The sequence below is a fragment of the Delphinus delphis genome, chromosome 13 (assembly GCF_949987515.2).
Source record: "Delphinus delphis chromosome 13, mDelDel1.2, whole genome shotgun sequence".
Lineage (NCBI taxonomy): Eukaryota > Metazoa > Chordata > Mammalia > Artiodactyla > Delphinidae > Delphinus > Delphinus delphis.
Genome location: NC_082695.1, coordinates 1,513,563 through 1,800,547, shown reverse-complemented (window position 1 = coordinate 1,800,547; position 286,985 = coordinate 1,513,563). Strand labels below are relative to the sequence as shown.

The following is a 286,985-nucleotide window of genomic DNA, read 5'->3' as shown; positions in this document are numbered from 1 at the left end:
AAGACAGCAAATAAAACATCTCCACTTTTAGGTTGTGCGTTTTTCTGCAGTCGACAGAGGTCACAGGCCCGCCGGCTGAACCTGCCGACCCACTGCCCTCGCTCGCGCGGACCACGCTGCCTTTTCTGGAACTTACCCCTTTCTCACAGGCCGGCCCTTAACCGTTTTCCTGGTTTAGAAACCTGCTCGTTCAAGGGAGGCAAGACCGGAAATGACGACCGGATGTTGCCCGAGCGGCAGACGAAACGACGGCCGTCTACGGCCGTAGACGTACGTACACGGCGTCCTCTCCGGAGGCGTAGGTGCGTCTTCAGTCCGGCGGCAGCTCGGACGCGGGCCGCCTCCGCAGAGCGCGCCGTCTCGTCCACATCACACCCTGCGTCCAGTCTTAAGCAAGGCGGGCCCCGGCGCACAGCTGTGCGGCGTGCGCTGCGCTCTGGAAACCAGGCGGAGACGCCCCCAGGCCTTGCTCGGCTGCCCTCCAGAGGCCGGGCTTCGCCCTCGTCTCCCTCTGGAGTCCGTTCTCCCTGAGGCTCACCGTCATGGCCCAGGGAAACGTGCTGCGTGTTAGCTGAAACAGTAGCCTCAGTTGTCACAGGGGTTCTCGCCAAGCACACGAGTCACAGCCAGGAGAAGATGCAGACTGACCCCCGGCCTGCCCCCCGACCCTGACCCCTGAACCCCCGGGGGCCCGGCCCCCTGACCTGGGGGTGCCACCCTTTAAACCTGCGGAAGGATGTGGGCTTCGCTTTAGGGAAGAAATTAACAACAATTCGTTGGAAGAGGTCCCAGAAAGGACGCGGCCGCTGGTTGACTCGCAAGCCAGCCCCCGCCCCGTCCCCGGATGTCCGCTCCACCCTCCGGGGCCACCGTCGACAGAGCAGGTGTGGAGACCCTGGCGCGGCGTGGGTGCCTGAACCCTGGGAAGGCGTGTCTCTCTGAGCTCTGAGATGCGGCCGGTGGGCGGTGACCTTGCCCCTCAGTGCCCCAGACAAAGCCTCCAAGGGAAGCTGAACGGCCACCTCCCACCCGGAGGGGCTGCTTCCCCGCCCTCTGGGTACCTTTCCACCCGGAAATGCCCAAGGGTGCGAACCCGAAAACTCCATTCAGGCGATAAGCTTCGTATTCTTGAAGAAGCATAGACAAAGGCACTAAATTACTGAATGTGCACATCAAGACTGCAGCTTGAAAGGAAAGTCCCTGCGAAATAGAGGAAAAGGCAGTTACAGGTCACGTGTCGGGGTCCCCCTCCATGGACTGATGTGCTCCAGGACTAGCTTATTTGTCTTTTTTTTTTTTTTTTTTTTTTTTGCGGTACGCGGGCCTCTCACTGTTGTGGCCTCTCCCGTTGCAGAGCACAGGGTCCGGACGCGCAGGCTCAGCGGCCATGGCTCACGGGCCCAGCCGCTCCGCGGCACGTGGGATCCTCCCGGACCGGGGCACGAACCCGCGTCCCCTGCATCGGCAGGCGGACTCTCACCCACCGCGCCACCAGGGAAGCCCCTCTTTCTTTTTTTATATTCTGGATTTTGAACATCACTTTCCAGCATGGTTAGAATTCAGTAAGCGTTATGGATTAAGGAAATTCCACCTAATAAAAACTAAAAGAGGATTAAGGAAAGTCTAGAGGCTAAATAACTCAGAATATGGGGGGAGGGGGTCGCCCTGTTAATAAATGTTCATGAGAACCTGTCAAACTGGCAAAAGCATTCAAAGCCAAAACCCCTGGATTGGCCGTTGTTGTCAATAGCAAGAATTCAGGTGGGTTCCTCAGTATGTCCTGCTGATATCTGAGACACGAACCACAGAAGCTTGTAATAATAACAATAGTAATAAATAAAACAGTCAAAAATTTATCAAAAACACCTAAAATTATTAACTCACATTATATCATTACACATAATGGCCAGAGGTGATTTTCATAGTAGAATTTATTAATGGATATGCAATAAAATATCTCCCCAAAAATCTTTACAGAAATGAACACGAGGCAGAAAGTAAATATTTCTTTTTTGGTTCTCTGAGATTTTTTTTAATGTAAACATGAAATATTTGAAGAAATGATAAAAAGTAACAAATGAACCTGTATATGTATTTTTAAAAATCTCATTTCAAATAGGTACATGAGGCTTAGACATACAAAATATGTTACCTGATGGATGACTTAAACACCTAAGTACAAATCAAAAAGCACTTCCATATCTTCAACTAGAAAACACAGATTCAGTAAGTACTTCAAATCCAGAAAGAACGTCTTGAAAAAATACAGTAAGAATTATTATGAGAGGTGGGGACTAAAAAGACTTAACTTGAAGGGAACAGTGGGACACAGGGGGAGCACAAAGTTCCTCTGCACAGGGACATAATCATACAGACAAATGTTTGGATGTACAAAAGTTACATTAATACAAGCATGATCTCTAGAAATTTAAATATCCTTCAGGACAAGTCACACCTTCAACTTAAGCACAAATCAGGGAGCGTGTCCCACTGACAGGCTTTTTAAAGATTTAAGAAATATATATGCTAGAGCCAGGATACTCCTATAGGAATTTGGACTACACAGTGATGACCAGCAAGTAAATAAAATGCATAAATACAGACTTAAGCCTAAGCTAAGCAGTTAGATGTATAAAGTATGAATGAGTGAAATTCATAATTGTACTGAATAAGGAACACAGTTTCTAAACGGTCCAATATAATTCACACAGTTTGCAGTCAAGCGTATCTATATCAGTTTTCAAGCCAATGTTAAATAGTCTTGTGCTTACACAATCACATACAGAAGTAACAAGAGTTAACTATATTCTGAGTATCCTTCACATAATTCATTTAAAATTTTGACGAGATGCTATCTTATAGATGTCCATTCACTAGTAAGATTTCATACATTTTACAGTCTAAAAATAAAGCATATTATACTAAAAATAATGAGTAATAAAAATGTTAATTATCAAAGATTCCTGTAAACTTTGGGAATTAACTTTTAAAGTTCAGCAGAAGAGTAGGTACTGAACAAGAACATTTAGGTGACCTGTACAACGGTTGAAATTTAAAAGAATTACGTAATGTCTGGGAATAATCCCCTTGAGTTTAAAATTTGGTTTTATCACCATCTTAAATTGAGACTTTATCAGTGTTAAACAGGGAATCACAAACCTTATTTTGTAATGAGTAAAAGAAGAGACCATTGTCTTTACAGTGCAGTAACTAATTTATTATCTTGGGTAATGACACAGCTAGAAATGGAGCTGAGTACAATAATTGAGCTTTTCCCGCAGGGTGCTGGGCGCATTTAAACCTTATAAATCAATTTTAACAGAAGGCACTACAAAGGCTTTTGGGGGAACCTTGCAACCAATGTCTTCTAGGCCGAGGGCAAACTTTGTAAACAACTGTGCAAAAATGGCTCTAATATCATGAACCTTCCTATTTCTTTTAAAAGGCAATAGTTAATATATAAAATTGGAGTAAATTAAGATGTTAATATATTAAACAATTTATAAACATTTAAAATTATAGATATCTTACAAAACAGCTCTGTGATAATAAAAATAATTTTTGCAAACATAAACACAAACACAGTACAAAAACGTCTCAATCAGCATGTTAGCTGGGAGAGGGAAGAAAGTCTTAGACCTCACATCTAAGAGCTTCATAACATAAGACATTCCTAATTAAACCTCACATACATTTTTAACACTGAAATATAAAAAAAACTGAAAATTTCAATAATTCCTTATTTTAAGGCCACTGAAACCAGTTTCACATTGTTAATTTTTCGTGGTGTGTTACGTAGAGTCCGAGGATGTCTGGGTTAACTCATCACATCCATTCTGCTTTTCTCACCAAACAATACATTCTGTTGCGTTTTCTCCTTGAATTCACTAATAAAAAGTCAGCACTCAATGCCACGTGTCACAATGTCTAGGATTCATTCATGAAATGGGAGGAGGCTCATTTGCTGCAGATGTGGTCTGACTCCAAGGATAAATGGCTCTTGGGACATGGTTGCTATGACAATGTTGTTGCCAGGATAATTCCAAGGATCACAAGCAAAATAACTACGCAAATAATAATGAACATCATTTTCTGCAAGATAAAGAAAAACATTTATTAATTTGCAAGATATCAAAGGAAAGAAATCACTAACGTCATTTCCTAACAAAATTCTCCTGGAATTTGAGATGTTTAAAATACAAGCCCATCATCAAGAAAGAACCCCTACAGGTCATAGAAAAGGGAGGGGTGGGGAAGGAAAGTTCCAGAGGCAAAGCACTAAGTTATAGACACATGTATATTAAATGAATTTAATAACTTAAAATACATATTATTAAGACAACAACTATTTACTCCTGGAGGTAAAAGGCAATGTCTACTTGACACCATGTGGGGTCTTCATGAACACGTTCTATTGATCACAAGAAAATCCCAAACAGTTATTTCTTGGATGCGTTGTACATCTTTTTAAAACTTTAAATGGATTTATTTCTCACTTGCTGAAAAAAATCTTATTTATACCTTTTTTTACATTGAGGTGTGATACAAGGAAGAAATCAACAAGCCATTAACTCGGTCTCCTGCTGCATCCGGGGCCCAGAGCAAGGCAATATTAACAGTAACTTTTTGCTGTCTATTAACAAGCCCTCGCACAGCTGAAAAGCTAAACAACCTTTGGCTTAAGAAATCTAGCCTCTCCGGGAAGCCCGTCTGGCCTGCGGGAGAACAGGAGGAATTCACGAAGATGAAAGGCACACCACGCTGTCTGACTTCCAGTTCTCTTTGTAAACAGCAGAGATTCATCATTTTAAATTACAGTTACCGAACTCATGGCACACTGTCATCTGAGAAATCACAGCTGCTCAAACCGGCCAGCTCTGCATCGGTATTAGCCTGCCAAGAGCGCCATCGATTACTGCATGAAGGGGAGCACGGCCGGGCCCCTCGGTAAACCTTCACGTCCATTATGCAGAACCCCAGGACCACTGCCTTCAGGACATCACGCCCTCAAACTTCCTGTTGCTTGTTAACGTTATGGCATTTCCTGGAAAGCGAGGACGTGGTCCCGACCATGTTCGCATCGTCCTCAAGTGTCTCTCGGGGAGCCTCTCTCAGCACCTTTCTAGACACACCTTTTTCCTTCAGCCTATCACCCCTCCTTTCCCACTGGCATCGCCCTTCAGCTCCAGAACCTGCTCCACATGCCCCTGTCAACCTCACTGCCCCCAACCACCTTAGAGAACCAGGAGACTCTGACTCTCACTGCCGAGTCTCTGGGTAGCACGTAAGTGCGTGCTTGCTTCCACATCTGGCTTCCAGAGGTGCTCTCCTGACTTCCACGATAGCTGAGCTCCTGCACTCTCAATGCCATAGATTTAATGACCATTCTTGCCCAATAACCTGCTCACAACTCAAGCCAAATGCCTGGACTTCTCCTTGGCCCACGCACACCCCTGGGAGTCAAGCCACCACCTACTACACGTAAATCCTGGGCCACGTGTCCTCTTAGCAGTGTCGTTGGATAGAAAACCGGGCACCCTGGCCTCGCTGCAGGGCTCCAGGGAGTAGGATTCCCTCCACACAGGACTACAGGCCCCGAGGAGGGCTGTGCCGAACTACCTGCTGCAAGAATAGTTTTTCAAAAGTATAATTAAAGACACCAACCACTGCGTTTGTGTTTAAAAAAAAAAAAAAAACCTGTTGGTGTGCTGTCTGATGTGCTTCTTATTAATGAGCGTTGTTTTGTGTTCATTCGTGCTTAAAGGCATGAAGGTACACCACCGGGCCAGGCCCAGGGCACACAGCAAAGCCCAAGGCTCCCAGGGAACCCTGCTGGGAGGAGCCTGCCCTCGTTCCACCGCATCACCACAGCATCCAATCTAAAATTAAGTTTATCTTTAGTGGAAGCACATCAAACTAGCCATATTATGGCCACTAGAAAAAGCTAAGAAAATACATAGTTCATAAAAAATTATAAAAATAGTTTTTAAATACCATCATTATTAATGAAGGGAAATCACATATACCACTTTTTCAGCAGACGTAATAGGAAAGCATGGAAGGATACATGAACATCCTGCCTGATGAAAACAGAGAGCCTTCCTTCCTTCTGCCTTCTGAAAAAGTGGATCGCTAACAAACTCAACATCCCAGAGCTTCTAACGGGAACTACCTCGAGTGCAAGGTGGTGGCTCATGTGAACGCTGGGACAGTAACTGCAAGGGCCGCTCGCCTGTGGCGGGTCCTCAGTGCACAGATGCTCACGCTGAGAAACTCCTCGTCTTCTCTTTAAGAAAGTGCCAAGTGTCTACCAAGCCAGCAGTTGCTTTCACGATAAAATAATGAATTCATCGAGGACCACTTGTCACAATCTAGATATAATTTTAATCACAATGATCACGCCAAACAAACGTTTTAAGATAAATAACTGGTATGTCCAAATTTAATACACCAGGCAGCATTCTAACTTAAGAGTTAATGCAAGAAGGATGATTCCAAATGCATAAAAAAAACGGAGGAAAAACACAAAATCTACTGAAGTTTGGAGAGGGGTGATACTCACACAGAAAACAAAAATAAAGATACTCTAAATAAAGAACTGAATATCTTCTGTATTCCGAATCCTTAAGAATTAACAGGCATGCTCACTCAGCACAAGGTTTCTCTTTAATGCGGCCACATTTACAACAACCTAGACGCTGACAAATGGAAACAAGGGAGACGAAGTCTTTCAATTCCACTGAGTGTTCTTCACAGCTCTCGTTCCATTCCCTCTAATTCCACAGTAAAATGATGAGTAAATAAAGAGAGTTCACAGAGCAACTTTCGGCTGTTGCACTTATTGAAGAGTTAAAACTTAAGAGACAAATTAAACATTACAGTTTAGTTTTTTAATTGAGAATTAATCCTCACTGCTAAGGTTATTCCACTAATGAAGGGCTCCTTTAAGAAGGAAGCATCCTCCCGGACCAAAAACAGAAGACTGAAGAGTCAGGGGCTGCCGCCTGCGCCACCGTCACATTTAGTAACAGAGGCAAACCCAGCCGAGGCTTCGAAACCACCAGGGAGACGACCCTGGTTTAGAAGTGCAGGGCCGCCCGGCCTACGCTGGCTCTCGGCACAGAAGTCAGGCAAACGCTCCGCTGGCAGCCTCTCATTGCTTTCCAGTAGTTGTTAATTGGGCAAAGTACCACCATTAGCTAATTGGGCGAGTGAACAAGCAGATTAGTTGAGTTACTTACTGCCGCGCCGGCAGGGAGGCATGCACGCTGACGTCAGCCACCACATCACGTGCCAACTGATAAGCCAATAATTAGAGCAACCACAGCCACCAGAACTAGTGACACAGCAACAATTATCCACTTTTTCTGTCAAAGAAAAGCAAGCCGATTACATCGTGGTTAATGCCACACCGCCGTGTTAGAGGACATCATTCATTTAAAATCAAAGACTCTATTGGAATTCGTTTTAAAATCTAAGTTATGGGACATCGATTAATTCTGCTTGACAACTTTCAGTTCTCATAAAGACGGGTTTTTAATTTAATGAGGTCAGACTACTTGGAGATAAACTGTTATAGAACTCGAAATATTAGGTTTCATCAATGAGAAAGCTGCATGACCACATTCTTTCAGTAAATTTCTGATGGACTGAGACATACAGCTGATTTTTTTTCACGTATACAGAGCTATGTAGCCAGGTCAGTGAACTCAGAAATCAGTTATCTATGTAATAAGCCCCTACACTCTTTTCTTTCTTGTTTGTTTGTTACTGGCCGTTAAGTCCTTCACTGCCCCTGCCACGCCGTGTAAAACAAACCACACTCCACTAGGGCCGTCTGGTCTCTCAGGGGCTAACTCAGCTGCCCCGGGAATGGAACCAGGACACCAGGAGAGGGGAGGGACGGCCAACATCTCAACAACCACGCACCTAACAGCAGAGGGAGAAGCTGAGCAAGCTGTGTGTGGTTTCAGATGCCAGGCCTTGAGTCAGAGAGATGGTAATAATTTTTGAAACAAAACATCACGTTCTGACCAGTGGCCACTCCAGGTAGCGCACTGCTCCCAGCCACCTGCCAGAACGAGGCTTGCTCTGCCGGTTCAGGATAAGACGTATCCCCCGACCACCTTTTATCTCTGTAAAACCAGGGAACTTCTCATGGAAATTTTCGTTGGACTGACGTGCTGTTTAGGTCATGGAGAAAGGAAGGGAACTGCCCTTTTTTAATGATTTTTTTTAAGTGAAAGTCCATTTCGTGCCTGGACCAGCCAAAGCACTTCACATGCAGGTCGGACCTCATCACCTCACTTTACTTTAAAGGTCAATATTTCAAAAGGTGGTAACACAGAATTATGTAAGAAACCATGTCTTACGTCTCAGAGATAATTAACACTCAGATATTCCCAAGAAAAAGCAGGGTGAGATGCTTTGCAGGCTGACATTAAAGCCCAGACGTGCATCTTATTTGAGACCGTCCATGGACCATTGTTACGGGTAAATCCGCGCTCAGAATCTGACTATGTTTCCTGAACGTTTTGAAACTCCCTCTTTACAAGGAGTTTTTGAAACTCCCTTTTTTGCCATCACATTGGAAACCTCCCCTGACTGGCACTGAGGCAGCCGTCTCCCAGCAGGTGGGAGGGTGACAGGCCCTGAAAGCACGGGTTTGGTGCTTCGTGTTGCTCCTTTCCACACTGGAGAGAAAGGGACCAAGAAGTAATGGGTGAGGTCACACAGTGAGACACAGTTTTCCAGTCCCTGAATCAGAACTTAATTCTGTGGTTTCGCTGTTTTCTTAGAAGAGCTTTCACTCACACACGACACACGTTAAGATTCAGATAAAGATACTAAAACTCATTTACAAAGCTTCAACGCGAGTGCTATGTAACGTCTTTGGTCCATGGTCTCAAATAATTCTCGTCTTTCCTCCAAACCAAAGGATTAGCAAATAACGTAAACAAAGAATAAAGTGTTCACTGCATAAGATGTGTAACCAATGGTTTTTAGAACTTCCAGTCCCATGAGTTTCGTTATGTCCCTCCACATAATGGCCCAAGACACAGAGAACTCTGGAATTGGAACCCATGCAACTGAGAAAAGCAGAGAGACCGACTTCGGCTGCAAAGGGTTTTCGTTACTTAAAACCAACAGGGTTCACAGTCAACATAACTTATCTGATAAACTTCAAACGTTTTAGCAAAAAGAATTACTTCAGTTTTCAAATGAAACATTAATGTAACAAGTTTTCATTTCTTGGAATACCTGTTAAGTGGGCTTGCATCGATGTACGCACACTCAAAACCAAATCCAGAGAAAAACGCACTTTAATTCTTAAGGACCAAACTCACCCTTCTTGCTTTGCTTTGATATTTAATAGCTTTTTTCGTTTCTTCTTTAGCATGTTCTACATAGTCTGTGGCATTCATAACGTTTTTTTCTATGTTGTTGATCATTTCACCCTTAAAACAGAAAGTTTCAAACTTAGGAGATACTTTCAAATGACTTAATTGTGTATCTTAAGACAGCCACAGAGCAGCAGTAAAGTTTCCACAGGAACATAACGTGCGTGTAATGGACACCGAATTTTTTTTCACATTTACGAAAAGATGAGACCATTATTAATGTACAATATGCAGAATAATCAAAATCCAACTTATACTATAAAAAGAACAAGAAGGGATGGGCAACAATGCTGATAACTGAGGGCGTATCGTGTAGACTGAGATATGCTTTAACGTGAGAACACTCCTTAAAGATGGGCGCAGTGAACGGGACGCGGCTAGCTTTAGGCTAAGCGAATATTTACGATTATGCACGTACATATAGTGGACGAAGAATGACATCTTTTCTAATGGGTAGAAGATTGCTGCAATATCTTCAAAATACAGTAACCTCAGAATAGCTTACGGTGGCCACTAAGTTGACTAAATTAATGAGGTGCATCCAGTGAAATGTGGGGTGACAACACATTACCTGGTCTTCTGTCCACCGGCAGACACAATCTGCAGCAGTGAGTGGTAAAGCATTGAAGAATGGCGCACAGTTAACTTACTCATTCACACGTGTAAACTTACTAGTAAGCTTTGATTAAACGCACATGTTGAATTAGACGAGCCAATATAACGCGGCACTAACAGACTTCTAAAAGGAAACAATGGAACAAAGCTAAGAACACATCGATTTTTCTAATGGCGGCTAATACATCTGACATCGAATAATCCTAATTAAAAGCCCAAGGCGCTCTAAAATCTTTAGTAATAACAAAACGAATCACTGATTGTCTTATTGTCTAACTGGTTTCCTTCCTGAAAACAAGAAGCTGGTGGCAGCCAGACTCCCAGCTCTCCCCCTTCTGCACTGTGAGTGGCACACCGGCCCTCCCAGCAGAAGGGGTGAGCTTGCCCCGTCCCCGCGCTACACTGCAAATGCACCGCACTGCAGCTCTGCACACATTTTTATGACAAGGTTCCTCAAAGTAAACACTGTTCTTCAAATGTTAGTGGCGATGTGGAGGATGAACCTGGCACCTGGATGGACTTCCCAGTGATCCTTACATAACCCAGGCAATGAGAAATAGGCCAGTCAGACTCGAACCTTCTTAGAGGACACAAGAGATCCTGAAACCAGCCTCCGCGGGAGCGAGGACGTGAGTGTGACGTGAATCCTAAGATGACTTGGTATGAATGCTCCCCCTTCACGGGGCGGTCAGCTGAACTCAATGGCCCACTGATCAGTGAGTGACCGAGGGCCGGCCTCACGCGCTTGCAAAGTCACGGAGGACCTCATTCAGCATCACGAGAGGAAGCGCAAGCACAGCCACAAACCCAACTGGAACCACCGGCTTGTGCTTCACACTGAATTTTCTGTTTTCAAAAATCTGTATCAACTTCCTCAGCTCCTCACAGGGTCTCCTCACACCCCCGTCACCCCGTGCCGGTGGTACTAGACACCGCGTGGCAAGTACAAGCTTCTAGTTACGTCACAGTGTATCCCCTTTGGGGCTTATTCTTTCATACATTTCTCCCAATTGTTACTCTAGTATATGGTCCTTACAGAAAACTTGAAAATACATATATTTTAGAGAAGAAGACTAAAATTCCCATAGTCCCACTGTTATTATAGTGCTTGGTATATTTCTTTCCTTCTGTGAGTACTGTTTCATGCAGCTGAGTTCATGCCATATATACATACACACAGGAGTAGAAGGGCGTGTGTTGTGTACATATTCACGTTTATACATACACGTGTAAGGTTTAGTATCTCCCTCTTATGTCAACTTGAAATTCTGGCACATAACGTTTACATATTTCATTCAAAGTCCTCCATGAACAAAGACGATGTTGCCCGTGGCTGCCTAACAGGCTGTCCTACGGACACACCACACATAACTCAAGTAAACCAGTCCCCCACTGTTGAAAGCTGAAGCTGTTTACAGCGTTTCAGTCTCACGTGGCAAAAACACTACAACTGCTGAATTACGAGACCGCATCCAGAATACTGGCTTTCTCAGGTATACTGGAATCAAACGTAAGATTTTACAGAAAACAGCTCTCTGTCTCGGAGAAGCAGAGACGTGTGTGACTACCTGAGTCTCAACGAGCACGGCCATGTCCACGAACAGCTCGTGCAGCTCTCGGATGCTGGTCTCCAGCCTCATGATGTCTTTATGACGCGACTCAATTTCATTGAGAGCCTGTCTAGTAATCTGTGAATCCGATATAATCTTTGAAAAACAAAAACAGAAGAGAAATACTAATGAACTTACGATTGCTCTGCAAGTTAAAGAAAAAAAATCATCTGTATATATACAAACACACAAGGCCACAAAGCCACCTGCATACTCACGTCCGACGTGAAAATGGAGGGATTCCCACTTTCCAGCATCTCTTCTAGTTCATCATCAGTGGTAGTTTTTCCAGCTAAAATATTAACAATTAAAAACTCCATTCAGAATGCAGCAATATTTAAAAATGACTTTTGCACCCATAAGTTAGCAACTAAAATCTGAGTTGTTAATATTTTCAACCAATGTTTTTCTAACCTCTCCAATGTATTTTCTTAGGCAAATATTAACGATGAGAGAAATTAACATAAGCCTAAGAAGTAGGAAGAACTGGAAAACACTCATGAAAAATCTTGATTGGAATGACTAATAAAATCCAATTTTAGTCTGAATAAGGAACAACTATAAAAACGAAACTGATAATACATTCTGGCGTATCAGTTTTCCTACAAGTTTAACTCTGGCTTATAGGAAAAGGGGGTAAACTAGATCCAGCATATGTTAAAGGCACATAATAAAGACTGCAAAATTAGCATCAGAGGCTCTAATACTTTCTGTAGTTTGGGCGTTAATACTTTTCCTTGAGTTAAATGTAGTAATGCTGTGTATGAACAGGTTCACAGAAGTTTGGAAAAACCCAATTGAAACATCATCATAATTAAAATATCATTTAATGTGAATATTCACAGCAGCATTATTCATAATCACCAAAAAGTGGAAACAACCCAAATGTCCATCACCTCATGGATGGATAAACAATGTTAATGTGGTCCATCCACACAATGGAACGTGATGCAGCCGTAAAAAAGGGATAAAACACTGGTGTTTGCTGGAGTGTGGTTGAACCTTGAAAAAACTGTGCTAAGTGAAAGAGACCAGTCACAAGAGACCATATGTTGTACGAGTCCATTCATGTGGATGCCCCAAATGGGCAAAATTACAGAGACAGGAGAATAAACTGGCAGTAGCCTGGGGCTCAGGGGAGAAACGGGAAGTGCCCAACAACGGGCACCAAGCTTCCTTCTGGAGTGACTAGAACGGTCTAAAATTGATTGTGCTGATATACTAAGAACCACTGCACCGTACAAGTTGAGTATCATCCACATGGCACAGCAACTAAATCTCAATAAAGATGTTAAAATGTCATTATTTATTTTGGGGGGCTGCGTTGGGTCTTCGTTGCTGCGTGTGGGCTTTCTCTAGTTGCAGCGAGCGGCAGCCACTCTTTATTGAGGTGTGCGGGCTTCTCATCACGGTGAGAAGGCGTGTGGGCTCAGTATTTGCGGCACGCAGGCTCAGTAGTTGTGGCTCGCGGGCTCTAGAGCGCAGGCTCAGCAGTTGTGGCGCACGGGCTTAGCTGCTCCGCGGCATGCGGGATCTTCCCGGACCAGGGCTCGAACCCGTGTCCCCTGCATTGGCAGGCGGATTCTTAACCACTGCGCCACCAGACAGGTCCTAAAATGTCATTTAATGAGGTTCACGTTTACGGCTGCTCCCCCCTCCCCAAGCCGTGGGAGACGCAGAGCAGCCCCAGTGGAAGGTGCACCCACAGGGGGCTTGTGTCACAGCTGAGGAGCCCTGACCTTCCGTAGTGGGGAGTAAGCAAGGCTGCCTAACCTTTATTCAGCAAGCAAACTGCCTTCCGCCCAGAGGGAACCACGAGCCGCATCTTCTAAGGCTGCCTGTTACACAGACAGACACCCGCGGGAGAAAGCCTGGAGCAAAAAGGCAGCGAGTGTCTGCTCACCAGACATGCAGAACCGCGAGACCCACAGGGAACTGTCCCCTGAGACGGGGCAGGAAGGGTTGGGGGACACAAAAAATACAGGAAGAGATGACGGTTGAGAGTCTTCCAGGTCTCATTAACGCTCTACAAGTAATCTAAAGTCCACTCACCTAGAACTCTCTGAAGGATTTAAATGAATAATAGGTTGGTTGATTCAATGACTAGGAAGCTATGAAAGCACTTTAGGCTTACATTATTGACCAAAACAGAGATGGAATTACTTTTTTGAAGTTACATACTTTCATGTCAGACCCTAAGGAAGGAAAATATGTTTTTAACAGAAATAGCACGTTCACTGACTCACTTATTTCTAGCTGGCGCTGGATCCGGCCTTTGCTTCGCTCCCGAAATAGGGTCTGTGCTTCGTTATACGCGGTCATAGCTTCCACAAACTGTCGAGACAGCACTGAATGCTTTTAACATAAAAAAGATAGATCAATACACACTGGTCATTGCTTCTATTAAAAGTGATACATAAAAACATTACATTATAGAGATTCAAACTATCTTTCCTTCAAATGGAAAATAAGATTAACAGCAACTTACTGTATACCAGAATCTATGCTAAGAACTTTACATGCATCATCTTATTTGATTTTCACAGTAACCTTACTATACTATTACTATCCCTCATTCTATAGAAGTGAAACCGTCATTTCAAGAAGTCAATCAGTCCATAGCTACAGGCTGACTGGGTCAGGCTGGCACCCAGGCAGACTGTCCCCAGAGCCTGAGCACATAATCCCCATTTGTCAGGTAGAGTTAAGTGGACTAAATTCCACTTTGCTGCACCATAAACCTATAGACGGTGAGGATTTTACCATGAACACTAAAATGACTGGGATAATTCTTTGCTCTTCAGAACAGAATTCTGCTGTTGGGCTGAATACACTTTTTTCCTTCATAATCTAGAGAGGGAGTCTATAAATACGATGCCTTTTTTATGCAGAAATGCTGAAAGAACTAATGTGATGGTAAAGATGAAATTATTCTGAATTTGGAAGAAGTATGAAGACCTATTCTTCAGCATTGCTTCAATCCAGACACGGCCAACAATCCAACCTGGATTCTGCGTATCCGAAGGTCCACTGACGTCCGGTTCCCGCTCTCATCCTGATCAAAACTCTGTTCAATAGCTAGAAACAAACAGGAAAGAGTTTTTTTTTTTTTTTTTTTTTTGCAGTACGCGGGCCTCCCACCGCCGCGGCCCCTCCCACTGGGGAGCACAGGCTCCAGACGCGCAGGCCCAGCGGCCATGGCCCACGGGCCCAGCCACTCTGCGGCATGAACCCGTGTCCCCTGCAACGGCAGGTGGACTCTCAACCACTGCGCCACCAGGGAAGCCCAAGAGTTATCTTTTAAACTAAAAAATGAAAGGTTTTCAAGCCTAACCTCAAATGTGTTTTCTTATCTTTTCAACTCCTAGTAAATTTATGAGTTTTGGTAATTGTCAGTTGCTGATGATATCAGAAAATAAAACCAGATGTTACAGCTTCACATTTCAAAGCAGGCAACATGAATCTGATCAAGTTTGGAGAATTTAACTGTCAATCCACAGGAAATACAGAGCACAGTGTAACCTGTTAAGTGACATTAAAGGGGTGAAATCAGCAAAACTCTGCAACATGGCAACATATCAACCAATCGCAGGATACGGTCCAAATAAGGAACCCAATTCAAACAAACTATTAAAAAAAAATTTTTAAATAAAAAAATAAAAAGATCATTGGGGAAGTGTGAATTCTGACTGGATATTTTATAATAAATAATAGTAATTAATGTGACTTAGATATAATAGTAGTATTATAGGGCTTCCCTGGTGGCACAGTGGTTGAGAGTCTGCCTGCCGATGCAGGGGACGCGGGTTCGTGCCCTGGTCCGGGAGGATCCCACGTGCCGCGGAGCTGCTGGGCCCATGAGCCATGGCCACTGAGCCTGTGCTCCGCAACGGGAGAGGCCACAACAGTGAGAGGCCCATGTACCGCAAAAAAAAAAAAAAAGAAGAAGAAAAAATAGTAGTATTATAGTTGTACTTGGGGGAGAAAAATCCTTCTCTTAGAAATACACACAGAAAACTATATGCTGATGAAGACCCAGATGTCTGGGATTGGTTGTGAAACCGGCTGGGTGAGGGCCACTGGGACCTGCAGAGCTCAAGGGCGTGGACACGAGGCTTGTGGTGGTGACCCCCTCCCCCGACATACGTCTGAAATTCTCCTTAATAAAGGTTCATTTTGATCTTCAGAAATATTCTTGATTTGAATGTCATTTTGTAAAAATTAAATACAGTCTGTCTTTCTACCACACAGAGAAAACCCACGTCTGTTTCGGTCCCACAGGGAAGCTGTGGACCTCCACCCAGCACCGTCAGCCGAGATGAATCTACGAAAGGTTCAAAGGAGCTCACCGAGTACGAGGGCATTCAAGAAGAACCCAGCAACTCATGTCAAAGGCTAGTCGCCTTCTCAAATATCTGCAGTTTAGCCCCAAATGTCATAAAATATAACAGATTAACAATTTATAAGCGAGTGCTAACTCCTGTTGGGCACGAATTAGTGCTTCACTCTGAAATTTAAGGGTTAACAGCCCTTAGGTTTAGCTCCTCGTTTAAGAATTCTAGAATAATGAGGAACTTAAACAAGACTTACTATTCCAAGTACATACAACTTATTTTAAAGCGGTCACAATCTTAACTTTTGAAAATGTAAAAGAATAAAAAGTTATAAAGAAGAAAATAATAATTACCCACATCCCCACCGTCAATGATTACATGTAATCACAACTTTACACTCACACTTTAACTTGGTCCGAATTTTATTAGCAGTGTTCTTGATTTCTTTGTTCAAATCTTCAAGTTCTTCTTTTATTTCTACAAAATTAAAAAAAAAAAGACATGAGTTATAATATCCAACATCAGTGTTCAACAAACTTAAACAGAACAGTATTCTTGGTAAATAGTCATTTGTTTGTTTCTTGAGAAAAACTGCTGATCACCCCAGTGGTTCTCAAAGTGTGGGTCCTGGACCAGCAGCTTCCGTTATCAGGTGGGTGTTTAGTAGAAATGAAAATTCTTGGACTCCACCCCTGACCTACTCACAGGAACTTCACTAGATGGGCCAGGACTGTGACTTAACAAGCCCTCCAGGCAGCTCTGGTGCACACCTAAGTTTCAGGATACCTAGTTTATACCAATTAATTGATGACACAGTTCCTTGAACCCAGTGCTGACATCTAGACCTGAAAAAGGAAAGCAGAAATGTAACCATATTCTGGGAGGAAAAAAGCCTCCACGTGTTTGACTTCTTTCCTGCTGTCCTCTCTCTCATCAAAGCGGGCTCCTGGCAGGAGCGTGGGTTCCTGCACCGGGGAAGGCTGAACTCACACCCCCAGAGGCCCCGCCTCCGCGTGCGGGGAAGGAGGGTCGGGGAAGGGGTCCAAGGGGAAGTGCGCGTGGAGCAGGTCTGTGCGGGGTCCACCCAGTGAGGACACGACGCACCAGTCGGGGGACAGCCGGGGACGCTGACCAGCCGCAGACACATGACTGAGGACTGAGAGTGCGGGGGACATTCCAAGGGCTCACCTCTCTGGATAAGAGAGCCCCAGGGTTGGGGGTCACTCAGGACGGAACGCCTGGACCTGCCTGCTAACACAGGTGCGCAGGGGCTCAAGAGGCGTTGCGACGCTGAACCCTTCAGGCTACAGAAGCTGGCCATGAGGCTATATTTGATAACGGCAGGATTTCAAACCTCCGAAAACAAGGGCAATATTGGGAACTAGGTCATTCCTATGAGTCCTCCTGCTGAGAATAAGCAGAAGAGCTGGACGTCATCAACCTATAAAGGCAGCAAAGAAGACTCAAAAGAAGGAAACCCAGAGAAATGAGCCCAGCAAGGGAGCTGCTTGAGCCAGAGGCAGCCGAGGCCTTGAGAAGCCAAGGAAAAGCTGAGCTGAAGCTAAAGACCACATGCTGGAGAAAGGGGAGCCGCAGGCCCAGATCGCCGGTGCACACGGCCAACCAGCAGAAACGTTTAAGAATCATCTCGTAAAAAAGAAAATACTATCGAGAGCAATAGCCAGCTCTACCCACCACCAGTCGCTCCCACCAGGAAGCTTGCCCAAGCCTCTTACATAGCCTCATCCACCACAGGGCAGACAGCAGAAGCAAGAAGAACTACAATCCTGCAGCCTGTGGAACAAAACCCACATTCACAGAAAGACAGACAAGATGGAAAGGCAGAGGGCTAGGTAACAGATGAAGGAACAAGATAAAACCCCAGAAAAACAACTAAATGAAGTGGAGATAGGCAACCTTCCAGAGAAAGGATTCAGAATAATGAAGATGATCCAGGACCTTGGAAAATGAATGGAGGCAAAGAGCAAGAAGATGCAAGAAATGTTTAACAAAGACCTAGAAGAATTAGAGAGCAAACAAACAGAGATGAACAATACAATAACTGAAATGAAAAATACACTAGAAGGAATCAATAGCAGAATAACGGAGGCAGAAGAAGGGGTAAGTGACCAGGAAGACAGAATGGTGGAATTCACTGCCGTGGAACATGATAAAGAAAAAAGAATGAAAAGAAAAGAAGACAGCCTAAGAGACCTCTGGGACAACATTAGATGCAACAACATTCACATTATAGGGGTCCCAGAAGGAGAAGAGAGAGAGGACCCCAGAAAATATGTGAAGAGATTATAGTCAAAAACTTCCCTAACATGGTAAAGGAAATAGCCACCCAATTCCAGGAAGCGCACAGAGTCCCAGGCAGGAAAAACCCAACGAGAAAGACGTCGAGACATATAGTAATCAAACTGACAAAAATCAAAGACGAATAAAAATTCTTGAAAGCAACAAGGGAAAAACGACAAATAACATACAAGGGAACTCCCATAAAGTTAACAGCTGATTTCTCAGAAGAAACTCTACAAGCCAGAAGGGAGTGGCACAGTATATCTAAAGTGATGAAAGGGAAGAACGTACAACCAAGATTACTCAACCCGGCAAGGATCTCATTCAGACTCGATGAAGAAATCAAAACCTTTACAGACAAGACAAAAGCTAAGAGAATTCAGCACCGTCAAACCAGCTCTACAACAAATGCTAAAGTAACTTCTCTAAGTGGGAAAAACAAGAGAAGAAAAGGACCTGCAAAAACAAACCCATAACAATTAAGAAAATGGTAATAGGAACATACATATCAATAATTACCTTAAACGTGAATGGATTAAATGCTCCAACCAAAACACACAGGCTCGCTGAATGGATACAAAAATAAGACCCATATATATGCTGTCTACAAGAGACCCACTTCAGACCTAGGGACACATTCAGACTGAAAATGACGGGCTGGAAAAAGGTATTCCATGCAAATGGAAATCGAAAGAAAGCTGGAGTAGCAATGCTCATATCAGATAAAGTGGACTTTAAAATAAAGAATGTTACAAGAGACAAGGAAGGACACTACATAATGATCAAGGGATCAATCCAAGGAGAAGATATAACAATTATAAATGTATATGCACCCAACATAGGAGCACCTCAAGACATAAGGCAACTGCTAACAGCTCTAAAAGAGGAAATTGACAGTAACATAATAATAGTGGGGGACTTTAACACCTCACTTACACCAATGAACAGATCATCCAAACAGAAAATTAATAAGGAAACACAAGCTTTAGATGACACAACAGACCAGATAGATTTAATTAATGTTTATGGGACATTCCATCCAAAAACAGCAGATTACACTTTCTTCTCAAGTGCGCACGGAACACTCTTCAGGATAGATCACATCTTGGGTCACAAATCAAGCCTCAGTAAAGTTAAGAAAATTGAAATCATATCAAGCATCTTTTCTGACCACAATGCTATGAGATTAGAAATCAATTACAGGGAAAAAAATGTAAGAAACACAAACACATGGAGACTAAAAAATACGTTACGGAATAACCAAGGGATCACTGAAGAAATCAAGGAGGAAATCAAAAAATACCTTGAGACAAATGACAACAAAAACACGATGATCCAAAACCTATGGGATGCAGCAAAAGCAGTTCTAAGAGGAAAGTTTAGAGCAATAGAAGCCTACCTCAGGAAGCAAGAAAAATCTCAGATAAACAGTCTAACCTTACACCTAAAGGAACTAGAGAAAGAAGAACAAAAAAAAAGGCCCAAAATTAGCAGAAGGAAAGAAATCATAAAGGTCAGAGCAGAAATAAATGAAATAGAAACCAAGAAAATAATAGCAAAGGTCAATAAAACTAAAAGCTGGCTCTTTGAGAAGATAAACAAAATTGATAAACCATTAGCTAGGTTCATCAAGAAAAAGAGGGAAAGGACTCAAATCAATAAAATTAGAAATGAACAAGGAGAAGTTACAACAGACACCACAGGAATAGAAAGCAACCTAAGAGACTACTACAAGCAACTCTATGCCAATAAAATGGACAACCTGGATGAGGTGGACAAATTCTTAGAAAGGTATAACCTTCCAAGACTGAACCAGGAAGAAATAGAAAATATGAACAGACCAATCACAAGTAATGAAATTGAAACTGTGATTAAAAATCTTCCAACAAACAAAAGTTCAGGACCAGAGAGCTTCACAGGTGAATTCTATCAAACATTTAGAAAAGAGCTTACACCCATCCTTCTCAAACTCTTCTAAAGAACTGCAGAGGAAGGAACACTCCCAAACTCATTCTATGAGGCCACCATCACCCTGATACCAAAACCAGATAAAGACACTACAAAAAAGGAAAATTACAGACCAATATCACTGATGAATATAGATGCAAAAACCCTCAACAAAATACTAGCAAACAGAATCCAACAACACCTTAATAGGATCATACACCATGATCAAGTGGGTTTTAACACAGGGATGCAAGGATTCTTCAATATATGCAAATCAATCAATGTGATATGCCATATTAACAAACTGAAGAATAAAAACCATATGATCATCTGAATAGATGCAGAAAAAGCTTCTGACAAAATTCAACACCCATTTATGATAAAACCTCTCTAGAAAGTAGGCACAGAGGGAACCTACCTCAACATAATAATGGCCATATACAACAAACCCACAGCCAACATCGTCCTCAATGGTGAAAAACTGAAAGCATTTCCTCTAAGATCAGGAACGGGACAAGGATGTCCACTCTCGCCACTATTATTCAACATAGTTTTGGAAGTCCTAGCCATGGCACTCAGAGAAGAAAAAGAAATAAAAGAATACAAATTGGCAAAGAAGAAGTAAAACTGTCACTGTTTGCAGATGACATGATACTGTACATAGAGAAACCTAAAGATGCCACCAGAATACTACTATAGCTAAGCAATGAATGTGGTAAAGTAGCAGGATGCAAAATTAACGCACAGAACTCTCCTGCATTCCTATACGCTAATGATGAAAAATCTGGAAGAGAAATTAAGGAAACACTCCCATTTACCACTGCAACAAAAAGAATAAAATACCTAGGAATAAACCTACCTAGGGAGACAAAAGACCTGTATGAAGAAAATTATAAGACAAGCCATTGATGAAAGAAATTAAAGATGATACAAACAGATGGAGAGATATACCATGTTCTTGGATTGGAAGAATCAACATTGTGAAAATGACTATACTACCCAAAGCAATCTACAGATCCAATGCAATCCCTATCAAATTACCAGTGGCATTTTTTACAGAACTAGAACAAAAAATCTTAAAATTTGTATGGAGACACAAAAGACCCCCAATAGCCAAAGCAGTCTTGAAGGAAAAAAACGGAGCTGGAGGAGTCAGACTCCCTGACTTCAGACTACACTACAAAGCTATAGTAATCAAGACAATATGGTACTGGCACAAAAACAGAAATACAGATCAATGGAACAGGATAGAAAGCCCAGAGATAAACCCACGCAACTATGGTCAACTAATCTATGACAAAGGAGGCAAGAATATATAATGGCAAAAAGACAGTCTCTTCAATAAGTGGTGCTGGGAACACTGGACAGCTACATGTAAAAGAATGAAATTAGAACACTCCCAACACCATACACAAAAATAAACTCAAAATGGATTAGAGACCTAAATGTAAGACTGGACACTATAAAACTCTTAGAGGAAAACACAGGAAGAACACTCTTTGACATAAATCACAGCAAGATCTTTTTTGATCCACCTCCCAGAGTAATGGAAATAAAAACAAAAATAAACAAATGGGACCTAATGAAACGTAAAAGCTTTTGCAAAGCAAAGGAAACTACAAAGAAGACAAAAAGACAACCCTCAGAATGGGAGAAAATATCTGCAAACGAATCAATGGACAAAGGATTAATCTCCAAAATATATAAACAGCTCATGCAGCTCAATATTAAAAAAACAAACATCGCAATCAAAAAATGAGCAGAAGACCTAAACAGACATTTCTCCAAAGAAGATATACAGATTGCCAAGAAGCACATGAAAGGATGCTGAACATCACTAATTATTAGACAAATGCAAATCAAAACTACAATGAGGTGCCACCTCACACCAGTCAGATGGGAATCGTCAGAAAATCTACACAACAAATCCTGGAGAGGGTGTGGAGAAAAGGGAATCCTCCCGCACTGTTGGTGGGAATGTAAACTGATACAGTCACTATGGAGAACAGTATGGAGGTTCCTTAAAAAACTAAAAACAGAATAACCATATGATCCAGCAATCCTACTGGGCATATACCCAGCGAAAACCATAAAAAACCTTAAAAAACTAAAAACAGAATAACCATATGACCCAGCAATCCTACTGGGCATATACCCAGAGAAAACCATAATTCAAAAAGACACATGCACCCCAATCTTCACTGCAGCACTATTTACAATACCCAGGTCATGGAAGAAACCTAAATGCCCATCAACAGACGAATGGATAAAGAAGATGTGGTACATATATACAGTGGAATATCAGCCATAAAAACGAACGAAATTGGGTCATTTGTAGAGATGTGGATGGATCTAGGGATTGTCATACAGAGTGAAGTAAGTCAAAAAGAGAAAAACAAATATTGTATATTAACGCATACATGTGGAACATAGAAAAATGGTACAGATGAACCGGTTTGCAGGGCAGAAATAGAGACAAAGATGCAGAGAACAAACATATGGACACCAAGGGGGGAAGGCGGGTGGTGGTGGGATGAATTGGGTGACTGGGATTGACATGTATACACTGATGTGTATAAAATGGATGACTAATAAGAACCTGCTGTATAAAAACATAAATAAAATAAAATAAAATTCAAAAATTCAAAAAAAAGAAAATATTATCCTAAGACTCATACTATGGCCACAAGACTTCATATACCAAGCCCAGTTCTCAATCAAAAATAACCAGGAGGGTTTCCCTGGTGGCACAGTGGTTGAGATTCCGCCTGCCAATGAGGGGACACGGGTTCGTGCCCCGGTCTGGGAAGATCCCACATGCCACAGAGAGGCTGGGCCCGTGAGCCATGGCCTCTGAGCCTGTGCGTCCGGAGCCTGTGCTCCGCAGCGGGAGAGGCCACAACAGTGAGAGGCCTGTGCACAGCCAAAAAAAAAAAAAAAAAAAACATCCCACACGGAGCAACGGAGATCCCACGTGCAGGCAAATAAATAAATAAATAAACAAATAAGTAAATAAAACTAAAGGCATTTGTGTCTAGGCTTTATCTGCCTAGGTGTCTGGATCAGACCCTGGAAAGAGGGTAAAACAGCTATAAAGGCTACCAACGTGATGATTTTTGACTGAGAATATGGACTGTGGATTAGACAGCGTTTTTATCAACGTCAAATGTTCTGAATTAGATAATTACAAGAGAACCTCCTCCTTAGGAGATGAACACTGGCGTACTCAGGGGCAGATGGTCACAAGGCCTGCAACTCACTCTAAAATGAGTCAGCAAAAATAACGTGTGTATGTATGCGTGTGTATATATACATGTGCAATGTGTGTGTACACGCACACATATGCATACACATACACACACATACACAAAGAGAAAGAAATCAAACGTGGCGAAATGTTAACAACTGGTGAATCTCAGTGAAGGGAACGTGAGTTTTCACTGTACCGTAATTGCAACTTTCCCATAAATTAGAAAAGTTTCACACTAAAAATGTGAAAAGAACATTTAATGGGACGAGTCCCTTGATGTAGCACGATGTTCCCAGGAATGCTGGCCCGAGAGGTGAGCTGACAAGCACTCAAGGACACACAGGTAGGCGAGGATGCCCGGGGCGGAGTGGTCTGTAACCGTGAAACCCGGACGCTGGGTGGGCCCGCGGCTCCGCCTGGTGCTGCCTGCGGTTCAGGACAGCAGTGGGACAGCAGAGCCGGCTGAGTCCCAGGGCGCTCGAGACTCTGCACTAAATGCTCACCCTCTCCATCCCCCAACATCCTCGGCTCTCGGACACACCCGAGGGGAGCACAGGCCTCGCGAGGCCAGCACAAGGAGTGAACGGGCCTCCACCCGTCCAGTGTTCAGCCTGGTCCCTGCTGCTCTGCACAGCAGCAAGTCTAAGTTAAGAATCATATATGACACTACAACGATGCGAGGTCCCGGCAATACCCGTCACACACTGGGAGCAAGCTTTCTGTAAACAATAAAAGGCACACTGCCATCCGGCCCCAGGCCATTCTGCTCCCACAGAAACGGCCGACGATGACCACCAGGCAGCCATTAAATAAAGGGTCCTGGAACGCTCTGCTCATCAGCAAAAGAGGTACATTGTAAGGCAACAGGCACTGGGTGCTCCAAACTCTACACTTGTTTAAAGATTTCTTTTTTCTTTCGAGGTGGACCATTTTTAAAGTCTTTACTGAATTTGTTACAATTTTGCTTCTTCTTATGTGTTTTGGTTTTTCGGCTGCGAGGCATGTGGGATCCTAGCTCCCTGACCAGGGATCGAACCCGTACCCACGACACTGGAAGGCGAAGTTCTAACCATTTTACGCCAGGAAAGTCCAGTACACTTCTTTAAAAGTGTATGTTTTATACATATTTTTTGCTAGAAAAATATTTACCGAAACGTTAACGGTGTTTATCACCACGGGACAGGTTACGAGCATTGTATTTTTTTCTTCCTTTCTGCTTTCTTCCAAAATGCCCACGATAAAGCACGTAATTAACTCTGATAACGTAAAACAGGTTAACTTTAAAAGATGAAGACGGTGAGGGCGGGGCGGGGGAGCCAGTCAGCAGGGCTGGACGCTAAGGAGGGAGGACAAGGGCCAGGGCTGAGGCTGCCGGCAGGACCTGCGGCGCAGCCGGGGTGAGGGGAGGCCCGCGAGACCCCTCTCGGGAAGCAACAGCCGCCGCGGGGCGAGGCAGGGCTGCGGGCAGGCATGCTTGGACGGGCAGACGGGCGGCCTTCCGGTCCAGGAGCCCGGACGGAAGTACAGCGAGAGGTGGCTCAAGGCCACATACCACAGTTGCCCTTAAAAAGGAGACACACACCTCTCACGCGGAAGCAGGAGGAAGGATGGGATGGAAACAAGGTGATGGGGGGAAACACACTGACGACAGTAGCAGTCGGCATTTACACGGAACGGTGCGCCATCTGTCCGCGGTAAACAGTGAATTCACGGTGGAACTGGGGTTTGAACCCACCACTCACCTGAGAAGAGGCTTTCTACACTAAGTGGTGACCACACAGTTCTCAAGCGAGTCTGAAACGTGTACTCCAGCAGAAAAGCACAAAATGCACAAAGGAGGAGGATTTAGAGACGGGAGGCAACCGGATGTAATCGTCGTAGCTCAGAGACGAGAGGCCAGCCCAGGAGCGTGACAACGCAGACGGAGAAGAAGGGCAGATAAAATGTTAGCAAGAGGTTGTGTGACTGTTTAGGACGCCCATACCTAAAACATGGGATGAAAAGAAGGGCTCTGACTCCTGATTCAAAGGAACTACAAGCCGTGTTACTGATGAGTAACATCCCCTCCATTCTCTGATGGTGATGCCAGCCGCAACACTATCACCAGCAAGACCCAGAAAGCTGAATAACACACATTTCAGGCTCCCACCAGGTGGGTTCATGTTTCGGAGGGCCTGAAACTTACACATTTTCAGTGGCCCTCTTAAAAAAAGAAAGTACAGAAATGTAAAGTCAATAAAGAAAAGTGAGAGTAAAGGGGCCCTCTGCTAGCTTCTCAGGCAAATCTTTCTCTGGGATCTTGTCACTGAGGTTAATGAAACAACCTGGCCGGCCAGCCAGCCCTGCCTCTGCAGCAGAAGCCAACAGGCCAGGGCCCGGCCATGGGGTGGCGCCACCCGGTGGCCACTGTGCTCTGGAACCCCTTCTGCGGGCCCACCCAGGAGCCCAGGCAGGGAGGGCACCGGCACCGAAGAGCTGGAGCTCCACCTTGCCCCTCCCCACCCGCCAGGACGAAGGGCTGGGGGGACAGCAGCCCACTGCCCACTGCCCCACCCTGGGCACTTCCTAGGGCCCAGCATCGTGGGGCAGGAGTAACCGCGTTGCTCTTTACAGAGAGCAACTCAGGGAGCAGCGAGACATCACTTCTTACGCTCCGGTTCACACCCTGCTGTGAAACAGAGACAGCAAGCAACAGTCTTATTCAGAGCCCAAAGGGACTACTACGAAGCGTTAAGAGCCCCAACTTCACTCCAACATTGTTGAAGCTGCTGTAACTTGGCAGCAAAAGTTTTTTGGAGGTAAACTTCTCGAAAGAAAAAAATAGTCATATGTATTCAAATTCAGCTTCCCCAAGAACTGAGCAAGATGTTAACAGGTGTTACACAAAAAGTTCTGTGAGCAAATACATTTGTGAAACACTCCACTAAGCAAAGGTTTCTTCATTGCAGGACTTCTCAGAGCCTTTATTACTCTGCAACCTTCCAAGTGGGGATATGGTGTGAAAAGGACTCCGAATGCATTTGGCCACAGAAGTCTTGTTTCACATACTAGCTACTGAGATTCATGCTCCAGGAACACACTTTGGAAAATATCCTTCTAAATCCTAAGACAAGGCATCTACAGACGCCCAGAGCGTTATTTTACGAGACATGCAAAATCTTCAAAATGAGTTTTTTCAATTTAATACCAAGTTATTTTTTCAATGTAAGGCCACACCAAATAACCTAACAAAGTTGCTTTCAACTTTCCTCCAAGACTGAGAATAAGCGTGTTCCCATCACCACTTCTATTCAATGCTGTACGGAAAGTCAGTGAAATAAGTCAACTGAAAATAAAAAGCATAAGAACTGAGGGACAACTGTGATTATTCACAGGTGTCATGACTGGGTGTAGAAAAAAACCTAACAGAATCCACAAACAAATTATTAAAATTAATTAAGTAATTAGGCAAGATAACGGGATACAAGGTCCACATACAAAACCCACTGTATTTCCATATATGGAAACAAGTAGAAAACAAAATTTACAGCAGATACTGTTCACGTTAAAACCGAAACCATCACCTACCATGAAAGGTGTGTGAGACCGCTACAGAGAACCCTACAGAACATCACTGAGAGCAATTACAGAAGATGTAAGTAAGGGGACAGAGCAGTTCCACGGATTAGAAGACTCAGTATTGTGAGGATATCAATTATCCCCCCAAATGATGTATGGATTCCAATTTGCAGTCTCTAGCTTATCCAGATCCATCTTACCTTTCAAGTTTTCAAATTTTGTCACTGTAGATCTAGGAAACACTTCCTTATAACTAACAATGCCCTGATGTCCAGTTAATGTTAAATCACTTGCTCACATGCTGCCCTCAACAGACACCACGAACAGCACACTCCATACAGAAAGAAGCCTTTGCTGAAGACTTGAGATCACTTTAGTCTGTTCTTCATCTTTAAACCTGCTCTAACAAGTACTGTTTTCCAAATCAACCTCTTACTAACTTTCATCTAAGCACAAAATTCTATCACTCCTGTTTAACTGTGGACATAATACAGATCTAAGGCCCAGTCACTGACGTGACCCCAAAGTTCTGCAAGGCCACATCCATGTATGCTCGTGGATATCACACATCAGTGGTCCTCAGCCCGGCTGAACACCAGATCCCGCAGAAGCTGTAGAAAACCACACCGATGCCTTGGTTCATCCAGACCAGAGGCAGGAGAATCCCGAGGGGTGGCCCACCAGCCTCCGGCACTTTTTACAAGCTCCCAGCTCAATCTCACGTGTCTCCAGGCTAAGGCCTGTGCTGTGGACAGCAAGAGGGACAGGCACACAGATAGACAGACACACTTCTTTTTAAAACCAACAACTTACTTCCTTCTGGGTTTGGTGCAGAAAGAATGATGCTGTGGTTTTTCTTTACTTCTTCAACATACTGAGCTATTTTAGCTATACTGTTTCTGATCTCCTCAACCTAGGAGAGAGGGAGAGAAAGTCATCACCACTGCGGCAAATGCACATCTGCAACCACTTTCCATTACCTAAAAAGAGAAGGATAAAAGAGGAAGAAAATAAGTGAATAATTACCACATAAAGAAACAACAACCTTTTCCCATTCATTTAATTTGAAAAATAAAGGGAAATGCGCCATATTAAAATAGCTACCTATGGCTAAGGCAGTATCAGCCACCGGGAAGACCTTGCTGGTTGTAAGAAGTTTTACAATCAAGACCCAGGATCACCACAGACGATGGCAGCCAGAGGCATCTACTACCAACGCCAGGTCTCCGCGCAGGCAAGAAGGGAGCTCACCCTGCAGCAGAGGCCGACCATCATATGCTCATGCGGGGAGGTACTGACAGCTGATAAGACCAAGCCTTCCTAGTCATTATTTTTTGCCTCTGATAGTCTAAGGTATTCACTACTTGTCTCAAAATGTAACGTCTTCATTCGCAAGATCTGCCCAGATGGATTCATAGCAAGTGTGGCAGGCTGAATACTGTCCCCCAAGATGTCCAGGTCCTGGCCCCTGGGACCTTGGATGGTTACCTTATATGGCAAAGGGAACTGCAGATGTGACTGAAACAAAGGGTCTTGAGATGGGGAGATACAATCCCGGAGCCCCCGGTGGGCCCTCAGTATGACCCCAAGGGTACTTGTAAGAGGGAAGTGGATGGAGATGGGACGAGAGAAGGCGGCCACGCGACACCAGTGAAGCACAATGGTCTGCTGCCGGCCTGGCAGGCGGAGGGGCACCAGGCGTGCAGCTCGAGAGGTGGGGAAGGCAGGGCAGCGGGCTCTGCCCGGAGCTCCTGGGGCGTGCGGTCCTGCTGGCAATGTGGCTTCATCCCGGCGGGACCAGCCTGGACTTCCGGCTTCCAGGGATGAAGACAGTATATCTGTGCTGTTTGCAGCCACTCAGTGTGTGCGGCCCTAGGAAACTGAGCACAACTTCTCCATCTGAACGATGAGGAAAACCCTAAAGCCCATCAGCAGGGGTCTCGTTAGGTTACATTACGGAACTCTAACAAAAGATACGAAAACACCTCCAGGATATATCACCAAGTTAAAAACACGCTGAAAAAAAAAATACCCACAAGGTGCAGGACGACACGTATACATGTTAGCAACGATGCAAGGAAGAGGTCAAAATAAGCAGAGATTAACCTGCAGATGTTAACATTTACATGAAAAAACACTGGGATGTCTAAATAAGAAACTAAGAAAAGGGTCACCTTCCGAGGGGAGAGGTGAGGAAACCAGCAGATGAAGACAGGAGTGCGGGCGAGGCTTCTCGTGCGAGTGCATCCTCTCCCACCATCCTGATTTCTGAGCAACGGGGACACACATCCCAGTGGGGAGGTGAGATGCCAGCATGAGGAGCCCTACGGACTAGAGCAGCTCTTGTGTGTTTGGTCTCAGCGCCTCTTTAATCCTGAAAGTTACGGAAGACCCCAAAGAGCTTTGGCTCACGTAGGCTGTAGCTCGCTTCGGATAATTCCCATAGTGGAGAAACAGCTCCGACATGCGTTAATTCACTGAAGACAGTTAATTACAAGCCCACAACATGCCATGGTGGATGTCCACGTTCTCATCCTCAGAATGTCACCTACGGGGCAAAAGGCACCTCGCAGGTGTGATGAGTTAAGAGTCGAGATGGGAGATTACCCTGGATTATCTGGGTTGTTCCAGTGTAACCACAAGAGTCCTTATAAAACAGAAGCCGACAGGACCAAACTTAGAAAAAAGCGACGTGACAGGAGAAGCAGAGGCTGCGGTGAGGTGCCCGACGCTGGGGAAAAGGGCCCCGAGCCAAGGACGCAGGTGCCCCCAGAAGCTGGAGAAGGCAGGATGCAGCCTCTCCCCGCCGGCCCTGCAGGAGGGCGCGGCCCTGCCGGCACCTTGACGAGAGCCCCAGTGGCTCTTTTCAGCTTCGGACCTCTGCAGCTGTCAGGCTCTAAGTGTATGTTGGGTTTAGCCACTACGGTTGTGGTAATTTGTTACACCAGCAGTAGGAAATTAATACAGATGTTAACACCAATAACCTATTTTTATGGAAAAAGCAGAATTCCCTCCCCCCCAAATCAGTGAAAGCACGAGCACTGATCTACATTTCTCTGCAAATCTGATTTCTAGCTTAACGGAAGGCACCTTGATTCTGATACCTGCTTCTGTGTTTAGTCTGTTGCCGTATCACACACTTGATGTAGCCTCTGGGAAACTCCCCCATTGTCCATTCATGACAGAGTGAGAGGAAAGAGGTAAACATCTTGGTATTTTTATGAAAATCGTTACCAGCCACACGAACTCATTGGAAAGGCCTTAGGGACCCCAGGGACACTGGGACCAAGCCCCACAGCACATTTTGAAAACCAAAGTTTTAGAGGAGAGTTGAACACAGAATTCTACTTGCATAGAGCAGTGAACGGCTATTTCATTAGGCCTGGGTGTTATTTCCATTTATTTACAGTCAATTTGTACAGAACTTCATACACTTCACATACTTATAATTTAATTAATCATGTAAAAACAGTACACAGAATTAAAACGGCATCTTTTAAAATTTTTGCTACTTTATCATGCAGGCTTCAACACAAATGACGACTTTGGGGTTTTAGTGCACAGATCTACACTTCAACGAGGCATCATTAAAGCAGCATTTCTAAAATAAATTCAGTAGCACACATCTGTCACAAAGTAGGAGAGACACAGTTTTACCTCTTGGAGGGTTCTGCAGTACGCATGCCACTAGTATCTGTGCAGCAGAAGTCCCAGCGTGGTCCAAAAAGAAAACCGCTGGACCACCGACTCGGGACCAGGAGGGAAGCGCCACCGTCGCTGTGGCACCAGGTCCACCAGGTCCATTTGCGCCTGCGAAGCACATCACGCAGGGGTCCCCCCCCCACCCCCCCGCCAACTACAAACCACCTTCGCAGAGAGGAGATTCCTGGCCGCTCATTACAGCACTATGCTAGTCTTCAGCAAACACTGGCCACGTGCAAAATTCCTACCTTTTGCAATGTTCTATGTGATATGTAAGATCTGAGTGCCATTTTCTAAGAAAAGAGTTTGTATTAACAAACATCATTTGCTTCTCTATCTAAGAAGTCATTTCACAGAAATTAACTGTAAAATAAATCAACCATTTAACAAATGAAACTGGAACTTACGTTACAATCGATGGCCCTCAAACCTCCCTAACACGAGTCACCCGTTTCTGTCTGCAGCTCTGAGACGCCCACAGCCGGAATGGGTTGGCGCTAAGTTACTACAGCTTAATGACTGAGTGATTTACATAATTCTTCTAGAAAGTACAACAACATTTAATGCTGGGAGATTCTTAAAATAAGAAATATGTTTTTCTGGAGAACTGGTACGGAAGAATTAAGCATCTAGGTACAGGGGGTAAAATCAGAGAAGTAGTGATTTTACAAAGTGGGCAGGTAAGCTCAAGACAGTAAAGAGTCTCATTTCCAAAGTGAAAGCCGGAAATCCACCGTCTTAACTCTTTTGTACCTTAAAGTAAGTTCCTGTAGCTAATGATTTAATTTCATGTTTTTTCCATTAGATAAGAACTAACATAAATGCTTGAAACCCAATGAACAGGTTCTTACACTAGGTATTCAATAAATTCTGACTGGATCTGGAAAACTGATAACTTCTAAAGTTATCTTAGATAACTTCTAAGATATTTTTTATTAACATATTACATATTTTCAAATCCACGTATTGATAGACCGGTTTAGACTGTCAACAGATTTGAGTTAACTGAAACTTGTAGACGAGATTCAACATAATCAAAACAAGTCCTGCAAATGAAGCTTTCATCATTAAAAAATGAACCCGTTTCTTTTCTTCATATGTAACAAAGTCAAAATATTTGTTCTCTGACTCAATTTCAAAAATTTTAAATTATGCAAAATTTGATCAGCTATAACTTAGGGTTAACAATTTAAACATGACGCCAGCCTAGAAACAGCCCTGGGGGGCTAAGAGGGAGAGGGAAAGGCCTCGCAGGGAAGCCCGAAGGAACGGACAGGTGTGAGGTCAGCTCCAAGGGCGCGGGCCCACATGCAGACAGCCCAGAGAAAGGCCGCGCTGCCTGAGAGCAACGGCAGAGCAGAGCTGCCACAATCGTACCTTTGCTTACGGATCGGACCTCTCAGGACAGAAGCCCATATGACCTAGAGACCGGTATTCTGAAACGTGGAAAACTTCTCAGGAGAGGAATTTAAAATTCAATCAAAGCGTTTAGGAAATACACAACGTGAGCTCTTTGATAAGCGGGACTCGCTGCCATTCTGCAGGAGGAAAGCAAGGGAAGCCTCCCTGTGTGTACTGCACACCTGACCACCAGCTGAGGGGCAGCACCGCCCCCAGGCCTTCCCCTCCCCGGGACCAAACCGCCCCGCGTCTGGAGAACACCGCTGGCCATGGGTGCAGCAGCATCTCCCCGGGGCCTTCCCATGCTCTGAGGACGCGGCCCTGGAGCAGCACGCCCGCCGGGCCAGCACCCCAGCCTGCGGGCATCAGTCTCCGCATGTGCCCTCCACACCCAGGATCACCATTCTCAACCCCCCCCCCACCAAGTCCCTCACCAAGAAGAATGTTTTCCTAGCACTAAAAAGTCTAGAGAACGTTTGCAATTCAAACACCAACTTTTAAAAATATTAGTTAGGGTATTATTTCAAATATGACAAGTGCACAGTTACATTAGTTTAACTATGTTTAAAGAAAACAAGTCCGTCTGGGTTTCATTAAACGGCTCTTACCTGATGGAAGAAATCATCCATAAAATGGTCCTTTTCAATAACAACAGTTGTGTCTCCATCATCATGTTTCCTACACTAAAATGGAAAAATATAAAATGTAAAATTCTGGTTTTAAAAATTTTCACATAGACACAGTGAACTGAAAGACAAGAGCAGTTCGGTACCTACAGGATCCCAATTCGCTAAGAGCACCAAAGTATAACGACTCCGACGTGTGCCAGAGCCGCACCAGGCCACAGTCAAGGCAGGCAGACTGGGCTGCACGCCCTGAGCAGCAGCCACGTCCTGGGGAAACGATGGCGAGATCTCTCAGAACTGAGAGACGCAGAATCACCCATGCTGAGTACGTCCACTTAACACAGGCCAGGTTTATCCTCAACAAGTGAAACCGCTTACATTGCTCACTCTCTATAAAGATTGAAAATACTGATACCACCAGCTCACTTTTCAAGACTACGTAATAATCTTCAAGGAACTATCACATATGTTAGCTGGTGCTTACCAATTTTCCCTGCGTGAGTAACTCCCAGTCACGGCCACACTCATAATCAAGGAACACTTTACCAAGGAAAGACTCAGTAGCGAAGACCTGAGTAAGTAACACGGAGGAAGAAAGCAACTGACCGCTAGGAAGACCCAGGATAACACCGTACTTTACAAGTCATCCATAAAAGCGTCCTTTTCAGCAACAACAGTTGTGTCTCCATCATCATGTTTCCTACACTAAAATGGAAAAATATAAAACGTAAAATTCTGGTTTTAAAATTTTTCACGTAGACACAAACAGGTACCATCAGTTTAAAATAACACTGAAGAATAAAGAATGAGGAGATGTTATTCTAGACCAATGGGTCTCCAACTTGAGGGGCATCAGCTCCGCCTAGAGGGCTGAGTCTCTGACTCAGAGGGGCTGGGGTGAGGCAGTCCATGCACTCGTGACTGTCCTAGAACGTCGGGAACATCGTCACATTCTAAGTTCTAAGTGATGCTGCCGGGCTGGGTTCCCCACCCCTTGAGGGAGGCAGAAGAACCTAACGGTGGAAAGTCTCTCCTGGGAAGAAAGCGACCTCCGTCTACAGCCATGGGGGACAGGAGACAACGTCAGAACCCGGGACCTGGTACCGGAATCACAGTGTTTGTCAAGGACGTGTTACACAGCATCCACCAGCGAGAGCTGGGGACTCGGGAGGAAAAAGGAAATACACCTGCCAGAATACAGAGGAGGGAACTGTTAGGAACTGTCTCCCCAAGGACATGCAGGGTGAGTCAGCTCAGCTCAAACCCTGCGAGAGCCGAGGCAGCCAGATTTCGGGGATTCTCTCAACCCTCGTGAAATCAGAGTCTTTAACCACGGAAAGTCAGAAGTGTGGCTCTACTGATCTACAACCCAGAAATAATGTGGAAACAAAATTCCACTAAATTTATCTAGGAAAACAGCTACAAAATTTAATAAATGTGTCAAGAAAGCACAATGCAGCCTCCCCCTGCACCCACCCAGGGCCCTCACTAAGGCAAATCGATGTGGCCTAAAAATCAACAATAATCTCTCACCACCCCAGGGAAGGCTTCGGCACCTGCCTTACCCCAGGGCCTCCTCGAGGAGACAATCCAGGACGGCAAGGGAGAAGAGGCGTGCTCCTCTACGGGAGGCGCGAGCTCCCTCACACAACGGGCTTTTACGAGAGGACCGTGAACGATATCACCAGGCGACACCTCGCGCTGGGGCAGCCGTGGGGCAGTCTCGGAGGGAAAAGCAGAGACCCACCTACGCAGGACTCCGGCAGAAGCTCCCTCAGCTGCGGGCCGGAGGCCCCCCGGCACCTCTCAGAGCTGAGGGACCCTGCTCCCACAGGCGCCAGCTGCGGGGAAAGATGCCTGCAGTCAGGCAACAATGCCACTGCAAACGTCTCATGTGAGCTCTGCTAACAGGGCGAGCACTATGGGTTCAACTGTGCCCCCTAAACACAGATGTTGCAAACCCCCAGGACCTCAGCCTGGGACCCGTATTTGGAAAAAGGGTCAGTGAAGATGCAGTCAGTCAAGATGAGGTCGTGCTGGAGCAGCGTGGGCCCTTAACCCAACGTGACTCGCGTCCTCATGAGAAGAGACAGAGATGCACAGGGGGAGGCGGCCCGTGATGACCGCGATGCACCTACAAGCCGAGGACCCCTGAGGACCGCCGCCCGCACGGGAAGGTGAGAGAGGCAAGGCAGGGCTCTGGCGCAGGTTCGGGGAACGTGCGGCCCCGCGACACCCTGGCTTCTGGCCTCCAGAGCCGGGAGGGCACATCTCCCTGGGTCAGGCCCCAGTCTGCGGGCCCGCGGCACGAGAGCCCAAGGACGCGCACGCACCAGTACGGGCTGAAGCACGCTCACGCCATCCTTTCTCCAATCAAGCGTGCTAACCGAGACACTCCTCTCAACTCTGCAGCCCGTGAACAGCGCTGTCCGGAGGAAAAAACCCTGTACCTACCGGGAGTCGCAGATGTGGGTTCTAACCGGGCGACGAGGCGGGGACAACACCCATCCCGTCCCCGCCCCCAGAGGCGGGGCTGTGGGTTTCGGAAGGGCGTTATTTTCCCAGGTCATGCATACCCCAATAAAGGCTCTTAAAATCACTTCTGGTCCATGCTCTTAATTCCGAGCTAAAAAGCACTTAAAGACAGATCGGCAATCGGCTAACAAGCGACAGAAAGTTATGTGCAGACCCGCCCACCAACTCCGCAGTGCTTTTCTCCAGGCTCCCAAGGCACCTGAAGTGAAAGACGGCTGCTACTGGGTACCGCGCGCGCCAGGGCACGGGTCGCGCGCTGTCTCACCGGTCCTCCAGCGCCGCCCGAGGCCTGCGAGCATCCCCACTTCACGCACACAGCACCCCATGGACGGCTGAGCACCCAGCCTCTTTGGGCACCAGGTGGGTTCGACCTCACAGATCCCACACTGCGCTCACTCCCCAACGGCAAGAGCTGCCCTCGCCTGGCTCAGTCACCGGACGACAAAACTTACCTCCCACACCCGCTCGCGCGCCACTTCACAACCCGCCCTCTGCCAGGAGGGACCGCCCTGCCCCTCTGACTCCAGCCCACGCCCTTGCTCTTAACCCCGCCCCCGCCCTCCTCCCGGAAGAAAGGGCTGCAGGAGGGTCCTCCAGGCGAAGCGGGCCTCCCAGCTCTCCTCCGAGCTCCGGGCCGGGCGGCCTCGCGCGGGCCTTCGACACCACGCGCTCCCCGAGTGGCCCCGCACGTCACTGCCTCCCCGCGCCCCACCCAGTCGCTTCTCAGCTGGGGCGCTCATAGGGCTCAAGGGACTTAGCTGTAAGTAGCCAACTCCCTGCAGATTCAACGGGGGAGGGGAGAGAGTGAACGTGAACGTGGCCTAGCAGGGCTGGGATTCCCCGGGGCCAGGGGCGCACATCTCACCCCGCTGACAGCCACTCGCGGTTCTCAGAGGCCTCGGCGTTCGGCCTGTTTCACTTTCTGCCGTGGAAAATGACAAACACGCACAAAAGTGGAAGGAATGACATACTGGGCCCTCGATGGGTCCATCGCAGGGGTTCAACGACGATCAATCCACACCTGTCTTGCTTCACCTGCACGCCCCCAGCCCCACCCCTGACCCCCGCGGCACTAGACCACCTCGAGGCGAAGCCCACACGAAGATGCCTGTTGTGTGTGTGACACGGTCGCGAACCTAAGCCCGCTACTTCACCTGCTCCGGGAGAGACACTCACTCATTTCCAGGCTCAGGAGAGACGGTTTCCAACATGACACTCTCCCTACGGGCAGTCGGTCATTTTACTATCACATCACACACAGACCACACTCCGTGCAGGAGGCGGTGAACAAACAGTTACCAAAGAAACTCAATTCTTCCTCGCCGCTGAAGCCCACGTCTCATGCGTGACCGTTATTCAGTCATTCGCTTCCTGGTAAATCATTCGTTTCTGTACCTGCAGACCAAGAGGGAGCCAATGACTTGGAATCTGTTTCCTCTAATGTCTTCTTTTTTCCTTCTCATTTTTAACCCTTTACTTGTATTTCTTAGTTCTATCTGGAATTCTCAGAATTACCTGACATTAGGAAATAGACCTAGTAATACTGTCTTAGCTTTTCCATTAATGAAAAAAGAAACAAAGAAGTGACTACCAAAACAATGCTCTTTAGGGACTCCCCTGGCTGTCCAGTGGTTCAGGGCTTCTGTGCTCCCACTGCAGGGGGCCAGGGTTCGATTCCTGGTCAAGGAACTAAAATCCCACATGCCGCACGACGTGGCCGAAAAAGAAGAAGAAAACAACGCTGTTTAAGCTGCTGCACAATCGCCCCGTCTTCAGTGAAGCCCACGTTCAACCTTTCTAGCGGAGACGGTGTGATCCCTGTACAGTAGCTGCTGGTTACGACAGTGTACTTATCGTCTATAACAAAACGATTTGTGGCAAAGCATTTACTATGAGCAGTGGGAATACTCTCCAACTTGATTTCTAAAGTGTCAAAGTGCAAGATAAACATCCAAATATCAACTTTCCATTTCTGTTAAATTTTAAAGCAATTCTCCTTAAAAGCAGCAGTATATTAAAATACAATTCTCTCTGTAAAAACTGTTCTGAGGAAGAGACATCAAGTAGCTTCCATGTTTAGAGACTATTTAACAGAGATGAATCATTTGTCACTGGAATGCCGTTTAGATAATTCAGAAGCTGAATTATCACAAATTAGTAGAATCCGAAGTTGGATCAAACACTGGATTTTTCTCCAGGTTGTTCTCCAAATACACATACACTAGGGCCTTCCATGCAAATGATAATTGTGAGGCAATAATTATCTTGAAATATGTACAATGGTTGTAGTAGCTTTGCTGCTACAACACGTTAATTTCAAAATCACATTGCTTCAGTAATAGACGAATACTTGTAATTCAAAATAGGTCAAAGCTGACTGTTGGCCAGGTGGTAATTGTGCCGTCGAATGTCAGTCGCATTTCTTTCCCATATATGTATGTAATCAGTCGTAGTTTCATGCCCTAGGTAGACTATTACACTGTTTCATGTTTTATATTTTTACTTCATATTTGTCTCCATTATTAATATTATATAAATACTGCAGGTACTTACACTTTACATAAATAACACTGTATTGCACAAATGCTTCTGTTTTTCTCCTCTCGAAGGTATGTTTAAAGATTTCTCCTCATCTCTCATGTTTTGCTCACCACTGACAATCAAACTCACCACCTTCCTGTCCTTCACACCAACCTGTGCCCACAGCAGAGCCCTGCGGCTGGCCGTGCCTTCTGCCCAGTGCCCACCTCCCAGACCTGTGCCCGGCTGGCTCCTTCTCATTCAGATCTCAGCTCAGAGACTTCCCCCGATCAGAGACCCCTGATGGCCCAGCCCAAAACAGCCACGCCCACACCCACTCCCCCTGTTTCATTTCCTCCCCAGCAGTTACCGGGAAAGGCATTTTATTGCTCATTGACTTAGCTGTTTCTTGTCCCCTCCCCATGACACGTTTCAGGGGAGCAAGGACTTCAAGGGTCTTGTCATAACTCACGCCTGAAACAGTGCCTGGTACGTAGCAGCCACTCAGTAGAGATCAGCTGAAGGAATGAATGAAGAGCAGAGAGATGAGACAGAGATGGGGGTGGAGCGGAGAGAAAGCACACACAGAAGGACAGAGAAACCAGGAAACAAAGACACAGCCACACACAGTGAGAAGCAGCACGGCAGACGAAAGTCAAGGACAGAGGCGGGCTTGGTTGCTCACTGGCCCTGGTTCCATCTCCTCCTGAGGTCTCACGGCACAGCCCACCCTGAGTCTGAGGCCCCATTCTACCCTTTAATCAATCTCCCTTTTCTGTTTTAGCTAAGGGGTTTCTGTCCCTTGCAACCCAAAGAACCTTGAAGACAACAGAGTCCACTGTCATCTGCATCTCCCTAACCCTGTGCATTTTCAAAAGCAAACACACGACTCAATACACACCTAGCAGGTGCTTTGTGCAGAATCCTGAGTCTTCAGAGCAAACCTGACAGCACACATCTGCCCTGGAAACGGTGCAGAGTCTGAGGGAGGGTGCAGGAAGAAAACAGGACCTCATGTGTGTTCAGATGCACAGACAGGAAGATCTCTGGGGACCCAAGGGGGAAGGAGGGTGGGAAGACTTCCTGGTGGTGATGTCTGAACTGAGGCCAAAAGAAGGGGTGGGGGGGCTTCCCTGGTGGGGCGGTGGTTGGGGGTCCGCCTGCCGATGCAGGGGACACGGGTTCGTGCCCCGGTCCAGGAGGATCCCGCATGCCACAGAGCAGCTGGGCCCTTGAGCCATGGCTGCTGAGCCTGCGCGTCCGGAGCCTGTGCTCCGCAACGGGACAGGCCACAACAGTGAGAGGCCCGTGTACCGCAAAGGAAAAAAAACAAAACAAAACAAAACAAAAGAAGGGGTGGGGCCGGCAGAGAAAGGGGGAGAGAGACACACACATGGAGCAGCGTGTGCAAGGGCCGGAGCGGAAGGGCACATGGGAACAACAGAGACTGGAACAAGGCGATCTGCGGGAGTGAGGGCGCTGGTTATCGCTTAGGTTCTCTATTCCTTACATTCAGAATGAATAGACTTGAAGTTAAAAACCAGAAGTAATTAACCTGTGGAAAGGTACAGGCTTTGCTCTTTTATTTTGTATACAAACGGATATTTATTATACTTCCTGGAGAAACTATATAGATTCCAACTGTGGGAACTGTCTGTATGATGATACAGGATTTAGTAAATTATGAAATTCTAAACCATAAACATTCAAAATTAGAGATATATTCATATATTAAATTATACATGTATTATGAAATTCTCAGTATTTTAAGTTTCAGCGAAGTACTTAGAAAAAAATGTTTTTATTTTACAAATTGGAACCTGAAACTTTACTACATAACAATCTGCACTCTGCGTGCAATCTGAGCTGCCAAAAAAGAACCTTAAAAATATCTGGGCAGTTTTTCCTGCCGCTTAAAAAGTTATACTTGTGGGACTCCCCTGGTGGCGCAGTGGTTAAGAATCCGCCTGCCAGTGCAGGGGACAAGGGTTCGATCCCTGGTCTGGGAAGATCACACATGCTGCAGAGCAACTAAGCCCATGTGCCACAACTACTGAGCCTGCGTTCTAGAGCCCGCGAGCCACAACTACTGAAGCCCGCGTGCCTAGAGCCCGTGTTCCACAACAAAAGAAGCCACCGCAATGAGAAGCCCCCGCTCGCCGCAACTAGAGAAAAGCCCGCGCGCAGCAACGAAAACCCAGTGCAGCCAAAAATACATACATACATACATACATACATAAATTATACTTGCAATTCATCACCATGAACTCAGGTATTAAAAATAGTAATTTTCTACCTAGAAACAAATGACAATGGAGACACGATGACCCAAAACCTATGGGATGCAGCAAAAGCAGTTCTAAGAGGGAAGTTTATAGCAATACAATCCTACCTTAAGAAACAGGAAACATCTCAAATAAGCAACCTAACTTTGCACCTAAAGCAATTAGAGAAAGAACAAAAAAACCCCAAATTTAGCAGAAGGAAAGAAATCATAAAGATCAGATCAGAAATAAATGAAAAAGAAATGAAGGAAACGATAGCAAAGATCAATAAAACTAAAAGCTGGTTCTTTGAGAAGATAAACAAAATTGATAAGCCATTAGCCAGACTCATGAAGAAAAAAAGGGAGAAGACTCAAATCAATAGAATTAGAAATGAAAAAGGAGAAGTAACAACTGACACTGCAGAAATACAAGAGATCATGAGAGATTACTACAAGCAACTCTATGCCAATAAAATAGACAACCTGGAAGAAATGGACAAATTCTTAGAAAGGCACAACCTGCCGAGACTGCACCAGGAAGAAACAGAAAATATGAACAGACCAATCACAAGCACTGAAGTTGAAACTGTGATTTAAAATCTTCCAACAAACAAAAGCCCAGGACCAGATGGCTTCACAGGCGAATTCTGTCAAACATTTAGAGAAGAGCTAACACCTATCCTTCTCAAACTCTTCCAAAATATAGCAGAGAGAGGAACACGCCCAAACTCATTCTACGAGGCCACCATCACCCAGATACCAAAACCAGACAAAGATGTCACAGAGAAAGAAAACTACAGGCGAATATCACTGATGAACACAGATGCAAACATCCTCAACAAAATACTAGCAAACAGAATCCAACAGCACATTAAAAGGATCATACACCATGATCAAGTGGGGTTTATCCCAGGAATGCAAGGATTCTTCAATATATGCAAATCAATCAACGTGATACACCATATTAACAAATTGAAGGAGAAAAACCATATGATCATCTCAATAGATGCAGAGAAAGCTTTCGACAAAATTCAACACCCATTTATGATAAAAACCCTGCAGAAAGTAGGCATAGAGAGAACTTTCCTCAACATAATAAAGGCCATATATGACAAACCCACAGCCAACATCATCCTCAATGGTGAAAAACTGAAATCATTTCCACTAAGATCAGGAACAAGACAAGGTTGCCCACTCTCTCCACTCTTATTCAACATAGTTTTGGAAGTTCTAGCCACAGCAATCAGAGAAGAAAAAGAAAGAAAAAGAATCCAAATCGGAAAAGAAGTAAAGCTGTCACTGTTTGCAGATGACATGATACTATACATAGAGGATCCTAAAGATGCTACCAGAAAACTACTAGAGCTAATCAAAGAATTTGGTAAAGTAGCAGGATACAAAATTGATGCACAGAAATCTCTGGCATTCTTCCTTCTTTTTTTTCCTGCGGTACGCAGGCCTCTCACTGTTGTGGCCTCTCCCGTTGTGGAGCACAGGCTCCGGACTTGCAGGCTCAGCGGCCATGGCTCATGAGCCTAGCCGCTCCACGGCATGTGGGATCTTCCCGGACCGGGGCACGAACCCGTGTCCCCTGCATCGGCAGGCGGACTCTCAACCACTGCGCCACCAGGGAAGCCCTCTGGCCTTCTTATACACTAATGATGAAAAATCTGAAAGTGAAATTAAGAAAACACTCCCATTTACCACTGCAACAAAAAGAATATCTAGGAATAAACCTACCTAAGGAGACAAAAGACCTGTATGCAGAAAATCATAAGACACTGATGAAAGAAATTAAAGATGATACAAATAGATGGAGAGATATACCATGTTCTTGGATTGGAAGAATCAACATTGTGAAAATGACTCTACTACCCAAAGCAATCTACAGATTCAATGCAATCCCTATCAAACTAACACTGGCATTTTTAACAGAACTAGAACAAAATATTTCACAATTTGTATGGAAACACAAAAGACCCCGAATAGCCAAAGCAATCTTGAGAACGAAAAATGGAGCTAGAGGAATCAGGCTCCCTGACTTCAGACTATACTACAAAGCTACGGTAATCAAGACAGTATGGTACTGGCACAAAAACAGAAATATAGATCAATGGAACAGGATAGAAAGCCCAGAGATAAACCCACGCACATACGGTCACCTTATCTTTGATAAAGGAGGCAAGAAAATACAGTGGAGAAAAGACAGCCTCTTCAATAAGTGGTGCTGGGAAAACTGGACAGCTACATGTAAAAGTATGAAATTAGAACACTCTCTAACACCATAGATAAAAATACACTCAAAATGGATTAAAGACCTAAATGTAAGGCCAGACACTATCAAACTCTTAGAGGAAAACATAGGCAGAACACTCCATGACATAAATCACAGCAAGATCCTTTTTGACCCACCTCCTAGAGAAATGGAAATAAAAACAAAAATAAACAAATGGGACCTAATGAAACTTAAAAGCTTTTGCACAGCAAAGGAAACCATAAACAAGACAAAAAGACAACCCTCAGAATGGGAGAACATATTTGCAAATGAAGCAACTGACAAAGGATTAATCTCCAAAATTTACAAGCAGCTCATGCAGCTCAATAACAAAAAAACAAACAACCCAATCCAGAAATGGGCAGAAGACCTAAATAGACATTTCTCCAAAGAAGATATACAGATTGTCAACAAACACATGAAAGAATGCTCAACATCATTAATCATTAGAGAAATGCAAATCAAAACTACAATAAGATATCATCTCACACCAGTCAGAATGGCCATCATCAAAAAATCTACAAACAATAAATGCTGGAGAGGGTGTGGAGAAAAGGGAACCCTCTTGCACTGTTGGTGGGAATGTAAATTGATACAGCCACTATGGAGAACAGTATGGAGTTTCCTTAAAAAACTACAAATAGAACTACCATACGACCCAGCAATCCCATTCCTGGGCATATACCCTGAGAAAACCATAATTCAAAGAGAGTCATGTACCAAAATGTTCATTGCAGCTCTATTTACAATAGCCAGGACATGGAAGCAACCTAAGTGTCCATCAACAGATGAATGGATAAAGAAGATGTGACACATATATACAATGGAATATTACTCAGCCATAAAAAGAAACGAGGGCTTCCCTGGTGGCGCAGTGGTTGAGAGCCCGCCTGCCGATGCAGGGGACACGGGTTCGTGTCCCGGTCCGGGAGGATCCCACATGCCTCGGAGCGGCTAGGCCCGTGAGCCATGGCCGCTGAGCCTGCGTGGCCGGAGCCTGTGCTCCGCAACGGGAGGGGCCACAACAGTGAGAGGCCCACGTACCGCAAAAACAAACAAAAACAAAAAAACAAACAAACAGAAAGAAACGAAATTGAGTTATTTGTAGTGAGGTGGATAGACCTAGAGTCTGTCATACAGAGTGAAGTAAGTCAGAAGGAGAAAAACAAATACCGTATGCCAACACATATATATGGAATCTAAGAAAAAAAAATGTCATGAAGAACCTAGGAGTAAGAGGGGAATAAAGACACAGACCTACTAGAGAATGGACTTGAGGACATGGGGAGGGGGAAGGGTAAGCTGGGACGAAGTGAGAGAGTGGCATGGACATATATACACTACCAAACGTAAAATAGATAGCTAGTGGGAAGCAGCCGCATAGCACAGGGAGATCAGCTCGGTGCTCTGTGACCACCTAGAGGGGTGGAATAGGGAGGGTGGGAGGGAGGGAGACGCAAGAGGGAAGAGATATGGGAACATATGTATATGTATAACTGATCCACTTTATTATAAAGCAGAAACTAATACACCATTGTAAAGTAATTATACTCCAGTAAAGATGTTAAAAAAATAGTAATTTTCTCAACAAACACCAGGGTCCTACTGTAGAGCACAGGGAACTCTATTCAACATCCTGTGATAAACCCTCATGGGAAAGAATATACATGTGTGTAACTGAGTCACCTTGCTGAACAGCAGAGATTAAACACAACATTGTAAATCAACTACACTTCAATAAAATGTTTTTGAAAGGTAATTTTCTCATACATCTACTAATGAATACCACATAGCTACTGTGTGTTTATGTTTATTACCCTGCAAATTCCCACAGTTGAAATTTGCAATTTTTCTATTTTTAACTATAATAAATATAGCCATTTGCATTTGCAAACTTTTCTTAAAGGTAATCAAAATATATTTGGGGTCATTATCTTACAGGACAGCAATTCCGTTCTGATTGACTTATTTCCTAAACAGTATTTCCTTCTGCTTCTTCACTCTTCCTTCCCCGGGCTGTGCACACCCACCGCACACACCCAGTTCATTTCTGTGTCCCCTGCACCTAGCACATTACCTCGTAGAGCACTGGCACTCAAGTGCCTGCTGAATGGGTCGTCCTTTTATTTTTTTATAATCCAGAAACATCTTTCTGAATTTAGAGTTTAGGCAATCTTGGGCAAGTCAGTTAAACTTTCTGCACCCAGATGAATTGGCTGCTCAAAAGGAGAATCACTGCTTAGAAGCAGCTAACTCTATATTTGACAAACTGTATTAGACAAATTAACTTTTAAGTCCTTTCTGAGTAGTTATCAGTGGGAATCTTCTTCTCAGGAGGAATCCTTAGCAGCTAATAAAGAAATCTTTAGAAGGCATCACAAATATTTTGTCAATGTGGACATCACAGGCATTTTAACTACCAAAATTAAATATTAAACTTTACCTAGGAAAAAAACACCAGCCATTTAGAAGCACGGTTGTGAAAGGACAGTCAACTTCTCCAAGAACTACTTGGAGAGGACACATTTCCTGGAAAAAAAATTATCTTTTATATCTGATAATTTTCAGAGAAGTTTTTAAATATTAAAAGTTATCAAACTTTATGTCAAATTCAATTTTAACTTAATATTTTATGCCAGGGAGAAGGTTCCTTTTTATAACTTCCTGGAAACATTTTTAAAAACTAATAAATATTAAGAGCACCTGTAATTACAGACCGTTTTCTCTCTCCCACCTTCTCCCAGAGTGGCACACGCAACAGATAATTTTATGTTTCACAGCTTCTTCCATGAGAGTAGACAAGAAAGATGTTACTATTCCCACTTTATATACAGGAAAAGTGAAGTTTTGAGAGGTTTAAAAATTCTCTGCCCAAGATTCGACGACTCCAGACGTAGAAACTTCTGCTAACTCGCTCTACAGCTGCTCAGTCTTCATCTACAGCAAGATGACATTGGACCAGAAGAGGTCACTTCTTGCTCTAAAATTCTAGATCAAAACTTGTTCTTACGAACACTGTTGCCATGAGAGCTGAAATACACATACGCTGAAGAGTAATAAATAACCGTCTTCTTTATTTTTTGCTAATCAAGCCAAGAAAAGCTTGTCACATCCTCCACTGACACATCTTTTCTACTATTCCCCAACATTCAAAAATTTGGCTGTCCTCTCATGATACATTCGTCACTTCTTAACAAATATTTGAGCTTCTAATTCTAACAAGGAAAGATACTCCCTTGAGTGAGATAACAGAACAGTAATTTGCTGTTTCACAGGATGCTGACCTGCAAAGTGCAGAGGTCAAAGTACCTGACCGTTAACAAAAAAAGGAAGGAAAGAAAAATCACTATGAAGAAACTTTCTGGGGATGACTGCAAAAGCATAATTTCCATAATCTTAAGAATGAATAATTCACTGCCTTTCTGAACTAAGATTCCTCATCTGGCGGACAGAACACAGATAATAATCTGACTATTCTCTCTACTTCCTAAGCCTGGGGCACAGCTAGATCCATTCTAGAAGCAAAGAAGAGAAGTTAATTCAGGACATTCAATGGATGCCTTAGGGCAGTGGGCCTAGCGCAGGTCTGAGGCTGCCAGGGATTCTGTGCACTGGGAAACAAAATGCAAACGTTCAGCACAATTAGTACTTGTATTGAATATTTTTAAAGAAAAAGAATTAATTCTGTTGGCCTAAAATTTTTCAACTCTCCCACAGTATAAACATCCACTACAGTTTCAACGTCACCATCTCATTCACAGTATTGTCTGTGAAATGCATCAAACACTAGTCCAACGCCGAAGTGAACAAAACGCTGTTCTCTTACTAAAATAATCGGTCATCTGCTGCCGCTACTCACTGAGCACCTACACGCTCCACTAGCTGGGCTCACTGGCAGTAAACAAGCACAAAGCAAACTATTTACAGGGGAAACAAAAGGCGCCGCTCCGTACCTGCCTCGCCGCTCCCTCCCAGCATCCAGCCCGGCAAGGGCCCCCGACGGAGGCGCGTCAGGTGCATTCACTCCCACCGCGCGGGGCCCCGTCTTAGACCCCAGCGACAAGACAGGGGGCGAGGGGACAAGTCCTGCTCCCCAGGAGCTGACACCCACTAGGGTGGGACGGACCATAATTCAGCAAGTAATTTCTGGTCGTGCTGAGTGCTGTGCAAGGATTCAAACCAGGCGACAGGATGGAGTGACTCCAGGGAACGAATCAAGCTGAAGAAGCGGCAGAGCCCAGCTCAGGAAAGGGGTTCGAGGTCCAGTCCGGCCGCTCCCCTGAGACGCCCTTTCAAAAGCTGTTTTCCCCCCCGCGCGGAAGCGAGGGCAGAACAGTGCCCGCCTCTGGGCTGTCGGGGCGTCCGGGGGACTGGGGGACGGCGACCTACGCGGGGCGCTGCGGGCTGGGGGAGCCCTGCGCCCCCGCCCCGACCCCACCCGCTAGGCCGCCCCGACGGGCCGGCGCCCCCCGACCTGGCCTCCCCTTCCCGCCCGTCCCCGCGCCCCCGCCCCCAGCCCGGCCCGCGACCCCCTCCCGCCAGGCCCCGGCCAACGCCCGCGCCCCCAGTGCTCCCGGCCCGAACCGCTATCCGCCCGCCACTCACCGCCGTCAGGTCCGGCAGCCGGTCCCGCATCCCCGCGGGCCGGGCGCCGCGCGCCGCCGCTCAGGCCTGCCCGGCGCCGCCTCCGGCCGGCCGCGACCTCTCGGTGGCCCCGCCGCCGCCTCAGCCCGCCGGTCGCCGTCCCCTCCGCCGGCGCTGCCACGGCAACCGCGCCGGCGCGCTCTGCGTACGCCCGGCCCGCGCCTCGCCCAGGCCCACGCAGTCGGCGGGAGCCTTCCTGCGGGAATGCCGCGGCCCGAGGGGCGGGGCCCGCCGGGGAGGGGAGGAGCCTTGGCGGGGTGGGCGGGGACTATCGGGGAGGGAAGGGGCCGGCCAGAGAGGGGAAAGAGGCGGGGCGTCTTAGGCCGGGACAGGGACAGGACCTGGTGGGGGAAAGGGCAGAACCTCACTGAAAGTGGAGGGGCGGGGCCTGTTGAGGAAAAGGCGGGGCTGGCCATGGAGGGGCGGGGCCCGGCCGAGCTGCGTTCTGGCGGCCTCTTAGCCTGGTCAATTAGATGCACCTTTTACCCTTCTTGATTGCTTTTGTGTTTTCGCATTCATTTTATTTATTTTAAAAATCCGTGGTAAATTTAGTGACAAATTTAGCAAGCCTATGGAGATGAGCTGGGTGCAGCTTTGCATATGCGTATTCTGAACATAGGCCTTCTCTTTAAGGCTTCATACCAGCCTTTTGTGTGAATAAAGGACAAGAGATAAAGTAAGGCCTATAATGCTTAACGAACATAACAAAGACTATAACTTAAAATGGCATGGGATGGTGATATGCAGGGACTCAGGCCTTGGGATGCAGTTCTAGTGGAGAAATAGGATACAGAAGCAGATAAATAAATAAGCAAAGAAAATAGGGGCATGCACTTGGAGGAGAGCTGAAAGAGGGCTGGCTACATCAGAAAGGTGGGCATAGGAGGCGCCAGAGTTTAGCCCAACAAAGTTAGAGGGAACAGTCCCCAAGACCACTCTCACTTCTGACACCAACTACAAGTTCTGGGGGTTCCCCCAACCACACTCAAGTTCAATAATTCACTGGAGGGACTCAGAATTCACTAAAAACTGCAGTGCTGACAGGGTTTATCGCAGGGGAAGGATACAGATTAACATCAGCGAAGGGCAGAGGTGCATGGGGGGAGACCGGTTGCACCAAATGGGAGGCTTCTGTTGTCTTCTCCTTGGGCAGTCAGGGCACATTACTTTCAAGCGTTGATGTGTGTCAATATACACGAAGTCACCAACCAGGAAATCTCACCCAAGCCACCAAATTCTGAGTTTTTATTGGGGCTCCATTGCATAGGCATGACTGTTGATTGATGACCCTCCTGGTTGATCTAAGTCTCCAGGTTGACCTGTACCCATGTAACCCAAATCACATTGGCGCTCTCTGGCTAGTCCAAAGGCCCCCAGGCAAACACATGCTACTTCCAGGAGTGAGAGCAAAGGACAGATTGCTTTTTGGACAAGGTTAAATTCTTTACTACCTCCTTGAATAGGTGTCTTTTGTGCTATGATCTAAGGTAAAGAAAGCAGCCATAAGAAATATATCTGAGAATAGTCTAGACAGAAAAAGCAGGGAATTTGGGGTTTGGTTCTGGGCATGACTGGGTTCTTGGATTATAGTAGGGGAGCAGGGGAAGCAGAGACTAGACAGTTTAGAAACCAAAGATAGGGACTTAAACTTGGGTGGACCAGGGGCAAATTTGTCTCTTCTTCATTTATGACTTTGTTATGTTTTTCATAATTTAAATCAAAATCAATAATTTGATGGATATGGGTTGAACAAAAATCCTCCCTTTTGACAAAGCAATTAAAATGAGGTGTGAGCAGGGGGTGAGGCGGCAGCAATTGTACAGAGCTTTTCTGAGACTGGAGTTAATATAAAGGGGGTAAAACTGAGCGAGGGTAGAAAAACACCTGGTCCCGGACACAGCATTTGAGCTCCTGTGTCAAGCAGTACTTGAAACCCACATACCGCAGGACTTTCACGAGCCAATGAATTCCTTTTTCAGTTTTTTCACTTAGAATGAAGACATCCTAATACATTGCTGTGAGAATTTACAGACTAAGAGGTAAGCTACTTCTGAAATGTAAGGTCCCAGGGAATAGGGGCTTTGGTCTGTTTTGTTCACTATTGTGTCTCCGATTCCTACAAAATGTCAGGCACATTGTAGGCACTCAATACACAATTTGTAAAATAAAATAATAGATGTTCAAAAACTCTAATTCAAAAAGATACATGCACCCCAATGTTCATAGCAGCACGATTCACAATAGCCAAGACATGGAAGCAACCTAAACGTCCATCAACAGAGGAATGGATAAAGAAGATGTGGTACATATATACAGTGGAATACTACTCAGCCATTAAAAAAGAATGAAATAATGCCATTTGCAGCAACATGGTTGGACCTAGAGACTATCATACTAAGTAAAGCAAGTCAGAGAGAGAAAGACAAATACCATATGGTATCACTTATATGTGGAATTTGAAATATGATGCAAATGAACTGATCTATGAAACAGACTCACAGATATAGAGAAGAGACTTGTGGTTGCCAAGGGGGAGGGGTGTGGCAGAGGGATGGCTTGGGAGTTTGGGATTAGCAGATGCAAACTATTGTATATAGGATTGTATATACAATTGTATACTGTATATTGTAACAAGGACCTTCTGTATAGCACAGGGAACTATATTCAATATCCTGTGATAAAGGAAAAGAATATGAAAAAGAATATATATATATATATATATATATATATGTAACTGAATCACCTTGCTGCACATCAGAAATTAACACATTGTAAATCAACTATACTTCAATAAAATTAAAAATAATAATAATAATAATAGATGTCCAGTCCTGGCTTTGAATCCCAGTTCTGCTATTTACTCTCTGTGCAACTTTGGACTGTGAAAATTAATAAAGGGAAACCTCACTAAAATGGAGTCAAGAGGCCAGAGCGGGTGCTCTCACTCAATGTCAATACAGATCCCAGCAGGGAGAGATGGTACCTCACATCCCCTGTGGGAAGTGACATTACTACCACCAGCGAGAGGAAGATTTTCTCTTGGCCTGGCAACAGCTCAGCCAGTGAGAGACCATCACACCTCAGCCAATGAAAGCCACTGTATTTCAAATTCCCAGTTTCTTCCAACGGACTTTTTGTTCATAACAGCCCCTCCCAAGTTCCCCTTCTCCCCCATAAGAGTTTCCTTTCTTTTGTTGTACCAGACTTGCTTGTAGGTTGCCATAGTTGCACATCCCAAATTGAAATTCTTTGCTGCTCAGGAATAAACCCATTTTGCTGGTAAAATAACTGACTTTTATTGTTTCAGGTTAACAGGACAAAAAGACTAATTTCTCTAAGCCTCAATTTTCCTGCCTGTGAAGCGGTGAAAAGGCAGCTTTCAAGCTGAAAGGCTGTGACTTTCCCATTTTGACCCCACTATGCCTCCAGAGACTGATTCACCCTACTCATTTGCCCTCTTAATTGCAAACAATAAGTATGAATGATGTCTGTTTAATCAATTTATGCTTATTACTCTTAGAAGCAATTAACAAGTAATAGAAATCTAAACTACACATGGTAAAATGTGTTACAAATTTTAAAAACCGATTGAAAAGTTATATCTGGTTAGCAACAGCAGAAAAAATTACTCAGGAAAATTAGCCTTCGTAGAAAGAATCATTAACATAAAATTAACTTCCTAAAAATGCACACTGCAAAATTTGCTCTTTAAAAATTGATGAAAGCATCAAATCTTAACAAACCTTAGATGTGCAAGATGAAGCCTGGAGAAACTGCACTGAGTAAAACTTATTTAACTACCTGCACACACACCAATACTTGCCAATGCCAGAAGCTGTAATAAATAAACGTTTTATACTGAAGAGCTGATTAATGAGTAAAATCTTGGCAGCGGAAAATACAGGGGTAGTGTACTGAGTAGTACACTACTCAGGTTTGAGTAGTGACTCAGACAGGCGGGTCTGATCCGGGTACTCAGGCAGCCATCAGGGCTCAGCTTTCATCCCGCAGGTGACTCCTCTTTACTGGGCTCCGGCTCTGGCGGGAGCCAGATTCAGTCCCAGGGAAAAGAAAAGAGCACCTTCTCTGGGCAGCAGGCCCAGATTCCCGAACTTCACTCTGATTGGATCAACTGGGGTCATTTGTCTACCCCCGAACCAATCACCAGTCAGGTGGCTCTGCGGCTGTGATAGGTCAAACTCGGTCATGTGACCTCCCTGGGACCGGAAATGCCTGACCCGAATTCACTGGCAGAGGGAGGTCTAATGAACAGGGCCAAACCCTGCAGAAGGACAAGGGGTTCTGCGGAGCGGAATAACCACCCCATGCCACTCCATCCCAGGGAAGATGAACTCACTAGCAAGAAATGAAAAAGGAAGACATTGTGGTCTTTCCATTGTACTGTGTAGAGCCCTAATTAAGGCCTTGAATTACCCTAACTCGGTTCCCTCTGGAAAACACTTTCTTAATGAATCCTTACTGATGTCAGAACAATTTTGACTAAATGTGTTTATCCATAAATGTTCCCTGGATTCTGAATGTGGCATCTCACTTGAAAAAATGGAGTCCCACAGTCAAAGCAATTAAAAATGATTCCAGTCTTTATTAAGTTATCCCTAAGAATATTAAAAGAGGTCTCATTTGTAACCCCCAAGATCACTCTTTAAATCCTTTCTACAGTCTTCTAGTGGTTCATGTCTTTTCTACCCTACAGTTCCCAGAGTACTCTTTTTCTCACTCAGCACCCTCTAAACTTACCCACCAGGGCACTCGTACTGGGTCAGCACTTTCCGTCCATCCACCACCATCGTTAATTTCTCTCCAATAAGTATTGGCCCTACCTTTTCCTCCGCCTCCCCCCAACAGATTATTCGAAAGCATATAATAGGGGGAGCAGTTGGATAACGTTGAATTGTCAACCAGAACTTTCTTATCCTGCCAGGGGAAGAATGAGGGTGTGATTACCACCCCCATGATGGATGGGGGTGGTTCTCGAAGAAAGGGGGTCATTGTGAGTTGGACTTAGACAAGGCCTGAAAAGGTATCCTCTCCTACAGTAGGCCACCTTAGAAAGGAGAGAAGGCAGAGAGAACGGGAGCAACGAGAAAGGCCATTAGTCATTGGGATAATGGCATTGGCATCATAATGTCCCCCTATAGATGGCCACACCCTAATCCTTAGAACGTGTGACTTTGTTACCTTATATGGCAAAAGGGGTCTTGCAGGCACTGGGACTTTCCTGGATTAGTAGGGGTGGGCCCAGTCTAGTCACCTCAGCCCTCGCAAGCAAAGAACTTTCTGCAGGTGAAAAAGGTGTGGCAGGAGGGGGCTGTCAGAGAAAGTGCAAATGTGAGGTGTCAATGCCCCATCACTGACTCTGAAATGAAGGGTCATGTGCAAGGACCCAAGAGACTTCTAGGCACTAAGGGTGGACACCAGCTGACAACCAGCAAGGAAATGGGGCCCTCTGTCCAATATCTGCAAGGAACTGGGTTCTACCAACAACCTGCGTGGGCTTGGAAGCCGATTCTTCCTTATACCTCCCTATAAGGGCCCGGGCATTGACACTTTGATTTCAGCCTTATGAAACCCAAGCAGAGAACACAGCTGGGCCACCCAGACTTCTGACCTACGGAACTGTGAGCTAATAGATATGTATTGTCTGAAGCCGCTGAGTTTTCAATAACTTGTTATGTCAATAACAGAAAACTAATATAGTCATTTACTAAAATTAGGAATTTAGCTCCTGGAAGATAGGGCATATTTCTTAATATTATGTGTCCCTTTTCAAGGAGTGTTACAAATAAATGAATGAAAGAATGAATAGGGCAAGGATGGTGACACACTGATCCTTCTATCTGTCCTCCCCACATAGCTGTGTTTTGGGTTGACATGAACTGAATAAATAAATCATACATTTAGGTGCCACAGCATGAGAAGGGCCTACACAGAGCTAGAAGAGAACCGAATGCCTCCTGAGATCACGGTGGGAATCATGGACAATTCACAGGGCAGAGACTCACAGTTAAGGGTGATGTACACCCCAACACATTGGCTCCAGCCTTCTCTTACGCAGCCTAGAATTTTCATCTAGATCATCGGTTTTATTTTTCCCACCTGATTCATCCATCAGAAATGGGTGATTCTTCAGTACACTGAAGTGAAGCCAACGCTCTGGAGGTTACAGCACACTGATAACATGATGTGCAGATTGATGGGACCATTTATAAACCATATATATAGAAAGTATTACTCACTCAGAGTAAACACTAAAGTCCTTACAGTGGCCTGCAAGGTCCTGCCCAATCTGAACATCCTCCAAGACCTCCAGAGCCTTGTTTCCCTCTGCACTTCCCTCCACTGACTCCCAGCCAGCCATGTGCCACCTCAGGGCCTTTGCACTGGCTGTGCTTGTCTGAATGCTCTTCCCCCAGATACCTGTGTAGCTTGGTCCCTTACTTCCTTTAAGACTTTGGTCCAGTGACACCTTTTCTGCAAGGCCAGTCCTGCCGCACCCTGTTAAGAATTGCCATTTCTTCTTCACACCCTGAACCCTCTTACCTTGTTCTTTTTTCTCCTTAATACCTACACCCTCCGACCAACTATGTCCTATGTCCTCTGACCACTTATTTTGTATGCTGCTTATTATTTGTCTTTCTCCTCCGAAATGTCAACTCCATCTAGGGCAGGGATTTTCGTCCACTTTGCTCAGCAATTCTCGCCAACACCTGGAATGGGGCCCAGCACATAGGAGGTGTGTAATAAATATTTGTTGAACAACTTATGCTGCAAAATTTGCTTACTACATGTATTCATTCAAAAGTAAACTTTATTACTGTGGTGGGAAACTTAACGGCAAATTACAGGTTTGTGAATTTCTGGCCAGCTGCAGAGTTTGAATTTGAAATTAGCAAAGTTCCTACCTATTTTAAAATTTGTGACTCTAATATATTTATTTATTTTTAAAAACATCTTTATTGGAGTATAATTGCTTTACAATGGTGTGTTAGTTTCTGCTGTATAACAAAGTGAATCAGTTATATGTATACATATATCCCCATATCCCCTCCCTCTTGCATATCCCTCCCACCCTCCTTATCCCACCCCTCTAGGTGGTCACAAAGCACCGAGCTGGTCTCCCTGTGCTATGCGGCTGCTTCCCACTAGCTATCAATTTTACATTTGGTAGTGTATATATGTCCATACCACTCTCTTACTTCATCCCAGCTTACCCTTCCCCCTCCCCATGTCCTCAAGTCCATTCTCTACGTCTGCATCTTTAGTCCGGTCTTGCCCCTAGGTTATCAGAACATTTTTTTTTTTTTTAGATTCCATATATATGTGTTAGTATACGGTATTTGTTTTTCTCTTTCTGACTTATTTCACTCTGTATGACAGACTCTAGGTCCATCCACCTCACTACAAATAACTCAATTTCGTTTCTTTTCATGGCTGAGTAATATTCCATTGTATATATGTGCCACATCTTCTTTATCCATTCATCTGTCGATGGACACTTAGGTTGCTTCCATGTCCTGGACACTTACGTTGCTTCCATGTCCTGGCTATTGTAAAGGGTGCTGCAATAAACATTGTGGTACATGACTTTCTTTGAATTATGGTTTTCTCAGGATATATGACCAGTAGTGGGATTGCTGGGTTGTATGGTAGTTCTATTTTTAGTTTTTTAAGGCACCTCCATACTGTTCTCCATAGTGGCTGTATCAATTTACATTCCCACCAACAGTGCAAGAGGGTTCCCTTTTCTCCACACCCTCTCCAGCATCTATTGTTTGTAGATTTTTTGATGATGGCCATTCTGACTGGTGTGAGGTGATACCTCATTGTAGTTTTGATTTGCATTTCTCTAATGATTAGTGATGTTGAGCATCCTTTCATGTGTTTGTTGGCAATCTGTATATCTTCTTTGGAGAAATGTCTATTTAGGTCTTCTGCCCATTTCTGGATTGGGTTGTTTGGTTTTTTTTGTTATTGAGCTGCATGTACTGCTTGTATATTTTGTAGACTAATCCTTTGTCAGTTGCTTCATTTGCAAATATTTTCTCCCATTCTGAGGGTTGTCTTTTTGTCTTGTTTATGGTTTCCTTTGCTGTGCAAAAGCTTTTAAGTTTCATTAGGTCCCATTTATTTATTTTTGTTTCTATTTCCATTTCTCTAGAAGGTGGGTCAAAAAGGATCTTGCTGTGATTTATGTCATGGAGTGTTCTGCCTATGTTTTCCTCTAAGAGTTTGATAGTGTCTGGCCTTACATTTAGGTCTTTAATCCATTTTGAGTTTACTTTTGTGTATGGTGTTAGGGAATGTTCTAATTTCATTCTTTACATGTAGCTGTCCAGTTTTCCCAGCACCACTTATTGAAGAGGCTGTCTTTTTGCATTTGTATATTCTCGCCTCCTTTATCAAAGATAAGGTGACCATATGTGCATGGGTTTATCTCTGGGCTTTCTATCCTGTTCCATTGATCTATATTTCTCTTTTTGCACCAGTACCATATTGTCTTGATTACTGTAGCTTTGTAGTATAGTCTGAAGTCAGGGAGCCTGATTCCTCCAGCTCCATTTTACTTTCTCAAGATTGTTTTGGCTATTTGGGGTCTTTTGTGTTTCCACATAAACTGTGAAATTTTTGGTTGTAGTTCTGTAAAAAATGCCATTGGTAGTTTGATAGGGATTACATCGAATCTGTAGATTGCTTTGGGTAGTAGAGTCATTTTCACAATGTTGATTCTTCCAATCCAAGAACATGGTATATATCTCCATCTGTTTGTATCATCTTTAATTTCTTTCATCAGTGTCTTATAGTTTTCTCCATACAGGTCTTTTGTCTTCTTAGGTAGGTTTATTCCTAGGTATTTTATTCTTTTTGTTGCAGTGGTAAATGGGAGTGTTTCCTTAATTTCTCTTTCAGACTTTTCATTAGGGTAAAAGAATGCAAGAGATTTCTGTGCATTAATTTTGTATCCTGCTACTTTACCAAATTAATTGATTAGCTCTAGTAGTTTTCAGGTAGCATCTTTAGGATTCTCTATGTATAGTATCATGTCATCTGCAAACAGTGACAGCTTTACTTCTTCTTTTCCAATTTGGATTCCTTTTATTTATTTATTTTTTTCTTCTCTGATTGCTGTGGCTAAAACTTCCAAAACTTTGTTGAATAAAAGTGGTGAGAGTGGGCAACCTTGTCTTGTTCCTGATCTTAGGGGAAATGGTTTCAGTTTTTCACCATTGAGGACGATGTTGGCTGTGGGTTTGTCATACATGGGCTTTATTATGTTAAGGTAAGTTCCCTCTATGCCTACTTTCTGGAAGGTTTTTATCATAAATGGGTGTTGAATTTTGTCAAAAGCTTTTTCTGCATCTATTGAGATGATCATATGGTTTTTATTCTTCAATTTGTTAATATGGTTTATCACATTGATTGATTTGCGTATATTGAAGAATCCTTGCATTCCTGGGATAAATCCCACTTGATCATGGTGTATGATCTTTTAATGTGCTGTTGGATTCCGTTTGCTAGTATTTTGTTGAGGATTTTTGCCTCTATGTTCCTCAGTGATATTGGCCTCTGGTTTTCTTTTCTTGTGACATCTTTGTCTGGTTTTGGTATCTGGGTGATGGTGGCCTCGTAGGATGAGTTGGGGAGTGTTCCTCCTTCTGCCATATTTTGGAAGAGTTTGAGAAGGATAGGTGTTATCTCTTCTCTAAATGTTTGATAGAATTCGCCTGTGGAGCCATCTGGTCCTGGGCTTTTGTTGTTGGAAGATTTTTAACCACAGTTTCAATTTCAGTGCTTGTAATTGGTTTGTTTATATTTTCTATTTCTTCCTGGTTCAGTCTTGGAAGGTTGTGCTTTTCTAAGAATTTGTCCATTTCTTCCAGGTTGTCCATTTTATTAGCATATAGTTGGTTGTAGTAATCTCTCATGATCCTGTGTATTTCTGCAGTGTCTGTTGTTACTTCTCCTTTTTCACTTCTAATTCTATTGATTTGAATCTTTTTCCTTTTTTTCTTGATGAGTGTGGTTAATGGTTTATCAATTTTGTTTATCTTCTCAAAGAACCAGCTTTTAGTTTTATTGATCTTTGCTATCATTTCCTTCACTTCTTTTTCATTTATTTCTGATCTGATCTTTATGATTTCTTTCCTTCTGCTAACTTTGGGTTTTTTTTTTTTAACATCTTTATTGGATACTTGGGTTTTTTTTATTCTTCTTTCTCTAATTGCTTTAGGTGTAAGGTTAGGTTGTTTACTTGAGATTTTTCTTGTTTCTTGAGGTAGGCTCGTATTGCTATAAACTTCCCTCTTAGAACTGCTTTTGCTGCATCCCATAGGTTTTGGGTTGTCGTGTTTTCATTGTCATTTGTTTCCAGGTATTTTTTTATTTCCTCCTTTATTTCTTCAGTGATCTCTTGGTTATTTAGTAGTGTATTGTTTAGCCTCCATGTGTTTGTATTTTTACAGTTTTTTCTCCCTGTAATTGATATCTACTCTTATAGCGTTGTGGCCAGAAAAGATACCTGATACGATTTCAATTTTCTTAAATTTACCAAGGCTTGATTTGTGACCCAAGATATGATCTATCCTGGGGAATGTTCCACGAGCACTTGAGAAGAAAGTGTATTCTGATGTTTTTGGATGGAATGTCCTATAAATATCAATTAAGTCCATCTTGTCTAATGTGTTATTTGAAGATTGTGTTTCCTTATTTATTTTCATTTTGGATGACCTGTCCATTGGTGAAAGTGGGGTGTTAAAGTCCCCTACTATTATTGTGTTACTGTCGATTTCCCCTTTTATGGCTGTTAGCGTTTGCCTTATGTACTGAGATGCTCCTATGTTGGGTGCATAAATATCTCTAATTGTTATATCTTCTTCTTGGATTGATCCCTTGGTCATTATGTAGTGTCCTTCTTTGTCTCTTGTAATAGTCTTTATTTTAAAGTCTATTTCATCTGATATGAGAATTGCTACTCCAGCTTTCTTTTAATTTCCATTTGCATGGAATATCTTTTTCCATTCCTTCACTTTCTGTCTGTATGTGTCCCTAGGTCTGAAGTGGGTCTCTTGTAGACAGCATATATATGGGTCTTATTTTCATATCCATTCAGCCAGTCTATGTCTTTTGGTTAGAGCATTTAATCCATTTACATTTAAGGTAATTATCGACATGTATGTTTCTATTACCATTTTCTTAATTGTTTAGGGTTTGTTTTTGTAGGTCTTTTCCTTCTCTCATGTTTCCCGCCTAGCGAAGTTCCTTTAGTATTTGTTGTAAAGCTGTTTTGGTGGTGCTGAATTCTCTTAGCTTTTGCTTGTCTGTAAAGGTTTTAATTTCTCCATCAAATCTGAATGAGATCCTTGCTGGGTAGAGTAATCTTGGTTATGGTCTTTTCCCTATCATCACTTTAAATATGTCCTGCCACTCCCTTCTGGCTTGCAGAGCTCCTGCTGAAAGATCAGCTGTTAACCTTATGGGGATTCCCTTGTATGTTAATTGTTGGTTTTCCCTTGCTACTTTTAATATTTTTTCTTTGTATTTAATTTTTGATAGGTTGATTAATATGTGTCTTGGCATGTTTCTCCTTGGATTTATCCTGTATGGGACTCTCTGTGCTTCCTGGACTTGATTGACTATTTCCTTTCTCATATTAGGCAAGTTTTCAACTATAATCTCTTCAAATATTTTCTCAGTCCCTTTCTTTTTCTCTTCTTCTTCTGGGGCCCCTATAATTTAAATGTTGTTGTGTTTAATATTGTCCCAGAGGTCTCTGAGACTGTCCTCAATTATTTTTATTCTTTTTTTCTTTATTCTGCTCTGCGGTAGTTATTTCCACTATTTTATCTTCCAGGTCACTTATCCATTCTTATGCCTCAGTTATTCTGCTATTGATTCCTTCCAGAGAATTTTTAATTTCATTTATTGTGTAATTCATCATTGTTTGTTTGCTCTTTAGTTCTTCTAGGTCCTCATTAAACGTTTCTTGTATTTTCTCCATTCTAATTCCAAGATTTTGTATCATCTTTACTATCATTACTCTGAATTCGTTTTCAGGTAGACTGCTTATTTCCTCTTCATTTGTTAGGTCTGGTGGGTTTTTACTTTGCTCCTTCATCTGCTACGTGTTTCTCTGGCTTCCCATTTTGCTTATCTTACTGTGTTTGGGGTCTCTTTTACACAGGCTGCAGGTTCGTAGTTCCCGTTGTTTTTGGTGGCTGCCCCCAGTGGGTAAGGTTGGTTCAGTGGGCTGTGTAGGCTTCCGGGTGGAGGGGACTGGTGCCTGTATTCTGGTGGATGAGGCTGGATCTTGTCTTTCTGGTGGGCAGGTCCACGTCTGGTGGTGTGTTTTGGGGTGTCTGTGGACTTGTTATGATTTTAGGCAGCCTCTCTGCTAGTGGGTGGGGTTGTGTTCCTGTCTTGCTAGTTGTTTGGCATAGGGCGTCCAGCACCGTAGTTGCTGGTCGTTGAGTGGAGCTGGGTGTTGGTGTTGAGATGGAGGTCTCTGGGAGGTTCTCGCCGTTTGATGTTTCGTGGGGCCGGGAGGTCTCTGGTGGTCCAGTGTCGTGAACTGGGTTCTACCACCTCCGAGGCTCAGGCCTGATGCTCGGCCGGAGCACCAAGACCCTGTGGGCCACATGGCTTTTTGCCTCTTCAACTCTTCTCCCACCTTTTGGGGTCCAGTCTTGCTCAGCTGTTCATGGCCCAGGCGGCGGGGATCTGGGGTGCTGGCCGAACCATCTCTGTCAGCCTGAGTCTCTTTTAAAAGGGAAAGATAGCAGCTGGAGTGTGGCAGACAGTCCTCCACGGCTTCCCGCACCCCAGTCTTGGGCAGTATCCGTAGCAGCAGCCGCTGCAACCACCGCCTCCTAGGCCGAGAAACAATCAGTTAACTTATGTTTATTTGACTTAAGGAAATACTAGGGGACATTTAAAAAATCCATTCAAATTCAGACCTCTAAAAAATGATTGTTGGCCTTCCCTGGTGGCGCCGTGGTTGAGAATCCGCCTGCCAGTGCAGGGGACACGGGTTCGAGCCCTGGTCTGGGAAGATCCCACATGCCGCGGAGCAGCTAAGCCCGTGTGCCACAACTACTAGAGCCTGCAAGCCACAACTACTGAGCCCGCGAGCTACAGCTACTGAGCCCACGCACCTAGAGCCTGTGCTCCACACGAGAGAAGCCCCCGCAATGAGAAGCCCGTGCACCACAACAAAGAGTAGACTCCACTCGCCACAACTAGAGAAAGCCCGCATGCAGCAACAAAGATCCAACGCAGCCAAAAATAAATAAATAAACTTATATTAAAAAAAAAAAGAAGACTGTCAATTGACCACAGGATTGTTTGCTCTGACTGTCAGTTGAAGACTGTGTTAGAATTCACTTTGTCTTCTCCTGACCCAGATACAGAATGTACATTTAAATGAGGATGAATCTTTTAAGGTATTTGGAAATGCAATAGCCTTGTTTAATTTATCATTATTCAAAGTTTAGAAACAGGCTACCCTTTTTTTTTTTTTTGCGGTACGCGGGCCTCTCACTGCTGTGGCCTCTCCCGTTGCGGAGCACAGGCTCCGGACGCGCAGGCTCAGCGGCCGTGGCTCACGGGCCCAGCCGCTCCGTAGCACGTGGGATCTTCCCGGACCGGGGCACGAACCCGTGTCCCCTGCATCGGCAGGCGGACTCTCAACCACTGCGCCACCAGGGAAGCCCCCTAGGCTACCCTTTTAAAGATGGGACTGAATACATTATCTGGAAACAGCCTTATGATGTCACATATTGTCTTAATCTCCTACTGCTGCTATAACAAATTACCACTGTATTAGTGGCATAAAACAACACAAATTTATTATCTTACAGTCATACGGGCCAGATGTCTCACTGAGCTAAAATCAGCCTTTTCTGGAGGCTCTTCCCTTTTCCAGCTCCTAGAGGTACCCATGCTCCTTGACTCACGGCCCCTTGCTTCATCTTCAAAGCCAGCAGTGTAGCATCGTTCTGACCTTTCTTCCATTATCACATGTTTTACTCTGAACACAGCCTGCGCTCCACTTTGCAGGACTCCTGTGATCAGACGAGGCCCATCTAGATGGCCTCTGCACTCAAGGTCCATACCATTAATCATACCTACCAAGTCCCATCTGCCATGGAAGATAACATAGTCACAACAGGCTCCTGGGACTAGAGCACGGACATCTCTGGGGGCCATTTTTCTGCCTACGACACATACTCTTGGTTTATTTTTCAGAGAATTATTTAATGTATTCGCTTATGTGACTGGAAAGGAAACAGGATGACATACTCCACAGATCATGACTCATGACTTCTGTTTTAGCATTGATATTATCCAAGAGAAAAAAAAATACTTGAAATGCTATCATCAGATCACTCCTGAGGAGACACTCTTTGAGCTACGAGGCTGAAATGGCACATGGGGATCAAAGAGATACACATATCCCTGATAATCAGGAAAAGCAAACCAAAACTACAATTCAACACTATTTTCCCAACTTCTAGGGAAAATAGAAAATTTTGACCTAGCAACTTGACCTAGCAATTTGACCTAGCAAAATCCTAGCAATTTGACCTAGCAAAATCCCTTTGACCTAGCAATTCCTCTTGAGGAATCTAAATTTCCATGACTGGAATCCCCTGGCGGTCCAGCAGTTAGGACTCTGTGCTTTCACTGCTGGGGGCCCGGGTTCGATCCTTGGTCAGGGAACTATGATCCTGCAAGCCATGAGCGTGGCCTTAATTAACTAATCAATTAAAATTCCATAACAACAACAGCCCCAGGATGTAAATAGATATGTTTAAGGATATTAACTGCTGCATTGTTTTAGTGGGAAAAAAGCTTCAAAACAAATGACTATTGGTAGCGGAAGATCTGAACAACTTGGGATTCACCAGTGTAGTGACGATTATGTAAGAAGACAGAGTCCTGCTGCTTCACCGGCCTCCATCTAAGTGAGGTGTATACATTCGGGCAGTCCCGACACGTGCTGTCAGCACTGGCAGAAGAAAGCAGTCACCACATTGCCTTAAGCTTGAACCCCAGGTCTGATCCGTTCTACCAAAGCATACTGTGAATTCATGTATTTCATAAACCCTGTGCTATGGGTTGAATTGTGTCTGCCCCAGAAAGATACACCTAACCCCTGTACCTGTGAATATGACCTTATTTGAAAATTGGGTTTTTGCAGATGTGATCAAGTTAAGAGGAGGCCGAGGACGGGTCCTCATCTTACAAGAAGAGGAGATTAGGACACAGACACACACGGAGGCAGGGACACAGGAAGAATGCTATGTGATGTCAGAGGAAGCATTGCAGTTTTATCTGCAAACGGAGGGGCCCCAAAGATGCCAGCAGACCTGCAGCTAAGAGAAGGGCCTGGAAAAGATTCTCCCCGAGAGGCTCCAGAGATCATGGCCCTGCCGTGAAGACCTTAATTTCAGACTTCCAGAACAGTGAGAGACTAAATTTATGTTATTTTAAGGCACCCAGTTGGTGGTAGTTTGTTATAGCAGCCCTAGGAAACCAGTACACCCTGGAATTATCTTATAAATAGCACAGGGATGCTATATTAGTGATTACTCTGTCTTATAAGAGTTAGTTTTGTGCAAAGGAAGTATTCAAAATGTACCACAATTTTTTGAGTTATTTGTAGTGAGGTGGACGGACCTAGAGTCTGTCACAGAGAGTGAAGTAAGTCAGAAAGAGAAAAACAAACACTGTATGCTAACACATATATATGGAATCTAAAAAAACAGTACAGATGAACCTAGTGGCAGGGCAGAAATAAAGACGCAGACGTAGAGAACGGACTTGAGGACACAGAGGGGAAAGGGGAAGCTGGGATGAAGTGAGAGAGTGGCATGGACATATACACACTACCAAATGCAAAATGGGTAGCTAGTGGGAAGCAGCCGCATAGCACAGGGAGATCAGCTCAGTGCTTTGTGACCACCTAGAGGGGTGGGATAGGGAGGGTGGGAGGGAGACGCGAGAGGGAGGGGATATGGGGATATATGTATACATATAGCTGATTCACTTTGTTATACAGCAGAAACTAACACACCATTGTAAAGCAATTATACTCCAATAAAGATATTTTTTAAAAGTACCACAATTTTTGAAATCCTGAAAAAATATACATATTGAAATTTTAGATATATATACATTTAAATCTATACTCGAAAACAAATATAGTGGAATTTTTCATACACACTTAAAATTATACACCTATATATCCACATGTATAAATATCCATCTATAGATACAGATACTGTACAGATACTATACTATGTATATATATATTACAGTTGACCCTTGAACAATGCAGAGGTTAGGAGTGCCCACCCTCCACGAAGGCAAAAATCCACGTATAACTTACATAATCCTCTGTGTCCGTGGTTCCTCCTAATCTGTGGATTGAACCAACTACAGATCATGTAGTACTGCATTTTTCTTTTATTAATTTATCTATCTTTGGCTGCGTTGGGTCTTTGTTGCTGCGCGCGAGCTTTCTCTAGTCGCAGCGAGCGAGGCTACTCTTCATTGCGCTGCCAGGGCTTCTCATTGCGGTGGCTTCTCTTGTTGCGGAGCACGGGCTCTAGGCACATGGGCTTCAGTAGTTGTGGCTCGTGGGCTCGGTAGTTGTGGGCTCTAGAGTGCAGGCTCAGTAGTTGTGGTTCACTGGCTTAGTTGCTCCACGGCGTGTGGGATCTTCCCAGACCAGGGCTCGAACCCTTGTCCCCTGCATTGGCAGGTGGATTCTTGATTTGCAATGTTGTGTTATGTCTACTGTACAGCAAAGTGATTCAGTTATACATGTACTGAATACTGAATACTTTTTCATATCCTTTTCCAATCTGGCTTATCACAGGATATTGACGATAGTTCCATGTGTTATACAGTAGGACCTTGTGGTTTATCTATCTTATGTATAATAGTTTGCATCTGCTAACCCCAGACTCCCAATCCACCCCTCCCCCCCCCACTCCCCCTTGGCAACCACAAGTGTGTTCTCTAGGTCTGTGAGTCTGTTTCTGTTTGGTAGATATGTTCACGTGCGTCGTACTTTAGATTCCACGTATAAGTGATATCATATGGTTGCAATTTTTACTGTTGAAAAAAATTTGTGTATGAGTGGACCCACGCAGCTCAAACCCCTGTTGTCCAAGGGTCAACTGTATATAGCTACTCGGTATCTCTCTACCTATATCTGGAAGTAAATATAAATACCTAGAGATCTAGATAGATACACAGACAGATGGACAGATAGATAGATAGGTAGATAGGCCTAAAATGTCCAGGCCTGTCTCAACTTCTGAGAAGCCCTGTTATACCCTACTATATAATTCTGTTTTCTTATGGCATTTCCTAGCCTCTTTCCTCAGACTACACCCTCCTAAAGTGACCTGGGACACAGGATAAAAGCCTCTTTCACAGAGAGGGCTCTGTCCTACTGTGGACTGCCAACAGGCAGCTTTTAAAGTTCTTCTTGCTAAAAAGAAACAACCGTTGTTCTTGACACAAGAGGCCCCTTGCACTCCTGCGGAGACCCTGAGTTTACACAGAAATACAGCCAAGTGTGAGCCCCTCCTGTGCTCTCTGAGCTGGTGCCCTCCAGCTGCACGTCTCCTGGCAGCCTCGGCCTCAGTGCCTCTGCCCTGCCCTCCCCACCACCCCCTCAGCCCCGAATTCTCTTCCCTCCAACACCTGTGTGGCTCCTTCCCTCACCTGCAGGTCTCTGCTCAAATGTCACCATCTTAGGGGAGGGCTGTTGGTCACCCTGCCTCACTGTCGCCCCCTGCCTCTGGCATCTGTATCTTCTTTACGTGCTGTGTTTCTCCCCTGAGCAATGATCACTGTGTCACTCATCTCACCTACATGGCCAGTCCATGTCTTGTTCTTCCTTCAAGGACGAAAGATCCGTGAGCCCAGGACCCTGTGGGTCTGCTTTGTTCGCTGCCCCCGTCCTCAGGGAGTGCCTGGTCCCTCCAGGTGCTCTGTAAACATCAACTGAATGAATTAATGAATCTGTATTTTTTTGTCACTGTGTCTCAGACTCACTCAACGAGAGGTTGTGAATTCAGACATCTCAGGGTTCAGGCAGGTCAGTGAGTAGAGCAGGCTGGGTGTCAGATGACAAGTGACCAATAGCAAATGACACCAGGTCTCAAGTCGGAGACATGATGGGGAATGTTGGGGTCCGAGGCAAATGGCAGTGTCTGCCCCAGCCGTGCGGGGCAGCGGTATTTACCTCCAGACAGCGTGGCGATGCAAGAAATCAGGTCCAGTGCTTTCCAGTCTAGATGTTCAACAGAAACCAGGTATCTGGATTTTTACAGGAAATATCCTCACTTTTTGTGTTAGTTATCTAACACTGCAGAGCAAATTACCCTAGAAGTTAATAGCTTGAAGCAACAATGCACGGTATTATCTCACACAGTTTCCAGGAATTCAGGAGTGGTTTAACTGCGGGGTTCTGACTCAGGGCTCAAGAAATTGCAGGTAAGACATAGGCCTGAGTGGGGCTGGCAGATCTACTTCCCTGATACTCCCTCACAGGCCAGCAAGCTCCTACTGGCTCTTTGCAGGGGGCATCAGCTCCTTGTTCCATGAATCTGTCCATAGGGCTGTGCCTGTCCTCACCGTATGGGGACCGGCTTCCAGAATGAGTGACCTCAGAGAGCAAGGTGGAAGCCGCAGAGCCTCAATGACTTAGATTCAGAAGTCACACTGTCCATTGTGACACCCTCCATTGGTTAGAAGTGAGTCACTACACGCGGCCCATGCTCCAGGAGAGGAGAATTAAGCTCCAGTTTTTGAGGGGAGACATATCAAAGAATTGTGGACTCATTTTAAAATCATCACTTTTTTTTTTTTTTTGGCCGCGATGCACGGCTTGTGGGATCTCAGTTCCCCTACCAGCAATTGAACCCGGGCCGTGGCAGTGAAAGCCCGGAATCCTAAGCTCTAGGCCACCAGGGAACTCCCCGAACCATCACATTTAAAAACGCCGGCAAGTAGTTCAGATATAAAGCGCGCTGCTCTTCCCCAACCAGTATAGGACAAACGACAGCTCTGAAGGCTGGATTCGTTCATGGACCGTCAAAGCATATCGTCTGCATCATTCTGTGGGATCAAAGGGCCATACGGCAATAATATATGCAATCCTCACCCTTTTGATTTTAAGGAAGACAATTTTTGTGCTAACGCTAAGAAGTAGCACGTGATCTGTGCATCTCACCCTGAAGGGTGAGAAGGAGCTAATCACGCAAAGATGTGGAGGAAGAGCATTTTAGGCAGAAGGACCAGTAAGTGCAAAGGCCCTGGGGCAGGAATGAACTTGGCCGAGGAAAGATTCAGAAAGGTTTGTGTGGTTACAGCAGAATTACACGGAGAGAGACCTGAGATGGGGCAGAGAGATAGGTACAAAATAGGTCATGTAGGACCTGGCTGGCCTTGGGTTTCAGTTATCTGAGTGTGATAAATAGGAAAGCATTGCAGGGGTTAAGAGGGGAGAAGGATGGTCTGATATGTTTTCAGAAGATCACTCTGTGCCTCCCGATAAGATGCACTGAGAAGGACATAGCATCACTTCTGGGGTGTCCCGACCCAAACTGCATACGCTGAATCTAGTCCTGAGGAAATATGAGACACGTCCAAATGGAGGGACCTTCTACAAAGCAATGGGCCTATGAAATACTCAGCAAAAGGGTCCAGGCTATGAAAGACAAAGAGGAAGGTACTGTCCTGGATTCAAAGAGACTAGACAGAAAGAGAAAGACAAATACCATAGGATATCACTTATATACGGAATCTAAAATATGACACAAATGAACATATCTACGAAACAGAAACAGACTCACAGACATAGAGAACAGACTGGTGGTTGCCAAGCGGGAGGAGGTTGGGGGAGGGATGGAGTGGGAGGTTGGGGTCAGTAGATGTAAGCTTTTATATACAGAATGGATAAACAACAAGGTCCAACTGGGGCATTCCCTGGCAGTCCAGTGGTTAGAACTCCACACTTTCACTGCCAAGGGCCCAGGTTCGATCCCTGGTTGGGGAACTATAATTCCACAAGCCATGTGGTGCGGCCCAAAACAAATAAAAGGTCCAACTGTATAGCACAGAGAGGTCCAGTGGTTGAGGCTCTGCACTTCCACGGCAGGGAGCGCAGGTTCGACCCCTGGTTGGGGGTACTAAGATCCTGCATGCCTCGAGGCGCGGCCAGAAAAGAAAAAAAAAAGAAGAATGTATATGTGGGGCTTCCCTGGGGGCGCAGTGGTTAAGAATTCACCTGCCAATGCAGGGGACATGGGTTCGAGCCCTGGCCCGGGAAGATCCCACATGCTGCGGAGCAACTAAGCCCGTGAACCACAACTACTGAGCCTGCGCTCTAGAGCCCATGTGCTACAACTACTGAGCCCATGTGCCACAACTACTGAAGCCTGTGTGCCTAGAGCCCGTGCTCCGCAACAAGAAAAGCCATCACAACGAGAAGCCCACACACAGCAACGAAGAGTAGCCCCTGCTCGCTGCAACTAGAGAAAAGCCCTCGCGCAGCAATGAAGACCCAACGCAGCCAAAAATAAATAAATATTTAAAAAGAAAAAGAATGTATATGTGTATAACTGAATCACTTTGCTGTACAGCAGAAACTAACACAACATTGTAAATAAACTATACTTCAATTAAAAAAAAAGAGTTAGGGACTAGCAGGACAGGTCAACGTAACGTGTAATCCTGGAGGATCCTGCACCAGATAAGGGCAGGAGGGAGAAAACTGCCAATTAAGTCCTGTACATTTGATAATTCGATATTCGATAACATTCGATATTCGATAACAATATGAATTTCCCAATTTTGGTAAGTGTGCCGCGATTATGTAACAGAATGTCCTGACGTTTTAAGCAGTACACACAGAGGGGTGTCCTGTTTGCTGTTTAGTCTCAAACATTGCAGTGGGAAAAAAATCATATCTATATCTATGATCTACAGAAAAATGTATGTACGATATATATACTGTGACACAGCAGGCTAGGACGGTAAAGACAAATGATCAAGTAAATAATGTTAACGTTTGGGGAAATCAAAGGTAATGGATGCTGAAATTCCTTGTACGATTTTTGCAACATTTTTTTAAACTACAGGTTAAGCATCGGCTTGCAATCCACACTGGATGCCAGAGACAAGTAAGTACCTCTGTAAACTGCAAACGAACCAATCACCCAGGAGCTCTGTCTAGAACAGCTAGTACTCTTGGTTTGGTATATATCCCCTTAGCATTTTTGCCGGAAGAAAAATGCTATAAAATGCTATAGCATTTTATAGCTATAAAATGCTATAAAAATGCTATAAACGTGTTCTCACCACCCAGAATTATATAATGGTTAATAGGCTGTCATATTTGCTTCAAATCACCTTTTAGAAAAAGAGAAGCAGACATCGCAGATAAAGTTACAATCTTCGTTGACCTCTCATCGTTCCATCAGAATCCTTTTCACCATTTCTTGAAGCAACAGCCATCAGAACTCAGTCTATATACTTGCACTCAATTTTTAAAAACCTACATTCAAGGACTAATATGGTTTCTGTGTATTTGTAAAAAACATAAGCAGTGTTATACTATATGTATAACCTCTATAAAGTTATGTATAGACTGTATAAAGCTATTATCACATCTTCCTTGAACTTGCTTCTTTTTTCTCAACGTGAGCCTTTTGAGATCTACCCAACCCTGCTGATTAGATGAGCTTCATTCTTTTTAAATGCTGTACAGTAAGTCCATAGTCTAGATAATAGATTTTATTTATATATTTCCCTGATGGACATTTATGTAAGTTTAATCTTTTGCTATTATAAATAATGTTGCAGTGATCATTGTGATATTTGTCTTCTTGGGCATATGTGTGAATTGAACTCCAGGGCATCTCCCTAGAAATGGAACTATAAAGGTCATAAGTCATGGACACTTACGTGTTTTATGTTTCTACCTTCCCAAGTGGCCAAACCAGTTTACACTCCCACCAGCGGCATCGAGGTTGGCTTGGTGTTTGCCTGAGGGTCCTTAGGGACCCTCGGACCTGAGTTCCCAGCGGGCAGGTTCTCAGATCTGTTGTGCCCAATTTGCATCACTTGGGTTCCCAGCAGACTTGTCTGCAAGTGTGCTCAGGACTAGGTAGCTAACTCCTTGTCATTTTGGGTTCTCTTTGCTCTGGGAGGACTCCCCATGGTGGCATCTTTCCCAGGGAACTTGACTCTCCTGATGGGGCCATTAGCTGTCTGCTCTTGCTGCCAGCCGTGGATGCTTGCTTGGGGAGAGGGGCCACCATATGAGTTTAAGAATCCGTGGCTGTTCAGACAAATGCCCCGAACTGGCCTTCTATATTTAGGATGTGTGTGAGTTTGGAGGACTCCCTTCGGCCAACATCTTTGCTGAAAGCCAGTGAAGGATAATAACCCACACTTGTCGAGCTGGAGGTGTACCTCATTTTCCATCTTTGACAATACTGAGAGGAGGCTGTGCCCCAGGAGAATGTAAGTTCTATGCGTGAACAGTTCTTGTCTGGACCCTTGACCCTGGAACCTAAATACTCATGGATTGCATCCCTGGTTTGTCACTAAGATGAGAAGAGCTGCCACGGTTGGAAACACTAAATTTCATCATCCTGTTTGCAGAATTAGGGCCACAAAGGCTGCCGACCACTTAGATGCTCTAAGAATAAGGTGGCCATCTTTCCAGGGTGGGAAAAGCATCGGTCTCTGCTTCCTTTACTTCCCAGAAGGTCCTGACCGAGACGGAGGCGCGGGGGAAGAGCCGGAGGGAAGGGCGGGTAGGGAGGCCCGCACCCCAACATGGCGCCCGCCCCGGGCCCGCCGTGCCGTGTTTGTACACAGGGGCAGGGCCTTTGTGTGGGCCACCCCGCGAGTTTCCCGCCCAAGGGGGCCTCGGCCCTCTCCTTCCACTTCTGTTCCCGCGGTGGCAGCTGGGCGCGCCTCGTCGCCGTCGGCGCATGCGCGCGCGGGAACCCGCCCTCCGGGCTGGCGCACGTGGTCCCGCGGGCCGGCGTGCGTGCGCGCGACCGCCTAGCCTCCCGCGCCCGGCGCGCCGCGAACCTCTCCCTATGCGCCAGGCCAACGGGCACAGCCGCCGGAGCCGGGCCGGCGTGCGTGCGCGTGCGCGAGGGGTCACGTGGGAGCGACGCAGCGCCGTTGCCCCGCCCTCCCTCGGCGCGCGCCGGCGTCGGCTGCGTCTCCGGGCATTTGAATTGCGCTTCCGCCATCTTTCCAGCCCTCAGTCAGACGGGCTCGGAGACGCTTCTGGAAGGTAGTGGAGCTGGGGCGGGGGCTGCGGTGCCGGGGCGGGGGCGGGGATCGGGGCGTCCCAGCGGCGGCGGGAGGCGGCCGTGAGGCGGTGGCTGCGTGGGGACCCCGGGCTCCGGGAGGAGGACCTTCCTTCCTATCTGGCCGCGAGGGCGCCGGGACCCGAGCCGCGGTGGGCCGGGCGGGCGGCCGGGGCGGAGGGGAGGCCGGGCGGCCGGGCCGCGGGGCTGCAGGAGAGATCCGGCCGGGGCGGGCGGGCGGAGGGCCGGGGGGCGGCCGGGGCGGCCCGGGCTGGCCGCGGGCCGTGACCGGGCGCTTTCCGCGCCGGGGCCTCGGCGCCGAGCGGGCGCGAGCCGGGCCCCGGCGGCCGGGGGAGCCGAGCCGGGGAGCAGCGCCTCGCCGCCATCGCCGTCGCGCGCCCTCGCGGCCCCCGCGCGCGCGTGTGCGTGTGTGTGTGTGTGTCGGGGTGGGGGTGGGGTGCGGGCTGCCGGGCTCCGGGGTGGAGGCCTTTGTGGGCCCGGGCACGTGGGGCGGGTCCGGCCATGCGGCCTCACTTCTTTCTCCTTTGCCCGCAGTAGCATCGCGATGGCTGCGCAAGGAGAGCCCCAAGTGCAGTTCAAGGTGGGTATCCGAGGGGGTCGGGAGGAAGGGCGGCCCTAGGAACGGGGGCCCCGCGTCCGGACGGCCTTAACGGCGGGCTCTGCTTCGTGACCGCGGCCGGGTGCCGTTGGCCCGCCTCGCCGGCCAGCGTGCTGGTGCTGCGGCAGTGCCTTCGGTCCCCTGACAACCGGGGGGGGGGAGGGGCGGGAGGAGGGGGCGAGCCCCGCCCTGCGCGCGGGGAAGCTGGGCTCGGAGCTCCGCCGGTTCGGGTCATTCGTGAGATGGGACGGGGCTGCTGTCTTAAGATGCTTTGTCTTAGGTGTGCTCAGGGGGCATGTAGGGTACTTACCTGTGAGACGGCGGTCCAGAGCACCGGGACAGTCTCTCAGTCCCGAGGTCCTGAGACCCGTTCCGGTGTTTACTTCAAAGATGTGTTTCCCAACAGCTCGTATTGGTTGGTGACGGCGGTACTGGGAAAACTACATTTGTGAAACGCCATCTGACTGGTGAATTTGAGAAGAAGTATGTAGGTACGTGGGGGAAACGATGTGTGAAAACGTGTGGGAGACGGAGGAGGTCACTGACTAACTTTCCACGCTTATGTTCCAGCCACCTTGGGCGTTGAGGTCCATCCCCTTGTGTTCCATACCAACAGAGGACCCATTAAGTTCAACGTATGGGATACAGCTGGCCAGGAGAAATTCGGTGGACTGAGAGATGGCTATTACATCCAAGGTAGGTATCTGCCTCGTGACCGGCCGCCTTTGAGAGGATTTGTAGCTTCCCGTCCAAGGCTGCTTACAGGTCATCAGGTCTGTCCCGGCAGACACGTGCCTCATGCCGACTGGCCATTGCGCGATGCGCTTCGGTCCAGGAGGTGGGCTGGCTCCTGAGAGCTGGCCCTCGGTCGGAGGGGAGGAGGTCCTGTGAGGGTTGTCTGGGGCCATTTGATGGCACGCTTGCGTCACCGTAGGCACTGTTTTGAAAGAGGTGATGCGATGTATGTTGAGGCTCTTAATTTAAAAACTGGAAGCAACAGACAAGGTGTTGCTGCAGCCCCAGTATTTGAAAACTTAGGTTTGGGTATATATTTTGGTGGTAGTCGATGATCATTTCTTCTGCACTCCATTAAAAAGGTAGTAAACAGTTTGACCAGATCCTGGACCAGAGGCACTAGGCTTTCTATCTTATAAAATGTGGTATAAGACCAGCCGGTTTCTTTTTAATTTCACTAGGTCTTGCAGAATATTTTTTTCAGAGTGCTTGATTTTAAAAGTGCAAAGGAAACAAATGCTTCTCATTATACCCAGCAAAAAGATGAACAAAGAAAATGCTCAATGTAAGACTTTCTCTTCCCATGAAAATCGTTGGGAATCTTTCCATGTCTTTTGCCTTACGAGAGTGCGTACAACTGCAAAGATTTTTCCTCTCCCCTCCCCGCCCCCATTCTTTACCTAAAAATCTGTTTAATGTATCACGCATACTCAGTGGCTTACCAGCTTTATCATGGCTCTTTCTGCAGGTCAACATAGGGACTTAACTGAGCTTTTAAAAATAGGCACAGTATATCCTAGCGTGTTCAGCCATTTAAGAACGTTTTGAAAGAGTAGATTGCTAGATCCTCAGAATATGGGAGGTGAGTTCCCTGGAATGCTGATTTATCGTTGATCTACTGGATACTTTTTTGGGATGAGGCAGAACTTACGAAGTATTACAGGTAGAGAGATTTCATATGGTAAGCTGGTCTTTCATGGTTTCATGTACAGTAAAATGGACTTTTAAATAATACTGTGTATTAAAATGATTTGAGATTTTTGGAATTGGTAGAGATCTTGAAAATGAGTAGAGAAACGTGGCTGACCTGGAGTTAGGCCTGAGACTGTGAGTCCATAGTTCTTAGCATGTTTCATCCATGTAGCAGATTCTTAGGCCGACACTAATCTACTGTAAATGCTCCTTTCAGCCCAGTGTGCTATCATAATGTTTGATGTAACATCGAGGGTTACTTACAAGAACGTGCCCAACTGGCATAGAGATCTGGTACGCGTGTGTGAGAACATCCCCATCGTGCTGTGTGGCAACAAAGTGGATATTAAGGACAGAAAGGTTAAGGCAAAGTCGATCGTCTTCCACCGAAAGAAGAATCTTCAGGTATGGTTCTTAGAACTTACTGGATTTATGATCCTTAGGTAAATTATGAGTCCATTAAAGTGCTTCGTCAACATCTTTGATGTGTGGGTTTTTAAAATTAATTTTACCTCTCATTTAAACAGTACTATGACATCTCCGCCAAAAGTAACTACAATTTTGAAAAGCCCTTCCTCTGGCTTGCTAGAAAACTGATCGGAGACCCTAACTTGGAGTTCGTCGCCATGCCTGCTCTCGCCCCGCCAGAGGTGGTCATGGACCCAGCGTTGGCAGCGCAGTACGAGCACGATCTAGAGGTACGGTGTGTGCGGCTCGGTAGTGAATGCTTCTAGGTTCCTAGTGGTTTTCACCTGGAGCATGACAACGTTTTCATCTCTGTGTCTAGGTTGCTCAGACAACTGCCCTCCCGGATGAAGATGATGACCTGTGAGAAAAGTGAAGCTGGAGCCCAGCGTCAGAAGTCTAGTTTTATAGGCAACTGTCCTGTGATGTCAGTGGTGCAGCGTGTTTGCCACTTTATTATATAGCTAAGCAGAACATGTGCTTAATGTTTGGTATGCTGAAGGAGATGAATGGGCTTTGGAGTGAATGTGGCAGTTAAAAAAAAAAAAAAACTTCATTTTTTTGGACCTGCATATTTAGGTGTTTTGGAACACAGTTCTTCCCTCCTTAAGTTTCAAATATAAGACTGCTACAGTCACATCACAATATTCAGTGGTGGAATCTTGTTTGTTACTGTCATTCCCATTCCTTTTCGTTTAGAATCAGAATAAAGTTGTATTTCAAATATCTAAGCAAATGAACTCATCCCTCGTTTAAATGAGCATTTTAAAACCACTAACAGGGAAAATTGTGCCATGTTAGTATCTGAATTGCCTTTGCTATTACTACTTAATTTGAAGTCTGTTAGGTTAAATTCTTCTAATTTTCTGTACATGTGAATCATTTCACACAAATGAAATGACAGGTCAACAGTATTGTATTCGGTAAGTCGTTAAGAGGTGTAAATACTGTCAATGCAGTCAGGCTAAAATAATACCTACCCCACCTGTCTTTCGGCCTAGGTAGTTTCACACCTAGGGAAGAGCTTGTTTGAGATTTGTGTGACCTGTCAGAATAAAAGTGGTACCTGTTTTAGACGTTTCAAATAGAGATCTTAAGAATTATAGTTGCTTTTATGGCAAAAGTAACCATGTTCTAATGTAGAGCTTCTCAAAGTCTGATGAAACCATACAGATGGTTGCGGGAACTTGAGGGACGTCTCATCTGTTAAAAATGAATATAAATTGTGCGTTTACTTGCCTTTTGTTTCAGCGTTAACATGTTTAACGTAAAGTTGGTATGCTAGGAAGATGTTCCACGTTTACCTGCTGTTGTCAAGTACTCCCAAGCTTTAAAGATGTCAAAGATTAAGGATTTCATTGGACACATCACAGCTTTGGTGGTTTTTCTCCCCACAAAGAATTTTTGTGGGCGGTGCAAGGACACAGCAGGATGCTGCAACAGAAAAGTAGGGCTTAGATTGGCTTCTCAGTGAAGTGAAACAAGACTGCCAAAGTCTCAATAGGTTAACCACTTACGTTCGTATGGTTTCCACATGTAAACATGAATTGAGTCCGTCTTGCCTGAGTTTGATCCCATCGACACCATACTGTAGCAATTAGAAGTCAAAATAAGAGCTGTTTTGCTCATGTAAGTACTACTGTACTATAGTGCAGTTTACCAAAGTTCTTTAGGTGTCCAGTTATCCTTAAATGATTACTTTCCTACCTAAAAAGGTAGGGAAGGATCACGTCAGTATGTGGAGAACTGAAATATAAAGGGTAAAATTGGATGCGTTTTAATTTGTTAAAATATTGAATAAATATTAATAGATTCACTTACAGATTTGAATTGCTGTATATGCTATGCTATATTCAGAACCAGACTTTAACAGATGTGAAGTTTCTTCCCATGATCAGGATGAGATAACTTACACGAAGGGTATGTGTGTGTAACCTCATGTAGAATGACAAATACGCTGAATCTTAAATGTAACACTTAAATCTTGCAAGCTGCTTGGAGGTGGGAGAGAATTTACGTCATTCGTCGGAAGAAAAAAATTGCCAAATACATTGCTTCTACTTTGCCTGGATTTTCTGAATCATCTGGTGTTCAGTTATCTTGCGGGGAATGCGTTTCTGTCTCTTTTATACAAATGGGGACGTTTTCCCCTCAGTTTGAAATCTGGTCTCTAACACAGGGGAACCTTCAGTTGAAAGCCAAGCTAGAAATGGCTTCTAAGAACAGAATTGGTCGGAGTAGAAGCACACAGTGATTTTGAAGACAGTCTCATGATGTGCCCCGGCCAAGTTTTAAGACCCCACAGAATGGGTCTTTGGTCCCATCGGTCTCAATAGCTAGGAAAGGGCAGAGATGGCCGAAAACGCATTGAACTTGTAAGACCAGTTGCCTGGCTGATCGTGTGCACCAGGTGGTGAGAATTTCTGGTCCCTTTTGTAAAAGCATCACTTGAAGAAATTGTGTCTGACTCGGGAGTCGTGCCTCGGAGACGAGTGACGTTACGTATCGAGGACGCCTTCAGATGCCTTCAGGCGAGTGGGAGCTCTAGGCGCCCTGCCTGACAGTAACCTGGGCACATGCTTCCCACCTAGAGCCCTGTTGGGGTGAAAGGCGGCCCTGGCCCGTTGCACCTTCCCATTAGAGCGCCCTGAGCGGTCCTTGGGAAGTGGCTCGGACCTGATCCACCTGATCCGCAAGGCCTTGCACGCGTGGGTCCTGCCTTTCTGGGCTTCGCAGTGTTCTTTTGCAGAACCTCCTTTCTCGTTCCTGAAGTAAGCCCACCAGTTAAGTGCTGCAGCTCCTTTACAGCTCACGCGTTGGGTTTTAAACTGGGTCGGGGGGTCCCTGCCGTGGCCGTATCACTGGACCGCCTCGGCCTCGGGCCGCATCGGATGGTAGATTTGTGTTAGAGGTGGTCTCCTTCGGCGGCCCAATCGCCGTGGGGCCAAGGAGCGTGTCTTTTTGCTCCCTCATGTTCCTGGTGTTATTAAATCTCTGAACCCTGAGGAGGAAAGGAACTTAGGGGTTGGAGGTAGGGCTGGGGTCGATGGGATTAGGGTGGGAAGGGGCGGGGGTGGGGGTTACGCCATTACAGTCTGGTGGTTTTGAAGTTTTTCTCTCCCGGAATTCGTAGTTTGCACTGTCTTTGGTCCTTCTCTTCCAGTTTGTCTTTACAGGAGTGGGGAAAGGGGGGCCCGTCGGGAGCTTTGCCAGTTGTCGAGTAACTAGGTTAGGACAGTGCTGTTGCATGGTCTGGTGCCTCAGGTTGGACCGTAGGAAGTGGAAGAGGACCCTTGAATTGAGTTGGTTTTCAGTCAGCCCCCTGCCTTTAAGAAGCAAAGGAGAAGCCACCCCAGATGGGTATCTTTCTGTAATGTGGGCAGTTCACCCCCTAAATTCTGAGCTCCGTGACCAGGGATATCATGGCTGGCCAGGCAGCTTTCGTCTTGGGAGGCGAGCGGTCAGGAGGCACCTGCAGAAATGTTAATGACCGTAGTGAGTACTCAGATGGAACCTTAGACAACGCTGTGAAAGCATGACAGGAATTGAATCTGAGTCTTGGGAGGAAGGGCGGTGATCTGAAGGTATTCGAGAGAGAAAAGCACGTGAGGCAAAGGGAACAAAACCCCGGGGCAGAGAACGTGGCTGGAGAGCCATAGACAGGGGTTTTCAAGCCCAGGTACAGATTTCGATACTTGGGACACCGTGGGGAGCCCCTGGAGGAGGGTCAGAGTGACGTTTCAGAAGCTGTGGCAGCAGGAGTGGGCTCCCACGGGCCAGTGACAGTCCAGGCTTGCCCCACTCAAGTCCATTCTCGACTTTCGCTGCAATAGTTCAGAGAAGGGAGGGTGACACCGTGGACAAAGCCCCTGTTCATCCAGCAAGCATCTCAGCGAAAACTAAATTGAATAAATACCGGCTGGGAGTGCCAGGCCCCCTCTTTTTTGCTAGCCACCACACTCACGTTTCTTCCCCAACTTCGTTGGGGTATAATTGACACAGATTGTGTGTGTTTGCGGTGTGCACTGCGGTGGTTTGATATACCGTCCACCATCCATCACCTCACAGTTATTTTTTGTGTGTAGTAAGAACATTTCGGATTTCTCTCAGCACGTTTCAAGCGTACAATGAAGCAGTAGTAACTACAGTCACCATGCAGTCCCTTTGATCTCCAGGCCCCATTCATCTGGCATAACTGAAACTTGGTGCCCTTTGACCAACATCTCCCCACTTCCCTCTCGTGCACTTCTCCGCAGCCCCTGGCAGCCACCTTCCTACTCTGCTTCTACAAGTTCACCTTTCTTTTTTAGATTCCACATGCGCCTATTGCCCTACACTATTTGTCTTTCTGTCTCTGGCTTATTTCACTGAGTATAATGTCCTTGAGGTTCATTCATATTGTAAATGACAGAATTTCCTTCTTTTTAAGGCTGAACAATTTTCTGTCATGTATGTATGGATGGATGGATGGATGGATGGATGGATGGAAGGATGGATGGATGGATGGATGGATGGATGGATGGATGGACGCATAGATAGATATATACACACACACTACATTTTCCTCATCCATTCATCTGCCGATGGACACTGAGGTTGATTCCGTGTCTTGGCTGTTGTAAATAAATTTGCTTCTTAAGACAAGGGGGTCTTAAAAAAATTGAGCTTCCCCAAGAGTAGCGGTGAGACTTAAACCTATTTAAAGTTACGAATTCAAGGCCAGTTGTTTACAGACAAAACTATCGGTCAGGCGAGATGGTTATGTTGTGATCCCCTAGGCGTGAAAGATGGGAAACCAAACTGTTAGGAAGCATCCTTTATTCTAGACAACACTGAAGCCAGCCTGGCAGAGTGAACTCATGGGCCATTTGGGGGTGAGTAACGTTTGCTTTTTTATTTCCTCACACGTCTGACCTTTTTTTTCCCAAAGAGAAAAAAGTCATATACTTTATGGATTAAAAGTTTAGGGATTTGAACAGCTAAAACATACACAGCCACCACATTTTCTGTTTACCATTCAGAGGTAACTTGTTGACATTTCGTCGACATTTCAAATCTTCCTTCAAAGAGTGGGATTGATTATACTATAATATGGTTTCATAAACATTTTCCACTCTCTATTAGGGGCTTTTCCACATCAGATGGTTTTACACCACTTTCGGTAATTACCTAGTAACCCACAGCGTGGATGGGCCATCCCATGGTCAGACACATTCTTTTGTTTGTTCGGGTTATGTTTCTCTGTTCTCTGCTCTTCGTTTGGTTTTCAGAAAGGGTCTAGCTCTTATTTCCAAATGCATTGAGCTTCCACGTCCTTTCACCTCCATGTACTACTAAAATCGTCATGTTTCTAAATGGTAACTTTTGAAGATGGTGGAAAATCAAAATTATTTTAAAAACCTTTTGCACGTGTGTTTTGCCATATCTTCAGCTTTCTGTCCCCGTGTCTGATCGATGCAAGATGCGAACATACTAGTCTGTGCTGAACTAAACACATTGTATTAAATAGTTTCCTTGCTGCTACTTATTCTGTGAATTCATGTTTTGTGTTTTCACAGACACTCAAAGTGAGGTGTGTACTCTTACCCCCTTTTCAAGTATTTATACTGTGTTATGCTCCAATTTGGAGCTCAGAAAATATTGACTGGTGATGGGATTGGATTATAGGGAGAAGATCTGGAAGAAGAGTAGGGCTAACCAAAGAAAACTGCCCTGAGGAAAAAGGATGTGGAAAGCTTAAATCTCAAAAACAAAACCAAAAAACCACATGATGGTCCAGTTCTGGAAGGGAGCTAACTAGTTTCTTTTTGTGAACAATTTTACCCCTTCAGGCATAATCTTACCTTTTATGAATAGTTGCCAGTAATTAAATACTGGGGCTAAGGTGGCCTGTTCTTTTTTATTTTTAAATTTTTGGTTGCGTTGGGTCTTTGTTGCGGTACGCAGGCGTCTCACTGCGGTGGCTTCTCTTGTTGCGGAGCACGGGCTCTAGGCGCGTGGGCTTCAGTAGTTGTGGCATGTGGGCTCAGTAGTTGTGGCTCGCAGGCTCTAGAGCACAGGCTCAGTAGTTGCGGCGCACGGGCCCAGCCCCTCCGCGGCATGTGGGATCTTCCCAGACCAGGGCTCGAACCCGTGTCCCCTGCATTGGCAGGCGGATTCCTAACCACTGCACCACCAGGGACATCCCAGCCTGTTCTTTTCTAAGACCACGTTTGGCCGTTTGGTTGCTATCAAGTCCCACTGGGCCTACTGAAGAAGGATGAGTGGGTAGGAAATATAAGGTGTCTTGTTACCTGAGTCTTCATGATTTGAGGCCCTCTACTTATGGGATTGTGTTAGAAGGTAAACTTTGTCAGCACACAGAACTATTAATAAACTGGTGACTTAAAACTCTAGTTCCTAACTCAATCATCACTTCCTCTGAACACCTGGGGGCTTCTGCCTAGACCCTCTGCCACTGAGGCCTGGATTCCAGAAGCAGTGCCGCTGTCTCTGCCCTTGCCGGGATTAGGAACGCTGTCTCTCTGTGGCTACTTCTGCCTCAAAGCCTGGGGCTAGAGCAGCCAAGAGGCAGAGTCCCTCAGACCCTTTCGTCTGGTTGTGGGAGATACAAAAGGGGGTGCTTGGAAAGGGACGGGCCTGACGCAGACCCAGAGCAAACCTGGGCTTCTGTTCGCACGGCAGCAGGGCCGAGGTGGGCGATGGCCTTGGGGTGATCATTTACCCTGATGATCACACACTCTATTAAAAACGATTATGTACTTTTCAAATCATTGCTAATAACCAACTTATTCCCATTTTTTCCATAACTGCAACGAACATTTTTGTATATATGGTTTGAACTTTTTTTCCTTAGAAATGGGCAGGGGATTATCTGGTCGCAGTTTATGAAAATCATTGTGTTTTAAAAGGCGTTGTCTGATTTGCAGCAACATGGATGGACCTAGAGATGATTGTACTAAGTGAAATAAGTCAGACAGAGAAAGACAAATACCATATGATATCACTTATATGTGGAATCTAAAATACGACACAAATGAACTTCTCTACGACAGAAACAGACTCACAGACATAGGGAACAGACTTGTGGTTGCCAAGGGGGAGGGGAGGGATGGATTGGGAGTTTGGGATTAGCAGATGCAAACTATTATATATAGAATGGATCAACAACAAGGTCCTACTGTATAGCACTGGGAACTCTATTCAGTATCCTTTGATAAACCATCATGGAAAAGAATCTGAAAAAGAATGTGTGTGTGTGTGTGTGTGTGTATAACTGAGTCCCTTTGCTGTACAGCAGAAATTAACACAACATTGTAAACCAGCTCTACTTCAAGAAAAGCATTTTTAAGAGGCATTGTCAGCCGCCTCTTCTGGGGCCTGATTTATTTTTTTAATATCTGACATCATTTTCATAATTTCCTTTTGCTCGTTTTGAAATATTACGGTTACAGTTTTAATCTTTTTTGAGGAGGCCTCTTTCTGGCATCATTTCCTTGTCTGCAGGTGCGTTATTTTATTTGCTTATTTTCTCTCTTTCTCTTTCAGATACTGTCTTGTATGAGGTTCCACCATCATCCCTTTCTCTTGCTTATCTTTGGGAGCTTAGCGTCCTGCACTTTTAGAAGGGAGGGGTGGATTAGAGCTGATTTTCTGGGGGATTCGTGGTGTTTAAGAAATAGCTCCCTACTTGGAAATTTCCTGGTTCTTACCCTTTCCTGCTTTTATTTGGACTCTGGTTTTCCTTTTGCTTCTTGTCCCAGCCCTGCCTACTTGGGAATCCACTCCTAGAAGCTTCTGCTCAGCGTGGGACTGTGCCCGCTCAGGCTGCTGTAACAACGTACTTTTCCTTCCTCACAGTTCTGAAGGGTTCTGCAGGGTTCAGCTTCTAGTGAGAACTCTTCCTGGTGTGCAGACGGCCCTTTGTCCTCACAGAGCCTTTTCTCTGAGTGCTCTCCGGAGGGAGAGAGATCTCCCTCTTCCTCTTCTTATAAGGCCACCAATTCTATCCCATTACAGCCCCACCCTCATGACCTAACTTAACCTCAGTTACCTCCCTGTAGGCTCCTCCTCCACATACAGCCACCCTGGGAGTTAGGGCTTCAACACGTGGAGTTTGAGGGCCACGAACGTCCAGCTCATACAGCTTGTTAGTTTCACGTATTCATAAGCTAAAGATGCTCCAGTCCCTGCTGGTCCTTGAAGCACCACCTTCTGGTGTGTGGGATGCCTCTCAGTTGCTGTTCTCAAACCGGCCACTTTCTGCCTCTCAGTGACCAGCTTGTTGACTACTTTGGGATTCTGCTTTCAGACCCTGCAGCGGCCCTGTTGTCTTTTCTTTCCCTTTTCCCATCAAAGGTGCTGGTACTAAATGGACCATCCAGGAGCCAGTGATTTGTCCCCAGCCTGGTTTTCTGTTTTTCTTGAGATGCCGTAATACTTTTTGTTTTGCTACCCTGGGTTCTCTGTCAGTTTTCATAGGCAGAGGCAGAGTAAAACTCTGCCACCATGGCCGACATCATAATCCAAAGCCCCACCTGGGAAATATTTCTGCCCAAAAGGTTAACCTGAAAAATCGATCGATCAAGCTCTTAAACGTAACCACCGATTTATAAAAATATGGGATCAGAGGAATATGTCAAATCACACTGTTCAGATCAAGTCTGCAAAATCCAGAATAGGAAAAAAAACTGAACAGAACAAACTCCTTCTAGGAAAAAACAAACAAACCAAGGGAGAAATGATAGCTTAACAGACACTTAAGATCAACATGAATTGGAAGCAATCTGTGGCCCTCGTTTGGATATGGATTTTGACAAAGTCTAAAAAATTATGTGTTTGGTAGACAATCCAAGAAATCCGAGCATTGATTATGTATTTGATGACCCTAGAAGGAGTTACGGTTAATTTGGTTTTGCTCTGATAAGTTTTTTGAAAGTCTGCTTTGGCATATGGTTGAAAATTTCTGTAATGAAAATCTAACTGATAAACGTTCTGCCTCAATCTTTCACCTGATAGCTTTAGCAGTCATTGACCAGTTCTAGATCCATCGGTTCACTAGGGATGGAAGAAAGGCCATTTCCTCGTTCTGTCACTCCTCCTAGATTTGTTGGCTGGCCTCTTTATCAGGAATAACTTCTCTTCGTCAACTGTTTGGTTGCCCTGAAGTATGGTCCATGTGGGACAGACAGAATAAATACTTAAGTCCTGTCCTCCATAAATTGTCTGAGTAATTATTTGATGCTGACCAATGAGGTTCTGTTTTTTCTTTGTCGTATCATTAGGGACACATATATTTTAATATATTTGGTATGCTTCGATATATTGTAGTCCTTACGTTCTTTTTTGATGGTCAACTTGTACTATCTTTATCCCTTGGCGACCCCATCCAGTTAGTTCCTGTGTAATTTTGATACGACCCTTCTCTCTTTTAATAACATTTTTGCTTGAGGTGGGACAAGATATCCTAGGTCCTTCCATACATTTCCTGTTGCAGACCTCAGATTTCTCCAGGAAGTCCTAGAGAGACGCTCGTTAGAGCCCAGAATCTGAGCGCTAGGACCGTTTGTTGTTACTAGTTTGTCATTGCTTCTAGCCTTTCAATTGACAAAGACAGGAAACAAGTCTTTTCTGAAAGGGAAAAATAGTTCATACTGTTATTTTCAAGTAAACATTAAGACTGCACTTTTTACTTCTTTGATTTTATAGTTACATCTTTTTATGCTGAAATCTTGGTTTTTAGCACTGTTAATGCTTTATCCTACTGCATCTCATAGATCTAGAATAACAATGCCAATTTTACCACTTATGAGAATAACACTGAATGTAGTTTACAATCTCCTTCTGTGTATGTGTTTTCTTTCCCACTAACAGCATGTGGTCAAAATACAGTGTTTTAAAATCACTTGAAATAATTCTTCTCTTTTTGCTCATACCATCAACTTGGTACAGAGTTAGCTTTGCTTATTTCTGTTTTGGCCACAATCATTGTTAAAAAGTTATTCATTTTACAAACTTTTTCATAAAAATTTAGATTTTTTCTTTCTCTTGAGATTTGGAAAGATCTGGGGACCCCTCTCCTATTCCCACGTGGATGGGATGGGTTCTCTTGGTGGTCAGTACTCCCGCTGCTGACAGATTTTTGTGTATTTGCTTACACCCAGCCCAGGCATGGGTTTGTAGGCATTTGAATTTGTGAATTCTGTTATAAGTGGTACTTCATGGTTTTAAATCATCATTGCCTGTGACTGAGACAGAAAACGTATCTGCTTTAGCAGTATTTCCATTTGAGAGTGTGTATGAGTGTGTGTGTGTGTGTGTGTGTGTGTGTGTGTGTGTGTGTAGAGAGGGCTCAGTACATTTTATACAGTTTTTATGTAACATAGAAATCAGTAGATCTTCAGGTTTTAAAAGTTTTTGTTATTTTCATTCTATAGAAATTGAGTGGAGTTTGAAATAGTGGGACTCTCAACTTTATTTTAGGACCTTTATCTTTATTTTAACGAGAAGCCAGCACAGAGGGAATGGTGTCTGTATAGGTTAAGTGTGGGGGACCTGGCCTGGCCTCGACATCCAAATCCGGAGTCGGATTTTTATGTCAGACGATTGAGAATTGTCGCAGGAGGATGAAGACGACAGGCTTGGAACGGCGCTTTTGGTAGCAGCAATATCACTGCGATGTTGAGAAAGATGCAGATTTTGCTGGTTAGTGATCATTTGAAGATTAAATCACCAAATATTTGGCAATATTAAATCCTTACGATACTCTCGTTTAATAAAGCTCTTTGATTTATGTCCTTGTAGTCTAATAGGTATTAAAAGTAGTCGCCTGAGATGAATGTTTAAAACAAGGATCAACATTTTCAAGTGAAGAGTGAAAAATGATTACGGCTTTATTTTGAAAAATGAAACTAAAAATTATGACAAGTTTTCTATCTAACGCCATTGAGTTTGTAACTGAAGTTATATACTAGTTCTCCAGAAATGAACTGTGTTCACTGGGGAGGAATACAATTTGTATGGTAGTTAGGGTCTGTGCTTCAAGTCACACTTAATTTTCACAGCATAATCATAATTTTTTTTGTAAAAATATCTGATTAGGCCTTGATTAGTCTTGCAGGATTTGAATCCTTCCCTTTTGGGGCACCGATCACCCCTGTTGATTTCTCTTCTGCAATTGTAGCTGGTCAAATTCTGCCAGATAACTTATGTTTTGGTAACCTTGCATGAAATTTGGGCAGTTCTTCAACATGCCTTTTATCCAGTTTAACAAACCTTGCATCTGTTGCAGGACTTAAAATTGAAGGAGATTTTTACTACTACTGATTTTTAAAACAAAATAAATTTATTTATTTAGTTAGTTTTGGCTGCGTTGGATCTTTGTTGCGGTGCACGGGTGTCTCATTGCGGTGGCTTCTCTTGCTGCACAGCACGGGCTCTAGGTGCGCGGGCTTCAGTAGTTGTGGCACGTGGGCTCAGTAGTTGTGGCTCGCGGGTTCCAGAGCGCAGGCTCAGTAGTTGTGGCACACGGGCTTAGTTGCTCCGCGGCATGTGGGATCTTCCCGGACCAGGGCTTGAACCCATGTCCCGTGCATTGGCAGGCGGATTCTTAACCACTGTGTCACCGGGGAAGCCCTGCTGCTGAATTTTTACTGTAATTCCATTAGTCGGAGAGGGCTGGAGTCACTAAGATGGGAGGTGTTTGCCTCCTGGCTTGGGCCATGACAGATGCAGGCACTAAGCAGGGAAGGATGTTCAGGAGTCATTTTAAAAATGGTCATTTGTGGGACTTCCCTGGTGGCGCAGTGGTTAAGAATCTGCCCCCCCCCAATGCAGGGGACGTGGGTTCGATCCCTGGTCGGGGAACAAAGATCCCACATGCCGCGGGGCAACTAAGCCCTCACACCGCAACTACTGAGCTCTCACGCCTCAACTAGAGAGAAGAGACCCGATGCAGCCAAATTAATTAATTAATTAATTTTTTTAAAAAAGGTCATTTGTGAAAAATGTTGTGTTTTGGCGTTTGACCCCTTTCACAACCTCTTATTAGGAATATGGGGTGATGAGGCCCTCCTGTACATTGTTTGACTCTCAGAGTGATCCTGTCACCAGACAAGGCCTCACAGCTAGGACACGGTGGTCATTCTGGGCCTTTTGTCACATGCTAGGCCTGGCACTGTGACAGGCACTCTGAAAAGATGACATTTTTAGAGCTATCAACAATGTGAACATGCATGCCTTTGAAAAGTCTTAAATGTGGATTTTATTTCAAAGAACTCTCTTCTTTTGCTTCTTAACATTAAAACAACTCTCACATACATACTGTCAGTGTTTTCTTTCACCAAAACTCAAGCAAATCCAAAAAAGTCCAGAAAGGGCCTGAGTGTGCAATGCATTGGAAAATAACAAAACAACTGATCCTGCAAATTTGTACAACTAGGTAGAATCTCTATAGCCTCTAAAAGATTAAGACGGTGATAAATTGGTTTTGATTTGAGTTAAAAATATCTCAGTTTCTTCATGGAAGGCATAGCTTTTTGATATATATTAGTGGTAACGCTAATAATATATATTTTGTTTGTATCTATTTTTATATGATATGTAAATAAAATATATATTATTAGTGTTAAATATATATAAAAACATATATATATATATATATAATAAAGACAACTAATATTTATGACATGTATGAACCAGACACAATGAGTACCTTCCTGACATGTCATTTAATCCTTTTAACAATCCTAATAGATCCATACTATTGCTTTCCTCATTTTAGAAGAGAAAGAATGGATGTTTGGATGATAGATATTAAGACCTTGTCCAAGCTTCACGGTAATGGAGTCAGGATTTTGACTCAGGCAGTCTGCTTGGCTTTTAAAACAATTTTACTGGAAATATAGTGGATTTTCAATGTTGTGTTAGTTTCAGGTGTACAGCAAAGTAATATATATATCTGTATATACTGCTTTAGGTTCTTTTCCATTATAGGTTATTACAAGATATTGAGTATAGTTCCCTGTTCTATGCAGTAGGTCCTTGTTGTTTATTTATTTTATATATAGTAGCTTGTATCTGCTCATCCCAAACTCCTAATTTATCCCTCCCCACCCTTTCCCCTTTGGTAACCATGTTTGTTTTCTATGTTTGTAAGTCTATTTCTGTTTTGTAAATAAGTTCATTTGTATCATTTTTTTTCGATTTCGCATATAAGTGATATCATATGATATTTGTCTTTCTCTGTCTGACTTACTTCACTTAGTATGATCATCTCTAGGTCCATCCATCTTGCTGCAAATGGCATTATTTTATTCTTTTTTATGGCTGAGTAGTATTCCACTGTATATATGTACCACATCTTCTTTATCCATTTATCCGTGATGGACACTTAGGTTGCTTCCATGTCGTGGCTATTGTAAATAGTGCTGCAGTGAACATTGGGGTGCATGTATCTTTTTGAATTAGAGTTTTCTCTGGATATATGCCCAGGGGTGGGATTGCTGGGTCAAATGGTAGTTCTATTTGTAGTTTTTTAATGAACCTCCATACTGTTCTCCATAGTGGCTGTATCAGTTTACATTCCCACCAGCAGTGCAGGAGGGCTCCCTTTCCTCCACACCCTCTCCAGCATTTATTGTTTGTAGATTTTTTGATGATGGCCATTCTGCCCGGTGTGAGGTGATACCTCACTGTAGTGTTGATTTGCATTTCTCTAATAATTAGCGATGTTGAGCATGTTTTCATGTGTTTGTTGGCCATCTGTATGTCTTCTTTGGAGAAATGCCTATTTAGATCTTCTGCTCATTTTTTGATTGGATTTTTTTTGATATTAAGTTGTATGAGCTGTTTGTATGTTTTGGAAATTAATCCCTCGTTGGCCGCATCATTTGCAAATATTTTCTCCCGTTCCGTAGGTTGTCTTTTCGGTTTGCTGATGATTTTCTTTGCTATGCAACGTCTGCTTGATCTTAAGTCACAACACACAATGAGCATTCTCCACTTTGCCACCATTCATTGACAGTTTATATTATTTACTGATTCCAGAGGGATTTACCGTGCGTCATTTGTGCAGAGGTGATTTGGGGAAGTGGAAAAAAGAAAGTGCTTTTGAGCTAAGGAGACATGGGTTCAGACCACGTGAAATCTATGGGCCCCAATTCTTTCCTCCGTAGGACTGATTTCTTTCTTCCATTTTCACAGATCATCTGGGTTGTGATAGTTACTATAAGGGTAGGAGCAGCCAGGCTGACAAAGAGAAATGCTGCAATTCATCATGTCCTCACACTGTATGAGTTTCCCTGAACATTTCATAATGCAATTTAGTTCCCACAATGACCAGAATCGACATATTTTATTCATCATCCATTTAAAGTTTTATTTTTACGGAAGATAACAAAAGTATTGTGTGTCTCGGTTTCCAGGGAAAACTGTGAGAAATTACTTTCTTTTTAAAAGTCTGCTGATGTAAGAAGAGAACAGTGAATTTTTCTTGTGATTCTCAAATCACACAGAGCTGGAATGCATCTCAGCAGCTAACTCATTTTGTATTGTACAATTTAAAACTTTTTCTTAAGAAAGATATCCAGACGTACAGAAAATAGAATCATATAATGAACCCTATCTAGCATGATCTAGTGTCAACAATTAACGAATGCATTTATAAACCACTAAGTTTCACAGTAGACATTATTTCATGACCATATAATTATCTCAATAATGTTTCCCAAGCCTCGAAACTGAATGTCAGGCATACTGGTCCTGAGGATTTCTTTTTAAGAGAGTAAAAAAGTATAGGGTAAGACCCAAATACAACTGAATTTGGAATGTGTTATTTCTACCTAAGAATATAGTAAGGTGTCTCAATAAGAAAAGAAAATTCTCTTTTTAAAAGAAGATATCCATATTTCTGATTTGTAAATTTTCTTTCTAAAGATGGGCTAAATGTTTTCCTTCTATAGTGTAAAATCTTCTTTGGTTTTTCCTTTTGAGAAATAAATGGTAGTTTTGATTTGTTGAAAATTTTCTATGAAATGAAAATAACCAGTTTTTGATTACACAATAGTAGATGTTAATTATATAAAAATGCAGACTATCTCTCTCTATATATATGTATATTAATATAAAAGCCATCTGAAATCACATGTTCTGAGACAAGCACCTTTTTTGGCCTCGTGGTTCATGTCACCATTCATGTTCTTTTCCTCTTGCACTTTAAAAAAGGACAGTCATTCTCTTTTTCTTCCGTCCTCCTCCCACCCAGTAATCAATGGTGACAAACTGGTAGGATATCGTTCCACATAGCATACTGTGTGTGTATACAGATTTAATGAGGTTTTAATGATTTGAACAGGGCATGCATAATACATTCATTTGGTCCAAAAATGAAGACACACTGAAAGGCACCCTGGTGAAAACCCCCCTCCTGGCCGTTCCTGTCTCACCTCAGCGGGTAGCGGCTTTTATTAGTGTCTTTATGTATCCTCCCATAATTTGTTTATGCATAAACAAACACATAATATAGACTCTTATTTTTCTACCATTGGAAAACCCACAGAAGTCACCTTACTTACACAATATGCATTTGACTTTTTTCTGCCTACCAATAGACCTTGGAGATCGTTCCACATTGGACCTTGTGCATTTGTTATTTTGTGTGTGTGCATATATATCTGCAGGATAAGTTCCTAGGGGTGGAATCATGGTCACCGATTAACTTTGATAGCTATTACTTACCTGCCTTCCCTAGTGGTTATTTCAGGGTACCATTCCCCTGGCAACATTGAGTTCTTATTCTCCCGTAGCTTCAATTACAGTGTGTGTTATTCAACTTTTGTAATTTCGCCATTATGATCAGTGAAAAATAGTGACTCAGCGTGGTTTTAATTTGCAATTCTCCTACACCGGGGAGAATAAACCACTTTTTACTGATGGTGGGAATCATATAGCAGGTAGCCTTTTCAGACTGGTGGGTAGCTCATTGCTTTTTGGCACTGAATAATATTCCATTGTCTGGATGGACCACAGTTTATCCAGCCACCTCCTGAAGGATATCTTATTTAAAATTTTTAAAAATTTTGAATATTTTGGCTGTGCCTCACAGCTTGTGGGATCTTAGTTCCCTGACCGGGGATTGAACCAAGACCCTCAGCAGTGAGAGCTCGGAGTCTTAACCACTGGACTGCCAGAGAAGTCCCCTGAAGGACATCTTGGTTGCTTCCAATTTGGGGCAGGTATGAATAAAGCTACTGTAAACATTTGTTTGGACATCAGTTTTTCATCTTCATTGGGTAAATACCAAGAAGTGTGATGGGTGGATTTTATGATAAAAGGATGATTAGTTTATAAGAAACTGTCAGATTGTCTTCCACAGTGGCTGCGTTCCCCCCAGCAATGAATGAGAGAATTCCCGTTGCATTGGTTTATCCTCTGGAACCATAGTCACCTGAAGGTATTTAAGGGTCTTTTTCTATCACTTTCTGTGCTAATATAACAATTCTTATGAAAGCAGTTTTGGTAGATTACACCTTCTTTGAAAAATAAATATTTCATTTAGGTCTTCTAGTGTATTTCCATAGGTGTAAACAAATTGTTCCCTCCAGTTTTCTTCAGTTTTCTTTCTCTGCAATTAATTCTCCTTTATCATTTATTTTACATTTGAATATTCTATTGTTTTTCTTAGATTAGTTAAAAAACATAAGTTCTTGGATTTTTAAGATAGCATTCACATTTGTATGTTTCTTAATTAACATTTTATTTCCTCTTTATTAATTCCTTCTTTCCCTGGAATTTTTGATCTTTTTCTAATTTCTTTAACTTTAATTTAGATATTGAAAAAATTAATTATTAACAAATTATGTTAGACAGAATATTTTTGTCTAATGCTTTCGTTGGTTTCCATTGCTTGTTTCAGAGTTGTCATTTTCTGTATAATGTGAAAATTTATTTTGTATTAATTCTAAATATTTATGAGCTACTTTTATACAGTTCCCAAATGGTGGTGTTTTAATTTTTCCAGCTTTATTGAGATATATATATATATATATATATATATAAAATATTGTGTAAGTTCAAGGTTTACAATGTGATGATTTGATACTTGTATATATTGCAAAATTATGGCCACAACAGAGTTAATTAACATCTCCACCACCTCACATAATTATCATTAAAAAATTTTATTTTATTGAAGTATAGTTGATTTACAGTTGTGTTAATTTCTGCTGTACAGCAAAGTGATTCTGTTTATATATATATATATATATTCTTTTTAAAATATTCTTTTCCATGATGGTTTTTCACAGGATATTAATATAGTTCCCTGTGCTATACAGTAAGACCTTGTTGTTTTATCCATTTTATATATAATAGTTTGCATCTGCTAACCCCAAACTCCCCCTCCATGGCTCTCCCACCCTGCCTCCCCCTTGACAAGCACTAGTCTGTTCTCTATGTGTGTGAGTCTGTTTCTGTTTGTAGATAGGTTCATTTGTGCCATATTTTAGATTCCACATAGAAGTGACATCACATGTATTTGTCTTTCTCTTTCTGACTTACCTCAGTATGATCATCTCTAGGTCCTTCTTTGTTGCTGCGAATGGCATATATTTCCTTCTTTTTTATGGCCAAGTAGTATTCCATCATATATATATACATTTTTTGTTGTTGTAGGTTTTGTTATGGTGAGGACATTTAAGATCTACTCTCTTGTAGCAAACTTCAAGTACAGTTAAGTCCCCTACATACGAACGAGTTCCATCCTGAGAGCGCGTTCGTAAGCCCATTTTGTTCTTAAGTCCAACAAAGTTAGCCTAGGTACCCACCTAACACAATCGGCTATATAGTACTGCACTGTAATAGGTTTATAATACTTTTCATGCAACTAATACATAAAAAGAAACAACACAAAAAATAAGGAAAACATTTTAAATCTTACATCGCAGTCCCTTGAAAAGTACAGTAGTGCCGCACAACAGCTGGCACACAGGGGCTGGCATCGAGTGAACAGGCAGGAAGAGTTACTGACTGGAGGAGGGAGGGCGGTGAGAGATGGTAGAGCTGAAGGACCGTCAGCAATAGCAGACGGAGGGCGAGCTGCAATTGCACTCACGCCTGACGCTGATGGCTCAGGTGCTGGTTCCTTGCTGGATTCAAGTCTATCCACCCTCTTGAAAAAACGGTCCAGTGATGTCTGGGTAGTAGCTCCTTTTTTCTCGTCGTAGATGACACGGCAGCACTGGATTGCATTCTGAACGGTAGCTGCAACTTTCGTGTACCGTTCTACGTTCGGGTCCTGTGTCTCAAAATGTAACAGTGCCTCCTCAGATAAAGAAAATCCCCTGCCACTTCCTGCATCGTGAATCTCTTCGGTTCTTCAGTTACTTCTTCCTCCTGTCCCTCTTCATCCTTTCTCTGGGCCCCCAATTCCATCGGGTCTTCATGAGTAAGCTCCTCATGTTGCACAGCAACAGTACTGTACAGTAAAGTACACAAAAGCACCACCAATTGTAGAGGATGCGCACACGTGACAGTGTACGCCAGACACGTGAACTAGCTTACGTGATTGGATATGCGCACGCACGTTCACATCTTTGAAAGTTCGCAACTTGAAGGTTCGTATGTAGGAGACTTACTGTACACAGTACACTGTTGTTGACTATAGTCACCACGCTGTACATTAGATCCCAGAACCTATTCTTCTTATAACTGGAAATTTGTACCCTTGGACCGACATCTCCCCATTTCTCCCACCTCCTGCCCCTGCAACCATCTCTCTGTTTCTGTGAGTTTCACAGTATATTTTTCTACTTGTGAAGATGTTATTTCATAATAAGACACATTTTAAAATTGATCTTCTACTTTTATTTTAACTTTATTTTAAAATTTGCATCCCATTAGACAAATGGAATGTTTTTCTCCATTTTAAGTTTTAGGTGGTTATTGCTAACGTGAAGAAAAAAAGTTTTTAAACTTTAGTTATCTTTAATCCAATGGCTCTAACACACTCCTTTATCTTACAGGTCTTTTGCTTTTCTTCCGAGTATTCAATCACATTTAGCAGAAAGAGGCTGTTATGATGTTTCTAATATTTATATTGATTATTGTATTTTCTCACAGTTTTCAATATTCTGGAACCCCTAATCAATTTGAATAATAATGACAATTATTCGTATCAATGTCTTGTTCCTTATTTTAATGGAAAAAGCATTCGTATTTACTACTGTAAATGATCTTTACTCTTGGTCTTTGGCAAAGAATTTTTAACATATTTAAATTTTATTTATATAGATTTTATTAGAAACGATTACCAAACTCTAACGATTGCCTTTTCATCATCTACTTATAATAATTTGTTTTATCCTCCTTTGATGTAACTTTTTAATGTCGATAGATTTCTTTTTTTATTTTATTGAAGTATAGTTGATTTACAATGTGTTAATTTCTGCTGTACAATGAAGTGATTCAGTTATACATACATATATATATATACACACACACACACATTCTTTTTTAAATATTCTTTTCCATTATGGTTTATCACAGGATAGTGAATATAGTTCCCTGTGTTCTACAGTAGGACCTTGTTGTTTATCCATCCTGTACATAATGGTTTGCATCTACTAATCCCAAACTCTCAATCCATCCTTCCCCTCCCCCACCCCTTGGCAACCACAGGTCTGTTCTCTATGTCTGTGATAGATTTGTTAATATCGATCATTCTTGAATTTCTGGAATACATTGGTTGTAGGATTTATGTGGTGCACTTCTGCATCGTCTTTGTTAATTTTTGTGTCTTTATGAGGGGGATGGATCAGTTGTTTTCTGGTTTTATATTACCATGATCAGGTTTTGGTGCCAGGATTTGGGAACAGACTGCCTGGGTTTGGGCCCCATTGTCCCCACTCACTGGCTGTGTGTCCACGGAATACTTATTCTTTCCCTTTTCGTGGCCTCATCTGTAAAGTGAGAATACAGGTAATACTTCTCTGGATTGCCATGAGGATTAAATGAGTTACTACACGTAAAACACTTAGAAGAGGGTTGGCATACACTGTGCTCTTAAATGTCAGGAAAAAGTTGTTCTGTCTTCTATTTAAAAAAATGTATTGAGGTATAGTTGATTTATAATGTGTTAATTTCTGCTGTACAGCGAAGTGACTCAGTTATACACAAACATTCTTTTTCATATTCTTTTCCGTTACGGTTTATCACAGGATGTTGAATATTGTTCCCTGTGTGCGCTGTCTTCTTAAAATGAAATGAGAATTCTTTATTATTTTCTCTAGTCTGGAATTATATAAGGAGTTTGTCTACTGACTTCAACCTTGTACCTAAGGCCCTAAATGTCAAGCAGTCTTGAAATGATAAGGGTGCCTGATGTCGGAAGATCTGAACTGAAAGTGTTTTTAGAGAACATAGGTCATCAGTGTGGTCTTTGTGGTATCTGACCTTTTTGATGCAGATAGAAAAATCCCTCAAATACTGAAGTTTAGGAGGGGGGCACAATAAGTCCGTGTCCCCCTCACGGAAAAGGCCAGAAAGAAGGAACGGGAGGTGTTATCTCCTCGGTGCACAGCAGCACTGTCTCTGAAACTCTCAGATTCTCTGCTAAAACGTTTGACACTCTCTGTCTCATCTCTTAAGAGCCCATGGTCAAGTTGGACCTCTGTCTTATAGGTCATTAAATAGCAATATATTCCAGGAGGATGGGAGTTTCTCTTTCTGCTTTATTTAAATAGAGTTATTCTCCAACTTGGGAGCAGATTTATGTTTCTAAAGCGAAGATTCACACTCACCCAACTTTAAATATCAGGTTGTGTGTCATAGGGGAGTGAGAAGTAGTGAGAGTTAAGTTCCTAGGTTAGTCCAGGAATGTCTTACTTTACCAGGTGGTACAGTTATTTTTTTTTATTTTTATTTTTTACATCTTTATTGGAGTATAATTGCTTTACAATGGTGTGTTAGTTTCTGCTTTATAACAAAGTGAATCAGTTATACATATGTTCCCATATCTCTTCCCTCTTGCGTCTCCCTCCCACCCTCCCTATCCCACCCCTCCAGGCAGTAACAAAGCACCGAGCTGATCTCCCTGTGCTATGCGGCTGCTTCCCACTAGCTATCTATTTTACGTTTGGTAGTGTATATATGTCCATGCCACTCTCTCACTCTGTCACAGCTTACCCTTCCCCCTCCCCATATCCTCAAGTCCATTCTCTAGTAAGTCTGTGTCTTTATTCCTGTCTTACCCCTAGGTTCTTCATGACATTTTTTTTCTTAAATTCCATATATATGTGTTAGCATATGGTATTTGTCTATTTCTGACTTACTTCACTCTGTATGACAGACTCTAGGTCTATCCACCTCATTACAAATAGCTCAATTTCGTTTCTTTTTATGGATGAGTAATATTCCATTGTATTATTTTTGAAAGAGGGCAAACCATGGGACTTAGTCACTCCGGGTGACGTCTGATGTCTCCGAGAATAAAATATAAAGCCTTATCTTGATTCTTCAGTTTATCGGCAATGACTGTCCCCATCGCTCCAGGCACATCATTATTCCCTCTGTCCCATGAAAACGCCACGCTCATGCCCTTCTTCTCCATCCCATTTGCCTGAAAGGTTTTTACATGGCTGGCGCTGCACAAGTGCACCGCTTGACCACCGTTTCCCAGCCTTGTCACAGGCTCCATGTGAGTTCTTCTGTCTTCCTGAGGGCTCTATCCCTAGCGTCAGGACCATGGGGGATACATAAATAAACTCGCTCACAGGAGGGCTAGCCTGTACCAGCCAGTGTTCTCCCTCCTGGGAGCGGCAGACCAGTCAGCTCACTGCAAAGTTTTGAAAACAATATTTTGTTGCACGGCATGAAATCACTGATAGTTTACCTGGTTTTTTGGTTGGTGGTAGTGTTGGCTGCACCGCACGGCATCTCAGCTCCGGACCGGGGGTCGAACCCACGGCCCCTGCATTGGAAGCGCGGAGTCCTAACCGCTGGACCGCCGGGGGAGTCCGATAGTTTCCCTTTTGACCTACAAAATGGCAGGTTCATATGATCAAGCCTAATGATTGGACACCTTTCGGGCCTTCATTTAAATATTTCTCCCCAGTATCCTCGAACAGAACAAAAGTCTCCCTTCTTCCCCCCCCAGATGTATTTTTCTCCCGAAGCTTGCTCTATCTCCTCTCCAAATTTCAGACCATTTCTCGCCTTGGCCCCCCCGCCCCCAACTAAATTTTTCATTGTCAGTCTGGCTAATCTCAGCCAGCTATTAGATGGGAAGCAGTCAGAAACAATTTGCATTCAATGAGAAAGAGTTGATAGCTCTTTGCTCTTACTGGAAGTACTGACATTTAAAAAAAGATTGTGAGTAAACCGGGTGAATCTTCAACTGACGTAATTGAAGACACTTTAACAAAGTAAAATGAAACAGTTCAACATGGTGGTCGTCTTTGTCAGGGTTTTTTTGTCTTTCGTTCTTTCTATTGCACATGACAGAACATCTAAAAGCGGCTTAAAGAGTATTTATTTTCCTGTAATGAGAAGTCTCAACTTCTGCTTCTACCCCAAAGGGAGTGATAGAGACTGGATTTCTCTCCCTCCCCTCTACACAAACACCCAAAACAAGTGAAAAGTTGGGCAAAATAGATACAACAGTGGTTTTTAAGACTTGGAACTTCAAGCAGTGAAAAACAGTGATCTCAGAGAGATGGAGAACATGTGAGATGAGCTCCTCAAATATACCAGAAGCAACTAGAGTGTGAGGGCGGAGTCCTGACACATCCAAGGCAGGGAAAGAACCACCCAGTTCTCTGAGAGAGAACAAGTCTCAGAGCACACGCAAGGCTGGGAAGAGTTCCTGTCCCACCAGCTTCTAGGAAAGGAAAGGAAAACTGCATAGTTTCTGGGCATGAGGTAACGTACTCAAAAGAATTTGCTTCAGAAATGGTACAAAGTTGGACTTAGACCTAAAAGCTGCTCTAATTTTGCCTAAAAACTTGAAATCAAGACCCAGAGGGGTTAAATTTTTCCAGATAACTGAATACATCCCAGAACACAGCTTGAGAATATTTATAGGATACGAAAACATCGAACCATCAACAATGTAAAGTTTACAGTGCTTGGCGACCGATAAAAAACGACAAGACATGCCAAGAAGTGGGAGAAATGTGACCCGTAATAAGGAGAACATTGATCGCAATCCAGAAAATGACAGAATTTTTAGAAAATGATGTGAAAATACTTATTGTAGCCACATTTCATTTGTTCAAGATGGTGTACCTCATACGATCATCCCAGTAGAATCCTGGTGAGCGTTTGACAAAATCCAGTAGCCATTCCTGATCGAAACTGCCAGCCAACTGGTACTAGAAGGAAATTCCCTGGGCTGGGCACGTACGCCTTGATCGTGTCAAGGTACGTTCTCTCTATATCCATGTTGAGAATTTTCTCATGAAAGGAAGTTGGATTTTGTCAAACAGTTTTTGGCATCTTCTGAGATGATCATATGCTCTTTATCATTCCTTTCGTTAATGTGGTGTATCCCCTTGATTGATTTGTAGATGTTGAAACATCCTTGCATCCCTGGAATAAATCCCACTTGATCATCGTCCCTTGAAGGTACTGTTGAATTCGATTTGCTAACATTTTATTGAGGATCTTTGCGTCTGTGTTCATCAGGGATGTGGGCCTTATACAGTTGACCCTTGACCAACACAGGTTTGAATGGCACGGGTCCACTTATATGCAGAATTTTTTCTTTTTTTTTTTTTTTTTTTTTTTGCGGTACGCGGGCCTCTCACTGCTGTGGCCTCTCCCGTTGCGGAGCACAGGCTCCGGACGCGCAGGCTCAGCGGCCATGGCTCACGGGCCCAGCCGCTCCGCGGCACGTGGGATCTTCCCGGACCGGGGCACGAACCCGCATCCCTTGCATCGGCAGGCGGACTCTCAACCACTGCGCCACCAGGGAAGCCCTTCCTTCCAGTTTTATTGAGCCATAATTGACATACAGCACTCCATAAGTTTCAAGTGTGCGGCAGAATGATTTGACTTACAGACATCATGAAAAGATGATCACAGTAAGTTTGGTGAATCTCATATAGATACACAATTAACGAAACAGGAAAAACGTTTCCTTGGGATGCGAACTCTTAGGATTCACTCCCTGTACTTTCGTGTAGGACGTGCAGCAGCACCAGTTACATTTATGGTGTCGCACGTTGCATCACTAAGACTTATTTACCTTATACCTGGGAGTCTGTACCTTTGACCACCTTCATCCAGGTCCCCCGCCTCCCACCCCTTGCCTCTGGTAACCACAAAACCGATCTCTTGTTCTCTGAGTTTTTTTATTTGTTGGTTTTTGAAGCATAATTGACCTACTACACTACGTCGTTTTCTGTTACACGCGTAGTAATTTGATATTTCTGTGCCTTTCAAAATGATCACCATGATGTCTAGTTACAAATATGTTGCCGTACAAAGCTATTGCATAGCCGTTGACCACACTCTCCACACTGTACGTTGCATTCCTGTGACTCACTGTGCAGCTGGAAGTTGGTACCTCCTAATCTCCCCCACCTATTTCTTCCCTCTCCCCATGCGCCACCCCCCCCCCGCCCGGCAACCACCTGTTTGTTCTCTGTATCTATAACTGTTTGTTTTGCTATATTTGTTTATTTGGTTTGTTTTTTAGATTCTGCATGTAAGTAAACTCACAGAGCATTTGTCTTTCTCTGTCTGACTTGTGTCACTTAGCATAATGCCCTCTGGGTTTATCCATGTTGTCGCAAATGGCAAGATTTCATTCTTTTCTTTTTTGGCCATACCTTGCGGCTAGGGATTGAACCAGGGCCCTCAGCAGTGAAAGCGCAGAGTCCTAACCACTGCACCGCCAGGGAATTCCCAAGATTTCATTCTTTTATGGCTGAGTAATATTCAATTATATTGAGCTGGCCAAAAGTTTCGTTCAGGTTTTCCATAAGATGGCACAGAAAAACCTGAATGAACTTTTTGGTCCAATATATATATACATACCTCCCACATCTTCTTTATCCATTCATCCAGTGGTGGGCACTTACGTTGCTTCCGTATTCTGACTCTTGTAAATAATGCTGCAATGAATATATAGAGGTGCATATATCTTTTCTGATTAGTGCTTTTGTTTTCTTTGGCTATATATCCAGGAGTGGAATTGTGAAATCATATAGTAGTTCTGTGTTTAATTTTTTGAGGACTCTCCGTACTGTTCTGCATAGTTTATATTGCAGTTTACATTCCCACCAATAGTGCCTGAGGCTTCCCTTTTCTCCGCACCCTTGCCAACACATCTTTCTTAGCTTTTAGAAAACAGCCATTCTGACGGGCGTGAGATGTTTTGGTTGGCGTGGCCGGCCCGTGGGCTGGTTGGTTGTCAGGCCCTGCCTTGTGTGGAGGCTGCCGATGCCGGGGGGTCCTGGGGCTAGCGCTAGCCCACGGATGGGCAGAGCCGAGCTCGGGTGTGGGTGCTTGCAGAGCTGGGGGCCCCAGATCTAGTGTCAGCCTGCTGGTGGGCAGGGATGCTTCCTGACGTGGCTGGCCGAGGGGTCCAAGGCGTCTCACAGCTCGTCTGGGCCTGCTGGGGGGCGGGGCCAGGGCCCAGGGTCTCTGGCTGCAGAGCACTGGGGTCCCGGAGTGGGTGTCAGCGGGCTGATGTGTGGGACCGGCCCTCGACACGGCTAGGGCGACAGGGTCCAGAGCTGATGGGGGGGCATCTGGATCCCGAGGTGGCTGGCTGAGGGACCCGAGGGGTCCTGGGGCTGGTGCCCACCCACCGGGGGGCGAGGCCAGGTCTGGAGCTAGTGCTGGCCTGCTGGCGGGTGGTGCTGGGTCTTGACGGCTGGCTGTGGGACCCTGGGGTTCCCCCCGGGCTTGTGCCATTGACCTGGTGTGCTGTGCCGGGTCCTGGGCCCTCTGGTGGGCCGAGCTGGGTCTCAGCGTGGCTGTGAGCTCAAGGGGTCTTAAGGCAGCCAGCCTGCTGGTGGGGGAGGGGCTGTATCAGTGCCCAGTTAGATGCTTGGCCTGAGGCGTCCCAGTTCTGCTGCGGGTTAGGTCCTGGAGCTAAGGTAGGACGACTACCAATGCCACTCGTCAGCACCAGTGTCCGCTCAGTAGGGTGCGCGTCCCCCCAGACGGCTGTGCCAGTGTCTGTGTCCCCAGGGGGAGCACCCATGGCCTCCTGCCTTTCAGGGAGACCCTCCAAGATCAGCAGGTGGGGCTGACCCAGGCTCCTTTCAAACTCCCCCTTCTGCCCCGGGTCGTGGAGTGAGTGAGGCTCTGTGTGTGCCCTTTAAGGGTGGGTCTCCTGAAGGTGAAAGCCCCGCTGGCCTTCACAGCCAGAGGCTCTGGGGGCTCGTCTTCTTCGTGCGGGAACCCAGTGCAGGGCTCGGACCCCTTGTTCCTTGGGAAGAGCCTCTGCAGTTGTAGTTATTTTCCCGTGTGTGGGGTGAGGGACGGGGGGATCGACTGCAGCGTGTCTCCACCCCTCGCCCCCGTCTGGCTGTGGTTCCTTCTCTCTGTGTCTTTAGTTGTAGCAGAGCTTTTCCGCTGCGATCCAGTCTAGCTTGTCGATAGCTGCTCTGTAATTTGTTGTGATGTCGGTGCCCGTGAGAGGCATTGAGCTCAGACTCTTTCCTACTCCACCATCCTGGCCAATCCCTCTCCGAATTTTTTTCAATAAATATATTGGATTTTTTTTGAGATTCGCGACAATTGGAGAAAACTTGCTGATAAACCCTGTAGCCTAGAAATATCAAAAAAAGAAAAACTTAGGCATGTCGTGAATGCATAAAACATACGTAGACGCTAGTCATCCTTACTTAAACTGAGTGGTATCTGATATAAAGTTACCAACGTGCTAGTTTCCTACTGCTTTAAGACTTTGCGTCTGCAGCACGACCTTCCCTCTCGTAACTGGAAAAACTGCATGTCAGCCTATCATCCGGTAAGAGGTTTTTGAAAAATGTAACAGTGTTTCTAGTACTGTGTTATGAATATGACTGTAAGGCTGTAGGCCATAAAAATTTTATAATGACTCATTCGTTAGTGTGTAGGCGGGGCCACCATGAGGCAATCACGCTGATCTCACTAGGTGACCATAAGGCATATGACAGCTTCTTCACTATCAAGGCCTGAACGGTTACATCTGTAAATAAGTGTGGAGTTCTTTTTCACGTTATCTTTTCACTTTTTTAAATACACTTTTAAAAAATTAATTAATTAATTTACTTTTGGCCGTGTTGGGTCTTCATTGCTGCACCTGGGCTTTCTCTACTTGCGGCGAGCGGGGGCTACTCTTCGTTGCAGTGCGCGGGCTTCTCATTGCGGTGGCTTCTCTTGTTGCGGAGCACGGGCTCTAGGCGCGTGGGCTTCAGTAGTTGTGGCTCGCGGGCTCAGTAGTTATGGCTCACGGGCTTAGTTGCTCTGCGGCGTGTGGGATCTTCCCGGACCAGGGTTCGAACCCGAGTCCCCTGCATTGCCAGGTGGATTCTTAACCACTGGGCCACCAGGGAAGTCCTACCTTTTCACTTTTGATGTCAAGTGTTAGTAACACATAACATCTATAGTGTTTTGTATCATGTAAAGCAACATTGATGTAAGTACTGGCAGACAGATGGACATTCATCTCATAGATGATGTAAACTTACCATGTTAGCACAGTCAGTACTGTAAATGCATTTTCTCTTGCTTATGATTTTCTTAACATTTTCTTTTCTCTAGCTTATTTTAAGAATACAGTATATAATACACATAACATGCACAGTACATGTTAATCAACTTTGTGTTTTCAGTAAGGCCTCCACTCAACAGTAGGCTATTAGTAGCTAAGTTTCTGAGAAGTCAAAAGTTATATGTGGATTTTCCACTGTACAGGGTGCAGGGGGTGGAGTTGGCAGCCCTGACGAGGGTCAACTGTGACTTTCTTTTCCTGTAACGTCCTTGTCTGGCTTTGATATCAGGGTAATGCTGGCCTTGTAAAATGAGTTCGGAAGTGTTCCCTCCTTTTCTATTTTTCATAAGAGTTTGAGAAAAATGGGTGTTAATTCTTCTTTAAGTGGTTGTAGAATTCACCAGGGAAGCCCTCTGGTTCTGGGCTTTTCTTTGTGATTACCGATTCAGTTAAGAACCTTTGTCATGATTGGTGTGTTCAGATTTTCTATTTCTAAAACACCTGGGGTATAGTTGAATGTAGAAATTCCCAGACTCCACCCCATACTTAGTGAGTCAGAATCTTCAGAGGATGGGTCTGGGTATCTGTCCTTTTAAAAAGTCCACTAGGGCTACCCTGGTGGTGCAGTGGTTAAGAATCTGCCTGCCAGTGCAGGGGACACGGGTTCGAGCCCTGGTCGGGGAAGATCCCACATGCCGCGGAGCAACTAAGCCCGTGCGCCACAGCTACTGAGCCTGTGCTCTAGAGCCCGCGAACCACAACTACTGAGCCCACGTGCCACAACTACTGAAGCCCACGTGCCTAGAGCCCGTGCTCTGCAACAAGAGAAGCCACCGCAATGAGAAGCCCGCGCACCACAAAAAGTGTAGTCCCTGCTCACCACAGCTAGAGAAAGCCCGAGCGCAGCAACAAAGACCCAACGCAGCCAAAAATAAATAAAATTTTTAAATGTCAGCTTAAAAAAGTCCCCTAGAATTACCTTACCATCAGTCAAGTTTGGAAAATCACTAAGATGGTTCTCTTCTATCCAGAATGATGAAGTGCTTATGTCATCAGACAGTTTGCCAGTGGCTGTGTGCACCACCAGGCCTGTGCATGGTGTCCTCGTGTGATGAACGTGTGCAGGGCTGTAGCTCCGCCTCCTTCATAAGCAGATTCAGACCCACCATGTCTCCCGAGGCCAAGAAACGAAATTCTGTTAAATAAAAGGAAAACCTTGCGAGTGATCTCTTTAAAGTTTAAAGGATCTATGTAAGTACGCTACGCAAAGCCCCCTGAGACTGAAACCCAGCCTTCCCGCGGTCAGCCCTGCAGGGACCCCTGACTTGGCCGGTGCTATCCTCCTGGACTCTCTCCCTCTCCGGCCTGTTCCCTGGTCCTCAGATGCACCAGCTTCCTGGACCCCGGGGGCCTTTGCTCTGCTGCTTTTCTCTGCCTGGTCTATGTTTCCCTGTAATCTCTCTCTCTCTCTCTCTTTAGTGGCTTAAGATAACTTTAGTCTCTTACAGTTCCGGAGGTCAGAGTCAAAAGTCAAGGGGTTGGCAGGTCTGCAGTCCTTCTGGAGGCTTCAGGAGGAAAGGTTTTCTTGCCTTTTTCAGCTTCAAGAGGTCCAATCCCTTGGTTTGTGGCTGCCCCCTCAAAGCCCTCCGACCTCTGCTTCTGTCCTCACATCTCTGACTGTGACCCTCCCCCTCCCTCTCACAAGGACCCTGTGATGACACTGGGGCACCAGGATGGTCCAGGACCCTCTCCCATCCCGAGCTCCTAGCTCAGCCACACCCGCACTGGCCTTTCACCCTGGTGAATTCCACAGGTTCCATTAGGATGAGAGCGCAGACCTCCTTGGGGGCACAGTGAGCACCTCCACGGCTTGTGTGGTGCCCCGCTCCCGCAGGGAGCTTCCGGCCCCATCAGGGCTTCACGCTGGGCTCCTTCTCGGGATCCCAGTGTCAGGCCGTGCGGCGTCTCAGAGGGGCGCCTCCGTGACTCTGGTCCCCTCTCCCCGGTCACCCTCTGCCGTAGCAGCTTTCACCGCGGTCCCTCCTGGTCTTGTATTTTCATGTGTCCATTTAATGCCGTGTATTGAGCACCCGTGTCAGACCCTGTTGCAGACACTCAGGACCATCGGCGAGCAAAGCAGACTGCCCGTCCTGGGGGCCTGGGCTGGACTGTCAGGCGTCCATCTACTTCTTCCAAGTACCTGGTGTCCCATCCCACGGGTGCAGAGCCCTCTATCCGGTTCAGTTAGGAGACGCTCAGGCAGTTACTGGATGAATTCCCCTAAGAGCCACCAGGAGGCACTCACGCTCCACGCTTGTGGACACACACAGTGCGAATCTGTTAAACAAAACAAAACAAAATTGTCCATGATAATCACCCCTCCAGTTTACCGTCTGGAAAGGGGACATGAGTGAATCTCCTGTTCTGAGTGACCGCAAAACGTGTTTGTAAGCTATTAGGCAAAAGAGGCCACCCGGGTGTGTACCAGGGGACCGGTGCCGTCTGGCTGCCTGGGCTGGACCAGAGGACCACGTGCCTTTTGGTGTCAGTTTCCTTAGCTCTTGCCTAGGTTGTTTGTTCACCGCAGGGACCACTGTCAGTGCTCCAGAGCACTGGGACTCGGGGTGGGCTGGGTGGGACAGGCTGATGTGTCTCCTGAAATGCCAGGCAGAGGCACGGGTGGCTAGAAATGCTTTACCCTGGGCTGCTTGAGCTGAGGACCTCCAGGGAGGGAGGGGGTGAAGCCCGGGGCTCGGCACGCAAGGCTGGAGCCGTACTCAAGCGGAGGCTGGTCCTCCGATGCTACAGTCACACACACCACATCGCAGGGAGGTTTTTAGGGAGATGATCGTGCACTTTGGACCTGCGTCCTGACGTCATTGAATGTTCTAAGCCTACATGAGATTGTGTCTCTGGCAGACGAAGAGCTGAAAATAAAAAGTCAGTCCAGCGAGCCAGACTTTGCAGCAGGGCTTAGGGGAGCGCGTTAGCGGTGGAAGCACCGGGCGAATGTCTGAAGCTGGAACGTCCTCGGAGGAGTCGGGCGCTTTGTAGCGCAGCACAGCTCTCTCTGCCAAAGGCTGCCGCTCTGGGGATTCCTAAGGCCTTGGAGGTTGTTAGATGCTTGGAAAGAAGAGAGGGGCAGGATTTTAGCAGCAAGACTCGGATAGAAAAGCTGTAGCGTCTTGCTTGCTTACGTGCGTTTTCTAAGGAGCGCGGGAGTCACCTGGGAGCCCGTCCACCAGCAGCCTCTGACTCAGCAGGTCGGGGGGCGGGGGCGGCGCGGGGCCTGAGGGTCTGCGTTTCTGACCAGCTCCCGGCAGATTCTGAGTCTGTGTTTCTCGGACCACACTTAGCGTTGAGGTACAGCGAGGTGGGCATCCTGGGGAGATGACTTCTACAAGGACGTAGCCTGTCTCACACCACCTCCCCTTTTCATCCGCTTCCATCATTCAAGAGCACTGAGCTCCCACCACATGTCCGCGTGGCTGGAGGGGAATGGCTAGTAAACTCGAACTTGACCCCTGTCCTGTTAGGGTTATTATTTTCGTTTGGGAGACACAAAATCGCAGAGATGGGCGATTCCTAGCTCTCAGTGCCACGAGCAACGAAGCGCGGCAGAGAGCCTCGGACACACGTAACAGCTTGTGAGCTGTTTCAGAAGTCAGGATGGAGCCCGAGGGCTGTGGTCTGCGGGGCGAGGGGGGATCGGCTGGGGGTCTCTTAGGTGGTGGTGCTGGGGGGAGCACAAGGGAGCCACGTGTGCAAGGCCCCGGGCAGGAGGGCCCCGGGTCTCTGTGAAGAGCTGGAAGGTCCACGTGGTTGGGACACAGTGAGAGGGGGATAGCTGGAGCCTCGGCTGGAGGGGTCGGCAGGGACCTGGCGGGATGCTCTTCCTGCTGGAGCGCTGGGTGGTCCTGCCCAGGGGGTCAACGTAAGGCTACCGCACACTAAGGGGAAGTGGGGTCTCAGGCGCCCTGCCTTTACAGTAAGTGCAGCCTGTCTCCATGGGACAGACTTATCTTTGCAAAATGTGAGCACGTCACGGGGCCCAGGGAGCCGGGAGGCGTGCAGGCATCTCCACGTGGGGGCAGCAGACCAGCGGGCTTGTGGCTCCCAGGACTGAAACTGTGTTGCCATTGAATCCTGACGCTGAGATTCCAGATACCTTGGCAGAAACCTTCGCAAACAGCCCACATACACTGTATCCCGCTTGTCTGGCTTCAGTCCTTGTCGGTTTCCAGGTGACAATGACAGACGGAGAGGGTGAAGGGCACCTGCCTGCCCCATCTCGCCTGTCTCATCCGGAGTGTGTGGCTGACACCTCCCAGCACTACTGTGGATGTTAATTCCCACCCGGATATGTTGCAGGGGTCCTGGCAGACACACAGACGCTTTGCCAGATGGTAAAAGTAATTAAATCCTGAATTAGATCTGAGGGAGAGCAGGAAGAAGCCGTCCACTGGAGCGCTGTGGGTGGTTTGGGGACAGGTGGCCAGATAGGTTCCATCCCATCTCAGAGGCATCAGGCTGCCCATCCCTTCCACCTTCAGAGGAAGGAGCAGCTGGCAAACAGCCCTCCGGAGAGGAGGGAGGAAACAGCCTTCAGGTGATGACTTTCCTGCCAGTGTCAAGGTCAGAGCTGTGAAGGGCTCTCTTTGAACCAGTGCGTGAGGATAGCTGTTTCCTGTCTTACATTTTCTTCTGTTTCTTTAGGTGGAGACAGTGAGCTTCCGATCTCCCCATAATCTCAGGGCAGAGGGGCTCAGCCAGCTTCCGAAAGGGTGCGATCGTTCAGGGCGGACACCAGCGCGCGAGCATCCCTGCGGCTCCCCCTCCAGCACCGGAAAAAAAACTCGTCTATTTCCCTGCACTGAAATCAGAGCCGTCAGAGGGAGTCACGCGTCGCTCGTCCTGCCCTGGACTTGGCTCCGCGGGGTGGACAGGTGGCCTCGGATGTGCCGGTCCCGTCAGACACATGCTGCTCAGAGCAGGTGGTGGGAGAGTGGCTCACCCAGCCTGGGGGTCCGTGCGGGGGTCCCATCTTTCCTTTCTTGGTGGGCACCGGGTTGATGTCTTGGCTCCCGGGGCAGGTAGGTGTGGCTGGTGGAAGTGAGCGGACTGGATGCGACGCTTCCAGGCCTGACGTGGAAATCGTTCCACGCTGGCAGCCGTTTCCTCGAGGTCCTGTCCACTGGCTTGAGGGAGGTCAGTAGGTCCCTGGGTCCCTGGTCACCTCACAGAGGGAAGCTGCCTGCTGAGGAGGACTGCCATTTGGGGTTTATGCCAGCAAGAAGTGAATACTGTGCGTGGGCACTGGTGATTTTGGACTTGCTTGTTCCTGGAGTTGGCACTGTCTTACCTCACAGAGAGCTAGGCTGTCTTTCGGATTCGGGGGCTGAGGGGGCATAAGGAGAACCAGCTGGTGGCGCGGAGATTCTCCAAACTGCCTCTGGACGCGTGGTGACACCGTCGCAGGGTGGTCCGTGGAACAAAACGGCGTCGAGGGCTCACCAAGGTTCCAGGGGTGCCGTCTTCAGGGGGAGGCGTGAGCTCCCCTGACCTTTCTCCTAGTGGAATCCGGTTCTATCGCTTAGGCTCAGAAATCACACACTGCTTGTGGAATTCAGCACCACCTTCACCGGCCCTTCTCTGCCAGTGCGCGCTTCATGGCCAAACGATGACCGGGCCTGGCCGTCGGGACTGTCGTAAATTCGCAAGACATGTTCCTGCAGACTTGCCAAGGGCGTGCCGCTTGGCCGTTGCATCCCATCTAGTTGTGGGGAGGAGGGGTGGCCGGCTTGACTGAGAACAGACTAAGTGTGTGTAAACATTTTTTCCCAGCTGATATCAAGCGTATTAGTCAGGGAACTTGGTTGCAAGCCACGGACCGACCCTGGCTCTCTTGTGCAAAAGGGAAAGTTTTGAAAGGATGTGGAGGGTTCAGAGCCGTCGTGGGGCTGGAGGGTCAGGCTTGGAAAATAGAACCAGCAGAGGGGGCTTGGGAAGGCTGGGCTGCGGGAAGCACGGCGAGGTTGCGGCGTGAGCACGCACCGGCCATTGCTCCCTGGGACGCAGAGGCCCGGGTGAAGGACCACACTCGCAGATCCCAGGTCACGCACGGGCTTCCCTGACCCTGCCGAGGTGGGGAAATGGAGGGTCTTGTCCCCTCATCCTCCAGGGTGGGGATAAATGTCGCCTCCTGCTGCACCCATGTACAATGGCAAATTCCTCCAAAACAATTAAGATGACAAAAATTTCTTTCTTTCCCATGGGAAGGTCTAGATACATGTTCCTCGTTGGTGGTGCTCTGCTATGCAGATTCAGGGGTGCGGGCCCTGCCAACCTGGGCCTCAGCGCCCTCTGCCTTCAAGCAGAGAGATGGGGGAGCTGCCCCAAGTACCTCTTAAAGGCCTGACCTGCATGGGAACAGGGGAGACAGGTGACACGCGCCCCTTCTGCTCACATTCCCAGAACTGGTGACGAGACCAATGTCACTTCAAGGGATGCCGGGAAACAGAAGCAAAAGAATACAGGTGAACACTGTCAGGCCCTGCTAGAGGGCGCTCTCGGGGAGAGGATGCTTGGCTCCGACACAGATAAAAAGGAACCGGTATCAGCTCCTGGGGTTGGACGTGAGTGTGTGGCGTCCTGGGAATCTGAGGAGACAGGGTGGGTACCGGCATTTGTTGAGGGACTATTAGATGTTAGGCACTTGGCTAATATAATCTCATTTCATCCTCAGCACAACCCTTTGGAGTAAATATCACTCTTGGCACTTTACGCGTGAGAACACTCACTTAACAGGCTGCAGAGGGGTTCCATCAGCCAGCAAGAATCAGAGCTGGGACTCACACCCAGGTTGTCTACCCCAAAGCCGGGCTGCCTTTTTCCATCACGACCCAATTTAAGGATTGCTGGGCTCTGGCCTTCACTTGGAATATACTCTCCTTTTCATTGGGAGGGTTTGGAATGAAAGTCTAGATTTGAATCAAGATAAGCCATAGGTAGTGAAAGGAAGCAGCAGGGGTGAGAGGTTGGATTTCCCAGGGAGACACAATTTGGGGAAAAGCTGGAAGGGGTGGAGGGAGGAAGGGAAGAGGGAGAGCCTGGCTCAAGTGCGGGCGGTTATCATCAAATATTTCCCTAATTACCAGAAAAATGAAGGGCCCGAGGGACGCCAAGCAAATAAAGTACAAGTGTACTAGGCGTTGGCTCTCTTGGCGAAGAAAATTTGTCTGAGGTCACTTTCAACAGATATAAAAGGAATAGCCTCACACAATGTGATCACTTCAGCCTGGCTTTTATCTTTTCTTCAGAAACGTTGCATCTGAAGGAAGCGCCTTAGCTGAAGACGGTGGATTTGTCTGTTAATTACCTTCTATTTGAAATCGAAGCAATGTTTAACTCCATGGGGGAACGAGAAACGATCAAGAAAGCAAAAAGTAGGAATGGTCTTTTTCGCAGTTGACGGTTCTGTTTTCCTAGAATGAGTGTTTTAACGTTCGCAGAACGCCACGTTGTATCACTCGGGGCGATTATGGGAGCAGAGATTAGAAAGCTCCAAGAATCCCGGGTGCTTGACAGGTCTTGGAAGAAGCATCCGAGGCTGGTCACTGCTTGGCAAGGTCGTGCTCATCGATACTCAGCTCTAAGAAAAAATATTTGATCCTGAGCCTGGAATGGGGGAGGGGAGATGTCACCATGCATCTCCTTGCATTTAAACGTCTGTGAGGGCCTTTGACCCAAGCGGTATTATTTTCTTTGTCAAATCCCTTTTTTAAATTGATCAGGGACTTCCCTGGTGGTGCAGTGGTTGAGAGTCCGCCTGCCGATGCAGGGGACACGGGTTTGTACCCCGGTCCGGGAAGATCCCACATGCCGCGGAGCGGCTGGGCCCGTGAGCCATGGCCGCTGAGCCTGCGCATCCGGAGCCTGTGCTCCGCAACGGGAGAGGACACAACAGTGAGAGGCCCGCGTACTGCAAAAAAAAAAAAAAAAAAAAGAACAAAAGCAACGAACAGCAAAAGCTAAAATCAAAGAAACAGATCCAACAAGGAGTCAAAATTGGCTCCTCCCTGTTACATTTAGATTAACGGCTGCCCATCACACACCACTTCCGTGGTCCTTACTCTTCGCTCGTGTGGGTCCACTTGGTCTTTCCAGCAGGACTGTGAATTCTTTGGGTCAGGAGTCATCTGTTGTATTAATCTGTGTTCCTTCCAGCACTCAACAATGAGCCACGTACCATTCTCGTTTCTGACAGATGACTGATTCCAACACGTCCAACCAGGCAGTAAAAAGTAGGGACTGTGGTTTTCCAAACACAGACCAGTTTCTTCCTAAAGAAGGCGGACACTGCAACAGGGCCGCCGACGTTGCCCAAACAGTTTTTCATCTGAAGAAGCTTGAGCTGAATATAGAAGTAAATAGAGGTCAGAAGCTTTGATAACATATGACATTCTTTATTTTCTGCTTCTGAGCGGAAGTAAGGGATACATTTAGTTTATGTGGTTTGGGGGGAGGGGCGTTCCTTCTGCTGTTGACTGATCTCACTCAAGTTCTTGAACCTCCTATGGGTGAATTACACGTATTTGGGAAAACAAAAGATGAGTGAAGAATTGAATCTATAATGAAAAACAGTGCAACAAGCTGGTTTTTAAAAAACGTATTTTATTGAAGTATAGTTGATTTACAGTGTTCTGTTTCTGGTGCACAGCAAAATGATTCAGTTACATATATTTGTAACTGAAATACATATATGTATTTTTATACATATATATATATATATTTTCATATTCTTTTCCATTACGGTTTATCACAGGATAGTGAATACAGTTCCCTGTGCTATACAGTAGGACCATTCTCTATATAATAATTTGCATCTGCTAACCCCAAACTCCCAATCGTTACCTTCCCCAGTACCCTCCCCCTTGGCAACCACAAGTCTGTTCTCTATATCTGAGTCTGTTTCTGTTTCACAGATAATTTCATGTTTGCCATATTTTAGATTCCACATATAAATGATATCATATGATACTTTATCTTACTTCACTTAGTATGATAATCTCTATTTGCATCCATGTTGCTACAAGTGACATTATTTCGTTCTTTTTCATGGCTGAGTAATATTCCATTGTATATATGTACCACAACTTCTTTATCCATTCATCTGTCAGTGGACGTTTAGGTTGCTTCCTTGTCCCAGCTATTGTGAATAGTGCTGCTATGAACACGGGGGTGCGTGTATCTGTTTGAATTATAGTTTTGTCCAGGTGTGTGCCCAGGAGTAGGATTGCTGGATCCTATGGCCACTCTATTTTTAGTTTTTTAAGGAGCCTCCAAACTGTTCTCCACAGTCAAGCTGGTTTCTTAAAATGAGAAGTCCTCCTGTATGCTCTAAACTTTCAGGAGACAGGATTTAGTCGTCATGTGCTGGAGCCATTCTTCTTGTGAAGACCTGAAATGTTCCATGTAAGACTAGACCTCTTTGCCTGCTGGCCCCTCTCTCTGTTTCCAGAGGTACATTCTTCTCTGAGCTTGCTGCCTATGCTTTCAGAACTTTCCCTGTGCCTTTACACACATTTATATGTTCTGTGGAAGAAGAATGCCACCTGCCACTTCAGTAAACAAAGGATGTTGCAGCCATAAAGCGTCATCCACAGCAGCTTCCCTGAGGGGATTCAGGATGGAGAAAAGCAGGACACTGGCCCTAGACAGCTAAGGTGCACATCCAGGGAAGCATTTCAACGAGCCCAGACGCTCGCATCTTCCCATACATAGAAAAACACCCATATCATTAACTTGAGATGTCTGTTTTTTTGTGAGGCAGTAATATTTTTTTGATGATCGACTACATGTGTTTTTCCAGCAAAACTCCTCTGCATCCTGGCTCCTCCCCGACCTCTGTGGAGTGGTCCCTCCGAGCTCTCAGAGAGGCTGCCATCCCGGGCTACAGGAAGGCCACCAAATAAAACATGATTCTCAGCTTTTAGATGGTGCGTTGTTTCTCAGTTGACAGGATCCAGAGAAAAATAATGGTATGTGTGTCTGTGCATGTACTTTATGTAAATGGTGTCCCTTATATCAGTGGTTCAGTAACTTGTTTCTTTCATGCAGTATTTCTTGGACATCTTACTACATTGGTACCTGTAGACCTTATTCATTCTTTTAGCAGCTACACAACACCACAAAACATGAACGTACATCTGTTTATTTAGCCATTTCTAAAGCATTTGGGGAATTCTGGGGCCTCTAAAATTCATATAATTTGACTTGCTTCCATTACCAGGGAATGCGTAACATTTTTTTTTTCTTTTTTTTCTTTTTTGGCTGCATCGGGTCTTCGTTGCTGCGCACGGGCTTTCTCTAGTTGTGGCGAGCGGGGGCTACTCTTTGTTGCGGTGCGCGGGCTTCTCATTACGGTGGCTTCTTTTGTTGTGGAGACACGTGGACTTCAGCAGTTGCAGCACGCAGGCTCAGTAGTTGCAGTGTGCGGGCTCTAGGGTGCGTGTGCTTCAGTAGTTGTGGTGCACGGGCTTAGTTGCTCTGCGGCATGTGGGATCTTCCCGGACCAGGGATCGAACCCGTGTCCCCTGCATTGGCAGGCGGGTTCTTAACCACTGTGCCACCAGGGAAGTCTGCCTCAGATATTTTTAAGCTTCCTAAAATCCCAGTCATTTTGAGGTTTCCCCCTTAAGTATCGGCAGCAAGTCAGGGCTCCTTTTTGGAAAAACGGGAGTGTTCTTATTTCTTAACCCGGGTTTGACTGCTCGCTGCTTGAAAGCCAATACTCGAGAGACACGTGTTGGTTGGAAAGGAAAGTTTGCTTTATTCAGGAGGCCGGCAACCTGGGGAGAAGGCAGACAGGTGTCCAAGAAACCAACTCCAAAGATTCTGCTCGACCATGAACGTTTTTAAAAGGAGAATCATTGGGGGAGGGGTCAGAGCCTTTGTTATCTTCTGCTGTGTGCAAGCTTTCTTCTGATTGGTTGGTGGTGAGGTAACAGGGCGGAATCTTGCCCTCGGCCTGAAGTTGCCATTTTCCACGTGGGTGGGGGACTTGTTCTGCAGAAGAACGCAAAGATATTATTACATATATTCCTTGAGGAGGAGCCAGGACGCTGCCCCATCCTGTACTGTGGTGTCTTGACTGCTCCTCCTTTGTTTCTGCATCCCCTCCCTTCCCTGATTAGCAGCTGTTTGAATCTCCCCTTTGGAACTTAGGGAAGGTCAAGGAGGCTGAAAGAAGCCTATTTCCTATAAACAAGAAATGGGGGACACAGAAAGGATTTGTTCCTTGGAGGGTCCCACAGGGTCCTGCTCCATTTCATTCTCTGCTGTGAGACCCCCTTGTCCTCCCGTATGCTCATTTGCCTAAATTAATTGGTCACTATGCCCTCTCCCATTTCTTGCTAACTGAGATTTCAACTGTCATGCTTTTTCTATGATTTTTGTCCGAAACTGGTCTGAAAACGTAATCACAGTGAGTCAGAGAGGGAACCTAGGCCTGGAGCTGCTAGCATCCTCCCACATCTCTTTACCACAAGGACAGGGTCTGGGAATACAGCTGACATTGGGAGGGCAAAGCTGCGTGACAAGAGGTCGTTCAAGCTCCTGGATTCGGCTGTGTCCGCAGCCAGAAAGCCCCGCTGGCCTTTCCCTCCGGTGGACCAGTTGTACATTTTCCTTTCGCCTCTATCAGATGGGTTGGCAACAGATACGACGCTCACTGGCAGAGATTCCATGGCAGATTTTTTCTGCTCTCTTGCTATGTTTCTTTCTGGCTGCAGCACCCTCCAAGGCGCCCTTCCTTCACTATTTCTTTCGACCTTGCAAAAGACCAAAAAGGTCAACAGTCTGTATACAGCTTAGATCATGACTTATGTGACGGCACGATGGTCACTGTGGGTGCTGCGTATTAGTTCATATTTGGCTTAGGTAACATGGCAAAAAATAACCAAGCCCTCCAAATCTAGCACGAATTCTTTTCTCTGCAACTATAGCATAACCCAGTTGGCAACACATTTTACTGGGAAAGTAGCATATGGAGAAGATTTGCTACCTCCTCGTTACAGTGATGTTTTCTTGTATTCATCATTCTTGAGATCCTGCCAAAAGTTGACATCTAATGGCCCATGCATCCCATTTCCCATCAAATAGAAAAAAACCGTGTGCCTTACGAATTGTTATAAACACTTTCACTGCACGTTGATTTTGTTTTCTTATTCCACACGGACTCACACATTTAAAATTCTTCCTAAGGTGCCTCAGACTTTATTTCAGGCGAAGCAAAGTGTGAGTGGTACTATTTTTTCCTTACTGAGAATATCGCTGGACATATTGGCCAGCTATTTGCATGCCTTATTATGGTGGCAAATGGGAAGGGACTATTGTTAAAAGGCTCAAGCAGAGATGGAATATGAAGGGTTTTTTTTTTTTGTTTGTTTTTTAATAGGAAAAGAAAGAAGCATTCTCTTGAGAGGTAGATGCTATGAGACTGGGAAGATTTCCATTTCCAAAGTCTTTGAATCGTTGCACATGAAACCAGTGTAAAAAACTTAATTCCTTCAGTGGCGCGTGTGAATGTGAGACTGTGTGTATGTTTGAAAAAAAACCGAAATTGAGGCAACCATAAGTTGTGTGTGTGCTGGTGATAACTACGTATTTGTGCACTAATGGAATATAATATCAAGGTAGTAGTAAACTTTAAAAACTTACACTTCTGGGACTTCCCTTGTGGTACAGTGGTTAAGAATCCACTTGCCGATGCAGGGGACACGGGTTCCAGCCCTGGTCCAGGAAGATCCCGCATGCCGCGGAGCAACTAAGCCCGTGCGCCACAACTACTGAGCCTGTGCTCTAGAGCCGGCAAGCCACAACAACTGAAGCCCACGCGCCTAGAGCCCGTGCTCCGCAACAAGAGAAGCCACCGCAATGAGAAGCCCGCGCACTGCAACGTCTTCACTGCAGTAGCCCCCGCTCGCTGCAACTAGAGAAAGCCTGCATGCAGCAACGAAGATCCAAGGCAGCCATAAATAAACATGTAAATGAATTTATATATATATATAAATGTACACTTCTTTCTTATGGAACATTTTTCTTTTGGAATATTTAGGACATAGAGAGGCTGTACAGTGTAGTGGTGAAGGATGTGGATCTAGAGCAAGACTCCCTGCTCCTTATCTCCCTACTCAAAAACTGTTTGATCTTAGGCATCTTACTTCACTTCTTTGGGCTTCAGTTTCCTCATCTGCAAAGCAGGGATTAAAAATAGTGTGTGTCTCTAGCATCCCACTCCTGGGCATATATCCAGAAAAGATGAAAACTCGAATTCAAAAAGATACATGCACCCCAATGTTCACTGCAGCACTATTTACAGTAGCCGAGACATGGAAACAACCTAAATGTCCATCAACAGAGGAATGGATAAGGAAGATGTGGCCCATATATACAATGGAGTAGTACTCAGCCAGAAAAAAGAATGAAATAATGCCATTGCAGCAACATGGGTAGACCTAGAGAATATTATACTTAGTGAAGTAAGTCAGACAAAAACAAATACTATAAGATATCACTCACATGTGGAATCTAAAAATACAAATGAATCGATATACAAAATAGAAAAAGACTCCCAGACATAGAAAACAAACTTAGGGTTATTAAAGGGGAAATGGAGGGGAGGAAGAATAAATTAGGAGTATGGGATTAACAGTTGCAAACTACTATACATAAAATAGAAAAGCGACAAGAATTTACTGTATAGCACAGGGAATTATATTTGATATCTTGTAATAAACTATAATGGAAGATAATCTGAAAAAAAAAACACTGAATCTCTTTTCTGTACACCTGAAACTAACACAATATTGTAAATCAACTATACTTCAATTAAAAATATTAGCATATATCTCATTAGGGTTGTTGTAAGAATTCAATGAATTATCATAGGTAGGTACTTAGAGAACAAGGTCTGCACAGGGTTCTTGCTCCATAGCTGTCTGCTCTGAGGATGATGATGAAGATGCTGATGTTGTCTATGGTGATGAAGATGATGATGTTGTCTATGGTGATGAGAATGATGTCGTCTGTGGTGATGAGGATGATGTCGTCTGTGGTGTTGAAGATTATGATGATGTCTATGGTGATGAAGGTGATGATGAGGATGATGTTGTCTACAGTGGTGATGAGGATGATGATGTCATCTATGGTGATGAGGATGATGTCATCTATGGTGATGAGGATGATGTCATCTATGGTGATGAGGATGATGTCATCTGTGGTGATGAGGATGATGTCATCTATGGTGATGAGGATGATGTCATCTGTGGTGATGAGGATGATGTCATCTATGGTGATGAGGATGATGTTGTCTATGGTGATGAGGATGATGTCATCTGTGGTGATGAGGATGATGTCATCTATGGTGATGAGGATGATGTTGTCTATGGTGATGAGGATGATGATGTCTATGATGATGATGAAGAAGATGATGATGATCATGATGATGATGATGAAGATGGTGACAGAAAGGGGTGTGATCTAATCTACTTCTACCAAGACTTCGCAGTATCTATTAGTTGGCCTGACTGAGGAGCTCCTCATGAGTGCAGAGACAAAATGTTAAAGAAATCTAAAAACATGCTTGTTAAAATCTCAGAAGGTCATGGTTTCAGATATATTTTCTCATTTTCCAAAATGAATGAAAGCTTCGCTGTGCCACTGCCTCTGCTTTGGCTCTTAAAGGTCTTAGATTCTGGACTCCTCTGGATGGCCAGTTCAGCAGTGGCACAGATTCAAGGAAAACAAGACTGGTTATAGAAACAGTCATGCTTTTGGAGCAGGGCTACATGCAAGGGTTTTTTTTTCTCCCACTTATATAATGGCCATTCCTGTAGGTCTAAATAAGGTATGTGACAGTCTGCACAGTTAAGGTTAATCTGTCTTGCTGTTTTATAAGCAATGGTTTGTTCTTTTCCTACACAACGGCCTTCATGGTGCTTTGTACTCCTTGGAAGTACTTCATTCTGAACTTGCAAATGATTTTGAGAAGATTTTCCTGACATTGTCCGTGTACAGATTGGGAGCCTTTTGCCCTAGGACATACTCCAGTTTTCAAACAGATTTTGGCCAGTCCACCATCCCCCACTACAGGATATGATTTCGAACCTAAACCAGCTGCTCTCAGAAGAACATACTGGGCTTCCCTGGTGGCGCAGTGGTTAAGAATCCTTCTGCCAATGCGGAGGACACGGGTTCGAGCCCTGGTCTGGGAAGATCCCACAGGCCGCAGAGCAACTAAGCCCATGTGCCACAACTACTGAGCCTGCGCTCTAGAGCCCGCGAGCCACAACTACTGAGCCCATGTGCCTAGAGCCTGTGCTCCACAACAAGAGAAGCCACCACAATGAGAAGCCCGTGCACCGCAATGAAGAGTAGACCCTGCTCACTGCAACTAGAGAAAGCCTGGGTGCAGCAACGAAGACCTAATGCAGCCAAAAAGAAAGAAAGAAAGAATATACTGTTGAGTAGTTTAATATCATTAATTTAAATTGATTAAAAACAGGATTATTTTCTACATTTATAATTAGTATATGTCATGCTCTTTGTCTGATAAGCTCTGAGCACAAATACAAGGGAAATAAAAGGATCATTCCTGCCATTATAGGAATAATTTGATAAAGAGACAGAAAAGGAATGAGGTGCATAAATGATGCCCATGCAACCTGCATATTAACATTAATAACAGGAATTAACTAGTTTAAAGTAGCCTGTAAGAGATTAGGTTCAGGATTCAGGAAGTAGGATCTTTAATGACTGCAGAAAGAACATATTTTTCTTCAACGTTGTGGAACCATTTGCAATTGTTAAATGTGAGAGAAACAGATGAGCTTAGGGCATAAAAACTTTGTAATTTCAAAAATTCTTCACATTCTGAGACAATTTCTTAGGTGTGGTTTAGAGACATCCGAAATTTTGGGTCACGGAAATAAAATCATTCAGACTGAGACACATGAACTGTTTAGGTATCTGAGTTCCATGACCTGGATTACTCTACTCTGTGGCAAACGTGAAAAAATCCAGTAATTAACATCAGTAATCACTGAACAGATGTTTTCGACTGTCCCTTGACCCCCTGAGGCTGGGGGTTGAACACTATTTCAAAAGGACAGTTTGAGCATTGGCATACTTTTTTTTGTCATTTTATTTTATTTATTGATTTTTAATATTTATTTATTTTTGGCTGCGTTGGGTCTTCGTTGCTGCACGTGGGCTTTTCTCTAGTTGCGGCGAGCAGGGGCTACTCTTCGTTGCAGTGCACAGGCTTCTCATTGCGGTGGCTGCTCTTGTTGCAGAGCATGAGCCCTAGGCACATGGGCTTCAGTAGTTGTGGCATGCGGGCTCAGTAGTTGTGGCTCGTGGGCTCAGTAGTTGTGGCTCACGGACTTAGTTGCTCTGTGGCATGTGGGATCTTCCTGGACCAGGACTCGAACCCGTGTCCCCTGCATTGGCAGGTGGACTCCCAACCACTGCGCCACCAGGGAAGTCCAGCATCGGCATACTTACACTCTTCTTCCCCCACCCATCTCCCCTGTACCCCAAATCTATAAATGCACTGTGGCTTTTGGTCCTCGAAACCATTCCCCCATCAGCAAAATCATTCCACTAACAGCATCTGTTTTTATTCCGTTTCTCATGAGAGAAGTGTCAGACCCCTATAAGCAGTCAATGGCAGTCATCACTTTACTTTAGAAACAGCGCTATGTGAGGCAACCTGTCTTCTCTGGAATTTTTAGTGGGTTGTAAGTCTTTACGGGAAATGAGGTTGACCAGGGATGAAACGGAACAGCTGGAAGTTTGTTCAACTCTTTCCTCCCAGGATTTATGAAAGATTTTAAGACCAGCGATACGTAGGGGTCTCTTAGCTATATTATCAACTAAATTCCAAGTGAACTTGTCTTTTTAAAAGTGAAACTATAGGGCTTCCCTGGTGGCGCAGTGGTTGAGAGTCCGCCTGCCGATGCAGGGGACACGGGTTCGTGCCCCGCTCCAGGAAGATCCCACATGCCGCGGAGCGTCTGGGCCTATGAGCCATGGCCGCTGAGCCTACGCGTCCGGAGCCTGTGCTCCGCAACGGGAGAGGCCACAACAGTGAGAGGCCCGCATACCGCAAAAAAAAAAAAAAAAAAAAAAAAAAAAAAGTGAAACTATATATTATCTTCTTTGGGACAAAGTGAGATTACAAAAAAACCCGAAGGCAAAGAAACATACAAACCAAAAAACCCAATGAACGAAAAACAAAACACTGATGAGATTTCTGTCAGCCAGAAAGGGAGAGTTTGAATAAGTTCGCTCCCCTCCCTGCTTTGACATACCTACTAGCCAAAATCACATCTAATCTATTGAATTCCAAGTGATTTCATTAAACAACAGAGGTTGGTTGGGGTTTGAGGGCTCTGAGATTGACATTGGGTCTAATCGTGCTCTAGGGTCTCAGAAGAAAAATCAAAGGAAGGGACCTTATATTCTGGAAAGATCTGTGATAGTGGAGAAGGAATAGAAACAGAGGGGGTGCTTTGTTCTTGTTTTTTCCAAAGTTACTTTTAAGGAATTGACTGTAGTGTCAGCTGCATCCTTTCCTGTTCTGTTCCAGCTCAGTTGGCAAGAGAGGTACATTCCACGGACACTTAGCAAAACACCACATTGAAAACAAATAAATATGGGTGAGCCCCCTAGAAGGATCCTAGGGAGAGGTCTATGGGGCCGTGAATGGCTCTTTTGTTAACAACTCCAGCCGCTGGGACCCAGGGATGGACACGGCGGGACCACTCCACTGAAGTGGAGATAAACACACTTCAGAAAGCAAACTGAGTAACGGGTGTTTCCACCCCTTAAAATTACAAACCAAAAAGTCAAGAAGGACGTTTTTAGTTATGCAGGCGGTTTCTGAAGTGGTTCTTGTGGGCAGTGTGTGAATTCTCAAGAGCTCCACCAGCCCATGCTGTGGAGTAGACCAAGGAGCTGTGATGTATGATACAACCTTGAGATGTGGGGACTCCAGGAGCCCTCAGGGGTCCCCGTGTCCCTTCTTCTGCCTCATAGCAGATCTGTACTTGGATCCCAAGTGGGAAGCTTTCACATTTTTTGATGTTCTCACAAGTCCCCTGAGTCTCCCAGTGTCCAGGCCACTCCTTGAGGGCCCCCAACACGGCAGCAGGGTGAGGATGTGCTCCAGCAATCTGCCTTCGTGCCAGGACTCAGCTCACACCGGTCATCATCTGAGGCCATGTGGGCCCTGGCAGAGGGGGTGGGGAATCCCTTGGAATCTGTTTAATTCTCTATTTCCAATGGGTTCAGTACCTCCTCCCCCTGGATTCCAGTTTCCTGCTGCCACCAGCCAGTTCCTATTCAGCTCCTTTCTTCTTCTTAAATTGCAGAACCACTGATGCTGAGAATTTGGTCTCTGTGCACAGGTGCCGAGTCGGATCTCAGAGACAGAGTGAAGTAGAAAAAAACAGCTTTATCGCTTTGCCAGGCAAAGGGGAACACAGCCGGCTCATGGCCCTGAAAAACTGTGAGTCCCAAACTGGGAGGACTTACTGAGGAGTTTTATAGCAACGGTTCAAGGATGGGGTTGCTGATAAGGATTAGGGCCTGCATTCCTTTAATCTGGCCTCAGGAGATCTCCTGATGACCTTCTCCCTGGAATGAAGAATGCTTCATCAGGTAGTTAACATCTTCCATTTGTTGGGGGTTTAGTTCTTCAGAAGAGCTCAAAGATACTGTTCTGTGTATCCCTTGAGGCAGAACCAGGACCTGCCCCAAGGCTGCACTATTGTCTCCTGACTGCCCCTCCCTTGTCTCTGCATCCCCTCCCTCCCCTGATTAGCAACTGTTTGAACCTGCCCTTTGGAACTCAGGGGGGGTCATGGAGGCTGAAGCCTATTCCCTACAGATAAGAAATGGGGGACACAGAAAGGCTTCCATGCCCAGGAGCCCCACAGGGTCCTGCACGGTTTCACCATCTACCTGGCTGCTCAAACCAATAGCCCAGGAGACAGTGTAGACTTGTCAGGGTCTCTCCTTGGCCTCATCCAATCCGTTATCAAGTCGCACCAGCTTTATTTCCAAAGTACCTCTTCATCCCCACAGCCACCACCCTGTCCAAGCCACCATTCCCTCCTGGTTTGATGTCCCCCAACGTTTCTAAACTGGATTTCCTATCTATGGTGCCCAACCTCATGTAAACCAGATGTCCTGCATGCAGTGGTGCCCTGCCCTCCAATGATCTACTCTCTATCTATACAGCCACTGAAGCAGTCTTTTAAAAATATCAAGTAGCTCACGTTCTCTCCTCTTCAAAACCTTCCAGTGGTTGCCCAGTCTACGTTGAATCCATGGTCTACAGAGCTGTTCACGGTCTGGCCCCTGCATCTTCCACCTTCGTTTTGGACCACTCTGCCTTTGCTTACTGTGTTCTAGCCACATCCGTTTTTCGAATTCTTGCAGATACCGGGCTCACTTTTGCCTTAGGGAATTTAATCTTTCTGCATCTGGCATGGTCTTCCCTCAGTTTTGCATGTTTGTTTCCATTAAATCACTCAGGACTCAGCTCAAATATCACCTGTTCAGCAAGGGAGGCCCTCCCAGACCATCATCTAGAGTCACACTTCCATTCTCTCCATCCAGTCACGAACACCAGTGTTTTATTTTATTTAAAACACTTATCACAATTTTCAATTTTTTTGTTTACTCATGTCTTGTGTGTTTCTCTTACAGGAATATACATTCCTGGAGGGCAGACAGCTGTTTTTCTTGTTCACTGCTCCATTCCCAGAAGAAGAATAGCTGGTATGGAAGAGTAGCTGGTAGGTAGTAGGTGCTCAATAAATGTTTAATAATAAACAAATCCTCTGAAAAGAGAGTGGCAGCGGGACTGCAGACAATGAGGTGTTTTATCCAGGGTCTTCTAAGATGATGGTTTTATGGGTCTACATGAAGCTTATCCACAGATCACTTGTCCCAGCTGAAGCTTCTGTGACGGTGTGGATGCGTTAAAAACAGTATTTGGGGGGAAGGTAGTAGTGGGTGCAAGAAGAAAGGCCACAGCTGAGCACTATTTCATGACTTCTTAGCTTCCATAATCATATGAGACAATTTCTTGTAGTAAATTAATCTCTCTCTCCATATCTCTGTGTCTCTATACGTCTATCTATCCATATATATATATATTTATATTTATTTACTTGATATATATTTACTTGTTCAGTTTATCTGGAGAGCCCTGACCAATACATCTTCCCTCCCTCCCTCCATCCCACAAATTTGTCTTAAGCCTGAATTCAATTTAATAGAAAGTCGATATGACCTGGCCTTTGTGCTCTAGGAATTAATATTCTAATAAGAGAGTTAAGGACACAAAAACTCAGAATTCAAGGCAGGATTTAATAGGGGACACAAGTTAGGTGTAGACATGATATTTTGAGGGTCCAGAGAAGGGAGGCAGACCTTAAAGTGGTTGGGAGGGTTAATTCAGGAGCCAGGCTGTCTGAGTTCAATGACCTGTTCCCCTTTTTATTACCTGTGTGATCTTTGGCAAGTTATTTAATGGTCTGTGCCTCACTTTCTTTACTTATAAAATATAGCAAAGATTACTATCTACCTCATAGGATTATCAGAAATACTAGGCAAAATAATGCATATTAAGACACTTAAGACGGCACCTTAATATTAAGTCTTCAATATGTTGGACTGAGGACGGAGACACTTTATCCTGATATTGGGTAGGATTTAAACTTAATGTGAAAATGGGCAAGGAAGTTCCAAGTGGAGTCATGTGAACAAAAGGGGCAGGAAGGGGTGAATGACGGTAGTTGAAATATTCAGTTTCGTTGGAAAACTGGAAGGGGAAGATGATGATATTGGGTAATCGTGTGGCACCATAACAGAGAGGGACATATTAGTAACCAGTCTCTTCTTGGTGAGTAATTATATATCACTGAAGATTTCTAAGCTGAGAAATTGTCTAGATGCCTTAATTTCTGCAACAATTTACTGGCTCAGAAATCTCTGGTGACCTATAATGTCTTAGCAAACACTTCTTTCCTTCTGTTTGATTTGAGTTTATTTTTACTCTTTCTGTTCTAGTCTTAACATGAAACCTTAGTTTATTGATGTGGGATCTTTTCTTCTTTTAATACACTCATTCCATGCTATAAATTTCCCTCTAAGCACTAGGCTAGCTGTAATCCATAAATTTTTATATGCTGCCTTTTCCTTTCCGCTGCATTAAAATTTTTTTCTAATTTCCCTCGAGTGTTCCTTGTTTACCTACGGATTAGTTGGGAGTCTGCTGTTTAATTTCCAAGTGATTGGAAATTTACCTGTTCCTTTTCTGTTATTGATTTCTAGTTCAATTTCCTTATGTCCGGAGAGCATACTTTGTATGATTTCACTTGTGTAAATTGTTAAGGTTTGTTTTATGGCCTAGGATTTGGTCCATCTTGGTGAATCTTCATGTGTAGCTGTGTGTTCCGCTGTTGTTGGGTGGAGTGTCCCATAAATGCCAATTAGATCCAGATGGTTGATCATTTCTTCTGAATCCCTTCTAACTTTCTGTCTCCTAGTTCTATCTGTTACTGAGACAGGAGTATTGAAGTCTCCGAATCTTTTTTTTTTTTTTTTTTCTGGTACATGAGCCTCTCCCGTTGCGGAGCACAGGCTCCGGACACGCAGGCCCGGTGGCCATGGCTCACGGGCCCAGCCGCTCCGCGGCATGTGGGATCCTCCCGGACCGGGGCACGAACCCGTGTCCCCTGCATCAGCAGGCGGACTCTCAACCACTGCGCCACCAGGGAAGCCCCAAAAGTCTCCAAATCTTACTGTGGGTTTGTCTCTTTCTCCTCTCAATTCTGTCATTTTTTTTCATGTGTTTTGAAGCTCTGTAGTCAGGTGCATACACGTTTAGTATTGTATATTTTCTTGATGAGTTGACTTTTTTATATATGTGTTATTCCTCTTTATCGTCAGTATTTCTCTTTGTTCTGAAGTCTATATTGTCTGATGTTAATATAACCAGTTCAGCTTTTTTGGGGAGGGGGTTAGTATTTCCATAGTATATCTTTTTCCATTCTCTTACTTTTAACTTATCTATATCACTATGTGTGAGTGAGTTTCTTGTGGCCAGCATATATACTTAGGTCATCATATAAAATCTAATCTGACAGTTTCTGTCTTAAAATTGGTGTGTTGTAATATAATTTACCATTTTATTATTTTTTTGGTCAATTTTTTATTTCTCTATTTCCTCTTTCCTGATTTCTTTTGGTTTATTGGATTGTATCTAAGCATTTCATTTTATTTATTATTTTCGTTTTGACTATGTCTCTCTGCATAAGTTTTTAGTGGTTTCTCTAGAGATTACAAAAATGCATTCTCGACTTTTCACAGCCTATTTGGAATATTACTACTTCAGTCTGAACATAGGTATCCTGTCCCTCTATAGTTTCCTTTACCCCCTTCTCTTTGTGCATGGTCGTCTTACATATTACATTCACATCCATTGGTCAATGTTGTTGTTGTTATTATTATTATAATATGATTTTGCTTTCAGCTGTCAACATGTTTAAAAGAACTTTGGGGGGGGAAATGTAGTATATTATACTTAACCATATATCCACTCTTCCTGTTATTCTTTCTCCATTCCTAGAGAATTGAGGCAACGGAAAGTAAGTAGAGACTGACAAAGAGAGAAAAACTAAATTTCTGATGACCTTGACTGTGTTCCGAATACGGCCGTATTATCCTCCGGACTTTTTGTAACTTCTTCCCCTTTTGTTTAAGCCTGTTTTGAGTTTGCTTTTCTGTCCTTTCCAACGGAAAGCACCCTGGTTGACACAGTCTTAAAGGAGGCGATTTTGGGGAAGGGTACTATGATCATTTTTTGTTATGGTTTAAGTTATAATAGGCTAATAAATGACAAAATTGTGGCGAAATTCAACTGGATTTCAAGTCCAGATATCTTTTAAAAAATTTCTAGTTTAATTCCATTTGTAGGGTCGGTATGGAAGTCAGGATTAGAATATTTGTTGATGTGGAGGCACTCCTGGAATAAAGCCCTTGAAACGCAGCTCTGTCTTTGAAGGTTTTTAATGGAGCTTGACGTTGTTATTCACTGAGACAGACAGTAAAGTATTAGCTAATTACGAGTTTTGCTGCAGTGGTCCAGCATGATTTTCTAAGAGGGGCACGAGGAGTGTCTTTTCCTCTGCAGCTGATTTCACTTCTAAATGGCAAGCCCGATTGTTTGCTGGAGGGTATGTTAATTGCTCATATGATGATGGTGGTGATAATGACACACGATGATTCTTTAGTTCCTCACTGGCGCTGCTCCCATTTCTTAATATCTTAATATCTAGAGTTGTTTATTTCTCCGTTGCAGGCAGATGAAAATGAACACGGACTTGTAGGTAGGTACCCATGACTGCTTAAGTGGCCGAGTTCAGACACAAAGTGGACTGAGAAATCGCCTAAGGTGAGTAATCATGAGGACGTCCAAATCAGCGTGGCATCCTGTATCAGTTGGAGGTTATTTTCGAGTCACTTAACTGAAACTAGACTCCAGTGGCTTAGCTAAACAGAGGGACAGGTATGGTAGTTCCATGATGTCATTAAAGACCCAAAGCTCCTTCTCACTGTTGGCTCTGCCATTATTAGCATACATGACTTTGGGGGCAGGTTTATATATATAATTCATATGTACAGAAAAGTCACCCTTTTAGAGTCTAGTTCTATGAGTTTTGACAAACACATAGAGTCATGTAACCACCACCATAGCAAGATATAGAACAAACTCAACACCCCCCAAACGTTCCCTTGTGCCCCTTTATAACTAACATCTCCTTTCACCCCCACCCAGACAACCACTGCTCTCTTTCCTGTCTCCACTGTTTTGTCTTTATAAGAAGGAACTCATAGGAATGAACTCCCTCTTTCACTTGGGATAAGGAATGTGAGACTTATGCCGCTGTGTGTATCAATATTTCTCCTTTTTAGAAAAACTGAGAAGTCCTCTTTTACGGATATCCCTTTTATGGGTACGGTTTGTCGATCCATTCCCTGGTTGGAGGACATTTGGGTTGCTTCTAGTCTTTGGAGATTATGAGTAAACCTGCTAGGAACATCTGCGTCTAGGCTTTTGTGTGGACATGTTTCATTTCTCTTCAGTACGCACCTAGTAGTGGGATTGTTGGGTCATCTGATGGGGACACGTTCAGGTTTACACAGAACTGCAAACTTGTATTTCAAATGGCTGGACCATGGCTGGCCCATTCTTAACAGTAATGTCTGAGAGTTCCAGCCGATTTGTCTCCTCACCAGCACTCGGCCTTATAGTTTCTTCTCAGTCTAATACGGGTGTAATCCTTGTGGTTTTAATGTGCATTGGCATCATGGCCAGAGCTGTTGGACATCTTTACATGTGCTAATTTTCCATCAATATATCTTCTTTGGTGAACTGTCTCCTCAAGATCCTTATCCATTTTGTACTGAGTTGTTTGTTTTGAGATTTGAGAGTCTTTTATCAAGATACACATTTTGCAGATATTTTCTTCCAGTCTTTTGTCTTCATTTTCTAACTACTGTCTTTCCAAGAGCTTAGGTTTAAAATTTCGTTGAACTGGATGAAGTCCAATTTCTCACTTTTTCTTTCATGGTTTGTACTTTTTGTGTCTTTTCTAATAAGTCTTTGCCCTACTCAAGGTCACAAGTATTCCCCCCCCCACCATGTTTTCTTCTAGAAGTTTTATAGTTTTAGATTTTATGTTTAGAACTATGATTCAGCTTGAGTTAATTTTTGCCGTGTGGTGAGGTATGGGTTGAGAGTCCTTTTTTTTAGCTTGTGACTGTCCAATAGTTCCGGCCCCATATACTGAAAAAAACTTACCCTTTCTCCATTGTGTTCCCTTTGTTGAAAATCAATTAACAGTATAGGTTAAGTTTACTTCTCTTTTTTATTTCATCCACGTAAATGTGTAACATTTTGCTAATACCACACTCTGTTGACGACTGCAGCTTTATAGTAAGTCTTGAGACCAGGTATTAAAGTTCTCCAACTTCGTACATATTTTCCAAAATAGTTTTGGCTATTCCAGTTTCATTACACATTCATTTTTGAATCAGCATGTTGATTTCTACCCAGAAACCCTGGCGGGATTTTGCTTGGGGTTGTAGAGTTGAGATTTGAGTGGGATCATCTGGGGGAGAATCTGGACATTTTAACAGTATTCAATTATCTGCTCCATTTATTTAGGTGCTCTTTGTACATATTTAGCTTTATACCTATTTCATTTGGGGCACTATTATAAAGGACGTCTAGATTTTGATTTCTAATTATTCATTGCTAGCATATCAAACTACAGTAAATTTTTTTATGTTGACTTTGTTTCATGTGACTGTGATAAACTCACTTGGTAGTTCTGGTCATTTATATACTATAAAGTTCATCCATTTAAAGTGTACAATATTTTTAGTGTATTGACAGAGTCATGTAAGCATCACCGTAATCTAATTTTAGAACATTTTAATCACCTCAAATACAGACACCTTTCTTTCATTTGGATTTCTAGTCGAATTCCATTGATTAGAGAACATACCTTACATGATTTCGATATTTTATATTTGTCGAGGTTTTTTTTTATGATCAACCTTGGTTAATGTTTTATGTGTACTTGAATATGATCTATTTTGGTGAATGTTTTATGTGCACTTAAAAGGGTATCACTTCTCAGTTGTCGAGTGGAGTGTTTTATAAATGTCATTATACGTGTCAGCAATGTGCGTTGCCAGTGTTGGTCAGCTCTGTATCCTTAGTGATTTTCTGCCTACTTATTTTATTGATTGCTGAGGGAGGAGTCTCCAGATATAACTGTAGCGTTGCCTATTTCTCCTTTCACTTATACCAGTTTTTGTATCATGTACTTTGTGGTTCTTTTGTCCCTTGCACACATGTTTAGGACTGTTACGTGCTGTTGCTGAGTTCATCCCTTTGTAATGTAATGACTCTCTTTATCCCTGATAACGTCTCCTGTTCTGAAGTCTAATTTGTCTGATAACATAGCCGCTTCAGTGTTCTTTTGTTTAGTGTTTGCAAGATATACCTCTTCTGGTCTACTTTAAGGTTTAACCTTGCTGTGTATTTATATTTCAAAAGTGTTTCTTGTAGACAGTATATGGTTTGGTCTTTTCTATTTTATCCAGTCTGGGAATCTCTGTCTTTTATTTGATGTGTTCAGATCATCTAGATTCAATGCAATGACTGAGTAAAATCTATTCTCCTTGCTAGTTATTTTCTTTACTTTTTTTTTTGCCAGTTATTTTCTATTTCTTCCGTTGGTCCTTCCTTCTCCCCTTAGCCCTTGTTTTTGGTCTGCTTTTGGATGAATTCAGAATTTGCTATGATTCCATTTTATGTATTATTATTAGCTTACTATTTATACCTCTATAACATTTTTTTCCAGTGGCTGTCCTAAGGTGTACTATACTTTTCTCCAGTGGTTATCTTAAGATATCTCTCTTTAATAGGTCACATGCTACCTTCCAATCATGTTACACCTCTAAGTGTAGTGCAGACCCCTCACAGCTGTGTGCTCCCACTTCTCCCCTCCCTCCTTCTGTGGTATTTTGTTATACTTTCACATATGCTCTCAACCTACAGCATATTCTACTCCTTTTCTGGACAATTTAGTTTTTATAGCAATTAAAAATAAGGGGCTTCCCGGGTGGCGCAGTGGTTGAGAGTCCGCCTGCCGAGGCCGGGGACATGGGTTCGTGCCCCGGTCCGGGAGGATCCCACGTGCCGCGGAGCGGCTGGGCCCGTGAGCCGTGGCCGCTGAGCATGCGCGTCCGGAGCCTGTGCTCCGCAACGAGAGAGGCCACAGCAGTGAGAGGCCCGCGTACCGCAAAAACAAAAAACAAAAAAAACCTCAATTGTAACCATTTCTGGATAGATTCATTTCCTTGTGTAGATCCCGTTTCTGTCTAGTGGCATACTGTTCTTTTACATTCCTAGCAGTGCTTGTCTGCTGCAATGAAATCTTCCAATTTGTGTTTGTCTGAAAAAGTGTTTATTTCTCTTTCATTTTTAAAACTGAAGTATAGCTGACTTACAATATCATTAGTTTCAGGTGTACAACATGGTGATTTGGTATTTGTATAGATTATACTCCATATAAGGATATTTTAAAATACTGGCTATATTCACTGTGCTGTACATTACATCCTTGTATCTTATTTATTTTATACACAGTAGCTTATACCTCTTGATCCCCTTCCTCCGCTGCCATCCCCACTTGTAATCACTAGTTTGTTTTCTGTATTTATGAGTCTGTTTCTGTTTTGTTATGTTTGCTCATTTGTTTTATTTTTTAGATTCCACATATAAGTAAAAAAATACAGTATTTGTCTTTTTCTGTCTGACATTTCACTGAGCACAACACCCTCTAGGTCCATCCAACTCACTTTTTTAAAGTGCAAAATTCAGTGGCTTTTAGTGTATTCGCAAGGTTGCGCAACCCCCTGCGGTCTAATTTCAGGACATTTTCATCGTCGTCCCCCACCCCAAAGAAACTCTATACCCAGGACCAGTCTCTCCTCACTCCCCTATTCTCAGCCTTTTCTTTCATTTTGAAAAATACCATTTACTAGATGTAGAGTTCTGGGTTGCAGGATCCCTCTTCCCCCACCCCAAATGCCAGACATTTCACTACATTGTCTTTCGACTTCCATAGTTTCTGATAGGAAGTGCACCGTGATTCTTGTCTTTGCTCTTCTGTGTGTAACGTGGATTTTCCTCGTGCTGCCTTTGTGATTTCTCTTTTGATGTCATGTGTCTAGGGGTGCGCAGTGTGTTTATGTGTAGTGTGTGCGGTGTGTGTGTGCATGTGGTGTGTTTGTGTGTATGTGCATGTGTGGTGTGTGTGCATGTGTATGGTGTGTGTATGCACATGTTTGTGGTGTGTGTGTATGTGTGTGTGTACACCTGTGTGGTGTGTTTGGGATTTATCTTTCTTAGGATTTTCTGAGCTTATTGGGTCTGTGGTTGAATGTGTTCCATTATTTTCGAATATTCTTGGCCGTTAGCTCTTCAAACATGTTTTTCTGCCTCATTTTCTCACTTCTACTTCTGGGATTTCCACTATACATGTGTTAGAATAGACACATATCAGAATATTGGGACACTGCTCCTTCATGCTCTGGTTTTTAAAAAAGTTCCTTTTTTTCACTTTGTGCTTCAGCTTGGATAATTTTAATCGACCTATCACAGGGTTCCCTGATTTCTTCCCTGCCTGTGTGGAGTCTACTGACGAGCTTGTGGCAGGAGTGTTTGGTGTGTTACATGTGTTACTGACGAGCTCGTGGCAGGAGTGCTTGGTGTGTCATGTTTTACTGTTACTGACGAGCTCGTGGCAGGAGTGTTTGGTGTGTTATATGTTTTACTTTTAGTGGCAGCGTTTCCATTTGACTCCTTCATATAATTTCCATCTTTCTGCAGAACCTTCCCTTTGTCCATATATGCTGTCACACTTTCCCACTAAAGCATTTAACATATTAGTCAGGGTTATTATTTGTAACTTTCTGACATAGTTTTGATTGTTTTGTCTCTAGGCAGTGTGTTGCTTTTTCTTGCTATTTTTGTGTGTCATACTTTTAGAATAAATGCTGGGCATCAGGTGTAAAACAGTGGAGACTGAGGTCAACAGTATTCGTGCCAGGAAAGGGGTACAGCTCTTTTCTGCTAGGCCATTAGTGTGTGTGTGTGTGTGTGTGTGCGCGCGCACACTAGTGCACACGTGTCCTTGTGCATGTGTGGAAAGGCATGTATGTGCAAGTATGCATGCACGTATAAACATGTATTTCAACGCACGAGTATGCACTGTGTCTATGCATGTTATGCGTGTGTGCATATGCCTTGTGTGCATGTGAGCGCGTTTGCTTGTGCATGTGCGCGTGTGAATGCACACCTGTGCATGCATTGCACACGTGTGTGAATGCACACACGTGTGCGCATGTGTGTGTACGTGTGTGCCTTGTGTGCGTGGGTGAGCATATGCTCGCTTGTGCCTGTGCATGTGTGTGAACGCACGTGTATGTGCGCATGTGTGCAGTACACGTGTGTATATGTACATGTGTGTGTATGTGTGTATGCAAGTACGTGTATGCCTGTGTGCATGTGTATGCATGTTCAGTCAGTCTGGTCGGGAGTAGAGCTGGCTTGGGTTCTGTCGCCATGGTTACCATCAGTGCTGCACAGGCCTCAGACTCCGCTGGCAGCGCCCTGCACTTGCGGTGGGGTTGGCTCGGCAGAGGGAGCCCCTCAGTGTTCTGGCCCCACTTTCAGCTCCAGGCCTTTCTCGTCAGCCAGAACAGCTCCCCACGCTCTCGCCTCTCCCGTTACCAGGGTGCCGAGTGCTGCCAGCCTGGAAGTGGGACGGTGGGAATTCTGTTTCCCTGGTTGGCCTCAGGCTCAGGTGGCCTGAGTTCCTGCATCTTGGGTGGATGGCCCCAGTGGCTCTGCCCCTCTCCCAGTACAACGGGATCTCTCTGCCCCTCTCTGGGGACAGAGGGTGGAGTCTCCCCTTCCTCTAGCTGCACAGGTTCTTCCCAGTGCCCTGGGGTGCAGCGTTGGCTGTCCTTCTACAGCAACTTCAGGACTTTGGTGCCTGGGGGAGAAGGTCCACGCAGGCGTCATGCCTCCTCAGTGGTGGCCACTCACTTCCCTGGTGAGCCCTGTTGAGAGGTTGCCTCCAGGCTCCCACCTGCCACTCTCTTCCTCTGAGCAGCTGCTGGGGTCATGGAGAAGGGCCTGGGATGGGGTGTGAACTCCCCTGTGTCTGCAGTGGCCGAGGGCTGTGTGCTCTCACCTAGCCCACATTGGCCTTTCCAAATTCATTGCAATTCTTTTGCTGAACTCTCCTTACTGGCTTGGCCCCATTTCCCCCATGCCCTGCCCCGTGTGAGCCGACACTCACGCCCTCCTCTCCTTAGAGGGGTCTGTCTTTTCAGACCACATTTCAGGCTGGGTAGTTGCCCTGACCTCTGTTTGCTAGTGGACTCATGAAAAGTCATGATGCTGTAGACGGAGGCTGCTCCTGCTGTGAAGGGGGTAATGCTCTTTCCAGCCTTCCATGTCCTCAGAGAAAAAGCTTGGGTTTCCAGTCCCACGACTGCAGGAGAGCTGCTCCACTTGTTCTTATCACTTCTGTGCTCCAGCCAGCTAAAAGGTCAAGGTCAGCAGGCTTCAGGAAGAGCAGAGATCAAAAGCGTTTTCTCGGAAGCCTGTGCCACGGACGTCTGCCTCGATCTCGCTGTGTGTAGCCCCCTGGCCACCCCAGCTGAAAAGGAAGTGACCGTTTTTAACTGAGATTACGGGCACCGAAATACGCCTGGGATACTGCCTGGGGAGAAGGGAGAGACTGCATTTGGGGCAGGGAGTGAGCCACGTCTGCCAGGCACAGTCTTCTTAAAACCTTCCTCCGCAGCTCAACGGTTTCTTAAGCTTTTACGCCTCACTCCTCTTTGGAGGCGGGATGAAAGCTACGGATACTCTCCGCGCAGAAGTTCACGTGTGTGTGTTCAAAAGAGTTGTGCATGCGACTTCAGGGCACTCCGTGACTCCATGGAGCTGTGCCTGAATGTCGGGACCCATGGAACCGTCACCCGCGATGGTCGGTCTTATCCTTGGTTCTCCAGAAGCAGAGCCTGGAGTTGACATGTGTGTGTAGTTTTCTTGGGAGCCGATTCTAGGGGCAGCAGTGTTTACAGGGGGGAGTACAACAGGCAGGTGGGCAAGTCAGTTCAAGGAGCTGTCACTCCGCTGCTGCTCCTGGAGTGGCGGAGGACGAGGGGTGTTTACCCACTGAGCTCCGAGCCTCACTGGTCAGGGCTGCTCCCTGTCAGCGAGGCCCCTGTTTCTGGGTGCTGGTGCATGCGGCTGCTGCATGGGGCCCCCAGGCATCCCACCTGCCGCCGAGTGCGAGAGGCCCCAGGCAGAGACACACGGTGGGGAGGGAAGCGCGGAGGCTGGTGTGGGGCCGAGCATCCCAGCGCGTCCGGGATGAGAAGCGAGGCTGCCCTACGCCGGGCAGTGGTGAGGGGAGGGTCTGGTACACACCGGCCAAGCGCCGCCTCTCTCTGCCTTTGCTGCCTCCTGTGCCTACACAGGCGCTGAATGACAAACGACTGCAGCTTCTCAAATTCATCCCATTCACCAGACCTCCGATGGCAAGGGACAGAAACGAAAATCAGACTTACTCCGGGGAAACAGGAGTTGATTGATTGGTGCCTCTCCGCGAAAACTGCCGCTGTATCTCAGGTCCGGGAGCTCAGCAGACACCATCGAATCTCTTAGCTCAGTTGTCCGCTCTTTCTACTCTTTGTAGAGGCAAAGTGGCCATGAGCAGCCTGAAGTTAAGACCCTTGGGGTCAGCAGCGCCATGGGGGGAGGGGAGCCTCCTCTCTTCCAGGGCGGGTATATTAGCCCCGGGAAGACGCTGACTGGAGCCGAGGAGGACGCATGACCCCTCTGGTCAATTGCAGCCCCGGGGCGCGCCGAGGTGCTGCAGGGGTCCGGCCCACCCCGTGACCATCTGCCCACCGGATGGAAGCACGTGGCTGGTGTAGGAAACACCCTGCAGAGGAAACCCCCAAACCCTGCTTGTGTCCACAGCAGGGGCAAGCGGGGGTCTGCGCCGATGGTTTGTTGAGGGATGTGTGGCATCTGGGGAGGTGTAGCTCTGGGCGAGATGAGAATCGGGCGCTAGGAACTCAGCGTCCTCACAGCCTGGCCGGCGCTCCGAGCACCTGGGAGGCTCTACCGCACTCTTCCTGAGGTCCAGGCTGTCCTGCTCGGCCGCAGGACACGTATCCAGTTGCGGGTGAATAATCCACTTATGCCCCCGTCTTCAGCTGGCTTCACACTTTGCTTCATCCCTGTAAAACTTTATTGAATAGAGCCTAATTGGAATTTAAGGTTCCTTTTATTTTTATTTTTTTCAGCTTTATCACGGTATAACTGACAAAATTGTAATATATTTAAGGTGTGCGACGTGATGATTTGATATACACATATATACACTGTGAAAGGATTCCCACAGCAGAGCTAATTAACACATCCATCACCTCTCACCTCACATATTTATCTTTTTTTTTTTTTGGTGAGAACACAAATTCTACTCTGTTACTCTGTTGAAATCGCAAATTTCAATTACACAGTGCAGTATTACCCATTATAGTCACTATGTTATACATAGATCCTCGGACCTATTCATCTTTTCACTTCATTTTATTTATTTTTTGTTTTTTAAAGAAGATTTTATTTATTTATTTAGGCTACACTGGGTCTTAGTTGCAGCACGTGGGATCTTCGTCACGGCATGCATGTGGGATCTAGTTGCCCGACCAGGGATCGAACCCAGGCCCCCTGCCTTGGGAGCATGGAGTCTTACCAACTGGACCACCAAGGAAGTCCCTTCATCTTTTTTTTTTTTAAATTTATTTATTTGGTTGCCCTGGGTCTTAGTTGCAGCAGGCGGGCTCCTTAGTTGTAGCATGCGAAGTCTTAGTTGCGGCATGCATGTGGGATTTAGTTCCCTGACCAGGGATCAGACCCAGGCCTCCTACATTGGGAGCATGGAGTCTTATCCACTGTACCACCAGGGAAGTTCCCCCTTCATCTTTTGAAAAAAATTTTTTTAAATTATAGTTGATTGGGCTTCCCTGGTGGCGCAGTGGTTGAGAGTCCGCCTGCCGATGCAGGGGACATGGGTTCGTGCTCCAGTCCGGGAGGATCCCACGTGCCACGGAGCGGCTGGGCCCGTGAGCCACGGCCACTGAGCCTGCGCGTCCAGAGCCTGTGCTCCACAACGGGAGAGGCCACAACAGTGAGAGGCCCGCGTACCAAAAAAAAAAAATTATAGTTGATTTACAATGTTGTATTAGTTTCTGCTGTACAACAAAGTGAATCACTTATACATATATCCACTCTTTTTAGATTCTTTTCCCATATAGGCCGTTTCAGAGTATTGAGTAGGGTTTCCTGTGCTATACAGTAGGTCCTTGTTAGTTGTCTATTTTATATATAGTAGTGTGTATATGTCAGTCCCAATCTCCCAATTTATCCCTCCCCACTTCCCCCTTGGTAATCATGTTTGTTTCTTACATCTGTGATTCTGTTTCAGTTTTGTAAATAAGTTCATTTGTACCATTTTTTTTAGATTCCACATATAAGTGATATCATATGATATTTGTCCTTCTCAGACCTATTCATCTTATAACTGAAAGTCTGTACCCTTTTATCAGCCTCTCCCCATTTCCCCCTCCCCCTCCCCCTGGCAACCACCATTCTACTCTCTGAGTACGAGAGTATTTTTATTTTTTTTAGATTCCACATATAAGTGATATTAAGGTCCCATTTAAAATACTTAATTAACATCTACCTCAGTACAAACCTGATACACTTTTACCAAACCGTAACAATTTTTTGCATCCCTTGTTAAACACACATACACTCATTAAAATAATTGTTGGATAATTGAATACTGAATACCTACTAAGTACTAAGCCCTGTTCCAGGAGGTGAGGATACAGAGAGAACAAGACAGAAAAATTTACGTGCTCTTATGGGGCTTACGTTTTGGTGGGGAGAGATCAATGAATGAAATAAATATTTAAGATGTAGGGGGTGTCAGATAGTGGTAAATGACATTGAGAAAAACATAACAGGAAAGAAAGGGCTTTAGGAAGGGGACGTTTCAGTGTCAACATGGTATTCGGGATGGCCTGAAGGAGGTGATGAGAGGAGGTCCACAGAGGGATCCACAGCAATGGGTTCCCAGACCCACACCGCATCAGCACCATTTCCAAAACGTCCCCACGGTGGGAAAGGCTGCCTTACACGGAGGTGGGCTCATCTCAACACCTGAACGGGACGTGAGAAAGGTAAATGACATGAGTCAGCACAGACCTGCCGTCTGGCATGGAGAGCAAAAGTAAGTCCATGGTGAGTGAGGGCAGGTTCTGCTGAATTTGATTTCTATCCCTTTGTTTTTCTTAAAATATTTATTTATTTATTTTATATATTTGGTTGCACCGGGTCTTAGTTGCAGCACGTGGCCTCCTTAGTTGCAGCATGCGGGCTCCTTAGTAATGGCACGTGAACTCTTGGTTGTGGAATGCGTGTGGGATCTAGTTCCCTGACCAGGGATCGAACCCGGGCCCCCTGCACTGGGAGCGCTGAGTCTTACCCATTGCGCTACCAGGGAAGTCCCTCTGTCCAGTTTTTATTACTGTTATTGTATTGGGATGCCTCCCGTTATCTGATGGTGATTTTTAAAAAAAAATTTTTATTGGCTTATAGTTGATTTACAATGTTGTGTTAGCTTCTGCTGTCCAGCAAAGTGAATCTGTTATGCATATACATCTATCAGCTCTTTTTTAGATTCTTTTCCCATATAGGCCATTACAGAGTACTGAGTAGAGTTCCCTGTGCTCTACAGTAGGTCCCTATTAGTTATCTATGTTATATGTAGTAGTGTGTGTGTGTGTCAGTCCCAATCTCCCAATCTATCCCTCCCCCCCCTTTCCCCCCTGGTAACCATGACTGTTTCTGTTTTGTAAATAAGTTCATTTATACCCTCTTTTTAGATTCTGCATATAAGCGAGATCATATATTTGTGCCTCTCTGTCTTACTTCACTCAGTATGACAATCTCTAGGTTGATGGTGACTTTTATGGTTAAAAAAGGAACAAACCAGCGTGGTTCGGTCTCGGTGATGGGAGAGGTCCATTTAATTAGCAATCTGTCTAATTCTTGGTAAATTAAGACCTGGCCTAAGAAAAATCTGCGTCTGCTGTCCCTCCTCATGCGTCTTTTTCCTCTGGAGGCAGGCAACAGGAGGGACAGAAAACTGGTGAAATGCGGGGATAAAAGTTGTAAATTACTTTTCCCCTTAGGCGATCAGCCCAGGCGGCAGGATAAAGGTGGCAATTACCACAGTGGAATTCACCATTTTTTCAAGTGCAAAGAGATAGAGAAACGTGCACGTGAATTTCTGGAGCCCTGCTGAAGCTGTGCAGCCTGGTTCAGCCTATCAGATCGCCTGGGAGGTTGCGGGCTGCAGGCACAAACTAAAAGTCATCACTTCACGGTTTTGACATCACATTTTTTTCTCGCCCATGGGGACTGGAGGGCATTTTCTTATCCTCTTTAGGAAGTACTTGGACTCAGGGCTCTGTTCCCACTTAGCGTCAGGACAAAGGAGCTAGTAATATAAGCTAACATTTAGTGGGTGTTATTTTCTACTTTATAGTAATAATGACAGCTAACATTTATTGAGTGACATTTTTTCTTTGCAAAAAATAGCTAGCATTTATGGAGTGCTACGTATTTTCCAAGCACTGCTTTGAGAGCCCTGTATGTATCATCTCATTTCTTGTTACAACTCTATGGAGCGGAAACTATTACCTCCATTTCACAGATGAGGAATATGAAACAGAGAGGTTCAGTAACTTGCCTAAGAGCACACAGCCAGTAAGCACTGGAGATGGTACAGTGAGGTAAGTGTTATTTAAATCACATAGCACATTATAGCAGTGATTATAATCGTGCGTGCATGTGTGTGTGTGTGTGTGTGTGTGTGGACATGTATGCAGTATAAAGTTTTGGTCTCTAGTAAAGTGGGCTGAGGCTGGCTAAGGGCCTGACACTTTGCTATCACCTTGGGCAGTGGTCCCCAACCTTTTTGGTGCCAGGGACCGGTTTCGTGGAAGACAATTTTTCCACAGACCAGGGGAGGTGGGATGGGGGGCTAGGGGTGAGGTGGAGAGGGTGGGGGGAATGTTCAGGCGATAATGCGAGCCATGGGGGGCGGCAGATGAAGCCTCGCTCGCCCGCCGCTCCCCTCCTGCTGTGTGGCCTGGCTCCTAACAGGCCACGGACCAGGACCCATCCACGGCCCGGGAGCTGGGGACCCGTGACCTTGAGAACACTGCCCTGGATGCTGTGGTGGGCTGTGGGGACTGGTGTGATCGCTCAGGGCACCTTGTAAATAGTTTCATCCGTCTCTGAAAGGGTTAAAGAGAAAACGTGGCCGGCATCTCTCAGAGGGCACGAGGGTGCGGTGTATTTTCTTCTTCCATCCCTAAATCACCTTCCTTCTCTCTCTGGGCAAGCGAGGCTCCGCTCTAAACAGAGTTTACAGTGTGTTGTACGTCTTGTACTTATGCATATTTACGCTGCCTCTGAGGCGCTGGCGGAAGGTAGCTGACGTATGTATGTGCCCCGTGCCTGTCTGCTCTGCTTCTGAACCTCAGATCCTGAAGGCAATTCCCAGTGGTGCATAACAGGCTGGTGTTAGGACCCAGGAAGGACACAGCAGCCGCGGGACATAAATAGAGAAGCAGAACAGAGCAAAGTTTGAGGAGAGAGCCTTACATCCCTCACTCTCTCCACCCCAAGCGCTGGGGGACAGACAGACGGACGAGGTGCAAGCCTGAGTCACACCAGAAGGAGTCGGGCAGCAACGCACCAGCCCAGGAGCCCGAGGGAGCTCCAGACACAATTCCTCCCACTTCCAGGAAAAAGAGAAACTTCCAACTCCGAACCTGGGTGGATACCACTGAAGACTCTTGACAGAAACAGAAAACCGCGAGGGACCCACGATCGCCCCCGAGCCTCGGCACTGCAGCCGCAGCCCTGGGTTGCTTCTCGGGAGCTGCGATCGGAAGCTGCCTGTCTCCTCCCTGCGTCCCCGAGCCGGTCTGATCGTTCCCGTGTGTTTATTGATCACCGAAGACCCTTGAGTCCGGAGACGAAGACGAAACACCCATTAACTCTCACGACCCTCTGCCTTAACTCTCTGCAGTTCACAAACTCTAGGGAAACAGAAGGTTTTCTTCTTTCTGGAACCTGTGAAAATGTCCCTTTCCCAAGGGAGCGAAAGTTAAACGCGCCACTTTGTCCCAGACGCTCAGGAACTCTGCTTGGATCACGTTTTCGCCTCCGCAAAAAACATGAGGAAACTGCTGCCTCTCTGCTGCTGGCATTCCTGCCTGCTGTTATCTTCCTGTGATTTTCAGGTAATGTCCCCAGGTGCTGCTCGCCGAGACGGGGCTCGCCGGGAGGTTCCCTGCATGTCTTACAATGTGGTGTTTTGTGTGCAGGTGCACGGAGCCGACGCCAGGTCACAAGCCCATCCAGGTAAGTGAGGCAGCTTCCCTCCTGGTCTGCTCACTACCTGCTCTCCCTGCCCAGCCCGGGGTCTGGAAGCAGTTCGCTTGTTTGTCTCTGAGGCTGTGGGCGAGAGGCCCTTCTTGGGCTCCTCTGGCCCCACCAGCTGTCCTGGCACCTTGTCCCGTGGGTCACTCGTCATCCTGCACCTCCCTCTCGGGGAAGCAGGTCTCTCCGCGCCCGGATGCTTCTGGTTCCGGGGCATTCAGGACACGGGGGTGTTCACCGGTGAAGCACCTTCTGTCTCTTACTTACACCATGTGTCTCCAGCACAGATTCACTTGAGCTGACTTAGAGCATCCCCCCCTTCCCCGCACCACCCCGTCCTGTCCCCATCCCTCCGATGGGAGCTTGATTCCTCCATTTCCTCTGAGGAAACCCCTCGCCCATCCGGCTGGGTCCGCTTTTCCTTTGTCCCCCTGAGTCCTCAGTCTGGAAGCACCACCCTGAGGCTTTCCTCGGGGAGGACAGAGGAGACATGAAAACTTCCCTTGCCCCTTCGCAGAGGGGGCGGCCTGCGTGACAGTGACGGGAATTCGCTTTGCCGGCCCTTGTTCCCGTTTGCTGCCCGGCTGGCATGCGCGTGGTAGAGGGGACCCTACACTAACGTCCCCAAGTCCTCGCTTGGGAGCCCGGAGGACAACTCCGGCCTGGGGGTGAGCATGCCTCTGGCCACGATTATCGTCATGGGCAGTCCTGCCAACTCCATGACCCACCGGAGATGGCGGGTGCAGCATCCCCGACCCCACCCAGGTGGGAAGCCAGTTCCCAGGAGAAGGCTCCGGTCTCGTGGGAGCACCAGAGCCGTGCGGGGTGAAGGTAGACGAGGGGTGGGACTCTGCCCCCTTTGGAGTGACGCGGCCGTCGCGGTGGGTGCTGGAGCACCCCGCCGTCACTGCCACCTCCGCTGCCGTCTCAGTGGTACAGGGGCTGCCGTGTCTCTTTCATCCTCATGTTTGAGTTCAATCTTTTGTTGAAAAGGGTGTGAGGGCGGTGAATTTCCACAGGCTCCCCTTTCCTTAGCCAAAACGCCGAAAGAAGGATTTGGGGATAAATAGGTCATCTAGCATCGCACCAAACGGAGGCTGTTCGTGCCCTGTGGCTAACTCACAGCCCAGCTCACGCTGGTTTCCCAGGAGAGACGTGCGTGTGGCCAGGAAGGCGACAAGGCAGCCCTAGGACCCCGGCCGCAGTCAGGGTGGGAAGGGAAGCTGTAGGGTGTTTGCCGTGTGGTCCCTTGGCCACATTGCGGCCCCCCGGTTCCACCCACGTCCACTGGCATCCTTGACCCTTAGCTTCAAGGAGTGGCTTGAACTCAGTCTTGGTTCCACAGAGAAAGTGCTGCTCTTCCATCCGACTTTAGGGTAGAAAAAACATTTCTTGGTCAACTAACTACCTCAGAGAAATAATAATAAAACTGACGATCATAGAAATGTTACTACAAAGGAGCAACGTGCCCCGAGGCCTGGGCGGACAGCTGGAGTGCAGGGAGTTTGGGGTCTTAAGCTGCCTTGTCAGCAGCGCTCCGTAGCTGCGAGAGAGTCCTCCGCGTTGAATCCACCCGTCTCCAGCAATCTCTCTTTCTTCTTGTTCTCCCCACCCCTTTTTAATTTTATTTTACTTAAAAAAATTTTTATTACTTTTTATTGGAGTCGAGTTGCTTTACAACGTTGTGTTAGTTTCTGCGGTGCAGCAAAGTGAATCAGCTCTACTATACACACAGCCCCTCCTTTCTGGATTTCCTTCCCATGTAGCTCCCCGCAGAGCACTGAGTAGCGTTCCCTGTGCTGTACAGTAGGTTCTCACTAGTTACCTATTTTATACATAGTATCAATAGTGTGTATATGTCAATCCCAATCTCCCAGTTCATCCATCCCACCCCTCCCCCCTTGGTCACCCCACATTTTTAAACCTTTATTTCCTTTTCTTCCTCCCGCCTTCCTTCCTTCTAAGAATAAAAAGGAAGGCTGATATTTATTGAACATCTAGGTGTTTTTCTGTATTTTTTTTATACCCTATGGACGAAACCCTATTGCTTCCTCTCCTTCCCCCCTTCCTTCCGTCCTTCCTGTTTCCCTCCTTCTCTCCCTCTCTCTCCTTTTCTTTCCTGTCATCCTTTCTCCCTTATTTTCTTCCTCTCGCTCCTCCTCCAGTCCTTTTATTTTGTCTTCTCTTCCTCCTCAACCGCCTTCCTGCTGAAAAGCCTGACCCCTGTCATCTGTGCACCATCAGCACCTGGGAGGCCTGGTGCATTTCTGCTTCTGGCCCCTGAAGCCTGCGGCATCTTGAGGGGGGCCCCAGTGGAGGAAACCTGATTCCCAGGACTTCCACCCAAGGGCATCCGCCCAGGCACACAGTGAACACGCAGAGACCCTGTTCCCAATGGGAAGAAGTTTGGAAACACCCTGCATACCCATCTGTGTGGGAAAGGCTACATCAATTGTAGCCTTGTATTCTAAGGAGCAGGAGGCGGTAAATAAAAACGCCAGCGTGATGGCGTACCGGGTGCTTTTGCGTAGCGCCCATGCAGTCCCCCCTGTGCCCTGAGGCGGCTTTGCCAGCCTCCAGGTGAGGACGCGTTTCTGCCCAAGAGTAAGTGCTCTGCCCGAGGTCCCAGCGCTCATAAGACATAGTGGTAACGAAGGTCACAAATTTGGAGGGATCTGGGGGTGGTCAGACTCATGCAGAGGTTGTTGAAGATGAGAACAGCCTGGTCAGCCCAGTGGGGGAGGTATGCCCGGGATGCTTGGTGAGCCGGGGTCCCCAGTAGAGGCTGGACCCCTAGTGTCCCGAAGGGCAACCACACCAAAGCTTCCTTTCTAAGGTTCTAGGAGGACTAGTAAGCGCTTCCTGTTTTCTCGGTATGGTACCCAGCCCTGTGCCTTACAGATACTAGGTGCTTGGTGAATACCTGTTGGCTGGATGACGCACTGTCCGTTGAAGGTTTGCTGGTTGTCTGGTGAGCTGAGTCCCTGATGACAGACAGCCTGTGTGATTTTAACACCCAGCTGGGGTTTTGGCTTCGTTTTCTGCCTTGCCTCTCTATACTAGCCCAGGGAACTCGGTATTTTCCTGGTCTTTATCTCTACCGCATAGATAGGTATTTAGTTTCATCAGTAATTGAAAAAGAACTTCGAATCGTTTCGAGCATTCGTGTGTTTGTGACTGTGACTGTCATTTTGTGCCAAACTATAGCATGCTGTTGGAAGGACCACCAGGGGCTATTCTAGCCCACCTCCCCATTCGAGAGTTGATGGAGGTGAGGCCCAGAGAGGGGAAACTGGGGACTCCATCCCACACCTGGATCCTTTTCTCTGGCCCCAGGCTGCCCGATTTCTTGCTCTGGCCCCGAGGACAGTGCTAGGAAGCTGTGATGGCGGATAAATCGAAATCCATAAATGGCAAAGGCCAAGACATTGCACATCACTTGAAAAAAGTTCATAAACCTGCCTTTTACAGATAACTTTTGTAATGAGGGGACTTAATAAACCATGTCATTATCCAGAAGTTTCCTGGCCCTGGGGTACACAGAGCGGCTGGTTCTATTTCCAGGAGATGGGGGCAGCTCACCTCACTGGCCCCATTTAGATGGCAAGGAGGCTAACACAGGTGATTATAGTAATTATAATTCCTGTAGTTATGTAGTGGGTTTTTTCCCTGTGTGAATCAATTGTTTGTTCCCTTTATTTATTTTTATTTTTTAATTGAGATATAACTAGCAGGTAAAATTAATAATGAGTTTCAGGTGTACAACATCATGAGTTGGTATTTGTATATATCGTGCAACGTTCAGCACAGTAAGTCTAGTTAACATCCGTCACCAACATCGTGTTGTATCGTCTATAAAGGACCCTCAGAGTCCCTAGGTCATGGTAGGAACTTCATTCTTCATCGTCCTAGTGCAAACACAAAAGTGTTTATGATATAATTTTTAAAAATAATGTTTATACACTATTGAACAAATGGAAATTTGGCATTTAGAAATTGGGGGGCATCAGAATTACATAGTCTTTCTAGGTTTATTCTTTTATTTATTCATTATTGCAATTTCATCATTCATTCCACCTATATAGTTTTTTTAAGAATTAATTGCTAACATTAAAATTTGGGGGAGAGTTCAAATGCAAAAACCTAGATTTCTGACACACACATACACACGTGCATGCACACACACACACATGCACGCATACACACACACACCAGGCTGTGTTTTAGACACGGGGCTAAGGTGCAAATAGAACAAATTCTCCGCACTCAAGTCGCTAAGAGTCTGGTATAGGAGACAGACAACAAACAAATATACTAACAAGCAAAACCTTTCAAATTATAGTGTAAGCCCTACGGGAAGACAAAACAAAGCATTGGGAGAAAGAGTGGATGGTGGTGGTGATGAGGGGTGATCAGGGCAGGCCTCTTGGAGGGGGTGTCCTGAGGGCAGAGGCTTGAATGACAGAGTCGGTTATGCACAGCGAGAGAAGAGCAGGGGGGACAGCAGGCGAGTCCCACTGTGGAATGAGCTTGGTGTGTCATGGGCCAGGCAGGAGGGGTCCGAGATCTGCCCAAATTGGCAGGGACCAATTTTCCTCTGTGTGGTGTAGATTTCCATCGAATAAAATCGGTGGACACGTATTGCCCTACACAGATTCAAGGGGTGAGGGCTTCCCTTTACTGACACACAGAGTAAGTGACAGGGAAGGGATGGAATGGGGAAATCTGGAATAAAAGCTGAAAAGGAAAAATTAAAGGTTTTATTAGCTTTTCTTTTTGAATATTGATACCCCTCCTTCCCTCCCCCTCTCTCTCACCAAACTGGATCAACAAAACATTAAGTATGGAGGAGAAATTCTTGCTGAAGAACTGATTTTGAAAAAAATTATTTTATTGAAGTAGAGTTGATTTACAGTGTGTGTTAGTTTCTGCTGTACAGCAAAGTGATTCAGTTATACATATATAATCTTTTACGTATTCTTTTCTATTACGGTTTATCACAGGATATTGAATGGAGTTCGCTGTGCCATACAATAGGACCTTGTTGTTTATCCATTCTATGTATAATAGTTTGCATCTGCTAACCCCAAACTCCCACTCCATCCCTCCCCCACTCCCCCTCCCCCTTGGCAACCACAAGTCTGTTCTCTCTGTCTGTGATTCTGTTTGTGTTTTGTAGATAAGTTCATTTGTGTCATTTTTTTAGATTCCACATATAAGTAATATCGTACAATATTTGTCTTTCTCTTTCTGACTTACTTCACTTAGTAGGATAATCTCTAGGTCCATCCATGTTGCTGCAAATGACATTATTTCATTCTTTTTTAGGGCTGAGTAGTATTCCATTGTGTGTGTGTGTGTGTGTGTGTGTGTGTGTGTGTGTGTATCTGTGTGTATCACATCTTCTTTATCCATTCATCTGTTGATGGACACCCAGGTTGCTTCCATGTCCTGGCCATTGTAAATAGTCCTGCAATGAACATTGGGGTGCATGTATCTTTTCAAATTACAGTTTTCTCCAGATATATGGCCAGGAGTGGGATCGCTGGATCCTATGGTAGTTCTATTTTTAGATTTTTAAGGAAGCTCCATACTGTTCTCCATAGTGGCTGCACCAATTTACATTCCCACTAACAGTGTAGAAGGGTTCCCTTTTCTCCACACCCTCTCCAGCATTTATTTTTCGTAGGCTTTTTGATGATGGCCATTCTGACTGGTACGAGGTGGTACCTCATTGTAGTTTTGATTGACATTTCTCTAATAATTAGCAAAGTTGAGCATCTTCAGTAGATATTTTTATGATTTTGGGGTTTCTAAAATCAAGAATAGGTTAAGTCCTTCATTTTTTCAAGGGTTCTTTTATATCCGTTAGCATGATTTTATTGTTTTCTTCATGAGAATGTTGTATAGTTCTTATTCTTTTGTTCTTAAATGTCTTGGCTGCATTTATAAATGAGAACCTTTCTTCTGTTTGTTAGAATTATTATTTGAATACAGGAGAGCTATTGACATTTGCATATTTAATTTGTATCCGCCTCCTTACTAAATTCTTTTATTGTTTGTAACAGGTTTTCACTTACCAAATTCTTTTCTTATTTGTAATAGTTTTTCATTTTCACTATCAGGCATATATCATTTGAAAATAATGATTATATTATCTCCTCTTAAAAAACGTCTTTGGGCTTCCCTGGTGGCGCAGTGGTTGAGAGTCCGCCTGCCAATGCAGGGGACGCGGGTTCGTGCCCCGGTCCGGGAAGATCCCACATGCCGCGGAGCGGCTGGGCCCGTGAGCCATGGCCGCTGAGCCTGCGCGTCCGGAGCCTGTGCTCCGCGACGGGAGAGGCCACAACGGTGAGAGACCCGCGTACCGCAAAAAAAAAAACCAAAACACGTCTTTTACAATGAACAACACAAAGATTACTTTATTAATTTTATCTTTTTGGTAATCTGGCAGACATTCAAGGCAGTTGATTATTATTTAGTCATCTGGGCCATTATTTCCACTTCTGGGAACTGTTCACAGAGAAATAATCCAAAAGAAGATTCAAGTTAGCAGAACAATTCAGTGTGTGATGGTGCAGCCTCTCCAGGGACTATTACCCAAACTCGATTATGAGCATTAGAGAGAAAAAAATAAATCAGATAATTTGTATGGTATTAGTGAGAAGAGCAGAATAAAAAAGAACATATCTGCACAAAATGATGTCTACGCAAAGTACAAGGAGCATAAAGGTAATTTTGGAAGGATTCATTTTTAGTATGGTGGAAGCAGAGAGATAATAGAAAGATCAGGACCAATGCAGGAGACGTGTATGGAGGACACCAGTCGGCTGGGTGACTCCTGAGGGGGCATTTTATTCCTTGTCATAACAGATAGGCTAAGAGTACAGTTATCTTATAGAGTATCATTAGAATGAAATGAGGAAGTATTTGTAAAGAACCTTACACAACGTCTGCACAATATCGGTGTTGGTTTCCTCCTCTTTTTCAACCTCATTTTTTTTTTTTTTTTTTGCGGTACACGGGCCCCTCACCGCTGTGGCCTCTCCCGTTGCGGAGCACAGGCTCCGGACGCACAGGCCCAGCGGCCACGGCTCACGGGCCCAGCCGTTCCGCGGCACGTGGGATCCTCCCGGACCGGGGCACGAACCCGTGTCCCCTGCATCGGCAGGCGGACTCTTAACCACTGCGCCACCAGGGAAGCCCTTCAACCTCATCTTTTTCTCTTGTCTGACTGTATCAGCTATGTCTTCTAAAAGGCAGGAAGTCATAATGGGGTAATGGACATTCTTGTCTTTTTTGCTGACACGCATGGGTGTGCTTCTTGTGTTGCACCGTTAGGCATGGTGGCTTTTATTTTCTTTGGTTAAAAGGTATCTCTCTATTCCTATTTATTATGTTTTATTCTGTAAAAACACTCATTTCATTACTGGGTGTTTTGAACACTGGGAGTGTGTACTGAATCTATTCAAATGCATTTTGAATACATCCCACAGTCACTCTGACACTTTTACCCTTTCCCCAATTCCTGATGGAGGTGGTAAGTGGTTCCTTATGTCCAGCTCTTTCTTTCCTAATGGTGATGTAACATTTTTATTCTTTTCTCCCCCAAGGGTTTGACGTCTTGGCTTCTGCTTCCCATTACTGGCCGTTGGAAAGTGTGGATGGGATCCACGAACTTCAGGAGACAACTGGAGGTAGACTGGGTGGGGACAGTAACCAGGGCCCCAGGAATGCACTTTCCCTAGGGAATCAGGGGCCGTTGGGAGGGACAAGGGAACAAACAGCATCCTCGATGACGGAGATGAATAAACATTTGTGTAGCTTCTCCCTAATCATTGTTATGGCAAAGGATTTTACTAGAACTTTTATATGTTTTTATGGTGGAAGGACAGAATTTATGCTTCAAAACATTAAGATGTGCATTTCGTCCAACAACCTTTAAACAAATGCAGCTGTTTTCAGCTTTAAGCGGTACATGGTGGATCAGTCTCTGGACAAGTCCCGACGTACGTTTTCTAGGTAGGCACAAATGGGGTAATCTACGTGCCTGCCAGAGCGGGGGCCCATTGGAACCTAGGGCCAAACGTCGTGCCGACGAAGACTGAGCCCCTTGTTTGCGGGGTCACGGCTTCACTTAGCAAAGGTACCCCCCCCGACCTACCTGTCAGCTCCTCTCCACGTCACTGGAAGCCCTCCTGTGAAAAGATCCAACATCACCTAAGATGCGTCCGAGGGTCCCCAATTCCATGGAAGATAAAGTTTCTATCTGAAGCAATTCAGACACTCTGAGAAGGAGAAACCCCAGACAGCCCTGAGCATTTTTGCATTCCAATAATAAGCTTTTTTGAAGTCTGAGTTTTGAGTGATTTGGGATGCTTTGACATTTTAATTTTTATTTCCTTTTTCCACTTGATCATGTCCAACGACTGATGTGTATAACGGGAGAGCTATGTACGGCCATCCTGGCACGCGCTCAGATTGTCTATACGGGTTCTTTGTAATGGATTAAACGCCCCCCCGCCCCATTGCTGATTACTACGCTTTCCACACCAGCACACTGATGTCTTCCTTATTCCTGGGACTTCATGTGCTGCCGTAAATTGCCAACTCAGATTCTAAAACCTTTTTTTTTTTTTTTAATTTGCAAATTGAGAAGCATTACAGCTGAAGTCTGCTGGCATCCTTAGAGGAGCTCAGTCAAGGAGCAGGACCCCTGAACGGTGCTGTCCTCCTGTGTAGGGCCACCGGAGGCCCTGCCTTATTCCGCGTTGCCTCTTGCTTGTCTGCGTATCAGGCAGCAGTGGCGGCCACAGGAAAACCTGGACTGGGCCACTGGGGCTCCATATTTTCTCGAAATAGTCTGTACCGGAGGGATGGAAGGTCCCTCTGATAGTTATTTTATGACTACCTCAGGTTAAAAGACATGGTTTCCCCTTGTTATAATCTAATTTTCTTTTCTCAGGGCCTTTACTTTAAAGCCTTTGAAATGAGATCATTCCAAGTGGAAATTGCATTGTCAAAAGAGCTCCTTGTTTAGGACCCAGGCGCTATTTTAGGAATTACTTCAAACAGAGCTCCGATAAAGATCCGTATGTCTCTCCTCACCCCCTCATTTCATCGCCATAGATTATCAGATAGAATTGCACTGTGGTTGAAGCTTGTTCACCCAAAGTGTTATTTTCCCGTAAATCTCGAGCTCTATCGGTGTTTGTCCCAGGACACTTTTATGATGCAGGTTTCACTGCACTGCTCTGTTGGGTCCATTCTTCACGTGACCGTGCTTTACCGGCATGTTTCAATTTTACTCCCGGGGACAGTCGAATGGTGTTGGGAGTCATTGCATGGACACACTGCTTTGTCATTTGTCGCTGAATTCTCTGTTGTTTTGTCCATTCGTCATAATAACATGCAGGTGTTTTCATGCTGTGTTGCTGTTTCATCAGTTCTTGTGACATCACAACCGTCAATCCTTTTGTTAAGGCTATTTTGTGGCCGAGTTCAATTTCATATCTCTCAACTGAGTATCTGGATGGGAACGGGAGCCAGCAAACCGCAACCGAACACAGCGGCGATCACGCCCGAGGTTTGGGACTGAACGGGGCCGCTGGAGTTGCCCTAATGTCCCCTGAAAACATAAGAGGGAGGTGGGGTCGGAAGAGAAAATCCAAGCTGTTTGCGGGATGAAAGGCACACTTGTCGATGCGTGTTGAGTTGAGAGATATGTCGGTTCCATTTGTTTTTCGTGTCACTCATTCATTGTGCTTTTCTCTTTTGTTGTTTTACCCAGCATTACGAACCCACAACCTCACTGTGCTTCCTCCCCATAATTCTACCTTTGTATATACCAATGACTCTGCCTACTCAAATTTCTCTGCAACCGTAGGTGAGCACACGTTTCTTCTGTGTTCTGTCGAGTTTGGATCTGCAATGAATTGAAAGGCCATTCCAAGTTGGTTCTATATGAGTTCACTATATCTTGACTAGCAAACAAGCAAATAACCAGAAAAAGGGCCAAAGATCCAGGGTATTGAACAGAACAACTTCGAATTAGGTCTAAAGGAGTTACCACGGATTGCAGTATATTAGGGGGTGTCTATACGCTTTCAAGCGACCAGGGTCTTCCAGACCAGCTGCTGGTTTTCAGAACAATACAGACATAAGATGAGTAGTTTCTACAAATAGAACTTGTTTGGATTTTTAAATGGATTCTTTGGAGGGGGAAAAACATGCCCTTTGAATGGAAAATTAAAGTCGATTTTAAAATACCTCATCAAAAATTTGATCTCTTACAAACATTAAAATCGGCATTTCTTCTGTAGCTGGAATTTTTTCTTTTTAATCATTAGAAGCTGTTTTCTAAGACACACCCACAAGAGTCATGGCTAAATGACTATCTTATTTAATACCCTCCAGAGCCCGTGTGTTTCGGATTTTGCTTATGCAGCACAGAGCAGAATGGATAGTAGCAATTGGGCAGCTCTCTGGTCAGTGGGGAGGGTCAGCTCAGGTAATTTAGGTCTCACTCCTGATCTTTTTACAATATATCACCTGATTGCTCTTTCAACTATGGGGTGTTTCGCTTCCAAAATTAATTTTGCCAAGCAAACTGTCTTGTTAGGGGCTTATACAGCCTCATTCAATCATGAACTGTGAGTTGCCCATGTAACTTTGTAATATGTAGATCGTCTCCAGCAATAAACGAGATAGATTAAAAAAAAATAAGTTTAGGGCTTCCCTGGTGGCGCAGTGGTGGAGAGTCCGCCTGCCGATGCAGGGGACGCGGGTTCGTGCCCCGGTCCGGGAAGATCCCACATGCCGCGGAGCAGCTGGGCCCGTGAGCCACAACTACTGAGCCTGTGCGTCTGGAGCCTCTGCTCCGCAACGGGAGAGGCCACAGCAGTGAGAGGCCCGCGAACCGCAAAAAAAAAAAAAAAAAAAAAAAAATTTAAACACGATAAGGAAACACTTGAAGCCCTTTGAGTTGGTATCCACATGCCAATGGTTGTCAGAAAATCTGAGCTGGGGTAGCAGTCGGTCAAAGAGCCTCCAGTGCTCTGTACGTCTCCATCTGGCTCAACGGCTCCAAAGGCAGAGGGTGTGCCACAGGGCAGAGGGTCATCTGGGCGACTTTGACCCCAGTCAACAATGCGTGACTCATCACCCTTGGCTTCAGTTCTGTAAACCACTGACATCGCACTGACACCATCAGAGAGGTTTGCTATGGGAATGGGACAAACAAAAAGGTGGCGGAGCTGGCGTCTCTGCCAGGACCGCTGGCCCTGCGGTCTTGTCGTTGGCGGGCTCTTCTGGGACGACTCGAAGTGTAGCTCTGCATGTCCTTCCTAGAGTTTGAAAACGAATTCTCTGCAAATCCTGGGCTCCCATGTCTAGGATTGGGAGCTCTCAATGAGAACTCAAAAGGAGAGCGAGTTCCCATGTAGTTTTACGTTCAAACTTGAATCTCAGTGTTTCACTTGGAAAGTCTAGTGTGAAGGTGGCAGTGAGAACTCATGAAGAGGTGGATGGAATGAAAGTTTAGGACAGTAGGAGAGTCTAATCACATGGCTTCTGGTAACTCAACTGTCAGCCGACGTAGCAATTATAATAGTGTTATATTACAGTACCTAGTATACGCTGGTATGATATTAATTAATGTGATACAATATTAATAGGATAGAATACTTAATATTGACACGAATGTATATTATTTGTGATTTAGTTCTTAATTATGAAACGTTAACTACTGTTGATATTATATAATAACATATAATGTTCGAAATATTTAATTATAAATATAAATTAACACAGTCTACTTAGATGTAAGTTGTTTGTAAGCCTGACACATCTCTGGATGTTGCATCTCATGCGATCATTAACCTACAGTGTTGCCATTCTTCTCACTTAGATATTGTAGAAGGAAAGGTCAACAAAGGCATTTACCTCAAGGAGGAAAAAGGAGTCACATTTCTCTATTACGGAAGGTACAAAACTTCTTGCATCAGTAATCCAGCACAGTGCGGCCCTGAGGGTGAGTGATGAGCTCCATTCTTTTTCTTCTTCTTTTTTTTTTTTAAGTTCATTTCATTGCCAGGTACCATCTGTTGCTCTGGGCCATGGCAGATGTGAAGGCGAAGTTCAGCGGCAGGATGCGTGCAAATGTCACATACGGCTTTGAGGGGAGGGGAGGGGAGGGATAGGGAAGCAGACACCTAGCATTCTAATGAGAGACTGGTCCTGGAGATGGAATTAAAACACCGTCTCATGTCTCGTGAAGGCGTGAGAGCAAAATATTTAATCTTGTAAAGCAAAATCAAACACACAACAACAACCAGAAAACCCAAGAAACAAACAAAAAAGAACCCTCCATAAAAGCAGGCACCGTGACATCACACTGGAGTTGGGATGGGGCCGTGGAGTTTGCGGGAAGTAAATTGATGGTGTGGCTCACAGAACGTTATTTCTGGCTCCAGGATGTTGGCGATGGATCTGGGCGGGGCGGGCCTTTTAAGGCTTGTCCCATGGGTTTGCTCCTTTTATATCCATCAAGATTGGAGGGGGCAGTGGAGAGAGATGTCCCAGCAAGAGGTTGCAGGTCTGTGGTTAAAATAATGCACATGGACGAAACACATAGATGCAAAAGAGAAGTTAGGAACCTATTCCTTCTTTTTTTTTTTTTTTTTTTTCTTCTTCTATGAAAAGTCAACTGCTCTCCAGTGTCTGAGCTTCAGACAATGGACGTCTGAGCCACATTTCAAAACTTTCTGGGAAATTGTTCTTTGCCATCCAAATCAGCTCCCAGTTTCCAAGTTCCATTATCCTAAGGAAATAAAACATTTTCTTTCTAGGAAAGAAGAAAGCTTAATGCAAGCCAACTTGAAAGCCCTAAGGCTTTTTGGACATCCGTGGCCTTATCAAAACCGCCCTGTGATGAATTCATTGTTCTTGACTCTGGGCCATAATGGGTTACATTCCAGTAAAAGTAAACAAAAGCTTAACAAGGTGATAACATGTGGAAGGAAACGTTTTGGACTTCGCAGAACCCAGAGTTTTGAGAAAGGGTTTCGAGGTCCCAAACCACGCCAGGTTTACAAATCCACAGTTCAAGTTGTTCCTGAATTCAAAGAACCCCATAAACACAGCAGCCTTGTTTATTCCTCTAAATTTAAAACAGCCCCGCCTCAGCTACAAGGGCTCAGAGAAGCAAGAAGGCAGGCACGCCTGCCTCAGCCCTGCCCTGCCTCGGTCAGGGAGGCGGCGAGCGGGGGTCTCTGCCTGGTCTCTCTCTGGGTCTGTAGGGAACGGCCTCTCCCGGAGGACAGGTGTGTCTCTACAGCCTCCGCTACCAACTGGAATTGACCCGTGTGGGATGGAAGGTCCCGGGAATTCCAGTGGCTGGGACGATCACAGGTGACCAGCCTTTGAAGGGTGACTATGATGGGGCCAGTGGGGCAGCCCAGCTATTGCAAATCAGAACTATTGGGAGGTTTCACCTGAACGCTGCGGTCCTAAATTAAGAGGCTTCCGAGCTGACTCTGGCCTGTGGCTGCATTTCGTTTTGCAAAATCACGGAGTTAAAAACTTTTAATTAGTTGCCAATGTTGAAAAATAGGAAGATTTCACATAAAAATATGAATTTCCAATTTCTCTTGAGAAGTCCAGCCCTCCCAGCCGCCGGCCCATTCTGACTGGGTGGGGCTGAATGGAACGGCCCCCTTTGTGATGGACATTGCCTTTTGGTTCATCACAGACGTCTGACCCTTTGATCATTGGGCCGGTTGGGCACAGAGCACGGTAACGGTAACGGCATGGGCTCTGAGGCCAGGTGGCCTGGGTTCCAGTTCCTGTTCTAATGCTTTCTGCGGTGACCTTGGGTAACCATCTAACCTCTGAGTCCAAGTTCCTTATCTGTAAAACGGGTCAATCAAAGTACCTTGCTCATGGGGTTGCTCTGAAGACTGGCACGTGGTTGGTCCAGCATTGAGAGGCCCTTGGGGTCAGGTTTGGGTGGCTCCAAACTTCCCTCCTGTCACCAGGATCTTGGAACTCACCCAATCTGCTCGCTTGTATGTGACCCTATGACAGGGGCTGACATGGCTGGACTGATCATAACAATGACCTACAATTGCTAATCATTTACGTCGTGCCAGTCAGTGTTCTAATCCCATTACATGTATTAATTCATTTCATCCTCAAAAAAAAAACGAGACAGAGGAGAGCTCAGGTGGTAGAGAGAGCTGTGAACTTTGGCTTCACCTCCCACCCTGTTGACAACTTTTCCTGTGTCATGTTAACTGGAGTTTTTTAAGGTGTTTTTCGGGTGGCCACTTTCTCTAGAGAATGGCAGATATCCAGGGAAGCCAGGGAACCTCAGGTCAGCCTTGGCCCCCAGAGACTGTGCTGCTGGGGGGCTTAATGCGAATGCAGAGGGAGGTTGGGTATTCCTCCATCCACCTCCCTTGGTGTGGTCTTCAGACAGGGCCACCGAGCATGGGTACCATCCTAAGGACCACTGCATGCGTCTCCCCATTTTGCTGAGCATATCCTTTGCTCTGGTGGGTTTCTCTGGGGCCTCAGATAGCTTGTATTTCTGGGTTTAAGGAGAACAGCGAAGGTCTGTCCAGCATTTTCCAAATCAAAGTCCACGTAGCATGTGAAGTAGGTGAGATGATTTCAGGGGCACTTGGAGCGATTAAACAATTAATGGCTATGTTTTTATTTTAAGATAGCTCGTCAGAAGCTTAAGATAGCTTTCATAGATATTCTTTAGGATGAGACTTCAATAAGTGGTAAGCTTTGAGTGGGTTGACTTAAAGAACAGTGTTTCATCATAATCATCTAGGTGCTGTTCAGATAAGATGAAAATGTGAGTGATTAAAACGTAGGCAACATTGGATCAGCCTTTTCAGATACATTGATCTAGCGTCCTCCACATGTTTTTTTGGAGGTGATGGTGGGCACAAATGTATGTCCCATTATTCTTATAACGAAACTTGTATATAGATAAGGTTGTTATAATAATAATGGGTTTTATATATATATATATATATATATATATATATATATATATATATATATTGGCCTCACTGCACAGCTTGTGGGGTCTTAGTTCCCTGACCAGGGATCGAACCCGGGCCCCAGCAGCGAAAGTGCCGAGTCATAACCACTGGACCGCCAGAGAATTCCCCCAACATTTAAATAAAGAGAGAAACGCTCCCCATGCCCAGTCCAGCCGGTCAACTGTTTTCATATTTGTGATTTCCCAATTCTCTCGTGGCCTCTGTTCACAGTTTTGGCTGACTTTTTTTAAAGAATGTTTTAGGAGACAGGATTGAGGTTTAGAGCTTTTCAAAAAAGGATAAAACATCTGAGCAGTTTAGCTGTCCCTCTCCAAGTTCTCAGGTAGAACGTGGAATCGTCTTCCTCTGCCAGGCTGCTCACTCCAAGCTCTTGAACCCACACCCTGCTCACCCTAGGGCTTCTCTCCACTCGCTCAGACAGCTTCCCTTGTTTCTCTGAGCTGAACGTGAGGCCTGCCTTTTGGCAAATGGTGTCTCCTGGGCAAGTTTTCTCATGGGTGCTGGGTGCAAATGCAGGAGGAGCTTTTGAGAGAAAAAGGCTATTTGAACATTAACCGAAGGAAACACAGTCTATGTTCCTTAAATACCGAGGTGTCTCACTGCCAGCTCCCACGACCGGCAAACACACAAGCGGGGAAATGGGAAGGGACTCTTCCTGAAATGTTCCAGCATCTTGTTTCATTCCCCTGTAGACCCTGAGAGCTCGGCTCGAGTGTTACTTTTGCAGGGATGCGTCCCAGACCAGCTGCGCTCCTCTGTCTGTGTTCTCACATCTCCCTGAATGTTTTCCCTCCAGCCCGTGCACCGGGGGGGATGACCTGCTCCTTGTCTGTCCTCCTTCTTTGGCCTTTAGCTCTGTGAAGGCAGGGACTCTGTCTCGGTCACTGCTGTGTTTTCAGGGATGAGTATCAGCGTCGTAGATGTTTGATCCATGTCTCTTGAACAGATACGTCTAGTTTAACTGTCTTTTTGATGTTAAATTCCTTTGAGTGCTTCCCCAGCAAATGTCTGATGGGCTGTCATTTGAATATCACCCTCGATGGGTCCTTCTCCATTCCTGAAGGGGCCTGTCCCATTTTTGCACTCCTTGGACCTTTAGAAACTTATTTCTGTTATTGGATTAAATTCCATCTTGAGTAATTATCTCTAATTTGAGTTCAACTCTAAATCACCTTGGCTTCCCGCAGGAAAGACATTCTCTCTGCTTTACTCATTAGCTCTACCTTTCCTCCCTCTGGAAATGCGCCCTTTGCTTTTCCTCTTGTGCGTTAGAGCTTCCCCTGCTTATAAACACCAGGAAACCTGCTACAGCTCCGCAGCAGCAGCTGGGAAATCTCACCATCCACATTCCCTTCTTCTCAACTTCGATAGGACTTTTTTTGCCCTTTGCATTAGGTTACTAAATTTAAAAAGCTGTCAACAAAATGCTAAAATATTTGCAGAATTGAGTTTCAGGACGGTAATTTCCAGAATGGTCTGCTGGATACAGGCTGGGCATGGATCCAACTTCTGTCTCCCTCAGATGACTGGGGCTTATGGGGCTGTTGGAAAGCCTGACGGAGCCTCAGAGAGAAGTATTCATTCAGTACGCCCATTTCACAGAGGGGGAAACCGAGGCCCAGAGGGGGCACAAGAGGGGGCACATGGCGATTTAGTGCAGAGTATCTCAAAGTGTTGTTTCCAGACCATCAGCAGAAGAGTCTATTGCAGAGATCGTTAAAAATGGAAGTTCTCAGGCTCCAGCCCAGAACCCACTGAATCAAAATGTCCATGGATGAGGCCTGGGAATCTGTAGTCTTAGCCAGGACCTCCAGGCGATTCTCATGGACCGAATCACAGAACTGGCCAAGGCTGACTCCGTCCCACAGATGTGTTTTGTTTGCTGGCGTTATGTCGATTCTCACATATTTTATATTTTAATCAGCTTTCTAAATTGTTCTCGACAGGACGGGTGGGGCCAAATAGCCTGGCTCACTGTTTGCAGAAACAGAGCCTCTCTCACGGTGCTTTAAATGTTTGTTTTTTTTAAAATTAATGTCTAATTCCTATATAAGAGAAAATTTCATTAAAAAATCTATACTTCTGACTTCTCTTAAAAAAATCAGAAAATCCGACAGTGTTCCCTGCCCACCTGGCAGTGGTTGGTTACTGACTGTTTCCTTTGGAATGGCCCAGTGGTCTCCAGATTTCCTGAGTCCCCAGCGTTCTCAGTTCCCTGCTTGCTGAGACTGAAGGGCAGCTGCCACTCACCTGTTGGTCTCATAATAATGAGAAGAGAAATGGTTAGTGTGCAAGAGAGTCCTACAGCACCAGGCATTTCTAGAAGAAATTAAACCGAGCCTTCTTGGGGGGCAAGAAGGGTAGACATGAGTAGTATTTGATATGCAGTGTTTGATCTGAGAAAGCGTGTCTGCATGTTGAAAGATACAGTCTGAGCTGCCTTCGAGAAACACGCTGGCTGTCTTACAGAGTCAATCCTCCTGGCAAGATGGGCTTTTGAGTTTACGGCCTCTGTCGTGTACACTAGAGTCTGAGAAACACTGCCCCTTTGGGTCTCTATCATCTTATCTCTGCATTTCGTATATCACATGTTCTCCTACCACTGCAAACTCAACTATGGCCGAAGATGGAACTCCTTATCTTTCACCCGGTGTCTCTTCTGTTATCCAGATTCCCCGCCACTATGACCTTCAGCTCTTTCTCTCTCAAAAGTTTGCTCTTTGCTGTATCATTTCTCCCACCTTATTTGATTGTTACTTCCTTATCTTGTAATCATGGAGTTGGGAAAAAAAATCTAAGGATACAGTGTGGAAGCTTCACCATCGTCACAGCTTCTCTTTGTCAAGTAAAAATCAGATATTATTAGGGAAGACAGCACTGGTCCATGGAGTTGATACCTTGTAATGTTTCTACTTTAAGAGTAAGGTCTCTTGTGTTCACTGGACCGTATATAGCCTCACACTTGGCTCCTCAATTGTTCTGTGTGTCTAGGATGAATAAGAGAATCTTGTGAACCATTCTCTTTGTGTTTTTTGCCAGCTGGGTCTCCACAATATTGAGAATGGATGAGAGTAGATCCCTTGAAATTTGTACCGAGGAAACTTACACAGCCAGATGTAACTCTATTCTCATAGTCCTAAAGTGGACCAAAAAAAATGGCATGTCATCCCCTTAACTCAACTTTTGTAACGTCGACCATGCAGGCAGTGAGGCAGGATGTGTTTATGCCAAAGAAGAAGGCCAAGAGCGCGTTATTTACTTTAATAGGTTGAGGTTGAATGATGTAATTATCTAAATTTCCAGTCATGCTAGAATGTTTTTAAGACTAGTGATTCTTAAATTTCATTCACTTTTAAATTGTTTTCATGATTTTTTTTAGCCATATACACATAGCACCTGAACTATAATACTTATACCTTTTCTTTAAATTTTACTTACTTTGATTCAATTGAAAAGGAAACTTTATATCACCCTCAAGAACTGAAAACCAATCTTGGTTCCCATAAGTAGAAGACACCTATACTGTTGAATTCTACGTGGGTACCGTGGCCCACCAGAGGCTCTAAATTTGAGATGTGGCATTTCTGTGTTAAAATGGGGATTAGCAATTGTTACTTACATACGAATGGACTTTCTCCTTGTCACAATCAGAAGAACTGGAAGACCCTCGAGAGGGGACTCACGTGATTCATGTTATGTTAAAGCATGCCTGTATGCTAAGATTTTCTTGGAGAAAGTGTCCGACACCAGAGGGGGTGGAATTGTCAACTCTTAGAAAGATGTAGGTGAAAATCCTCATATCAACCTGTACTCTGCTGAAATGCAGAGGTAGGGATCACACCTTAGCGTCTTACAAAATCAGAGTTAGGCATCTATGGCAGGAACTGCTGGTGGACCGCTACCTAGGCGTCTGGGTCTTTTCTCAGCTTAGCCAGGAAGCCCAAATCTCCCCATCCCTCTCTCCCAGCCTGTGCTCTTTTGGAAGCACTCGGCAGGTGGTCACTCCGTAGAGATGCTCTGCCCCCAGAACCCTGCACACTTGCTTCTTTCCTCCTCCTCCTTGGCCACCCCGCACAGAAAACGCACTTAGAATCCTACAGTTGTAGATTCCCTTGGCGTCCTCTATTCTTTATAAAGAAACCACAGCCCCAGTTCTGGAGCCTCTCTTGACCAAAACCTGGGAGAACATCCAACTTCCATGCCTGAGATACGCCGTAATAAAATTGGATGTTGAACCAGCCAGATCAGATTAAAGGCCTTCCCAACCGAGCAGAATCGCTTTTCTTTTCTTTTTTTTTTATTTTTATGAAATCCTTTTTATTTTGAGATAATTGTCAATGAACACGCAGTCAGTTGTAAAAAATAATACAAAGCAGCCCAACGTACCCTTAACCCATTTAGCAGTGGGTGAAGCTGAGTGATTACGTCAAGCAACTTGAGGTGGGGAATGTCCTGATCTCCTTTGTGGGCCCAGGGTCATCACAGGCGTCCTTACAAAGGGAAAGGGCAGAGGGGCAGAGTCAAAGAGAGATGTGAGGATGGCTTTGAAGTTGGGGGAGGGGCCAGGAGCCCAGGAACGTGGACGCCTCTAGAAGCTGGAAGCGGGTGGGAACAGATTCTCCTCCGCAGCTTCCCAAGGGGACGCAGCCCTGCTCACCTGGTTTTAGCTCAAGCGGGACTTCTACCTCCAGAGCCCTGAGAGTGAATCGTGTTGTTATCAGGCATAGAACTATGCGGTGATCTGTAGGAAACTAACACAGAGGTACCGTCTCGGATTTCCCTCCTAACCGCAGCTCTCAGACCCAAGTCTCTCCTGGCCACATCTGCCTCACCAGCCTCACCTGCTTCCCTCTTACCCTCCTGGCCACATCTTGTCGCAAGACTGATATGAGGTCTCTGCTCCTTAAACGTTCCACGGTCCTTCGTCCTGTGCCTTCCCTTGTCCGAGTCACACCCGTTCCCTTCAGACCTTCAGGAAGCCTCTCCCAGCCTCCAGGGTAGATGGCGCCCTGCCCCGATGCCTGTCGTTCTTGTCTCTCCTCCCTGAGCTCATCACACCCGTCACTGGGGGGACTCCCGCGTGACTATTCACGTTGGTCTCTCCCTGCCCACACGGTAGTAAGTCCAGGAGCCCAGGGACCCCGGCGTCTGCTCATTTTTCTGCCTCCGGACCCTCCCTCATAGAGTCTGATGTGTATCAGCCACTGATTAAATGTTCGTTGAATGAATGAGGGTGCTGTTATGAACTGAATGTGTGCTCCCCAAATTCACGTGTTGAAATCTTATCCCTATGATAGTATTTGGAGGTGGGCCTCTGGGAGGTGGTTAGGATTCAATGAGGTCACGAGGGTGAGGGGTTAAGGCCCTTATAAGCAGAGGAGGAAACATGGGCTCTCTCTGTGTGCACGTATCAAGGGAGGCCACGTGAGGATAAAACCAGCAAGAGGGCTTTGCTGGCAGAATGATCACAGCCTTCCGGCTTCCAGAACTGTCAGAAATAGCTGTCGTTTAAGCCGCCCAGTCTGTGAGGTTCCGTTACAGCATCCCGAGCTTACCGCGTCAGGTGTTATCTAAGGTGAAACCACAGCCCGAGAGGGAAATTGATGGCCTTGTTTTTTTTTTTTTAAGTTTTATTGGCTTTAATATCAAAAAATTTTTGATTGAAGGATAGTTGGTTTACAGTGCTGTGTTAATTTCTACTATACAGCAAAGTGATTCAGTGATACAGGTATATATTCTTTTTCATATTCTTTTCCATGATGGTTTATCACAGGATATTGAATATAGCTCCCTGTGCTCTACAGTAGGACCTTGTTGTTTGTCCATTCTAAGTGTAATCGTTTCCATCTGCTAACCCCAAACTCCCACTACATCCCTCCGCCACCCACCCTTCCCTTTGGCGACCACACGTCTGTTCTCTAGGTCTGTGAGTCTGTTTCTGTTTCATAGATAGGTTCATTTGTGTCATAGTTTAGATTCCACATATAAGTGGTATCATATGGTCTTTCTTTTTCTGACTTACTTCACTATGTACGATAATCTCTAGTTGCATCCATGTTGCTGCAAATGGCATTATTTCATTCTTTTTTATAGCTCAGGAGTATTCCATGGTATACATGTACCACATCTTCTTTATCCATTCATCTGTTGATGGACATTTAGGTTGTTTCCATATCTTGGCTATTGTAAATAATGCTGCTATGAACATTGGGGTACATGTATCTTTTTTAAAATTTATTTTATTTTATTTATTTTTGGCTGCGTTAGGTCTTTGTTGCTGCCCGCGGGCTTTCTCTAGTTGTGGTGAGAGACTGTTCGTGTGGTGTGCAGGCTTCTCATTGCGGTGGCTTCTCTTGTTGCAGAGCACGGGCTCTAGGCACGTGGGCTTCAGTAGTTGTGGCTCGCGGGCTCTAGAACACAGGCTCAGTAGTTGTGGCGCACGGGCTTAGTTGCTTCGCAGCACGTGGGATCTTCCCGGACCTGGGCTCGAACCCGTGTCCCCTGCATTGGCAGGCGGATTCTTAACCACTGCGCCACCAGGGAAGCCCACATGTATCTTTTTGAATTAGAGTTTTCTCTGGATATATGCCCAGGAGTGGGATGGCTGGGTCATATGACACTAGTTTTTAGTTTTTTGAGGAACCTCCATACTGTTCTCCATAATGACTGCACCAGTTTACATTCCCACCAACAGTGTGGGAGGGTTCCCTTCTCTCCACACTCTCTCCAGCATTTGTTATTTGTAGACTTTTTAATGGTGGCCATTCTGACCGGTGTGAGGTGATACCTCATGGTAGTTTTGATTTGCATTTCTCTGATGATTAGCGATGTTGAGCATCTTTTCATGTGCCTGTTGGGATGGCGTTGGTTTTGATGCTCTCAGCATCACTCCACCACTCCAGAACATTCTTGAGCCTGCTCTGCTGGCTCTGGGTGGTTCTCATGGAAACTTGCTTTCAGCTGGTTGTCACAGTCGACATGCGTGGATAAGCTCATGTCCTCTCATGCCATTGCACTGTAGGTGGACGTGTGTCTCTCGCAGGCCTAGGGCCGCCTCTGTCTTGAACCAAGTCCTCTTGGAAACGGGAAAGGGTGGAGAGTCGCCTTGCTCCCCCTCTCACCCTGCAGCCGCTTCTCCAGCGTCCTCCCCCGAATCAGCCACCCACAGCAGTGGTCAGGAAGGAAGGAGGGAGCCATGTGCACATCCTTGCGGTGGCCTTTGGTGGGACTTTGGGGTCAGGAAGGGGACTCCTCTGTGCATCGTCAAACTTCAGCTGAAATGTTGTAAGCAACAGAAATGCAACTCAGCTAGGCTTCGGGGGTTTATTGAGTGGATCCAGGTAAAGCCTGTGTTCTGGTTATCGACTGCTGCGTAACAAGCACTCCCAAACTTAGCAAGTGCAACACAATTGAGCATCCCCTCTCATGGTTCTGGGGGTTGCCAGGGCTCTCACGCAGCTGCAGCAGTGGCGGCCAGGACTGGGTCCTCTGAAGGTGCCCCTGAGGTGGATAGCCAAGACCACTTTCTTTTTTTTTTTTTTCCAAGACCACTTTCTTTTTTTTTTTCCAAGACCACTTTCTTTTTTTTTTTTTCCAAGACCACTTTCTTCACTCACATCTCTGGCACCTCCAGCTCCTCTATGTGGTTTCTTTCTCCACCAGCAGAGTCTGGACTTGTTCCATGTTGGCTTTGAGCTCCAAGAGGCAGAAAGCTGAAGCTCCCAGGCAGTTAACAGCTGCACCTGGAACTTGGCCATGGCCACTTCCGTTGACTCCGCTTGGTCAAATCAGCCAGAGGGCAGGTGGAGAGCGGGAAGGTCACATGGCATGAAAGCAGCTGGGATGGGAGACGGCGTGGCTTCTTTGGGAGATGGAGCGTGCCACAGGCTGGGTCCAGGTGCTTAGATAACGTCACCAAAAGTTTGTGTTCCTCCATCGCTCTGGCTCTGTTCCAAGAAGGCTTTCCAGGTGTGATCGCAATGTCTGCCCAGAGTCTCCAGGACTCCCTTTTATTGGCTGAAGCCTGTCCATCTCTGAGCCAGTGCCTGTGATTCCGACTGGTCCAGCCCATGGGAACCTGGGGCTGTGTGGTCGGCCCCACCTGATCTAGAGGAAGTAGGAGTGGGGAGGATGGTCCCCCCGCAAGAACGTGGAGGTGCTGTGCTGGGCGAGGGAGGATGGATGCCGGGCTGCTGCGTCACCTGCGGGTCGCCTTGCCCTCCCTGCTGCCTGCTGCTTTGGTCCACTTTGAGTTACCAACATGCAGGGCACAGTGCTGAGTCCATGGGTCTGGGAAGAGCTGCTCCTCTACCTGGAGAGATTCCCTACCCACCCCTGCCTGCCGCCTCTGCCCTGCCCGCAGCAGACACCGAGAGGATAACGCACAAGAAGACTTCCTCGCCTAGCCCAGGTCTGTAGTGTGCATTTTTCTCCTCCATGGAATGCCTTCGAATCTTTTTTGTCTAATTCAGTGAGTGAGTCCTCTCCCAAACAACACTGTCTCTAAGGGAAGACAGAGAGATGATAGGTGCAGACTCCAGAGCCAGACTGCCTGGTTGAAATCCTGACTCTGTCGCTGGCTGTGTGGCCTTAGACAAGTAACTTTACCTCTCTTGGCTTCAATCCTCTCACTTGTAAAATGGGGACCGTACTAACACCTAGCTCATAACCCTAACTCTAACCCTAACCCTAACCCTAGTCAGGAGGAATAAAAGAATTAATACATGAAAATTCTTGAGATATCCTGTCTTGCTCAAAGTAAGTTCTCTTTAAGCAGTAGTGATCCTACTTTTCTTTATAAAGTGTTCTTTGTATAGTAAGGAAATTCATTTCTTGTTTGTTCAGTGTTTTACAAATAATTTTTTCCTGGGTTGTCATTTGTCTTTTGACTTTGTCATGGTAAATTTTTTGCCTTGCAAAATTTTATAGTATTTATGCACTCAAACGTATCCACCTTTTCTTGGGACAGCTGGAGTTTTTTTCTTTTCTTTTTTTTTTTTTGGTCTTATTGAGAAAGAACTTTCCTCACGTTATTTTTTTCGGACGGATGAGGATTCAATGCTCATAAGAAGAAGAAAAGTATTGAGTCAATTTGTCAATATTGCACTTCTGTTTTTTCAGATTTTTTCTCCTTTGTATTGACAATTCCAAGTGCAAGAAACAAAGTTCCTGAAAATGCTAATGTCCGAGGGCTCGTTGTGAATCTTTTAAGACTCTATGAAGACGTAAATTGATATTTAAACACAAGCTGTCCCTCAGATAGAAATGCTTATTCTGTAGGCTGAATGAACAAAAATGAAAAGTTTGGCTGATAGTAACCATTGTTTGCTTCAATCTTCCCTTACCTAATGCCAAATTGAATGTTTTATTTTTATTTTTCTTCCTGGACAGAAAGATATTTGGCCAAGACAGGAGTGAAAGGAATTTTTAAATGCAGCTACGTGTTTGGAAAAAATGGACTTTTGTGAATCCCGCTGGGACTTCATTTCATAACAAAAGTTTCACAATGTGCCGTGTTCGTGTCCGTGCGAAATTGGTTGTTTCTGAGTGGAGAGGCATGGCAGAAAGGCTTGGGGCTTTGTTTCTGGACTCTGCGCCACTGCAGTGCAAGGCAGACAGAAGTACTGGGATGCCCCGGGCCTGGGAGTCCCCTCCACCTGCTGAGTGGGGCAGTGTCTGGGGCAGCCCAGCCGCCCTCTGAGCAAACTGCCCAAGTCCCATCCTTTCGTTGGCGTGACCTGTGTCCCAGGGCACTTTTGGGGACTTTCCTTTTTCCTCAATAGCCCTGAGAACATGCTGCTTATGACTCTGAGCTCTACCCTGGAGTCTATCTGAGCCTCATCTGTTGTTTTGAGGTTCCTCTCTACATTAAAAAAAAAATTAGAGAAATTCCAAACCAGGGAATTATATATTAATTATATATTATTATGAGTTACATATATAATTATAATATATAATTATATATTAATAATTAAATATTCCCATGATTATTATATAATCATGCCATGTTTTACATGTTTCTATTCATCGTATTAAGGCTTTCGACCTACAAAGGTATGATGCAATGTAGTTGTCACAATTATATTGTCACAAGACATTTGAACAACTTGTGACAAATATGTTGATTCAAAAAGCATTACAGCCAGGATGGGTGGTGATGCGACAGAAGTTTATACTTGATGACAAATGTCTTCTTGTCATTCAGACTCTCTTGGACTGTGCCCATCATCTCACTTGAAGATAAGATACAAAGTCTAAAATTGGTACCATTTATATAAATAAGGCCCAGGGCCAATGGCCGCCCCCGCTCCCCTCCCAGCCCCATCCTGGGCCTGTTTTGATCAAGTCTGGGCACCTCCTCTCTCAGCATCAATGAAGCCTTCCCACCACAGAGCCTGGGCCAGCTTGGGAGGGCTGAGGCCGCCTGAGTTATTTCTGGCTTTCACCACCGAGTCCAGGCAGGCTGCATGCATTCTCACACACACACACACACACACACACACACACACACACACACACACACACACACACACACACACACACGTTTACTTATGGGCAAAGAAAGGGTAAATGTTACTGGATTCAGAGAAGCAGAGTGGAGGTAATCAGGGATCCAAAGGGCAATTCCAGGAGCCTCCGGCCAGGAGTGGCCACTGTCGCCCCTCGCCCGGGAGCCTGCCCCTGGACTGCACAGTGATCGCGGGTCAGGGTCTTCACCATCAAGGGCTGGCCTTGTTCCTTACACTCCCCCTGCTTCCAGTGATGGAGACACACCCACCAATGGGCCAGCTTGTTCATACCATTTAGTCCACGTGGAGCCTGGGGACCGGGCTCAGGACTTAGGAGTCTGCGGACTGGCCGTCTCGGCTGCCAGGGCCTTCGTGTGCCCCACTTTGATGGGAATGAACAGTTGTAGGTTTCAAAACCTTTCAAAGTGGCTTCCTCTTTGACTAGAAATGCCCTACTGGGAATTTATCCTAAAGGCATCTAATCTGAGACGTGCAGAAAGGTTTAGCTTCCAGTTCTGTTTGGGAAATTAAAAGTCGAAGGAAACTTTAAGACCCAGCCATGGGGGAAGGGGTTTGCTGTTTTTTTTTTTTTCTTTAAAAAAAATTACAGTTCCTGTTTATTTTATTTTTTGGCCATGCCACGCGGCTTTCGGGATCTTAATTCCCCGACCAGGGATTGAACCCGTGCCCTCGATGGTGAGCGCACAGAGTCCTAACCACTGGACCGCCAGGGAATTCCCTAGAGTTCCTGTTTAGAATGTCATGAGGTGCAGATACAAACAATGATGACATAGAGGTGTATTTATGGCCATTGGAGGGGGTCTATGATGTAGTAAGTTCTCAAAACATGTGGCTTATAAACCGGTATGTGTGAGTTGGTTCCTTTCTCTGTAAAATATGTTTATGGAGACGCTTTGGAAGGGGCTACCTTAACTGCCGACGTCTGTAGGTCAGACTGAGTTTGGGTCTAATCTGAGTCAGTCTCTAGTTCAGGGACCTTGGGCAAACCGGACTCAAGTTTCTTCATCTGCCTGACGGGGTAAGCCGATGAATGATAATCAGGTTTTGTCGTATTTATGAGGAGAGGATTCATTTAAAACCCTTAGTAAAGTGTCTGGTACTTAGTGAGCTACCTGTTTTTATGGTTTGTATTTTCTGGATTGAGCATACACTGTCTCTGGAATGAGAAAAAAGAAAACTGCCTTTTAAATGAAAAACAAAGAGCAGCGAGAACGACCTGCTTCGGAGAGGTTAAGTCCCGTCCGTTTTTCATTAAAAATAACCCCACGCCTTTTCTGTCCTCAGGGGTCACGTTCTCTTTTTTCTGGAAGACGCAAGCAGAACATTCCAGAACAACCCCTTTCGCGTTCGGGGGACAGGTCATTTCCAACGGGTTCAAAGTCTGCTCCAGCGGTGGCAAGGGCTCCGTGGAGCTGTACATGCGTGAGAACTCCATGACGTGGGAGGCCACCTTCAGCCCCCCAGGTAAGGGCGCCGCTGGCCCGGAGGGATGCTCAGGGAGGCGTATGGAGGCCAGACGCTCTGTTGTCGGTCCCCTGGCCTGCGGGCGCTTGAGCCCCGCCCTCTCAGGGGCTGCTTGGGAGGACTTGCTGGAAAGGGTGAGATGACATCCTCTGCGGAGATGTCTGCACGGCGGATGAGGGGCGGGGTCCTTCGGGCGGACGCCTGTGCTCCCCCTGACCACGGGATGACTGGGTCACCGCACCATGTTACTTCGTGCCCCGAGCCTCGGTTTCCCTAGTGAAGGCATTAATGATACTTACCTCACAGCTTGGGGGAAATTAAATGGAATATTGCATGTGGCGTGCTTAGGACAGTGGTTATTGTTTCTCCTTCTTTTCCTGTCCTTCCCCTTCCTCCTTCTACCCCTCCTTCTTTTTAGTGCTGTAGACTTGCAGATGTTTAGACTTCGCCGTGAAAAAGGTTTTGGAAAAGAGGGGCTGACGATTAGGGGAAAGAAAGCTGGCGGAGGGGAGGCGTGTGGGCACCAGGCCAGCGAGGGCCTGGGATTCAGGAGGGATGGTCTGGACCAGTGTGGGGACTGGGTGTGTGCAGATGTGGCTGAGTGCGTAGGTGGGTGTCAGGAGGCCACGTGGTCCAGTCCTCTCTGACGAGTCCTGTTTCCTCCGGGGCTCAGTGTGATCCGTCGCTGGCCGGGCATGAGGTCAGAGGTGTGGGCCAGGAAGCTGGGGGAGGCCGGAGGTCTGGAGTGGGAACTGAGATGGGGAGAGGTGATGGGGGACTCAGAATGTCTCGAGGTAGCGTGGACGGGCTGCCCAGTCCAGACTGGAGACTAAGAAGGGAATCGCGGAGGGGGAGGGCAAAGTGAGAGTCTAGAACAATCTCCTTCAGGAGGAAATGACATCTCTGACACAGGCAAGGAGAATTCATTTTCGGACCATTTAAAGGAGGCTGCGTGTCTCAGTTGTTAAAAAACCATGGACCCTGGAGCCACGCAGCCTGGGTCAATCCCGCCCTGCACCCCTCTGCCAGCTGTGCGCACCCGGGCGCCTTACCCGCCTGCTCTGTGCCTCAGTGCGCTCGTCTGTAACGTGAGCACAATAGCAGCATTGGGTCATAGGGTGACTGTGAGAGGAATGAGCTCACACACAAGGAGCCCACGGGAGAGGGGCCCCGTGGGCACCGGGTGCATCTGCTTGATTCTGCCGCTGCTGTGAGCCAGGACCAAGCTCGTACCTCCACCCCCGGAAAAGGGGCAAATTCGGTGCCCACGGAGTTTGAGAGAATCTTGCGTGTTTGCCCTCTCCGATCCCCGAGGCCAGAGCTTGTCTCTGCGTCCTCTACCTGTTCAGACCTGCCTGTCCTGCCCCTGTTCCTGGCTCTTATCACCTTCCACCTGCTATCAGTCTCTTCCGTAAGAGTCTGATCTCCGTGCCCCTTGGGGCTGACACAGTATCAGGCACCCAGTCGTTTATCTTGAACATGTTTTAAGGTCAGATCTGCTGGATCCTGACTGTTTCCCCACCCAGAGGAATGGGGAGAAGTGTAAACATTTCTGCCTGGCAGTGTGCTCTTTATTTGTTCATTGAAGGGATTTTCCCACTCCAGGGCAGGGGTACTCTGGCCCTGTCTCAGATCCAAGAGCTCTCTGGAGACTCGTGGTTAGAAAGTCGCACAACCCCGAGCGAGAACCCCGGGGTAACTGCTGGGTGATTTAAGATGACGACCTGGCTCGGGTCATAGGCTCCCTATCAGGGGCGTCTTCCAGCAGCAAGTCCCTGAGGGCGTCTGAGCACACACCTGCACACGAGGTGTGGCCCTTTGTGGGGCAAGCTACCATCAGAGTCCAGTGAACTTTCTTCCTGTTGGTGAACGTGGTTCTCATGACAGAGAGACGAGTCATCCCCAAGGCTCCTGGTAGAGGATCCTGACGGAGCCGGGAGTGGTCTGTTCTCCCTCGGTGCTTCCATATTGGTTGCTATCACCTGCTTGAGGTCAGGCAGAGGCGGGTATCAGTGGCCTTTGGGCTGAATCAGGTCTTCAGATAGGTCTCATTGACCTGCCCTGTGCTGGCCTAGGCCGGATTAACAAAATATTTTTGAACAAGTTATGACCATTAGTTATTACTTCGTTTAATTTAAAATGGCAAAGGGTGTCTTTGAACGGCGTCCGGGGTTTGTGGGGGGGAACTTCTTTGCTGTGCTCCTCAGGACTGAGGGAAGTGAGATGTGGATTATGACCTATATGAGGACTCAGCCAGCGGTAGCACTGACCCATCATCATAAGAAAGAGAAATGTGCTTACAGCTAGCATGACCACTGCACGGAGAGCTCGACCCACACCGTGAGAAGGGTGTCTCTGCTCTTTCCCAGGCCCCTACTGGACTCATGTCCTATTTACATGGAAGTCCAAGGAGGGCCTCAAAGTCTACGTCAACGGGACGCTGACCACCTCAGACCCAAGTGGAAAAGTGTCTCATGCCTACGGGGAGCCCAATGTCAACCTCGTGATAGGGTCTGACGAGCGCCAGCCCAAGCGCTACGAGAACGGCGCTTTTGACGAGTTCATCATCTGGGAACGGGCCCTGACGCCGGACGAGATCGCCATGTACTTCACAGCTGCCATTGGTCAGTGAGAGGGGAGGGGCTGCGGGCCGGCTGTGACGTCAGCCCTGGGGAGGGGGCGGGCTTCGTAGCCACCTCCCCTTCCCAGCGTTTTTCTTCTCCTCCCTCTCCTGATGCGGCCGTCAGCGCTGCAGGCTGAGATGTGTCCTGATCGGCCTCACAAATACGGTGGGCCTTCTAGAGCCCCTGCTCTCTGAGATGGAGGAATCCACAATTTACCAGAAACACGCTGAGATGAATGTTCTCCTGCCGTCACCAGGGAGTTTTCCAGGTGTTTGTGACAGATGCTTATGGAAAGCTTTGGGAATCAAGTGTTCCAGGTCCATTAGTGCATTTGATCCACAAATGTTTACCACGTGCCTCCCGCGTGCCAGACTCACCCACCACGGGCCCTCGGAGCGCCCCCAGGACGCCCCCTTCCTGCTTAGCACAGAGCGGTGGTTCAGATCAGGAACCCAGGGGACAGTTGGACCTGGGTTCAGGTCCTCAGTCAACCACGATGAACTGTGGGACTTGGAAAGTCACTAATTTAAGAAATGGAGGTAAAATTCATAAAACGTGAACGTCACCATTTTACAGTGTACAGTTCAGTGGTGCTTACTATGTCCACATGTTGTGCAACAATCACCCCCAAAGGAACCCAGCACCAGTGCGCAGTCGGTCCCCCGTCCTCCTTCCCCAGCTCCCGGCAGCCACTGATCTACTTTCTGTCTCTATAGATTTACCTATTCTGGACATCCCATATAAACGGAACCATATGTGACCTTCCGTGTCTCATATGACGTCACTAGGAATCTCTGTTTTGGACTCTGCCTTCCTTTGCATAAAGATCTGTCTGCACAGGAAGCCGTGAGCTAGGGCTGCAGGTACCCAAAGGGGGCGTTTCCCTGGGTGACCTGTCTGGAGGGGCCCCTCCTCTAACCTGTTAGCTAGAGCAGTACCATTTCCTGGCGGGCTGGTCCAGCCGAGGTGGCCTCTTCTCTTCTAACTCACACAAAGGCAGAGTGTTGATCAGCTCTCCCCCTGCTCAGGTGTCCCCCCAGCCCTGCGACGGTTGGCCGTTCCTTCTGTAGAGAAGCCAAGGAAGCAGAAGGCTTTGTTCAGAGTCCCATGGTTTGAAAGTGTGTTCCTTTGACACTAGAAACACACTCTGCACAATCAGATGCTCTTATAACAAGAGCCAGTTGGGAACCGAGACTGACTTAGGCCGCGGCCGACTCTCGTTTCTCATCCTAGTCTCACGTGGTCATCAGTTACGAGGATGGACAGGGCCGCTGGGATGAGTTTTATTGTCCTTCACTTTCTCTTATGGACTCACATGAGTTAAATGTGAATTTGATGGGACTCCGACTTGGAGAACAGAGTGTCTGGGGCTCTGATCCCCAGAGCAGGGTCACACCTTACCCTCTCCCCAGCTCCCCGCCTCCACCCACGGGGTCATTTACTCCTGGAACCAGGGATGGGTGATGAGGTTATTCCCTCAGGCCACCCAAAGCAACTTGAGGGATTTCCAGAAATGCAGTAGAGTATCTAGTGAAGTCTGTGTTTTCATTGGGGAATACTAAAATTAGAAGGAGTTGGATGTCTTCATTATTATAATCATTCATAATGGACCAAAAGGGGTCTTGAATAGAATCTTCGGGATGGGAGGGGCTCAGGAAGATGGTCCCCCACCACTTGATGGGGTCCACGCCAGTGTCACCTCACTGGGAGGGGAGGTGGCGAGGCCTCTGTTTGTCCCAGCCCAGTGATTGACAACCCTCTGTGTTTTATCTCTAAGTAGTCCAGATGCAATGGAAATCCATTTCGTTTGCGTCTTTATGTATTTGAAATCAGTAAAAGCAGGTATAAAGTCATCTTTTTACATGATGACCTGCCTAAAGACTATTCCCAAGCAATTTAGACTATAAATGGAAAAATAATTTGACCTGGGAAAATCCATACAATCTACCCATTTGGCTGATTTATTAGGCCTTTATCTTTCCAGCGACACTGCTACTCAAAACATTCTCAGACTCTTCTTAGTTTGTCTCTGAAGCTGGGAGAGCTTTGAATAAGGACAGGCCTTCCTGAGGGCGAACGAGGTGACCATGGCTTAGCCCTTAATGAAGCATGATTGATTTTTTTCCAGGAAAGCATGTTTTGTTGTCCTCAACGCCACCCAGCTTCCTCACGACAGCCACAGCAAACACCATGGTGAGCAGATGCATTTAATGTTGTCCCCACCTCCCCATCTTGGTGATGTCTTTTTGCTTGGACTATATGCCAGGAGAGTGGGAATCCCATTTCACAGTCTGGTCCTGTCTTACTGGCAGTATAATGAATGTCTGGGAGGAAATAATAAATGTAGGGGAAGCCAACGCTGGCACTAAATCTCAACGCTCGGAGTGACTAAATGGAGGACCTGCTTCCCGTGTGGCCTGTAGCCTCCGGTGCCTACACGGAGTCACCAAGACTTCCTAGGGACCCCCACCCCCACCCCCGACCCGGGACTGTTTTCTGGTGCACTTGGCACCATGAGTTGAGAACAGAGAGGAGCCGGCCTTGACACCTGTCTTCTCTCTGCGCCATTTTCTTCTGATGTTTGAGGAAAGGATCGATACGTTTAGAAAGCGTTCCCCTCTGGAATTAATTTGTGATCAATCAACTTCCCTTCCGTGGGAACTTTAATGTAATAGCGAGTGAACAGACTCTAGAACCATGTGCTTGGGTTCAAATCCCAGTTCTCTTATTTATTTCTGCATAAGCCTCTCCACGCTTAGTATCATCTATCAAATGTGTGCATATTTCATGAGGCCGCTGAAAGGATGAAATATTAATGCTATTCGTGAAGTAGTCACAGGAGTGCCTGCCTGGTAGATAGTAGGTGCTATTACCATGATTACTATGGTGTGAGAAGCATGAGGCCCGGAGGACACGCTGAACTTCTGTACAAATCTCGGCTTTAGTTCTTAAAGGAACTCACGTCGCTGATTTCTTTTAGGTGCCCATTGACGCCTACCATCCCATCATAACCAACTTGACAGAGGAGAGAAGAAACTTCCAGAGTCCTGGAATTGTTCTGAATTACCTTCAGAATATGTCCCTCAGCTTACCCAATAAATCCCTCTCAGAGGAAACAGCATTAAATCTCACCAAGGTAAAGCTATTTGATTCTGTGGGCCAGACCACGGCCCACAGCTGTGCCTTGTTTGACCTACGCAGGGCTGAAAAAATCAGAAACTTTACTATAAAAGTCTGGATTTCAACCAGGCGGCGTGGCTACTCCAGCCAGCTCTGCACAGCTCAGTGGAGTCTCCTGAAGATGAGACTCGACTCTTCGTCTTGTTTTCCCAGTGCCCAGCCAGCCTGGCCCCTCACTCCATCCACCTGGCCCCTGTAGGCATTTGGGTTTGCAGCTCCCGTTGTAGACTCTGCCACCTCCCTTGGCAACAGGTAGAAGGTAGAGTTGGGTCTTTGGCAGGTTTAACCGTGGGGCCATAGTGTGACCCAACACTGTGACTTGTGTCTCAGTGGGAATTCCCAAAGTTACGTAAAGCACTTAGGGAATGCACCACGTATGGCATTTGGAACCAAGGTGTTTTCTCTTTTCATTCTCAAAATCTTTCTAGGTCAAGGTAGGGGAGGGTGCTGGGCTCTTGGGGGCTTGGTGACTTCGATCTCAGCACAGGGCTCCCGGTTGCTGTGCAGACAGAAGGGGTGCTTGAGCCCGCTTCACTTCAAAAGTGCAGCAAAAGTGTTAAGAGCAGGATGGATACGGTCTGACTGCTGGGTTGAATGTCTCTGCCGGTTACTTACGGTGCACTCTTGGTCGCGTTATGTAACATGTCTCTGCCTCACTTTGCTCGTCTGAGATATGGGGAGATAATAGGACTCACCTCACTGGGGACTAAAAGGGTTCCTATTGCATAGTATGTGTCTGGCACTGGGCGAGTGCTTTTTAAGAGTTCTTAATTCTTACTGGTTTCCTTGCTGAAGACAGATCCAGAGAAGTACCTGAAAGCATGTGTTCTGTAAACAAAGACATCTTGAAACGCAGGGTGGGTCCTGAACGCCATAGCCTTCCTGCCCAGGCGACAGAAGCAAGAGTTAGACGTCTCAGATTTCGTTCATTCATTCATAGAACATGCTAGGTTCTGAGGATCTGGGACGACCAAGAACCACTTCCTGCTTCCGAGAGGCTCAGGGCTGAGAGGGTGAAGGTGCACCACGGAGTCTGAAAAGTGCTGTGAGGGGATGTCCCGAGCTGCAGGAGCTCAGGGACACTGGAGTCAGGCAAGCCTGGGCTTGACCCCCAGCTCTATGTCCTTGGGCAACTTTTTAACTTCTTCAAGCCTCAGTTTCCCAGTCTGTGTTATGGGGATAATTTGATGACCCAAGTCTCTCTCCTAGAATGGTTCTGGCTGCAAATAAACAGTCATATTACTATTTTAAAAACAATAGGGGCATCTAATTGCTTCACTCCAGGTTTGACTACTTCAGTCTTCATTCACAGCAGGGATTTGGGTAGCAGCAGGACAATTCTCTTGGCGTTCTGCTCTATTTCCAAGGGGCTGGAACGGCTCCAAACACCACACCTCACTAACAACCACCAGGAGGGAAAGCAAGGGCAGGGGGCTCCTCCTTCTTTATAGGGGACGAAATTCTTTCCCATGGTTCCCCCTGCAAAGATCCATCACATGACTGCACCTAGACCAATCACTAGCCGAGGGGAGCAGGCCTGGCTTGGGTGCTCAGCCAATCATATGGCAGTATGGGTGGGGCCAAGGCAGCACTCTGAGCACTTCCGGGCTCCCCACAGGAAGCACTTCCGGGCTCTGCACGTGAGCTCTAGGGGTGGGTGTGAGAATGCCCAGAGGGAGCAGACTGCCCAGAGGGGTGAACGGGAGGGTCCGGCTCCTCCATAGTCTCGAAGAGATGTCTACGTGGGAACAGAATTCAAGGCAGGTCTACATAGCAAACAGTTTCTTTTGAAGCTTGGTGGTTTCCTCTTTCCTTTCGACTCCCCTTTTCCCCTCAGATATACTGGACACTGTCAGAGGTCCCAAACTCAAATGCATGCAGGGGCCAGATAAATAAAGTAAATGGATGATTGGGTCAGATAGACAATAGGGAGGAGTAGAGACCATGGCAAACTGGAAGGTGCCCACCCACAGGGAGTGGCATCGAGCTGCTCGAGTCCCCTGACTTTCACCTTGAGGGTAACCGCTTCTGATTTTGCAAGCAAAACTCCGTACCTGATTTTGAAGTGGAAAATCATCCAATTAAAAAAAAAAAGTGGACAGCTAACTGAAATTTAAAAGCAATTGTGTACAAACCAAATAAAAGACATTCATGAGGCAGATTCAGCCTGTGGGCCATCAGCTTGAGACCTCTGATGGGGGCCCATGTTGAGATACCTGACTCTGGGTGTCCTGGAGAGGAATCCTGGAGATTTACCCCAAACTCCACCCATCTCTGATTGGATGAGAAATAAACATCTTTGGCATCCGTGTCCAATTTTCCATAATGCCCTGGCTTCTCACCACTAACAGTTGAACGGGAAAGCGACAAGAAGTCAGTTCTGTGCTGGGTAATAAGGAGACCATTAGCCACACATGGCTCTTGAGCTGTTGAACTGTGATCAGTTCAAATCAAGATCTAAAACACACACTGGATCTCTAAAATTTAGTATAACAGAAGAATGTAAATTATCAAATTGATGATTTTTATATTGATGGCATGTTGAAGTGATATTTTAGATATATTGGGCTAAGTCAAATGTATTATTAAAAAGTAATTTCACCTGTTTTCTTTTCACTTTTTAAAATATGGCTATTAGAAATTTTAAAATAAAACTGTGGATTGCATTATATTTCTTTTCAGCTGAACTGCTCTAGATCAGGACTCAGCAAACTGTAGCCCTTGGGCCAAATCTAGCCCACTGCCTGTTTTTGTAAATAAAGTTTTATTGTAACACACTCACTTAGTGATGGATTGTGTGTCACTAATTTTGCACTACAGTGGCAGAACTGAGTGTTTGTGACAGAGCTGTATGGCGCGTAAAGCCTAAGATTTTTACTAGGTGATCCTCTTAAAGAAAAGCGCTGACCCCTGCTCTAGATTATAAACTCTGCCCCCTAGGCCTCAAGCCCAACGAGGGCCGGGATCATGATTGTTTTTTTCATGTTTAGTTTTCAAATTTCATCTTTAAATTTTAAGGCATTGCACTTTAGGGTCTTATAAGTATTTATCAAATAAAGATAAATGAAAGAGTGAGGAATTTTGATGATGTGTTCTCTAAATATTTAGCATCTAAAAGTGTGAGGAAGGATGTGGCATTTTGGAGAAGGCAGTTTTGTGGAAATACAGGAGGTTTAGATCAGGCTCTAAGTGTGCTTCTGGTGTCTGTAGTAGGAGATGCACGGTTAAAAACCTACATGAGTAATGTAAATGAGTGAAACAGATTAGGTGGAGGGCAATAGGGAGTGGTGAGGACTGGGGTGAGCTGGAGAAACCACAACTACCTAAGGGGTCAGCTGCTGTTCTGTTTTGGTCAATGGTGGCCATGTGGGACTAAGGGATAAGAATTGTCCAAGCTTCTGCTTTTTTCACAAGAAGGAGGAAATTCACATAGTTTCATTTAAATCTCCCGATTTGAAGATGTTACAAGCTACTTTCATTTTTTTAGAACAATAGTGAGCCAAACCAAACATGGTTTTAAGGTGATTTGTCCAAGGGACCCCGAGTAACTTCTGCTTATGGAGGGGTCATTTCCAATTAAACAAGTGGGTTTTTATGTCAGCTTGGCTTCTCATGCCAAGAAAAACACACGGAGCAGGCCATGATTTGTTCATTCATTCATTCGTTTGTTCAACAGGTTTTTACCGAGGGCCGGTTATATCTTCCAGGTACTGTACTTAGGGCTGCTGCCGTAACTAAGCTGTGAACACACATCTAACATCTAAATGTTTGTCACTGACTAAAGGACTGTCACCAGGAGCAAATAAGATAACATCTATAACATCTATAAAAGGGCTTTGTACAACGTAACCAGATCCACTAACGGGAGGTATTTTGGTTTCCTACTGGGTACATGCAAAACGCAGCCCGTGGTTGACAGAGGTGGGAAAATCAAAGGTCTTATAATTTTGAGGCTTAAGGATACATGCTAAGCAGTGTCATCTTGTCTTCCTTTAGACTTTCTTAAAGACCGTGGGAGAGGTTCTCTTTTTGCCCAGTTGGACTGCTGTGTCAGAGGTAAGAGAAAAGAACGTTGAGATCTTCAAAAGGGGCACCTTTTTGTCTTTCTGGAAGTGGCATAAGTATGGCCCCATTCACATCTGTAAGAGAAATGACGCATCTCTGGGATATCAGAGCTAATTTTGACTGGATATACGGCTGATTTGCAGCGCTCTGCCTTCTCTATGGATCAGTTCTATGAGCATCAGTACCACGGTCCTGTTGTCAACACTGAACAGGAAAACAGTTGGATTTCTGCATGAGGAATGTATGCTTGTTTCTCATTTTAGAAACCTATTTTTTACCATCACACTGTTCTTGAATGATAATAAAACACATGTTTGATGGTTAAAGATCACTAGATTAAATGAAAAAAGTGGCACATGTGACAATATACTCTTCATGATTGTAAGAGTAAATATCACAGCAGCCTCTCCTTTCCTCTGTACACTAAAGCACTAGGGGAATGGAAGACCTTTTCTTTTCTTTCTGAAAGTAACTTTCTTGATTTTACTTATTTAAGAAATAAAACAAGTGAATATGTTGTAGAGAGTTAGAAAATGCGGATCATAAAGATATATATAAAATAAAAATCACCTGAAATCCTCAGGCCGAGAGAGAATGATTGTTAACACTCTTGTATATATCCCTTCAAATCTAGTTTTCAATTCTCTTACATGCATATACAGTCTGCACATATGCTATATATCTGAATTTACCTGTTTTTCTTTAATTATGGCAAGGACATTTCCCAATAATATTAAGTATCTTCTGTGATGCTCTGTCAGTCAGGCTAGGCTAGGCTATGCTGCAGTAACAAATAGGCCCTACATCTCAGTGGCTCAGCACAGTGGACATTTACTTCTCATTCATGTCAAGTCTGACGTGAGTCAGCTCTTCTCCACCCAGTGACCTAGGGATCCTGGCTCTGTCCATTTTCTGATGTTGCTGTCTGAAAAATGTGGCCTCCAGGTTGCCCGGCAGGGGTGGAGAAGGGGGAGGAAGACTCCTAACTGCCTTGCCTGGAAGGGCTGGGACCACACTGTTACTTAAAGCGCTCCCTCTCCTGAACTCCTGTAAAGTTTAAAACATGTTTGCCAGTTTGAAGCAGAACGACATCACCTTCTCTCGTTATGAACGAGGTGGCTCCAGGGTTTACATTTGATGAACTTTTTATCTGAACAGTTTCAGATGGAACGAGATCGGGCTTCCCATTGGCAAAGGGAGAGAAAGACGGTCATGAACTTAAGACCGACATACTCTTACCCGGAAACACATTCTGTTTTAAAAGGCACAGCACTCCAGAGTTCATGATTTCCGGGGGGACGATGTGTGCAGGGCTGCTGCCTGGGAAACACCCAGAGGATGGCCAGTGGAGGGCCTGAGCAGATGTATTTTCCGCATCATCTTAAATGAGCCTTTTCTTAATGCACTGCCACAAACTATGAATAATCATGAAACTCTTCAGGCTCAGGCCGGCTCTACTGTGCATTAAAGGGAAGGTATGAATCAGCCACTAGCCAGGAGCTGTACATGCCAGAACACAGATCTTCACGTGCTTAACTGTGCTTTTGGCCGATTGAAATCAGGCCACAGGCCTGAAAGAAAGTGTCTAAGATTGGCCTCAGTGTTCTATTTCCAGCTCGTTAGACGCTCCTGGAGCGTGTGTTTTTGAGAGAACGCCTGGGACGCCTAGCAACAGACGGATGCTTCTTCAGAAAGGCGGGAAGGAGAGAAGGGGTGTGATGGCAGGGAGCCACGCACCGCGTTCCCAGGGAACTGAGACGCCCCTGCCCTGCTAGACGTGTGTCTGAGGATGAGAGATAGTCAGCCTGATCCGAGCTGGCTGCAGAGATACGGGGCCACCACCAGGGACCCCTGCCTTCTTGGGGATCCACTGGGGTCATCTCTGCCCTGGGGACTCAGAGTGGAGAGAGAGGCCCTTGGAGGGGAAGGGACACCCCAGGCACGTCGGAGAGGCCAGGGCCGGCTTGAGGTGCTGGCATCTCCGAAGCCTCCTCCCCTTCACAGAGCCGAGGACACAAGTGCTGGTGTCTTCGTCCTGGAGGGCACTTGGGAGCAGTGACCCCCCTCCTCGTGAAACACAAGGGGATGGAGTTGGGGGTCAGAGACCTGTCAAGGGCCCCAGTGCGTTCAGAGTGGAGCGGGGACCAGGTCTGGTCAGTCTGTGTCTGAGCGTGGAAGCCTTGGGGCTGACGGTCTGGGTGACCAGGGTCAACCTCAGCCGGTGTCCACATTCTGCGAGCTCAGCTGGGCTGGGTGACCTCAGTGGTCCCCTCCGCGCCTGTGAGACGGAGTAGCGGCACGACTGTCTCTCCTCTCTGTCTGGCCATCGTGAGGGCAGAGCCTGGCCCGCCATGTTGCTCAGCAGATGCTGGGCGAGCTCCTTTGCAGGAATGTTGACAGTGAGCATGACCTTGATCTTGCGTGTTGGTGCATTTGCTGCCTCCGTCGGGTGCACGTGCTGAGCGAGCCCCGTATTGACGTCTCCTTCCTTCGTGTCGTGCTGTTTGCAGGACGGTGCCGTGGTGCTGGGCTTGATCGACACCGTGGACACCGTCATGGGCCACATATCCTTCAACCTGCAGGCCAGCGAGCCCCCGGTTGCCATCACGGGTTCCTCATCCGTGGCAGGTAGCTCGGCGGCGTGGGTGCGGGCGGGGACTGGCTGGGCGGCGGGAGGGGAGCGGGGTGCAGGGGATGCCACCCGCCTGTTGAATTCCACTCCACTCCTGCGTTTTCTTGCACGCGCCCAGGGACGCATAAGCCTCACACACCATCACTGGAGATGCACCTCTCCGCTGTCCTAAACTAGGCTGCCTGATGCACAATGATATGTTGGGGGAAGACAGAGTTAGGTCGGGGCAGCCGTGCTCAGCTGGGATGTGCACACGGGACCACGGGAGCCTCGCATGCTGACTTGGGGGCCAGATTCATCTCGGGTGACAACTGTCTCAGTTCAGAACAGGAGGCGAGCAGCGGCAGCCCCTGGAGTGTCCGTGGGGTAGCAGGTTTCCCGGGGTCAGCTGGAGGCTTTTCCAAGACCACAGGCACGGGGTCCCCTACAGGCCGACGTCGCAGCCCTTCTGTTTTCAGGGTCTGTGTCTAGGGAGCGTGGTGCCCTAATACTTTACCGCCAGAGCCACTCTCTGGAAAGTAAGCTTCATTCACCCACTTGGGTTCGTTTTAATGGGAGTTTGTCGGCCAAGACAGGTCCCTCCATGGGATGTTGAGTTTGCCTCACGTAGATTAGTGTCTCATTTTCCTGCGTCTCGCGGGGTCCCTGGCGTGGAGGAGGGGCCCTCAGCACAGGCGTCTCCTGCAGGACGGGACGCAGTCAGTACCCGAGGCGTCGTGAGCTGAGGGGTGCGCTGAGGGCACAGGGGTCACCGCAGGCTGGGAGAAGCCCCACCAGCGGTGGTAGATGGGTGGGTCGGCCACGTGGCCACAGTTACTGCCCTGGACACTCTTATTTTTTAGGTTCTCGTTTCCTAAAGGTAATTACACTCCCCAAGAGAGCTCGTTCTGTTAAAAAACAAAACAAAACAAAACATCAGAAGGTGGGTTTTACGCCCAGTTTCCTGCCCTGGAGTTGACTGACTGCAGCTTCCTCTCTCTGGCTTGTTCTAGACTTTTCCTTGGCCAAACTGCTCCCCAAGACCATGAATTCCTCCCACTACCGCTTCCCGGCCCAGGGGCAGAACTACATCGAGATCCCCCACGAGGCTTTCCACAGCCAAGGTGAGCACAGCTGGGGGGACCTGCACCCCAGCACCCTCAGGGAGGGACTCAGCCCCGTGGCTGTCGGCCGGCGGAGGGGCTGCCCCCAGGCCTCCTCTGTGTGCCTGTGGGGACACAGTGTGTCATCAGACGCTCTTGAGATGTTGTCACAGCGCTGACTCGCCTCTGAGTCTGCTGCAGCCTGATGCACTGGGAGGGGGGAGGAGGAGCTGGGAATCTGCATTCCACACGGGCTCGCTAGGCGATTCTCAGCGGAATGTGAACTGATGTGGCCACCTCCCCTCCCTGCTGGGGGGCCTGGTGTCCTCCTCCTGGGTGGGTCCAGGTCAAGGCCCGTGAGGAACCAGCCCCGAGGGGACCCTGATTACTCTCTCTGGCCCTGGAGCACCGTCGGCGGCCCGGGTGGCTCTGTCCATTTTTGCTGCCATGACTGTCCCGTCTGCCCCTTGAAAAGGGACTGTGCCTCTGTAGGCGTGTCCCTCCGTCCCAGGGGCCACGGGCGGTCTGGGGAGTCGTGGATTCTCAGTTCCTGACAATCTGGCCGGAGGCCATGCATTTCCTGGGTTCTGCCTTCAGGACTGGGGGCCGGGCTGCGGGGTGCAGGGCCATGGTGTCCCGTCCCCAGCACGGGGTCCTCACTCCCCAGCCCTTGGGAGCCAACCTCTGCTCCCTGTACCCTCTGGTTTGCCTGTGTGAAAGGTGCTCAGGGATGTTGGGGTGTCCTGCTCTCAGGGGACTGTCCCCCCGCACTCAGGGTGAACTACAGAAATTGGGGGGTCCAGGGACAATGCCAAGGCCAACCGACTGCACGTGGGATCTTTTCATCTCACACGGCTGCACGATCCCTTAGAAATCCTCAGTGTCTCGGAGTTGGCAGGACCGCAGCCTCACGGTCTGTACGTCCGGAAGCTTCTCACACTTGGCCGTAGAGCTTGTTCGTCACAAGCACCGACTCTGTGGATGGAACTCCTGGGCTTGAATCCTGGGCCAGCCACCTACTTACTGGACAAGTTATTGAACCTGCCCAGCCTCAGTTCCCTCATCTGTGATAGGAGACAGTCTTAGTACCTCCCGCAGTATATTGTGGTGAGAATTAACAGAGCAAAGCTTATACCAGTACCTGGCACACGGTAAGTGTTATGTGAATTATTAACTACGTCGCTGAAATCTTAACTCACTCAACCAACATCCCGAAGAGCTCGGAGGTCAGCTTGCAGCTGCTCCTCCCAGCCTCCTGTTAAGCTCGTGCACGGAGGTAACAGAATAGATGATTCTCGTTTCCAAGTTGGACTATCACAGAGGGGTGGGACCCAGCCGAAGGCCTGACAGACGTCTGCGTGACTGTAAATCTTGCCTCTCTCGAGCGCTGCCGTTGCTGTAAATACTCCAGACGCAGACAGCCGCTGAGATGCGCTCACGAGTGCAGCACTGTCGCCTGGCGCTGCCGCCCACAGCTCGATGGGGGCTCTGCCTTCAGAAGCTCATGGTGTCTGGCTCCCGGGGAGCTGCAGCGTCCGTGTGTCCAGAGCTGAGTCCCCCGGGCAGCGTAGGGAGCGATTGCTGTGGTTGGATTCACAGTTGAAGAGTGGAGGGGGGTCTCTCCTCAAATTCTGTCCTTGTGGCCAGTTCTGCCCCTGAGTGTCCCTCCCCCGCCCCCCGAGGAGCTGCCGGGTTCCTGGGTGTGAGGTCTGCGCTGTGTGTTGCTGGGCGAGTGGGTTTGGCAGGGAGCTCTGTGTCTCTCCTGCTTGTCACCTGGGATGCTGACAGGTGTCTGGCCATCTGCTCTTTCCCCAGCCTGGACCACCGTCGTGGGCCTGCTCTACCGCTCGGTGCACTATTACTTGAGCAACATCCAGCCGGCCAGCACCAAGTGAGTCTCTGGGGGCCACACAGCACGGAGCGGGAGAGGGGGTGCTTGTTTGCTGGGTGGCTGGCGGCTGTGACACCCGCACCTCCTCACCATCACCAACACACGCAGTATTGTATCAGAGGACTTGTGGCGCTAATTCCTGGTGCTTCACTGTTAGGGCAAAGGAGGAAGACGCAGGGACTCCTACAGTGGGGGTTCAGCAAGCCCTGGGGTGTAGGCTGACAGTGCAGGGGTCAGGAGCATAGGCTGAGTGACCATATCGGTTCCACCTGGAACTGTGTGACCTTGGACAAGTCAAGTGACCTCTCAGCCTCAGTTTCCACTTCTGTAGAATGGGAAGCCCGTAGCACATGCCTATATCAGTCAAGACTGTGTTGGATATGTCAGCTTAGGCAGAAGGTCAGGGAACTGAGGACTCAAGGACTAAGAAGGGCAGGAGTCAGTCGGGTTCAGGCACGGCTGGATCCAGGGACCCAGAGGATGCTTCTTTGACCTTGTCTCTGTGTCTCCTGCCTCTGCTCTCCTCCGCGTCAGCTCATCTCCAGGCGGGCCCCTCCGTGTCAGCTCAGTTCCAGGCAGACTCCTCCGTAGAGGCATGGCTGGCTCTGGGTAGCTTCAGGCCCACGTGGGTTGGGGTCCTGAGGTCTCAAGAAGGAAAGCGAGTCTCTTTCAGCAATGAAAAGTCAGTTTCATTCAAAATCCAGAGAGGGCTGTGATTGGCCCACTTGGGTCACGTGACCATCTGGGCCCCCAGCCCCTGCACTCTCGTTGGCCAGGTCTGCTCACATGACCCACTGGGGCTTGGGAGGGTGGGTAGCCCTACTCCGACCACGGGGAGGGGCTGGTTCCCTTAGGAGAGGTTAGGGCCGGGGTCCACTCCTCCCTTTCATGGGGTCCCTGGGAGCGGGCAGGGAGGCAGAGCCCAGGGCCGGTGCCGAGAAAGGGCCAACGAGGTATGAGCCCAAGGGACCCCTCTCTGCAGTTAGTGTTTGGAAGGTGAAGCCAGTTTTGCTGGGCACAGATCCGCCCCAGACAGGGGCTCCGCAGAGGGCAGCAGGCAGGGGCTGGTCCATCTCTGTTCCCGCACGTCTGGCGTGGTGCCGGGCCCAGAGCTGGGGAGCGGGGGGCTCCGAAAAGGTGCTGGAGAGAGAGCCGCGCATCTCAGAGGGAGCCGCACAGGGCCTTCACCCCTGGCCCCCGGGCCCCGCTGCCCTCCCCCGCCGGGACAGAGCCTGGGAAAGCTGATGGTATGAGGACAGGCATTCCTGCAAGTTCGCTGTCTCTGCTGATGGGAAGGCGTTGCGGGGGCGGGTTTCAGACACTGGCTCTGCTGCTGGGTGTTTGGAGGCGTGTGTGATGGAAAAGTAGGCAGTTATTTTTACCGCGTACAGATAAACAAAAAATGATAAATACCTTCTAATGATGCAGATACCTGAGCCCTGATATCATGTGTCTCTCAGACAGGCTCCTCTCCCGCCTGATGTGAGGGACCAGCTCATTGTACAAAACCCTGGAGGAGGGCGGGGGAAGGGGGCAAACAGCCGTGGTTTAGCTGCAGACCTGGAGGAAAGCCCGGTTCTGGGCCTGGTTGCCCGGGGGAGCCTTCTAACTACAGAAAGGGGACCTGGCGCTCCGGGTGTGCTTTCCAGAGTTCTTCAGGAAAGTCACAAGGGAAGATGCCACACACTTTCCTCGGAAACAGGCCTTCTTGAATATTTGGGGGAAATTTCCCCAAACCTGAGATTAGGAGTGAATAGCGGATCCGTCCTTGGCCCCAATTTATCAACACTTATTCACAGCTCTCACTGCTAGAGGTTCCGACTGAAACGGACTTTCCGGTGAAATCCATGACCGTGTATTTCTGGGGATGGCCGAGCCCTGCCGCGGGCCGGGGTAGGGGCGTGGGGAGGACGGCGTCTGTGCCACGTTCTCGGTACCCCTCATCCTCAGGAAAGGGAAGGAAGGCAGGATCGAGGGTTGCAGACGGCAGCAGGCACTTTGATTTCATGTGACCGGAACCATCGCCCTATCTGGGTGTTGGCAAGCTTTTGCATAAAGGGCCAGGTGGTTAATATTTTCGGCGTTACCTGCCCTAGTGTCTCTGTTGCAGCAGAGCTGTGGGAAGGCAGCCCCAGACAATACATAAAGACATGGAGTGGTGTGTGCTGATAAAACTTTATTTATAAGACTAGGCAGTGCCTGTGGTTTGCACAGCCCCGGCGGACAGTTGCATCAGTGCTGGCAGCAGTGGACGGGGCTGGGGCTGACTTTGAGCTGCTGTGGAGAGTCGAAGTGTGAGCTTGAAGCTTGGCCGCTGGGTGTGGTTCCCTCCGTCCTAAGGGCTCCAGCCTTCCCTTCCTTCCACCGTCCTCACTGCCCAGGGGTACCCAGCAGGACTCCTGGGAACCTCAGGACCCGGGGCGCCGTGATCAACTCTTATACCCCCTACAAATCGTGGGCTTGGAGACCCGCACAGGCAGAGAATATCCCCTTCCTCGCAGCCCTCTACCCATTGGCCTGAACACCATTGACCTCTGAAATCTGTCAGCAGAGACTGTAAGTGCTCATTTTCCTCAAGTCAGAACCAGAATGATTTTGCAGTGATGACGGTGTATTTCTCAGGTGTTGAACCTTTAGCTCTAAAGCCAACACTTGATGCAAAGATGTCTTACTGTCAACATTAACCTCAAAAAAAAAAAAAAAAATCACCCCAGAAGCTCTCCGAGTGTGGTCCCTGTTGTGCTTGCTCCCGCACGCAGGGCAGCACAGAGGTGACACTGAACAGTCGTGCGGTGGTTCACCCTTGGATTTGGGAGCCAGGCTCCCGGCTCTCTTCTTGCCGCCGGCTGCCCTCACCAGCTGGTGGTCTCTTTGCTCTCATGCTCCTTTCTAAGAGGGAGGCCGGCCATCCCGATTTCTGAGGGTCTCCGTGAGCACTGAGTTAATGGTTTAAGTAAAGCCCTGGAACGTGATATATAAGCACTTCCCTTATCACTTCGTGAGGTGGTTGGATGTTCTCCCATTCTCTGCCTCTGAGATGATTATCAAATTCCACACAGGATTGGAAGCAGATTTGCGCAGTCGCACTGTTAGCGTTCCAGTGTCCCTACTCGCCCGCACAGCTGACTTCATTCCGTTGTCGCGCTGTTAGCGTTCCAGCGTCCCCACTCGCCCGCACAGCCGACTTCGTTCCCTTTTAGTTTTGTGCATCGTCATCTACACACATTTACGGTTTTCTGTGAGATCGAAAGGATGCAGTGGAATCCTAATGTCCTTTAACCCCCTGGGGAGTGGAGTCAGCGCGTGAGTTTAAAGCACAAGGAGGGGGTCGGGGCAGGATGGGCTCTCCATCCCCCCCGCCCTGGGTAGACCGCTCGGGCCCATGTGCTGGCTGCCCAAGGCAACGCCTGACCGTCCACAGGTCCTGGGTGGGGGCTTTGCTGGCCTCTGCAGGCGCCTGGACTCGGGGGCTCCTCCGTGGCCCACGGCCCCTGGCCCTGTAGTGATAAGGAGTGTCGGGTTCCTGCTGATTCTCAGCTGCCAGGCCGGCAGCTGGGACCGCCGTTTCCTTCCAAAGAGCCGTCGGAGCTGAGCAGGGAGCAGAGTCACCTGCTTCTCCTCCACAGACAGAGCCGGGACCCAGAGGGTACGGCGCTCCACGGCTGCAGCAGCAGCGGCAGGGCTGGGACTCGTGCCTCTGGGTTTCAGCATCTCAGTGGTGGACTCACACGTGCTTCAGAAGGACACGTTCTATGGGGCTTGACTTGGCGTAAATGTCCGCACTTCTCCTTTGTAGAGTAACGCTGAGCAATCCAGGCAGAAGGACTGGCAGGGTCACGATCGCCACGTGGCAGCCCTCGGTGTAGCCATCGATCGGGCAAACCTCCTCGGGGCAGACACCAGCGGGTGAAGGGTTGTGAGGGCCCAGGGTTATTCCCCGTCACCCCTCAGGGGACCCATTAATCACCTCGTGAGAAGGTCCCCAAGAGCGGAGACACTGTCAGCACCACTTCAGCCAACGGGTCACGCTCGGTGTCACCGACATCGGGACAGGCTGACATCCTGCGTCCCCTGATGTGAGGCAGTGGGAAGGGTCATCCTGCCCCCAGACGCTCGGTCCGACGCTCCCCACGAGGAAAGTCAAGGGACATTTTGCAAAACTTTGGTCTGGACTGTGAAACATGCATGCAGTAAAAGCAGTAACAAGAGTGGGGACTGTTCGGATCAGAGGGGACTGAGGGGATATGGTGACTAAATGGATGCCGTCCTTTCCTTGACGGGAAAGAAGCCTCACTCTGAAGGACACCGTGGGGACGCTGGGGACGTTGGACAGTGGACCAGGCACCAGGTGATGATTGAAGCCATGTCAGATTCTGATCGTGATGATGGGATGGTGATTATGTAGGAGGCGGTCTTTATTTTTAGAAGGTCCCTGTTAACGAATGCAGAGGTGGAGTGTCGTGATGTACTCTCCGATGGTTCAGCAGCAAGGCGTGTGTGTGTGTGTGTGTGTTTGTGTGTGTCTAGAGTGTGAGATGCCAGTTAAAGCAAACGTGGCAGAACGGTAGGAGGTGGGAATCTAGGTGCACTGTGTCTAGCAAATTTCCTGTGGGCGTGACCCTTGCAATGCAGAGTTTGGAGAGGAGGGTCCCGGTTTAGGGAAATTCCGGTTCTTGCCGTTCTCTCTTGAGAAACCCCGCTGAACTACTTCTGGACATGGAGAACTCGGCTACTCAGCTACCTGAGTACCACGGAGCTCACGTCCACCATCCTGGTGGGCGCTCTCTTCTTCGGTTGTCCGTTGGCCAGAGGCCTCACGTCCACTCGAGAATTCTCCCAAGTCCCTCCGGCGCTCTCACCCCTGTCACCAGGGGCAGCATCTTTCATGAGGTTCAGGTTTCCTTTGCTTGGTGTTTTCAGTGTCTCATTGCTGCTCCCCTGACGGTCAGCGAGGACACAGCTCTGACGGGATGGATGAGGGTAGACCCCAGAGCGAGCAGGGCACCATGTTTGAGTGGGAACTCATTAGAAAAGTAGTTCATTGACTAGGGAATATTTGCAGTTAAAGTTTTTTTTTAAATTTCCCTATACAACTTGGTTTAACTGTGGGCCCCTTGTACTCGGAGTGGTTCTTCCTGAGGCCCCTTTTCTTATCCCATGTGTGCTAACTTCTCTTGCTTGAGGACCAGAGATCATCTCTCCACACGCTTGGGTGTTTTGCTTGAAGATTTCAGAGTTCCCAGATCTGCCCCTGAGATCCTGGAATCTTCCATCCTCTCTGGGCTTAATTGAAGGCAGAGATGACCCACAGAGGGGTCGTGGCTCAAAAGTGCCGAAATAGGTGAGGCTGCAGGGCTGGACTTTGGGCTGTGTCAGTTGGGTCCCCCATGGGGGCCAGATGGGTGACTTGGGGGAAGTTAAATGGAGGGGCCGTTTGCAAGGCCATGGTCGGGGTGGGCTCCCCACTAAAAAGGATAGAGTACAGTAACAGGAAAGTCCTCGGAACAAGGAGATGGGGGTGCTGCTACGGCCCTGGGCTGAAGGCGGCGGGAGAACACGGTGCCCCGTGCAAAGATGGAGGGCTGCGTGCGGGGACCAGACGGGTACCGGGCCCTTCGGTGGGCTGGGGCCGAGTTGGGGCGGCCCCACGGGGACAGCCCTGTGTGGGCCTCACTCTCCTCTCTGACGCCTCTGACTTCCTACTGGTGGTCCCGTTGGTTGAACGCACCCAAAGCAGAGGGCATGGGGCCTGGATGAGGCAGCGTGGGGCAGGGCTCTGTGCAGAGGAGGGAACGGGCCGTAACGCTGCGGCCCCCGCCCCCTGGCTGTCTCCTTTGCCCTGTTCCCTCCTTGCATCTAGAATGAGCTGGTTTTCCAACCAGAAAAGACCCCCAGGCCCTGGTATGATCAGCTCCAAAGTGACAGATAACCCAGCCTCCAGGCGTTACTGCTCCCTGGAAAATAGGTTAAAAACAAAAAAATCAAACCTGGGTCAGGTTTATGAAACCAAAGCAAAACTCTTAGTACAGTTGGAGGTACCAGAGAGATTAAATGAAGCGGTGAAAAAAAAACCAAAACCAAAACAACCCTCTTTTTATTATGAACAATTTTGAACATCTGTAAAAACAGAGAGACGGTCATCACCGGGTTATGACCAGGACAACCCACGGCCGTTTGGGCTTCCTCTGTCCACCCGGCCTCACCAGTTATTTGGAGGCAATCTCTGACATCATGTAGTTTCATCTGTAAATATTTAGTCTCTATTTTTAAAAGATAAAGACTCTTTAAAAACTACAGAGTAAACTCCCGCCGTTATCGCATCTCAAAAGTAAACAGTAATTTCTTAGTTCTTCTGGTGTCTCGTCGTTGTCGACTTGGGTGGGTCGCGTTGAAGCGGTGGGCTCCTCCTGGCCCGGCGACCCCGGACCCCCAGCGGGGCCTCTCCACAGGGCGAACCCAGCCAGGAGGCAGGGCCTCCCTGGCTGCATGAGAAGTGAGTCACTGGAGAGCATCCTTGTAAACCTGTCCATATTGGGAAATCGCACTTTTCCGGATGAAAAATGCTCCTGAGGGTGCAGTGTAGACCGTCAGCCTTCCCGTGACTTGGTGAGTCTGGTATCAATTCCTGCCCTCAAAGGCGGTGTTTCCCAGACTACATCTGGCTGAGTCCACGTGTTCCCGGGGTGGAACCCAGGAATCCGCTCTGGATTTGCGTTCTGTCTGTCGAGAGAAGGTTCTCCATGTGTTTTATATTTGTTCCAATATGTTCCATATTGTCTGCCTGTGAGAAGATTCATTCATTCAACACATGTTAATTGAAAACGTACCGTGTGTCAGGCATGGTTCTGGGAGCTGGGAGAGCAATGAACAGAATGGGTAAGAATGCGGCCCTGAGGGACCTTACCTCCCAGTGGGAGAGGACAGCTGACTGGATGAACTATTAGAAAACGTACACGGAGGGGGAGGAGGCGTGTGTGACAAATGATGCTGTATATTTAGAGTTTTATGCCCAGGGTTGTGATTTTATTGTTGGCTAATATTGGAGTCCTAATTTTTGCTAGAAGAATGACTTCTAGCTTGCTTGCTGGAATTACGTACGTGATGAGTGCACGGAGTCCTGCGGAGGGAAGCGTGGGCTGTGAGGTCTTGGCAAGGGTGAGCGCAGAACATCTCAGCTCCCCGGAATCATGGGCGGAGAGGTCGTCCGCCTGGGCAGCCCCATCGTTCTGCGAGCGAGCTGGCCTCTGTGTCACCGGGGACCACATCCTTCTGTCTTTGGGTCTGGTTTGGTCCCTGGTGACGTCAAGCCAGTCTTAGGTTTCCACGGCAGGGGCTGAACCCCACACATTTTCAGTGGGGGTGATATCACCTCTGTGGGGTGAAGATTGGTTTTGGGGACAAGGAGTCTGACCTATGACAGTGGTTGTGACTCTGCAGAGTTGTATAGAGCGTGTTTTATGTACGTAAGCAGATTTACTGTATCTCTGTGGCACCAAAATCTCACGGGATGGGCGGGGTGTTGGTGGGTTAATGGCGGGGTGTTAGGAAAAAAATGTCTAATAAGACTCTTGAGGGGGTGATGAGGAAAACAGTGGTTGAGAAACGCTGAAGTAGCGTGCTCCTTTCTTTTCAGTGTCTTTTGTGTTTTTTTTTTAATGTGTGTGACTTATTCTGTGTGTGTCTTCTCGTCCTGGGCTTGCACCAGTGCCATTTTCCCAGAGAAGAGCAATCAGACAGAAAACCAGCCATGTTCTCAGAGCTTCCAGCAGCCGCTCAAGATTCCAACCTCGGTGATATTCAGACACGAGGAAACCATGCCTCTGTTTTGCTACAGACCGGGGTCCTTGGTGACCTTCCGTTGGAAAGACCCTCTTGCAGGGTCTTTCCCTGAAGACAGGGCTGGGCTTTAAATCTTTACAGCGATATTTTTTTAAACATCTCATATTGACAATTCCAGGAACAGTTCTCTGTGCTCCTGGGGACCTGCTCTTTTTTAGGGACACGTATAAGGACCCTGTGTGCAGAGCCGGGTGCGGTGTGTGAAGGGGGGCGGTTGCAGGAGCTGCGTGGGTCCCGCGGGCTCCAGTCCAGGTCAGCAGCTTTGAGGCCAGTTAGTAGGCGCAAGTAGTTGAGGGAGGAGGAAGAGGATGGTGCCCCCGGCTCCCAGGGGTCGGCTCGATGTTACGAAGATAGTCCTGTGGGCATAAACGCGCGTGGGGGGCAGAATCCCCAGTCGAGCTTTGGAGAGTGAATAGGAGACACGCAGAGTCCAGGTTGGGCAAGAGACCCGCAGGCGACTGGGCGGCCCGAGCGCGGGCCGGATGACTCCACGCCGAAAGCATCCTAGTGTCGCTGCGTCTGAAATTCAGATTCAGGCAACAGACATCTGCTGATCACCTACCACACGCCAGGCGGGGCGAGGGCTCGAGCAGACACCGAGAACACAACATTCAGGTCGGTGTGCGTTCTGGGAGTCATTCAAGCACTGCAAGGGGCAGGCCCTGAACGTGAACACCTTCTTAGATCTTGCACCCCAGGCTCCTTGCTTGCCTAGCCCTAGTGCTGGCCCTGAATATCATTTCAGCCTCATAACTCCATGAGATAAGTACTGTGTATACCAGTCAGGATTCTTTTGATTGGGTTGTAAGTGACAGAAACCCCAGCGTAAGCTGTATTTTTTAATTTTCTTCTTAATTTATTTATTTTATTATTTTATTTTATTTATTTATTGTGTCTGGCTGCGTTGGGTCTCTGTTGCTGTGCACGGGCTTTCTCTAGTTGCGGCCAACGGGGGTTCTCTTCGTTGCGGTGCGCGGGCTTCTCATTGCGGTGGCTTCTCTTGTTGTGGCGCACGGGCTCTAGACGTGCAGGCTTCAGTAGTTGTGGCATACGGGCTCAGTAGTTGTGGCTCGTGGGCTCTAGAGCACGGGCTCAGTAGTTGTGGCGCACGGGCTTAGTTGCTCCGCGGCATGTGGGATCTTCCCAGACCAGGGCTCGAACCCATGTCCCCTGCATTGGCAGGTGGATTCTTAACCACTGTGCCACCAGGGAAGCCCCGTAAACTGTTTTAAGCAAACGAGGAGTTCGCTGGATCACATGAGCTGAAAGGTGCACGGGCTGCTCGATCCAGCATCAGTCGATGTCACTCAACTCCATCTCTCAGCTCTCAGGGGGTGGATCCCCTTCCCAGTCAGTCTCTCTGCTCGTGATTGTAAACCACTTCTGGGACCTCATGCTTCAGGGCTGATGTCTAGCAGAGAGAAGTGAGAATCCAGCATTTCCTTCTGAATCTTGTCACTTCTCCTCGGATCTTCTTGGACCATGTGCTCACGTCTGAACAGTCAGCATGGTCTGAGGAATGCAGTGCACTGGTGCAGTCAGGTCAGGATAGCAGGCTTTACTCTTAGTCAAGGATGGAGTTGCCTCCAAAGCACGTGGGCTGCACGTGGGGAAGGGGTATCACCTGGAGGGAAGCTCAGGTGCCTTTATCAGGAGAAGGGTGAAGGGCTACTGGGTGACAAGACAACAGCTGTCTATCACACTACTACTTACCACACCAGTTTATAGTGAGGGCAGACAGAGTTCCAATAGGTAAGTCACTGTCCAAGGTCAAGTAAATGGATGGCTGGGGTTCAGGCTCATTGTTTTGACCTTTCTGTTCTTCCCCACGTCCTGGGCCAACCCCCTTCTTCTACTAGATTATAGGCTCTGTGAGGTCAAGGGCTCCCTCTCACCTTTCGGTACCAGCATCAAGCCCTAGAGAGAGCAGCTCTTTGCTAGAAATCAAAGCTCCCTCCAAAAACGATTTCAAAAAATCTCAGACTTAACATTAAATTTTAAACCCAAGGGTTTTTTTCTTTTCTGTGTGTTTTGTAATGATTTTTCATTTCTTTCCAAGGATTGCTGAGGCAGCAAATTACAAGCACTGCTTGCTGTCTGTGAGCAGCTACCTGATTTCCCTGGAGGTCTTCCCTACGCCAAAGCTCTCCCAGAATTTATCGGGCTCCCCCCTCATCACCGTCCATCTCTGGCACCATTTGGTGAGTTCGAGTGAATTTGTCCTCATTTCTCTTCTTTGATTTCGTTTTGCAGCGAGGAATATTCATGTGTATGATTGTATAAAGAATCTTAGATGGATTGGTGCTGGCCAGGACTAGCATCTCCCTCTTCCTAGCATTCGTTTTCTTGGGATTGTTTGTGAACAGCGGTGGAAAATCCCCCGGATGGCAGTGGGGTTGGACACACGGTATTGACTTTGGGTAAAAAGGCTTCTAAGAACAGACGTCACCTTCGTAGATGTGTGCGCCACAATCATGGGTATTTCTGATTTACAATAAATGTCGTTTTTGGAGGAGGGGGATATACGGACTGATTCTCCCTTATCCTGATAATCGCCATTAGTCAGTTGGAGAGCTTGGTTCTCTCTGGGAAACAGTTCAGTGTTTTGAAGAGACTTTTCATATGCTTTCGGTTTTGAGTGATGAGCCGTTTGTTTTGCCCCATTGTAACCGTAATTCTCTCTGCCTTCAGTTTATCTTTGTCGGCGATAAGAACGACAAATGTATTGGGGACACAGATGTGCACCTGTCCTTTAAAAAGTACGGTTTTCCCTGTGTCAGGATCGTGTGCTGTGATACAGTGTTGATTCGACACTTGACGGTGTGATTTTTCAAGGAGTTTATTAGAAAATGCAATATATATAGATATATATAAAATTTAGTTTATTGAGGTGTAGTTGATTTACAATGTTTCATTAATTTCTGCTGTGATTCAGCTATACATATAAAATATTTATAGATATAGATACACACATTCTTTTTCACATTCTTTTCCATGATGGTTTACCGTGGGCTACTGAATGTAGCTCCCTGTGCTGTGCGGTAGGACCTTGTTTATCCATTCCGTATGTGCAGTAATAAGAACTAAATATATGTTTGATTGCCTGAAGTCACACAAAGACGTTTCCCGCCAGGATTTTCTATTTTGTCCCGTTGTATACTGTTCCATCCCATTCCACCAACATTACCTGAAGCCCTACTATGTGCCAGCCTCCGGGTCCGTCCACCTGTGTTTTCGTCCCCTCCTCAGTGAGGCGGCCATCGAGGGAAGCCAGTGAGTCAGGACATAGTCGCTCTCACTGCAGCTCCCGTCTCACCCTGCCCCCCGACCCTCATTCCCCACGAAGGTCAGGCCCCGTCTTGGTTCCCTCAGAACCCAGCTCCGCCCAGCCGTCCACACTTTCTGGCCAGCGTTCGTCTGTATTTGTGCTTTCGCAGGCTGATGGCATCACCCGACAGCCGTTGCTCTGTTCTCTCTTTCATCCTGACGGTTTCGCCGGTTTCTCACGTCCCTCTGGTCATCATTCCCTCCTTCCTCAGGGAAGGACGTTTTCCTTCTCTTGCTCGGGAACCTTCCCTCCCTTCCTCCGCCCCCGCTGTCTGCCTGCTCCATCCCTCTCTCTCACGCCCTTTCCATCCACAGGCAAACTGTCCTGACCTGAGAATGCCCCTCTCACCCTACCTACCTCTCTCCCTCTCTTTCTGAAGATCACAGAACATTTTAAATTGTGGTAAAATACACAGAACATAAAATTGACCTTCTGAACCGTTTTCAATCCTGCAGTTCAGCGACAGGAGTAAAGTACGTTTCACATTGTTGTGCAGCCGTCACCACCCTCCATCTCCAGGACTCTCTTGATCTCGAAAAACTGAAACTCTGTCCCCGTTAAACACGAGCTCCCACTCCCGTCTTCAGCCCCGCGCCCCCGGCACCCCCCCTTCTCCCTTCTGTCTTTATGATTTTGGCTACTCTGGGAGCCTCGTGTAAATAGAGTCATAGAGGGTTTGTCCTTTTGTGTCTGGTTTGTTCCACTGAGCACCAAGCCCTCAAGGTCCATCCGTGTTGTAGCAAATGTCAGAAAGTCCTCCTTTTTTGTGGGGGGGGCAGTGCCATGCGGCATGTGGGATCTTAGTTCCCCGACTAGGGATTGAACCTGCGCACCCTGCAGAGGAAGGGCAGAGTCTCAACCACTGGACCGCCTGGGAAGTCCCAGAACGTCCTCCTTTTTAAGGCTGAATCATATTCTCTGGTGTGGATGGACGACATACATTTTGTTTATCCAGGCATCCGTCAATGGGCACTTGGGTTGCTCCCACCTTTAGGTTATTGTGAATAATGCGGCCATGAATGTGGGTGTGCAAGCGTCTCTCCAAGACCCTGCTTTTGGTCCTTTTAGGTGTGTGCGTGCAGAAGTGGCATCGCTGGTTCCCAAGTTCCAGAGATCTTATGTGACGTCCACCTCCCTTCCCTTCTTCAAACTATTTAAAGTCGATTTTTACTATCTCCACTTTCCATACACATTTTCGAACTGCAAAAATGGTCTCACACGTCTCCAGAGACCCCTGCTCACCTGGGCTCCGTCAAGGCCCGTGCCCCGCCGCAGCCCCTGACGCCCCAGCCCCGGGCTGGCAGTCCACGCCCTGCAGGTGCCGCCCTTTCCCTGGTGTCAGCCCCACCTCTGCGGCACCACCTGCTGTAACTCCCTAACACAGGTGTTCCTTCAGCCCCTCTGCATGAACGTGTACTTCTCTGAATTCACGGGGATGCCGTGATTTCAGCCATCACCTCCGGGCAGGTGTTCCCGATGACACAAAACCCACCTCTTCCCTCGGCCTCGCTCCTGTTTCCGGGCAGGTTTCTCGGCTCCAGGTGTGCAGGTGGGCACGTTACCCCCGAGCCCGCACGTCCTCTGTGTCTGTCCTCTGTCACCACATTGCCTTCTCTCCGCTCTGAGCCTGGCACCCTGGCGCCCTCCTGGGTCCTGGTCCCTGCGCAGGACCGGCTGTGACCCTATTTTCAGAGCATCCCTCGCACCGGCTCTGCCCCGCCATCCCTCCCCTGGTTCTGCCTGAGCTAGAAGCTTCCTGACTGTTCTCCCTGCTTCATTCTCCCCGAGTTCCAGGCTTATCTTCCAGAAACACATGCCAGGTGGCCTTACTCACCTATTTAAAATCTTTCGGTGACTAAGGTTTCCCTGAGGACACATTTCAACTCCAGGCCTCACGGTCGGTCTCTAGCAGACCTTTCCAGTCTGACTTTCTGCTTGAATGTCTGTCTGGAGGAATGGAAACGCTCGCTCTCCCCTGAAGTCCAGGCCTGGTGGGCCTCCACCCTTGCATGTGCCCCTCCCTTTGTCTGGAAGGCCTTCTCTCCACGTCTCTGAGGTCAGTCCCACCTCCTCCATGAAGCCCTCTCTGATGTCCCCAGGGAAGGGCCACGTTTCCCTCCAGGCCGTCTTTGCACTGCGTCAGTACCACCTCCGAGGACCGTATGTTATTGTTTATGCAAATCGATCACCTCTTAAGCCAGCCTGTGCGTTTCTGGAGGGGCTGCCCTGGACCCTGTTTGGGATCACTGGTTCCTTCCTCACGATGCCCGGCACTGAGCGTTGGCTCACAGCAGCGGCTCAGTAGATGGCTGCTGAGGAAGTGCCGAGCTCAGAGGCACAGCACCGCGGAGCAGCCTCGTCAGGAGCTGTGCTGTTACTCGTGTATGTTTGTGTGGCTCCCCTTTCTGTGGAGAGACGCTCGTCCCCGGGCAGAGGCTCTTCCCTTGCTGCCATGGTGCGGACGCAGCTAACTCGGCAGGAGTGAGCTCGGCGGGCTCAGCCTGTGCTGGAAATTTGGTCCTGGCGGGAAGCAGCGGCATTTTAGTGCTTCCAGTGTTGGGGGTTTTATAACGTGGCATCGAGATGTGCAAGTCTGTAACCCCAGTGTGCAGAAGCAGAGAAGCCTTGCTCTGGACGACTCCGGAAGCGATGTGTGCTTGAGGCTGAAGTGGCCCTGGGGAAGGGGGCTGTGAGGCACGGTGGTCGCTGGGGGCCAGGCTGTGCTGCGGCTGTGGGCTGTGCTGGGGAGCGGGGCGCTTGGGACCAGGGCCTGCAGCTGAGGCGCGAGGCTGAGCGGGCAGCGGAGGGAGGGGCGCGTGGCCTGAACGCAGGGCTTCCCGGCGTCCAGACCCTCAGTGAGTTCACAGGGCAGGGACGTGTCCGTGCATGCACACACACACACCCAGCACGTGCGCTGACACACAAATACACGCACATGCAGACCTAGCGCACACACAGACACACACACACAGGACACACATAGACCCGCCACACACACACAGACACACACATGCAGACCTAGCGCACACACAGACACACACACACAGGACACACATAGACCCGCCACACACACGCAGACACAGACACACTCAGGACACACATAGACCCGCCACACACACACAGACACACACACACCCAGGACACACATAGACCCGACACACACACACAGCCACACACACACACACACACACACACACACACTCAGGACATGCGCTGACACACAAATACACGCACACATGCAGACTTAGCACACACACAGACACACACACACCCAGGACACACACACACAGGACACACACACACACAGACACACAGACATACACACCCAGGACACACATAGACCCGACACACACACACACACAGACACACAGACATACACACCCAGGACACACATAGACCCGACACACACACACAGACACACCCAGGACACGCATAGACCCGACACACACACACACAGCCACACACACGCCCACACCCACCCTCCTTGTCAGATCAGGCTGGTGTGAACCTGGAGCTTGAAGAGCAGGGCTGATTTTGTTTTGTTTCTCGGGGTTCCCTCCCTCCCCCCAAGCCCCTTTCTGAGTAGGGCCGTCTCCAGGGGCCCCTACCCTCAGGACCTCACCACCAGCCAATGTCTTTTGGGATGTCCTGCCATAAAGATCCTTACATTAAAAAAAATGTTCTCAGTATTTTCTTAGGAAACCAACTCGAGCCGGTTACTGGTACAATGAAATAAACAAGCCAGAGCCCACTGCCCTGATCTCCAGGGGCTTTGCTTTGAGCCCCCGGCGCTCATTACGGCTCTGTGCTGTCTGTGGGTGGGACCCGGCTGACGGATGGTGGTGGCCCGTGTAGCCGGGGCTTCTGCTCCATGTCGTCTCCGGAATCTCTGTGTCGGGCATGCCTGGGGCCCAGCGTGTGTGTCCTCAGAGCCTGTGTTCAAACCCATCACAGTGTTTTGCTTCGTTTATGTCCCTTGCTTCCCAAACCATCAGACTGTCCAGATTCCGACCCTGTCGTTTGGCCGCGCCCAGTCGTGCTGATTTGCAGGTGGTCTCTGCTGCTCTGCTGAGCGTCCCGGCTGGCGCGGGGAGCCTGCTGGGCTGCAGCCTTTCCCAGCTCAGGGCCCTTGGCCGGGCAGCCGGCAGTGACGTAGAGGCTGTTGCAATAGACCGCCCAGCTGAGAGGGATGGGAACGGGGAGCAGATGCACAGCCCCCTCTAGAAGTTACTCAGGGCACAACGCTGCCGTGGTTAACTGGTCCCTGTAGCAAGTGACAAAGTCCCCTGCCTAAAAGATGGGTCAGAAATGGCCGTGTTCTGGCCAGTTAGAATGCTCACAGCCTCTAATCAGAACCTTGATTTGTAAATCAAGATTGAATGGTCACCTTTCCCTGGTCAACGAAGATGAGACCTTTGCTACCCCCAGAAGGAAGCAAAGCCTGAGAGAAGCAGATTCTTCGGAAACTCTGAGAATTAGAAAACCAAAAGCCAGTCTCTTGAAGAGCTAAGTTCAGTTTCAATGGCTATTGTCTAAAAATTACTCATCAATCAGGCCGTCCATCCATCAGGATTGTCATAAAGTTCGGAAGGGATTGAGTCCAATGACAGTGATGTCCTAGCATCAGTGATGTTTGGCCCGGGAAGTGGCCAAAATGGAAGGTCCGCCCCTCTGCGCGTCTGACACCCCCTCCCGGACGACCAGCGATGGGGCTGTGGTCAGAGCACAGACCGTGCTGCCTGCCCAGCTCTGACCCGTGACGGCCGTGCACCTCTCGTGGTGAGTCCGTGGGAGGCTCGGCGGCCGCCACACAGGAGGACCAGCCACACAGGAGGACCATCACGGTGACCAGCTCAGAGGCTGGGGCAGTGTGGCTGCTGTTCACAGTGTGAGCCTCGTGGGGAGGGGCTGGAATCGCCCGTCTGAAGTCGTTTCATAGTGAGAGAAGCGAGTAATCTAGAGGGTAGTAAGAAAATCTGCGTCATGAAACACTCACAAGTAAACACGAGGGTATCATTTGTTCTCCGAGATGTTTATTCATTGGCTCATACGTTGACTCAACAAAAACCAGCTGTGATCTCGAGTGGGGTGTTGGCCTCCCTGCCTGCATTTCGTCATTCGTAAGCCGGGACGGGGGTTAGTTAGCGCTTGTTCAGTTCATAGTCGGCGGTGCAGGAACAGACTCCAGCCTCGGAGGAGCTTTAGCAAAGAGGGCGTTTTCCAGGACATCTTGCAGCTCACAGGGCTGGAGGGAGCTCCACCCAGGGGTGGTCAGGGCCAGACAGGGGCCCTGCGCTGGTGCTGGGTGAGGGCCGCCTCTGTGTCTGTGCGTGTGTCCCCTCCTCACAGTTCAAAGCCCCAGGAGGGAGCAGGAGGGAGGATGTCTGTTGCTGTGTGAGGCTTGTATGCCCGTCACGGGCCAGAGGGTGGCGGGGAAGTGGGTGTCGCTCTCCCAGTATCACCTGTGTGGGGTTCGTGCACCCTGACGACTGTAGCATCTAAATGCTGGGGTGGGCCGTGTGCACAGAAGTCCTGACCAGTTCCGGCCCCAGGACTTCCCTCTGAGTCTCGAGACACACACGTGCTTGGGGACAAGCTCTGAGGGAAGCCCTGGGCTCTCCCCTGTGGGGGGCTGGGGCCCCTGTGCCCTCAGGGTTGTACCTTCTCAGGCCATCTGGACGCGGGGAGCGGCGTCAGGACACGGGGGGCTTTGGTCCTGCAGATGCAGTGGGCGACGTGGCTTGCTCAGAGGTAGCGCCACAGCTTCTGATGTTTGAAGGGAAGCCACACACCTGGATTGGAAATTGTATCTCTGGGGTTGTGTTGTTGGCAGCGAATTCAAATTCGCTGTTAACATTTTCAACCAGAACTCATCTGTGGGTTGAATTGGGCTAGTCGGTCACCAGTTTATAACCTCTATGGTTTTTTTAAGATTTTTATTTGAAATGATTTTAAACTTAAGGAAAAACTGCAAAATAGGACAGAGTTCCCATACCCCCAGCTCACCCTAATGTTAATAGTTCAAAGTACAGTTCTTGAAACCAGGAAATTAAGAGTGATATTAACTAGTCAACAGGTGCTTTGGAGCTTGTCAGTTTTCCTGCTTAGGGCTTTTCCATGCAGGGCCTCGCCTGTCCCCTCACCTCCCAGCCTGTCGTGGTTCTTCAGCTCCTTGGTCTTGCAGCACCTCGACGCTTGCATTGTCCAGGACGCTCACTTCGGAGAGCGTCTCTCAGTGTGGGATTACCTGACGTTTTCTCACGACGAGGTTGAGCACCACAGAAGTGAAATTGTGCCTTTCTTGTCGGATCACACCGGACTGTGTGAGTTTCCTGTGGCTACTGGATAAAATAACACAGACGAGGGGGTTAGACAACAGACCTTCATGGTCTCGCATCCTGGAGGCTGGAAGGTGGAGATCAAGGTGTCGTCAGGGTTGGTTCCTCCTAACGCCTCTTACCTTGGTGTGTAGACCCTGCCTTCTCGCTGTGTCCTTATGTGACCTCTGTCCTCTTCTTATAAGGACACCAGTCATATGGGATTAGGGAACAACCCTATGGCCTTATTTACCTTAATTACCCCTTCAAGGCCCCGTTTCCACATACAGTCACATCCTGAGGTCCTGGGGACTAGGTCTCCAACAGATGGATTTGGGGACACAATTCAGACCAGACGCAGGCAGTAAAGGATGGCATTTATCATCATCAGTGATGCTCACTTTGCTTGCTTGGTTGAGGGGGTGTTTTCCAGCGTTATCCATCGTAAAGTTACCGTTTTTCCCTTTGCAAATTATAATCTCTTGTGAGGGAGATACCATGAAACCACACAGCTGTCATACCTCTCATGATACTTTCTCCAAAAATTTTAGTGTCCATCAATGGTTATTACCTGCAAAAATTATTACTGTAGTGTTTGCCTAATGTTGATTTTCTATTTCCATCATTCTTTCTACATTTGTTAGTTGGAACTTTAATATAAGGGCAAATTACTCATTTATTCATGTCAATATGATTCTTGGACATTTTGTTCTGTAGGCTCTAATCCAATACTGTCATTATTTATTTTGTTGTTCAAGTTGTCCCAGCTTTGACCATTGGGAGCTTTTTCCCAGTGGGCTTCTGTGTCCTTCCGATAAGCTTTCCTCGTTTTTGAGTCTTTCCTTACTTTCTAGCATTAAAGATATTCTAGGCTCATGGACTCCACCATTCCTCCAAGGGGCCCTGTTCATTTTATTGGCTAGTGGTGTTTAGAAACCAGGATCTGGGTGCAAAGCGTGCTCATTTCTACTGGGGTGTCATTGCTTCTAAAATGTATGTATGTACTTAAACCAGCAAACACGTGCATTTATATATTTATCTATATTTATCCATCTGTATGTATATGTTAAAAAGTGTAAGTTCATTCTGATAACGCTTTGCAATCAAAGACCACAGGATTCATTCGAGGCTTTTTTTTTTTTTTTTTTGAGGTACACGGGCCTCTCACTGTTGTGGCCTCTCCCGTTGCGGAGCACAGGCTCCGGACGCGCAGGCTCAGCGGCCATGGCTCACGGGCCCAGCCGCCCCGCGGCACGTGGGATCTTCCCGGACCGGGGCACGAACCCGTGTCCCCTGCATCGGCAGGCGGACTCTCAACCACTGCGCCACCAGGGAAGCCCCGAGGCTTTTTTTTAATATCTTTCCTTCTCCAAAGCTGGCTCTCATGATTCTCAGTACTTTTACTTATTGGTAAAATAAAATATATTACACGTACAGAGTCGTTCAGGATTGCTAACCGATGCCCCCGTGGGAGGACGATATTTGTTCACGTTCTCTTTGCCATTAGCTTACGCTATACAGTGGAAATTCTGTTTCACAGAGTTACCTAGGTTGGTTCCTTTCTGCTCCCTTCCCTTCAGAGCGGGTTAATCATTTGTGATACAGTTAGATTCGTCTGTGGTTGTGTGTACTCAGTGATGGCTGTGCCCCGTTCTGGCCAATTTTACTTATTGATGTATTTGGGGTGGGGGTATGTGAAATGTAACCACAGTCCTAAGGGTCAGATCTACACAAGCAGGTGCACTCAGAGGCGTGGCACCCCACCCTGTCCTGCTCCGTCCTCTGTTCTTTGCACTCCATCCCCAGCCATGCCCTCTAGGTAAGCAGTTCTCTTAGGTTCTGGTCTATCCTTTCTGTGGTTTGTTTGCATTGAACAAATAGGTGCATTGTCTGATACCTCCTTGCTTCCATGAGGGTAGAGTGCTATAAAAACCCTTTTGGGGGCTTCCCTGGTGGCGCAGGGGTTGGGGGTCCGCCTGCCGATGCAGGGGACGCGGGTTCGTGCCCCGGTCCGGGAGGATCCCACGTGCCGCGGAGCGGCTGGGCCTGTGAGCCATGGCCGCTGAGCCTGCATGTCCGGAGCCTGTGCTCCGCAGCGGGAGAGGCCACAGCAGTGAGAGGCCTGCGTACTGCAAAAAAAACCAAAAAACTCCACCCTTTTGAACTTTGCAGTTGTCCATTCCACAGTCTCCCCTGGAAAGCAGTTCATAGAGATCGTCCACCTCCTTTCTTTCTTTTACAGCTGCCTGGCACTCGGGTGTGCGGATTTATTCAACCGTCATGTGGTTGTCAACTCCCCTCCTGCATATGGGCACTTGAGTTGGTTCCAGTATTTTGCCAGCAATTTGTTGGAGGGAATGACATTGTTTGCCTGTATTTTCCCGTTGTGAGAGGTGTAGCCTCTCTTCTATGCTCTTGGAAAAGTGTGTGTCTACTTGCAAATGGACCCCTCTCCCCAGGCTGCTCTCTCGCGCCTCTAGCGGTTCAGGGAGCAATGGAGTGACCAATAGCAGAGAGAACAGGAAGAGCTCCGTCTCTGCACGTGAGGTCACTGTGCGAATGGGTGCCGCCAGCCAGATTCCTTCCCCTCTGCTGCTCTTGTGAGCTGTGTGTGTGGTTAATTCATTTCTGAAGATGCAGCACTATGAGCTGTCAACCACAGACAATAATAATCGTCCAGATGACCCAGAAGAATAGCAGTACATGAGGAGAAGCATTCCCGGAACCCGCTGCCCCCAGTGACAGTGCGTTCTTGGGCCCCAGCACAGGGGCCCGGGAAGGCGTGGGCAGGAAGCAGGTGCAGACGTCTCCTCCTGAGCTGTGCTATGTGACCTGGGTCACGGCTGGAGGGAGGCGGGGGATGGCTTCGAGTGCTGTTGAAAGCCACTGGGCTTCAGGGGTGGCTGGAGAAGCAGCAGCAGATGAAACTGCGCGTTGCTATGCTTTTTGAAAACACAGTTCTTTTTTCTTTAAGCACACCACCCTCCCAGACTCCAACAGCGAAGGAGAGATGTTTGGATAAGCATCCCTTTGTTCTGGAAGGCTCTGGGCAGGGGCTCCCTGGGGCACTGTCTTTCGCTGGTCCTTGACACCTTCTTGTCACTGGAGTAGTTCAGAAGATGGTGTGGGCTAGGGGTGGGGGGTGGTGGGAGTGGGGCGGGGGCGGCAGGGGGGTCAGTCCTTCGCAAATCCTTCTCACTTTCCTGCTGTAGCTTGAATTCCGGCTTGGGCTGGCCTCGAGGCAGCTGCTGGACGTTTTGTAGAAGTTTACATTTTTTCCTTCTCTGAAGTCAGGAAGGTGCCAGTTTGGAAACCAGAGAAAAAGAAAGGGTGGATTAGAATGCAATCTCTGTTCTAATGGTGGGTTACTGTAGTTATTTTTAAAAAAGAAAGTCTTTGAGTGAAGGCTTGTCGTCCTGAGGAGAGGCGGGGAGGAAATTTTATCAAACCAACCGAGGACAGTAATTGCGGCTTGTCTGAGCCGGGCGTTCTCTAGGGTTTTGGGGGTTTTTCTTCTGAACGTTGCTTTTGCATTTCTGAGGATGTTTTTGGAGGCATGCTCTTTTGAGTTAAAATGATTTGTGCGATGGGAAACTATTTTTGCGGAAGCCCGCGCTGGTGGGCAGGGGCGGGGCGGGAGGGGCTCAGAGGACACGTGGGGATGGTCCTGGGTTCCGTCATCGTCGAGGGGTGCGTGGCTCGGAGCCGCTGCGCTTTAGCCCGGCAGCGGGGCCCGGGCTGACGTGGCGTCTTTTCCTGGCACAGAGTGGGGACTCCCTGGGGTTTCTGAGGGACAGTGGCCGCACGCCGGTCCCCAGGCCTGTCCTGGGGGTCCTAGGGGGGACACTTAGTTAAACCCAAGCATGAGGGTGGCCCACCAGAGACGCTGGGCTTGCGTTTCTGGGACACCACGTGGTCATGTCATCAGTCCCTTTCCGAGGACATCGGGTCCCATCAGTTAGTCAGAACGGTCAGGCTGCAGAGGGCGAGTTGGATCTGGACTTTCGTGAGCCCAGCCTGTCCTCTGACCCTGGGCACCGTGAGACGACAGAGGGGGCCATGCTGAGGGGCCCGGGGTGGATGGGGGGACCCGTCTGGGGCCCAGTCACACCCCGGGGCCTGCCCCCATCCCCCCTGCCCCCAAGCTTCCCTGAGCTTTGCCTTCCGAGCCGGACAGATTTCTTCTCCCAAAAAGCCTGTTTAATGTCTCGGGGGCACCTTGGTCCCTGAGTCAGCGCGCGTTTCACCAGCCAAGGTGCTTGAATAGAGAACCGTCGGGGTGGACTCCAGGTGGCTCCTGAGTGACCCCGAGCCTCTGGCCTTAACGTCCCCACTGGACAGAACTGCGGCTCAGACACATGCGGGCACTTGACCTCCCGACTGAGATGCTCCCGGCTTCCTCTGCTCCGCGTTACCTCGAGGAGATGGGTCTCGGGCAGGGCTTCTTACCTGCAGCACCATTGATGTGCTCGCTGACCATCCTGCTGTGCCTTTTCGTGTGCGCTATTCAGGTCTTTTGCCTGCATTTGTATCGGGACGTCTGCTTTCTTTTTCTCGCGGATCTTTTTAGGGGTTCTTTGTATAGTTTGGGTGTGAGTCACTTGTTGGGTATATGCACTGCACATATCCTCTCCGATGGGGTCTTGCCTGTTTACTCTTGGGCTGCCTCCTGGAGTTTTAAGTTTCACCGTGGTCGACTTCATCAAGCTGTCCTTTCACGCTTCGGGCTTTTGTGCCCTGGTGCAGGAATGTCGCCTCGCCCAAGCTCATGAAGACAGTCCCCCGAGCTCCCTGAAAGCTTTAGTTTTCTCCCTCACCTTTGGACCTAGTCCTTCTGTAATTGTTTCTGTGTGTGCTATGAAGGGGAGGTCAGGATTTCTTTATTTTTCCCAGGTGAATAGCTAATTTACCTCGCTCTGTTTGTTGAAAAGATAGCATCCCCTCCCCCTCCCTTTACACTGCAGTGTCACTTTTGCCATAAATCAGTTCACTGTTTACGTGCGATTCAGTTTCTGGACTCTGCTCCTATCTGTTTATTCTGGTGCCAATTCCTGGCTCTCCAAACTGCTGCGGATCTCTAATAGGTCCTGAGAGGGGCTCAGACCCCCCCAGCTTGGCTCTCCCAGGCTGCCTTGGCTACTTTGGGTGAGATACACACTTTAACGTTTGATACACATCGACACACACCTTTGATACGCATAGTGCCCTCAGAAAGCTTGTGAGAGTTGACATTGTCCCCAGGCGGCCCCGACTTCCCCACATCCTTGCAAACTCTGGTGGCAAGACGTCTCCTGGTAATGTTATTGTTGTGCTTTTATTTGCATTTCTTTGATTATGAGCGAGGCTAGACACTTTTTCCTATTGAATTGGCCATTTGCATTTTCATTGCTTATATCCTTTGACTTCTAAGGGCCATGTGCCTGTCACAGCATGAACTCATTGTCTGTTATGTTTCATTTTGACTGTTTTGGGCATGTGCAAGTTGAATGTTTTTATATTATCCAACGTAGCCACCTTTTCTCCAGAAGAAGGCTGTGTTAGCTTCCTGTCGCTGTTGTAACAAATCACCACAAACGGGATGGTTTAAAGCGACACGGCTTCATCATCTTCATGCTCTGGAGGCCACGTCTCCAGCCTCCGTCTCCCTGGGCAGGAGTCAAGGTGCCGGCGGCTCTGCATTCCTTCTGGAGGCTCCAAGGAGCTCTGTGTCCTTGCATCTTCCAAAGACCCCGCCACTCCTTGGCTTATCTCTCCCTCTGCCTGCACGGCCTCTTCAGACCTCTCTCTCTGGCCTCTGCTTCTGAGGTCACCTCTCCTCTGCCTCTGCCCCTCCTGCCTCCCTCTCACAAGAACTCTGGTTGATCACACTGGGTCCTTGTGGAACAGCCAGGATAATCTCCCCATCTCGGGAGCTTTAACTTAACCCCACCTGCAAAGCCCCTTTCCCTCGTAAAGTAACACTCACAGGTTCCGGGGATTGGGATGGGATCTCTCTGGGCGAGGGGGTGTCGTTTTGTCTACCGCAGAGGGTAGCGTAGGAGTCTATAGGAAGCCCCTTCCAGGTCAGTAGGGCTACTGAGACCCTCGGGGAGGGTGGCCAGGTTTCTGAGTGAGACAGCCACCACTGCGGGGTGGCAGATTTCCCCTCTAAGGCGTGAGATTTCTGTGCCCAGACCTTTCACTCTGACTGATGTGATGGAACACGGAGGCAGATACATGGTCGCTGCGCCCCGTCGCCCCTCCACAGAGGAGCCTGCTCAGCTGTGTGTCAGGGCCGGCGCGGAGGACGTCAGCCTGAATCCTAGAAACAGTGGTCTTTCCTCTTCCGGGGAACAGCGAAAGTGCTCTCCACCGCTTTTATAGCCAAACATGGATGCCGGATAATTCAGTGCGTAGCAACTGCCGTGTTTCCCAAGTACACTGAAAAGAAACAGGAGACCAGTAATCTGATACTCGTGTAAAAGCCCATCACTTAACTGGCCAGTTTGCCACACACAGAGCACCTGTTGTGTGCAAGGGAAGCCTGTCCAGCCGACATGTGGTCCTGGGCGTGACTGTGGGTACCGGGTGCCTCTCATCACTCAGCAGGTCTTAACCACCCAGCATCCTCCCGTGGGGCGTTCCAGGTGCACCCGGGCAGAGGAGGTACCGCTTCTCATCCTCCCGTGGGGCGTTCCAGGTGCACCCGGGCAGAGGAGGTACCGCTTCTCATCCTCCCGTGGGGCGTTCCAGGTGCACCCGGGCAGAGGAGGTACCGCTTCTCATCCTCCCGTGGGGCGTTCCAGGTGCACCCGGGCAGAGGAGGTACCGCTTCTCACTCTGTGTTTTTGAAATCGCCACGCGGACACCGTGGGAATGGGGGTCGGGCAAAGCCTCGGTCGCATTGTCTGTAGCTGCAGTTAAACGCGGATGGAGAGGGCCCCAGGCTGCCCAGACGGCCTGCTTGAACTCCCCACCTTAGCTTACGGCTGCTCCTTGGAGATCACTGCTGAGGTGCAGTGTCTCGGGCTGGTTTGTGTCTTTCCAGCCCTCTCTCCTGGGCCAGCCCACGTCCCTTCCTGAAGACGCACTGGGCTGAGGACCCTGAGAGCGGAACCAGCTCTGGTGGTGGAGGCGAGAGGCCACTGATGGCCCGGCTCAGCTGAGACTCTGGGCCGTCCTCCTGTTCCCTCCCTTCAGGCCTGGCTGACTTTCTTCCAGGAGCTGAGTCTGTGGGTCCTGGTGGATTTTGTGGGATTGATGGAAACTCTGGGACTTAGCTGGACTGTACCTACCTTTTGACCCATTATTGGGATGACTAGGTCCACACCTCGAGACCCCATATGGTCCCCTCACACACCTGTGCTTTTCACTTAATCACCCCACCCCGTCCCCGCCTGCGACGCCAGCTTCCATGCTGCCAGTGCACAGATTCATTCTCGTGCTTATCTTTTCCAAAAGGTTGGGTCTTAGCAAACACTAGCCCTCCACCCTTAATTCAGTCCCTGTCTTAAATGAGGTCATTGGTTTCAGGGGACCCATTTCCTTTCTCTACCATTGGCCTTTACTGGACCACCCAGGTCCGCCACACAGAGCTCCGAGACTCCGCAGCTCGTGATGGGGCACACGGGTGCCAGCCACCTGTCTCCCCAGAGACCTCGGGCTCCTTAGGCAAGATGACCTACCTTCCCTCCGGGGACCAGCTCTGCGTGCCAAACACTGGGTGGTTTTGCTGCAGCTCAAAAACACCCCCAAGATGCCGTCAGCCCCACCTCCCAAATCTGGGGTGTGTACCTGCTGTTCAAGTGACTCCTCTGTGAATTGCCACCTGGGCAGCGTGCCTTTGAAATGACTCCAGGCTGGCCTCCTTCCTCATGCAGATTCCTACCCGCCCCTTTTTCTTTTGGCCGCGCTGTGGCACGCGGGCTCTTAGCTCCCCGACCAGGGATCGAACCCGCACCCCCTGCATTGGGAGCACGGAGTCTTAACCCACTGGACCGCCAGGGGAGTCCCATGATTCCGACCCCTTTGACCTTCAGAGAGAAGAGGTGATGTTTCCATGCAGACGCGGCCCTTAGCCCTGCAGACACAAGCCATGAGAGCTTTCCCCGAGGAGTCAGCACAGGCTCACAGCCTCTCGCCCGAAGGGTGCACGTCAGCCCCCGCCTTGCCCCCTGCCACTGGGCTGCTTCTCCCATACTGGCTGGAGCAGCCCTTCTGCCTGGGGTCCCATACTGGCTGGAGCAGCCCTTCTGCTTGGGGTCCCATACTGGCTGGAGCAGCCCTTCTGCCTGGGGTCCCATACTGGCTGGAGCAGCCCTTCTGCCTGGGGTCCCATACTGGCTGGAGCAGCCCTTCTGCCTGGGGTCGCATACTGGCTGGAGCAGCCCTTCTGCCTGGGGTCCTGGTCGAGCTCACGAGCTGCCTCTCTGCAAAGACAATCTCGCACATCCACCCTTTATTGTTCAGCTTGTAGCTCCTCTTACTCTCCCCATGGACGAGTCACCTAATGGATTCTGACACTGAAAATTCAGCTCTGTGGTAGGTTTCACAACTCAGTTTGGTTTCCTGAAAATATATGCGTTGTGTCGGTTGAAGCCTCCAGTCATCATTCTGTGACCTTTGTGATGAAGAGTGGCGGCGGGCAGCTTATTAGGGGCACGTGGGAGGTCCGACCGCGCATCTGCCGGTGCCCCTGGAAGGTGGCAGCCAGCAGAGTGGTGACCCTGCAGCTTCAGTCACAGCTTGTCGGGTGTCCACTAGTGAGCTTCCTCCTTCGTCCCCCTGTCCCAAGAGGGTTCTGTTTATCGGAGAAACGCTGAGACTGTCGCAGCGGCCACTCCGTTAGTCTGGTTCCTCTTCTCCCCCGTGAAATAAAACTGTCATTAACACCCGTTCCCGAAGCTCTTGATGATTCTGTGGTTTGCGCAGAGCTGCCTGCATTTTCCGCTCTCGGCCACGCAGCAGCCGAGCTGGCGATGCCAAGTTTTCTGTTTTGTGCGAGCGGGCTGTTGGGTGGGGCCCCTGTGAGCCCATCCAGATGGGGCTGGGCTGTGGTTTCGAGCAGCGCCAAGGCAGGGGTTGGCAGGGCAGGGTGGCGGGGAGGAGTCTGAGGAGGCAGAGGTCTCCCAAGCTGGCCATGGCCTGGACTGCTTTCATCCTGGTAGGGAATCCTGCAAACGGTGATGCAGACCTTCATTCATTCATCCGGCAGACATTGCTTCAGCCCCACGCCCGTGCTCTGCACCGTTGTGGACTCTGGGAACGCCGATAAGCAGGACAGACTTGTCCGCACGTGGCGTTTCTCCCCCGCTGGGAGAGTGGGCGTGCAGTATTGGTTTATCGATCCCTTCTCCTTTGAGGTCAGCCCGGATGCGTGCACTTGTTATTTGCGGCTGGGCTAGGCTGGGAGAGTGTGTGCGTCGATGAGGGCGTCTAGACAGGCACCTCTTTGATGGGAAAGTGAGCGTTCACCCCTGTTGTCTAGCTAGCCGGAGTTGAAGTGATGGAGGCTTGGGCTGCCTCTCTGCCTGCTGGAGGGAGGACAGCCCGTGGGGTGTGGGTGACCGCGGGAGGGGCAAGGGGCGTGGTCCTAGCCAGGAGCTGGCCCAGCCGCATGGTGCCCTGTGACTGCTTCCACGGCCGCTGCATCTGCTGGGGGCGGGAACGGCTGAGTCATGCTGGGGCCTCGGTGCGGTGGGTGAGGACTGGGGACACACACGGTGTCACATGATGCTGAAGAAATTCTGGGCATGTTGATGACCTGGGGCATTAGCGGCGGAGCACTTGCGTCGTGCGCTTGGCAGGACAGAGCCTGCCCTCTGCTGCCCCCTGCTGGCCCCTATGACACCCAGCAGGAGAAAACGAGACCAGCCTGCTGGCTGGGTTCCCAGCTCCCGTCCCCCAATCATTCCTGCCCCGTCTCCACTCACCGTCCTTGCCCAAGACTGTCATCGCCCCTCTGAGCCACCGTGATGGTCTCTCACCTGCTCTGCCGCTGCCAGGCTTGCCCCGCTACACACAGCGTCCAGAGGAATACAGTCAGCCCTCTGCACCCACGGGTTCCACCGATCTCAGATCAAAAACATTAGAAAAACAAATTCCAGAAGGTTCCCAAAGGCAAAACCTGAGTTCGTTGCATGCTGGCGACAGTTTGCACAGCATTTACATTGAATTTACAATTACATAGCATTTATATTGTATTAGGTATTATAAGTAATCTAGACACGATTTAAGGTATATGGGAGCGTGTGCGTAGCTTACATGCAAATACTACACCATTTTGTGTAAGTGCCTTGAGCGTCTTCAGATTCTGGTGTCCGAGGGGGGTCCTAGAGCCAGTCCCTCTCAGATACCGAGGGGCGACTATTCGAAATGTCCATTGGATTGTGCGACTCTCGTGCTTAAAACCCTCGACAGCCTTCTGTGCATTTCGAGTACCATCTAAGTCCACAAAGCCTCGTCTTTTTTTCAGCCTTGTTCCGTGCCACCCTCCTGTTCCCTCTCTGCCTCAGCCACAGGACCTTTGCACGTGCCGCATCTGCCTGCAGCTTAGATCAGCTGTGTTGCCACTCTCTGAGGGGCCTTCCCTGACCCACCTGGACACTACTGTGTCCCATTCCCTGGTGGTACTTACACTCATCACGTGGTCATTGGATGAATGCTTGTCTTTTCCCCTAAACTGTACCTTTCCTGCATTTTTGCCTCTCGTGTTGTGTGTAGCATGTGGTGCGTAGTGGGGTTTTCTGATGATGAGGATCCTGACCTTGGAAAAGTGAAACGACCTCCTCCACATTTCCTGGTTGGGGAGCGCTGGCTGCAGGTACTGAGTCCAGGTCTGCGAGCCACCAAAGCTGTGCCTTAAAACGCAGCCTGTCCTCCCTGGGAAATAAATGCGGACTTCAGTCAGTGCCTTCGAACTTGTTCTATGCTTTATGCTGCGAACAAGAAACATACGCTGCTCAGGGTTTAGCTCTTGTGCATTTAGTTGTTGCTGTGATGTTGATAGCCCGTCCTCAAACATGATGTTGAGTTGATTGCTTTAAGATTTGAAAACAGAAACACTGCAATGGTCCATCACTTAACAGATGTGATACTGTTATTATTTTTTTAAGGAACCAGATTATAACAGTGTTAATGGAAGTCAAAATAAAAGAAGAAAAATGCGCCCATCTTCCTAGATGTAGACCTATTAATGCCTTACGCTCATGCATGCATTTTATACAGGGGGAATCACATGTAAATGAAGTTTTTATTCTCTCAGTTAATTGTTTTCAATATATCCATAAAAGACAAGATGATTGCTTGGAGATTCATCCACATCAAAACCAATAGAGAGAAAAATTATGCCACTAGTAAGTGCTCTTATTCTCCTCCTTGTTTATCTACTTAAACCAAAAAATAAGCAAAGCTCTAAAAACAAACCAGTGTCGGGGAAGCATGAACCTGCTCCAGTCTCCAGCCTGCTCACGGGGGTGCTTGTTTGCACGCGCTCACCATCTGTACGTACGTTCCCGCGGCAGCTGAGGGCTCAGTGACCCGGCACCTGGGCCGACCCTCCCTCCCCGCGGGCCACGCAGGTCCCGGGCTCAGCCCAGGCAGCATCTTGGCTGTTTTGTTTGGCAGCATCTTGGCTGTTTGTTTTGTATCTCAGAGTGGGGGCTGTGCTTGATGGAGAGAGAGGGCATCAAACACAACCCCCCCTGCATTTTCTAAACTAGACTTGACCAAGCTTCCCGCTTCTTAAGAGAATCTAGAATTTTTAATATGAAAATTTCCAAAAATTTGGAGCACCGTTCAGGGCACATAAAATACGCCTGGAGACAGGGATGGGCCAGCTGCACGACTGCAGACTGCAGTCCCCTCGTGTTGCTCCCAGATGGTTTGCTCTGGAACCATGGAAACACAGCCAGGAGGGGGCTTTCGGGTGAACATGGGAGATGGGGCTCCGTGGGCTCGGACCTCGTCGGGGATGTAGACAAGGAGGTCCTGAGCAGGTGAGGAACCGGGGTTGGGGGTGGGGTGCTCTGCGGGGGTGGTGACTCCTTTCTGTCCTGAGCGGGATTGAAGGATGCTCAGATGACAGTGAGTCAGATGGAGGTGGAAGGGGAACAGGTCAGCTCAGGCCCCGCCAGGGGTGAGCCTGGTTTCCCAGGACGGTGGACGTCACCTTTGTGTAGCCCCCGTGTGCCCGCCCTCTCCACTGTGATGATGGTGCAAACGGCAGCTCCCAGCTCCTGAGCATTGCCCGGCCTGGCGCTGGCTGGAGCACCTCCCTGACGGCATGAGCCCACCCAGGCTGTCCAGCTGGGAGCACATCCTCTCTCCTCCCCTACTGAGGCCAGACAACGAGGGGCTGTACTAGAATCTGGGGGCAGGTGTGACAAACTAACGCCCCGGGGAGCCAGCCTGGAAGCAGCCCAGGGGTGAGACCCCTGTCTACTCATCCTCTCCCACCCGTGGGACCTGCTCCTGCCTGCTTAGGGTCAGAGGGGACGGAGGGGCCCACTTTCCTCTAACTCTGTGACAAGAGCGTGGCCCCGGCAACAGTGCCTGGGACTGACCCTTGACCTCGGAGTCAGGAGAAACCTGGACGTGAGTGGGGACCCCTTACCCCACTGATGGGGCCGCGGGAGGGGATGCACATCCTGTCTCCCTGGCCTGCTGCGTTTTCTCAGAGAAGTGGCTTTTGCAAGAAATCTGACTTTTCACAACGTACAACGCTCAAAAAGAAAGAACAGGTGCGGGCTGAGCGTGCGAGGCAGGTGGGGGCGCCTCTGGCCCTCGTGGGGAGGAAGGGCAGGGAGAACCCCAGTCCTCTGGCAGCAGGCGTTGCTGACTTCTCCTCAAAAGGGTGCACGAGTGAGGAAGAGGTGTCCTTCAGAGCTTGTGTCTGGGGCTGGACAGAACAGGTTTCCCCAGGGGGGCCCCAAGGAGGGGCTGCTGGCCGGGAATCCCCTGCCTTCTCCTTTGCCGGGACAGAGGACAGAGGTGGCGGCGGTCGGTGGAAGACTCAGCTCTTCCGGGGCCTTGTCTCAGCCCCCATCCCAGCAGGATCCTCACAGCAAACACAACTGCTCTGCTCCAGGGCCAGGGAAATGGGGGGAGGGGGGACCCAGCCCAGCCTGAGCTGGGGTTTCCATAAAGACAGGTGTCCCGGTGGGGACTGTGTGGGCGTCATCTGGAAGGACTGCGACACGCACTGCTTGGGGCCCGTGGTGGCCGTTTGGAGACAATGGAAAAGAAAGGAAGCGGGGAGGAGACAAAGCAGTGTCGGCCCTGCAGAGATGCCCGGGAGGGACGGCTGGGCACATCGGGCCTCGGGAGGCTGACTTTGTGTCTATCAGGAGGGCGTCGCTTTTCTCCCCAAGCACGTCCCCACTTAGAACAAGGTGGCAACACACACCTTGTGAGGGGAAGAGCGTCACCTGGCGAAGGTCAGCTCTGCCGGGGGCCTGGGGAGGGCTTCCTGCTTTAAAACAGTGAGTTGGCTGCAAACACCTTAAGGCTGGGAGATTTCACAGGAAAATCTGCGTTTTCGTCCGTTTTCTCCCTTGGAAAATAAAGGATCAGAGATGGGGGCCCAAATGCACATCTGGGCCACCGTCCCCTGGACTCTGGGTCCCCGCAGAGGCCCATCCCCTGCCGGCGGGACAGGGCTGCTATGGCTTCCAGGGGTGCGTCCCCCCCCCCGGGCGGGCCGTGCAGGAACCCTTGTGTGCGACCAGTGGAGTGGCTCTTCCTCCCCTGGGGGGGTCTGTCGTAGCTCCGTTGCTTTCCCGGGCTCTGGAAGAGATGAACGGGATTTGTTGTGAGGCGTTTGTCACGAGGCGTGTGCAGCCAGTGTGGAGAAGCGCGTTGTCACTTCCTGGGCCTCCCCTCCCCTCCCCCTCCCTCTCATTCAGAAGAGACTGAACCCACTCATTAAAAGCAACATGCTTGTGAATCACGGTCTTGATGTGTGGTTCTATATTTTTATACTCAGTAAAATAAATTTATATTACTTCTTAAGAGGAGGGTAAAACCTTAAGCAATAACATACATAACTTTTTAAAATAAACTTATTTATTTATTTGGCTGCATTGGGTCTTCGTTGCAGCGCGCGGGATCTTCGTTGCAGCACGCGGGCTTCTCTCTAGTTGCGGTGCACTGGCTCTCTAGTTGTGGCACGCGGGCTCCAGAGCACACAGACTTAGTTGACCTGTGGCGTGTGGGATCTTAGTTCCCCGACCAGGGATAGATCCTGCGTCCTCGCCATTCGAAGGCACATTCTTAACCACTGGACCACCAGGGAAGTCCCCATAACATCTTGTGTTTGGCGTACGTTTTTCAAATATACCTGCAAAGAGATGCATCACTATTAAGTAGAAAGTGCTTCTGTTTCTGTTCCTTGTGGACCTAAACTCGTCTTGCAGCACCCGTGGTAGACTGCTGGCCCCTCAGGAAACTCTGAGCTAACAGGGGGCTTGGGGTCACACAGCTCTGGACAAGCCCCGGATGTATCGCCGTATTTTGGGTAGACTCTGTGATCTGGGGTAAGTTGTCCACCTGCCGAGGCTTGTTGTCCGTAATGCAGGGATCACAGTAGTAACGTCTGCTCCGGCCTTGCGGGCCAGTGGGGAGGACCGATCACAGGTGAACGTCATCACAAAGCTGCAAAGTCCTGTTCGCCCTTGGCTCTGAGCTTGCACAGTGGCCCTTGTACCACCTTCAGCCCACGGATGACCTGGGCCGTGTTTCAAACAGTTTTGAAGCCATTGCCGATGTTCGAAATCGGGGGATTTTTAACCTTAGCATCTTAACTTCCAGCTCCTCTCCAGAAACCCGAGCAGGTCCTGCTCTGTGGCGGGATGGTTGGGGCTGAGTGGTGGCTGTGCCCTGTGCCCCCCGGGAGGGGCCGTCGTCCCGCTGGCCTTCCCTGCCGTCACCTGAGGTGTGACCTCCGTCAGTGGGGTGCCCGTTTCCTGGGTGCATCCTGGGGTGGGAGGGGGAGTGAGGACTTCACGGACCACAGGAGGTCGGGGGCGCTGGCCCCTGGGAAGTGAGTTTGAGAATGAGGCCTTGGGGTGAATTAAGGGCCCGTCTGTCCTCCTTCACGTGTGAGGGCCTCGGGGGACCCGGCCTTCATACGGAGCTGGCCTGGTGCCTTGGCGCTCCACCTCCAAGCCATCAGAGAGGCGTCAAGCATCGCCGCACGTCCTCGTTCTGGTCCTTGGGTCCTACCCCAGTCCTGTCTTGCTCAGGTGAGACCAAACCAGGGCTGGGAAGGAGGCGGGAAGGATGCCCGCCTTGTTCCTGGATGTCCCATCAGTCCGGATTCTGGAAACATCTCTTTCCCTTGGGGCTGGCCGTAGTCCTGAACCTCAGGATAGGAGCTGAGGGTTGAAGTCAAGGATGGAAAGGGAGGTGAAGACACACCAGCTCGGGCGGGAGGCTGAGGAAGCTGCAGGAGTGGGGATGGGAGTGCAGAGGGCCGCCCAGCAGACAGACGGCTTCCAGGTCCGTGTTGGGGACCAGGCCCCCAAACGGGCGTGGGGTGACAAACGGCAGCCTCAGTGTCAGGGAGACCACGGCGACGTGGCCTGGAGGACGCGGCCCGTTAAACAGGCCTCTCGCCTCTTGGCTGGGGTGGGGCCGAGCCGCCGGGACCTCTGAGCTTTGCAAAGGGGCTTCGAGGCCAGCGGCTCCTGTTCAATCACCTTATTTCCAAACGCTGGCCGCTAACCCTCATCCTCCCGCCCTTCTGATTCCCATGTTCCATTTTCCTCCATAACACATACCGGGGGCTAAATATCACGTATTCTGTACGTTCGTCTTGCTCAGTGTCTGTCTCCCTGCACTAGAAAAGCAATCCCGTGGAGGTGAGAAATAGCCGTTTTGCTCACTGCTGTATTCTGGGCTCACAGCAGACATCTAATAAATGTTTGTTGAATGAATGATGTGTAGGTTAAAGAAAAACATCCAACGTAGCGTGTGACTTAATATGTTCTCCATTCAGAAAAAACAGTTAAGATTACTCGCTTTCCAAACTGAAGACGTTTTGTTTTGAAGGAAATACCCCCACGTATCAGGGGACGTCCCCCCGTCTTGTGCTGTCTGCAGGGCCCCCGGTGGGACGGCTCGCTGTTTGTGGGGTGACCCAGGCGAGCGGGGGGAAGGGATGTGGGTAAACAGTGTCCTGAGCACGTGCGATTCTGCGGCACAAACTCTAGAGTTTGCATTTCTTCCGAGGGAGGTTGGAGCAGGATTCAGGCCAGAGTCTGACACGGTGGCTTCCGGTCAGACGGATAATTTGATTTAGCTGGTGACAATTAAAAGCTGATAAATTCCAGTCGTGGGGCCTTTTGGGGAACACTCAGAGTTCAGGGGCGCCTTCCTTGGTGACGACGATTGAGCTGAGTGGCCGCCGGCTCCTTACCTGGGCGGGGGTCTCCTCCCACTGGCCCACCTGTGCCTCTGTCCCCTTGTCCGGCCCCGCCCATCCCCGTGGGAAGGTGGGTTTGTTATTCCTGCTCTCAGCTGGGGGCCTCCAGACCTCCTGAGTCAACTCAAAGCCAAGCAAAGGGTGGAGTTGGGGGAGGGGTGAGGTGGGAGCGAGGGGCACAGACCCAACCAAGGCGGAAACGCACTGAGCCCTTAGCGTCCCCAGAAGCAGCCGGGCTCAGGGTGATATTAGTTCTTTGCTTTTATACAAACCACTCCCACCCGTTCTCATTCACTTCCTGCCACAGCTCGGGGATGCAGAAGAGGGAGTGGGTTTGCTGGGATGGGTGGGTCAGGGCCTGTGTCTGAGAACAGGCAGAACGGGAGGAAGACCAGGCTTGGACCCCATGGAGGAGGGATGGTGGAATGAGCCCACTGCGGGGCGTGTGCTGCTCCACGATCCATGTGGAAATGGCACAGCTGCGGGCGTGTAACTGCACAGTCACCTTGGGGCCGGCATGTTGCCTCTGCAGTCCGGTGTGTGAATAGCACTAGGGTTACAGGCGACACTCCTGGGTGAGACCCACGTGGGTGTCAGTCACGTGCGCTCGCTACCGGGGAGGCGGCAGCACAGCAGGCGACCCACGGGGCTGCACCCGGGAGCAAAGTAAACACCCGGGGGCCTTGGAGGGGACAGGCTTATGGTCCAAGAGGGTGGGTGGCCCTTGGCTCCGTGGGGGGTGAGGACGGGATTGGCTGGTTTGATGGCCCTGCAGCCCTGGGTGCTGCCAGCTTCTGTTCTCACGTGCTCCCTGGGGGGCGAAAGGTGGAGACCCATGGCCAGGAGGCGCTGGCGGTTCCCATGACTCCCCCACTGCCCAGGTCCCGCACCCTGGATGTCGGGTGATGGGGTGCTCCAGGGACCCTCTGCACCCCTGGCCTGGCCGCCGGGATGGAAGCTCCGGTCACCGGGCGGTCTGGCCTGTGGCCCTGAGCAGAGGAGTGGCAGAGGCGGAGGGCACGTGGTCTATGGGATGTGGAAGTGGCCAGCACCGCCTTCATGTCATCACCAGATGCTTCCTTCTGCCAAGTTGGGGGCAGGAATTCTTGTCTGAGCTGCAGCCTTTCCGGAGAGAAGTTGGTGTAGCAGGAGGGGCGTTACCTCCATGTGCTGGTGAGGCCGTAAGTGCCCCACCTCGGCGCATCATAGAAGGCGACGCGTCAGTGGCAGGAGGTTCGGCTTCCCGTAAAACGGCGTCATCATCAGTCCTCCCCCCCCAGCCCCCATGACAGCAGCTTGAACGGCGGGCTGTTTCTCTGGGGGTGAATAGTCCCGAGCCTTGCAGTGCGGGGCCCTGGGGACCAGCCCGTCAGGATCTGGACCCTGTCCTCCAAGCCCAAGATGGTGCCCTGCTTGTCCCCCGCCATGTCACGCATCTTGGGGCTGGACCTCCGCCACCTCCTCTGCGGGAGGCTCCTGGTACCTCCACACAGTGCGTCCACCGATCAGAATTTAGTCACGTGGCAACTCCAGCTTCATGGGTGGGAAGCGTGGTCTCTGTAGGGTCAGTCAGAGGCTCTTTTCTCTGCACGATGGAGAACAGATGTCCGTCTGTCACGGCTCCCCACCTGGGTGCTCGGGGCTGTGCATCCTGTTTGCTGACGGGGAGGCAGCAGACGCAGGGTCAGTCCAGGGCCAGCGGCCTTTCTGAAACTGAATGGGGCTGTGGACAGCCCTGGGTGGGGCGCCCCATCATCTCTGAGTCTCTACCTCCCTGGGGAGGGCGTTTCCCTTCAGCCGTCCTGCAGCTGGCCGGAAGGCGCGGCCACCCATCTTCTGGGCTCGGAGGTCCCGCTGCCGATCTGGTGCAGCCCAGATGCGCCCAGGGCTCGCCCGACCTTCCTGGGTTTGAACCCCCTACCCCTGGGAAGCAGTGAGATGGGATGGGAGAGTGCTTGGCGTGTAGCCCTGGAGGGAGTTTCTGGTGATCTGGGCTCCTTGGACTGGCAGGGTGGAGGGCATTCCAGGCGTGTCCCAGCTGATGCTCGGATCAGTGATTCATTCCACGATGATAGCAGGTTGCTGATCCAGGAACTTTTTATAGTTCACATCAGAGACTCTTGTCCTCATTTGCGGGCAGGACGCGATCACTCTCAGATGTCAGCGTGGCCCTCCTGCCTGGCACGGGACAGACCCGCATTCAGGGGCCCGTCCTGCTGGCTCTGGGCAACAGGACCTGCCTCCTCTCCTCCTGGAGGCCGTGAGGGGACCTGGGCCTTCTCCTCCATAAGCCCCCTCTCCTGTGCTTCATCCTGCTGACAGTCCCGGCGCTCAGAGTGCAGCAGGGAGGCCGGCTGCCTTGTCAGCCTCTGGGTCCTCCCTGGGGCTAAGCCAGGCCACTGCTTTCCCCACAGGCAGAGTGCAGGCTCTGGAGCTAACTCCCTGGGTTCAAGACCCAGCTGTGACCTTGGGCTAGTTCCTGGAGGTCTCTGTTCTCAGCTTCCTTCCGTGACCAGTGGGGCCTGTGATGCTGTCTGCAGACGGCCTCACCATCATCCCCATCACCATCATCACCATCATCACCTTCACCATCACCATCATCACCAGCATCACCATCATCACCATCATCACCATCACCATCATCACCATCACCACCATCACCATCATCACCATCATCACCATCATCACCACCATCACCACCATCATCATCACCATCATCACCATCATCACCATCATCATCACCATCATCACCATCACCATCATCACCATCATCACCATCACCATCATCACCAGCATCACCAGCATCACCTTCATCATCACCATCATCACCATCATCATCACCATCACCATCACCATCACCATCATCATCATCACCATCACCATCACCATCACCATCACCATCACCATCACCACCACCACCATCACCATCATCATCATCAATGCAGTTCTCAGGACACGCTGGCCACATCCATGGCAGGAAGTGCTGTGAGTCAGGTGGGCCAGCTGTTCTGGAGTTGCTCCAACTACAAGTTGACTTGTGTTTTTCTCTAGTCCAGATTTCCAGAGGCCATGAACCTCTCCCGTGGTTGCCCCACTTCCGACGTTCACCGCCTGTGTTTATCTGGCGGGATGAGGATACGGTCCTCTTGGTCATGCCGTACCGTGTAAGGGTTAGGATTCTGCTGATACGCCTCAAGAAACAAGAATTCCTTGTCTCTTTCGATGGATGTCAACAAAGGCCACTGGCATATTCATTTCATTGTCTTTTCCATTTGATTTGAAACAGAACTTGGGTGTTTGTATTTAAATGGTAACTTTCCATCAAGATTCCTCTCTTTAACCGGATTGGGAAATCTTAGTAAGAACACATACTTGCCTGGAGCATAAGATCTCTGGGACAGCAGTGGACATCTGATTTCCTAAATCTTTCTTAACATTTCTCCACCAATAGGGAGCTACTTAAAGGGAGAGAGGGGGTTCTCTTTTCCAGGGTGTCTGGGACAATGAAATGACACTCACCCAAGGTGGGGTTCAGGCTTGTTTTAAAGAATGTTTCCAAGCTCATGTCTCACCCCACCTTTTTAAATTAAATGGTTTATGTTGAGGTCTTCTCCTCCACATGCTACAGAAATCACAACTTTCTTAGCCCTTCCCAGTGAGCTCTGATCTGAGAACCTCCAGACGACTCCGGCAGGTATCAGGAGAGGAGGGGTTCCCAAGAGCAGAGCCAAGGGAGGCCGCTGCCCACACCACACCCTGGAAAAGCTTCGCCTGTAAGTGCTGCACTGCAGTGGTGGCCCCCGCCCCAGGCGCTCACCCTCCATCTCTGGCAGCTCTAAGCCTCCATCACAGCCGCTGGCTCAGGGGCTGGAGGAGGACGGGCTGGGGCTGCGGCCGCAGGAGGGCCTGAGACTGCACAGAGCTCAGCCCCCGCAGGGCCAGGGCCCTGAGCCGTCCTGGGGGCTCCTGCCCGGCCTCCAGCCACTCCACCGACAGCCGTGGTCACCCTCATTCACGTCTCTGAGCCGTCTCGTCTGCGCCTGGACTCAGCGCACCTTCCGTTGGGGCAGGAGCCCTGCTCTCCCTGCGGGCGGAGTGACCGCCCCTGTTCATGGCCATCGAGGACCCACAGGAGCTTCCAGGGCTTTCCTGGGGGTGATGGAGAGTGTTCACCCCCTCCCTCCTCCAGGGCCCGACGGGCTTCTCTTTCAGTGAATGGTCAGGGAGCGAAAATGCACCGATTAGCTTAGACCCAGCTCATGCGGAGCTGCTGAGAGAGAGGGAGAGCGGACAGACCCCCCGGAGTGAAATCAGGTGAAACTGAGGTTCGCGGGAAGAGGCTCCGAGCGGCCAAAATGGTGCAGGCTGAGGGCACCGCCTTCCTTGGCGGCTTTACGCACTTAAGTCAAGGAAGATGGTTTCATGAGCTCTTCAGGGATCATAGGAGCTCTGAAGGGGCAAGGACCCAGGGGAAGGACGTCAGCAGCCAGACCGGCCAGCGGTCTGCTGATCCTGCCAGAATGCCGTCAGCGCAGTGCATCCGAGACCCGGTGCCCAGGCCCCTCGGCCCCTGTCTACAGCATAGAACGCATCTGGGGGACTCAGCCGGCCACAGGGTCCCCTCACGTGCACAGAGCCTGGGGCTGTTCTCTCTCGGATCCGGGCACTGAGACCCCACCCCCCATCATGTGCTCGTTTTCCAAAGCGTCATTTCCAGTCTTGCTTGTATTTTCTTTCCTGACGACCTTCATGGGACCGGCACTGTCACGGCGGAACCAAGGATGTCACCGAGCGGTCACCGTGCTCGCGGCCGTGTGTCAGCTCCTTCTCTGTCCTTGTCCTGTGCTCTCACATTTGCATCCTCCTTTTGGCCATATGTACACCATGACGGATGATGAGTGTTTTGTTTTTTTTCTTGGAAGCACTTCTGTGTTCAGTGCTGCTAAATTCTGCTGGTCTGCTCTGCCAGTTCAGGAAGATATATACCTTTAAGTAGAAGCTTTTCCATAGAAGCAAACCTAGTGGTTTGGAAAAAAATCTCACATGGTTTTTGTACCCTGAGGATGACAGGTGTTCATTTCACAAGTAATTGGCCACGTTCATATCTCAGGGCCTTTGGGACCTGGCTTACAAAATCATCTTCTATGAACTGTTCACACTGAGATCTGTAATTCTGTCCACTGAAATGCAGATGTTGTCTGGCAGAGATGGGGAGTCAGTGGAATGATTATTTCCCTGTGGATATCAACCAGTTTTGCCAGTTTTGTATCTGTTAAGCAGGTTCACTTCAGCATTCCCGGTGGCCTCCTAGATGTCTGATTCTTTGCATTTTCCTTTGAAGAGATCCTAACATCTTAGCGGTTGCTTCAGTCATTAATGAGTTAGATAATATAGTTAATAGGTGTTCATTTTATATCTGAGTAGTCTTTTAATATGTGAGAAGAGAATTTCAAGGGAAAAGCTTTATATATTCTCTATTGCCTTAAGAAAAGGATTTTTTTTTTTTTTTTTTTTTGCATGTGTGAGTTTAAGGCCTGGGGAAATTTGGGTTAAACCATCTTGTATATGAGCTAATAAAATAGAGTAACAAGCAGGAAAACGGGAAGCAAAGATGAATCACGGGAACACGTATCACAGAACACTCTGGGGAGGGTTCACTGAGCACATCTTTCATTAGACTGTTCTAGAATGCAAGTCGTGGGCTTCTAAATTCCTACTTTCTTTTCTAAGAAAAATTGCTCATCATTCACGGAAAATAACATCATTTTTAATGTGGCTTGTAAGAGGGTTCAAGACCACAAACAGGATTTATTATTATTAGCGGCCACAGAACCAGGCTGTAAAACAGATCAGAATTTTATAACCTTTAAACCCATCTCATTATTTGCAGAGAAATAAAAGTATTCGACTCCCTGGGGCCTTCTGATGTGACTCCCAGGGGTATACCTCTAATTGAAATTTCCTGATTATCTGCAAATCCTAAAAATTTATTTCGAGAGTTCTGCTTTATAGTTTGTGTTATGAAAATACTATTTTTTCCCTCCCACCTGAGGATACTGATATACATGGGGAAGGTTTTTTTTTTAAATTTAATTAATTAATTTATTAATTTTTAGCTGCTTTGGGTCTTCGTTGCTGTGCGCGGGCTTTCTCTAATTGCGGCGAGCAGGGGCTACTCTTCATTGCGGTGCATGGGCTTCTCATTGCGGTGGCTTCTCTTGTTGTGGAGCACGGGCCCTAGGCACACGGGCTTCAGTAGTTGTGGCTCACGGGCTCTAGAGCGCAGGCTCAGTAGTTGTGGCGCACGGGCTTAGTTGCTCCGCGGCATGTGGGATCTTCCCGGACCAGGGCTCGAACCCGTGTCGCCTGCATTGGCAGGCGGATTCTTAAGCACTGAGCCACCAGGGAAGTCCAGCATTTACCTGTTTTGATCGCAGACTCTTTTCAGAGATACATTCAAAGTTATAGCTGAGTTTATACTCCCAGAATTTTCGGGCTGTAGGTGACATTGGAAGTAAGAGCCAGTGTGGACGATTGATTTAGGGATCACTGCCCTTCCTTTTCCCTTCGTGGAGAACATCTTCAGGGCGGGAAGGAAAGGCAGTGAGTTCATTTGGGGACGATCAAACCGATCAATATTGAAGCCATATTTTAAGTCTAGCTTCTTTTTTTTCCCCTTTCTTATATCACAGTTCAGATAACATTAAAGTCTGTGAAACGTCTTTGAAAAATTCAAACCAGGTGTCCAGGGTAAAAATTTATAACACAAATATTCCACGAGTAAGAGGCATCTGGGAAGAGAAATATTCCAGAAGGAGACCTGAAGGTAAAAGCTGACCGCTTTTTTTTTTTTTTTAGATTCTATATATGTGTTAGCATACGGCATTTGCTTTTCTCTTTCTGACTTACTTCGCTCTGTATGACAGACTCTAGGTCCATCCACCTCACTACAAATAACTCAATTTCGTTTCTTTTTATGGCTGAGTAATATTCCATTGTATATATGGGCCACATCTTCTTTATACATTCATCTGTTGATGGACACTTAGGTTGCCGCCATGTCCTGGCTATTGTAAATAGAGCTGCAGTGAACATTGGGGTACATGACTCTTTTTGAATTGTGGTTTTCTCAGGGTATATGCCCAGGAGTGGGATTGCTGGGTCGTATGATAGCTCTTTTTGTAGTATTTTAAGGAACCTCCATACTGTTCTCCATAGTGGCTGTATCAATTTACATTCCCACCAACAGTGCAAGCAGGTTCCCTTTTCTCCACACCCTCTCCAGCATTTATTGTTTTTAGCTTTTTTGATGATGGCCATTCTGACTGGTGTGAGGTGATACCTCACTGTAGTTTTGATTTGCATTTCTCTAATGATTAACGATGTTGAGCATTCTTTCATGTATTTGTTGGCGATCTGCATAGGTTCTGAAGAACCTAGTGGCAGGACAGCAATAAAGACGCAGAGAATGGACTTGATGACATGGGGAGGGGGAAGGGTAAGCTGTGACAAAGTGAGAGAGTGGCATGGACATATATACACTACCAAGCATAAAATAGATAGCTAGTGGGAAGCAGCCGCATAGCACAGGGAGATCAGCTCGGTGCTCTGTGACCACCTAGAGGGGTGGGATAGGGAGGGTGGGAGGGAGAGAGATGCAAGAGGGAAGAGATGTGGGAACATATGTATATGTATAACTGATTCACTTTGTTATAAAGCAGAAACTAACACGCCATTGTAAAGCAATTATACTCCAGTAAAGATGTTAAAAAAAAAACTGACCGCTTTGCTGTGCGTGGGGACGGACTCTGATGGGGGCCGGAAGGCTGTGGATGGACCCTGTGTGGAGCGATCGTTTCCCTTGCTTCTGGCCCAGACCACACAAGAGATACTTGTGCTTTAAGTGGGAACAACACACACACCTCAGGATCCCAAAGGGATGTTAATACAGCAACCAGGGCCCCAGGCGGCAGAAGGAGGTCCTGGGAGGAAGTGAGGGGGCCTACACCCGGGTCTGCCGTGCACCTCGATGTGCTGGGTTTGCCTGGGACTCACGTGTGGTGACAAATAGTTGAGATCCGAGGCGCCAGGGAGGAGGAGAGGATAATTATGAGTTTTGGTTGTATTGTCCCTGACGAGGAGACCTGTGGTCCCCTGAACTGGCTTACCGCCTAATTCCACGTTCCTGTGCAGAATTCAGCTAATCACAATGAAACTTAGATATTAAAATCCCTGGCTTAATGGTTGGGGACATTTTATCTCCTGCCCAAGTTGTGTTTCCTCCAGCTAGAAAGCTTGGTTTGATGATCGTTCATCTGATGCTGGTTTAACTCTCTAAAAAATTTTTATTTTGGAATAATGATAGATTCACAAGAACATCACTGAAATCAAGATACAGAACCTCCTTACCACCCAAAACATCTTTGGTTGCACTTGCATCCGTAACTCCTGGCAACCAACGATGTTTCCCATCCTTATGATTTTGTCATGTTGAAAAGGGTATATGATAGGATCATACAGACCTTGCCTTTTGAAATTGGCTTTTTTCATTCAACCTAATGCCCGTGAGATCCGTACAAGCTGTCACGTGTGTCGCTAGTTCAAACCGTTTTTGCTGGGTAGTCATCCAGGGTCTGGATAAATTGCGGTGTGTTTAGCCAGTCACCCACTGAGGGGTGTTTTGGTTGTTTCCAATTTTTGACAATTACGAGTAAAGCTGTTATGAAGAATTGTGTACAGGTTTTTGTGTGGAAATAGTTTCTCTTTCTCTGGGGTAAATGCCCAGGAGTGCAATTGCAGGGTCATGGGATAAGTATTTTCAATATTTCTTAAAACTTCCAAACGCTTTTGCAGAGGGGCTGTACCGTTTCATGTTCCCACCAGCGATGTACGAGCGATTTAGTTTCTCTGCATCTTTGCCCGTGTTTGGTTCAGTCGTCTTTTATTTTAGTTGTTCTCGTTGTGGTCTGAATTTGAATTTCCCTGAGGGTTAGTGATGTTGAAGATCTTGTCTTCTGCTTCTTTGCCGTCTGTGTATCCTCTTCAGGGAAATGTCTCTTCACGTCCTTTCCCCTTTTTCTAACGGGATTCTTTGTTTTATTTTTACAGTTGAGTTTTGAGAATCCTTTGTATGTTCTGGATATGACTCCTCTGTCAGATACGTGGTTTGTAAATGTTTTCTCCTAATCTGTGGCTCATCTTTTTATCCTCTTAATAGGGTCTTTCACAGAGTGTGAGGTTTTTAGTTTTTATGAAGCCCAATTTATTTATTTTTCAATTTTATGGAATGTATTTCCTACACTGGCGTCATAGCTGAGTACTCTTCAATGGACTGTAGGTCCTGAAGATTTTTTTTCTATGTTACCATCTAAAAGTTTTACAGTCTTATGTTTAACATTCACTGTAGGATCTATTTTCAGTGAATTTTTTGTAAGGTGTGAGATTTAGGTTGGCTTATTGATTGATGGTCCTATGGATGTCCAGTGGCTCTGGCATTATTTGGTGAAAGAACCATCCTTCCTTCATTAAATTATTTTTGATTCTTTGTCAAACGTCAGTTGACTGGACTTGTGTGGGCTGTCTCTGGGTCTCTACTCTGTTCCACTGATCTATTTGCTGGCGGTCAGGATGTGTCTTTGTAACTCATTTTCTTTCTGAAAATTCACCCCGTATTAGGACAATGTTGTTATCTTAGACTTGCGGGCACGTACAGAATGTATTTTATGAGTCACTATAACAAAAGTAATGGCACTTATATTTTTATCGAGCATGTTTTCTCATGGGAGGAGATGATTCCAGGAAAATGAGGATCTTATGTTTTCCCTAGAAAAGACATTTTTGCTAGTTTAATGAATTTGTCCTAATTCAGACAAATCCCAAGGTGTCCTCCACCCTCCCCTCTTGGATTAGGAAGGAGAGGGCATTGAGGGTCTCCTTTGGGAGTTAAACCCTCCAGGGTCAAGGTGCCCCTCTTAGGTACAGCTGGCCTGGCACTGGGGTCTGTGAGCCGCTGTTCCCTGGAGGACTTTCTGTGGTTATCTTGAGCGGGGAATCAGGGGGCAAGGGCTGAAGTGGGATTAAACGTTAGGAATCTGAGGCCAGGACGGGTGCCCTGGTCCTGTTTAAACAAAACTGGAAGCAAATCTGTGTGGCGACCCCAGACTCACGAGAGAGCTGTAAATAGATAAGATGTCTGGCATCAAACAGTCCCCACGTGTGTGGCTCAACACGAGACTTTCCGGGTTTTTTCCTTTGCGGTACGCAGGCCTCTCACTGTTGTGGCCTCTCCCGTTGCGGAGCACAGGCTCCGGACGCGCAGGCTCAGCGGCCACGGCTCACGGGCCCAGCCGCTCTGCAGCATGTGGGATCTTCCCGGACCGGGGCACGAACCCGTGTCCCCTGCATCGGCAGGTGGACTCTCAACCACTGCGCCACCAGGGAAGCCCAAGATTTTCGTTTTTTAAAAAACAAGAATCTGTGCAGCCCATTCCTGTGAAATGGGGAAGGAGCTTATGGAAAGAGCCCCGACCTGCGGGCTGACAGGCGCTCACGGCCGCCCTCGTCCTCACGCATTCCTGCCTCTTTCTGCTTCTGTTTTCTGCTCCCCGCTCCGCCTTCCCTGGGACCCACCTCTCTGCTCTGAGACTCCGCCACGGGGACGATTTGAAAACACTTTCTGTTCAGTTCTGCGGCCGGCTGTTCTAATTCCAGATCCCCATGTAAGTTCACAGGTGTTTTTTCTTTGCTTTTTGCTGGAAGCATCGGAGCAATTTCCTCTCTGCGTGTTTCCCTCACCCGCCGGGCAGGTTTACACACCGAATATAAACCGTGAGCATAAAAGTCAGGAGTCTGCAGGCCCCGTTCCTCTCAAACTGGAGCCGTGAGGTTTAACAGAGGAGAAAGGGCCTGGGGAACCACGGGCGATCACAGTTAGAATTGAATTCCCTTCTGGCACCGGACCCACCCCTGCGCCCAGCACCCCGCAGGGACAGGGAAGGCGGGGAAACCCGAGTTCCCCGCACGTGTGGACCCCGCGTTCCCCGGCTCTGGACGGGTCCTCGGTGGGCGTCTCTGACCCGGACCCGGTGGCCGTGCCGCTGTATCCCGTGCAGATGGTGCTGGGGTGGTGAGGGCATGGAGCCGCAAAGCCCCCGGGAGCCCCTTCTCTGTGAGGTCAAAGGTCTCAGCATCTCACCCTGTCTGACCTTTCACCCTCAGCACTTGGGCCAGCTCAGCCCAGCAGGCTGCCCGGGTCTCCCTTTCCAGAGGTGAATCTCAGATGTCTCCTTCATGGGGCCCTGCCCTGCCCCCGTCCTGCCAGAGGCTAAGATGCTGGAGTCTGTCTTAGCATCTTCAGGAGGGACTGCCTGTGATTCTGTGGGAGAGAGAAGCGCCCCAAGATGCCAGAGGAGGCTGAGGCTGGATGCACGCTGTCCCCCGTCAGCCCCACTCGACATTACCTCTGTGATTCTTGCCTCCCCTAAAGGTGGGACGTTTCAACCATGCGGAGTCCTGGCCCCAGGCTTGTGAGGTGAGCCTGGCTGGAGGGGAGGGTGCCGACAGCCGTGCGCAGCTGCCCACAGCTATGAGGGGGGCACTTGGGCCCTTCCATTGCTTTACTAAGGGTCAAAATTAAGGGCTGTGGACACATCTGTGTTTTGCTTGGGACAGAGATAGGCAAGTACCTTTCCGGCCAATGTATAAGTTAAACTATATACAGTCAGCCCTCCGTATCTGAGGGTTCCATATCCACAGATTCAACTAACCTCGGATGGAAAATATTCAGAAAGAAATTCCAGAAATTTCCAAAAAGCAAAATATCAACTTACCATGCACTGACAACTGTTCACATAGCGTTTGCATTGTGTTAGGTGTTATACGTAATCTAGAGATGACAGAGTATACAGGAGGATGTGTAGGTTATATGCAAAAACGACACCACCTTTTATACAGCACTTGAGCACCTGTGGACTTTGGTATCCTCGGGGCTCCTGGAACGAATCCCCCATGGCTACCGAGGGACGATTATACTGGCCTAAAAAGCAAGCACATTTCTGAACAAGGAACATTCACAGGCTGTTGTCGGGTAGATTTTCTCCTCTCCTGATGTGTGTCTCTCAGAAGCAGACCCCTTGCCGTACTGGCAGCAGACAGTGCATCCTCGATTAGTCCCATTTGCTTCTCCCCAGATGGGAAGACCTTATGGCTGTTGGCAGAAGTCTCAGATCCCGTAGGAGAGATTCCGCAGGGCCCGTGTAGCCCTTCCCCATGGGATGTGCTTAGGTGGACACGTCTGGTGAAGAGTCAGGGCTTCCCTGTGGACCACAGGGCTCCACAGGGTCCTCGGCCTCAGGACCCAGGAGGGGTTCAAGGGGGATGCTACTCGCCCACCCCACCCTGATGGGGCACCCCACCTCCTGGGCCCCGGGGTGACTGGCTGGGATGTCGCCCAGGCACTCGGGAGGCTGATGGGCGGACGGCGCCTCCCACACCTCTGGGAAGGTGGGCCGTGACCTGGAAGCCTCGCCCTCCTTTCTCTGGCAGCACCGTGGCCGGTGTGTTCACACCGTCCAGTGGTGTTCCTGGGAACCGTCTAGGTCTCCTTCCCTGGAGATGTGCTGAGAGCCTTTGTTCCACTTCAGCTGCAAACTTCAAACACAGAAGGAGGGGATCTGCTTTTTCCATCACAGGCGCGGAGCCGGGAGGAACCCAGACAGAGGCAGGAGTTTCCCGTCTTGGGTGTGATCCTGGCCCCAGACCCCGGTCTGCCCTCCACCTGCCGACCACACAGGCACTTGGCTCGTGGGTCGTGCCTGATTTTTAAACTCCCCTTGAAGAGTGATTTAGATCCAGAGTCAGAGGGTCAGGACTTCGGCCTCTGTGCCGCTCCCACGTGGAAGTGCTTCCCTGCACTCAGAGCAGGGCTGGCGATGAGAGGAGGGGTGACCCTTCTTCCTGGGGGAGCTTCCGGGCCTCTGATGACGCGGGCGCCTGGCTGCTGCCCCCTTCTAGTGCCGCTGCCGTCACATTTCATTACTTTGCACAAGCGTCACACGTAGTTTAAACAAATGGGACCTAGTTAAACTGAAAAGCTTTTGCACAGCAAAGGAAGCCGTGACAAAACGAAAAGACAACCTACTGAATGGGAAAAGATATCTGCAAATGATACAACCGATAAAGGGTTAATATCCAACATATATTACAGAAGCAGCTCGTATAACTCAACGTCAAACAAACAAACAACCTGATTTAAAAATGGGCAGAAAAACTGAATAGACATTTTTCCAAAGAGCAGATGCAGATGGCAGCAGGCACGTGAAAAGATGCTCAACATCACGAATTCAGGAAAATGCAAATCAGAACCACAGTGAGATATCACCTCACACCCGTCAGAATGGCTATCGTCAAAAGGAACACAGATAACAAATGAGCGCGTGGAGAAAAGTGAACCCTCCTACACTGTTGGCGGGAATGGAAACTGATACAGCCACTGTGGAGAACAGTATGGAGATTCCTTAAAAAACTAAAAATAGAACTACCATATGACCCAGCAATCCCACTCCTGGGTCTATAGCTGAAAAAAAACCAAAAATAAAAACACTAATTTGAAAAGATACATACACCCCAATGTTCATAGCAGCACTATTTACGATCGTCAAGGTATGGAAGTACCTAAGAGTCCATCAAAAGATGAATGGATAAGGAAGATGTGTTCCATATATACAATGGAATACTACTCAGCCATAAAAAGAATGAAAATTTGCCATTTGCAATAACATGGATGGACTTGGAGGGCATTGTGCTAAGTGAAATAAGTCAGACAGAGAAAGACACATACTGTCTGATGTCACTTATATATGGAATCTAAAAAATACAACAAACTAGTGAATACAACAAAGAAGAAACAGAGTCACAGATACAGAGAACAAACTAGCGGTTACCAGTGCGGAGAGGGAAGTGGGGAGGGTCAATATAGGGGTAGAGGGAAAAAAAAGGGGGAAAAACGGCACATAGCAGTGTCCTGGAGGGTCTGGTCCTGCCCGGGGCCAAGGAAGCCTCGCTGAGACTGGGCAGGGGTCACCAGCAGGTTCTTACGTGTATTTTCGATTCTGTGGGGTTTGCACATCGCACACTGCAGTTCCCCTGCTAATGACCTTCTGTGGCTCTGAATGGCTGCAGCCACAGGGCTGTCTGGGACTGAGCGTGAGGGTCACAGCAGGCTGAGACACGAGGAGGGGGCAGAATAGGCAGCCTCTGTCCAGCTTCTAGTGGTTCTCAGGTTCAGGTGCCTCACCTGAAGGGCTTGTGAAAATCCAGAGGCCGTCCTCACCCCCAGAGTTTCTGATTCTGTGCTGGGGCCCAGGGGTGGCCTGGGGTGATGCTGAGGCTGCTGTGAGGACCACTCTTTGAAAACCGTCCTCAGCATTGAACGTGGGATGGGGTGCCAGCCGGGGTGGCCCAGGTGGCATGTTGATGAGGTCAGGCGGCTCGGACACAGCCTAAAAACAGGGTGAGGAAAAGGGAGGCTGAACCTTCTTAGGGTTTCTCCCGTGGACTTCCTTGAGCCTTTGGTTGTGTTGCTCCCTGAGCTTCCTTATAGGGTTTGAGGCTCAGGTAAGCTCAGCTCCCTGAGTACCAGGCCCCTGTCTCCTGAACCAGTGGGTGCTCAGCGAGAGGATGCCCCTGTCGGTTTCTGACCCACGCGTTCTCCTGCAGCCCAGCCCGGTGGTTGCGTGTCCGGGGACATCAGATAAGAGGTTCTTGAACTATTGATTGGGAGTCGATTAGATACCATTGAGCCCAGTCTCCTGTGGTGCCGCTGGCTTCCCAAGCTCCCTGGCAAGATTCCTGGACGAGTCTTTGCATCTCGTCGAGGCAGAGCAGCTGCTGCCAGGTGCCCTGAGCTGGCATCCCGGAAAAGCCCAGGGACGAGCGAGAATCCTAGGAACAGGGTCATTGATGGAACTGTTCACTTATTCGTTCTTTTGTCCATTGGTTCAATAAATACTTAGTAAGCGCCTGCTGCGTGCCAGACACTAGGGTAGGCACCAGGGTACAGCAGTAAACGAGATAGCTCACTGTGTGCATGCTCTAGAGAGGAAGACAGCCCACAAATAAATAAGTAAATACATAATGTGCTGCATGGAGATCAGTGCTATGAAGAAACGCGGTAAGAGGAATGGGCAGGTTGGTATTGTTTTGAGTGAGCCGGCAGGGTCTCCTGAGGAGAAGGCCGGGAGGGTGGGAGCCACGGCGTTGTCTTGGGGGAGAGCTTTGTAGAGGGAGGACACAGCAAGTGCAAAGGCCCTGAGGCGGCAGCCCTGGCGAAGGAGAGCCGGGAGAGAGATGGGGCTGGGTGACCCGCCCTCTCTGACCACAAGGGTTGCGACGGGAGGTCAAGGGCTTTGTGTATTGCCAGCCCCGTGGGGTCTTGTGGGCTGTGAGGGTGCGGCTGTCACAGCAGTTTTGGTAGCTCGGCTTCTCCAGCTGGATCATGAGGCGTGTCCATCCTCTGTCATTTCAGACTCAAAGGCAGTACATCGAGACTACCAATGAGAGCAACCGGATCTTCCTGTATTGCGCCTTCCTGGACTTCAGGTACTATCTGCGTGGGAGGGTCCCGGGGCGAGAAGGGAGCAGAGGAGGGGCGGGAGGGGGCCCAGGGTGTCCATGCTCGGTCACACGCCTGTCCAGGTTATGATCTACTTTTATTTTGTTGCTTCTTATACTCTCTTTTTCTTACTCCAGTTGGATTTTTGTGTGTATTTTTTTTTAACATCTTTACTGGAGTATAATTGCTTTGCAATGGTGTGTTAGTTTCTGCTGTATAACAAAGTGAACCAGCTATACATATACACATATCCCCATATCTCCTCCCCATTGCATCTCCCGCCCACCCTCCCTATCCCACCCCCCTAGTGTGTATTTGTGTGTATTTTTGGTACCATTTTATCTCTCCTATTGACCTCTGGTGTATACTTCCTTTTAATTTTTTGTAGTGGTTGCCCTGGGGCTTAGAGTATATATCTTTAATTCATCCGTGTCTACCTTCCAATAATATTTTATACCACCACACATGTATTCTGAGACATTACAACAATCTTTTCACAATTCTTCTTGCCCATCCTTTGCACTATTCTTGTTGTACATTTTACCTTTACAGATGCCAGAAACACACAATACATTGCTAGGATTTTTGCTTTAGAAAGTTAGTTATCCTCTAAAGCAATTCAGATCAAGAAAATAATAACTGCATATTTCCCTTCATTTTTTCCATCTCCAGCTATTTCATTTCTTTGCGTAGGTCACAGTTTCCGTCTGGTATATTCCTGTAACTTTTCTTGTAGTGTGAGTCTGCTGGCAGGAAGTTCAGCGGACTTTTATTTTTGAAAGATATTCTCACTGAGCTTAGAATTCTGGGTCGCTTTTTTTCCCTAGACTTACACTCTAACAAATGATAGAAGCAATATATCAAAACATTATTCTTTTAAAAAAGAAAACATTATAAGAAGAGCATATGTCCCATTGGACCTTTAGATCTTATCCTGATCTCTCCTCTTGCCTGTAGTAGCCACAGTGGGGAGATTTTTGTGTGTATTTTTTGATAATTTATGCATGTTTTATATTTATGTTCTTGGGAAATGTATGGTGTTGTTTAGTTCCATGTTTCTTGCATCATTCCACCATCCTTATTTTGTGTTCTGCCCACATCTCTTTTCACTGATACGTAGTATTTTTTTCATATTTATATACACACATTCCATTTATGCTCGTGAAAGAACAGTTTTCTGCTCAGATGCCAACTTCCTAGATCACAGGGTAAGACACGTATTTTCCTGTTATTTGCTATCTCCTGACCTGGCTGCCATGGCAGATCTATTTACTCACAAGTCGGGAACCAGGCTTCTTGTTTCCACGGGTTCCCTGGGATGTGGGTCTTCACACGCACACAGAGGGGATGCCACGCGGGGCTCAGCTCCCCTGGTTAATGAAGACATCGTCACGGCTTCGTGGCTCCATTTGGGAAAATGTGACTTTCACGGTTTTTAATTCGCAGTCACTCTTGGCGCCAGCAGAGGGGACACGTTCCACCCTAGGACCACGCTCCCTGAATTCGTGCCCGCTACTTCTCAGGTCACCCTCTAATTCAAGTGTGGCCTTCATACATTCCATGGACAAAGGTCACATACAGCCCAGCAGCCGGTGTCGCTTGTTCTCGAGGGCCGGGGACAGGTTAGCCCTAACAGGTGGCAGGGCGGGGCAGGACGTGCCCATCTTTAAGGGCCTTTGATCCTGATGTTACTGGGGGGTTGCTCCTGAAAACTGGTAGGTTCGAGTGGTGCTGGCTGTGCTCTCTGGTCTCTGCTAAATGCTCCCCACCTCACTCATCACAAACGCTGCCTCTGAAGCCGCTGTCCCCGAGCCTCGGCCCTCAGGCTCAGCGCCACCCCTTAGCCTCCTCCAGACGACCCTTCCCACCTCTCCCTCGGCTTCCACGCTGCCCAAGCTCACCGAGAGCTACAACCGCACAGCATCCTCACAGGGACACCCTCTGCCTCAGGGATGAAAATAAAGATGCCGCTAGTGTGTGCTTTGTTCACAGAACTCCGCAGGAGCGCGGCAGGACTGTGTTTATCCATCCCCCCTCTGGGACGGCCACCTTTCTCGTCCGCGGCTGACATTGCCGTGAAAATGGAATGTACAGCAAAGAGAAACTAGAGCCTTTAAATTTCTCCAGCTTTATAAAAGCTTTCCCCAGGGGCCCTTGCCTTTGGCCGAAGCAAAGATTTGTCTTTGCTGATCACTCAAAGTTGCAGTTTCTGGGAAGAACCGTTTAAGCATCCTTTTTGGGAATTTGAAACTATAGAGAGATACAGGGAAGAAAATTGTAGTCGCTCATATTCTCACCGCAAGAGTGAACCACAGTTAACATTTGTGCATTTTTGCTTCATGTCATTTTTGTCTAGGTTTATACTTTAAGAAATAAAGCAAGTAATACGTCAAAACATTATCCTTTAAAAAATTATAAAAAAGTAAATATGTAAAAGACTTTTACATCTTATCCTGGTCTCTTGCCCTCTCTGTGGGGATTTTCTCAATAACTTATCTATAATTTATGGTTATGTTCATAGAAAATATACGATCTTCTTGCGTGTCACGCCCTTGCATCATTACTGTTGCATTCAACGTTGTACATGAAGTTTCTGTGTTTTATCCGTATGGATGCATGCTGCTTTTGACTGATGTATACACCCGACCACATTTTATCCAGGTCCCCGAGGTGGACATCAGGGAACTTTAAAATGTTCTCTAGTGTCACGCATCATTCAGTAAATCATACATGCTGCTTTTGACTGATGTATACACCCTACCAAATTTTATCCAGGTCCCCGAGGTGGACATCAGGGAACTTTAAAATGTTCTCTAGTGTCACGCATCATTCAGTAAATCATACATGCTGCTTTTGACTGATGTATACACCCTACCAAATTTTATCCAGGTCCCCGAGGTGGACATTAGGGAACTTTAAAATGTTCTCTAGTGTCACGCATCATTCAGTAAATACCCCAGACACATCCCTGTGCACAGAGCTCGGAATTCTCTAGAAGTGGGTTTGCTGGGTTGCAGGACCCGCACACTTCACGCTTTCTAGATTTTATTGAAGTACAGTTGATTTACAATGTTGTGTTAATTTCTTCTGTACAGCAAAGTGATTCAGTTATAGATATATATATTCTTTTCCATTATGTTTTGTCACAAGATACTGAATATAGTTCCCTGTGCTCTACAGTAGGGCCTTGTTGTTTATCCATTCTATATATAATAGCTTGCATCTACTAATCCCAAACTCCCAATCCATCCTTCCCCCAACTCCCCTCCCCCTTGGCAACCACAAGTCTGTCCTCTAGGTCTGTGAGTCTGTTTCTGTTTCATAGATATGTTCATTTGTGTTGTATTTTAGATTCCACATATAAGTGATATATGGTATTGGTCTCTGTCTTTCTGACTTAACTTCGCTTAGTATGATAATCTCTAGTTGCATCCATGTTGCTGCAAATGGCATTATTTCATTCATTTTTGTGGCTGAGTAATATTCCATTGTATATACGTGCCACATCTCCCTTATCCATTCCTCTGTCGCTGGACACTTAGGTTACTTCCATGTCTTGGCTACTGTGAACAGTGCTGCTCTGAACATTGGGATGCGTGGATCTTTCTGAATTATAGTTTTGTCTGGGTATATGCCAGCAAAGGAAACCATCAACAAAATGAAAAGACAACCTACGGAATGGGAGAGAACATTTGCAAATGATGCAACTGATGAGGGCTTAATTTCCAAAACATACAAAGGGCCCATACAACTCGATAACAACAACAACAACAATCAAAAAATGGTCAGAAAATCTACAGAGACATTTCTCCAAAGAAGACATACAGGTGGCCAGGAGACACTCCATGTTTATTGGCTGCTGGACCAGGTGTTCTGCAAAGTGATTGGGCCAGAGTGGTTATGCCGCTTTCCCCTCCCGGGAGGAAAGAGGTGCTGTTTCGTGGGCCCTGATCAACGCCAGAAACACCCTAGCCTCCTCAGCCTGGTGGTGAGGACGCTGTCTCAGCCCACGGGCCAAGGGTGGGCTTTGCTTCCCGCTGACGGTTCCTCCTGTGTCCTCAGCTCCGGAGAAGGCGTCTGGTCGAACCAGGGCTGCGCTCTCGCCGAGGGGAACCTCAGCTACTCTGTCTGCCGCTGCACACACCTCACCAACTTCGCCATCCTGATGCAGGTGGTACCGCTGGAGGTAAGCGCCAGGTGGGGAGGGCTCTTGGACTGCGAAGAGGTGCCCCCTCTCCGTCAGCCTGCAGTGGGGGCCGGGTGGCAGGTCTTCGTTGTCAGCGCCGGGGGCTTCAGCCGCAGCAGGGCAGACGGGAGCCTGCACAGGTAGGGAGGCCCGGTGGTTGGGGACCCCCACGAGGCTCCGCTTCTTTGCAGAAGCTCCTGTGCTCCAGGTTTCCTCAGCCAGCACCTGAGCAGACCCTGGGTCCCTCTCGAGGACGCACGTGCCGCCCAGGAGGTGGTCATGGCCGCGTTTTCTGTCTTGGTCACTGGGCTGTGAGACCCTCCCTGTGCCATGGGCATGTCCAGCAGAGTGAGGTCCTCGGCTATAAGCAGTGTGCCTGGATGTCCAGAGAAAGTGTTACCAGTGGTGGCATACAGCTGCATCTATGTCCAGGGTGGCCACACCGTGTCCTCGGAGCACTTCTGCTGTGAGACAGGAGACCCTGGGCTGCAGATGGGGCCCTGGACCTGTTTCTGAGGGACCTGACTTCCAGCCCCAGCGGGAGTGAGCCCTGAGGTGGGGGACGGGATTTCTGACCACCCCCTGCGTCCTTCTCTCCAAACGGGGCCAGGACGTCTATCCTCAGGTTAAGGATGGAAGAGGCCCCTCCTGGTTGGGTTTCTCTGCTTCAGAATATTTCATCTTTATTGCCTACTAGGCTTGGTCAGCACTAAGAGCTAGAGATTAACTTCTGTGGTTCAAGGGAGGCCTAGCTTGTAAGAGAAGACAGAGTGATCTTTAAAAATGCAGATGTGGGGCTTCCCTGGTGGCGCAGTGGTTAAGAACCCACCTGCCAATGCAGGGGACACGGGTTCGAGCCCTGGTCCGGGAAGATCCCACGTGCCGCGGAACAGCTAAGCCCATGCACCACAACTACTGAGGCCTGCGCTCTAGAGCCCGCGAGCCACAACTACTGAGCCCTCGAGCCACAACTACTGAGCCCGTGTGCCGCAACTCCTGAAGGCTGAGCACCTAGAGCCCGTGCTCCGCAATAAGAGAAGCCACCGCAATGAGAAACCCACGCACCTCAACGAAGAGTAGCCCCCGCTCGCTGCAACTAGAGGAAGCCCGCGTGCAGCAACGAACACCCAATGCAGCCAAAATAAATAAATAACTTACAAAAATGCAGACGCCCCGTGGTAGGATCCTCTGAGCCATGCTCAGCCCCTGACACCTGAGCGTGAGGACTTCCTTGGCTTCTGAGGCCCACGGAGAAAACTGAATTTCCTGGCGGGGGTGGGAGAGCAGGGAGTCGACGGGGCTTCTCCTAGGATCTCCTAAGACGCAGGGCGGCTCGGGCGCCTGAGACAAGCTTGGCTTCATCCCACACTGGTTTTGGATATTGAAGGTTTTTCACGACTGTGAATCTCTGGCTGCTCTTGAAGATCTGTGGTGATGCTGGGCCAGAGCTCTCACCTGAGGCAGTGGGGCTGCAGCTGGGCAGGGCCTTTCTCCTCCTGTGTCAGTGGAGCTGAGTCCTCCAGCCGCTCGGCACACCGGCCACTTGTCAGGAGGATGCTCTGACCTCCCCACTCCCGTGTGCCTGAGGGAAGGGAGGTGGCGGCTGACGGGCAATAAGATGCCCCGGGCCGGCTGAGTCTCCAGTTGCTGTATGACCTGCTCTGGCAAACCCGCCACCCGTCACGCGGCCCCGCCCTCTCAGGGTACATCCACTCTCAGGGTCTGTCTGTTTATGAACGGACTCTGTTCTCCTGAGTGTTGTAGCCCAGGCACTGCACACACTGGGCGTCAGGAAGTATTTGATGAGCCCGTGATTGCATCGGTTTTGTTAGGGAAGGTGTGGTTCTTACAGCAACACCCAGACTGCAAGCAGTATTTACCTAAGGGTTGGTTCCTTATCCACCATCATTCGACAGATACCTATCGGGTGTATCGCCAGGCCCAGAGGTTCATTTGTAAACAAGAAAAACCATGCGTTTCTGCTTTGGAGTAGTTTATATTCGAGTGGGAAAGACAGAGCATAAACAAATGAGGGGGTGAATCAGTAAGTTCAAAGAGCAGTAAGTGTAGGAAGAACCTTGGAGGGAGCGATGGAGGAGAGGGCAGGTGGGGAGGGGGACGCCTTCGGGGAGTGTGATCTGGGGGGTTGTCTCCGAGGAAGTGACATTTGAATGGCCAGCAGAGTCTTGTCTCTAGAAGGCCTGGGAGAGGAGTATTCCAGGCTGAGAAGAGCGAGTGCAGAGGGCAGGAGGGCTGATGAGGTTGGCGTATTGCGGGTGGAAGGTGGTGAGCAGGGCGCTCTTTCCATTGCAAAGCGTATCATGGATTTTACAAGCAGACTGTGGATTACTTATGGGGACTCAGGAGAGGAGTTCCTGGCGATCCCTAGGAGGACATGGGGGCTGCTCCGCCCCCCAATCCCGCGAACTCCCCGCACGGACACACGCAACACTGTCGATCTGAACAGATGACCCCCTCTGCTCTGCTCGTGAGGAAGCTTCAAGCGAGGGTGGGGTGAGCAGACTTCTCAGCAACGCCATCAGACGGAGTCGCCAGGAGTTGCTAGGTTACTCCTGGGAAAACTGACGACGCGTGAAATGAAGCCCAGCTTTTAGTTTCAGAGCAGGCAGTCCTGTCGTAGACTTGAGGGGTGCAAGCCCACCTGTCCGCCCAGCGCACCTGTTGTCCAGACAGGTGTGACCCCCCACAAACAGTCCCGGTGGGAGCGTTTTCTTGAAGGTGTGACCTTTCGGGGGCAGTTGAGTGACTGCCACCTCCTCCCTTTTCGTTTCCATCCCTCACACGTGCTCGGTCAAAGCCCTTTCTCAGGGCTTCCCTGGCAGATCGGCTTCCAATGCAGGGGATGCGGGCTCCCTCCCCGGTCAGGGAACTAAGATCCCACCTGCCACGGAGCCACAACTACTGATCTTGTGCACCTCAGCAAAAGAGACCGCGTGCTGCAAACTACAGAGCCCACGCACTCTGGAGCCCGCGCGCCACAACCAGAGAGAGAAAACCCACACGGCACAACTAGAGAGAAGCCCGTGCGCCGCAACGGAAGATCCCGCATGCCGAAACTAAGACCCGACGCAGCCAAAAAAACAGAAAAAAACACCTTTCTCTCGTTGACCTGCAGCTCTCTGATCCTAAGTCGGGGCGCACACTGGGTTGTGAACCGTTGGTAGCCGGGGAGATCAGTGCGGTGGGCCGTTGCTAGTGATTTAAAGAAGAATGAAATGAGATGACAACATAGCAGAGTGCACTGAAGTCGGGAGAGTAAGCCCCTGTTCGTGAGGCCTGAGCATCGGCTCCCCTGACTGCACGGGACGTCCGCTCTACTGGCCCGTCCACTCAGTTGCTTCCTCTGCCACCCTTGCTTATCCTAGTCCACGGGTCCTGACACCACTCATATCTCCTGGCACATCAGGCCCTGGCAGATGAGAAGCGCGGCCTCTGTGAGGCTCACCCTCCGCCTCCGTCTTCCACCCGGGGCCCCCTTCTCCTCCCTCCTGCCCGGGCCTCGGCCCTTGTGGCTCAGTCTGCAACCTTCTGGTGTCACAGGGGAGAGTTCAGCCACTCACATTAGCCCCCGGCAAAGGCACCGCCCTGCCGCCACGCAGAGCCTGTGTCAGTAGTGCCCGGAGGTCTGAGTGGTCCTGTGACCAAGCCCCCTCCTTGTCCTGTGACAAGTGGAGAAAATGAAGCCCAGAGGGCGAGGTGGCCCAGCCTGTGGTCTCTCGTCCATCCATCAGTGAATTGTTGAGTTCCAGGTGACCCCTAGGCTTTCTAGGCGTTATTCTGGGAAAATGCAGTGCTCAAGGTCCTGAGTGCGGACGGAGACGCGGCCTGTGAGGGCAAACGTGGGAGGGGCAGGCCGGAAGACAGAGGTGGCCCTGCAGCGCCTCCTGAGCGGGGGGTGACGGGTAGAGACCCCGGGGGGTGCGGGGGAGCCATGCAGACGCAGATGGAAGGGCGTCCGGGCAGAGGGGCCGTGGGTGTGAGGCCTGAGCACGAACGGCAAGGAGGCTGGTGCAGCTCCCAGGACACGTGCCGGGGAGCTTCAGACCCAAATGCCCAGGGCGCCGAGAGGCCGCAGGAGCGACGGGGGTGGAGGCCTTCGCGGAGGGTGTGGGTGTGGTGCACTGAGAGCCCCTGCCCGCTGACGGGGCAGCCGCTGCGCGTGCGGACTGGAGCTGCTCCCTCTTTGATTGAGAAAGGCTGGAGATGGGTTTTGTGCAAAACCTCTTGATTTTTAGGTGTGTCATCAGTTATCCCTTCTAGGCCACGTGTGAGAGGTGTATCCGTGGCCTGGGCCAGTCCGATGTCCGCAGCCCAGCAGCCTGAACCCCATGTGCTTAGGGACCGTCGGGTCTTGTGAAAACGCTGATCTAGGTTCCTCAGGTCTGGGTGGTTCCCTGCCCACAGGGCCCAGGCGGTGCCCAGGCACTGCTGGCCCCAGACCTCTCTCTGAATAGACCCTAGAGTCAGGCACCTTGTCTGTCAAAGTCCCGTGAAAGTGGCTGGGCCGGTGGTTACAGATTTGAAGGGCGAGTTAGGGTTAGTCTGATTCCAGACGTGTGCTCTGTAGCAGGTGATGGGACCTCGGCTGGGGGTCTGAAGGGGGGAGTGGGACAGATGGCCCTCCAGGAAGTAAGATGCAGAGGACACTGGGGAGACTGCCTCTTGGGAGAGCAGTTCCAGGGACGCAGGAAACAAGACTTGTTCTACAGTGAGCTGCAGGCAGACCGAGAGCCAGAAGAAGGGCAGGTGCTCTGTCTGCAGGCGTGGCAGCTCTGGGGTCACTGGAGGTGGGCTGTGGTCCTGGGGGTCACAGAGCAGAGTGCCTGCTGGTGACAGTGAACACAGGAAAGGCACCGTTTTGGGGTCTCTTCCCTCCTTCTGGCCTCGCCATGCGGGCCTCGCAGATGAGGGTTGGGGGACTTCCCCACGGTCACCTGGGGGCAGAGTCCGGACTTGAGCTCTGCCCTCCTGTGCAAAGCTCAGGCTGGTGGTCGCGCCCCAGGTTGGACCCTTTACCCACCGAGGACTAAACCCAGTTTCCTCTGTGACGTGGGTGGGCCTGTTGGGCAGTGGGAGTGGGCAGAGGGGCAAACGCTCAGCAGGAAGCTGTGCTTGTGCCTGTCGGTGGGGGAGGGGGCAGGAGAGGCGGCTCGGTCTAGGAAGCTGGACGACTGGGGTCACAGAGCATCTGTGATTACAGATCTGCCACCGCTCAGTGGCAACACCAGACTTAGACACAGTGGGTGTGTTCATGGAAGCAAATCATATCTACTCATCGCCAGGAAAGGTCGATTTGAAAATGGTTTAAAATTAGCTGTGCTAAAAATGAACGTTTTCATGAACGTTAAAAAAAGCAACAAGGCGGTTATCACAGGTAGATGCCAGATCTGTGGGGCTTTTGGAGAATTAATGCAAACGGTACGAACGCCTTCACCTCCCTGATGGCGTGTCGAGCCCGTGCCTTCCCGGGCTCCCGGGCGGGCTCTCTCCTCCGAGCCCGCGTTGCTTCTCCCTGCCCGTCTCTCCTGGCTCCCCTCCCACCCAGCTTCCGCCTCGGGGGTCTGCCCTTGGACCCCCGCCTCCCCGAGTGAGTCAAACAAGGGTGGGGAGAGACTGGACCGAGCCCCCCGCCTGTGTGTTACGCCCCTGGTGATGCATTTGTGTGGAATGACCTCAGATGAGAGAAGAATACGATTCGCAGCTTGGGGAGGCCGTTGCTGGGGTCTGAGAGCACACTGCTTGTGGCTCCTTCCCGGTGCCCAGCGTCTGGCGTGCGGCAGCCGCCGGCTGAACAAGTGTGTGCATGAGGTAGTCGGTTCCACACGGGAGAGCAGCTGGGAGAAATGCAGGAGCGCTCCCCCTGGATGCCCGAAAGCCCAGTGCATGCGGGTTTAGTCGGTAACCCTGACTCCCAGGCACAGGGACCAAAGGTGCACAAGAGGAGGCCGGCGGGCGCTAGAACCTCGCTCATCTCTGACGACCGACCAGCAGCGGCCGCCGGGGACCGAGGAACAGAGGCTCCCGCTGCCCGGATGCTCTGGTGGGCTCTGCTCCAGGCAGGATCCGGGGCAGGGGGCAGGCGGGTATCACCCCGGGTTTCTTGTTGAAGCAGCAGTAACCGCAGTGGCTGCCTTATGAGTGGAGTTTATAGGTAGGAAGGGAAGTCAGAGCAGGCAAGATCAGGGGCTGCCCCCTGGCTCCCTCAAGGGCTCCTTGACAGCAGCCTGGGCCTGGACGTCTGTCCTGGGAGGCGGCAGGAGCAGTGTGCCAGGACAGGTGCACCTGGGAAGGCTGGACCACAGGGGCCCCTTCACCTTCCCATCAGTCAGGGAGCCTGGGGCCGGGGGCCTGGCAGCCACAGGGAAGGAACTGTTTCCTGAGACAGAGTCACAGCCTGTGGTCTGCAGGCTGACTTTGGCCAGTGGACGTGTTTCAGTTAGCCCTTTAGTCAATATTTAATTTTTTTTAATTTATTTTATTGGACAAAATAACATTTTACAACGTTGTGTTAATTTCTGCTATACAGCAAAGTGATTCACATTCTTTTTCATATTCTTTTCCATTATGGTTTATCACAGGATATTAAATATAGTTCCCTGTGCTCTACAGTAGGACCTTGTTGTTTATCCATTCGAGATATAATAGTTTGCATCCACTAATCCCAACCTCCCACTCCATCCCTCCCCCACCCCCTTCCCCTTGGCAACCACAAGTCTGTTCTCTAGGTCTCTGTTTCTGTTTCATAGACAAGTTCATTTGTATAATATTTTAGATTCCACACATGAGTGATATCACATGGTATTTGTCTTTCTCTGTCTGACTTGTCCTAGCCATTATAAACAGTGCTGCAGTGAACACTGGTGTGCACGTATCTTTTCAAATTATAATCTTCTCCAGATATATGCCCAGTAGTGGGATTGCTGGGTCGTATGGTAGTTCTATTTTTAGTTTTTTCAGGACCCTTCATACTGTTCTCCATAGTGGCTGTATCAATTTCCATTCCCACCAACAGTGTACGAGGGTTCCTTTTTCTCCACACCCTCTCCAGCATTTGTTGTTTGTAGACTTTTTAAAATGATGGCCATTTTGCCATTTGTCAACATTTCAAAACTCAGAGATATTATCTAAAATTTTGGATTTCTGGTTTTCTTAAAAAGAAGAAGATCTGGCCACACAGAGCTTCCACTCCTGGCGGAGCAGCCCTGCTCCCTGCAGGTGGGGGTGTGCACTGCAGTTCTCCACAGTCCCCACCACTCCCTATCACCTCCCTCACCCTAACCCATTCATCATCATGTTCTCATTACTCTGCTTTTAGGAAGACAGTAAAATGCTTCTTGTTCTCTTCTCCGCTGGGAAAGTGACATACACACTAAGAGGAGCTGTTGGAAAAGGAAGGGCGATAAAGATGCCTCTTTCTGGAAGGATAGTTTCCCTTGTCCAGCATGTATGCACACTCCCGGCTGGCCTCCTGGATTTATATAAGCTGCCTCTCCGGAGGCACTGGCGTTTGTGGTCTCTGACTCAGAGGGGTCCGTGTCCTGAAGCAAACTCCAGGCTCTTCTGGGCATTTCTAAATCTAGCCGCTGGTGGGAAAGGAAGGGCACGGCTGGGGCACACCACGCCTTCCTGAGGCTGGAGCTGCAGTGCGGGGCTGGGAAGGGGGTGGTGTCCCGCCTTCATAGGAGCCCCTTCTCCATCTCTCAGGGCCCATGTCCAGTCTGGCTGATGGTTAGAGGACCCACCGGTGGCTGCCACACCCTCAGACTCTAGCTGCCAGGGAGGGGCGCAGGAGCCTAATTACAGGGCGGCCCTGGGGCTGGTGAAATGCCCCCGCTCTGAGCTGTATTTGTGGTCCTGGTGGGCGTATCGCAGACAGGCCAGGCCGGCATTTAGTCCGGTGCTGGCGAGGGCTTGATTCACCATCGGGAAGCAGGTTCTTTCCTCCAGGATCTCCAAGCGTGCGTGTCACTTAGGCAGCTTCTGATGAGTACCTCCTGTGTGTGGCTGTGTCCGCATCACTGGGGTGTGGCCAGCAGCGGCCCCACTCTGCTTCCCGGTCAGCTAGGCACTCAGTCCCTCCCCCAACACACCGCATGACCTTGAGCAAGGGCCCGCTCTGAGCGTTGGCTTCCCTGCCTGTGACGTGGGTGAGGACCCCCCTCCTCATGGAGCTGGGGGGGGGTCAGACACCTCCCAGCCCAAGTACTGAGCTCGGAGCACCCAGCCCCAGGCACCCGGCCTGACCGAGGCCGCGGTGATGTGAGCACCAGCACCCGCCTGGGATGTCCTGGCAGCGAGGAGCCTCATCAGAGAAGAGTAGGGAGGGGACTGGCATGGAGCGGGGCTGAGCCTGGGGACCACAGACCTCCCGCAGGCAGCATCAGAGCTCCGGCGGTGTCTCTCCTGCTTCTTTCATTCTTCCGGGGGACGGCAGGGCCCTGAGCCTCTAGGTGCGGAGTCAGGACTACTGTCTCCTTGTTGACGGGGGTCCTGCGGGAGGAGGGAGCTGAAAAGTCCCCTGTTTTGCCTTTATTCCCCCCCACCCAGGATGTAATGCCTCACCCTGTGCATCTGCACACGGAGGGGCCGGTCCTGAATGCCTTCCTCTTGCAGACCCAGAAAAGCCCCCGCATCACTCCTGTTCCCTGGTCCCTGCAGTTATGTAGGAAAGGGTAGCAGACAGGCTCCCGCTGGGTCCTGGGCGGTCCTCTGGGCTCTGCCTTGCACCCCAGCTCTCTCCCTTCTGCTGATTCACCAGCCAAGCCCTTCTAGGCTGTGTTCGGACCAGGAACTTCCTCTTCCCACCCGCCATCCATGTCCACGGAGTGAATCTCACCAGCCTCTCCGGAGAGCCTGGGACGGTGCTGAGTGGGGCACTTGGAGAGGTGCAGAGAGTGCCTTCCTTCCCCCCTCCTACCTCCCCTGCCCCTCCCATCTCTCTCCCTCCTGCCTCCCCCTCCCCTGCCCCTCCCATCTCTCTCTCTCTCCTCTCTCCCCCTCCCCTGCCCCTCCCATCTCTCTCCCTCCTGTCTCCCTCCAGGGCTTCCTAGGGCCCTTTCCCTGAGTCCTTGCCTTGCTGCCTCTCTGGGCTGGGCATGTTGGCTGAGCTCTGGGGCTGGGCCACTGCCTGCCATCCCCTGTCTCCCCCCTAGAGCCCCAGGCACGCAGGCATGCGACCACCTGGGACTGGTGGAAACAGGCTGAGGAGGTAGGAGCAGACATTAGGGTGCAGGAGACAGCAGCCTGGTGCGGTGGGGATATCAGCTTGGCCATGGGCCCGGCCCTGCTGTCCTGGGAACGGTGCCTCTCTGTGGGGTCAGGACTCCCCGCCGCCCCCCGCTGGCAAGTTTCATTATCCCCCAGGGTCCTCCCCCGAGACCCAGGCTGCTACTTCAGGGGAAAAGCAGCCACTGCTTCATTTCTCCTAGAATCTTCTGAGGAGCATCTGCTCTGGAGCTGTGATGGGGCTTGAGCTCCAGGGGAAGCTGACAGCGGGGTCCCCGAGGGGTCCTGTCTCAGGGCTGCCCTCAGGCTCGAGAGCTCCCTCCGTGGGGTTGGGGTGTGAGCATGGTGGCCAGGAGCGAGGATGCCGGGAATGAGCCAGGGTGGAGCTGGGGTGTCTCCATCCCGAGGATCCAAAGACTGATGTGCAGCCCCCCAGAGCAGGGGAGACAGGAGAGAGAGAGAGAGGCGAGGCAGGGGGGCCAAGGGCTCCCCAGTGCTTCGGGGTGGTCAGCTCCGGGCTGGAGGACTGAGTTGGGGATTGAAGTGTGTTATGACCCAGATCGGGTAGATTCCACATTGTTTGTCCTAAGCGTTATGGATCTCCGCATGGTGGTGGAAAAGGGCAAAGGGGAACCATCTTTGATAAGCTGCCGCCACCTGTGTCAGGGGGTGGGAAGCCCCACGGGAGCCCAAGGGCTCCTTGCCGGCCTGAGGTGAAGCCAGGGTCAGTTCCTTGGGGTGTGTTTGCTGTAAAGATGCTACAGCACGTGGGAAAAGTGCCACAACACAGAAGGCGGGGTTGAGCACGCCGGCCCCCCCCACCCCGGGTCTCCCAGGGCCTCGCCCGGAGCGGCGGCGGCTGTGTCACCGCAGGCAGTCTCCGTGTCACCCGCTCTTCCTTCGGCACAGGGCTGCGTGCGGTAAAGACTGGTGCGCTTTTGAAAGACGTATCGGTGCGTGCTGGTGACCGTCCCGTCTCTGTCTCCGCGGACCTACCGCATTCATTTTCACCGCTGCGCACCTCGCCCCGCCCACCCCGTGATTTCTCTGCGGATCGACGTCAGGTGGCGACAGTCTGGCTGCTGCGGACAATAAGTATCTGTGTGCAGACGCCCTTCCCTCCACTGTGACAGGGGACGTGCTGGGTCAAGCCGCGCGAGGCTTTAACTTTTCGCAGACGCTCGAAGCCACCGTTGATGGGGAGGGGTCTGCTCCAGCCCCGCCTCCGTGCAGAGAGTGTTGGGGTGACTGGTGTCCCCCGCAACAGAGGCTGAACGCGCTTTGCAGTCTCAGTGTTGAGTTACCGCCGTCCCACCCCCGTGTGTGAAGCTGGAGGCCACACAGCTTCCGGTTAGTGTCTTGGGGGCTGGGCTGCCCAGGGCTGGACGCAGGAGAGATCCGTTCCCCAGGACCCCAGTCTTGTCCAGGTCCCGGGCCTTTGCTCTCAGACGCACCCCTCCCCCGCTGGGCTCTGCCTCTCAGGGCTGACGGCTGCTGGCTGGCTTCCCAGGTCCCTGCCCCTTGGGGCTCTGGTAGGAGATGGGAGGGGAAGGCGGTGAGGCCCCGCGCCCACCCTCTCTCGCGAGCCTCAGGCGGCTTTCCTGGCCTTGTCTCGGCAGCCCCCCGCTGGGCAGCTCCTGCAGCCCGTGGCCCTGGCTTCCCCAGGTGACCATGGGCCAGAGCAGGTGGCTTCCTGCTGTGGTTAATTAATGCCTGGGTCGCGCCATCCTCCCTGTGGCATCTCTGTTCCCCTCTCCCCTTCGTGAGCACTGCCCTGAATTAAATTTCCAAAGCTTTGAGAGGCTAAAGCGGCTACTGTTTTCCTCGCCGGCCCCAGACCGGTACGCAAGCTGTGTGGCTGAGGGGAGGTGGTGAGGCATCCCCAGGAGCCTGTCTGGGTAACAAGGGGTGAAGGGGCTCCGTCCTCGCCCCCGCTGACTCCTTTGATGAGATAACTAGCCTGAGGAAGGCAAGTCACTGACATCTTTCGAAAGACATAGGAGCCAAGTCCTCATGCATCCCACGGGGAGAGATCCCACCCGATGCACCGCTGCAGGGCTGTGGGACGGTCTCGTACAGATGAACTTTGGACAGAAGCTCATCTCTGCCTGTCCTTGGGGCTGTGGGCTTATTTCCACCACTGGAATGTGAGATTCACCTGCAGTCTGGACTCAGCGCAGCGGGTGTGGCCGGCAGAACCTGCGGCTTGTTAAGCCCAGGGACAGTCACCACACCCCCGGCTGCCCAGGGGCTGCACGCCCCTCCTGTCCAGGGCTGAAGGAAGGCGCTGTGGCTCAGCCGCCCTGGGGGGGGGGGTGGGGTGGGTGGGGGGAAAGGCAGCTCCACCTGGATCCCAGCAGGAGCGGAGACCAGAGGCAGGACGGAGCCGGCCTGGCGAAGAGCTGGGGTTGGGTGGCAGAAGCAGAGGAAATGGAACACAGGGTCCCGGGGCAGCGGGGGCTGAGAGCATCCGCACCCGGCTGATGCAGCGAGTGGGCTGCGCGCTCAGATGTGTCCCCACTTGTCCTTCACTCTGCTCGGCCGCAGGTTCCCCTGACAACTCCCTTCCTGCCGAGCCCAGCCAATGAGAGCCAGGCACGACGTGCTGCACCTCTGCTCTCGCTCACATGCTCCTGTCGCTGCCTGTGTCACCTCCGTGGCCCCTGCTGCTGCCGTGCCCCCTCCGCCGCTGACCTCAGCTCCTGGGACAGGCCTGCTGTGTTTCCAGCTCTGCCAGTGGCCCCAGCTCCGCTCACATCACCCCTTCCCATCGTCCCTCCCACCCTACAAGGGCAGAGGCTCTTGCTGTGGCTGTTCTCTGGGGACCCTCACCATCATCTCCTTTTTCAGGGTTTCCCACACTTTTACACCTACTTCCTATGTTCAGTCCCCTCTGCTGAATCTTTCCAGAGGCGTGGACGCTCCTGACGGAGTGACTGAGGTGGTGGAGGCAGAGGTGCAGGCGGGGCTGATCCCTCGGGGGCCTTGGAGACCCTGGGAACGGTGTGGATTTCATTCTAGGTGCAGGGGTGCCCAGGAGGCGGGTCAGCTGGGAGCCATGTGTGCTGAGTGGCGACTGGCTGAAGTGGGGAGCACTGGGGGGTCCGGGGGGTATAGGAGGTTAAGGCAGAGGCTCTGGAAACTGGGGAGAAAGAGGGACGTGTGGCCACTTGTCAGCTGAGGGACCGACAGGGCTGGGTGAGCGTGGGCTCTGAGGGGAGAGGGGGGACCCAGGATGACTCTCAGGTCTGGGCCCCCCTCCCCGTCCCCCACCGATCACCTCCACCACGGCCTCTGTGTCCATCACAGCCTGGTCAGTCTCAGAACTGGCATCCTTATTTCTTCCCTCTTGTGTTTATCCGTTTATGCCTTTGCGCATGACCTGCTTTCCCCACAGTGCAAGCCCCAGGCTTGGCACACAGTGGGCGCTTAATACGTGCTTGATGCAGATGGGGGCCCAGGCCTTCTGGGGTCAGCACTGTCTTGCCGGCTGTGCGGTGTCGGGCAGTCACGTTTCCTCATCGTGATAACCAGGATGCCCACAGGCTGCTCTGCGGTTTCAGCGCCTGCATGCAGCAGGTGCCCAATAAAGGCAGCTCCGTTCTTCCCCTCTTAACCATCCTTTCCTCTGTGATGCTCCACTACCCCAGGCAGGCATTCCGATCTTTGGTTCATCTCTAGAGCATCTGGAGTTTGCCAGTCCGCTGTTAGATGCCGGGGACCCCGACACGAGCAGGACCGTCAACTCTTGTCTCCGTGGACCTCACCACTTAGAGAGCGTGCTGCTTCCAGCCCAGGAGACCCTCTCCTGTCCTCTCTGTGCACTTCCTGCTGTGTGTCGGGGCCTGTGTGAAGCCCACACCCCGTCCCGTCCAACCTCACAAGGCACAGGCTGTTTGCAGGTTACAGTGGAGCCGCGTTTAACACAGGATGCAAGTTCACTTAATACACTGACAACCCAATGGGCTGAACGTGTGTTAAAGTTATAAAGCTCTTATATAAAAAGAGAGGGAAGCAAACCCTTCAGGCAGCCAGGGTCTCTCAGATTGTCCCCCAGCGACACACACACCATTCTGCTCTGCGGGTTTGACAGCTGTTTGAAACCAGAAAGGTCTGAAGACCCCGACGTCTGCAGGCAAGTTTCTCCTGGTCCCTCCTTTGGTCTGCCTCAGTGCTATTCAGACCACTGCACAGAAGAAGGATATATGAGGTTCCTGCACGGACTGCGGGTGCTCCAGATTATGGGGGGTCTTAGGGTTCTCAAGGGTCCTTTTGATCCCCTGTCATTTTTACCTTATGGCCTCACTTTATAATTCAGGTGCCACGGAAAATGCGACCTTCCAGTCTCCTCGCCTTATGTTCTGTGTAACCATTGCAAGATGGGCTGGCCAGGACGTTAGCAAGCGGGGGCCATATCTCACTTTTTACGTGTTCCCTGTCGTGCCTGGCTTGAGGCTGGCTTTGGTTGGGTTTGGTGAAAGTTGTGATGAAGAGTTGGTTGATTGGTGGGGTTGGTTGATGGTGAGATGGGTTGATGGTTGAACTGGTTGATAATAGGGTTGGTTGATGGTTGAATTGGTTGATAATAGGGTTGGTTGATGGTTGAACTGGTTGATAATAGGGTTGGTTGATGGTTGAAGTGGTTGATAATAGGGTTGGTTGATGGTGGAGTTGACTGATGGTGGGGTTGGAAGGCATATGGTACAGGGGTGAGTAGGTGTGAGGCTAGGGCTGGACTCCCATTTATCAGAAGCTCTAGGCCGAGTGTGTATGCAGAAAACAGGGGAAGATTTCAGCTAGTGTGGCTGGCCAGGTACAGCCCTCACGCCTGGAAGCTTCTACATTGTGCAGTGAACTCTCACGTGAGCCTACTGGAAGCTCCCTACAGCTCTGTGAGTGGAGGAGGTAAACCTTATTATCTCTCTAAGAGGTATGCGAACAGTGATGTCGATTAAATTCATCTTTTATGGTGAATCAGTGGGGGAGTCAGGGGAGTAGACTTGAGGGCTGTTTCTACCCTAAAACCTTCAGCAAATACCTGTGGAAAACTATCATTCTCAGTAGTACCCTGCTGTTCTCAGAGCCGTGGTTGATGAGACAGTGGAAGTTTCAGGAACGTGATCTCTGTCCTTAAAGAGCTCACCATCTCTCTGGGAGTAAGAAGACTCTCCCGTGAAATGGGACAGTAAGTGGGACGCGTACCACTGGGGGGCTGTGGGATGTTTGGGCAGCACAGCGATGAACAGGGACGGGTAGAGCTGAGACTTCGGGGTGCGAGGACTCACGTGGAGAACTTGGGCTCAGGGCCAGACTAGGACGGGGACGTCCCAGTGGCAATGGGGTGAAGGTGTCAGGGGGCCAGGCTAGCTCCTGGATACTGACGTGTTGCTGTCCTTCACTTGCTCTCGTTTCCACTGATTATTAAGTTAATTTCAGTTAGATGAGTGCTGCAGAGGTGAACCGTAGTTTCTAAGAACGGTTGATGGTCTGTGATGCCCATAAACTCTGGTAACTGATACTTTCCTACACCTCTAGGCAGAGATCATTGCGATGGTGGGACAGGACTTTTCAGCTGTCTCATGAGACAGCAGAGAAAGGTGGCATAGTTGGTGTAATGTTAGTGATTCCTCACCTGGCTTTAGTTCTGCGTTTCTGAAAAGTATCGCTTCAAGTAACGGCACTGCCGAAGAGGTACTGTCTTCCCCTCCCCCAAAGAGTTTGAGAAATGCCAAGTTTGACGTAGCTCTCTCTATCTATATATTCAGCAGAAGTCCTGTATTCACCTCTCTCTGTCTATATAGTTACCTGAAGGACTCTCAGAAGCCTTACGTTGCTTGTATTCACCAGAAGTCTTTAAAGGCAGATAGAGAGCGCAGCTTTCCCGAAACTTATCGAAAACCAGAAACATCATTTGACAGAAGAGCAGTGACAGCATCGCTCAGGAATTAGTGTGAAGCAATACAGTGCAGGAAAGCGGCTCTAGGAGTATATTTCCATTTGCCTTCCTCAGATACATGATGGCTCAGAACACCGCTCGGCCTTTCTATCTGCAGATGGAGAACTTTAGGGTCCAGATCTTGGGATGTTGCCGAGAAGCCTGCTGCAGGAACGCACTGGTGGCCCCTCCTGTCTAGGAAGCTTGCTTTCCTGCACAGACAGGGGTTACCCATGAGGGCCCTCCCGCCCCCCTGTCCAGGGCTGCTGGGTCCAGGCTTCCACCTCCCCTGCCAGAGATTCAGCCAGGGACTGAAAGTGTTTCTTGACCCCTCATTACGTTATCAGTTCTCGGAAACCGACCGGTTGGCTCCCAGATTGTTCCCTGTGACCCACTTACGTTTCCTGGTGGGGCCTCCTGGGCCCCGCGTCCTGGACGACAGCCCTTTTCCGAACCTCAGAGTTGCCTCCTTTTGTTCCCAGTTAAGTCCCGGGGAACAGGGAAGAAGGCAGTTTACTGGAGGCCGAGGTCCCCGGCGTCCTGGCCAAGGCTGCAGGGACCCTGAGGTCTGGCGCCGGCGCCAGTGCAGAGCGAGCTCCAGGCTGGGTCTTCAATGCTGCGGGGGAGCAGGAACCGGCAGCGACCCCTGAGGGAAGCTGCGCTCCTAGGCGTGTGGCTTAGGGAGCCCGGGGTCTCTTGGATCCCAGGGTCAGATGTACATGACCTCAGAGGCCACAGCTCCTGGAGTCCTGGGTTGTGCTGCTAGGTGAGCTGTGGTTTCTGTCACCGTCCTTTGTGGCTTTGCATCCACTGGACTTACCGCGTATGTTTATGCTCTACTGGGCATCAGGGATACCAGCAGAACCCTTACATTGCGCTGAGCACTTCACATATGAAAATTCACTCCTAGGTCGTCAGCTGGGACTCGCACCGGGGCCTGTGGGTCAGGCTCTTAAGAGAACCCTGCATGCGGGGCGCAGAGGCTCGGGGCGGGCGGGCGGCCTGCGCGGGGAGCAGTGGGGGAAGGGAGGTGATGCGGTAGCAGCGCAGGGGCTGGAGGGATGTGAGTGATGGGTGGAGCCATTTGGAGCGTCTGAAACGCGCAGAACCAAGGGCCAACACCAAAGGACTGGCCCTCTGGGTGGCAACACCAGGGCGTCAGGGGGAGAGGCAGGCACTGGCGGGCACCACCAAGCCCGGACGGTCTAGTGGCTGCCTCGTGCTCAGCTTTGCATTAGCCCTGGGACCCCTTCCAGCCTGAAGCCCCGCGATCAGGCTCGGGCCACATTAACCACAGGGCCAGTCCCCCTCTAGGGCCCGGACCCCGCGGCGGCTGACTGCCTCCGCTCTGCTTCCCGCACAGCTCACGCGCGGACACCAGGTGGCGCTCTCGTCCGTCAGCTACATCGGCTGCTCGCTGTCCGTGCTCTGCCTGACCATCACGCTCGTCACCTTCGCCGTGCTATCGTGAGTCACCTTCTGCTGTCCCCCGGGTCTCCCAAGAGGTTGGGCAGCTTTGTGCAAATGTCAGTGCCAGCCCTGCCCACTTCGATTTCCCTTCTGGCACTTGTACTCGGGAGGCGGCAAATGCCGGCCCCTATGTAGAATCTGCACACGGTGTGTGACAGCTGGACGGCTGGTCCTCGATTACCTTTTGTTTTGAAATCTGGGGCGCAGGGAGGGGGCTCTGGGCGCTGGGAAAGAGAGAGGGGAGAGGAGGTGCCGTGGAATTGGAGGGCACCCGGCTTCAGCTAACCTGGAAGGCTCTGGAAAGGTCCCCAGCCCACAAGGCTTTCTGTCTTCTGGCCAGGGGAGAGCCAGAACTGCGGACCCCCCCAAATGATATCAAAACAGCCGGCTTTGTGGGGCTGGGCTGCAGGAGGCCCCGGGGTGGGAACAGGGCTCCCTGCCGGCTGAAGCCACGTCTGGTCAGAGATTGAGGGCACCCTGCAGCCCCCCAAGTAGAGGCCGGCAGCTCAGTCCATCCGTGGCCCTTTCTGAACTGGGACAGAAAACTAAGATGAGAGCCGTGAGTCTGGGCGGACAGCTGACTGAGCGCTGCTCGCACACTCCCCTCCGAGCTGCTGGGCCTCAGAGGAGGGCGTTCTCCCCACACCTGGATGGGCCCGCTCTCCGGGGACGCGTGGGAGTTTATCTGCCCCTCTTCCTCCACTCCTGGGGTTCCTCCTGGGGGTTCCCAGGTTTGGTTGGCGGGGGGCTGAGGCTGTCAGCTTCCCCGGCTCCCCCATCCCCGCTGCTGCCCACCCGGGACCCGGGCGCCCTGGGGGGTGGGGGCAGGGGTACACCCTGGACACAGGAGCTTCTGGAGGGATCCGAGCCAGGTGAGAGGAGACCGGTGCGGGTTTGGAGGGACCCCAGCCTACGCTCAGGACGTTCCTCGCTCCCCAGCTATTTGCTCAGCAGGCCAGCCCCACCCACGCGTAGTCAGCTCTGAGGACACAGCTCCGAGGACGCAGCTCTGAGGACGCAGCTGCGCCCGAGACAGATAAAAACACACCTGTCTGCGGGGGTGGGGGGCCGACAACGAGTGAGGACGCACAGGCTGGAGACACACCTTCACAGCCGCCCGAGCCCTGAGAGCAGTTCAGAGAGGAAGCGGGGCTCCTTCAGGCTCGGGAAGTTCTCTCTAACGGGAGACCTGGGAAGGGACTTCACTGCAGAGGAACGGCTGGTGCAAAGGCCCCGAGGCGGGAGCGGGCTGGGGGTCTTGGAGAGCCTCCAGGAAAAGGGGGTCTGTGAGCAGGGGAAGGGACGAGCTGAGTCAGGCAAGGATCAGGCCCTGCAGGGCCTGTGGAAGGAGCTGCGTCGTTTCCAAGGGTAACGGGGAGCCATCGAGGGTTCACAGCCGGGAGTGGCAGCATCTGGGCTTATCAAGCCCTCCCTGGTGGCCTTACCCCTACCTCTCTGCCCCCAGCTCGGTCAGCACCATCCGGAACCAGCGCTACCACATCCACGCCAACCTGTCCTGCGCCATCCTGGTGGCCCAGGTCGTGTTGCTCATCAGCTTCCACTTCGAGCCGGGCACGGTGAGTGGCCCCCTTGGTCCTGCTGGGCCCACAGCCGGCCTCCCTCCCATCCACTCCTCCCCCGAACGTCGTCAGGGGTGGTACCTTCTCCTGCTGGCTTCAGTTCAGAATTCAGACCACCGGACAGCCAGGCTCTGCTTCCTCTGGGAGAGACAGGGAAGATGACAGGTACGAGTGGCTTCCCCGCTCAGCATCAGTCTCGGTAATGCCCACACTTACGGCCCTGACCGCGTGCCGGGCGCCGTGCTGAGGGCTTACGTAGATCCACTCCGTCAATCCTCGTCACAAGCCCACGAGGTGATGCCGTGGTAACCCGCCTGCTATAGATGCCAGGTTGAGGCACGAGGGAGTTACAGCCACTCACCCAGGGTGGCCTGGTGAGCACTGACTGGGTGCTGACCTCGTGCGGTCTTGCTGCCGACACCGCCCTCTATCGCTGCTCTGACCATACACACAGCCGCACCCCCTCTGCCTGCCAAGGGCCGGCGCTCTCTGCAAAGGGTCTGTGAAGACCCAGACCCACCTTTTCTCTGCCCTTTGTATCAGGCTGGGGGTTCTCCGGGGGCCTAGGAAGTCTTAGATCTCACAGAAAGTGAAATGCTGAGACCAGATTGACCCAGGCTTGGGTGACGTGGGTTGTAAACCTGGTTGAAGGGAAGAAGAAGCAGAGATGTGCTCGCGCTACACCAGGAAGGAAGGGGAACCAAGCAGTGTAAGTCAGTTGTCCTGGGGCGCGATCACGATTGGCTAATGGAAGATGAATTCTTTATCCCATGAGGTGAGGGTCAGCAGGGCGTCTTGTCCTCCCTGCCCAGCAGGGTCCTCAGCCCACCTGCCCGTCCTGGGGCTACTGCCTAAGGAGAGATCCGCCCTCCTCTGCTCACAGGTTTGGGGGTTCAGCGAAGCATCTAAGAAGTTCCTGGCTGTGCCGTGGACAGATGAGGCCTCTGCACCAGCCTCATTCTCTCCTACTGGATGCTTTTCAAGCTCCACTGTGGATCATCACACGGGGTTTTCTTAAAATACAGATTTGGGTTCAGCTGGAATTCCTGTTTCCATCAGGTTTTCAGGTTACGCTGAGGCTGCCTGTCCAAGCCACACCGTGAGGAGTGAGCCCCCGCTGTGTGATGGCAGCAGGAGGGGAAGCGGTCCAGGCGCCCATCATGCAGATGGCGACCCCAGGGACCGGGGGAATCTCCTGTGTGTCTAAAATCCCAGGCAGGGCTCTCAGTGATCCGTCCATTGGATCACCTCTGTGGCAGACAGGACAGGTGACTGTGGTGGCCAGTCTCTGTGTGGGGAGGGGCCGCTCCCCACATGAAAGGGGCAGCTGGTCCTAGAAGACGCAGGGCCACCGGTGCTGGGACTACAGAAATAACAGACGTGTCCCATATTTGTATGTAACTTTAAAAGAGCCTAACGACCAGAAGCGCGGCATTTCAGTAACTTGTTCCTTTTTGGTTTTCCCTGAGAATCCACTGATCAGGGGGCCTGGGGAGGACAGGACATGGGGCCCCCATAGAGATGGTTGTTCTCGGTTTTCATGTTTGTTTTCTCCCCAGGCTCCTGGTTCCCTGGCCCTTGTATCCGAGCTTAGGGATGGGTGGCGGTGGACTCACAGAGAGCACGGGTGGGGGGATCTCTGATTGAGGCTCCGGGGGAATCTGAGCCCACATGGCTGAGCTTGGAGTTGTGGCCAAGACACTAGGAGCAAAAAGGGGGACCAGCAGACAGCTGCCGCCCTGGACAGGGGAGAGGAGCGCGCAGTGCTGAGCAGGCCCTGCCCCTGCCTGCTTGTCACACGCAAGGCAGGGGGGCCTTCTGGGTATCAGTGCCCCGAGCAGCCAGAGGGAACAGACATTACAGGTAGTTTGTGCACCTCTGTCCATTACACCTGCTGAGAGTAAAGCCCAGTGAAGCGGCCGTGTCGCTCAGGCCTTTCGGCTCCAGGTAGGTAACCAACACCTTGAAATGGAGAACTGAAAATTCCTGAGTCTAGAGGTTTCAGCCACGTCACACGCTGCTCTCTCTCTGCCCCTCAACTCCCTTCCCCTCACGCGCTCCCCTCTGCACGCCTCGCCTCCGGGCCGGGGTGGCTTCCACAGCTCCGGGCTCCTATCCTTGGGTCCTTGCGTCCAAAAGAAGGAGGGAAACCTGCTCACCGGCGCCTCCGCCCACCCCAGAACCAACGCCCGGCAACCCGGCCGGTCACGTGCCCACCCCTGAGCCAATCCTGCTGCAGGGATGGGGATGTTTACGCTGATTGGCCGGACCGAGTCCCTGCCCTCTCATGAACCAATCACAGTACCCGGGAGGGGGTGTGGTGCAGTGATTGGCTACTGCCTGAGTCACGTGCCCCACTCAAATCACTCAGCTGGGAAAGGCAAGTTGTGACTCCCCAGGAAGGAAGTGAGGCCACGTGTTTAGAAGGCGCCCCCCCAGAAAATGGGTGCAGGGAGGTTGGGGCAACAGCACGCACCCACTGCTCACACCCGAGAGAGCTTACCCTCCCTGCCGTTGCTTTGGTCCTAGGCCCCGTGCCAGGTGCTGGCCGTGCTCCTGCACTACCTCTTCCTGAGCGTCTTTGCGTGGATGCTGGTGGAAGGGCTGCATCTCTACAGCATGGTGATCAAGGTCTTTGGATCAGAGGACAGCAAACACCGCTACTACTATGGGATAGGATGGGGTAGGTGGGGATGGGATGGGGCAGCTGGGGCAGAGGTGGGTTGTGATTTCATCTTCATGTGAAACGTCTCTAGGAGGCCAGGTGCTCTTCGGGTTGAACTTCCCCTCACTGTTTTTCAGAAAAGTCAGTTTCCGTGGGGAGTGCTTTGGATTTCTCTGTTCTAATGGTCGGCTTCCCTCCTCCCTGGGAAGAATCCCAGAGGCACTGCTCTGGAGCCGGTGCGGGGACAGTGGCCTGCTTCTCTCGGATTGACACCCCGGCTTTAATGCAGGGCATCAGGCACGGAGGTGGCCTCTAGTCTCACAGTGTATGGGTGCCCTGGGGCGGGGGCAGTCAGGGCCCTGTATTCTCAGCCAGCCACGCCTGGGATGGACCCTGTACACTAGGGCTTGTGGTTGGAGGGAGGAAAGGAATTCTGATCTCTCGGTCGCTCTTGCCTGGAATAGAGTTTCTGCCCCGTGGTCCTGGGGAGAATGAGAAGTGCAGGCAGCCTGCCCCAGGGAGATATTGTGGCTCTGGACTGGGTCCCGGGGGAGGGAGCCTGTCTTGTTGGCCACAGCTGCCTGGAGCGGAGCAGGTTGTAGCCCAGGTGTCCCAGCGTGTCAGGTTTACCCAGACTTAGTAGGTTTTCTTGAATAAATTTTTCTTAATTTGCTGCATGCCCTTAAGAAAATGTATAGAGACTCTAAGTGGTTGTGTTGTTTTAAAGCTAACTTGCACGAGTTATGGTGGTCCTTCAATCGGGGAGTCACCTCCCCAGTGGCTTGACTTTGTTTAACTTCCTTTTTGCCCATCGTGAGGAGCCCCAGGGCACAGGAGACCCTGCTTCCCGCCAGAGTAATTGACGCCTGGCATTCTTGCATCTGCCATAAAGCATTAATGCAGCATAAGGGACCTGCTACTCCTTTCTAGTTTTCTTGCGATAGATTTAATTTTCATGGTCCTCATGGCGCAGGGAACATACAAACATTTTACTTTGTGCTTTGAGCTCCTAGCGTGGTTCATTGGGGGGACGTAGTGGAGGTAAGTCATGTGCCCCTCCTGGCGTTCCCGCGGGCCTGGAGAGGCTCACCGGGGCCCACGTGGAGAGAGGAGACACAGCAGCTGCCTCCCAACTGGTGTGGGCTCGCAGGGAACTCCCGGTGCTTGCCGCTGATGCCCTGCGGGACCAGTGACGCCCTGCGTCCCGCCTGTGGGCAGACTGGCCGTCCTGCCGCGCGTCTCCGCACCTGGATGCCTGTGCTCGGCTGGGCTCCTCACAGCAGCAGGAATGTCCTCTCCTCTCCAGTTCCTTCCTGGTGAGCCCAACTCAGGAATGACCTTCTCCTTCCGTTCTGCCGCGACTCCTTGACAGAGGAGGGTCGCTCCTGCCTCCGGCTTCTGACTTCATTGAGTAAAAGGTTTACAGGACAAGTGACCAACCACCTGTAACGGCTGGTTTCTTTACGGGAACGGTCGAATAGCTTAGAGATATGTGCGCACACACACGCACACACCCCGTAGCCACAGCAGGGACAGTTGAAATGAATGAAAAGTGTGGAGTTGGTCTCTGCTGTGACAGGAGTCGGGTATGTTGGTTCAAGATGGAGGTGTGGGTCATAATCCAATCCAGCCCTGAAGGATCTCTTCTTTGGTCTGCACAGCATTGGAGGAAAAAAATGAATGATTTGCCAACACTTAAAAATGGAGAGATTTTGCATAAAATTATAGAGTTCTTTTGAAAGGTGAGGTGATCTGGGAACCCTGAGCTTCCGTTCCTACTTGACAGCATTGGCTGCGACTGTATGGTTTCTGATACCAGCGCCTCCCCTGTGGGTGTCTGAGTGTACAGCCTCTGTCAGACTGCAAATGGAGCGCCGGGCTGGGTTCCAGCAGGGCTCTGTCTCCACGTGAGCGTCCCCTTAACTGATTTCCTCACGGCTCTGAACTGCGTCCTTCCTTCTCATTGGGTTCGACTTGGCTGTGGGCCTAAGTACAGACAGTCTGCAGGCGGCTGGCCTCTCTCTACCTGCAGTTATGAATTAAGAGGGAGCTGGAGGCTGACCCAGGGCCCGGCGGGGGGGGCGATCACCCTGCAGGGAGGGTCCCCCAGAGAGAGGCCACTTCCCTGGAGATTTTCACCGTGCTCTTACCCTGACCTTCAAACGGTATCATGTTTTGAAACTCAAGGACTATGTTTTTGGCTGAGTTGGGATTAGAGGTGTCAGATTTAACAACATACTTGCAGTTTAGCTGTACGTCAGGTCCTGTGCTTGAACTTGAAAGGTGAGTGTAATGTAATCTCTGTCCTCAAGGGGTCCATGTGGGAACGGGGAGAGCAGGTGAGTGAGAAAACAGTTGAGCCTTTACACGTCGGTGCAGTAGACATGAATCTCTGACCACAAACAGCAGACGCGACTCTCTGACCACAAACTCAGAAGCGAAAGAAATACAGCTTGCTTTATTTTTCTCTGTTACGACTTCATTTCTTTTGTGAGCGCCCACTCATCTGAGGGTGAAAACGTCATCAGAGCTCATTCTGGACTCCGCCTTTCTCTGAAGTTGCGCTGGTGTCCCAGGGAGGTGACACAGTGCCGAGACCCTGGGACGTGCGTCAGTCAGGGCAGGCTAGGTTATGCTGCTATGACAAGCAGCCTCCAGCTCACGTGGGGTGGAAACAGTAGCATTTATCTCCTGATCACACTGCGTGTCCTCAGCGGGCCGGTGGCAGTGGGAGGGGCTGTGCTCGGGACAGTCCCTCAGGAGCCCGGGGTGATGGAGAAGTTGCTGCCTGGAGCCACTGCTGGATGCTGTGAGAGAGAGGACGACCTGGGTAGATGTCACCCGGGAAATCAATACTTAGCCGAGAGAGGCATGGGTCAATTCTGTCCACAGCTCACTGCCCAGAAGGAGCCGACAGCTCAACAGCCCCAGGGTGCAGAAGTACCAGCCACCGCGTGCCCAGAACGAGGCATCCGGATGTGGCGCGGCGACCCCTGCCGGAGGCCGGACCACTTGTCTCCCACCCAGCGCTGTCATCTCTCCGCCCCTTCTCTGTCGAGGCATCCGCGCCCCTGGGTTAATATTTCACAGCAATGCTCCTTATGGCTGCCCCTCACATCGCCCCTCCCTCCTTCCCTGGATCCTAGGGGCAGCAGCCAGGGAGGCGCCAGTGTGGTCCCTCTGAAAGGTCACCACGTTCCAAAGGGAGCGCTTCTTGAGCGCCACAGAGTCACCGTCCGTAGGACAGGACCAGAGGACCCCCAACTGCGGAAGCACGTCAAGCGTCTGCATGGGTTATGGGGTGTGAATTTCAGATGATAGCAACAGTGGAAGAGGCATCAGAGCTAGTTAATAAGAGTGGAGATCATTAAACAGAGACGGGCTTCATACATCAGCGCATCCTTCATCACATCCGTGGCCGCAGCGCGTGTGATCCTCACCACAGCCTGATGGGACGTGCTGTCATCTCCGTTTCCAGAGTGAGAACGTGGCAGCCCAGAGAGGCTCAGCTGGTTCCCTGAGGCTGCACAGCTCTTCTGGGGGATCCTGGGAATAGAATGCGGTGCTGCGGCTCCTGCAGCGCGTTTCAGAGAAAGCAGAGGGTAGGGCCCACCTTCTTCTCAGACCCTTCCATCACTGCCCTGTGGCCTGTCCTCTGAGTGTCAGTGTTGCTTTGGGGATCGTAGGAGAAACGTGTCAGTTGTGCAGGCAGAAAAAGAATCTTCACCTCCTCCGTTTAACTTTGGGCAGCAAAGGGATGCCAGCCCCTGACTTGGGCCCCCGCCGTGGCCACGATCCGGGGAGGGAGATGTGGTGTTGACTCAAAGTGAAGCCTCAACCACTGAGTTTGAAAATCCGTCCTTCCAGGCACCTCGGGTTCTTACTGCACCTTCCACGACACCCGCGGACGGGGCCCTGGGGAATCTGCAGGGTCCCGTGTGCACCTGCTGGGCTGTCCTGTGGACCCAGAGCTCACACGGTGCCCACTCCTCCCACACCCCAAGGCTTGAGCTTCCTTGGGAAGATGGGACGGGGGGGAGTCGGTGCGCAATGTCCCCAGGGCCCCTCACCATCTCAGGGCCCATGTGATCCTCCCAAGAGAGCCAGGCAGCGGGGTTCCCTGCAACGTCTGAGGAAACTGAGGCCCCAAGCGAGTGGGCGGCAGGTGCGGGCCGGATCCTCGGCGTCCCCCTTGTCTCCTGTGACTCTGAGTCCATCAGGGCAGGAGGCCGCAGCCAGAGGCTCCGACATCGAGAAACGCTCTGGCTTCCATGAGGTCGTGCACGTGGGTAGAAAACCCGAGTGTGACGGCGGGTCAGCAGCGAGAGGTGCGTCCCCTCCTGGCCCCTGGCCTGTCCACCTCTCCCCAGAGGCTGCTCGCTGGTCTCCTTTGAGGGCCGGGCGACTGTCTTGTCCAGATGTCCTGTGATGTGGTCAGACTATTTTGACATCAAGACAAAGTGTTTCAGAGACAGGACCGCTCTCCAGAGACTCCTTTTCAAGGAGATCATTTAACGCTGACCCTCAGAGGGCCGGTGTGGAGCTGACCCAGCCACCAGGGGTCGCAGGAGGGCTGAGGCCTTGAGGCGCCCAGGCCTGGAGCCCGGAGCAGGCTTCCCTCTGGGTCCTGGAGCAGATCTCCCACGGGCTGGGCAGGCTCGGCCAGAGGGGCACAGGAGCCGCCTGTTCTAATGTATCTTCCCCTGCCCCCTTTTATCCTAGCCATCTGCAAAATGCAGGGTCCTGGTCAGGAGCCCTTTCTCCTGACCACCCTCTGGAGGGGAGGGTCAGTGGGTGGAAGGGACCCTTTACTGTCTCTTCTTCCCCCTTCCTTCCGTGCAGGAGAGCAGAGGGAGAGGCTGTGCTCAGGGCGCTGATCGGACAGAGGCCTGGGCATGCCGCTTCCCCAGCAGCCGGGAGGGCGTTGTTTTCAGATACAGAATCAGATTCATAACAGATCTGCCCTAAAATGCATGTGTGTGTGTGTGTGTGTGTGTGTGTGTGTGTGTGTGCGCGCGCGCGCGCACTAGTTGTCTCTTTGTTTAGACTCTCAATTCCTGGAGCCTAGGGGCTGTTCTGTGTCCTCAACACTTAGCGCACGTTTCTTTGTACACGTCAGGTATAAATGAATAAATGAATGAACGTGTCCGAGGAGACTGGAGCAAAGCTAATAAAGTTTCCTGCTCTCACTTTCTGCAGGTTTTCCTCTTCTGATCTGTATCATTTCAATAGTCTTTGCCATGGACAGTTACGGAACAAGTAAGAAGTAAGTGAAGGGGTGAACCCTGTGTGGGCAGGACTCCCGTGGGGAGGGGCACGGTGCGGGTCCCCATGGCTCCTTGTCTTGCTGTGTTCTTCTCGGGAGGGGTCTGTCCAAGGCTGGTATCCTCCGGCCCTGGCAGTAAAAAAGGCCTGATAGAGTTAAAAACACCCCCAGCGGTGCTCTGGGCTTCGTCCCACCTTGGAACTAGCATCGAGGGGGTCAGAGTGCCTCCTGCACTGGGTGGTCCCGATAAGTCTCTGATGGGAGCTTTTCATCCACGTGGCTGTCCTGGACGCACAGCCTGGTCGCCTGTGGAGCCCTGTTTTGTGCTGACCCTTTCTTGGGGTGGTCAGCAAGTGCCTCGTACATTAGAAGTCCCATTAAATTACAGCCGAGTGAATACGGGACTGTGTGAATAAGTGTAGTCTGATGTGCACCCGCAAGGGGGCGCTCTCATCGCTGGGGCAGCAGCAGACGGGACTGTGTACGTGCCAGACCTCGTGCCGCTATTTTGAAACTGCAGCTGGTGGGTCCCTAGTTGAATCAGGAAGAGGCTGGGTTGGGACTGTGCAACCAGGTCAGGTGTTCACCTTCCAGAAATTTGAATTCCTTTCCTCCCAAAGAGAAAAAGGCTTTAGCTCACCTGTCTTCAGGGAGCTGCCCCTCTCGTCAGCCAAGCTGAAGACCACTGAGTGACGATGCCACGGAGAGCTTTCAAGAGGAGAGAGAGGGAGTTCAACACTGTCCCGGCTTCAGCCTGAGAGAGTTTCTCAGCTGAGTTGCTAAACTGGGAGGAATCTGGCTTTTTCTGCTTTAGGGCAACAATTTCCTGAAGATGAAGCACTTAAGGAAGGCGCTCTCTGAGTCCATACTGAAGTAAGAACGATTAAACATCCATTGTTCTGGCCCGTTCCTTGCAAGCCTGTGTGTATCCGAAGCCAAGGCACTAATTAAAAGAAGAAACATCTCCTCAGACACATCTCAGTGGCACTTGTTCCGTGTCTTTCCATCTGGGAGCGCAGATGCTGGGCCGCCCACCATGCGTCTCAGCTCCACGGTCTGTTTCTGATGTCAGCCTCTCACCCACTCATGTGCCCGCGAGCGAGGCAGCCCCAGCAAAGGTCCCGAGGCTCACTGAGTGTCTGTGGAGGGCCGGGGATCTGAAGGTCCTCACCCACTTAACCTTCTGCACGAAAATGGTGGAAAGCACAGGCTTCCTCTTGCAGAATCCCCACCCTCCCAGGGAGCCTGGGTTGGAGCTGCCCCTTTGCAGAGGGACCACCAGACTCGACATGTGCTTCCATGTTAAGTGCCGTGTCCTCAGACGGGAGGCTCTTTTCTCCAGGCTCTGGGTTCCAGACGGGAACGAGCCTCTTACAGGCGCTGTCACCTGTCTGGGGCATTTCGTGTCTCCTGGTCCAGGAGATCTCGGGGGAGGACGCGGGCAGCAAGGCAGGGTGCAGGCATAGACTCGGGTCCCTGAACGTCCCTGGGCCTCAGCTTCCTCCTCTGCAGGGTGGGGTCATCACAGCACCTGCCTCAGGGGCGCCGTGGGGTTACGGGGGGCGGTGCTGTGCTGTCAGGGGGCTGCGCTGGGTGAGCAGGCGTGAGTGAGTGACCAGGCGGCCCCGCAGGGACGTCCACGTCCTGCGTCCGTGAGGATGCACCGTATGCCTCACCAGATCCTGGCGGGTGTGCCAGGCCCCCGGCGCTGCCCCCAGATCCAGGGAGGTGACGTGTCTCAGGGACCCCGGGCTCTTGGCGGTTCTGATGCTCTGGAGAGGAAGATGGTAGTCCTGCCTGAGTTCCTGGAATCATGTCTCGTAAGCCAGGAGAAATTTCATATCCTCATACTGGACCCTACTTCTCTGGAAATCACAGCCGTGGCTGGGATCCACTGGGACCTTTCGTCTCGGTTGTGGAGCGGGGTCGGGGGATGGCACTGCCGGGCGATGGAACTGACCGACAGCTGATGAGAAGATGAAGATGGTCCACGCTGCGTCACGTGATGCCTCCTCACTCCTTGAATCCCTGCAGAAGACACTAGTGAAGTCAGTGTTTGAAATGCTCTGGAAGGAAGCCGGCCCCTGGCAAAAGCCCATTTATTTATTTCTCGTAATAAAATTCAAACCTCCTTTGGATTTTGGCTAGACTCTTCAGAGATTGTGAATTTTTCCACTAACGAGGTGACCTGGAAAAGCCTTCTTTTCCCCGAGCCAGTCCACAGACCTAGAACATTCTTCCCAAGAGCGGGGGGCGTGAGGTCATGGACAGGATACAGACACGTTTGTGGGGATTAACAGTGTCATTGTGACTGCGCCCCACGGTGTCCCTGTACTGTCCTGGATGCAGGGCCCCTGGGACGTGGGATGATGCCCTGGAGTAACCCTCTGCCCCTTCCACAGCTGCTGGCTGTCGCTCGGGAATGGTGCCATCTGGGCCTTCGTAGCTCCTGCGCTGTTCATCATCGTGGTATGTCCTCTGCCGTGCGGGCGCGGAGCTGGGCTGGGGAGGGGCCGGAGTGGAGGAAGCCCTGGGCTTTGTGGAGGTGCAGCTGGGCCCCCTGAGAGCACGTCCTAAGCTGGGGCAGCATGGGTCCTGTTACAGCCCCTCATGGGGGTGTGACCCAGAGCCTCCTTTCCCCGAATGATACTCAGGAAGGTTGGGCAGGTTTTCAGGTTTAATGCAGATCTGTTTAAGGCCCTCGGTGCTTTTCATGCTGAAGCAGCAGGTGTGGGTGTGTGTCCAGGAGGGGCAGTGCAGACCCAACTGGTTCTTTTCTTTCCCGATGCTCTTCCATGATTTCCTCACGTGCACATCTCCGTGGTCAAGGAGATGCAGGATCCAGGGCTCTGTTAGGGAGTTTTCGTCAGAGCCTCCCAAGAACCACACAAAACAGAATTCCTGTGATAATGAGGGACCTACTCAGAGAGGGTGACAGAAATGGGGATCTCTAAGCTCACAGTCAGGAACGTTTGCCGTGGCTGTGCGTCTGGGTTCAGACGAGGCCGTCTCCACGTGGTTCTGGCGCCCCACCTCTCAGCTCTGTTTTCCTGTCAGTTGGCTCCATTCTTAGGTAGGTTGCCCCAGATGCTGCTAAGAAACTCTAGGACCACACAGAATTATAATAACTGCCATGGGAAAAAACCCTCCTTTGTTGTTCTTGTTATGGTTCTACCGACGCGTCCCACCAAATCCTGGGATCGGTTTTCATCATTTCTGATGGACCTGCCTTGGAACTCTGCCCACCATGGGCCCCTCGCTGAGGCCAGAGGAGCAGAATGCTCTCATTGGCCAGAGGAACGGAATCTTCTGATTGGCCAGCCTTCACTGAAGCCAGTGGAAGCAGAATGTTCTGATTGGCCAGCCCTCACTGTGGCCAGAAGAATGAAATGCTCTGATTGGCCAAAGGACTGGACCACAGCTGTAACCCTGGGTCCTTATACTTGGTTTCCCATGAAGTTATTTAATGTTAATAATAAAGCTCAGGGCTTCCCTGGTGGCACAGTGGTTGAGAGTCCACCTGCCGATGCAGGGGACACAGGTTCGTGCCCCAGTCCGGGAAGATCCCACATGCCGCGGAGCGGCTGGGCCCGTGAGCCATGGCCGCTGAGCCTTCGCGTCCAGAGCCTGTGCTCCGCAACGGGAGAGGCCACAACAGTGAGAGGCCCGCATATCGCAAAAAAAACAAAACAAAAACAAAAATAAAGCTCAAATTTATAGAGCATCTTTTTTTTTTTTTTTTAAGATCTGAATGTGTTTTTACATTAAATTTCTCTCTTACTTGCCCCTAAATTAGCTGCTTGGAGAGATGGTAATTTCTGTTATTACAGAGGGGCAAATTAAGGTGCAGGGAATAAGTAGAATGATAAAATTCTGGCCCGTGATGGTAGCTGTACTAGTTTAGATGTCCCCTTCCTCTCCTCCCCCACATCCTTCCACTGGCCCTCTTCCTTTTGTTCTCTCTCCTCCCCCTTCTCCCCAGGTGCTAGTAAACCAGCTTGAGTGCCCTTGAGTAGAAAAGGCTCAGTCCTGGGAAACAGGGGAATCAGGCATGGCTGGCTCCAGGCACTCAGTGATGTCCACAGGTATCTCCTGCTCACCCCGTGGTCCCATTGCCTCCTTGCTGGCTCCATCTCAGGCAGGCTTTCCTGGGGGGGACATGATGGAGCTGGTACCCTGACACATCCTCCAGCTCTGCAGTTCAGGGTAAGGAGGGAGGCACTGTTCCCAGCAGTCCCAGCAGAAGTCCCAGGGCAGATTCTGATTGGCTCCCATGGGTCAGGTGTCTGTTCCAGAGCCAATCACTGAGGCTTGGAGGGAGGCAGATGATTGGTCAGGCCCAAGGGGCAGGGTTTATTATTTTATCCCCCTGAACTCTTGGGGCTAGAGGTGGGGATCCCCAAGAAGCCCTAGGAAAAGGGCCTGGGAGAGGGGGCTGCCGGTACCTGGGTGCTGAGCCTGGCTGGGGTCTGGTCAGAGGTGAGGCATCGCCATGCTGTCCCAGTCTGGGCATCTCTCCCCACAGGTGTTGGGGGCTGACATCAGGGCACCCCCCATCCCTCCTGCCCACCTTGTGCAAATCCGCAAAACACACTCTCCACACCCTTGGCTGGGACCCCAGAACATGCTCTCCACGCACCCCCAGGGTGGGAGCCAGGCCATGCTCACTGCCTCTGAGGGTGCTGCCTTTGAAGGGTGTTGAGCCCCCAGGTGAGCCCGGTACAGAAGGTGAGGGAAGGGACTCCAGCCAGAGACACGTGAGCCTTTGGTGTCCTCATCCGTCGCCTCCCCCGTCGGGTGTCCCGGCTGTGGTGGCCCATGAACTGTCCTGATCCTAAGGACAGATCCGATGTTCTGTGTCACCAAGGAGGGCTGCCGGAGGGTGGGCTTATTGGAGAGGGTCTGTGGGTAGCACTGAAGCCCACCACTCCTGCATCCCCTCCCAAATACTGTGACGCCAGCCCTCCTTTCACTCACCCCCCGCTCCCTTCCCCAGCGGCTGATTTGAAAGCTGCTTTTGACTTTGTTCCAAATTTGGTGGCACTGACTGAGGCCGTGGGCCCTGGTGGTTAATTAAAAACGTATCCAAGGGAAGACGCCTAAAGATGTGGTTTCTTCCTCCTTAATTAAAATTCCACTCAGACATCCTCAGGCCACACAGAGGGGCAGCAGCATCTTCTTGGTAGAGAGTTTCCAGAAGGGCAGGGTGGGGGGCATCACCGTGGTGTCGTCGTCTGTTCGGGACATGGGGGGGGGGTGCGCCAGCCCCACACACGCCCCCCCGTTCAGGCTGCGTTGACTCCGCTGCCCTCCACGCCGGTCCCCTGCCAGGTGACGTGTGCTCAGGGGCGTCCACGGCCACGGGGACAAGCGGGAGACGGGGGCGTTCCCTCCCTGACGTGCTGGCTCTGCGAGCCTCCTGGGTCCCCGTGGCCCCAGCCCCCGGGCCTCTGTGCCAGAGGAGAGGCGGGGCTGTGCTCCCAGCTCTGCAGGGCTCGTGGGCCCACCGGGCTCTCTGTAGGGTCCGCGCAGGGCCCTGGTGGGAGGGGTGGGCGACAGGGAGACGGGTCTTGCATGCGTCAGCTGGGTGCCCCTCCCATGCCACTCCCCTCCTGTTCTCAGTGTCCCCGGGGGCCGGTCCGGATGGACACGGACCAGGCTCAGAGGGAGGGAGGAGACGGGGGCCAGGAGTGCACCCCCCGATCCCTCACGCAGGGCAGTGGGTGCACGGTGCTCCGTCCCCCACAGACCACACTCCTGTCGGCAGCGCCGGCCGCAGGGTCCCTGAGGCTGTCCCTCCGCCCTCAGCCCTTCTGTGTCACAGGAGCTGGTGTCCCCAGCACCCCGTGAGCCCTGGCCGTCTCTCCAGCGGCTGGCTCCCTTGTGGTGCTGGGGATGTTTCCTTCTCTGTCCATCACAGGCGGTTAGAATCACACTGCTGTGTCACCTCTGTGCGGGAAGGGGGACTGCAGTCCGTGCCAGCCCAGGGCGATGACACAGCGGCTCTGTAAAGGAGGCCTCCTCCAGGAAGGGCTGCCGGGTCGGGAAAGGGACGGGACTGTGGTCTCAGGGCATCCGTCCTTGGCGTTAACCCCGAGCTCTGAGTACAGGCCCGGGTCCTTCCATCAATTGCTTTCAGCTGCGGGAGGTGGTGCACTGTCGCGGTGACACGTCCCTGAGCTCTCCCTCCAGGCTGTGCCCTGTCCCAGGGCTGCGTGAGGGCCATCTGCAGTCACTTTCCCACCCGGCCTTTCACAGAGTGACAGAGGCTCCCGTGGGCGACCCCGGGGCGCCCTCCCTTCTGCCCCTGGGGTCCGGGAGGACCACTCGCCTCGTCACCCAGACGGAGGCTCGGGCTCAGACCCGACTCCAGTCCCCCCGCCAGTTCAACCCTCCTGGTCAGAGCGCGGGCAGTGGCAGGGGTGGAAGGGGAGTGAGTGAGTGTGGAAGGCCTCGCCCTGCTGTCTCTCTGTGCTGACTTAACCCCCAGTTCTGCAGGGCCCGGCAGCATCGCCCGCTCCCAGACTCCCCGGCTGAGCTGTTTCCTCTGACTTTGGTCAGTGACGGCGGGGGATCCGAGGCGGCCCTGCCTGGATCCTTCCCTACCACCCACCACAGTGAGGGGTCCAGCAGCAGGGTCCCCGCATCCCATGTCCTCCAGGCTCGCTGGAGCCCTGCTGTCCTTCCAGAGGGGGCATTACCTCCGCCCCGCCCCAGCCCCTCTCCTTGACGTCAGCCGCGCACCTATGAGGACTGTGGTTCTCACTCTTGTTAGTAATGGAATCCCTGGGGAGCTTGGGGACGGTTCCTGCCTGAGCCCCACCCGGGAGGTTCTGGGTTTACTGGACCTTTCAGAGCTCCCGGTGATTCCGGTGTGGAGCTGGCTTGCAGTCCGAGGTGGGCTGTGGGAAGTTGGAGAGCCCTGGGCTGGGGGGAGGGGATGTCCGCTGAGAACGGTCAAGTGCAGGGTCCGCTGGCTGCGGCTCATGTGGTCAATCCCGCGCAGGTGCCGGGCACTTATTTACAAACTGCGGCGGCTGTCACGCTGCAGCCGTTGAGCTTAGCTGTTACAGTAGAGACTGGGAGGCCTGAAAAGCCAAAGATGTTTGCTCCCTGGACCTTGAGAGGAAAAGCATGCAGACCCCAGGCCAGGGGATGCGGCAGAAGGGTCCTGGGACCCAGCCTCTCCGACTGTCAGGGCTCAGGCTGGCCGGGGGTGGAAGTGTCCCGTGTTTCTCATTTCCTCTGAGGACCCTGGGTTGTGCCGTGTTGAGTCGTCCCCGTTGTTCCCAGAGGCGCTCCGCAGACAGCAGGTTTCAGCGTCACATGTGGGGCCCGGCCCCATTGTGTAGCTTGTGCAAAGCTCTGTTCGGGCGCACGTTCACGTGAGCACGTCCGTGGGAGAGAAATGTCTGGTGGATGCACACGGGATGGCGTTCCCCAGAGAGGGGTCTGCGTCCGGGGGGTACTTGCTTGCACATCCCTCCATTTAAAAACACCCACACATCACGAGCATCATTTTAAACTAAAACACTGGAAAGGTGCGTGTTCGTGTTGGGGTGTGCGGTTTCGCTGTGTCCCGGTGAGGTTGGTCCCGGAGGGACAGGAACCTGTGGGACAGGATTGTCACCGGTGCGCCTGGTGGGCCCAGTGCTGGGAGGGAAAGGGCAGAACCGAGCCCCTTCCGGTTCACAGCTTACCTGTCACCCCGCTGCCAAATACGCACCCCCCACCTGTCCCTTCACGGACTGTTCTCCCCGATTATGAAGGGACGTGGATGCCATTTCCTGGGCGACTCCAGTGAGGCTGAGTGCAAAAGTGCCCACGGGGCAGGCAGGTCTTACAGAAGCAGGGGCGCCATGGGCCACAGGGGCCACCTTAGCCTGAGCCCCCCCAGGGGGCTTGTTCCGTGCCGGCGACTCCCGGGAAAAAGACCTCCAAGTCCGGGAAGAGAAAGAGTCTAGAGTTTTAAAATCCTCCTCTCAGCTGGGGAGAAGCCAAGCTAGTTGTGTGACTACAAATACAGGTACATAAATAAAGACACATAGATACAGATCCAGTTACCAGTTCCTGAGAACAGATATGGACACGGGAACAATTACAGCGATAGTTACAGACGTAAAGATACAGAACCGTAAACACCTGTACGGACACAGAAACAGGTATAGATACACATGAAGCGTTTACTCTGTCTTTGTGTGTGTCTGCATGTATAACCTTTCACTGTGAGATCGTGGTGCACAGCCCAATGATTTTTCACAAATACCTAAGTGGCCCTGAGTCTGGTCAAGAAACACAGCATGGTCCCAACCCCAGAGCCCTGCCCAGCCGTTCCCTCCCCCCAGCAAAAATCCCCGTGGTCCTGAGTGTGTCCTCCCTCCACCCTCCCCTCCTTTTTTTTTTTTTGCTGAAATGCGGCCTGTGAATTACTGGTTTGACATCTGTCATAAGTAGCTTGTTGGCTGTTCTAACGCAGAGATACTTAGTTGATGAAATACCCCACATTCACGTTATAAACGCCTCACCCCAGGGCCTTTCCCAGTCTGCACCAGGCGCAAGCCAGGGCGAGTGAAATGGAGTGAGGGGGCCAGGCCCGCTTCTGGTTTGTATTTTCATGAAACGCCAGATTTGTTTCACCCTCAGCTGCTGTCTCCCACGTAATTGCACATTAATGTAGGCTCGGAGGTTAGCCTGCACCTTCTCTCATGCTGCTGTGGCCAACGTGATTGTCTTACCAACGCGGGGGGAAGCGTGCACGCCAAATGAAATCAGACAGGCCCCCGGCTGAAAGAGGGAGAAGGGAAATAAATAAATCCCAGCAAAAGCTTCGGAGACATGGGCACGATGATGAATCGTAACAGCCAATCACCTGGGCAGCTTAAACATCACTGAAACGCTTCCTTCCGGGTCTTAAATACAGAGGCCAAGAAATAACAGAAGACCTGAAATCGAGTTAATCACTTGTAGCATTTCTGTGTCTGTGAAACAGTTTGCCGTAATCTGATCATCCATTCAGCGGCCACGTCCCAGCGTCTGGGAACAGCAGTGTGAACCGCCCGGCGTCACACCTGAGAGGTCTAGGGCAGAATCCCGGGTCAGCCTCCGCCGGCAAAGGGAGAGGTGGTTGTGATGAGACCTCTGGGGTCACGTGGGGTGTTCAGGCTCCTCCCCAGAGGCTGCCTGGCATCCATCTCCCGGGTCCCAGGCTCTGTGGCTTCTCCATCCCCTTCCCTGAATTATTGGGACACTTCACAGTTAAGCCTGTTTTCCTCCTGAGCCCAAGGTCATAACTGGGATGTGCACAGGAAAAAGGATTGATGTTACTTCCTTTTTATAGTGTAATTAAGCAATTTGATTTTTGAACATTAACACACATGGTTAAAAATTTGAAAGCAAAGCTTAGTAATGTATATTTTGAGCAGTCTCTGCCCACGTCTCTCTCTTAAGTCCCTGGTTTCCACCCGCCCCACAAACAGACAACCCCTGATGCTAACTTCTTGTGTATCCTAGGGGTGCTCTGAAGATGTAGGCAGATATAAATATATATACACCTCATTCTGTGCCTTTTCCGCACACACAGTGTGTGCTGGACCTCCGGCTTCATCCGCACAGGAGGAGCCGCCTTGGTCCGTGATGCACCCACAGAGTAGGCTGCCCACAGTAGCCCCGAACCTGGTCCCTGTCGGGAACAATTCAAGTGTTTCCAGTCTTTTCTGGTTATAAACAAGGCTTCAGCTTCGGCCAGCGGGTGAGGAGCCCAGGATATAAATTCCCAAAGCGGAAGAGGCAGGACTTACAGGATGGTACGCGGAGGACCTCAGGAAATGTTCTCCCCCTAGAATACAAAGAAGCTACTGGAAGAATTATACGTGGAAAAAACCCAGACATTTCAGAACTCTAGAAATCAACCACAGGCTGAAAAGCCTTTAATCACGAAAAATCGCTGAATCTTGGTGAGAGCAGCAGGGACTGTGGCTTCTGATTGGCCACTCGGGCCCCGCGTCCCAGCTCCGTGACGCAGCTATTGTCACTGGAGGTGAGGACGGGCTTACGGGTGCGCGGGTGCAGCGCCTGTGTGACCTCAGAGCAAGCTATTCGCAGACTTCACTGGACCTCGGCGTCTGGAATAGACATCCCCATGCTTAAAGCGCCAACCAGTTAGTCCCCTGGCTTCGGTCACTGAGCCGCTTGAGTGGCAAAGTCCCTGCGTTGTCACACCAATAGCCTGGCGTCCATGCTGGCCCGCCCCTTTCTTGTCTGCGGAGTGAGGCCTTCCTGTGGCGCTAACCCGGTCAACCAGTGCGGGCCGGGGAGGCCTGGAGGGCACTGGTGTTCCCATCTGCCGACTTCTCCTGTGTGCCCTGACCTCGGAAGACCTCCAGCGTCATCCGCACTTTACAGGCGAGAAAAAGGGGGCGAGTGAGGCAGCCTGTCAGAAGCCAAGCTGCCGGGTGCGGAGATGGTCAGCGAAGACAGGGGCCCCACTGACAGCATCTGTTCTGTGTTTGCTCTAAAGACTAATGAGGAAAGCCTTACTCACTTATAGTGATGGTATAAGCAAGGGGCTAAACGGGCAGGGGTGCCAGCTTCCCAGGACCCCCTCCCGCGGAGCCGCGCGGGCAGGGGTGCCTCGCTGCTGACGCGTTCTGAGGGAGAGGCTGCTGCTGAGCCTTGGACCTGGGAGCTGGACACTGAGGCAGCTCGCGGAGACGTGTCTGCAAGGCCCCTGAGATGAGGGGTCAGCAGAGATGCTTTGGGAAGGCCTCAGGCTGGGCCCCCAGAAGGAGGCCTCTAACGGGGGCGTTCAGGCCAGGAACGCAGATACGTGTGCGGCGTGGCCGGCCGGGGCAGGAGGGGCCTGCGTCCCCTTCAGAGCCGGGGATGCTCTGCTGTGGCCCAGGCGTTGTGTGGGGAGGGCCGCTTTCCCTGTGTGGCCTGCCAGGAACGCCTTTGTCCTTGCCTGTGCTCAGGCCTGAAGGTTCACACGTGGCCGGGAGCGGGACTCCTCACCGACTCTGTAAATGACCTCAGAAGTTTTCAGATACAAGGGAGAGGTCCCGTCGCAGCACAGCCCCGAATCCAGCTGTGGACCCTGTAGCGGAAGGACATGGCGGGGCCTCGCTTCCCCTGCTGTCACCTGCCTGGTCAGGCTCCTGTTCAGGACCCTGGAGAGCTGCCCACGGGAGGGGACACTTTGTGCCAGAGCCTCTGCCAGAGACCCTCACAGCCCGGGCCTGGCCCCCAGCCCCCAAGGGGAGCCTTCCAGCCCCCAGACCCCCAAAGGGAGCCTCCCAGCCCCCAGCCCCCAAGGGGAGCCTCCCAGCCCCCAGCCCCCAAGGGGAGCCTCCCAGCCCCCAAGGGGAGCCTTCCAGCCCCCAGACCCCCAAGGGGAGCTTTCCTAGCAAGGAGGAAGCATTGGGCAGAAGATGAAGAATCCTCTGCTGTGGTCTCCGGGGATCCCATGCTGTGGCCTCTGTGGACACACAGCCGTGGGCCTGGGGTGTGGGCAGGAGGTGAGAGCCAGGCTGTGCTCCGGCGCTCAGGTTGCACCGTGGGCGTTCCTACTCTGTCTCATTAAGTGGAAAAACTGAGGTTCGGAGGACTTCAGTACGTTACCCAGGGCCACACCCAGGGAGCACATGGTGAAAGGAGGCTGGAAGCAGCTCTGTCTGGTTCTGAGGTTCACAGCCTCCTTGCCCTGGTGGTGAGCAGAGGAATGCTTTCTTCGGTGTGCTCCTGGGGACTCGGCCTGGGGTGTTTGGCCGTCTTTTCTCGGGAGCACAGGTGTGGGCTCCCAGAAGGCAGTCTTGCAGGTGACCTGTGCAGGTAAAAGTTCAGGGACGCGGCTTCGATTTCTCCCAGAGACGCCGCCTGTTTGCCTGGGAATCCTGGCTGGGGAGTGGGCCCGGTGGACTCGGATGCCCCGCAGGTGTGGCTCCGGCCCTCACCTTGTCTCCCGTTCTCCTCACGCAGGTCAACATGGGCATCCTCATCGCGGTGACCAGGGTCATTTCACAGATCAGCGCCGACAACTACAAGATACACGGAGATCCCAGCGCCTTCAAGTAAGCGGCACCCTGGGCTGTCAGCCATGCCCCCTGCCCACAGAGGCTGCTCGCGGGTGGCGGGAGGGCGGGTCACACCCTTGGGCTTGCCCGGTGTCCTCATGACGTGCGTCCTCATCGGTCTCTGTGACCAGCATCAGCTCGCTGCCCCCATTTGTGAAAGAAGGGGGTCTATTAGATGTTCTCCCAGAGACTGCTTCACCCCTAGGGTGAGAGGAGCTGGCGCTGGGGTCCAGAGGAGGGTTCTGGAGCCCGACCGCCCTGCCTGGGTCAGTCCTGCCTCAGCCCTACCATCTGCTGGGACCTTGTGAGCTATTCAACCCCTCAACGCCCTGATTTCCTCGTCTGCGCGGCGAGGGTGATGGCGGCCGTCTTACAGGTTGTCCTGAGGAGGGTGGAACTTCCTGACCTGCTCTGGGGCTGGTTCATCCTCCGAAGGAGCAGGTGTCTCTGAATGGGGGCCGTTCCACCCACATACTCACTGCCTTCTGGGGTTTCTCCACCCCATTGTCGGGGCTCTGCCAATTGCAAGTGACAGAAAACCCAACACAAGCTGGCTAAAGCACAAGACGTACCTACCGACACAGGCAACCATAAGTCCAGGAATGAGTCTAGAACGGCTTGGTCCAGCGCATCAAATAATACCACCAGGGCCCAGCTCCTCCCGCACTTCTCAGCTCCACACCGTCTGTCGGCTTCACGCTGAGACGGACTCTGCCTCCTGGTGACCAAATGGCTGCAACAAGAGGTTCAAGTCCATGGGAAAGTGTGTCTCTTTCCCCAGTAATCAGAGGTCCTGAGCCTGGAGACCGAGACTCAGACCAGACCGCATGCCCATCCACAAATCAATCCCAGTGGATGGAAATCACCATTTAACCCTGGCCTGAGTCACACGGTCCATCCTGGCTCTGGGGTGCAGTGAGCACCCCCGAACCACCCGGCCAGGAAGTGGGGGCAGGGAATTTAGGGACTGCTGTAGAAACGGGGTGCAGTTCCTAGGCAGCTGGCACTGTAAGTTACTTTATCTACTTGATCTACACTATATCTCTTCTGATCTGAACGGGAAAACAGTAAACATGTCAGCAGCAAATCGATAAGACAATCATTCTGTAATGAATTCCAGACACCGTAAATTAACCTGACAAGTGGCTCCGGCCCCCTCAGGCTTTTTCAGCCCCTGGAAACCTTCGAGATGCTCCTAGGTCAGGGTCAGTTCCCTTCCTCGTCCGTCAGCGAGAACAGGCAGTGCTGCCCTGTGAGGCCGCCAGTCCCCCGGCCCCAGGGCCCTGGCTGGGGAGAAGCCTGACCCTCCCTCACCCCAACTTCAGCCCCCAGGCCCTCCCCTCGGTGCGCAGGGCCCCCTCTGACCCGGCACCCGCAGGACCGCTGGCCTCGCGGCACCCAGAGCAGCCCGGATCTCACTCCACACCCGCGCCCCCGTCTCTGCCCCCGGCCCCTCTTCACGCACCGCGGCCCTGAAAGGCAGCTGAGCCCACGACCCATCTGGCCTCCGTGGGGACCTGGTCCCCAAGTGGAGGCTGACACGGGGGAGGTAGGGGCCGTGCATTGCGAGGGCGTTTCCGTGTCTCTGCAGAAGCAGGGCCGGGGCGCTGCCGCCGTGCCCTCCTGTGTCCTGCACGTGACCCGGCGCCCAGGACCGACCTCCTGGAGAGTCCGGCCCGTGCCTCTGGACAGACCCCCGACTCTCCCCGCCCAGCACGCTCCCTGCCCCACCTCTTCTTCACGTGGCCGAGCGGGACCCTGGGTCACTGCCTCACTCCCTTCCTAGCGTCCCCTCCCTGGGCTGGTGAAGCAGGAGCCCGGGAGCCGGGCAGGAAGACGCAGCGCAGCCTCCTCGGAACACTTGTGGCTCCCCCTCTCCTGGTTTCAATCTAGGCCTTTCCTTCCTGCCCAGCAGCTCAGCGCTCAGTGACTTAACGCGATGAGATCCTTCCTCAGGAGCCTTAACAGGGCTGCCTTCCACCTGCTTTCTCACCTCTGTTTATTGGTCATGATTCCAGACTCCCCAGAAAGCAGCAGAGAACATTCAGTTTTCCCAAGTGAGATCCGGGTCCTGGGGGCGGGAGGGAGGTGGATGCCGGCCCCCGGGGAGCAGGGGGACGGGCATCGGGGAGTCTTATGCGTCCGGACTGCGTCCCTCACCTGCCCAGGCCTCCTCTCCTGCAGGGACCCCGCTCCTTCTGCCTTTGACAAGGGGACCTGGCTGCTCTGGCTGTGTTAACAAGTCCTCAGAGAGCCTCAACTAGAGGAGTTTCCTCCCAGATTTTATCATTTATTGCTTCATTTTTGAAGTAAAAATGAACCATCCCTTTAAAAGTAACACATTGATATCGACTTCTCAGCAGCTGCTCCTTTCAATGATGGATTTTCCAGGATCTAAAGATGGAATCTAAATCATTCATGATATTTTGTTCCCCAGATTCAGGTGTCTGATTTTAACTGTACTGACTTTATGGAAACACGCAGCTGCAGCTTCCCTGACAGATGCCGTGTGGGAGCACATCTTTGGTTTTCTAGGGCTTTGCTGCTAGGAGCTGTCCATGCCGGGCCCTCGGGCTTCTGACCAGGGAGCTCCTTAGGGCCATTACGCCTCCTCCTGGGGGGCTGGATCCCTGAGCGGCACCGTTGGCTCGTCCTTCATCCATTGCGTGGCCTCTTCCTCATCTTGCCCGCTGGTCCTGGTGCTGTGCTGGCTTTGGGGCTGCAGAGATGCAGAGCCCAGCCTTCAGAGGACTCACCGTCTAGTGAGGGAGACCGTGCGGGTTGCAGCGCCAAGGGACCAGGGCCTTGGAGGTTGCTTAGCTGGGCAGCGTGGCACCCATCCGTCTCTGGACTTCCCTCTCATGCTTACGTGCAGAAACCGCCCTGTGGAGAGCTGAGCTGGCTGAGTCAGGGTAGGCCGGGCCCCGGTTAGCGTACGATGATTTGCAGCACGTATCAGAGGCGGCCAGGACTCAGACAGCCCCTGGGGCATTGCCTCCACACCAGCTCTGTTCTGGGCTCTGCGGACACTGGGGGACCCAGATCCTTCTTCTCTCGGAACTCACATTCCACGGGAGAGCCTCGAGGCTGACGCTGCAGGTGCCCCGGCGCTGGGTGTGTCTCCTACCCCCGGACTCCTCGGCTGTGCTCTGCTCCATGGGCACCTGGCATCAGCGTTTCCCTCAGCATCACCACCAGCTGGACTGGGGTGGTCAGCCTGAGTTTGCCCAGAGGATGCGCCGGCTCCCGGAAGCCCGGTGCCAGCTGCAGTCCAGCGGAAGGAGAGCTGTCTGCTTGGCCCAGAGCTGGCCTTGCAGGGACCCTGTCTTGTGCGTCCGGGTAGGCAGCTCCTGACCCAAGGCCTCCTGCAGGGAGGAACCGGGTCTCACTCGCAGCAGGGCCTTTTCTGCTCCCGCCGGAAGCGTGGCGTCTGGACCCGCCCTGCCTGCCCACCCTCCCTGTTCCTCCTGCAGGTTGACAGCGAAAGCTGTGGCCGTGCTGCTGCCCATCCTGGGCACCTCGTGGGTCTTTGGCGTGCTCGCCGTCAACAACCAGGCTGTGGTCTTTCAGTACATGTTCGCCGTACTCAACTCCTTACAGGTGAGGGCCCGATGGGACTAGCGGCTTTGTGAGTGGACGTGCGGAGCAGGGTGCCTCTGAGGCAGGAGGGAGACCCTGTGCTCCGTCCCCTCCACACGCACGCACCTCGTGGACCCCTAGCGTAGAGGGTCCCCAAGGCCTGAGGACACAGGCGTGGATGGGCCGTGCACCAGGGTCTCTGAGCAGATGGGCTATGCAGGACCCCATTCACAGCAGGGCTGCCTCGTCCTCCTGGACAGTGTCTGTGGAGGGGCACCCAGGCCTGAAAGGAAGACGGTCAGCACATGGGCAGCTCCTGCAAGGGAGCCAGGCGTGGAGAGGTGGTGATGGGGATACCTTGGGTTCTGAGTTCTCATCTGCTGTCTGCATGGAAGGACAGCAAGGGTAACAGCCTGGAAACCAGAGACTTGGGAGCCCAGAGTCTGAGTCCCCAGAGCCACAAGCCCCCAGAGGAAGGGTGGAGGTGGGCGCCCGTGGCCACACACGGCCTACGCCACCCAGCCGCAGGCTCAGTCCGCCCCGGCCCTCGCCGTGGTGTCCTTGATGCTTCTGGGGCTTCACAGCCGGTGACGGTGTCAGGCTTCTAATTTGTAAGAAGCCCCCGTGCCTAGTTTCCTTCTGCCTGTTTATAACGAGAGGGGGTCGGCTGTCCTGGCCGCAGCCCCACACACCCCAGGTCCTGGGATCCTCACTTATCCTCTGTGTCCCATAAAGTTTCCCCTTCCGGAACGTGGGAACAACGACAGGACCACTTTGCGGGGGCTGCTTGTTAGCACTAAGTGAGATGACCCACGTGAAGTGTTCGTCTGGTGCGGACACAGGGGCAGAGTCTCTAGACGTCTGCGGATATCCTCAGCTTGTGTCTGTTCTCACTGTGACCGTCATCCTCAGTTTGCAGGTGAGGACACCAGGGCTCGCGCTAGGTGACGCGCTCGTGCCCTCCCATTCGTCCGCCCCAGCGTGTTTGCTCCTCTCTGAGGTTAAGCCTGTCTGGGCGTCCACCTGTCTTTGTATCTTGGCCATGGCGGCTGCCTGCGTTTAGGTTAGATCAGAGGATGCCCTTCCACGCTTACGGACTCCAGACCGTAGGGTCCAGCATCACAGCGCACTCCCACATGCTCCCCACCACCAAGCCGTGCCAGTGCCACTCTCAGAGCGCACAGGTGGCGTTGGAAAGAACCCTCAGAAAGTGTTGCTGACAAAATGCACGCGGCTCTAATTCTGTGTCTTCCTCCCCAGGGAGTTTCCATCTTCCTTTTTCATTGTCTCCTGAATTCAGAGGTATGTCTGCTCCACTTCGTGACAGTATGAAGCTGGTTTCTCATTTCTGAAAGGGCACAGAGAGCAGGAACAGTGTTGCCGCATCAGGCTGGCGTCCAGGAATGTAACCCTGAATAAGCCTTGGTGTTGGTGACAGGTTGTGTGCAGGGAGGCTGCTTTCCGTCCCTCATCCTGGTTGCTAAGCAACATACGCACATCCTCCTTCACTGATGTCGCACGGGCACTGCTGGCTGTGTGGAGGACCAGGGGAGGGGGTGACAGGGTGGAATAGCTGAGCTGCAGATTCAGGACCTTGCTTGGCATCTGGCGTATTAGGGAGAGTAAGATGCAGATGTGCTCCCAGCAGATCCTCCCAGAGGCATTCAGGAAGCTGGCCTGGGGTGTGAGGAGGACTCCTGACTGCAGGGCTTAGAGAGGGGGCTTTCGTGATGTGGGCTCCAAGGGCACTGGGGTACCTGGCGCGGGCCCGTTCCTCTTGGTGCACTTGGCCGTGGGGATGGTGGAAGGTGCTCTAGACCCTGTCGCTCGGGACCCACAGTCCGTGGGAGAAGCTTTACCTGTAGATTGTGGGGGTGGCATCGTGTTCCTTGGCATTTGAGTCCCTTCCAGGCTGTGGTCCTGGGGAAACGCCTCTGGAACGGTGACTGAGAACAGGGCAGAAGCACCACCCGCCTCTGTGCTTTGCCAGGAGAGTCCATCCATTTGCATGAGGATAGGTCAGGCGGGGAGGGAGGAGATGGGGGGAGGGGCAGGCAGGGTGAGTCGCCCAGGACGATGGCGGCCAGCGGAGGAGAGGTCACGTGTTTGCAAAGACCAGGTAGCAGCCCAAGCAGGGCCTGAGACTGATCCACGTGGCAGAGGGGGCAGGAGGGGGCGGCAGCCTCAGCACCACACGCGGCCCCGCCCCACACGTGCGCTTCGTCGTTTACTGCCTTGTGTGGTTTCTGTGCCGGTCACACGCTCGGCTCCCAGGCTGTTCACCGTCGAGTGTGTCCCGTCTCCCCACCCAGCACTGTGAGGTCGGCAAAGGGCAGGCCAGGTCCAGCTTTCTCCCCGTGCAGGGCTGGGAACGGCGCGGGGACACAGCCTGTATCTGTCACACGAACCAGTGACACGTCCGTAGCGCAGCTCCGGAACCACTGACTGTTGGGATCTGATGCCTCTGAGTCCTGTCCTCACCCTGCAGCACAAGTTCCTCGGGACCTGTTAGAATGACCTCTTGTTGCTTTTGCAACTTCTGAAATTGCTTCTAATGAGCCTTCCATTCTGCCTTTGAAGGTGAGAGCTGCTTTCAAGCATAAAACCAAGGTCTGGTCCCTCACGAGCAGCTCCACCCGCCAGGCCAACGTGAAGCCCTTCAACTCGGACATCGTGAGTGTGTGTGGTGTCTCATGTACGCCCCTCCTGCGCTGGCCGACCCTGCCCTGGGTGCCTTCCCTCCTCAGCCCACACTGACCCAGGCCTCTTGTTCTCGGTCCCCGTCAGCCGGGACTTGCCTTCCAGCTTCACTGAGCTGCGCGCAGCCTCTGCCTTACAGAGGACCACGTGGTCCTGAGGCTGCGTCTCTTGCAGCCCGAGCCCCAGGCCCTCCGCTCACTCCTTCCCCGAGCTCCGTCGTCTGCACCATCAGTGTCGGCGGACGGCTGCCCAGGTCGTGACGGAGGCTCGGCTCGGGGGCTGGGCTCCTCACACCTGACATAGGCCTGCAGACGGCGCGAGCTGATGTCACACCCACAGCAGGGTCCCCCTCCTCACGAAATCACCTGGCCCTCTCTCCTGCCCCGTTTCCCAGGGCCAGTACTTCTTATGTTGACTTAGTGGGATGGAAGGATCAATTGACCGGGGGGCAGACACTGGACATGCTGAGGGTGTCCTGTAAGAGGCACAAAAGTCACTGGACACAGCCCGGCCTCTGCATCAGGTCTGCTCCCCCTACAGCTGCCTGAGAAATTGGGTCTGGATGGTCAGGGGTCTGAACAAGCCGCTCACCTCCCAGCGCTGGGCTTGGTTCACCTTCCTCCTGTGGGAAGTGGTCCCTCATCCCCCCGCCCCGCAGACCCCCAGGCAGGGCCCCCGGGCAGCCTGGAGCAGGCGATATCCTGGGTTCTCACTGCACTGCAGTCTCCCACCTGTCAGCTAGGCCCTCGCTCAGGGGTCCCATCCTCAGGAAGTCCCTCCTGGACGGCACTGAACAAAGAGGCTCCCACCGCACCCCAGCGTCCTGTGCCTGCGACCCCTGGTGGTTGTTTGGTTTATTCATTTGCTTCATGGCCGTTGTCTGCCTCCCCCATTGGAACGCGAGCTCCCCGGGGGCAAGGGTCTGGTCGCCTTTGTTCACTGGTGTGACCCCGTAGCCTAGAACAGGCCCCGGTGCCCAGCCTGCTCGATAAATCAGTGTCGAAGGAATAAGTGAACAAACAGATGAATAGAGGCGTGAATGAGTGAGTGAATGAATGAGTGAACGACAGATTGAGGAATGAATGACTGCCGGGGTGAGTGCACCCCAGAACCTGGGAGCCGTGAGGCAGGGGAACCTGTGCAGAGAAGGTGGAGAGAACTGCGCCCTCTGGGTCCTCATTTTTCCGGGGAGCGGTGGGGCCGCCCCCAGGAGGATCCCCAGGCAACTCTCTGGCACAAGGCTTTGCTCTCAGCTCTCCTGTGGGACTTGGGTTTCTCGTCTCAGAGCAATCCCCATCTCTCCATCCTCTGTGTGGTCCGCAGATGCACGGGGCCCGGCCTGGTACAGGCTCCACCAAGCTCACCCCTTGGGACAAGAGCAGCCACTCCGGGCACCGCGTGGACCTGTCCGCCGTGTGAGCAGAGAGGCCGTGGACCCGGCAGCCTGCCGCTCGGAACCCCCGGACCCACTGCAGACCACACGCAAGCATCGCTCTGCCTTCGCAACTGGGACCCTTTGCTCGTCGCTCTCTGGACCTGGGGGTCACGGCCCTCCCCCCCGCCCCCCGTGACAGCATCCTCTCCTGCGACCCGCTCCTGTGACAGCCCACCGCTGAGCCCGCAGCCTGATACACGGCGACGGCGGGCCCCCCGGAGCACACAGCGGTCCCTCCCCTTTGTCACTGCAAGTGCGCAGAGCCCCAGACCCTCCACGCTGTGCGCTCAGGAGGCCCGTGGCGCCAGGAGGGAAGTTTAGCCTCGGCGGGCGCCACGATGGGGACTTGGGACCAGAGAGGTGGGGTCCCGCAGGGGAGGTTGGGCGGAGGCCCCTGGGGGCGCGTGGGGACGTGCCCGAGGATGTTTTCCACCTGCTGACTCCACCCAAAGCAGGGCCCCGATGCCAGGCACCTGCCGACGCCCAGGTGCCCCGCCCCTGTCTGTGCGCCGGGCCGCGCGTAGGCGGAGAGCCTGGGTGGGGGGGTTCTGCTCCGACAGCTTCTCCCCCCTCCCTCGTGAGTGCTGGCTCTTCCGACTTCAAGTCAGCCTTCAGATCGCCCCCTTTCCTGGCACCTGAGCCTCCTGTGTGTTCACCACGGTGGCCCATCAGAGCCACCGTCTCCCAAGGCATAACGTCCCGCAGAGAGTTTCTTCGTCATCACTTATAAATGCTTTTCCGTGTTTCTAGCGAGCGGATCACAGCGGAGGGGAGCGCAGTACGTGATTTCATGTCGCCACAGGGGCAGACCTTGACGCACAGAGCCACTCGGCGGGCTGCTCGGGGGAGGACCCTGGCCCTGACCGACCGGGGGTGGGAAGGGTGGCAATAGCTGTAGCTTCTGAGTTGATGTTAATTTATGGACCCGGACTCAGCCCCCTAGGAAATGGGATGATCCTTAGGGCTCCGTGTGTGGGCGGGGCCCCGTGGAACGCTAGGATTCGATCATAGACGTGAACCGAAACGCCATCGAGAGAAGCTGGGAAACAGGCTGTGAAAGGTCACCCTGTGATGACGGCGCCACGAGTGCTTGTGAGATGTGTGGGTACGGAATTCCAACCTGTTTTCGGTACTGGAAAATCCTCCCTGGAAACTGTGACGGCGACAGCATTAAAGGCCTCCCCGCCGCGTCGCCCCGCCTCTCCCAACACGTCTGCTTTGTTTCCGAGTGACATTTTACATCGCCTTTTCCATCCTCCTCCGGCACCTTCGTGAAGTAACTCACGCCCCGATGATGATGACTGTGACAGCCATCTTCAGGCATCTCCCCCGGTGGGGGGTGGGGGGACCGGGAGGGGGGTGGGACACCGAGCGGCGTGTTGACGCAGGGTTAACCTCTGTCCTTCCGTCCGGGTGGGTCCCAGATGTCACGTTGTGACAATGCTATGGGCATTCCCCATGGGTGTGCCGCAGGGATGAACCTGGCAGATGGAGGCAGAGACCCCGTGTCTGGCGAAAAGTGCGCCCAGGTCTGCTCCAGGCTCTCTTCGTGATTCCAGAAACCAGATCGCTTGTAACTTGGCGTTAGATCCTTGTCAGGCCCAAGAGCACCGAGAAGTGAGAACACTGTATTCCTAAGGTTGACACTTGGATTCTTTTTTCTTATTTAGTTTCTGGTGAAGCAAATCAAGTAAGGAACTGTTTTTATTTTAGATGGAATTCTTGGTTTTGTTGTTTTTTTAACTCTCTGCATATTCACCCTACATAGCTAACATCAGGAGAAGTAACGAGCGAACTCTCTATTTCTCAAGAATGAAAGTAGTGCACTTTATTTATAGGCTACATATTTGGCTTCTGCAGTATTTTATTATCTACACATAATGTGGCCACAGAGAAGCAGTTGGAGACAAGAGCGTGTTTAAAGTAGCTTAGAGCACAGGAGAGACGACGAATGCCACTCCACAGTGAAAGTAGGTTGTGATTGTCATGAAATAAAACCTTAATGTCCTTAAAGTGTGGTCTTCAGCGTCTTTTGCTAGTGGGAGGTGAGCAGGACAGTGGGTCTCACGACAAACATCTGAAGAGAAACACACGTGGGTAAAATCCAGCCCTGGGATTCACTCAGCAGACATTTATTCAGTGCTTTCTCTGTGCCCAGCACATTCCAGCTCTCGGGACACTGTGATGGGCAATGCCCTGGCCTCTCAGGAGCCTCCCTGGGTGGGGCAGGTAGTGGCATGTGTGCAGCCCTGTGTCTCCCCAGGTTAATGTACTGGACAGAATGCTGGTGCTTCTTTTTTTAAAAAAATTTAACAATATATTTTATTTAAGCTAATGTGTCAAAAATATTCCAACACGTAACATTAAAACTTAATGAGCTATTTTACATTCTTTTTTCTATACTAAGTCTTTAAATCTGGTTTATTATTTTTTAAAGTCTTTAAAAAATGTTGACCTCTGTGACTCTATTCCTGTTTTGTAAAAAAGTTCATTTGTACCATTACCTTAGATTCCATGAGAAATAGAGTCACAGATGTAGAAAACATGCTTAATGGTTACCACAGGGGAAAAGGTGGGGAGGGGGGAGGATAAACTGGGAGATTGGGGTTGACATATACACACTATTATATATAAAATAGGTAAGGACCTACTGCACAGCACAGGGAACTCTGCTCAACACTCTGTAATGGCCTATATGGGAAAAGAATCTTACAAAGAGTGGATCTATGTATATGTATAAGTGATTCACTTTGCTGTACAGCAGAAACTAACACAACATTGTAAATCAACTCTACTCCAATAAAAAGAAAAAGAAAAGAAATGCTTACGAAACTAAAAAATAATTTTTTTAAAGTTTATACTCCATATATAGTTAGTGCAAAATATTGGCTCTATTCCCCATGGTGTGCAGCACACCCTTGAGTCTATCTTACACCCAATAGTTTGTACCTCCCCCTCCGCTGCACTGCTTCCCCCTCCACTGGTAACCACTAGTGTGTTCTCTGTTGAAACAGGGAGTGGGTTGGTGGTGACAGAGGTGGGGGGTTGGGTGGTGGGCAAGATGGATGAAGGGGATCAAAAGATACAAACTTCTAGTTATAAAATAAGTCCTGGGGCTATAATGTACAACGTGGCAACTACAGTTAATAACACTGTCTTGCCTATTTGAAAGTTGCGAAGAGAGAAGATCTTAGAAGTTCTCAGCACGAGAAGAGAACACTTCTGTGGCTGTGCCGTCCATCCCATCATGTATGGCGATGGATGTCAACTAGACTTACTGTGGCGATTGTTCTCTAGTGTATACTGCAGGTATCAAGTCATTATGGCGCACACCTAAATATACTACGAGGCTTGGTTTTTGTTTTGTTTTCTTCGCCTTCTGGTATCCCTTACAATTTTTTTTCGTTATTAAAAGCTAAACATATCTGTATTGGGTGTTAGAAACAGGTAACTAGGACGTTAGTGTGAGGATTCACGTTCGTCTACCAGGAGCTGGGCTCTGTAGACTGTTCGCTGCAGCTGTAGGTGCCGGAGGCTCCAACTTCCTGTTCTTCCTTCTCTGCCCTTGACTTTGGACTTTCCCTGTGGACTGTACTCCTCATAGAGTCCGCAGCTTGCAGCCCTTTCAGCCTAATCTGTTAATATACCAGCTCCTTTTCTGCTGTGGTGTTAACATGTGTGGTAGGAGAAGTGTTCTGTAACATTATGGTAAATCTGCATCTTTTAGTGGGCCTGTGTCTAGGGTGGTGACCCTCAGAAGTGTTTCTCTAGTGATAAAGCATTTTCCCCCTCTTTGGGGAGACAGGGAGCCCAGAGGGGGCTGGGAAGTCAGGAATGCCCTTCCCCCAGATGGAATACGGCTTTGATAAAGCACATCCCGGGCAAAGCAGGGCAGCTGTTGATAATAGGATGGGAGCGAGCTATGGCTGCCAGCTCTCTCCTGTCGCTTCACCGAGGTGCGCTGTGGCTACAATGAAAGTACTTTCTCCCCTCCAGTCCCTTGACCTCTTTAGACTCAGAAGACGGAGGAGGGAGAAGCCAGCGGGCAGGTTCTCAGGTGCAGTTCCCAGGGCTCTGATCCTCCCTCCTGGATACTTTGGTGCTACATATGCCCCCGGACATGGACTCATCTCTGGAGAAAAGGTGGAAAGGGGGTGCGGAATCCCCAAATCATCCAAGGTTAAGTTGCCGCCCTGGCAGGATGGAATCTGAAACAGAAGGGGTCGATTTCTTCATGTCAGTGTGAATTTTGAGTCCCTTCCACTTCTGTCGGAGGTTTTATTCCGTAAAACAAGGAAAACCTGAAGTTGCAGTAGCTCTAATTCCGTTCTCCGAACAGCAGAGGGGAGCAGGGGCAGTAGACACGGGGTCTCCGTCCAAGACCCCACCTTGTTCCTTGTTGAGAGAACACTGAATCTCCTGGATGACTCAGGGAAGGGTGACCCAACACCAGTGCAGGGGCAAACCCTGCCTGGTCTAAAATGGCCTTCATGGTCCCGTTCTCCGTCCCGGGGAGGCACCTCAGCCATGATGTGTGAGGGAACACCGGTGTCTGCTCAGGAAGTGTGGCACCACGGCGTGACACGGGGGAGCCAGGCCACCGCTACCCCCCAAGGAGAGCTGTGGGGAGGATGGAGACAGCTGGGACCCCTGGTTGTGGACAGAGCAGCTTTGTGGACGGCCCTGGAGGTGCAGCTGGGAGAGAAGCCAGCAGAGCTCCCTGTTGCTCACAGCTGGGCCCCCGGATGTCCCCGAGCAGCAGGAAGGGCCTTGTGTGCTTCTTGCTTGGGGCTGAGGGAGGTTGCAATCCGGGGGGACACCACCCAGATGCTGCCTTGGCATCTCCCCAAGCCCATGTGGGACTATTGCTTCACCTCTGACAGGCATCCCTGGAGGAGATTTAATCAAGAAGAGTAATGGACCTAATGGGGTCTGTCCAGATGAATGCACTAATGGCCTGACTGCTGCGTCCTGTGTAGCTTGTTCACAGAAATGGCTACTCCGGAACCTCCTCTGCTTCAAGCTGTGTTTGTCAGTTAAACAGCAAACAGTCCTGGCCCCCGTTTCTGTCTCTGGTTCTACAGATTTCCCGAGTTTTGAGAGATTTTTCTTCACTAAGTGTACTGACTTTCTCCCTTCTCTGCCTGCTGGGTCCTGTAGGTGGACGCTGCACAGACTCTTTCCACGTGGGGTGGGGAGCATTGGGGCACACGGAATGCTCACACCTGGCCCTGGTGGGAGGATCTCTCTGACTTGCCCAGCACTCCTCCCAGGACACAGGCTGTGGCTGCCGTGGCTCTGTGTGAAGCTTGTCCCCAAGCTTGGAGGTAACTAGAGAAGTTCGAGAGAGTAGAGTCAGATAAGGACGGTGACCTGCCTGTCTCAGGCAGCTGGAATGTAGATGTGGGGGCTGGAGCTCAAGCAGCCATTTTGGAACATGAGGAAGAATCCAATATCGAGGAGTTCCTAGAAGCAAGAGAGAGGAGCTATCTTCCCTTATGACTGTGAATGATGACGCCAGCCCTGGACCACACTTCTCCACACTTGGGTTTTGTGCGAGAGAGTAGCTTGTCTCACGTGAGCTCCTGTGGACTGAGGTCTGCAGCCGCTCACAGCAGACTTGCCCCACCCGATGCAGCCACAATGGATGCATTTCTGCCCCCTGTGCTGTGCTGACTGGACAGAGCAGCTGCCCTCCGGCTCCTCAGAGAACAACGTGCTCATGAGTCCCCTGGGACTGCTTGCACTGCAGATATGCTGATTCCTGGGCCGGGGCCGGGGCCTGGGATTCTGCATTCCCCACATCTCAGGGGATGCCAGGCTGCAGCTCCCTGACCACCCCTGGGGCCTAGAACTCATCTGCCTCACGGGTCTCGGCCTGGGTGCTCTCACCTGCCCCATGCAGGGCAGCTCCTGTCCAGCTCGGCACACAACAGCAGCTGCTGCAGAAGAGCGGTCAGCAGAGAGGATTTGCATGTGATGGGCCCGGGGGGAGCAGGGCCTCTGCAGTGATGTGGGTCGTAGAGGAAACACGTCCCCTCCCCTCCCCTGCAACCTTCCTTCCACAGCAGGAAGCTGGGGCATCGTTGTGATATCAGAGGCCCAGGAAGGGTCCAGAGGACGAGTTAACAGTTTCATGCTTTTCTTAATCCTCGAAGCAGGTTTTCTGAGCCAGCCATTTGCTGGGTTTTCAGAGTGGCTCCCCTTCTGTCTTCCGAAGGTTGGTTAGAAATCAGGGGCTGCAGCCCAGGAGCCCCGATTACGTCACTCACACCTGACGACGCTCAACGCCCTTCCCGACCGTGGGTCTGCCTGGACTCACAGGGTCTCTCTCCCTCCAGCCCCGCCCGTCCTCCCTGGGGTTCCTGCACAGACTCACTGAAAACAATGCTGGGGAAGGTGCGGGGCCTGGATGGGAGGGCGGGGCCGCAGGCGCTGTGACCGCGACCTTGCGCTGGGGGCCCACAGTCCTCAGCGCCATCTCTCGCTATCCCACTGCCCCTCACGGACGCAGCCTGGGCTTCCCTGGCTCCCGTGATGAATCCCCAGACCTCCCACGCGCACTTGTGCAGTCTTCCGCGCCGGCTGAACGATTTCTGCTCCTTTGTGTGTGAAGCGTCTCCACACCATTTTTTTTGGAACAACGAATCAAGTTTTAGGGAGCTCATCTATTTATTTAAGTGTGCAT

General features: G+C 49.4%; 3 protein-coding genes across 6 annotated transcripts; 2 read left to right on the top strand and 1 right to left on the bottom strand.

The window, feature by feature from the left end:
• Positions 1 to 1,919: 1,919 nt before the first annotated feature.
• STX2 (syntaxin 2) lies at positions 1,920 to 47,178 on the bottom strand. 2 transcript variants are annotated; one of them, XM_060027857.1, is made up of 11 exons: positions 46,947 to 47,178; positions 32,728 to 32,802; positions 27,830 to 27,929; positions 16,363 to 16,437; positions 14,631 to 14,704; positions 13,873 to 13,981; positions 11,845 to 11,918; positions 11,585 to 11,722; positions 9,348 to 9,458; positions 7,242 to 7,367; positions 1,920 to 4,092 (listed from the first exon to the last, which is right to left on the bottom strand). In XM_060027857.1, the coding sequence occupies exons 1-10, from the start codon at positions 46,974 to 46,976 to the stop codon at positions 7,287 to 7,289; spliced, it is 867 nt and encodes a 288-aa protein (XP_059883840.1). In that variant the 5' UTR covers positions 46,977 to 47,178; the 3' UTR covers positions 1,920 to 4,092; positions 7,242 to 7,286. The 2 variants fall into 2 exon arrangements, with proteins under 2 accessions (XP_059883840.1, XP_059883841.1); XM_060027858.1 differs by lacking the exon at positions 7,242 to 7,367.
• Positions 47,179 to 70,138: 22,960 nt separating this feature from the next.
• RAN (RAN, member RAS oncogene family) lies at positions 70,139 to 75,219 on the top strand. 2 transcript variants are annotated; one of them, XM_060027855.1, is made up of 7 exons: positions 70,139 to 70,341; positions 70,913 to 70,958; positions 71,383 to 71,467; positions 71,547 to 71,672; positions 72,901 to 73,088; positions 73,211 to 73,381; positions 73,471 to 75,219. In XM_060027855.1, exons 1-7 carry the CDS (start codon positions 70,139 to 70,141, stop codon positions 73,513 to 73,515), a joined length of 864 nt encoding a protein of 287 aa, XP_059883838.1. In that variant the 3' UTR covers positions 73,516 to 75,219. The 2 variants fall into 2 exon arrangements, with proteins under 2 accessions (XP_059883838.1, XP_059883839.1); XM_060027856.1 differs by having other exon boundaries at positions 70,290 to 70,341; positions 70,916 to 70,958.
• Positions 75,220 to 137,703: 62,484 nt separating this feature from the next.
• ADGRD1 (adhesion G protein-coupled receptor D1) lies at positions 137,704 to 281,628 on the top strand. 2 transcript variants are annotated; one of them, XM_060027853.1, is made up of 26 exons: positions 137,704 to 137,985; positions 138,070 to 138,106; positions 145,738 to 145,821; positions 147,915 to 148,010; positions 150,033 to 150,155; positions 165,018 to 165,197; positions 167,567 to 167,821; positions 169,950 to 170,014; positions 170,802 to 170,957; positions 174,998 to 175,057; positions 177,577 to 177,694; positions 178,691 to 178,801; positions 180,596 to 180,671; positions 190,570 to 190,711; positions 230,081 to 230,154; positions 234,230 to 234,353; positions 250,898 to 251,001; positions 252,470 to 252,581; positions 255,114 to 255,267; positions 260,449 to 260,515; positions 262,918 to 262,984; positions 272,489 to 272,580; positions 276,057 to 276,183; positions 277,423 to 277,464; positions 278,743 to 278,835; positions 280,186 to 281,628. In XM_060027853.1, exons 1-26 carry the CDS (start codon positions 137,920 to 137,922, stop codon positions 280,279 to 280,281), a joined length of 2,721 nt encoding a protein of 906 aa, XP_059883836.1. In that variant the 5' UTR covers positions 137,704 to 137,919; the 3' UTR covers positions 280,282 to 281,628. The 2 variants fall into 2 exon arrangements, with proteins under 2 accessions (XP_059883836.1, XP_059883837.1); XM_060027854.1 differs by lacking the exon at positions 147,915 to 148,010.
• The last annotated feature ends 5,357 nt before the right edge of the window (positions 281,629 to 286,985 follow it).

Coding starts and splice junctions, on each gene's coding strand:
- STX2 (XM_060027857.1), bottom strand. CDS start 46,976: ATGCGGGACCGGCTGCCGGACCTGACGGCG. Junction 16,438..27,829: donor TGCACCAAACCCAGAAGGAA/GTAAGTTGTTGG, acceptor TTAATTTTGTAG/AAATAAAAGAAGAACTTGAA. Junction 11,723..11,844: donor CCTCCATTTTCACGTCGGAC/GTGAGTATGCAG, acceptor TGTTTTTCAAAG/ATTATATCGGATTCACAGAT.
- RAN (XM_060027855.1), top strand. CDS start 70,139: ATGCGCCAGGCCAACGGGCACAGCCGCCGGAGCCGGGCCGGCGTGCGT. Junction 70,959..71,382: donor AGCCCCAAGTGCAGTTCAAG/GTGGGTATCCGA, acceptor GTTTCCCAACAG/CTCGTATTGGTTGGTGACGG. Junction 71,468..71,546: donor ATTTGAGAAGAAGTATGTAG/GTACGTGGGGGA, acceptor CTTATGTTCCAG/CCACCTTGGGCGTTGAGGTC.
- ADGRD1 (XM_060027853.1), top strand. CDS start 137,920: ATGAGGAAACTGCTGCCTCTCTGCTGCTGGCATTCCTGCCTGCTGTTA. Junction 138,107..145,737: donor CAGGTCACAAGCCCATCCAG/GTAAGTGAGGCA, acceptor TTCTCCCCCAAG/GGTTTGACGTCTTGGCTTCT. Junction 165,198..167,566: donor GGCCACCTTCAGCCCCCCAG/GTAAGGGCGCCG, acceptor GCTCTTTCCCAG/GCCCCTACTGGACTCATGTC.